Source organism: Pristis pectinata, chromosome 14 (genome assembly GCF_009764475.1).
Source record: "Pristis pectinata isolate sPriPec2 chromosome 14, sPriPec2.1.pri, whole genome shotgun sequence".
NCBI lineage: Eukaryota > Metazoa > Chordata > Chondrichthyes > Rhinopristiformes > Pristidae > Pristis > Pristis pectinata.
The window spans coordinates 46,358,328-46,624,866 of record NC_067418.1 but is presented as its reverse complement, the minus strand read 5'-3'; the positions used below and the strand labels follow the sequence as shown (position 1 = coordinate 46,624,866).

The 266,539-nt window shown below is 43.0% G+C and overlaps 1 protein-coding gene and 1 long non-coding RNA gene across 3 annotated transcripts; one reads left to right on the top strand and one right to left on the bottom strand.

The window, feature by feature from the left end:
- Positions 1-81,520: 81,520 nt before the first annotated feature.
- Positions 81,521-255,717, top strand: pdhx (pyruvate dehydrogenase complex component X). The gene is made up of 11 exons (XM_052029617.1): positions 81,521-81,687; positions 99,416-99,499; positions 117,106-117,206; positions 155,867-156,066; positions 156,546-156,644; positions 169,898-170,066; positions 189,917-190,064; positions 213,280-213,338; positions 217,875-218,033; positions 249,062-249,126; positions 255,277-255,717. Exons 2-11 carry the CDS (start codon positions 99,439-99,441, stop codon positions 255,539-255,541), a joined length of 1,326 nt encoding a protein of 441 aa, XP_051885577.1. The 5' UTR covers positions 81,521-81,687; positions 99,416-99,438; the 3' UTR covers positions 255,542-255,717.
- On the bottom strand, positions 130,498-140,255 carry LOC127577931 (uncharacterized). 2 transcript variants are annotated; one of them, XR_007957462.1, is made up of 3 exons: positions 140,229-140,255; positions 137,511-137,597; positions 130,498-131,193 (listed from the first exon to the last, which is right to left on the bottom strand). It is a non-coding gene; the product is annotated as an uncharacterized LOC127577931 (long non-coding RNA). The 2 variants fall into 2 exon arrangements; XR_007957461.1 differs by lacking the exon at positions 140,229-140,255 and adding an exon at positions 139,822-140,005.
- Positions 255,718-266,539: the final 10,822 nt, after the last annotated feature.

Here is a 266,539-nt window from a genome sequence, read left to right as displayed (position 1 = left end):
TTGGACCAGCTCCATTCACCGTGAGGGTTCAGAGAGGAACTGCTCAATTTTTTCCCTCCTTGACATTGGATTCGCTTTTCTCTTCACTTTTCTGCATATGAAGGCACAGGAAGACCAAGTAATCTTTTCCTGCCCAACGTGTTTGGATATTGCTATAAATTCCCAAAATTCCCAGTCACGTCCATTTTATAAAATTCAAATGAAACTCATTGACATTTACCCGGGTTCTTTGGAAGTTTAATATTCCAAAAGGTTCCCACCAATTCCTGTTGTAAAGAACGCACAATTTTCAAGTCTACTCATGATGTACCTGGTTAAGATCGTAAGTATCTGACCTTTCCGATATGTGCTGAAATACGTGTGAAGTTCCTTCAGGAGAGGTTTGGGATCAACCGTGGTAGCTTCCGTGACTGGGCAGCTTTCTGAGGCACTCTGAGCTGGAACGTCCGCTGCTGTCGATTTTCCAATGTATCTGGGATGTTTGCAGGTTGAAAGTGGACAGTGGACTTGATATCCTGTAGGGAGAACATGTCAGCATACGATTCACCTGTCTTGTACACTGTGGGCATGTTATAAGCAGACACAAATCAGGCAAATCCTTCCTCCAACACACTTCTGCTCCATTAAGTAATGATGGAAACCTTTTCATTAAAAGGTGCTCACATGGTTATAACAAGAATGATTAACTTCCAGTGGGGTATAATTCTCCATTTCTCTCTGCCTCTCTCAAGAAAACTATCCCTTTTCCCCGAAGGAATTTTAATCCCTCCCAAACCAATGGTACATAGGTCTCATCTTGGCCCTTTGATGTAGCGCAAGGGGTTTCACCTCTGAATCAAGGAAGGTCCCCTGTCATCAATGAGTTAGCCAGCTGCTGCCAATGGTCAAGGGTGGTAACCTGGCCTCACCACTGCCAGCCAGGCTTCCTGCTACTGATAACTACCTAAGGAACCCCACTGTAAAAGGCATGCGTGGTTCTGGTGCCCAGCAACAAAAACCAGTGAGGCCTCAATACTGAGCGGCCCTGTAATACTTTGCACTGGGTTAAGGCCAGAAAAGACAACTCGAATCCTTCATGTGCATTCTGCTCATTTAACAGGCTCTAGTAACAGGGGGAGTACAGTGACAAGCCTGTCATACTCTGAACACTCCTGGTCAATCTGAAACAATTCACTGTCTTCTGAATTGGGTAGGAACTATTATTATCAACATATTGTACAGGCGATCCTTTTTTTAAAACCATTTTTAGAAGTTTTTATTGAGCTGCATTAATTTTATTCTGAAAATATAGTCTAATTTGGGAAAACAGAGGGACATAGGATTGATTTAAGACAGTGCAAATCCTTGTGCTGTGAATCTTGCAAGCTTATGTAAGTTTGATTAAAGGGGCAGTACCTTAATTAAAATAAAAGATTTTCCGAGTCTTGTTTGCTTTGCTTCTTGGGAAGCATATAATTTAAACAGGATTAAACGTGCAATACAGCATTGTTTGCACATGAGATAATGATGCATGCAAAAAACACCCAGCCTTGCCACTCCTTGCAAGCTACAGACACAGAAAGATCAAGTGCACTGAGATGACGTTGCGTTAATATTTCCAGAGCCATGCTGCCTGGTTCGGTAACTCTTTGATGGCAGTTTTTAATAAATGCATTTCTGGTAAATTGAACTGTGATTACCTTTGTTCAGTCGACAGCCTGCACATGGTACGAGATTGCTTATCCAGCAAATGCTCGAGTTGACAGGTGCCGGTTAATAAAATGTGGCAGTTAACCTGGTCGTCAGCACAGCCACTCCCTCAGCATCGCCCCTCTGTGGGTGTGTGTTCCCTCAGCACTGTCCCTCTGCGGGTCCACATTCCCTCACCTCTACCCCTCAGCCCCCTTAAGTACCCAGCCATTCCCTTAGGAGTACAATCTCGGGAGCGTTCGGTCGAGTAGCTGAGGAAAGTAAAGAACAAACTTCAGTTTATACAGTGGCTTTCAAGTCTAATCACTGTTTCAATGGTGAAAAATGTGGTTGTCAGAATTGTGCTCAGCTAGCTCCCACACACTATGAAGAAGTAAATGTTTTGTATGTTTTTGTTCAAGAATTAAAGACTGTAGAACCTCTCGCCTCTTCTCTGGAACAGGACTTGTGCAATTCCCAACGGGACCTCACCCAGGGTCCCTGGGAGCAGCCTGTTGAGCACAGGAGTCCTGTGTAACACTGCTCCTTTGAATGAACTTCGACTAAGGTCACATTGAGGGCAGTGTGCAGTGGGATTGAGACATTAGCTGTGTATGAAGGCTCTGATGGGGAGGGCCTTCTCAGCAGCAGCCAAAGTGTTCATGAGCTCTGGTGATGAAGCATTCCCCCAAATGACTTTGCTCGGGGAACCATCCCACAGGATCCGCTGTCTCCATCTCCCACTGGGCCTCCAGTACACTCACAAGTACGTGTATGCATAGGTATAGTGAACAACTTACTTGCAAGCAGCATCATAGGCACATATAATTAGAGTCACAACATTCACAAGAAAAACATAAATTAAACAAATGATATAAAATTATACAAGAAGGAACACAATTAGATGTGATCATAGTGTTGCTATTGCTGAGGTAGTGATTAGGGTTGTGCCAGTCAGTTCAAGAGCTGAATGGTTGAAGGGAAGTAGCTGTTGTTGAACCTGGTGGTGTGGGACTTCAGGCTTTGGTACCTCCTGCCCAATGGTAGCTATGAGAAGATGGCATGGCCCGGATGGTGGGGATCTTTGATGATAGATGTTGCCTTCAATGCCTCCCGTAGATACTTTTGATGGTGAGGAGAGATGTACCCATGATATATTGGGCTGAGTCCTCTACTCTTTGCATCTTCTTACGTCCTTGCGCATTCGAATTGCCCACCTTCTTGAACTTCACCTTATCACCTTGACTATCTGCTCCAGCCACTTCTTGCCACACACATCAGCTCCTCTGAATCAGATTCCCAGCACCTTTGGGTAGTTGGGCCTGACGGTGAAGGTAACAGAGGATTGGTCAGGACAGCTGACAAAGAACATGGGCACACTGGTGGATCATCAGTCCCTGAACAAACTTGACTCAACTGGCAATGACCTTGGACAGAATCTTGCAATCAACATTCAACAATAAGATGAATCACCAATTTCTGATGTCCCTCCTCTCCATTATGCTTATAGATGAGGGGGATGATGCTCTTCCTCATGGATTCTGGGCAGGCACGGTAGTGTAGCGGTTAGCATATCATTATTACAGTGCCAGCAACTCGGGTTCAACTCCGGCCGCTGTCTGTAAGGAGTTTGTATGTTCTCCCCGTGTGTCTGTGTGGGTTTCCTCTGGGTGCTCCGGTTTCCTCCCACGTTCCAAAGACGTATGGGTTAGGAAGTTGTGGGCGTGCTATGTTGGCACCAGAAGCGTAGTGACACTTGCGGGCTGCCCCCAGAACATTACGCAAAAGATGCATTTCACTGTGTGCTTTGATGTATGTGACGAATAAAGACATCTTATCTTATCTTACATGACCAGATAGAAGCACAACATTGTAAACTTCCAGCAGGTCTGGGCCCAGCCAAGTACAACTGGGCCAGTAAACCATCGATCCTGGGAGTGTTATTCATCGCAAGGGAAGGCTGAAGCTTGTCAGCTCCTCCAGGGTTAGTGGCTGGTCCAAACTCTCTCACTAGCTGTCATCTAAAACTTTCGATATAGAGGACAGGAAATTCTGTGAGGTTGTGCTGTCTGTGGTCTTTCTGTTGTACCAGCTGGCATAGAAGGATTTGCAGATGCTCAACATGCCTGCTGTGAGGATGTTACAGAGCAGTCCTCCTCCTGAAGGGTGTGAACCACAGAGCTCCCCCAGTGGAACTTTTGGAAGACGTAATGTGACCACATCTCATCCTGCTCCACAGAGCAGACACTGGATCGGAGGATGATCTTGCAGGACTCCCAAGGAGTTAATCCTCCACATCCACCCCCATCAGCTGCAGCAGAAGCAGATTCTGCATGCTTTCCTGGAGTTCAAGACAATACCCTCCAAATCTCCTGAACACCTTTGAGGATGAAGATGTTCCCTGTAATTGCTTCCCACTGGGCAGCCCACTCCCAAACAAGGAAAGAGCTCATTTCAAGAGCAGGCCAGTGGCAGCATTGGTTAACGTGGGGTTACAAGGGAAGTTGGGTGGGAGCGGGGCTAATAGATCACAGGGAAAATTAGTGGGAGAATGGGATTGCTCTGTGAGCCAGCATCTTGATGGGCTGAATAGCTTCCTCCGAGGTGATAAGGAAGTGTGGAAGTATGGGAGACCAGCTGATTGGTCTCATGGACAGGGTGAGCTCAGAGGAGGGGGTGATGAAAGATAGTCTAGAAAAGGCAACATGCAAATCAGTTGTTTGCAAATTTAGAAATAGCATTAAATTATTCTGTAAGGAGTCATGATTTGCAATGGAAATTGACTGCCTCTGAAATGTCAAGAGGTCACATCAGCTTCTAAAACAATGAGTAATAAAACATGCACAGTTATCTCGCTACTGGAAGTGGCTCATTAAAATTCACACCCAGTTAGGTACCTGTCCCGATGTCATAGAATCATAGAGTCATAGAGCAATACAGCACGGATACAGGCCCTTTGGCCCAACCAGTCCATGCTGACCACAGTGCCCACCCAGCTAGTCCCAATTTCCTGCGTTCAGCCCATATCCCTCTAAGCCCCGCCCCTACATGTACCTATCCGAGTCTTTCTTAAGTGATACTATTGTACCTGCCTCAACCACTTCCTCTGGCAGCTCGTTCCATAAACTCACCACCATCTGTGTCAAAAAGTTGCCACTCAGGTCCCTTATAAATCTTTCCCTTCTCACCCTAAATCTATGCTCCCTAGTTTTAGACTCCCCTACCTGGGAAAAAGACTGTTATCGTCCACCTTATCTACGCCTCTCATAATTTTAAACATTTCTACAAGGTCTCCCCTCATTCTCCTACATTCCAAGAAATAAAGACCTAGCCTGGCCAACCTCTCCCTATAACTCAGGCCCTCCAGTCCTGGCAATATCCTTGTAAATCTTTTCTGCACTCTTTCCAGTTTAACTACATCTTTCCTACAACGTGGTGACCAAAACCGTACATAGTGCTACAAGTGCAGCTTCATGAAAGACTTATACAACAGTAACATAATGTCCCAACTCCTATACTCAGTGCCCCAACTAATGAAGGCCAGTGTGCTAAATGCCTTTTTCACCACCTTGTCTACCTGTGATGCTGCTTTCAATGAACTATGCACTTGTACTCCTAGGTCCCTCTGTTCCATTACACTCCCTAGTGCCCAACCATTCATAGTATAAGTCCTATGCTGGTTTGACTTTCCAAAATGCATCACCTCGCACTTATCTGTGTTGAAATCCATTTACCACTCCTCAGCCCACTTCCCCAACTGATCAAGATCCCCTGTAACCTACGATAACCTTCTTCACTGTCAACAATACCTCCTAATTTCGTGTCATCCGCAAACTTACTGATCAAGCCTTGTGCATTCGCATCCAAATCATTTCTATCAATAATGAATAACAAGGGTCCCAACACCGACCCCTGCGGCACACCACTCATCACCGGCCTCCATTCTGAGAAACAAGCTTCAACCACCAGCCTCTGCTTCCTACCTCTAAGCCAATTTTGAATCCACCTAACTAGTCTCCCTGGATTCCATGGGACCTAACCTCCCAGACCAGCCTACCATGTGGGACCTTGTCGAAGGCCTTGTTAAGGTCCAAATTGACAACGTCCACTGGCCTACCCTCATCTACCTTTTTGGTTCCAAAGAACTCTAAAAGATTCATCGAGCATGACTTTCCACACACAAAGCCATGCTGACTGCTCCTAATCAGACCCTTGTCTATCCAAATGTTGGCAGATCCTGTCTCTCAGAATTCCCTCCAGTAACTTCCCCACTACTGATGTCAGGCTGACCAGCCTGCAGTTCCCTGGCTTGTCCTTGCTACCCTTCTTAAACAAAGGGACAACATTAGCCATCTTCCAGTCTTCAGGAACTTCATTGGCTAACAATGTCTCTGTTGTTTGTGCGAGTTTACTGCATCCTATTCAAGTATTGAGAACTTGTTATGATCTTTGAGCTTAAGTATGATATCAGGTAGTTACTGTAAATTCTTAATCTTGGGACTCTATATTAAAAAATATTTGAGGTGATGACTCTTTGTTGTAAGGTTTGACATGCTGGGTGAGCACAATGACACCCTTCACATTCCTTGGTGACATCCAGTGTCTTGGTCTCATACAGATCATTGGATACTGAATGATCCTCTTGAATGTGAAAGGAGACAAGGAGAGATATGGACAACTTGTACCCAGACATACATTATGACACACCCCTATCTCCACTGGCACCTATATTAGATAACAAGCAACCTTGCCTGTGCAACAACCAACTCACTCAAGCAGCACCTAATCATAGTACCAGGAGATCAACATCTTGTCAAGGTGGCAAAAATTTTGTGAAAATATGTCAAGGTACTAATTACTCTGTGGAAACTATAAGTTGACTATTATCCTGACGTCAAAACTTACATTGTACCTGCTTTCTCTCCTACCTCCCTAATGCCTTCTTTGAAGTCAATTTCCCTACAACGGCCAACTTATGCATCTTGGAGAAAATCAGAAAATTCTGGAAACAGCAGGTCAGGCCACATCTGTGGGAGGAGAAACAGAGTTAATGTTTCAGGTCAAAGGCCCTTCATCAGATGGAGGTCTTCGACCTGAGGTTTTGACTCGGTTTCCGTTCCCACAGATGCAGCCTGACCTGCTGAGTATATCCAGGATTTTCTGTTTTTGTTTTAGATTTCCAGCATCTGTAGTTGTTTGTTTGTTTGTGCATCTTGGACTCTATTGTTACCAAACTGCTGATCAGAAATGCCATTCCAATCTCTGCCAATCTTATCCCTAAAAACTGTGTGGAATAAAATTCCCAAAAGTCTGACAGGGCCTAATCTTATCCATGGAGTTGGAAACCTGAAAAGTGTGAGGCCTCTGGAGTCACTGCTAACAGTATAACTGACTGTGAAGTTCCTTAGAGTCATTGAGTTATACAGCAGGGAAAGAGGGCCATCAGCCCAACGGGTCCATGCAGATCAAGTTGTCTACCTGAGCTTGTACCAGTTGCCTTCATTTGACCCATATCCCTCTGAACCTTTCCTATCCATGTACCTGTCTGAATGTCTTTTAACATTGTAATTGTACCCACTTCTACCACTTCCTCTGGTAGCTTATTCCATGTACACACCACCCTCTGTGTGGAAAAAGTTGCCTCTCAGGACCCCTTTAAATCCTTGAAAATGATTCACTAGCAGTACAAAATCCGAACCCAGGATTGTCAAGGATATGCCCATCAGGTAAAGAAGGCAAAATGGAGGGAGGGAAAACGAGGTTGGATTACGAAAGAAAAAAATTAAGGAAAATGTATTTTAAAAAAAAAATCTTCACCAATACTTCAAACCTGAAGGAATTGGACTTCTGACACCTCTTGTGGTCCACAATCAGGACAGACACCAAGAGGGTCTTCATCCTCAGAAGGGTTCAGAAAGCAAGGGAGGGTCAGGGAGAGTTGCATCAACTCCAGAAAAGCCTGCAGAATCTGCTTCTGCTGCAGTAGAGGGGGATGGATGAGGAGGAGGAGGAGGAGCTCCTAGAGGTAAAAAGCCATAAGTTTAAAATATTTAAAAGTTACTTTTGCTGGAGAGGGCAGATGTTATTGTTTCCTGGCAAATTTAATTTACAGGGATCTGATTCTCAACAGTCTCATCTGACTCCAGCAATCTTTTGATTCCCAACAGAATCATTGGAGTATGATTCCAGATGGACTCAGTGAGATCTAATTCCAGTTTCATTCCCACTAGCCACATGGATCTTATTCCCAGAATCCAGTTGGGTTCTGGTTCCAGGCTCTCAGAGATCCAGTTTCACTGTCCTATAGGAATCGGTTTCCAGCCAATCTTGTAGGAATCTAGATCTCCACAGTCCCATTGGTACCTGGATCCCATATTCTCATAGTCTCATTACAGGCAGGTCACATGGATTTGCTTGCAAGCAGTCTCCCAGGTATCTGCTTCCTAGGAGCCTCACAGAGATCCAATTCTTGTCGGTTTCACTGGGATCTCATTCCTGGAAGTCAATTCCATGGAGACCTGGCTCCTAACTTGTTTACCAGTGGTCAGGAAATTCACAATCTGCATTACCATGGGATTCCTGGCAATCGTATTGACATTTAATTCCCAGCCAGTTTATATTGATTTCCTTCCCAGAAATTACACAGGGATCTCATTTCCAGCACTCTCCATGTGGATCTACCTGCAGATTCCTATTGGAATTCCTATTTACCTCAGTCTTGCAATGGCAGATCTTCAATATCCTGACCACTGACAAGTGGGCCCATTGCCAATATATGGAGAAGAGTAAGTTTGCACGTTCGCCCTGTGACCGCATGGGTGTTCCGGTTTCCTGCCATGTGCTGAAGACATGCCAGTTGCTAAGTTAATTGGCTACTGAAAATTGCCCCCTGTGTGGTAGAATCTGGGGGTGAAAGTACATGGAAGTGTGGAGAGAATAAAATGGGTTAGGGTACGATTAATGTAAATGGGTGCTTAATGGCTGTCATGGACTGGATAGGCCGAAGGGCCTGTTTATGTGTTGTATTTTTATATGACTCAATGTTCGCTGGAGATTATATTGTTCTGGATGAATGGGGAGCAACATATCGGACGGGCTGGATGGATTGTAGATTCTATCCCTGTCTGTTAACTCCATATGTTTTTACATCTGTCAGTACAAGATAGAAATTAATATACAAGAAGTTTCCACTGTTTTTTTTTAATTAAAACTACTGTTGACATTTATTATTCTTTGTTTTAGGCAATATGACGCAGAGTAAGTGGAGACTGGTGTTTGCATCCTATTATGCATGTGTGGGCAATTAGGATCATGAGTCAGTGTCACTTAAATGCTACAAGGAAGAGGGAAAATAAAATATTGTTGGTCTCAAACCTGATTCATTTAAAAATCCCAGCCTTAAATTGGCTAATAACTAAACAACGGTGAGTGAAAGTTACTTATAATGAAACGGGAGGCCATAATATTATGAAATGAAAGGCCATTCAGCCCAACAAGTCTGTGCCAGCTTCCCATTCCCTGATTTGCCTCTCAGTCATTCTCTCTTTCATGTCCATCAGTTCCCCCTTTTGTTTGATTCTTTTTGCCAATTATTGGGGTGATTTACAGTGGCCATTTGAATTACCAGCATATTCGTGGGATATGGGAGGAAACCCAGATAGTTGCAGGGAGAACGTGCCGATGCCACACAGACAGCATTCGAAGCTGGGTTTGAAGCCGGGTTTCTGGAGCTGTGGGGCAGCTGTACTAACTGTTGCACCACTGTTCCACCCAGTCAGTTTTCATTTTCTGCTGAGCTATTTGGAAGGGCTCAAAATTTTACAGTGTTGATCTCGACCTCTAGTGCTGTCTGTGTGGAGTTTGCATGTTCTCTCTGTGACCTTGTGGGTTTCCCAACCTGTATGCCTTTGGGATGTTGGGAGGAAACTGGAGCACATGGGGGAAACCCACACGGTCACAGGGAGAAAGTGCAAACTCCACACAGACAGCACCGGATGTCAGGATTGAACTCAGGTCCCTGGAGCCGTGAGACAGCAGCTACACTAGCTGTGAACACCGCATTGAAGGGTTTGTCTCGTCGAATCCAAACCAGCTTTATGTACCACCACTCCAGCTGGTCCCAATTCCCTGGCCTCTCCCCAGCAAGTTCTTTCCTTCCAGGTACTCACCCAGCTCCCTTTTTGAATGCTCCACTTAAATTCTTCCACAATCAAAACGGCTCACAGCCAATTTTAAATGACAGGTAATGTAAATGATTAAGAATGCTTTCATTATCTCTGCAGTACTGAACTGAACAAGCAAATTACTTCAGTCAAATTAAAGCTTTCAACATTTTACCAGTGTGCATTCTGTTGCCCCATTTTTACTCCTGTAATCTCCTTGATTTCATTTTTATACTTTTTTGTCTGGATCACACATCCTCCATTGTACCTATCTGACATTTCTTACTTAAAAATCTACTACTTCCTTTTATTATTTTTGACAATCTGCACACAGCAATGCATTAAGATGAGGAAATCGGTCTGCTATGGAATGAAGAATAAAAATTGGGTTTGGCAAGTTCTGCTGCTCCTACTCAAAATTATCACTGCAGGATGAGCAATAAACCCTCTGTATTAGAGTATCAGTCTGAAGTCTGCATGCCCTTAGAGTGGGTCTTGAATCCCTAGCCTCCTAACTCAGCAAGCAAGAGGGTACCACTGAGCTGCAGTCACCTCCTGAAGGTACATATTCCCTGCAATTAACCTGGCCACTGATTGAGACCAGAACTCTGACATCCACAGCCCTTCTAGGTTGCCTTGAAAGCGGGCACTCTGGATAATGCAAGAGTTGTGTGCTGACGTCAGGGTGAAGGAATTCGTCACTGATTCATGGACTTAAACATATTCCACTGTATCAGTCACTGCACCTCCTCCCCAGATCCTCGACAGTCTGGCAATCTAAAGCAGGTTTCTATCCGAAGACAGGATGTAATTAGAAGCGTTGTGGGAAAATAAGCTCTGAACAATAGCGCAATGTTGTTGCACCACTCACAGTGCCGGTTATTGTTTCGTTACATCTTCCTGCAAGGAGGCCATTCAACCCATGCTGGCTCTCACAGCAATCCCATCGATCCTGTAGCCCATTCTGTCTCACATGCCCACCGACTCTCCCCTGATTTTCCCGCCACTCACCTACACACTAGGGCCAGTTCACAGTGGCCGACAAACCTACCAGCAGCTTTTTGGTATGTGGGAGGAAACCGGAGCACCCGGAGGAAACCCACGTGGTTACAGGGAGAACCTGCAAATTCCACAAAGACAGCAGCTGAGGTCAGGTTCGAACCCGGGTCACTGGAGCTTTGAGGTCCCGGCTTCCTCCCACATCCTAAGGACGTGCGGATTGATGGATCATAAACTGACAACATAATCATAAAAAACAATAAAATGGCAATCATAAATTGCCCTTAGTGCAGGTGAGTGGTAGAATTTACAGGAATGTGGGGAGATATAGGGAAAATTACTGGGGAATGGGATTGCTATGTGTACTCACATAGGCTTGAGACAAATAGCCCCCCATGTCATGAGGGAACGTTGAAGTGACATGAAGATATCGACAACCTGATCAGGATAGAGACCATAAGACCATAAGATATAGGAGCAGTATTAGGCTATCTGGCCCATCGAGTCCGCTCACCATTTGGTCATGGCTGATTTTTTTTCAACCCCATTCTCCTCCCTGTAACCCTTAACCCCCCTTACCAATCAAGAACCCATCAATCTCTGCCTTAAATACCCCCAATGACTTGGCTTCCACAGCCCTCCGTGGCAACAGATTCCACAGATTCACCACCCTCTAACTGAAGAAATTCCTCTGCATCTCAGTTTTAAAGGGACGTCTCTTTATTCTGAGGCTACGCCCTCAGATCCTAGACTCTCCCACCAATGGAAACATCCTCTCCACGTCCACTTTATCCAGGTCTTTCAGTATCTGGTAGGTTTCAATGAGGTCCCCCCCTCATCCTTCTGAACTGCATCAAGTACAGGCCTAGAGACATGAAACGCTCCTCATACATCAAGCCTTTCATTCCTGGTGTTATTCTTATGATCCTCCCCTGGACCCTGTCCAGGGCCAGCACATCCTTCCTCAGATACGGGGCCCAAAATTGCTCACAATATTCCAAATGCAGTCTGACCAACACTTTATAAAGCCTTGGCAGTGCATCCTTGCTTTTTTTATTCTAGTCCTCTCAAAATGAAATGAAATGAGATTGTCTTTATATGAAATTGATTTTGATAGTTAATTGCCCTTGGGTGTTAGACATATATTTGGATTAACACTGGCATAGACTATGTTCAATCCTGTAAATTAATGAATTTTAATCACAGTACCTGGAATGTAGGAGCTTCTTTCCCGTGAGAACTATGAATAATATTGTAAGTTCATCCTGGTGTTGCCTCTGGGAGAATTTGGTTTCATTCTGCAGAGGACAAAACAGGTGCAGTTAGTCCTATTGAATTTCCCTGGGCTTTGCAGGTACAATGATAGAAAGTCAATAAATCAATGACACCACGAGGTTTGGTTCAAAAGTGAGTGTGCACTGCTTTAAACCCAAGGAAGTAATGGGTTGAATGTCTCTTATAAAAAGGACCTATTACACTAATTTACAGAAGACAGATAGCGCCAATTCAGGAACAACTACAACTTTCGATAGATAAGGCCAATTCTTGGGCCTGCAGAGAGCTCAAGGATACACAAATGAGGCCAGGACAGGACCTTTTTCCAAACCTAACATCACCTGCTCCTCTACCATTACATCTTAATATACCAACACCATGCTTGTAGATTGGGTTAGACATGTCATATGTGTGCAATAGTCTTAACTCTGCAGTAATCATACTTACCTGGTGGATATCGAGGTTCTTGCTCCTGATATTCCAGCTGGCCGCATGAGCATTCTGGGTTACCTTCTATGCTGTGTTGTTCCATGGTACTTCACTATCTATGCCATCCCAGAGAGCCTTGATGTCCCAATGACTTCTGACTTTAAAGTTCAAGGGACACAGACTTTAACGTTTACGGCAGAAACTACTCAGGTTATTTGCTGCTGGTTCTGGCTGGACTACATATAGCACCACAGGGTTCTGCAGTCCTTGGCCAAAATGTCTCACTGTTTCACAGCTCTGACTCTGGTCTCTCCTACCTCTCTGTGATGCTGGTCCCTCCTATCTCCCCATGACCCTGGAGTGTAACTAAACTTTTCTGACTTGGTCTCTTCTATCTCTGTGTGACGCTGGTGTCTCCTATCTCTCGACTATCCTTCTATGACTCTAGTTCTTCTATCCTCCTGGACTCTTGTGTCTCCTATATCTCTGCGACTCGAATTTCTTCCTGGTCTCTCCCATCTCCGTGACCATGGAGTCTCCACTTTCTGTGACCATGGTTTATCCTTTCTATCCACAACCATGGTCTTCCCCATCATTTTATTGTCATTTTTTTCTTACCCCTTTATGACTATGGTCTCTTGTACACTTTCTCCTGTATCGCTCTTTTGCATTCATACTCTTCCACATTGTGACTCGGAACCTAGAAATTATAAAGCGTGAGCTGTTGTGGGCACAAACACTTCCTGGGTACTCAATTCCAAAGCACAATGTTTCATAATGCCTTGGCATCAGAATAAGATCGCTAAAAAGAGATTGGTTAAGTAGTTGAAATGGGAAGAATATAAAGACACAAGATTTAAAGGAAAAAACACGAGGCTTCAATAATCATCCCAGTAGTTAACACTGGTTCAATCCACGTCATTTTCCTTCTAAATTGATTGATTGTCCACAAACACTTCCAAGCAAGATGTCGACTTAGTAGGCTGAATGGCCTGTTTCCATGCTGTATGATTCTATAACTAACAACACATCATAGAGGCACAGTCAGGATACTTCTGAATAACTCCAGCAAGCAGTTTTATGTCAGGTCAGGTGTAGGTACAAAGAGAAGCCTTTGACTTTCATCTGACTTAACTACTCTGAGAAACTGAAATTCACTTCTGCAGGTCACTGTTCTGCCTTGTAGAACTCCTCCCCTCTCTGTGCCACATATGAGTTTTCTTTTAGGAGATGTTCCACAGCTTCTGCCAATGATGATGTGTAACTAGCTGCCTGAGGCAAATTGAAATGATCTTTTCTGGTTTCACTTCCCAGTCTGTGCAGGGATACAAATAACAACAGAACTGCTGGAAATACTCAACAGGTCAGACAGCATCTATGGAGAGAGAAAAACAGAATGGATATTTTGGGTGGATGGCTTTTCATCAGAACTAGGCAAAGTTAGAAAATAAGCATGTATTAAGTTGCAGTGTAGATGAGTGGTGAGGTTGCTGGCTGAGAGAGGGAGGGGAGGACTGGTTAATAGCAACTGATCTGCCCGGAGGAGGTGTAACTGGAAAGAGATGAATGAAAACTGAGGAGTTTTGCTGTCCTCACAGATGCTGCTTGACCTGGGTATTTCCAGCCTTCTCTTTGATTTCAGGTGTCCAGCGTCTGCAAACCTTTAGCCATGCAGAACCACCTGGGCTTTGTTCAATATCCATCCTGTAGAACATAGAACAGTACAGCACAGGAACAGGCCCTTCAGCCCGCCATGTCTACACCAGCCACGATGCCAATTTAAACTAATCCCATCTGCCTGCACTAGGTCCATATCCCTCGATTCCCTGCCCTGTTCATGTATCTGTCTAGCAGCACACTGGTACTTTGGAACTTGGGAAAATCATGGATACAAAATATACTGGTAATCCCTGGCATAATTTATTGAAGCCAATGTGATAATATTTCGGAAGAGGCGGTATTGTGAACTAGCAAAACATCACTGGAATGTAGGCAGCTGAGGGGGAGCCTTATAAAATAATGATGGGCATAGATAGGAGAGATAGAATCATTTTCTCAGGGCAGGTGAGTCTAGAATGAGAGGGCACAGGTTTAAGGTGAGAGAGGAGAAAGTTAAAGGAGATCTGAGGGGTAGGTTTTTCCACACAGAGGGCAGTGAATATCTGGAATGAGTTGGCAGAGGAGGTGGTAGGGGCAGATACAATCACATTTAAAAGATGTTTGGATAGGAAAGGCACAGAGGGATAATGCAGTCAAATATGTTCAGTGTAGATAAGCGTCATAGTCAGCTTGGAAGATGCGAGCTGAAAGGACCCGTTTCTGTGCTGTAGGATTTTATGATTCCATAATTCGATCCTGATAATTGCACATTATTCAACTCCATTTCTGGCTCCTCAGCAAATGAAGCAGCCCATGCCTGCATACAGCAGGACCGAGACAACACTCATGCATGGGCTGATAAGTGGTAAGCAGCATCCACACCAGCCAAAGAAGGACCTTATCCTTCTCTGCCTTGCCCATTTACGTGTCTGTCTGAATGCCTCTTAAACACAGTAATTGTACCTGATCCCACCACCTCCTCTGGCAACACGTTCTGGATATTAATCACTCTCTGAGTAAAAAACTTACCACTAAGATCTTCTTCAAATCTCCTACTTTAAACCTGTGCCCTCTTATTTTTGATACTCCAACCCTGGGAAAATGATTTTGACTACCTACCATAGTCATGCCTCTCATAATCTTGTATACATATTGTAACTCTGTCAACCAATCACCCTCAACCCACAGACACCCACTTAACCTCCACGTGGTACAACCTAGCGACACATCATTTCTTCAGCACAATCTCAGCGACCTCCTTCTACCCCTCCTACCCAGGTAAGAACTTGGTTTAGACTGAGGATTGGTTAACAGAGAGAAAACAGAAAGTAGGAACTAATGGGTCACCTTCAGGTCAGGAGGCTGTGACTGGTGCAGTGTTATAGCAATCAGTGCAGGGGTTCCAACTATTTTAATGATTGGGATAAAGGACCAAGTGTAACATATCCAAGTCAGCTGCTGATACAAAGCTGGGTGCCAGCGTGGATTACTGGGGAAGGTACAGGGATGCTTCAGAGGAATACACATAAGGTAAGTAAATGGATGAGAACATAGCAGACAGAATCCAATGTGGAAAATCCCGAGGTCAGTCATTTTGATGCAAAAAAAAGACAACTGGAGTATATTTTTAAACACTGAGTGAATGACAGGTGTTAGTGTTCAGAAGGCCTGTGGATCCTTGCAAATGAACCTCTGAAATTTAACATGCAGATTCAGCAAGCAATTAAGAAGGCAAATGACTGGTTGGCCTTTATTGCGTGAGGATTGGAGTACCAAAGCAAAGATATCATACTGATATTATATCGGGCACTGAAGAGACTTCATGGGAACTTTGTGTACAGTCCTGACCTCCCTACCTGAGGAAGTATACACTTGCAACAGAGGGGGTGAAACAAAGGTTCAAAAGATTGATGGTAAAAACAGAAAATGCTGGAAATACTCAGCAGGTCAGGTAGCATCCGTGGGAAGAGAAACAGAGCTAATGTTTCAGTCTGAAGACCCATCATTCAACAGATTGGTTCCTGAGATGGGGGTGGGGAGATTACATGAGAGGGATTAAGCAGGGTGACCTGTACTTTGAGAGAAGAATGAAAGGTGATCTCACTGAGGTTATCACACAGGATATCACCGGATTGAGGTGGGAATGATGCTTCCCCTGGTAGGGGTCACAGTCTCAAAGTGAAGGGTTGCCAGTCAGTAGGGAGATCAGAAGTTCTTCACCCAGAGGGTAGTGGGTCTTTGGAATTCTCTACACAAAGGCTGTGGAGGATCAATCACTGAGTATGTTCAAGACAGAGATCGATAGATTTTTGGAGATTAAAAGAATGGATATGGGTCAGTGGTGGGAAGTGGTGCTGAGGTAGAGCACCAGCTGTGATCTCATTGAATGGTGGGGCAGGAACAAGGGGCTGAATGGCCTACTCCTGTTTTCATTTCTTATGTTCGCATGTCCCTTGCACAGGAGAAGGTGCAGACGAGACTGGGAAATTTTAGTTATGAGGGAAGATTGGAAAGTTCCAGATTATTTTCCACAGAACAGGGAAGGCTTAATTGAGGTACTTCAAATGCCAAGGGTCTGAAATGGAGTAAATAAGGTAAACCTATTTCTCTTAGCAGGAGCATCCTATCTGGATGCATCACGGCTTGGTATGGCAACTGCTCTGCCCAGGACCGCAAGAAGCTTCAGAGAGTTGTGGACACAGCCCAGAGCATTACGGACACCAGCCTCCCCTCCTTGGACTCTGTCTTTACCTTTCGCTGTCTTGGTGAAGCAGCCAGCAGAATCAATGACCCCCACCCACCTGGGACATTCTCTCTTCTCTCCTCTTCCATCAGGTAGAAGATACAGGAGCCTGAAGGCACGTACCACCAGACTTAAGGACAGTTACTACCCCACTGTGATAAGACTATTGAACAGTTCCCTTATACACTGAGATGGACTATGACCTCACGATCTGCCTTGTTGTGACCTCGCACCTTATTGCACTGCACTTTCTCTGTAGCTGTGACACTTTACTCTGTACTGTTATTGTTTTTACCTGTATTACATCAATGCACTCTGTACTGACTCAATGCAACTGCACTGCGTAATGAATTGACCTGTATGATCGGTTTGTAAGACAGGCTTTTCACTGTACCTTGGTACAAGTGACAATAATAAACCAATACCAATACCAATACCATCAAAAAGCAGGGGATGCCGATTGAAAGTAATTGGTAGAAGGATTCAGGATCAGATGAGGAATTGTGTTTTCATGCAGAGGGCAATAGTGGTCTGGTACCTGCTGCCTGAAGGGTGATAGAGTGAGAAACCTTTGCTGTATTGCATACATGAAATCGGTAGTATCATAGACAGTGAAGAAGGTTATCAGGAATTACGGCGGGATCTTGATCAGCTGGGTAAGTGGGCCGAGGGATGGCAAATGGCGTTCAATCCAGTTAAGTGGAAGGAATTGCATTTTGGAAGTCAGGGCAGGGTAGGACTTTCACAGTGAACAGTAGGGCCCTGGGGCATGGTGTAGGACAGAGGAACCTAGGAGTACAAGTACATGGTTCCCCGAAAGCGCTATCATGGGTAGACAGGGTGATGAAGGACATTTTTGGCACACTGGTTTTCATCACTCAGGGCAATGAGTAAAGAAGTTGGGCTGTTATGTTGCAGTTGTACAAGACGTCGGTGAGACTGCACTTGGAGTGTTGTGTTCAGTTTTGGTTGCCCTACTATAGGAAAGACGCCGTTGAGCTGGAAAGACTGCAGAGGAGATTTATGTTGCCAGGACGTGAGGGAATGGATTACAGCAAGAGGTTGGGCAGGCTAGGACTTGATTCTTTGGAGTGTAGGAGATCGAGAGGTGATCGTATAGAGATGTATAAAATCATAACGGGCACAGATAGGTTGAATGCACACAGTCCTTTCCCCAGGGTTGGGGAAACCAAGAATTAGAGGGCATGGGTTTAAGTTGAGAGGGGAAAGATTTAATAGGAACCTGAAAGGCAATTTTTTCATACAGTGGGTGGTCAGTACATGGAATGAGTTGCCAGAGGAAGTGGTTGAGTCAGGTACACTAACAACATTTAGAAGGCACTTGGACAGGTACATGGATAGGAAAGGTTTAAAGGGATATGGGCCAAATGCAGGCAAATGGGACTATCTTAGATGGGAATTTTGGTCGGCATGGACAAGTTGGGCTGAAGGGCCTGTTTCTGTGCTGTGTGACTCTGTGACTCTATGAAGAGCCATGACCTGCGGGGCTGGATGGTGGGATTTAGCTGAGTAAACTGGGAGTTAGCTGGGATTTAGCTTGGATTTATCTGGGTATGCTGGGATTTAGCTGGGTATGCAGGGATTTAGCTGGGTATGCTGGGATTTAGCTGGTATGCTGTGATTGAGCTGGGATTTAGCTGGGTATGCTGGGATTTAGCTGGGATTTAGCTGGTATGCTGTGATTGAGCTGGGATTTAGCTGGGTATGCTGGGATTTAGCTGATTAGGCTGGGATTTATCTTGGATTTAGCTGGGTATGATGGGATTTAGCTGGGTATGCTGGGATTTAGCTGGGATTTACCTGAGTAGGCTGGGATTTAGCTGGGATTTAGCTGGGATGTAGCAGCCTCCCCCTGTGCAATGCTGCGAAAAGGTTAGAAAAATTGTAAATAAAAATGTAATCGGGTAAGAAAAGCCCATTTCACACAGCCTTCATCAACTGCTTTCAAATTCTTCCCAAATTTTACAGCAGGCTGCCTCTGCTTCTCCCCCATCAAGTTGCTGCTGCTTCTTCACTGCCTAACCTTTTGAAATTACAGCTGTTTGTTAAATGCCATTAAGAAGCTGTCATTTCGGGAAGTGGACTGCAACTTCAGATTTTCCCTTTGATCCCCGCCATGAATTACACTCTTGTTTGGGTATCATATCAAATTCAAACTGGTTTTCTCAAGTTTTAGCTTCCCCCTCCAGCAAACGTGTCAGAAGTAAATTATTGGGGTATGAAAGACAGTCTAAACTCACTGATGATGAAACTTAATCTCTCATTTTCTAGGTCAAAAGGGTTGTGGTTTGGTTTAGGTGACATTTTTGTATTAATTTGAGCATTCATTCCAATCCAGATTGTTTATCCTCCAAGGTCAACCATGAATCTTCCAAAGATACCTGCAGATACTGGCAAAACACCATCCAGAGCATCAAGCAAATGGTCATCTTGTTATCTTCACAGAAGGAAGGGAAAACAACCATGACAAATTGGTCGGAATTATGACCCTTGCATAGGACTTGAAAACAGATGAATGCACACAATGATTCTTCAGTCAACCATTCCCTTCCAGGGTCCAAGATTAGAACTCGACGGACACATGGTTCCGCAAAGTCAGACTGCATGCCTAGATAGAGTGCAGGCAACAGTTGGGAGGACAATAGGATCCAGTTCTAAAAGGGGCAGGATTTAGAGGGAGTACCTGATCCGGATGAGAAGAGGAAATGTGGCTCACACTCCCCTCTCTCTTGGACCTGGATCAGGTCCTTCTCCCTTGATCCCAGCATCACATGCTTCCTCTCCTCACTCCTCTTGTTATGCTCCATTGCCTTTACGTCTGTACCACCTTCTCCTTATGGACCTGTGCCTCATTGTTGACCGCGAGCGGAAGCTTGGACAGACTGGGGAGTGGACGGCAACTCACAGCACCGGAGAGCATGAGCTCCAGAAATCGTGACGTTATCACTAGTCCACAACTAAATGCTGACCCGCCCACACCTGATACACCTCCGTCAACCCATCACACACCACCACTCACCACACTTCTCATACACGGCCTCCTAACCTGGTGGCATTTAGTGACAGTGTGGGTATTCTTGTTTCTCACTGGACAACCCCCCACTTCTCCACCACCCCCCCCCCCCCCACCATCACAACATTAACCTGCACTGGAGAGGGGCAATTTGTTGATGTCATTCTCAATAACTGTTTCAATATCAACAGCCCCACCTATGGTATTGCTTGTACTGGCATCACCCTCTCCCTGTTGAAAGAAGTGTATCTCATTATATTGGTTCAAATTATATAAAACATGCATTGCTGTGGATTTGTTAAATTCAGCCCCAGGGAAAGGACAAATCTTCTTGTATCACCCACCCTGACAAAACAGAGCATTAACTCTCTGCTGAATGTTTCCAGCATTTCATCACTTGTTTCCACACTTGCTGATTGGAAGAAACTCGACAGTGCAGGCAGTATGAGAATTACCTTGACTTTCTGGGCCGACCCTCCACATTAATGGATGGATGCAAATGACCAGCCAGCATTGGTTCTGGAAGTGGCAGGTCTCCTGTACGTTTTCTGGGACATGTGCTCTGCCCCATGGACTGGACCACTCCCCCAATTACATCTGGAAAAAAACCAAAAAGAATAATTATTATTTCCAGATGTGGATAAGGGTAAACCCAGCAATTGTGGGCAAGACAGCCTAACGTCAGCGGTGGGAAAGCTACAGGGCCAGTTACTGAGGACAAAATTAGTTGGGATTTTGAAAAAGATGTGCTGATTAAACTGAAATTTAGCACAGGTATGTGAAAGGCAAACTGTGAAAGGAAGATCAAACTTGAAGGCAGAATACAAGGTTAATGGCAGGACTCTTAGCAGTGTGGAGGAACAGAGGGATCTTGGGGTCCACGGCCATAGATCCCTCAAGGTTGTTGCGCAGGTTGATACGGTTGTTAAGAAGACGTATGGTGTGTTGGCCTTCATTAGTCGGGGTATTGAATTCAAGAGCCGCAAAGTGATGTTGCAGCTCTATAGAACTCTGGTTTGACCACACTTGGAGTATAGTGTTCAGTTCTAGTCACTTCATTATAGGAAGGATGTGGAAGCTTTAGAGAGGGTGCAGAGGAGATTTACCAGGATGCTGCCTGGATTGGAGAGCATGTCTTATGAGGATAGGTCGAGTGAGCTAGGGCTTTTCTCTTTGGAGGGAAGGAGGATGAGAGGTGTCTTGACAGAGGTGTACAAGATGATATGAGGCATAGATCGAGTGGACAGTCAGAGACTTTTTCCCAAGGCGAAAAGGGCTAACACAAGGGGACATAATTTTAAGGTGACTGGAGGAAGGTATCGGGGGGATGTCAGAGTGGTGGGTGTGTGGAACACGCTGCTGGCTGAGGTGGTGGAGGCAGATACATTAGGGACATTTAAGAGACCCTTAGATAGGCACATGAATGATAGAGAAATGGAGGGCTATATGGGAGGGAGGGGTTAGATAGATCTTAGAGCAGGATAAAATGTCAACACAACATCGTGGGCTGAAGGGCCTGTACTGTGCTGCAATGTTCTATGTTCTATGAAGTAATAGCCAAGTTGATGAGGGAGGTATAGTCGATCCATATGTGGACTTTCAAAAAGCATTTGATTAAATATCAAACAATGGACATTGGGAAAGTGAATTAAGTGGCTAAGAGCAGAAAGCAGAGAAATGAAGGATTTTTTTCAAACAAGTGGGAAGTGTCAAAGCCGAGTTTATTGTCACATGTTCAAGTACATGTATGCACAGGTGCAATGAAAAACTTACTTGCAGCAGCATCACAGGCACATAGCATCAGATAAGCAGTATTCACAAGAAAAACTTAAATGAAACATAAATTAAACAATTTTTTACAAGGAAGAATACAATTAGAACAAAATAAAACAATGTCCATTTTAATGCAAAGTGATCAAAGTGGTCATAGTGCTGCTAAACTGTGGTGTGCAGTAGTATCCCCACTGGTTGGACGGTAAAACTTCCTTTTTGATGTACGCAGGGTATAAAGGGCAACAGTTTGCCCTTGATTCAGAAGTGGAGAAATGGTGAGTGTGTGAGAATTTGGGAGTACAGGGAGAATAATGGATAGAAGTTCTGCTAACTAAGTCACAACTGAGACTGAATGAGATGGGGTGATACAAAGTAAATGGTACAACTTTAAAGGGGGAAGGAGTTCAGGAACAGAGAGATCGGAGAGCAGCAAAATCAGGTTAAAGATTCTTAGCTTCATTAGCATCAAGCAAGGAATAAATGGGAAATATTATATCAAATTCAGAGCACGGTGTTCAGGAAGGACGAGAGGATCCAGAGAGATTTATTAAAATGGGTGCAGGGATCAAAAAGTTCGGGTCTTTGAAGAGACCAAAGAAACTGGGATTTTTCCTTACAGCAAAGAAAGTTGAGAGAAGTATGCCTGAGGTCAGAAAAATCTCAAACTACTTTGATAGAATGAGTCCAGATGAAGGGTCCCAACCCAAAACATTGACTGTCTATTTCTCTCTACAGATGCTGCCTGACCCACTGAATTCCTCCAGCGGTTTGTTTTATGCTCCAGATTCCAGCACCTGCAGTCTCTTGTGTCTCCATTTGATAGAATTAGCAAGCAGAAGGTACTTCCTGTGACAGAGTGGTCAGTAACAGAGGACGTGGGTTTGAGAAAACACAAGTACAGGAGGTGGCGTGAGGAATGTCAAGCAGCAAGGTGTTCCAATCTGGTAATTTGGTCATTCGTAATTGGTTTATTATTATCACATGTACGAAGATACAGAGAAAAACTTTTGTTTGTGTGCCATCCAGACAGATCATTCCATGCATAAGTACATCAAGGTAGTATAAAAGTAAAACAATAACAGAACGCAAAATATAGTGATACAATTACAGAGAAAGTGCACTGCAGGCGGACAATGAGGTGCAAGAGACATGATGAAGTACATTGAGAGATTGAGAGTTCATGTGTATTGTACAAAAGGTCCGGTCAAGAGTCTTACAACGGCATGATAGAAGATGTCCTTGAGTCTGATGGTAGGTGTTCTCAAGCTTTTGTATCTTCTGCCCGATGGAAGGGGGGAGAAGAGAGAATGACTGGGGTGGGAGGGGTCTTTGTTGGCCACTTCCCGCGTAGAACATAGAAAAATAGGCACTGTAGGAGGCCATTTGGCCTTTCAGTCTACCTTTTCTATTCGATATAATTATGGCTAATCGTCTATTTCAATACCATATACCTGCTCTCTCCCCATACCTCTTGATGACTTTTGTGTCCAGAAATTTTCTTCCTAATTATGTGCCTTAGCTGTGACTTGGTCTCCACAGCCATCTGTGGTAATGAATTCCACTGGCTCGTCATCCTGTGAGTAAATAAATTTTTCCTTATCTCAGTCCTAAGTCTCTTACCCCATCTCCTTAAACTGTGACTCCTGATTTTGGACTCCTGCGTCCAGCCTGTTGAGCCCTGTCCGAATTCTGTGTGTTTCAATGAGATTTCCTCTTGTCCTTCTGAAGGCTAGCGAGTTATGTCTCCTCCAACAACAGTCCTGCCATCCCGGGAATCAGTCTGGTGAACCTTCATTGCATTCTATCTGTCCTACGTTTATTATCTCTGAAATAAGGAGACCAAAACTGCACACAATATTCCAGGTATGGTCTCACCAAGATCCTGTATAACTTTGGAAAGATATCCTGGCTCCTGTCCTCAAATCCTCCTGCAATGAAGACCAACATATCATTTGTCTTCATAACTGCAAATTTACTTTCAGTGACTGGTGTGCAAAGGCACTTAAATTTTTTATAGATCAACGTTTCCCAATATATCACAACTTGATTAATACCTTGCCTTCCTGTTCTTCCCACCAGGTTGATACCTTCACATTTATCCATGTTACACTGCTTCTGCCATGCATTTGCCCACTTTCTTAACTTATCTTAAAGCCTCTCTGCATCCTTCTCACAACCCCACCTAATTTTGTGCAGTTGCAAATTTAGAAATATTACATTCTGTTCCCTCATTGTTATGTATCAGGGGCCCAAGCAATGATGCCTGTGGTACCCCATTAGTCATCACTTGATACCCCAATTATTCCTACTCTTGGTTTCCTGTCTGTCGGCCAATTTTTAATCCATGCCTTTATGTTAACCCCAGTCCATGTGCTTTAATTTTGCACACTGATCTCTTGTATGGGATTTTATCAAAGGCCTTTGAAAATCCAAATGCACCACATTCAATAGTTCTCCCTTAGCTACTCTACTAGTTACATCTTCAAAAACTTTAGTAAGTTTATCAAATGCAATTTCCCTTTCATGAATTGATGTTGATTGTCTAATCCCGGTGATATTTTCTCAGTGTCCTGTTATCACAACAGACTCTAACATTTTCCCTACGATTGATATTAGGTGAATGGTCTGTGGTTCCCTGTTTTCTATCTCCCTCCTCTTTTAAACATTGAGGTTACATTTGCCACCTTCCCATCTGAAAGAGCGGAGAAAGTAAATTTAGTAGTAACTGAAAGGGAGTTGGGTAAACAAATGAAGGGGAAAAAAGTCGTGGGACTTTCAGGAAAGAACAGGGAATGGGGCAATATATAACTCTGTCAAACAGTCCTGATAACAGTTGGTCACAAGTAGTCCCTCACTCCTCTTCAGTTTCGTAGTCGTCAATGCTATCCCTTTAAAGTCACGTCCTCCGATTTCCAACGAACTCTGCTCTGAGGTACTTTTATCAAATGCATTTTGGAGGTCTGTATTCACATCCACTGCAATATCTCCACCAATTCTTTCCATCCAAGGACTCATTCAGGTTCTTCAGGCACAATTAACCTCTAACCTGTCTGTGCTGGCTGCTTTTTATTAACCCATACTTCTCCGAAATAATTCTGTCCTTGGCAATGGTCGCTGGCTGTCTCCCCATTGCTGTTGTTGGGCTGATGGCTCAGCTATTACCAGTGTTATTCCTCTCTCTTCTCTAAATAATATAATTAACGATTGTCTATCCCCTGGTTCACTCTAACATTCAAAGGGAGTTAAAGATTGGAGTCAAAGCTTTAAGCCAGGTCTGTGCATCCTGAGAGGTATCCCCTGTGGAGACGGTGCTTGTGGCTAAACAATGGAAGCAACATGCTACAGGCAAAGCCAACCAATTACAGCCAGCAGACCAGATCAAAGCTCCTTGTTCCTACCACAATCAGAGGTGGATGCTGATGGACAATGAACAACCAGAAGGATTTCATTAACTGCCCCATTTTCAGTGATGGCAGAGTTCAGCGTACGTGTGTGCAAAAGCCATGGCTGAAACATTTCTAACCATCTTCAGCCAGACGATGATTCATCTTAACTTCCTCCTGAAGTCTGTGCCACCATAGATGCTAAAGTCTTAGCTCACTGAATGCAGCAAAGGGTAGAGACCTTGATGGTAACTTTGGTTTCATGCACAGGACAAGTTCAATCTCCAGCCAAGCTGTTTTGGTATAGCTACAACACTGGTATCTACCCAACAAAGTGGGTGCATCCTGCTCAGACAGTGGAGACCAAATATGATCTGATCAGCCCACTCTCAGTGGTCAGAAAAGTGAAAGCATGTGTAACTGAGAATGGCTTATTATTGTCCTGTGTACCGAGATGCAGTGAAAAGCTTTTGCTTGTGTGCCATCCAGACAGGTCATGCCACACATGGGTACATCGAGGTAGAAAAAGAAAATAACAGAACGCAGAACATCAAGTTACAGTTACAGAGAAAGTGAAGTGCAGATGTACAAATAAAGTGCAAGGGACATGATGAGATACAGTGGGAGATCAGGAGTTCATCCTTTAGCATATTAAAGGTCCATTCAAGGATCTGATAACAGCAGGATAGAAGCTCTCCTCAAGCCTGGTGGTACATGTTCTCAAGCTCTTGTAGCTTCTGCCCAATGGGAGGGAGGAGAAGAGAGAATGACCAGGATGGGAGGGGTCCTTGATTATGGTGGCTGCTTTTCCGAGGCAGTGGGAAGTGTAGACAGAGTCAATGCTATTTACATAGCAGTTAACAACCAACTCACTCGTGCTCAGTCAGGGTTCCTGTGGACCGTTCAGGATCAAACCTCATTGCACTCTTCAGTCAAATATTTGTAAAGCAGCAGAAATCCACTGGCAAGGTGAGAACGACTGCCCTTGACATCGTGACATCATTGTTATCTCCAGTTTAGCAACCAAGGAGGAATCATGCCTGCACCAGCCAACTTGAGTAAGCAGTGAAAGCAGCTTGGTCTGGGCACAGTGAGACAACTCTACAATCAACAGAGTGGATCAAAATTCCATACTAGAGCAAAACCAGTGTGAATGGTGGTGGAGAATTAAACAATTGATGGGAGGAGAGGTGGTGTTCTCTGTCTTCAACAGTGATGAATCACAACCTGAAGTGGATGAAAACTAAAGTTTATACTTAGTGCACAGATACAGCAAAGGTTGACGGCATTGAATATATCCCATTGGTAGTGCTAGATCTGTACTCCAGAACAAGTCCCAGCTTCAGCCAACTGTGGTACTAAGGAGCCCTAGTCAAGGGAAATGGACAGGAAACTCTATTCTGGCTGGAGTTACAACTCGCCCAGAAAGAAAGAAAGTGTGGTTACCTGAGGCCAATCCACTCAGCTTGGAACACTGCTGCAGGAGTTCCTTTGCTCAGCCTAACCTCCTTTAGCCCATTTCCCTCCACTGATGCTGCCTGACCCGCTGAGTTCCTCCAGAATTTTGTTTGTTGCTCCAGGTTCCAGGATCTGCAGTCTCTAGTGTCTCCATTTTGCTGCTCCACTGCAAAGTCTCTTCAAGATATAAGATATCTTTATTAGTCACACGTACATCGAAACACACAGTGAAATGCATCTTTTGCGTAGAGTGTTCTGGGGTCAGCCCGCAAGTGTCGCCACGTTTCCGGCACCAACATAGCAATGTCCACAACTTCCTAACCCGTACGTCTTTGGAATGTGCCCATTTTTGTTTTAATTGTGTTCTTTCTTGTAAAAATTGTGTATAATTTATGTTTAATTTATGTCTTTCTTGTGAATGTTGTGTCTGTTGCTGTGTGCCTGTGATGTTGCTGCAGGTAAGTTTTTCATTGCACCTGTGCGTATTCGACTTTGACTTTGAAGAGGTTTACCTCCTCTCTTCAATGGGAGTTCTGTGATACCCTATCTCACTGTTCACCCTCTGTGATTTCTGCTGCTCTTCGACCACATTCTCCTAACCTTCTTATACTGGCTATCTCCCCTCTACTCTTTCAGTCCTGATGAAGGGTCTCGACCTGAAACATCGACTGTCCCTTTCTCTCCACAGATGCTGCCTGACCCGCTAAGCTCCTCCAGCATCTTGTCTGTTTCTTCTTTAGCTTTCCATCAAGGACCTTCGCTCCATTGTAAGTCAGAAGTGGGGATATATTCAGCTTCATTCAATGTCCAGTTTCATTCATAATTGCTCAGGTAATGAAGTAAACATGCTCATATATAGTAGTGTATCGGTTAGCATAACGCTACTACAGCGCCAGCGATCGGAGTTCAATTACCGCCGCTCTCTGTAAGGAGTTGTACATTCTCCCCATGACTGTGTGGGTTTCCTCCAGGTGCTCTGGTTTACTCCCATATTCCAAAGACGTATGGGTTAGGAGGTTAACATGGGTGTAATTGGGCAACGCAGGCTCTTTGGGCCAGAAGGGCCTGTTATCGTGCTGCATAAATAAAGTTTATTAAAAAAATAAAGTTTTTTAAAAAAAATAAAGAAATAGCTGAAACACATCAAACCTTGGGCTGAGAAAGAGCAATGTTCATGTTTCACAAGCCAGGCATGAGAATCCTCAGTAACACAGAGTCTAAACATCTCCCTTCGATGTTGAATGGCATTACTGTCACTAAATAGCCCACTGTCAACATCTGGGTGGTCACCATTGACAATAACCTTTTCAAGTTTTCAGTCCTGTGTGCTACAGGAGTGCTGCAGGAGGATTGGAGGCCAGTGAATGTTGTACCAGTGTTTACAAAAGGGAGGGGATGATAAACCAAATATTAAAAGGTCAGTTAGCACAACTTTGGTGGTGGGCAAATTATTGGAATCTATTCTAAGAACAGGATAAAACTTCCTTTAGAAAGGCAGAGATTAATCAGGGACAGTAAGCAGGGATTTGTTAAGGATAGGTCATGTCCAATTCATTTGATGAAATTCTTTGCAGGGTTAATAGGGAGAGTCAATGTGGGCAGTGTATTTGAAGTAGTTTACATGGGTTTTAGCAAGGCTTTGGATGAGGTCCCACATGACAGGATGCACAAAAGTAACAGCCGTTGGAGCCAAGGGAGTGCAGTGAATTGGATGCAATATTGACAGTGGCTGGAAGCAAAGGGTAAAAGTTGATGGCTGTTTTTGTTGCTGGTAGACTGTCACCAGTGTTGTTCCACAGGGCTCGGTACTTGCTTCCTTGCTTTCTGTAACTTGAATTAATGATTTAGCTGTAAATGTAGGCAGCATGATGAAGAAGTTTGCAGACGATGCAAAAAACTGGCCATGCAGTTGACAGTGAGGAGGAAAGCTTTAGACTGCAGGAAGATGTGGATGGTCTGGTCAGTTGGGCAGATAAATGGCAGGTGAATTTAATTCAGAGGAGTGTGTGATAATGAAGCAAGGCAAGGGAATGTACAGTAAACAGAAGATTGAGAGGTGGAGAGGAACGGAATGGTCTTGGAAAGAACGTCCACAAATCTCTAGAATTAGCAGGACAGTCGATAAGGTAGCTAAAAAGGTGCATGGATTTCATTCCTTTATTAGCCAAGGCACGGGGCATAAGAGTATAGAGTGGTTATGCTGGAACTGCATACAACACCAGCTGGGCTTCAGTTGAGGACTGCATACAGTTGAAATCACCACAACACAGGAAGTACGTGATTGTAGTGGCAAGGGTGCAAAGGAGATTTGTGGAGATGTTCTCAGGACTGGTAATTTGTAACTGTAAAGTTTGGATAAACTGTAACCATAAAAATCTGGATAGACTGGGATTGTCTTCTTTGCAACAGAGAAGGTTGAGGGGATGCTTAAATGAGATGTACAGAATAATGAAAGGCTTAGGGTAAATACGAAGGGCTATTTCAATTCAAGTCAAGTTGAATTTACTGTCATGTGCACAAGTACAGTGAGGTACAGGTACAACTAAAAACTTGCTTGCAGCAGCATCACAGGCACGTAGATTCAGACAACACACAGAACATAAGTTATACATATTATACAAGACAGTGAAGAAATAAAGACTGTGCAAAACAAGATATTAGTGCAAAAAATGCTAATCAAAGACAAGCCCATAGTAGTGCAAGAGGTGGTCCATAGTGTTCTGTTGCTGAGGTAGGGTTAGGATTGCACAGGTCAGTTCAAGAACCTGATGGTTGTGAGAAAGTAGCTGTTGCTGAACCTGGTGGTGTGGGACTTCAGGCTTCTGTACCTCCTGCCTGATGGTAGCAGTGAGAAGATGGCATGGCCCGGATCCTTGATGATAGATGCAGAGCAAAGGGATAAGAAACAGGATGCTTAGATTTAAAGTAACTAGTTGGAAGATTGGAGGGGAGAAGAGGAGAAAATGTTTCACCCAGATGGTGGTGGGGTTTGGAACTCACTGTCTGAAAGGGTGGGAGAAGCAGAAACCCTCACCACATTTAAATGGTACTTGGATATGTCCTTGAGGAGACTGACCTGCAAGGGTACAGACCAAGATCTCAGACAGGGCTGTTACTTCATCCTAAAAGTTTATACTGAACAACAAAAACTTCAGCTGTTTAGGAAGGTAGCTTATGCCCACCTTCTAAGGTCCCCTGACAAAGTGCAACAAATGTCAGCATTGTTTACATCCACAGAATGAATTGATTCTCAAACATGGGGTGGACCTTCTGCAATGGTCCTACCAACATGGATAATGTTGTAGTGATATGTCATTTGCTAGACTTGGTGCTGCAATGTTTCCAGACCTGCCTCTCAGGTTGCAATCCTGTGAATTTTGGATAGGCTGGGGTTGTTACCTTTGGAACAGAGAAGGCTGAGGAGAGACGTAATTGCAATGCATCAAAAATGAGGGGCTGAGTCAGAGTAAATCGGAAGGAACCACCTTAATGTGAGATCAATCAAAACTGACAGCAAGTCTCACTCACTCATCTCTCCCATCTCCAGTGACCTAGATTGCCCCACAGTCTGCCAGCCACTTGATTTTATAACTCTTATCCTCACATAGAAATCTCTCCGTGGCCTTACCCCTCCCTATTGAAACCTGGTAATGTGAGCTCTGCGTTTGCCCTGAACTTGACAATGTGAACACTGTGCATTCTCTGACAACCTCTGTACCTTGTCTGTACTCCAGGCCCTCCCTGACAATGATGGATCTAATTATACCTTGCAAAAAAAATAATTCTCTATATTAGGTAAGATAAAATTACACATTCTAGGCAAATGATTGGATGTGTCTTGTCCTTTAAGGGGCCAATAAGAAATATGGTGTTGCCCATTTGTATTCAACTAGAAGTAGCCAACTTTAATAGTTTTCTGAAGTCTATTGGCAAATCACTCAGCTATGTCAAATCAGCAATTGAAAAGGTGGGTCCACTGTCAACTTCAAGGGATAACAAGTTCTGCCAATGCCAATTATAATTACCTCTCAGGCACGAAAACTGCGTCAGAAACATTCTATTTGTGTTATTCTAAAACCTTATTGTCTACACTCTCACCAACTTAAATGATTACCAATTGCTTTAAATGAGACCAATTTCATTTTGGCCATTCCTGTGGAATATCTCCAAAAAAGTCAAACACCATCATCATTTTGTGACTTGCTTTGCTCTCCAGTTCTAATGGAAGATATACAATATATCTTAGACTATATGATTGACTTTATACTATATGACTGAATAACTGATTGCATAATGGTCTGGTACGGCAATTCAAATGCACAAGAATGTAAGAAGCTGCAGAGAGTAGTGAACTCTGCCCAATACATCATGGATACGTCCCTCCCCACCATCGAAAGTATCTACATGAGGCACTGCTCAAGAAGGCAATGGCTATCGTTAAAGATCCCCACAGCTCTGCCTTCAATACTATAATCCCAAGCAAACTTGTCACCAAACTCCGAGACCTGGGACTCAACACCTCCTTCTGTAACTGGATCCTTGACTTTCTAACCAACAGACCGCAATCAGTGAGGATAGGCAGCAGTACGTCCAGTACAATTATTCTCAACACTGGTGCCCCACAAGGCTGCGTCCTCAGCCCTCTACTCTACTCCCTATACACTCATGACTGTGTGGCCAGATTCTGCTCTAACTCCATCTACAAGTTTGCAGATGATACCACCGTTGTAGGCTGTATCTCAAACAGCGATGAGTCGGAGTACAGGAAGGAGATAGAGAGCTTAGTGGAATGGTGTCATGACAACAACTTTGCCCTCAACGTTAGCAAAACAAAAGAACTGGTCATTGACTTCAGGAAAAGGGGCAGTGTACATACACCTGTCTATATCAACGGTGCTGAGGTCAAGAGGGTTGAGAGATTCAAGTTCCTGGGAGTGAACATCACCAATAGCTTGTCCTGGTCAAATCACGTAGATGCCATGGCCAAGGAAGCTCACCAGTGCCTCTACTTCCTCAGGAAGGTAAATAAATTCGGTTTGTCCCCTTTGACACTCACCAACTTTTAACGTTGCACCATAGAAAGCACCCTATCTGGATGCATCACGGCTTGGTACGGCAACTGCTCTGCCCAGGACTGCAAGAAACTGCAAAGAGTTGTGGGCTCAGCCCGGCGCGTCATGGAAACCAGCCTCCCTTCCATGGACTCTGTCCTTACCTCTCGCTGCCTTGGTGAAGCAGCCAGCATAATCAAAGACCCGACCCACCCAGGTCATTCTCTCTTCTCCCAACAGGTAGAAGATACAGGAGCCTGAGGGCACATACCACCAGACTTAATGACAGCTTCTACCCAACTGTGATAAGACTATTGAACGGTTCCCTTATACGATGTGATGGACTCTGAGCTCACGATCTACCTTGTTATGACCTTGCACCTTATTGCACTGCATTTCCTCTGTAGCTGTGACACTTTACTCTGTACTGTTATTGTTTTTACCTGTACTACATCAATGCACTCTGTACTAACTCAATGTAACTGCACTGTGTAATGAATTGACCTGTACGATCAATATGCAAGACAAGTTTTTCACTGTACCTCGGTACAAATGACAATAATAAACCAATACCAATACCATCTGGGCCATGCCATCTTCTCGCAGCTACCATCGGATAGAAGGTACAGAAGCCTGAAGTCCCATACCACCAGTTGCAACAACAGCTACTTCCCTTCAACTATTCAGTTCTTGAACTAACCTGCACAACCCTAATCACTACCTCAGTATAGTAACAGTATGACCACTTTGGTTACAATGGACTTTGGTTTTTATTGTTCTAATTGTGTTTTTTCTTGTATAATTCCATATAATTTATGTTTAATTTATGTTTTTCTTGTGGATGTTCTGTCTCGAATGCTATGTGCCTGTGATGCTGCTGCAAGTAAGTGTTTCATTACCCCTGTGCATATGACAAAAACTCAACTTGACTTGAAGATCACCTGGCACTAGAAGTTGCCAACCACTAATTTTATATTTCTCTCTGCTGACGTTCTGTTACTTTAAGCCACCTTTTAGAGCTTCCGATGGCATTTTATCCACTTCATTAGCACTGAAATTTTTATTTACTCATTTTCAAGGCCTTGACCATGCTGGCAAGAGCAGCATTTATTGCCCATTGCTAACTACCATTGAGAAGGTGGTGGTGAGCCACCTTTGGTTACAACTGACTGGCTTGCCTGGCCATCTCAGAGGGGATTTAAGAGTCTACCACTTGCTGTGGGTTTGTGGATCCTAAGGGACATAAATGATCAGATGGGCTTTTATGACTATCTGGTGGTTTCATTGCCACTGTTACTGATTCTGGTGTTTTTTTTCAATGTTATTTAATTACTAGATTTTAATCCCACGACAGTTGCCATGGTGGGATTGAACTCGTGTCTCTGGATTGTTGTCCAGGCCTCTGGGTCACTAGTCCGATAATGTCCCAATTAGAGCCTTTTCCTTTCCACGATGGACATGCTTTCTCCATGAAGTATTCATGCAATAGAATTAGACTGCCTGACGTGGCATTGGTAGCCTAGTTGAACTCAGTAACCCAGCCAGACTCAGTCACACTGTGCCATCAGGAACCCAGGCATATCTAATAATATTGTGCCAGCAAGATGGTAAAATATCCAATAAAGATATCCCCCGAGGACCCTTCCTGGCCCCACAACATTGCATTGGCAGGAAGATGCAATACCCAGCAACACCACACCACCAGGACCAGAGCCACACTCAATAAAGTCACGTTGCCCAGGAAGATTCCATTCCAAACTCATGTAACAGGAAGGTGCCATACTCAGAATGGTGGGCATCTGGAACTCATTACCTGAAAGTGTGCCAGGGATCAGAAGCCTTAATCACATTGAAAAAGTACATAACCTACAAGGTTGTAATCCAAGAGATAGAAAGGGGGATTAGGCTACATGGTTCCTTTTTAGTTTGCATGAATCCATTGAACTGAATGCCCTCCTTCTCTCTATATTTCTCTCATTCTATGAACCCCTGATCCACAATGACAATGCCATTCCTTCACCACTGACCCAGTCTTGAAGGATATCATTAGCACTAAAAAATTGGTAAATTGGTTCATTATTGTCACGTGTACTGAGGTACAGTGAAAAACTTTGTTTTGCATGCCATCCACACAGATCATTTCAACACATCAGTACATCGAGGTAGAACAAGGGAAAAACAACAGCAGAATACAGAATGTAGTGTAACAGTTACAGAGAATGTGCAGTGCAGGCAGACAATAAGGTGCAAGACCATGATGAGGTAGATTGTGAGGTCAAGAGACCATCTTATCATACAAGAGGTCTGCTCAATAGTCTTATAACAGTGGGAGGGTTAAGAGCTTCAAATTCCTAGGAGTAAACATCACCAATAGCCTGTCCTAGTCCAACCATGTAAACACCACGGCCAAGAAAACACACCAGCATCACTAATTCCTCAGGAGGTTAAAGAAATTCGTCATGTCCCCATTGACCCTTAATAATTTTTATCGATGCACCACAGAAAGCGTCCTATCCAGATGCATCATGGTTTGGTATGGCAACTGCTCTGCCCGAGACTGCAAGACGCTGCAGGGAGTTGTGGACCCAGCTCAGCACATCACAGAAACCAGCCTCACTTCCACGGACTCTGTCTACACTCCTCGCTGTTTCAGTGAAGCAGCCAGCATTATCAAAGACCCTACCCACCCCGGACATTTTCTCTTCTCCCCCCTCCCATCAGTCAGAAGATACAAAAACCTGAAAGCACGTACCACCAGGCTCAAGGACAGCTTCTATAAAACCAAGTACAACTCTCAAAGACCTTGACCATTCCTTAAAGGTATAAATGAATCTCAGCGTAAAGTGGGGAATGAAAATGTTTCTGGTCAATGAACTCTCATCAAAGTTCTACTTTGGAATTCAGCCCAGTGACATTGTTATGAACCGGTCCCAAGTGAATGATGCAGCTCTATAAAACTCTGGTTAGACCACACTTAGAGTACTGTGCCCAGTTCTGGTCGCCTCATTATAGGAAGGATGTGGAAGTGTTCGAAAGGGCGCAGAGGAGATTTACCAGGATGCTGCCTGGTTTAGAGAGTATGCATTATGAGGAGAGACGAAGGGAGCTAGGGTTTTACTCTCTGGAGAGAAGGAGGATGAGAGGAGACATGATAGAGGTGTACAAAATATTAAGAGGAATAGATAGAGTGGACAGCAGCGCCTCTTTCCCAGGGCACCGATGCTCAATACAAGAGGGCATGGCTTTAAAGTAATGGGTGGGAAGTTCAAGGGAGATATCAGAGGGAGGTTTTTTTACCCAGAGAGTGGTCGGGTTGTGGAATGCGCTGCCTGGGGCGGTGGTGGAGACAGGTACATTGGTCAAATTCAAGAGATTACTAGATAGGCATATGGAGGAATTTGAAATAGAGGGATATGTGGGAGGAAGGGGTTAGACAGTCTTAGGCAGGCTTTAAAGGTCGGCACAACATTGTGGGCCGAAGGGCCTGTATTGTGCTGTACTGTTCTGTGTTCTATGAATAGCAGAACATGGGGCACCAGTCTGTGCCACCCGACGTGTGGATCTCCTGAAGTGAGGGCTTGTTCTGAAAGCTCAGTGAGAAACCCAGTGAGAAGTGACTTCAGATTTGAGGTTTACAAGGCTTTGGGGCAAGGGTCGTTCTGTCATCTGGAGATTGAGTTTGTTGGGGGCATCAGACAAGGGAGGAGGGGCACTAAAGTTAGAAGCAAAAATGCTCTCCTGCCATTTGGTGTGGACTATGGCTCGGTTGGTAACAGTGTCTGAGTGGGAAGGTTTTAGGACATTCCAGTTCAGTAGGGTGTGCTAATTTGCCAGGGGTGTTGCCTTTGGGATAAGAAGCATCTATGCTTCAATGTTTTTTCTGAGTTCTTGCTGTTGCCTGGATGAGAAAGACCTCATGGTACTACTTCTAAAATGAGTTGTGCCATAAAGCTTGAAATGAGTTTGCTTACATAACGCTTCAAAGCCAATTAGCAAGGATTGATGGAAATGGCTGCTATTGCACTAACTTGATTAAAATGAAGTGTGCACCAAGATATCTGGGCTGACATTAGGATTAATCTTTCATGCATCTTTTGCAAAGTATAAACCTGGATTTGTGCCAGGCATATCTACCCGATGGCGTGCCACGACATCAAAGCAATGGCTCACTGAATTAATGAATGTCAATTCTAGCTTAGGCAATCGCTCTCCTGTCTCAGGGTTGGAAGGTGCCAGGTTCAAGTTCCACTCCAGGGATCTGAGCGCAATCCAGGCTAGCAGTCCAGTGCAGTGCTGAGGGAGTGCTGCTTTGCTAGAGGTACTGTCTTGCAGCTGAGTCATTAAATTGAGATGCCCCAACATCTGCCCATCAATCCTCCAAAAACTCAGGTCTCAAAGGTGGGCATGAAAAGAATCCTTTATCACAAATCAAATAGGGTTAGACATACATAGTAAATGGTGGAGCACTAAGTGAACAGAGAGACCTTGGGGTCTAAGTTCATTGTTCCCTTAAAGTGGTAGCACAGATCGATAAGATGGTGAAGAAGGCACCATGTCATGCTTGCCTTCATAGGGTGGGGCATAGAACACAAGAGTTGGGATGTTACATTGCAACTTTACAAATCACTGGTTGGGCTACACTTAGAGGATTGTGTGCAGTTCTGGTCGCCATCCTATAGAGAGGATATGATTGCACTGGAGAGAGCGTAGAGGAGATTCACCAGGATATTGGAGGACTTCAGTGATGGGAAGATATTGGATAGGCTTATTTTCCCTGGAGCGAAGGAGGTAAAAGGTGACCTGATATAAGATTATGAGAGGCCTAGATTGGGCAGATAGGCAAAATATTTTTCCCCATGGTAGGGATATCAAAAGCAAGAGGGCACAGGTTTAAGAAGAGGTTTTAATGGATATTTTGGGAGTAAATTTTTTTAGACAGCGAGTGGCTGATATGGAGAACTCACTGCCAGAGGAGGTGGTGAAATGAGATATAATCACTACATTTGAGATGCATTTAGACAGGCACTTAAATAGGCAAGGCACAGAAGGATATGGTCCTAATGTGGGAAAATGGGATTAGTGTAGATGGGCAAAAAGGTTGGTATGGACATGGTGGGCCGAAGGGCTTGTTTCTGTTGTGTACAACTTGTTGGCAATTTTGATGAAGAGTCTTCTTTATGTCTTTTCATTAGAAGAAGTTATTTGGCCATTGTAACATCTCTTCTATGGGATCTTGCTGTGACATGTTCAGCTAACACGTCCTTTGTTACATTTCAAAAGGCACTTCAACGGCTGTAAAATGTCCTGCTACATCCCAAGGTTGTGACAAGCGCTATATAAATGAGGGTCCTTCTCGTCTTTCAACAGAGGTAGTTTAAACAGATAATGGCATGTATATGCCTGTTTTAAAGTGTATCTGATGCGTCTTGTTATGTTATTATTCTTGCTGTAATGAAGCAGTTAGAAAAATTGTTAAAGCATGTACTGATATGACATAAAATTAAGAAGCAAAGAATGATGGTCAGTTAAGTCAATAAACAACTCTAGCTGTTAAAAAAATACTGCATCAGGATTACATTTACAATCTTTATTCTTATAAAGTGTAATTGTATATGATATAGGACATTCAAGTTGCCACTTTCAGCATGTAATATCATTCCAATTATGATTAAAACTTTCGGACCGTGGATGCCAAGGATTAATTTCGACTGTGGTGTTATATCTGAAGGAGATGGGCTTGTTTTGCCAGAGACGAAACAAGCCCATGAAATCTATTGGGAGCATTTGCTTGAACCAAGTAAATTAGGGGCAGAACATTGACTAAGGGATGGAGGGAACAAAGGAGGGGTCGAAACATCCAAAGTTTCACCAATGCCAAAGACTGAGAGTGTGAGACAATTGGTGTGAGAGTCTCATTCTAGACATAGCTCAGTGTGTGAGAGAGCAAGCAAGAGTTGCTAAATCCACAAATAAGAAACTAGAGCCAGTAATAAAACACGAATTGTACTTGTGAGATGGCAAGCAGTGTGACAGCTCAGGATACTGTAAGCCACCGTGAAAGATCAAAGAGTGAAACTGTATAAAAGTGTGGAGGGAGCAAGCTCAGCTTGGAGGAAGGGAAGCTGCGATGACCAGCACCAAACCAAGGGAGTAGAGGTGGTTCTGCAGCCACTGGAAGGCTGAGACTGCAAGGTTTCGAGCAGCAGACAGAAAATGTCTTTAAATTTCACTTGTTCAAACTGGTTGCAAACTACTTCATAAATGTGATGTAGTTACATCCTGTGTGCCTCTATCCACAGTGGTTTGTTGCACTCACAATCCCTTTAGTGAGAGCAAATTAGGGATCTTAAAAGGACAGAGGTACAAAAACCTATACCTGGGAAAATAGTGAATATTACAGAAAGGGCAAAATTTCTGCAGGACAGTCAGGAAGGGAAACATCCACCCAAGGAGGCAATTGTCTCAAACAAGAGACAACATCTCTGACAGTGCAGCACACCTTCAGTGATGAACAGGCATATCAGCCGAGTGTAAACAGCTCCCTGGAATAAAGCTTCAACCCTCATTGAAAATTAGTGAAAGATTCATTAATGAGAAGTAGTTGGCCATTTTCCAGCAGGGCGCTCACCGGGTGTGTCAGCCATTGCCTAACCCTATGGCAATACCGCAGCATCATTCAATCTCCCTTGAATCAACTCTTCACAGAACAGTAATGAGATTCCAGTCCTGTACATACTGATGAAAAATGGGTGGTGAGTTCTGTTGGTATCTAGGTCAGTCCCTTTCTGTGGTCGACACAGAATTTATGTTCACCTCATTACCATCAGCATCTTTACAATATTTTGTTCTGCAGCGGTGTAAGTTAATGGAAACTCACTACAGTGTTGCTTTGAAGGGAAGGACTAACATAATTTTGTTTTTCCTCAGGGAATATGTCATATTTTCATCCACTCCACATCTTGGTGGGGTTATAACTTGTTTAATGGGGGAAAGGTTGACTGGTGAGGTGTATGACGGGAGGTAACCCACGGTACACTGAGGGAGATTCTTTATTGAAATAGTATAGAGGTAGTCAAATGGAACACTGGGCCAGAGGAATATTGTAATGGATGCCAGAGTTGGGGAACCAAAGGGGTTTTGTTGGGATATCAGGCTGTTAGATGGAGCAATGGAGGGATTTTTACGTGGGACTTAGAATGCTCGGGGGGTGTAGGAAAGCAGTGGTGATCGCTTAGGACAGGAAGGTCAAAGGAGAGTGAAACACAAGATGGGAAGCACAATTTATATTTTCTTTAGCAACAAATAATCTGCTGGAGGAACTCAGCAGGTTGAGCAGCATCTGTGGGCGGGGGCGTGGGGGCGGAAGGGGAGAAGGAATTGTTGTTGTTTCGGGTCGAAACCCTGCATCAGGACTGAGAATGGAGAGGGGAGATGGCCGGTGCAAGGAGGAAAAGAGGAGGGGCGATGCAGGGGTCAGAGGTGATCAGTGGACTTGAGGCAGGGTGAAGGATGACAGGCAGCTGGAGCCAGGTAGGGGAAGGGGAGGGGTGAAGTTGGAAGACAAAGGCAAGTGGATGATGGGTGGAGGCAGACAAAAAGAGGAGAGGCAGACGGAGCAGAGTGGGGGGTAAAGGTAGAAACGGCTTCTCGATCTGCCCGTCATCCTTCACCCCTTCTCAGTCCACCAATCACCTGTCTCACCACTCTCCCTCCCCTCTTTATACCGGCCATCTCCCCTCTCAGTCCTGATTCAGGGCTTCGATCTGAAATCTCGACAATTCCTTACCACCCCCCGCCACAGATGCTGCTCGACCTGCTGAGTTCCTCCAGCAGATTGGTTGTTGCTCCAGATTTCAGCATCTGCTGTCTCTTGTGTCTCCTTATATGAAGATTAGTTTGGTTGGTTAGCGAGCAAACAATGTTCGGAAAGTCCGTCTCAGAGACAATGATAGCTCAGATGAGATTCCAGTGCTTGAGGTGAAATGAAGACAGAGGCACATGTCTTGCAGGGAGCAGAGTTGTAGATAAGGAGTGGAGCTCTAAGCTTGAGTTGGGGTTAAATGAAAATAGTGCAGATCCAAGACAAAAAATTGAGCACAGCAGTTTGTAACTTGACATGACTTTGTTAAGTTGGAGAAAATTCTGAATAACCAAAGTATACACAAATGTGGTGGCTATTAAATGAAATGGGGACATAAGGGTGCAGAGTTTGTCATAAAGACATAAAGACAAGGGCAGGCACGGTACTGTAGCGGTTAGCATAACGCTATTACAGCGCCAGCAACCTGGGTTCAATTCCGGCCCGTCTGTAAGGAGTTTGTACGTTCTCCCCGTGTCTGTGTGGGTTTCCTCCGGGTGCTCCAGTTTCCTCCCACATTCCAAAGATGTACGGGTTAGGAAGTTGTGGGCATGCTATGTTGGCGCCAGAAGCATAGTGACACTTGCGGGCTGCCCCCAGAACACTCTACGCAAAAGGTGCATTTCACCGTGTGTTTCGATGTACATGTGACTAAGAGATCTTATCTTATTAAACTGATGGGCAGAGAAAACACTATTCATGGTAACCAGGATACGCATCATAACTATTAACTTGAGGGCAGCACAGCTAATAGAGTCACTGCCTCACAGCTCCAGTGACCAGGCTCAATCCTGACTTCCGGCACTGTCTGTGTGGAGTTTGAACGTTCTCACTGTGACCGCATGGGTTTCATCTGGGTGCTCCGGTTTCCTCCAACATCCCAAAGACCTGCAGCTTAGTAGGTTAATTGGCCATTATAAATTGTCCCTAGTGTGTAAGTGAATGGTGGGATCTTGGGGGAAGTTGATGGGAATGTGGGGAGAATAAAGTGGGATTAGTGTCAGATGACTGTAAATGGATGGTTGATGACTATGACCCTATGATTATGCCTTAACTACAGAATCATTTAATTCTCTGGAAGAAGCATATAAATGGAAGAACACAGAGATGGTGAGGCAAAAATAAAACTGCATAAATCCTTGTCAAACGCCAAAGGCAATGAAAACCAGTTCAGGGAATACACAACTACGTCTTCAGTATCTGTTAATATTATTATTACCTTCTATGTGATGCCATCTATTCACCAGTCTAGACCTAGTCCAGCTACCTCTTGAAACTGTAGAAGTCAACTCACAGCGGTGCAACAGGTAGAGTCGTGGCCTTACACCTCCAGCAAACCGGGTTCGACCCTGACCTCTGGTGCCGTTTGTGTGGCGTTTGCACGTTCTCCCTGTGACCTCGCAGGTTTCCTCTGGGTGCTCCTGTTTCCTCCCACATCCCAAAAATGTAGGGGTTGCTGGATTAATTGGCCGCTGTAAGTTGGTCCTGGTGTGTCGGTGAGTGGTAGAATTAGGGGGAGTGAGGGGGAATGTGCAGAGTACAAAATGGGGTTTGTGTAAATGGAAACTTGATATTGAGCCCAGATATAGTGGGCCTGTTTTTGCGCTGTATGTCTGCTTGACAATGCACCAGTCAACAACACCTTCTGATGCTCACCACTCTCTGGAAACTGATGAGTGCCTAAAATTGGATCGATATCTCTGCTTTACACAGCACTTTTATCACCCCTCTGACAGAGCTTTACCACCACTAAGTAGAGCCACTGTTGTAATGGAGAAGTAGTGGCAAACCATTGACATACTCAAGCTCCCACAATCAGCAATGTAATAATCATGAGGGCGTAGACAGGGTGAAAGCATTGAGCCTTTTCCCCCAGGGTTGGGGAATCAAGAACTAGAAAGCATAGGTTTAAGGTGAGAGGGGAGAGATTTAATAGGAACCTGAGGGGCAGCACTTTTACACAGAGGGCGGCGTGTGTATGGAATGAGCTGCCAGAGGAAGTGGCTGAGGCAGGTACATGAACAACATTTGAAGGACACTTGGACAGGTACATGGATAGGAAAGGTTTAGAGGGATGTGGGCCAACCACGGGCAAATGGGAGTAGCTTGGATGGGCAAGATATTGGTCTATGACCCTAGAATAGATTAGATTAGATATCTTTATTAGTCACAAGTAAATCGAAACACACAGTGAAATGTATCTTTTGCGTAGAGTGTTCTGGGGGCAGCCCGCAAGTACCGCTACACTTCAGGCGCCAACATAGCATGCCCACAACTTCCTAACCCGTACGTCTTTGGAATGTGGGAGGAAACCAGAGCACCCGGAGGAAACCCACGCAGACACAGGGAGAATGTACAAACTCCCTACAGACAGCGGCCGGAATTGAACCCAGGTCGCTGGCTCTGCACTAGTGTTATGCTAACCGCTACATTACTATGCCTGCCTGTATCTGCTTTTGCTTGTTTTAATGTGATCTTCCCTGATCTGTTAAACTGGAATAGTCTGTCAGCAGGTTTAAAATCCAGCTCTTACATTACTTTAGGAACTTCTATTGGGTCACCTCCATGTCTGCCATTCTCTGGAATAAATAATTCTGTATTAGTGATTGAGGCTCATTAAACCAGAAATCATTCTCTTATCTACTTTCTGACATATTCCCAAGGCCATTATATTATCTTAAATATAGGCAATCCAAAATGTGTTGCAATATTGCATATGTAATCTCACCAATGATTTGTATACAGAAAGAAAACAGCCGTTGACCCTGAACAGTTGAATACAATGTAAAACAGTTGGTTTTAGCTCCAGCCATTCTATTTGATCAGAGCAGCTCTTCAGTAATCAGTACACAATTGCACCTGGCTGATATATTCTTTCTCACAACCATTTTCATTCCCAGTAGCTGGAAAATACATTGTCTGAAGATCTTATCAGCCATAATAATGCTAAATTTACCCAGGTTATAACACTGGCCATTGTAATCAGGTTGAAATGAAACAATCCAAATTTGTCCTACCTCTCCTTATAGCTAATGTACTCCAATTCAGCCAATATCCTGGTGAACCTCTTCTGCACCCTCTCCAGAGCATCCACATCCTTCCGGTAATGGGCGACCAAAACTGCACACAATACGCCAAATGTGGCCGAACCAAAGTTTTATACAGCTGCAACGTGACTTCCTGACTTTTGTACTCAACACCCCGACCAGTGAAGGCAAGCTTGCCATACGCCCTCCTTACTCTTCTATCCAGCACTTGCTGGCCAACTTGGGACAGATGAAGGGTGTCGGCTGAAAGCGTCGACTGCCCACTTCCCTCCACAGATGCTGCCTGACCCGCTGAGTTCCTCCAGCAGTTTGTTTTTGGCTTTGGGACAAGTGGGACCAGCTGATGGTAGCGCCAAAGTGGATGGTAGAGAGGGATGGGACGATGCCTGCTGGAATGCAGCAATCAAGGACATCACGGAGTGATAAGACACTGTTATTGATTTCTGAAAGGAGTCATTTGCAACTTTGATCAGCGATCTCAGTGACAAAAATGGCACAGGTTTTAACATAAGTAAATTCTAGGGTGCAGAAATTGTGACATTTTTGTTTGGTTGCTGGTACTGACCAGTGTATTGGTATTGGTTTATTATTGTCACTTGTACCGAGGTACAGTGAAAAACTTGTCTTGCATACCGATCGTACAGGTCAATTCATTACACAGTGCAGTTACATTGGGTTAGTACAGAGTGCATTGATGTTATACGGGTAAAAACAATAACAGTACAGAGTAAAGTGTCACAGCTACAGAGACGGTGCAGCGAAATAAGCTGCAAGGTCACAACAAGGTAGATTGTGAGGTCATAGTCCATCTCATTGTATAAGGGAACCGTTCAATAGTCTTATCACAGTGGGGTAGAAGCTGTCCTTAAGTCTGGTGGTACGTGCCCTCAGGCCCCTGTATCTTCTACCCGATGGAAGGGGAGAGAAGAGAGAATGTCCTGGGTGAGTGGGGTCTTTGATTATGCTGGCTGCTTCGCCAAGACAACGAGAGGTAAAGACAGAGCCCAAGGAGGGGAGGCTGATAGACCTGCAGGCTGGGTCCAGGCTGTCTGCTTGCTATGGCAGGTGGGTCAGAATTTGCGGACCAAGCACAGCCCCCACCCTGGCTTTTACCCCATTTTGCCGCTGGTCACTGCATGGACAGATACCCCTGCTGCCCTGCTCTCCCCTCCTCAGTCAGGGTGGGAAACATGTTTATTATTGCCAATGGCGTACATACACATGGTATAAATGCCATGAAAATTAAATTTTTGCAGCAGCAGCACAGTACATTCCAAGAAGAGGACCGACGTGTTAACATAAATTATACATAACTTACAAAATAAACAAAACAACATGATTGAGAGAGAGAAAAAAATATAGTCTGAGGTAGTGTTAGGGTTTTTCAGGTGGGTTCAAGAACCTAGTGGCAGTGGGGGAGAAGCTGTTGTTGAACCTTGAGGTGTGGGTCTTCAGGCTCCTGTACCTCCTGCCTGATGGCAGCATCGAGAAGAGGGCACAGCCCGGGTGGTAGGGGTCCCTGATGAGGGACGTCGCCTTCCTGAGGCATCGCCACTTATAGACGCCCTTGACGGAGGGGAGAGCTGTACCCGTGATGGAACTGAGTCTGATGTAGAGTTTGATGGCGTTTCTCTGAGGGTTGGCTGCTTTAATAAAGATTCTTGGAATTAAATCATGGTTCTGCACCTTGGCTTCAGGTGGATGTAGAAGATCCCACCACTTTACTTGCAACACATAAGGGATTGCATGATACATGCAACTTGGCTCTTGGTAATCTGCCTTGGGAATTCCTAGGGTTATGAAAGGTGCTATGTAAGCTTTTACAATTTCTGAGGCATCGCTTGCCTAGGTGCCACACAATCCGTATTTTCCTGCTTAGTTCTGGAGACCTTCACAACGAATGGTTGAGTGGTGCTATTAAACCAAAGAACTGATTGTTGACTTCAGGAAAGGGAAGGAGGGTGAACATGCACTGGTGGATCGGTGGTGAGAGGGTCAGCAGCTTTAAAGTCCAGGGCACTAACACTTTGGATGACCTGTCCTGGGCCCAGCAGGTTCGGCTTGTCACTGAACACTGCAACAAACTTCTACAGATGTACTGTTGAAAGTGTCCTGACTGGTTGCATCATGGCCTGGTACAGCAATTTGAATGCACAGGAACATAAGAAGCTGCGGAGAGTAGTGGCTTCAATATATCATGGGCACATCCCTCCCCACCACCAAAAGTACCTTCATGAGGCACTGCCTCTAGAAGGCAACATCCATCATCAAAGATCCCCACCATCCGGGCCGTGCTATCTTCTCGCAGCTACCATCAGGCAGGAGGTACAGAAGCCTGAAGTCCCACACCACCAGGTTCAGGAACAGCTACTTCCCTTCAACCATTCAGTTCTTGAACCAACCTGCACAACCCTAATCACTACCACAGTACTACGACCACTTTGACCACTTTGCACTACAATGGACTTTGTTTTATTTTGTTCTAATTGTGTTCTTTCTTGTATAATTTATGTTTCATTTATGTTTTTCTTGTGAATGTTGTGTCTCTAATGCTATGTGCCTGTGATGCTGCAGCAAGAAAGTTTTTCATTGCACCTGTGCATACATGTATTTGTGCATACAACAATAAACTTGACTTTGACCTGCAGTGACTACACTCCAGTCCAAGGTCAACCAAACCTCCGTAGTCAAGGAGCAGTGTGCAGATGACAGTTATGGTTGTGGACACTCGAGGACAAGCTCCAAGCCATTGTCAATGCTTTCACTGAAGCATTCAAGAAGATGGGTCTTATACGCCAACATCTGCAAGAGCAGGTTCCTCTACCCACTTGCCTCCACTGCATCAGCTTCTGACAATAAAAGGTTTTTGGCAAGACCCTTGAATATGTGGACCACTTCTCACATCTAGGGAGCTACCATTCGGTGAAGGCAGACATCCGTGATGAAATTCACTATCGCCTTTAATGTGCTAGCACAATACTTGGACAATTGAAGAAAAGAGTGTTTGAAGATCGAGACCGCAGAAACGGAAGCAAAAACGAAAGTGTATGGTTTTTGAGCGAGAGGTGAAAGATTTAAAGGGGACCTGAGGGGCAACTTCTTCACACAGAGGTTGGTGTATCTCTGGAACAAGCTGCCAGAGATAGTAGTTGAGGCAGGTACAATAACAACATTCAAAAGACATTTTGGATAAGTACATGGATAGGAATCTTTAGAGGGATATGGGCCAAATGTGATCAAATGGGACTAGCTTATCTTGGCACCATGGTCAGCATGGACGGTTGGGCCGAAGGGCTTATTCCATGCTGTATTATTCTATGACCTCAGACCTGGCACAAAACCCAGGGCTTATGGGAAGCAGTGATCCCTGCCCTCCTGTGTGCTTCTGGGACCTGGAGCATCTACAGCAGGCACCGCATAGCACTGCCTCTGCAAAAGTCCTCCAAAGTCACAAGAGGGATAATGAACCAACGTCAACACCCTGTCCCAGGCCAAACATCCCAGCCCTGCAGGTCCTAGTTACTCTCAATTGGCAGGGCAGGTCACATCACTCGATGCCCGACACCACACTCCAAAAATAGACAGATACAAGAGACTGCAGACGCTGGAACCTGGTGTAAAGAAAACAATCTGCTGGTGGATCGAGCAACATCCGTGGAGGTAAATGGACAGTCAACATTTCGGGTCTGATCTCCCACCATGGATGCTGCCTGACCCACTGAGTTCCTCCAGCATCTTGTGTGTTGCTCCAGATTCCAGCATCTGCATTCTCCTGTGTCTACATTCTGGACTCTTGTCATGGGAAGAGATTATCAGATAGACAGAGAAGAGGATGTGCCCAAAGCCTCCTTGAAGAAAGCCAAAGCTCCACTGACTCCTGACAGTCTCTGGCCTCTCAGCCACTCAAGATGGAGAAGGAGCATCCGGCATGGTATTGAGCACCAGAAGAACGCAGAGCAGAAGTGGCGGAAGGAGCGCACCGCCTCACAAGTCCCCGCCCATCAGCCGCCTCCTGTCCCATCTGTGGGAGGGTCCATGGCTTCCACATCGGCCTCATTAACCAACTCATAACCCGCAAAACCAGAGTGGAAGCAGATCACCCTCGATCCCAAGGGGCAGCTCAAGAAGAAGGTTTTCTGCTGCTGCAGAACTTGAGCAGGGTTGTTCCTGCAACTGACTCTGCTGTGCTGCAGAGTCCTAAGGACATGCACAACCCATAGTGAATGAGCAGGAGCGTCTGGGAGAATCACGCAACAGGCTGGGGTGCTGAGTACCCTCCCGCTTCCACCACCAGAACTATTGGCAGAATTAAATCAGTGTCCTGCTGCCACCAGCTGGCAACAGATGAACACTGCGGTCATTTCATACAATCCACAACATCAGCTTCATATCAATGATTAAAAATGTTAATCTCCAGGGTTACAAGATGGGATAACGGTGGATCATCGCAGTACAGCCAGGATCAATAGTTGTAGTTTGAAGCTACATTTGAATTTCAAACAAGCCACAGCTCTGTGTTAGATTCATAAAGCCAACAACAGAAAAAATGCTAATGTAAACTTCAATGGAAAAGGGGTTTATTGCAATCAGTGCATTGATTTCCACCCTTCTAGGATGGCACTTGTAATGAGTGATCTGTACATTGATTGAATGGCATGGGGATTGGGTTGATGTTCCTAATGAGAAGATTTAGACCAGAACACATCTTAGTAAAGGTTATTCAGAAGAAATATTAAACTTTCAATTAATTTCTTTTGAGTTTGACATTAGTTGTTATGAGACCATAGCCAATGACTGCATAAAATGCCTACACTTGTACCAGTGTGAGTATTCACCCAAGCAATAGTTGGGCTGGGCCTTCCATAGTCAAACAGATTTTCAAGTTCATGCAATCGTTGGCAATCAGAAACATTTGCCTTAATGTGCACACCTCTTTGGATTTGCAAGACCTGACGTAGATCAAAGGTATTTCCTAACTGCTGGGTCTGAGACTATGGCCTTACCTCTGCTGGGCGCGGAGATGGGTTGAGGGCCTCATTGCTTCACGTGCACAATAATATCAAACAGACTACTCATGGCACTCACACCCGCCGAGAACGTACAAACTCCTTACAGACAGCGGCGGGAATTGAACCCAGGTCACTGGCGCTGTAACAGCTTCACGCTAAACCACTCCCAGTGGTGTCCATACATCTTTGCCTCACATCCTCCAACTCTTGATCCTTCCTTCACTCTGAACCCAGATTATTTCACTTAGTAAAAAGCATGCTTTAAATAACTAACATATCCTTGACCAGCAGCTCATTTCCCAACTAGAAATGCAGCACTTAAAGTTCCTCTTGTTTTAGCTCCTTGCACGTTTTTGAATGGAAATTCTTTGTATTAGCTTGCAATACAAATATTCTACCAGAACTGCTGAAATTGAGATGCCAAAAATACTGCTAATTGGTTTTAAGACTATAGGCATATCAGTGATTAGAGTTTGGCATAAATGAAGAAGCATTCTTAAGTCAGTGCATCTATTTAAAAGAAAATAAATAATACTCCTTGCTTTCATACCCAGGTTCAGAGAAATGGATCTCATTGCATTCATTGGGCAGTATAATGCACATAAAAGTCCCTGAATGGACATTTCCTGATTCCTTTAATCACCTCTTGATGTGTGAATTGAAATTCCTTCCCGGGAGGAGGATTGTTATGACTATAGCTTTGGAGTGTGTGTCTGACTATTCAAGATCCTGTAAAATCAAAACTGGGAATTCATAATTTCCTTCATATTTGCAGAACAATCAGCATCTCAAAGAATGCACATTACTGGTGTTGCTGAGGGAAATAATTGACTATAGCTGTAATGGCAGGCAATTCCACAGGTGTAATATTCTCTCCAAGTCCAACCTTGTTGATCTAATCATCCAACCCTCCCCCTACCCCTACTATTCTCTAACCTCCAGAGTCTAGCCCTCTGGATATTGTTCCATCAGTTCTGGCTACTTGATCAGTCCTGATGTTTTTCACCCATCGTTACGGTCATAGAGCAATACAGCATGGATACAGGTCCTTCGGCCCAACCAGTCCATGCCAACACAGTGCCCACCCAACTAGTCCCAATTTCCTGCATTCAGCCCGTATCCCTCTGAGGCCCGTCCCTGCATGTACCTATCCAAGTGCTTCTTAAATGATACTATTGTACTTGCCTCAACTGCTTCCTCCGGCAGCTCATTCCATATACTCACCATCCTCTGTGTAAAAAGTTGCTCCTTACGTCCCTTTTAAATCTTTCTCCTCTCACCCTAAAGCCATGCCCCCTGGTCTTGGACACTCCTCCCTTGGGGAAAAGATTGTTATCATCCACCTTATGTATGCCTCTCATAATTTTAAACATTTCTTTAAGGTCGCCCCCTCATTCTACTATATTCCAAGAAATAAAGACCTAGCCTGGCCAACCTAATCCTGGCAACATCCTTGTAAATTAGTTTAGCACTCTTGGGCCCATTTGGGCCCTAGACACATGAATTTCTTCCTGAAGGTTGCTCTCCCTTCCAGTGCAATCCCTGTTAAAGTTTCCTTGTACTGCCTGTATGAAATTTCATCTGATTCTCCTCTTGTGAAACGCCATGTGATGTTTTACAACACTAAGGAGGAAACATTTTCCCTGCATCATGCAAGTCATGTGTTTTCCTTCCAACATAAACAGGCAGATATGGGCTGCCAAACCTTGCTGCAGTAACTGGTTACAAGATTGCTGTGGGTGATGAGATTGACTAGACTGGGACTGTTTTCTTCTGGCTTTGAAGACTGAGAGGAGATCTCATTGAAACTCACAAAATTCTTAAAGGACCTGACAAGCCAGATGCAGGGAAAATGTTTCTCCTGCAGAGGAGTCTAGGATAGAAAGTAAGCAGATGATCTGCAGTCATGGAATGGATCTGAATCAGTGCATTCACAGACAGAAAGGAAAAAGTTCAGGTCAGTAAGGTCAGGGATAATAAGCAAGTAGTCTTATAAGCCAGGGATAATAAGTATCTGTTGGAGTGGTTATGTACAGCAAAGTTTTGGACACTGGGAATTAATAGATCAGATTTGTACACTTTGAAACAAGCGGTCTTGGTAGGAGGGAGAATGCAAGCCTTAAAGCTCGGTTCAGGGTAGAACAAAAGATCAGGATGTGGGCCAGAGACACAAGAGATTCTGCAGACACTGGAATCTGCAGCAACACACACAAAATGCTGGAGGAGCTCAGCAGGTCGGGCAGCATCCGTGGAGGGAAATAAACTGTCGACGTTTCGGACCGAGACCCTTCATCAGGACTGGAAAGGAAGGGGGAAGAAGCCGAAATAAAAAGATTGAGAGAGGGGGAGGAGCACAAGTTAGCAGGTGATAGGTGAGTCCAGGTGAGAGGGGGAAGGTTAATGGGTGGGGGAGGGGGGGAGGTTAAAGGGTATGTTGTAAGTAGCTGAGAGGTGATGGGTAGAAGAGGCAAAGGGCTGAAGAAGAAGGAATCCATGAAGGAAGAAGGAAAGATGTGGGCCAGAGCTGGAAGAGGAATAAATTGCAACTGCATGAATGGTTTTGCCTTAGAGAGAAAGAAATCATGTTCTACTTGAGGTGAGGTTGGAAGCAGTGAGCTGAAAAGAGAATATGGAACAGGGCCTCCATGGACTGGATGGGCAGCTACATCCATCTTCACAAACTTCCATTGACATAAATCTGGATTAAGTGGTACATCTCTGATGAGAGATTTGGTACAGCCATGAAGGGAAGCTTGGTTTTGTTGCTGTGTTGTTTGTGCTTTAATTGTACACAAAATACATCACTGTTGGGATTTGTGTGGAATCCAGTAAAAATACACAAAAAATGCATTAATTATACATTACACAAGACTCAATCACACCAGATGATTAAAGGTAGATTGGTCAGGTTTGAACAAAGGGTGGGGCATGTCAATTGCAAGTGATTAGACTGGAGAATAGCAATCATCCTCCAATTCAGAGCCAGCATATCCTATTTCATATGTTTTATACTTTGCAAACAGGAGATAGAATACACTGTTCATTGTACATAATAACAAGTGGAGTGCATTCCAAATCAGAAGCAGCACAAGTATTCTGAAAGGTGCTGTTTCACGGATACCTTACCTCATATGCTGTAAGCATTTAGAAAGAGAGTTGTCCATTGACACATCTTTAGTTGCTTCGGGGGTGGAGAACCAGAGACGTCATGTTCTTCAGTGTCACAGATGAACACATGATCAGGCTGCGAGTGTGAAGTGCAAGAGCATGAAACTGGAAAGACACTACAAAGAAATTTCAGTCAAATCTGAGAACTGTGAGAGTTAATTCTGACCCATTGTTAATTGCCAGTCTGCCTGTTGGGTTCGATGATCCGAGTTGGAGGATCCAGATTCTTGTCAAGAATGCACAATCTGTATGTTATAGTTACTGATTTCTCCTGCACAGTTATACATTTTTTTAAACAAGTACGAGCAAATAAGAAGGGATACCTATTAACTTCAGATAACGAAAGAGCAGAGGAATTTTAAACAAACATACACTTATGGGTGTAACAAAGTGAGATCAGTGTGGTGGGGAAAGATGCAGAGAGAGAAACAATCTCCCTCAGTTGGATTTTTGATTTCCCATTACCGGTACAGAATAACTTAGCACAAACAAAGCCTCTGGATTTGGACTGACAAACCTCCCATATGAAGTTGCTCCACATTAATCACTACCTCAGCCCTGCACTTGAAGGTGAAACTCATCCAACCCACTCAGTGTCAAGAGCCTAAGTTTAAAGTGCTCCATTTAATAAACCAGATAGTATCATAAACCACCACTCTGCTGGTAACAGATAATAGGTCGCATTGTGGATGAAGAAAATGATTTTTAAAATACATTTTAATGCTTCATTATTGTAGCTGTCAGCAATAATGTGAAGGGAGACCTTCTTAACAGTAATGATTGGGCAAACATTGGTTCAGATTTTTCAGTAGAGATTATGATGAGCTCTCATCAGTACCAAGTTGTAAATTGGACTGCAATTTCCTGCAATCACATGTGTACTTAATTGCAGAAGTCAGCCAGTTGATATCCAAGCTGCCCTACTTTTTCAGAAATTTCACTCTAATAGTATCGTGCCTTGAGACTTGATGGTGAATACAATTTTAATAATCCATCAAGGTTTAATTACAAATGAACAGATTCTTTACACTGTAAACTTACTTCTATTGTTTGGAGTCTCATTACTGATTTTAATAGTATTGGAGATTTAAAAATTATAAACAAAATTTTTCTGCCTTTTACTCTCCCTCATCCTTTTTTCTTTCTTTATATTTCACTTTTAATACATGATTTGATATTCAATTCATTATTTTGACACTTTCCTATTCAGACTCTGTGGTGCCTATCAAACATACTTTAATCAGATTGGTTGAGGTTGAAGCGATTTTGTTTCTTGTTCATACAGACCCCAGATCTCCTATGGAGAGGGACACTTTGAAGTAGCTTTCTAACGGCAGCAAGTTCTGCCTAGGAAGTCTGAGCAGAAGAATAACTGGCAGTGTTTGATCATTACTGACTGCAAACTGCAGCCAAGTAAGACACCTCTCTTTCAGTAATTCCCTGCAGCATTTTGTCGTAGTTTATATATAATTTAAATAGACCTACCAAAATATTAACAATAGCCACATTAATTATGCTATTCGCAAGATATCATGAAATATTAGATTGAATTGTGACACTGAGTTAAATGCAGTGGGTGAGACTCTGGTTGGTAAAATAAGATAAATACTGAAATGTTTTTCTCTTTTAAAAGTCTGTCAAGGGAGCTGATTGTGAGAAGAAATTGAATCCAGAGTCATATTTTCTTTCATAAGGGTATTTGCATTTCAAAGGCAATCATGCTTGAATAATAGAAAGGATTTGTTCTTGTACATTTTGTGCTTTCAAACAGCAGAAGAGACAATCTGGTGACAGAAGAGACTTCAGTTGCTGGAATCTGGAGGAATAAACAATCTGCTGGAGAAACCCAGTGAGTCGAGCAGCATCTCGGGGGGGGGGGGGGGGGGGGGTGCGAGAGAATTGTCGATGTTTTGGGTTAAGACAATACAGTGCCCCGCTGAAGTGTAGGCTATTTTTTGTTCACTGATCAGTGCATGGTTTTTACAATGCTTTCTGAGGACCATTACAATCAGCAGAGAAACTTGCACCCAATCTAAAGGGGATGATATTAAATCCAAAACCCTGCAGGTGAAAGTCAACGTGTTGATCATATGTGGTACCCATTTCTCTAACATCACTAAGTTTTCAAATAAACAGGGTTAGAGGTTCCATTCCGTTATGTTTATGTTTTCACTTCACTACTATTGATTACAGAATTTTAAGTGCAAAATTAGATCCAGCACAAATAGATTGTTTGTGCTGGTTTGAAAACAATTCGACGGAAGCTATACCCTCCCACAAAATGGGTTGTGTTCCCTGAATACATTTAGTTTTATTCATGCACAGTGTTTTGAGTGTTGCTGGCAAATCCAGTAATTATGGCCCATTCCTAATTACCCTTAAGAAACCGACAGTGAGTTGTTTCCCTGAACCATGGCAGTCCTTATGCTGAGGGCACTCCCACGGTACTGTTGGACAGAGTTCCAATATCTTAACCCAGCAATGATCAAGGGTTTGAACACATACAGTTTCAAGTCTGGATGACGTGTGACTTGGAGACATTCCCACGCACCTTCTGCACTTATTCTTCGAGGTAGCAAAGGCTAAGGGGAGGTGACAAGCTGATGCAATGCATCTTAGTGCTGGTATACACTGATCCACAGAACACTGGTGATGATTGGTATGATGTTTTGGCTGGTGGATGAGATGCAATTCAAAAGGAATGCTTTGACCTGGATGTGTTGAGCTTCTTGAGGGTTGTTGTAAGTATGCTCCACCTGGCAAGGAGAGAGACTATTCTTTCACACACCTATCTTACACCTTGTAGATAATGGAGTTAAGACACTGTGTATGATGCCCACTCTCTGGCTTGCTGTTGTGCTCTGACTGGTGCTGTTAAATTTCTGGTTGATTGTGACTCAGATTTGGCCATTGAATGTGTTGATTAGACTATGTCATTGCTTCCTGTGTGGTGCCAATACCATTTGCCACTTATCAGCCAATACCTAAATGCTCTCCGGGCCTTGATCTATGAGGACGCAAACTGCTTCATCACTGAGGAGCTCCAAATGGAACCGAATACAATGCAAACTATGAACAACCCATTTCTGGCTCTATGACTGAGTGAAGGTCATTGATAAAATGGTAGAAGATGGTTGGTTTCAGGCCTTGAGGAACTTCTATGGTGAAGTCCTAGGGTTATGGTCAGACTCCAACAACTACAATCAGAGCTAGGTGTGATCACATGGGGCTTTTTTCCCTCGAATCCTCAATCCTGTTCTGTTTTCTTTCAGAATTTTTCAGCATTACAGTCAGAACCTTGTTGAGACATTTAGCTTTTGCTGCGTCCCATGGACTCAGCTCCTTGAATCAGATTGTTTGGGGACTGGATAATGGATGATTGGGAGCACCATACAAGGCCGAGATGGATCATCCACTTGGCCTTTCTGGCTGAAGATGGTTGCAAATGTTTCAGCCCTGGCACTCAGGTGGTGGGGTCCACCAATGTTGATAGCCATCTTTCATTACTCTACCTGGCAGTGCCACTGAGCTTTGATCAAATCCATTGGTCGTGGGATTTTGTTTTAGCTCTATTGCTGCTTTCACTGTTTAGTATGTAAGTAGTCCAGTGTTCTGGAATCACCAGGTTGGCATCTCAGCTTAGCTATCTTTATTAGTCACATGTACATTGAAACACACAGTGAAATGCACCTTTTGCGTAGAGTGTTCTGGGGGAAGCCTGCAAGTGTCGCCGCGCTTCCAGCCCCAACATTGCACGCCCACAACTTCCTGAACCGTATGTCTTTAGAATGTGGGAGGAAACCGGAGCACCCGGAGGAAACCCACGCAGACACAGGGAGAACGGACAAACTCCTTACAGACAGCGGCCGGAATTGAACCGAGGTCGCTGGCGCTGTAATAGCATTATGCTAACCACTACACTACCATGCCTGCCCCGATATGTTCTAAAGTCTCCAGGGAACTAGGACTGATAGCAATGGTAGACAGCGTAAGAGGGACAGCTAGGGGAATGATATAATCAGGCAGGTTCAGGAAAGAGGGACAATTAGGCAGGTTAATAGAGTTAGGCTGATTTAGCGACATTGTAGTCGCACAGGTAGGGACGACGTGCTCTTCTTGTTTTACAATAAAATGTATTGTCATGTGGAGAGCAACTGCTGAACAAACCGGATGCAGCAGTTAGATGTTAGGCTCCTGATAACATTGTGTTTAAGGAACATCACTCGCATATGTCGAGCTCTGTAACGGTATACATTGCCACGACTCTATAAGTCAGGTAGAGCAGGCCAGCAAATATTCTGGGTCATTCTCCTGATGCATGAGTGAGGCTGTGCTCTGAAATCTTTAGAGCTACACTTCTACTACTTTGCATTAACAAAGTTTCCAACAAAGTCCTTAATGAAAAATTCTGTATTAAAAACACTACTTTAGTTGCATGATTTCATGACATGCATGCAGGAAAATGCTCATGAGTTTCAGTGGAAACTCAAGAAAGAAAGCAGTGTACATTACAGGTAGAATTCGCTCCAAGGAGCTGAAACTTTGGCCCAAACAGAGTGAATGTGCAGAACAGTTTTATCAACAATTAATATGACTTGTTTTAAATAAAGACAATAGATAACGTACAACAAAGAAAATATTAATTTCTCATTTTTTCCCAGTTTTCTCCCAAGGTACAGTTACAAGGCCAAATAAATCTGAATTCATTTGCATTAAGCTTGATTTTAATATATTGATTCGACAAACCCTGAAGGGACACATCTTGTCCTTTACTCACATTTTCTGCTTTGCAGTTTCCCCTAGGCTCAATCAATTACTTTTGTGTGCCATGCGGTCATAGAATTTGCAATGAGCAATTTTTCACTCAGAATTGCAAAACAGAATGGCAAAAGGAAAATATAAAAGGAATATAAAAATGGTGATCTTGGGAACAAAGCAATGTCAAGAAAGTATAATTATATTCATGCTGCCACTGAAGATAACAACTTGCAGTTAGAGAGGGTGAGAGAGTGTGAGTGAGAGAGAGGGTGAGAGAGAGCGAGAGTGAGATTGACTACAACTTCAAACATTTCTGTAAGAGTCCTACCACTGAATGAAGGGACATTATCTGTAAAGCCATCGCTGCACTAAAATTTTTTTTTAACAACTCACGATGCAGAAGTGTATTGAGGAATGCAAAATCAGCATCCACAGGATTGGCACGAATCAGATTTAGTTTGTTGGACTTTTTTTTCTCAACTTGGAGAGTTTAACGAATCGTCTTAACCTCTCTAAAGATCAATACATATCTCCTTCCTTTGTCAACCCACTTTTATCATTTACTAGTTTGGCTTTGAACTCCTCAACTTCAGCATTACCCATTAATTAGTTCCTCCACCTTATGTGTTTTGTTGGCTATAAGCTCTTCTGCATTCTTTCACTGTACCTCCATTGATCTTTCTACATTTGTGTCATCAGAATGTAAGGCCAGTGTGAAAGTGTGAAGTTATTTTCAGTACCTGAATTATGCATACAGATTAGAAAAAACAGGAGCCCCTTAATCATGCTAATAAACACGCATTCAATCCACTCTTATGTTGCTCGGGAACTCTTTATTGGAAAATATTTCTCCTCAAGAAGGTGGCATCTATCATCAAAGATCCTCACCATCCAGGTCATGCCCTCTTCTCGCTGCTATCATCAGGCAGGAGGTACAGAAGTCTGAAGCCCCACACCACCGGGTTCAGGAAAAGCTACATTCTTAGAAACATCAGGTTCTTGAACTGACCTGCACACCCCTCACCCCACCTCAGCAACAGAACACCTCTTGCACTGCCATTGACTTGTCTCTGACTGTGGTTTTAATTTGCACTAAGGTCCTGGTTTTGCAGTTTTTTATTCTCTCTCTTCACTGTCTTGGATAATTTACATATAATTTATATTCTGTGTGTTGTCTGTACCTACGTGCCTGTGATGCTGCTGCAAGCTAGGGTTTCATTGTACCTGTACCTCACCGTACTTGTGCACCTGACAATAAACTCGACTTGACTTGATATGAAATGTGGCAGAGAATTGCTACTAACCACAACTCAGAAGGTGGATCTTCCCTCTAAAATGGAAGACTGTAATTTCTAATCCCACTCCAGAGACAATCTAACTTGGCATTGCATTTTGTACAGCCATAATACTATACACTTGGACTGGAACAGACAGCTCAGTATGGTCCCGGATGGACTTCCTCTTCACGTTGAAGGCAGTCAGGGTCAGATCCACCGATGTCACGCTGGTGTTCTTCTCTGACCACTGCCTCCTGTCACATACATGAGGACCTGAAGGCAGGCAGGGGGACATGGAAGTTGAATGTCAAGCTGCTGACCCCAGAGAAGATGGAGAAACTGAAGAGGGATTACACAGGTTGAAAAACTATGAAGTCCCTCTTTGACTACCCGATTCACTGGTGGGAAGCAACAAAGGAGAACATCAAGAGGTTCTTCATCCTCAAAGGTGTTCAGAAAGCAAGACAGAGTCAGAGGAACTGCGCCAACTCCAGAGAGACTTGCAGCAACTTCTCCTTCTGCAATCGACGGGGGTGGATGTTAGATAGGAACTCTGAGAGGTGAAGAGCCAGCAAGCTGTGCTCTTTGCCTCTGAATCCTCGAAGATCATCTTCAGATTCAGGATCCGCTGTGTGGAACAGGATTAGACGTGCTCACGCTTCTTCTTCCAGAAGGTTCACAGGGGAAGCTGATCCACAGCCTTATGGAAGAGGACAGTTCAATAATGTCCGCACTGACAGACATACTGAGGATCTGTAGATCCTTCTATGCTGGTCTATATGACAGTAAGACCACAGACAGCACAGCCTCCCAAAATTTCCTGTCCTCTACCACGGAGGTGCTAGACAACAGCAAGCTGGAGAGCCTGGATCAGCCATTGACCCTGGAGGAGCTGACCGACTCCATCCGTTCCTTTGGCACGAGTAAAACTCCCAGAAGTGACGGCTTACCAGCAGAGTTGTACTCGGCTCTGTGGGACTGGATGGGCCCGGACCCGCTGGAAGTGTTAAATGCTATGCTCCTTGCTGGCACAATGTCAGACTCCATGAGGAAGGCCATCATTACCCTCATCAACAAGCAGAAGGAAGAGAAGGAGAACATCAGGAATTGCAGACCCATTTCACTATTGAATATGGACTGTAATATCCTGTCCAAGGCCATCGCCAACCGGGTCAAGTCTGCTCTGGGACAGGTGATCCACCCAGACCAAACCTGTGCTGTACCTGACAGGAAAATCTCTGACAGCCTTGCGCTGCTCAGAGATACCATCGCCTATGTGTAGGACAGAAGGGTGGACACCTGCCTGGTCAGCTTGGACCAGGAGAAGGCCTTTGACAGGATATTGCATATGTACATGCTAGATGTGGTCTCCAAAATGGGTTTTGGGCAGGGAGCCAGAAATTGGATCCAACTGCTCTACACAAACATCTGTAGTGCAGCCCAAATCAATGGGTGGGAGACAGATAGTTTCCCCATCAAGTCTGGAGTCAGGCAGGGTTGTCCTCTCTCCCCTGTCTTATCTGTGTGCTGCGTTGAACCCTTTGCCGAATCCATCAGGAAGGACGAGAGCATAAGAGGGGTGATGTTACCAGGCAGTGGAGGCACACAAGTCATAACCTCCCTGTACATGGATGGCGTTGCCGTCTTCTATTCGGATCCATGGTCAGTTCACAGACTGATTAGCATCTGCGACCAGTTCGAGTTGGCATCGGGGGCCAGAGTCAACCGCAGGAAGAATGAGGCTATGCTCTTCAGTAACTGGCCCGACCGACTACCCGAAGGTGCTGGGGATCTGGTTCGGAGGGGCTGAGACTTGTAACAAGAATTGCCTGGAGCAGATTTAGAAGGTAAAACAAACATTAGGTTTGTGGAGATGGCGTTCTCTGTCAATAACTGGGAAGAACTTGGTCATCAGGTGCGATGTGCTCTCAGGGCTGCTGTACTTGGCACAGGTGTGGCCCGTTCCTCTCTCCTCAGCCATGGTAATCACCCGGGACATCTTCCAGTTTATTTGGGGGTCCAAGATGGAGCGAGATCGACAGGTCACGTTGCACAAGTCCCCTGAGACTGGGGGCAAAAGTGTACCCAATGTTGTCCTCATCCGGATGACCACCTTTGTGTGTGGCTGTATCAGCCGGTGCGTGGACCCAAAGTATGTGGGCACCAAGTGTCAGTACGTGCTGAGGTTCTACCTGTCCCCAGTGTTGCGGAAGATGGGCCTGGTCCCTCTATTGCGTAACATCCCAGTCAGCTGGACGTTGCCGCACTACCTGTCCTATGTGGAAGAGTTCTTCCAAGTAAACACCTTTGACCACAAGTCCATCAGGCAGTGGTCAGTGCGGAATGTACTGCAGACACTGCGGGATAGGGACACTATGGATTCTGTGGGTTTGTTCCCTGAGCAAATGGTCCAAACCATATGGCAGAATGCCTCATCGCCAGATCTGTCCAACAAGCGCCAAGACCTTGCTTGGCTGGCGGTGAGAGATGCCCTCACAGTCAGAGCTTTCCTCTAAAGACGACACATCACCGCCAATGCACGCTGCCCTCGGGAAGCCTGCGGTGGGAGGAAACAGTCACGCACCTCTTTGCAGACTGTGGATTTGCAAAGAGGGTGTGGAGACAGATGCAAGGGTCCGTGTCCCAGTTCATCCCCAGCAGCTGCGTAACAGAGGACTCTCTGATCTACGGGCTGTTCCCAGGGATACACATCAAGTGCTGCTGGAAGGTCATCAACTCAGTGAAAGACGCCCATTGGTCTGTCCGAAACTTGTTGGTCTTTTAGAACAGCAAGGTGTCCATTAGGGAATGCTGCAGAATGGCACAGTCCCGGCTGCAGGAGTACATGCTGAGGGACGCACTGAAGCTCGGTGCAGCCAACGCTAAGGCTCTGTGGGGAGGACCACAGTCTAGGTGCCTTCCGCTACTGCACATGGAGGGGCAGAGTTGGGTGGGGAAGCCCCTCGAACAATGGAAGGGGTATCACCTCAGGGAATCACATTAGTGGCAATAGTGTTATGTTTGTGTGTTTTTTTTTCTCTTTAAGTTTTACACTCCTGAATGTAACAATCATAAATGTTAAGCTTTTGTATTTTGCAGTGTTCTTCCTTTGTATATATTTATATTATTTTTATTATGAAATAAAGTTTATTTTTGAAATAAAAAAAATACAGAAGAAACGTTGCATTGTCAATGATGTTATCTTCCCGCTGTTGTCATGTAAAGGATACTCTATTCAAGTACAACTAAAAGATTCAAAGAATTCAAAGTATTATTCAAAGAAAGAGCAGAGGAGTTGGTGTCCTGGACAAGAGTTCTGTCAGAAGTGATGTTGCCTAAAACAGATTTTCTGGGCATCTTCACCAATTGTTTTTACGAGCTTGCAATTGCCAAAACCGTTCCCATTTTACAACAGTGACAAAACTTCAAGGGTACTTCATTGACAGTGAAGTGTTTTGGCGCATTATCTCAGTTACCTTACCATAACAAATTCGGCATGCACTTGAATCGTCTCCTTATGAAGACCTCTGTGAGTGATATAGATTTCATATCTGAGAAGGAAAAGAGGAAAAGATCAAGGTAAATTTAAAAGTCATCAAATCAAGTGTCAGTGCTGAACAGAGAGGTGTAGAGAGAGAATGCAAAACGCATATTATCTTACTCACAAAAAATCAAAATGATTATTTTATATAGTTTTTGCAGCTGCTTATTTTTTATTATGGGGGATAATGCTTGCCAAATTGTAACAGCAGCCCTGGGGTTATGTCTAAAAGTTATTCAGGAACTCAGGATCACTGCCTGTTCCAATACCACATCAGGATCCAATCACACTGGGCTGTGCCAAATCAGCAGGACAATCCTGACACTGGGCAGTGATACACGTCTCAACTGGCCGATCATTATTTGCTGGTAGGAAAGAGGCTTGATCACCATTTCTCCTCTCAATACTCTCTTGTTGTCCTCACACAGCAATGTGTTATTGGTAAAATTTGTCAGGTATTCCTATGCCCTTTGTGTGACATGCTGTGTTTCCTCCTTGCCTTGAAGAACATGAAAACAAGGGCTGTAATACTCTAGCTTTTGGAGTGCAAAGTTTTAAGTCAAGATGTAATGCCTTTTTTGACAGGCTGCATAGATATCTCACCAATGGCTCAATACCTACTACTATCCAAAGCAATCGAAACAGATGGTATCTTCATGCTAGAATCCAGTCACCACAATTCTGCAGGAGGTGCTGTTAAACCTCTAAGATCTATGGAGCAGCACGTTAAGAATGGCAACCCTGGATTTCTAGGCCATAAGAGTACAAAAGCAAAATCAAATGGTAAACCTTTGTAAATCAATGGTTTGGCCTCAGCTGAAATATTGCATCCAATTCAGGGCACCAGACTCCCAGATAGATGTCAAGGGCTCAGAGAGCCATGTAAGGGATTTATCAGAATCACCAACTGAACACACAGCCTATTCCTGCTCCTATTTCTTATGCTTGTTCCCAAAAATAGTATTTTTAAATTATGTAACCTCTACTTTTTTTTAAAATTAAAATGAAGTTCAAAATATTCTTATTACATGGTTTTTGTCTCTTAATCCCACTTTTCATTCTCTCAATTTTATGCTCTGTATGTGATTTAAATTGTAATTTACACCGTCTGGTTGATACTTCAGATCTAGGCTCTGCCTGAATCAGTGAAGATTCTCAACATGATGAGCTGTAGCATAATAGCACAGCTGACAGAACTGCTGTCTCACTCTGAATCTGCAGACTCGGAAGAAAGACTGCCACCTCCAGAGATCCAAGCTCAATCCTGATCTCGGGTGCTGTCTGTGTGGAGTTTGGACGTTCCCCCTGTCATCACGTGGGTTTCCTCCATGTGCTCTGGTTTCCCCCCACATCCCAAAGATGTGAGGCTTGGTAGGTTAATTGGCTGCTGTAAATTGCCCTTAGTGTGTAGAATTAAACAGGCCCTTCAGCCCAACATGTCCATGCTGGCCCTTTTGCCCATTTACACTAATCCCACTTGCCTGCATTAGGACTGTATCCTTCTATGCTTTGCCTATTTAAGGGTCTGTCTAAATGCCTCTTAAACATAGTGATTGTATCTGAATCCACCTCCTCCTCTGGCAGTGAGTTCCAGATATCAACCACTCTGTGTAAAAAAAAATACTCCTTAGTTCCCTTTTAAAACTCCTTCCTCTCACCTTAAAACTATGTCCTCTTGTTTTGATACCCCGACCATGGGAAAAAGATTCTGACTCTCTACCTTATCTATGCCTCTCATAGTCTTATACGCTTCTATCAGGTCACAGCCTTCTTCTCTTCAGGGAAAACAAGCCCAGTTTATCCAATCTCTCCCCATAACTAAAGTCTCCAATCCAGGCTCTAATCTCCTATGCACTCTCTGCAATGCCCACCACATCCTTCCTATAATGTGGCAACCAGAACTGTACACAATTCTCAGAGTGTGGCCTAGCCAGCGTTTTTTGTAAAGCTTCAATGAAACATCCTAACTCTTATATTCTATGCTGCAATCTATGAAGATATACTGCCTTCTACACCAGCCTATACATGCCATACTGCCTTCTACACCAGCCTATCAACTCTCAGGGAACTATAGACTTGGACCCATAGTTTTCTCTGTTCATCAATATTCCTTAGCGCCCTATCATTTGCTACGCTGTATGACTTCCCAAAATGCGTCACCATGCACTTGTTAGAATTAAGTCTAGGTGTAGGTTGATGGGAATGTGAGGAGAATACTTTGGGATTGGTGTAGGGTTGCGCAAATGAGTGTTAGGTATTGATGTGGACTTGGTGGGTTAAAAGGCCCGTTTCCACGCTTTATGCCTCTGTGGCACATTTATTTACAGATGCCACCAATGCTTTATAGAAGATTCTACACTAGAATGGATAGACAACAAGAGCAAACCTCTGCTCAAAAGCATAAGAAAATTCTGTGGGCAGCTGTTGGTGTTGTGAAGTCCCTTTGCAGCTGACCATATCATCTGCACATTGTGAATACATTGCCAGTTATTCTGCAGTGCCTTTCAAACCTTGAGACTAGTTAATGATCCATAGATTGTAAATTACATTTGAATCAAGTTGATTTGTTTTATTTTCTTCAGTTATCCATTATTTATTTTTGATTCAGCTCCTTCACCTTATTCTGTAGACTAAAGTTCCTAAATGCAGGACCATTGCTCTTGTTGTTAACTTTTCCAGCCAGTTAATTTGGGGTGCATCCATCTCATTTCATTGAATTTTAGTTCTTTTCTAGTGCACCCGACACCCCATCTGCCAGCTTTTTTGTTACTTTTCTCTTCTCAGCCTGCTGACTTTCCCCTATTCTCACACTTAATCTCTGAGAACTAAATAAGCTTTTTCACCCACACTCTCCTCCCACTGGGTCACCCTCCCCCCACTGTCCCATTTGCCCTCCTCACCTCCCCTATTTGATTCTATGCTCCACCTTCCTCTCCTATCAGATTCCGTCATCTGCAGCCCTTTGTCACATCCACCTATCACCTCTCAACCTGTCACTACTTCTGCCCTCCACTCCTCCATCTCCCCATCATCCCTCCTCACCTGGATCCACCTATTGCTTGCCACCTCTTGCTCCACCCCTTCTCCTCACCTTTTTATTCTATTCTATCCATCTCCCCTCTACTCTATCAGTGCAGATGAAGGGTCTCAACCAAAAACGTCGACTGTCCACCTCCCTCCACAGCTGCTGCCTGACCCGCTGAGTTCCTCCAGCATCTTGTTTGTTGCTCAAGCTTTTTCCTATGTTGTACTGGAAACATTTTAGTCTTTAAAAAAACATTTCAAAATGTTGCTCAGATGCAAAAGACATTTCTTCAAGGAACATGAATATCCCATTGGGGATCAAGGGTGAGTGAAGTCTCAATGTGCCTGGTTGAATATCCACAGGAGCATGAAATGACCCAGAGTGGTTGTTATTGCACTGGAAAAAAAAAATGCATTATGCAATTGAATTTCCAGGGCACAGTCTGTTTTGTCACGTCCTCTCTATGGATCCTGATATGCACACGACTGATGTAAAATTTTATACAGCCTCTCCATCTGAAATTGTCAGGTTTATGTGACTTGCCTCTTCATGAATGACTGTGCTGTGGGATCTTTATGAGTGCATTTTCTAGTTTCAAATTACAAGACTGCAGACTGATAAATTGCAGTGATATTGAAATAAAGCCTCCCTGAACACTGGCAATATTACAAGTGCAAATTGCATCTTAAGAAAAAAACTCATTAAGATTTTTTAATAATGTTAGAGGGTACAACACCTGTGATCATGCAATCATTCATAGGGAGGTGAATCTTGATCCAACCCTGAACTAATGGTGTTCTGCAAACCCTATTAACCTTTATGACATAGAACTAATAGGAATTTGAAACAGTCACAGAACAAACATTTGAAAAGCTGAGCTTTAAATGAATAAGCAGAAACACAATACAGTGAGAATGTAATTCAAACCATTCACATCATTTCTAGTATACTGACAATAAAAGGGTTTGCACTGACTCACACTGCTATATACTTCCGTCTATTAAGATAGGCAGCAGATATGTTTATAGATCTCCTTTAGCTACCCCTTGGTTCTGACTTTGAACTGTTAAACCCTTTACTGGAGCAGCTTTGGGAACTGGCATTTGTGTGGAATTTGCACTGTAATGACACCCTGAACGCAGAGAGTTGGTCACAACCTGTATCTCCTGAATGGAGAGTGTTGGTCACAACCTGTGTCCCCTGAATGGAGAGTGTTGGTCACAACCTGTGTCTCCTGAATGGAGAGTGTTGGTCACAACCTGTGTCTCCTGAATGGGGAGTGTTGGTCACAACCTGTGTCCCCTGAATGGGGAGTGTTGGTCACAACCTGTGTCTCCTGGATGGGGAGTGTTGGTCACAACCTGTGTCTCCTGAATGTAATAATTCGTAGAGGAAGTAGTTGAGGCAGGTACGCTAACAACGTTTAAAAGACACTTGGACAGGTAGATGGATCAGAAGGTTTACAGGAATATGGGCAAATGGGATTAGTTTAGGTGGGCATCTTGGTCTGCATGGACGAGTTGGGCCGAAGGGCTTGTTTCTGTGCTATATGATTCTACGACTCTAATTGGTTCAATTAGGGCTGCTCTCATGGCTTGATCCAATCATTCAGAGTCAGGAGCACTGGATATACAAGTTGTAGTTTTGACCTGTGAGCGAGCTTCGTGCGTCCTGTTACTTTCTGAATCAGTTTACCACTAAGAATGATATGTTAAGATCTCAAGAGGTGGGAGCAAAGTACTGTGGATGTTGAAAACTTGACTGTAATGTTAAAAGAGGAGCTAAATTGACATTTCAGGTGAATAAACTACTATTTTTCCACTGACACTACTGGACATGGAACAATTCCAGCCTTTTCCATTTAATGTCTCATGAGGCAGACAGAGACAAACATGTAGAAAGGAAAAATAGAAACAAGCAGTGAGCCTGGGTAAGGTGGAAATGTATTCAACCATAAGCAGTACTAATAGTTATTTCTAGACCACTGATTAACTTGGGCCAAGCACAGATTATTTTATTTATTCAGGGTGACCAGATCTGATAATCCCATTCAGTCAAGTCACATAAACTACAGAGAGTGACTCTCACACTGCACAATGTGGTTATTAACCACTTCTATATTGGTGATCTTATAATTATGCCAGCACTGAGTCACGTCGACATATTGGGCAGCACAGTGGTGAGACTCATAGAGCTGCTGCCACAGCTCCAGCAACTGGGTTCAATCCCGAATCCCGATGCTGCCTGTTGTGGTGTTTGCACGTTCCCTGTGACCATATGCATTTCCCGTGGATACTCCATTTTCCTGGCCGGATCCTAATGATTTGCGGGCTGGTAGGTTAATGGTCATTGTAAATTGTCCCTAGTATATAGATGTGTGGTAGAATTTGCGGGTGGGGAGGAATTGATGGGAATGTGGGGAGAATAAAATAAGATTAGTGTAGGAATAGTATAAACTAATGTTAATAACATAAATTTGGTTTAAAGCTTGATATCAGCAGGGCTGGTGGGCCGAAGGGCCTGTCTTCCATAGAACCATACAGCACAAAACCGGCCTTCGGCCCACCATGTTGTGCCGTCCATCAAACCACCCTCACACTACCTAACCCTTCCTCCCGCATATCCCCCCATCCCAACACTCCTCCATGTGCCTATCCAACAAGCTCTTGAACCTGTCCAATGTATCTGCCTCCACCACCACCCCAGGCAGTGCATTCCATGCACCAACCACTCTCTGGGTGAAAAACCTCCCTCTGACATCTCCCCTGAACCTCCCACCCATAACCTTAAAGCCATGCCCTCTCGTCTTGAGCATTGGTGCCCTGGGAAGGAGGCGCTGACTGTTACTCTACCTATTCCTCTCAGTATTTTATATACCTCTATCATGTCTCCTCTCATCCTCCTCCTTTCCAGTGAATAAAGCCCTAGCACCTTAAGCCTCTCCTCATATTCAATACTCTCCAATCCAGGCAGCATCCTGGTAAATCTCTCTGCACCCTCTCCAACGCCTTCACGTCCTTCCTATAATGAGGCGACCAGAACTGAACACAGTACTCTAAGTGTGGTCTAACTAGAGTTTTGTAAAGCTGCATCATAACCTCGCGGATCTTAAACTCAATCCCGCGATTTATGAAAACCAACATCCCATTGGCCTTCTTAACTGCTCTTTCCACCTGTGAGGCAACTTTCAATGAACTGTGAATATGAACCCCAGATCCCTCTGCTCCTCCACACTGCCAAGTACCTGCCATTCACCCCAGTACTCTGCCCTGGAGTTTGTCCTTCCAAAGTGTACCACCTCACACTTCTCCGGATTGAACTCCATCTGCCGCTTGTCGGCCCAGCTCTGCATCCTGTCAATATCCCTCTGCAAGCTCCGACAGCCCTCACACTATCCACAACACCGCCGATCTTTAGTGTCGTCTGCAAACTTACTAACCCAGCCCTCCACCCCCCTCATCTAAGTCATCTACAATATCACAAAAGTAGAGGTCCCAGAACCGATCCCTGTGGGACACCACTAGTCACTGCCCTCCAATCCGAGGGCACTCCTTCCACCACAACCCTCTGCTTTTCTACATGCAAGCCAATTCCTAATCCACACAGCCAAGCTTTCCTTGGATCCCTTGGCCTCTGACCTTCTGAAGAAGCCTACCATGAGGAACCTTATCAAATGCCTTACCAAAATCCATGTAAACCACATCCACCGCACTGCCCTCATCAATCTTCCTGGTCACCTCCTCAAAGAACTCTATCAGGCTTGTGAGGCAAGATCTTCCCTTCACAAAGCTATGCTGGCTGTCCCTAATCAGTCCATGATTCTCAAGGTGTTCATAAATCTGTGCTGTGTGAGTCTATGAGCCTTGTCTCACACAACGAAATAGTTCACGCATGCAATGACTGGTGAAATATAATCGGGCACCTTCAGTTATCATCATATCCACAGGCTAATTTTAGGGCCACTTGGAACCATGCACTCCATAATGAAATCATCCTTTCCCCGCCCTTAATTCAGCCCTCATAATTACTGTGGCAGTGACATAAATGGCAGGGGCACAATCTCCCAGGCATTCAGGGTGGGTTTATTAGATCTCGCAAAATGAATTGTAATAAAGAAGTGAGGGCAGAGGTCTTGGAGAACAAGAGTAGCCACTCTTTGAATCTGGTCTTGCATTCATTGTAGGCATGGTAGTGTAGCGGAGTTCAATTCCGGGCCACTGTCTGTAAGGAGGTTGTACGTTCTCCCCGTGTGTCTGTGTGGGTTTCCTCCGGGTACTCCGGTTTCCTCCCACATTCCAAAGACGCGCGGGTTAGGAAGTCGTGGGCGTGCTATGTTGGCGTCGGAAGTGTGGCGACACTCATGGGCTGCCCCCCCAGAACACTCTACGCAAAAAGATGCATTTCACTGTGTGTTTCGATGTACATGTGACTAATAAAGATATCTCATCTCATCTCAGAAAGATTATGGCCAATCTGTTTTAAGGCATGCTTTCTACCTGATCTCCATGTTCTTTACTTCCATTTGAGTCCAAATATCTACCATTCTCACCCTTGTACATACTGACTATACATAGTACCCAAGGTGCGTCTCACCAAAGCCCTATGTAAGTGTGGGGAACTTGGTTATAGATTTTGTGGACGGTGATGTACAAACATTGCTTGTTGCTTGTAAATTTTCTGTAACCTTTCCCAAGGCCTGCAGTAATCCCAGAGATGGAACTGAACAGGTGTCCTCTGTGGGTATCTGAGATTTGCCTGAAAGAATTTCTCGACTTCTACGGACACAAAGTATTCTGACTGGTTGCATCTCAGCCTGGTGTGGCAGCAGCTCTGCTCTGGACCGATAGAACCTGCAGAGAGTGGTTAAACACTGCCAGTCCATCACAGTGCTCGTCACTTCCTTCCATCTGGTCTACCTTCATGATGCCTTGCTTGAGGAAGGCTAACAGTATCGTCAAGGATGCCTGCCACCCTGGCCATTCCCTTTACTCTCTTCTGGGAGAAGATACAGGAGCTTGAAAGCTCGGACAACCAGACTCAAGAACAGCTTCTTCCCCACTGCTATCAGTCTTCTGAACCAATCACCTCCTTCACATCCCCTTCCTGGTGGTGCTGCCACGTTCCTGAACCCTTAATTCTACTTCTCTCTTATTCTGTTATTGTCACTTTAGCATTTTTGCAGTACTTCAGATTGCACTACCTTATCTTGCACCATCTATACTGTATTGTGCTCATTGCTGTATTTATTATTACCATGTATAATGCTTACCCTGGAGCTTCACACAAGCAATACATGATGGCAGAGTATAGTATTAATGGTAGGAATCTGAATCTGTGAGCAACTATTGCAGCTCCTTAATCACTCAGACCACAGAACCCAGAATAATGAGCCTGGCTTTATTCCTACTGCAGAATCCGGGCCAATGAATACTCAGGAATGAATTGGAGGCTGGAGGACTAATTGAGGATTTGAGCTCAGAATGTAAAGCATAATACAGCTTCCATATGAATCTCAATCTACTGAGGAACTGGCAGTGATTTTTATTGTCAATGGCTTTCTTCTAAACAGATTTTTGAAAGCTAACTTTTCAAATATGAAGATTCATGCTGTGAGAAACCTGGTAATTACATCTGACGGAGCAGGGAAGTAAAACACTAGATGGTGCTCATAGACTGTGGCTGCCCTAGTACGGGAAGTAATTATTCAATTAAACTCTATCATGTGCCATGGCTGTCATACAATGCAATGAAGAGAATTCCTGGGAAACCAGAAATACACTAATTCTTTTAGCCAAGTAGAAAACCTGTGACATGGAACAGTCAGGTACGTAGGTGCTAGAAAGATTAAGCAATGATTCCCAGTAATGTCGTACTGGTGAAGTACATAGTCAGGTTGGGGCCAGCAGAAATTGGGATTGCTACTAATTGCTCTAATTGCCAGGTACTGTAATTTAAACATTTATTGTGTTGACTAGTTGTGGTTTTAAAACTAGTCTGTGCAGCTCTGTTTTTGTCCACTTGAAAGGTTCCTAAAACCCTACAGAACAAGATGATCCGAGGAGCCAACTTGCTGATGTCTGAACACCCCATAAGCGTTTTTACAGAAAGTCACCTCACAGGATTCATTCATAAACCACCCTTCAATGATGTGGATGTAATGATATGGATGAAGAATTTCAGACCCCTCTCAAACACTCTCTTCCCAAAGACTGATGCCTCTATCTTTTCCAGTTATCTAGCCAGACAATAGAATAGCTTGTAGAATTCTGGAATAAAATTCTATGAATGTATTTTGTCCTAAAGGACATACTTGAAGACCTTTCAGATCTTGGATTATCCGATTATAAGGCTGCCTGGTGTAGCAAAGGCTGATAAAAGATGTATGATTACAGACAATTGTGCACGCACTCTCTGTATTGTGAACATGTTATGAATGTGCTCTGTACATTGCTAAAATGTGATTCTGAAAGACACTCTTGCTCTCTTCACATTGCTAGCATGCGTTTGACTGTGCTTTAGCTTAATAGCCTCCTGATAAAGTCTGATTGTCTGATCCGAGTCCAACGACGTGTTGGGTTTGGTCAGGTCAGCTGAACATTCTAATAAAGTACTAGCCTTAGGTCGGACCATGCCGTGCTGCCCAGCTCAGTACTTTATCGAGATCAGGATGATTTGTTTAGTGTTAGCACGCATATCAATATTGTTGATCAATTTTTGGTGTCTCATCCTCAAATAGATGAATAACCTGTTTGATATTATATTAATGGTGATGGTCAGAAAGGGGGACATGGTGGCACAGCTGCCGCCTCATAGCTCCAGTGGCCCCGGTTCAATCCTGACCTCGGGTGCTGTCTGTGTGGACTTTGCACGTTCTCCCTGTGTTGCATGTGTTTCCTCTGGGTGCTCCAGTATCCTCCCACATCCGAAGGCATGCTGGCTGGTTGGCGAAATGGCCATTACAAATTGCCTGTAGTGAGTGGTAGAATCTGGGGGGTCGATGGGAATGTGGGGAGAAGGACAAACGGTATTAGGTTAGAATTGGTGTAAAATGGATGCTTGATGGTCAAGATGGATCAAAGGGCCTGTTTCCGTGATGAATCTATGACTAAATGGAATAAATACGCGTGCACTCTGGTTTGGATTGGCCAACATCAGATCACGTTTTAACTTTTTAAAATATTTTCGTGGATGGTGAGTTTGTTGCATGAGGAGAGATTAAGCAGACTGGGACATATCCTTAGAGTTTAGAGGAATAAGAAATGATTGTAGTGAAACATACAAGATCCTTGTGTGTCTGAAAGGGTAGAGGCAGGAATGATGTTCTCCCCTAGCTGGGGTGTCTAGAATCAGTCTCAAAATATGGACCATCCATTCAGGACAGAGGTGAGAAGAAATTTCTTCACTTGAAGGGTAGCAAATCATTGAAATTCTCGACTAAAGAGGGCGGTGGAGCCTCAGTTGCTGGGTATATCCAGGACAGGGATAGATTTTTAGATGTTAAGGAAACCAAGGGAATATGGGATTAGTACATGAAAGTGGCGTTGAGGTTGAAGGTCAGCCATGAACATCTTGATTGGCAGAGCAGGCAAGAGGGGTTATTTCTTATGTTCTTTTAATGGCCTCTTCTCAGCCACATAGCTTCCCTTCATTATATCCACTGACCTCTGTGCCTTAACGAGCAAAGTGGTGTTAACCATGTTTTGGACGTTCCACATCAGGAAGTGCAAACAGATACATTAGAAGAAAATTCTTTATCTAAATACTGGGTTTTTATTTCCGCTGTCTGTTTTAAACCACAACCCTTTGCTGAGGTCAGCCATCCTTCACTGGTCTGACGTCCACCTATCTAACTCCAGTTGCTGGAGCTCCAACGTCTTTGTTGACGTCACTTTGTTCTCTCCCATATGACTCTTTCATCAAGAACAATACTTTAAATTTAACAATTGATTTTAAAAGCTTTTTAAAACTATTTCTTAAAGCTTCAATTCCCTTTAACTATAACTATTTTGATTTCAGCTTATAAGTATTTCTCATTCCCTATTCATTCTATTAACATTTTTCTCAGTTGGATTACTTATACTTTACCTTTGCATGCATCATGTCAGTATTCAACTCCAATAACCTGCGAGTTTGTTTACAAATTCAGATTGTATTTGAGTGACGTCACAAATTGAATCTGAATTTTTTATTTTACTTACGTGAACCTTTTCATTAGTTTAGAATCTAAATATTGGCTAAATTAGTGCATTCAAAATAACAAAACAACAGGGCACTGCCATAAGTGGATAACACTGTGATACTATTGGACAGGAAACAATGCAAGTAGAGTGGGGCACCACCAAATCGGACAGGCTGCAGAAACAATGAGGAGACTGGCAGGCCAATCACTTGGTGGCATTGCTCCTCCAAGACATTTGTTGCCATTTTGTTCTCCCCTATGTGACTCTCCATCAAGAACAATACTTTAAGTTTAACAATTGATTTTAAATGCTTTTTAAAACTGTTTCCTATAAATGTTTCACTTTTATTTTTCTTTTCCCATTCAGTAGCCAGACAAATTGACAGCCTGGCCAATGGTCATTGACTTCAGGAAAGGGGGCGGTGTACATGCACCTGTTTACATCAATGGTGCTGAGGTCACAGGGTTGAAAGCTTCAAGTTCCTAGGAGTGAACATCACCAATAGCCTGCCCTGGTCCAACCACTTAGACGCACAGCCAAGAAAGCTCACCAGCACCTCTACTTTTTCAGAAGGCTAAAGAAATTGCATGTCCCCTTTGACACCACTGATTTTTATCGATGCACAGAAAGCATCCTATCTGGATGTATCATGGCTTGGTATGGCAACTGCTCTGCCTGGGACCACAAGAAACTACAGAGAGTTGTGGACACAGCCCAGCATTTTACAGAAACCAGCCTCCTCTCCATGGACTCTCTCGCTGCCTTAGTGAAGCAGCCAGCATAATCAAAGACCCCACCCACCCCGGTCATTTTCTCTTCTCCCTTCTCCCATCAGGCAGAAGATACAGGAGCCTGAGGGCAAAAACCACCAGGCTCAAGGACAGCTTCTATCCCACTGTGATAAGACTATTGAACAGTTCCCTTATACAATGAGATGGACTCTTGACCTCACAATCTACCTTGTTATGACCTCGCAACTTATTGTCTACCTGCACTGCACTTCCTATGTAACTGTGACACTTTACTCTGTACTCTGTTATTATTTTTACCCTGTACTACCTCAATGCACTGTGTAATGAATTGATCTGTACGAACGGCATGCAAGACAAGTTTTTCACTGTACCTCGGTAATAAACCAATACCAATTGATGCCCAGCCAGGATGACTGGGGATGGTCCATGGCAATGGGTGAGGACATTAAGGCACAGAGGTCAGTGGAAGCAGGAGTAGGCCATTTGGCCCCTCAAGCCTGATCTGCTGTTTAGTTAGATTGTGGCTGATTCTTTGGTGCCAATTCTGCACTAATCCCATAAGTTTGATCTTCTTGTTATCCAAAAATTATCAATCTCTATCTTGAATATACTCAGCATCTGAGCCTCCATGACCCTCTTGGAAGGAGGATTCCAAAGATTCTTTACCTTCTTGGTGAAAATATTTTGCCTGAAAGGGTGACCTCTTGTTTTGAGATGGTGACCCCAGGAAGGGAAACATTCCTGTGTCTACCCTGTTGAGTCCAGTAGGAATCTTACATGTTTCAATGAGACCACATCATTCTTCTCAACTCCTGAGACTATAGCCCAGTCTGCTTAATCTCTCCTCGTACGAAAAACCCAACAACGGAATCCATCTGGTGAAACATGCCTCTTCTCCCTCTCTTTGTAAATGTGTAATTCCTTTTGTGTGGTCTTAAAAGGCCTTGTTTATTGGCCCTATGGAGTCTTCTTCAAGCTGTAAATAGAGGTAAACTGCACGATGAGTGTGAGAATTTATGATTTCTGGATTGCTTGATAATAGAATATTAGGTCTTAAGTCTTAGACTAAAGATATAATTCAATAATTCCTGTGGCCACATCGTGGTTGAATGAGGAAAGATAGCATTGCCTTGTTTGGAAAATAGTCTAATATATCATATATTCACTTTTAATTATAGAAATCATTTGAATTAAGGCCACAAAGAAATCTTCAAAATGGAAGCTGAAGGAATGATGGGTGAAATATAATCAAGTCTTTGTTTGAAATTACAGAAATGGACAGGAGTTTCAGCTTTTGATAAGAAGACAGTGTTGCTGATTCTTTCTCCTGCCATAAAAGAAATAAAATACATGGATGAGAAAGGAACCAGAACAACTCTCAGTTACCAAATGTAAAGATTGGATGCAAGGAAAGGCAAGTAAATATAAAAAAGCTTCATAAGTTTCCGAAGCAGGAGAGTTGAGGAGTTGTAAGCTGCTGACAGTGAAAGAATTTTGGATCTCTCTCAAGGAAGTTGCTTATAACAAATACTCCTTCATGCTCATGCAGTAGGAACTGGAATGTGAAGTCAGGAGCTGAAGATGCTATCGAGAGATTGTTTGATCAATAACAAGAGGATACAAGAGACTGCAGATGCCTGAAACTACAGCAAAAAGCAAACTGCTGGAGGAAAGCATCTGTTGGGGGAAAGAAACTGTTGACATCTTGGGTCAAAAGACCCTTCACCAGTCCTGATGCAGGGTACCCATCGGAAATGTCAACAATTGCTTCCAGCCACCAACCCCCTCCCCCCCCCCCCCCCCCCAAACACACAAATGCTGCTTGAGCCATTGAGTTCCTCCAGCAATTCGTTTGTTGATCAATAACACATTAGGCATCTGAATACAAAGATGATGGATGATCTTCGACTGTTTTAGTGTAAAAACCAGAAAGGACAAAGGACAAATTTTCAATAAATGTGCCAGCGCTACAGAATCAGCAATTTGTAGTCAGTAGAAAGACATCAACAAGGAAGACATCCAACAAGTTATTTGATCTAGTGCAACTAAATGTGTACTTGTTTCAGATCATATTATCACTTTCTATTAAAAGTGTTGAATGGAAAGTTCCTCAACAATTCAATTTGTTGTTGAGCCTGGAGGAAGTTCCTGTATATAAATAGGACAATTTTTGTTTTTTCCCCAATAACTGCAAAGAAAAGCCAAGCTCTTTGGCCTTACTGAATTTCAGCAAGGTTACCTAATCTCTAGATTTGGATCTAGACATAATGATCCAACTTTTGCCCCAAGCTGAGATCAGATAATTACACAAGCACAAGTGAAGAATACAATTTGAAACCTCTTGTATGGTAGTCAGTGCAATGAATAAGTGATCAATGATCACACGTGGAACTCTACACTCAAACCAACTTCTGCTTTATCTTGTCACACAGGTAAGTGCAGCTCTCAATGAGTTAGAAATCTCTACTCAAACAGCACCAACTTTAAGAATAAATCTACATTTGAACCTCTAAATGCAAGGATTCATAATTCCTACCTGCCATATTTTATGACAAAACTTTATGATGGAGCAATTTTGCCACATCTTAAAATAGCTGTTCACTTAGCTGAACAAAAACACAGACGTACATTTGCTGATAGTATTTTTAAAGCAGCTCATTTCCCTTCCCTTTTCAAGAACGTGGCATATGGCTTAATTGTACCCTGCATCCTGCCCCGGGTTCCACACACACTTTATGAATCTCACAACTGTCAATTGTAAAGATAATTTTTTGAAGGGAATGTGTCTTTGCTAGAGGTCAATTACTATGTGTCATTGTGCGAAAACATTTCTTGCAATTATCCTCTTTGGTTATTACAGCAATTACTGCTCTTTATACAGAGTGCTGAGATACAAGAATTGCTCAAAGGACCAGGAACATCTGTAAGTGTCACGCTGTGCAGATGGGGCAGCACAACTACTTATATTCTCAAACAATAGCCATGACTTATTTCAACCAGAATCTTGCATCAAAAAGCAGTAATCTTAATAATAATGATCCAGCACAGTCTGCGCTTTAAAAAATCTTTGTTTTGTATTCTGTTTCAATAAATTTCCTGATGCTTTTTGCTGCAAAACTGAAGCGGTGCAGCCCCGCCTCTTGCCTTCCTGTGGTGATGCCGCATTTGCCACAGCCATATGCTTTCAAGTTTGCCTCTACTATGTACCCCCTTTGCCCCTTTGAAGTGAACGTTGAGAAGAAAGCACATTGAAGGTACTGTAACTCTAACTTTTAACTTCTCTCCTAAGAGGCCTGACTTTAATTTTAAGGTCACATCTTCTTGCCTAATTTTCCCCAACAAGTGGAAAAGGTTTTTCTTCAGCTTGCAGATCATTTTTCTACATACTAAGAATCTCAAATTACAAATACAAACTCATGTTTATATAATCTCTCATCGTAAACTGATCTTTGGAGCCCTGGTAACATGCTGGCGAATATTCCTCCAGTGTTTTGCAACATCAAACGCAATGTGGGCTAGCTAACCCCTTGAACTTGCCCTGCCATTTCAATAGCTAATCTTGTGCCTCAGGTCCACTTTCTTCCTTCAGACAAAAACCTACAGTTCTTGGCCTTGAACATCCACAGACTCATAAAATTCCGAAGTTCCACAAGACTAGATTGGATTAGTTTATTGTCATATACACCAGAGTGCAATGAAATTCCTTGTTCACATAAAGCTCACAGAGTAAACAGTATACATGGTAGTAAAAAATACGACAAGTGCAAACAGCAGAAAAGTGTAAAGATCGTAGCGCAATCTGAAGTAGCGCAAAAGAAATGCTAAAGTGACGATAACGGAATAACTGAGAGAGGTAGAGGTAAGAGTACGGGAATGTGGCAGCACTACCGGGAAGGGGATGTGAAAGGGGTGATTGGTTCAGGTGTTCTTAAACCTGCATGTCTGGGCTTTCAACCTCCAGTCTCTTCTCCAAGAAGGTAGAAGAGAGAAAAGGGAATGGTCAGGTGGCAGGCATTCCTGATGATACTACTAGCCACATTCTTCTGTATGAGAAAATTTCTGTTCACCTCTACCCTAATTGACAGACTCCTTATGGCTCCTCGTTTCTAGAATTTCCAGCTTTGCTGCATCTATCCCATCAATTCTTCATTTGGTCTAAACTCCAGTGAATTCAGGTATTGCCCTCAATTTCCTTTTGTGAGTTATCACCCTCACCCCCTGGAATCTCATGAATCTACGTTGTACGGACTCCATGTCAAATATATCCTTCCGTGCAGATCTCTTTCCAAGATTAATACACACTAAAATAAACTGCACCAGTCTAACCTGTGTTTTGGGTTATAAAGAAGATATTTGATTGACCTTATTTATTTTGTTTTGTACCGGACCAGTGCAAGTTAGTGTTCTACGTAAACTCTCTAAATCACCACTTCTCAGCATTTAAACAATACTCAGATCTTTTTGCAGTCCAAAACAGAACAATTGTCTTCACGTTCACCTGCATCAAAGACCATCCATGTCGATTGTCCATTTCCCTCCATAGATACCGCTTGACCCACTGAGTTCCTCCAGCATTTTGTGTTTTCCTTAAAGTCCATCCAGTTCTGTTCAATGTTTAATCTATGAATGCCTGTGATACAGTGCTCCCATACTACATTATTTACCTGGTATTTTTGGTTTTGTTCCAAGCCATTAACAATATGTGTTTACAGTATGGAATATGAAATCACAAACTAGAGTTGCAGATCAAGGACTGAGGTCCAATGATTGGATTTGATGTTGTCATACAGTCAGAGAGTCTTAAATGCATGAGATTATCATGTAGATGATTGTTCAGGTTGGGTGTGACATGTGGGATGTCTTTGCAATTCATACTGGACAATGTATATGCAGTTACTTAATGTATGAAATAATGAAGGGCTATTAATGCCTAACAGCGAGATCAGCTACTGGGACTTCCCTTATTGGTATCAGATTCAAATGTCACTGTGGGTTCATGTGTTGGATTATTGGAGATTGACTCATTAATTGAGATCATCTGGTTGGCCATCAGTCATTCTTTGATGACATTTTGCTTATGATGAATAGATGCTGGGTCACCTTTGAGAGAAAAAAAAACATTACATCTTTACTCTGGCCTACCATGAAACTGAAACCCACTCTCAGTCTTCTAATATTAATGAATGACAAGCTCAGGCTCTCACAGATCCTTACGAGACACCTTTCAATTTGTATATGTATCCGCTAACCCTACTGTCTTCTATCTCATAACCAGGAGAATAATTTGGTTTGCATCCCATAAATGTTTGCTAAAGTGTTATATATAAAACTTGTAAAATATTCTTGGTCATGTTGGTGCATATTATAAATAAAAAACCCACTCCACAGTAATGGTTTTCCCCATAATTTAAAACCGCTGTCACATTGAAAAACTTGATGACAACTGCACCTTTCTCAATGATTCAGATTTATATATTGGCTAAGATTGCAAACCATTACAGCAGATACCATGGACAAAAGGCTTTATAAATTGACTGTGCTGACAAGACTTGCTAACCTTTTCCTCAATTAGCAAGGAAAAGTTGCAATACCATATACCACTTCATCAGGTTGCATTTTGGATAGTGACTTCTCAGAAGATGTTGAATTCCAATTGACACAGAAGCATTTGGCCAAAAACCAGAAGCATCCAAAAACAAAACACAACACATGCTCAAAATTTGAAAAAGAAGAAAATATTACTTAGCAAGTCAGCTAATATCTGAAGAGATGCACAGAACCAACGTCCAGATTGACAAAGGTAGGACCTGACTTGTTGAATATTGGTATTAGTTTATTATCATGTGTACTGAGACATAGTAAAAGACTTTGTTTGCATGCCATCCAAGCAGATCATGCCATACATTAGTACACTGAGGTAGTAAAAAGAAAACAAAATGCAGAATATAGTGTAGCAGCTAAAGAGAAAGTGCAGAGCAGGTAGACGAATAAAGTGCAAGGGCTGCAATGAGATAGATTGGGAGATCAAGAGTTGGCTGCATTCACAACTCTCTGCAATTTCTTGTGGAGTATTTCTGGTTTACCATAAAGAAGTTGCGTTGTGCTTTTGCCGAGATCTCAGCCTCATCTGCTCCACATCCTACCTTTCAGTTCTAGGTTTGTCTATCCTCCTCGGCTGTCACGTCTGAACATCCCCCTACAACCCTCACTTACCTCACCACCTCCCAGGTGTCTATCCCTGACCATAACCACCAACACCCTTCCAATCCAGAGCCCCTTCACCTCATGGTGTTACCTTCATTCCTCGAGTGCTTCACTTTCACATCCTCCTCTATAACCTTTCCAAACCCTGCATCATCTTCCCCCTCCTTGTCTCCTTACCGTCCCCAGTCCCTCCAGCTTCCCTTCCTCCCTGTCCCCATCCCACCTTCCCGTCCTTATCATCCCTCCACCAAATCTGAGGTTCCCACAAGACCACTGTCAGCCCGGTGTCAAAGCAAAATAAGGTAACGTGCCTTAATGACTACCATCTGTGGCTTTGATATCCACCATCATGGTGCTTCGAGAGGCTGGTCACTGACACACATCAACTCCAGCCTCCCAAGCAACCTCAACCCATTGCAATTCACCTACTGCTGAAACAGATTCACGGCCTCAAGTTCCTCAAAAGGCTAAGGAAATTTGGCACGACCCTCACCAATTTTTAGATGCACCATAGAAAGCACAGAAAGATCCTATGGCAACTGCTCTGCCCAAGATTACAAGAAACTGCAGAGTTTGTGAACACAGCCCAGTCTATCCTGAAAACCAGCCTTCCCTCTAATTGTGTTCTTTCTTGAAAACTGTTTATGTTTTTCTTGTGAATGTTGTGTATTTGATGCTATGTGCCTGTGATGCTACTACAAGCAAGTTTCTCATTGCACGTGTGCATATGTATACTTGTGCATATGACAATAAACTCGACTTTGACCTTAACTCTTGTCTACACTTCCCACTGCCTTGGGAAAGCAGCGAATACAATCAAAACCCTCCCACCCCGGTTATTCGCTCTTCTCCCCTTCCATCGGGCAGAAGATACAAAAGCTTGAGAACACAAACCACCATGCTTAAGGACAGCTTCTACCTGACCCTTGAACGGACCTCTTGTACCACAAAGATGTACTCTTGACCTCACAGTCTACCTCATGGTGGCCCTTGCACTTTATTTGTCTGCCTGCACTGCACTCTCTCTGTAACTGTAACACTACGTTCTGCACTTTTTTTGTCCTTTTGTACCACCTTGATTTACTTATCTGTGGGATGGTCTGGATGCCATACAAAACAGAACTTTTTATTGTATCTTGGTGCATGTGTCAATAATAAACCAATTACCTCCCTTCCCCCACCTCCAAGTCTCATCTCCAAGTCTCACCTCCCCACCCCCCCCAGCTTCACCTCACATCCCCTATCCCACCCTCACACCCCCTGCCTCACCTCAACCCCCCAGCCTCGCCTCACCATCCCCACCCCCCTAGCCTCCCCTCCCCCACAGCCTCATCTCACCCCACAGCCCCACACCTCACCTCCATACCCCACAGCCTCACCTCACCCCCACACCCCCTCCAGCTCGCCTCACCCCCACAGCCCCCCAACCTCACCTCACCCCACACTCACTTCTTCCACACCCCCAGCCTCATCTCCCCCACTCCTCCCCCTCAGTCACCTCCCCCACTCCTCCCCCACTCCTCCCCCTGTCTCACCTCCCCCCCCCCCCTCCCTCCCCCAGTCTCACCTCACCCCCCCCACCCCCCCTCCCTCCCCGTCTCACCTCACCCCCCCACCCCCCCTCCCCCCCCGTCTCACCTCCCCCACCCCCCCTCCCTCCCCGTCTCACCTCCCCCACTCCCCTCCCCTCCCTCCCCCAGTCTCCCTCCCCACTCCCCACCCCCCCCTCCTCCCCCCAGTCTCACCTCCACCTCCCCCCCCCTCCCCACTCTCCACCCCCCCCCTCCCCCCCCTACCTCACCTCCCCCACCCCCTCCCTCCCTCCCAGTCTCACCTCCCCCACCCCCCTCCCTCCCTCCCCAGTCTCACCTCCCATCCCCCCTCCCTCCCCCCCCAGTCTCACCTCCCCCACCCCCCCTCCCTCCCCCCAGTCTCACCTCCCCCACCCCCCTCCCCCCTCCCTCCCCCCAGTCTCACCTCCCCCACTCCCCCTCCCTCCCTCCCCCCAGTCTCACCTCCCCCACTCCCCCTCCCTCCCTCCCCCGTCTCACCTCCCCCACCCCCTCCCTCCCTCCCAGTCTCACCTCCCCCACCCCCCCCCTCCCTCCCCAGTCTCACCTCCCCCATCCCCCCTCCCTCTCCCCCCTGTCTCACCTCCCCCACCCCCCCTCCCTCCCCCCACCCGTCTCACCTCCCCACCCCCCTCCCTCCCTCCCCCCAGTCTCACCTCCCCCACCCCCCTCCCTCCCCCCAGTCTCACCTCCCCCACCCCCCCCTCCCTCCCTCCCCCAGTCTCACCTCCCCACCCCCCTCCCTCCCTCCCCCAGTCTCACCTCCCCCACCCCCCCCCAGTCTCACCTCCCCCACCCCCCCCTCCCTCCCTCCCCCAGTCTCACCTCCCCCACCCCCCCTCCCTCCCCCCCCAGTCTCCCTCCCCCACCCCCCCTCCCTCCCCCCCCAAGTCTCTACCTCCCCACCCCCCCTCCCTCCCCCCCCAAGTCTCACCTTCCCCCCCACCCCCCTCCATCCCCCCCCAAGGTCTACCTCCCCCACCCCCCCTCCCTCCCCCCCAAGTCTCACCTCCCCCACCCCCCCTCCCTCCCCCCCCAAGTCTCACCCCCACCCCCCCTCCCTCCCCCCAAGTCTCACCTCCCCCCCTCCCTCCCCCCCAAGTCTCACCTCCCCCCTCCCTCCCCCAAGTCTCACCTCCCCACCCCCCCTCCCTCCCTCCCCCCCCCAAGTCTCACCTCCCCCCCTCCCTCCCCCACCACCTCAGTCTCACCCCCCCCCTCCCCCCACCACCTCAGTCTCACCCCCCCCCCTCCCCCACCACCTCAGTCTCACACCCCCCCCCCTCCACCCACAGACTTCAAACGAAGTGGCGGTTGTCAGAGGCCGGACTTACTCTCTGTCCGAGGTCACCCCGGCTCGGCGACACCCGGGGACGGTGACTGGGACTGAGCCGACAGCAAGACCCACGGAACCTCCCTCACCCACCCCGGCGCCGCAACACTGGCTACTCATGACTGTCGGACAGTAACCGGAGAGCGGGAGCATCACCGACCCGACCCGACCCGACCCTGCGCCAACCCTAACGGTCCCGCAGGCCGGCGCTGCGGCTTCCGCAAGTGCGCCTGCGCACTCCGCCCTGTTGCCATGGCGCTCACCGGCATGGCGGCCTCCTTCCTCGGGCCGCTGCGTGCCCTTCGCGGCTCCCTGTCGCCCCGTCACCTGGCGGGGGCCGCCGTGCGCTTCGGCCGCTGCAGGTACCTGGCACCAGCCACCGGCTGCTGGGTGAGTGACGGCCGTCTGACGCCGCGGAAGGCGGAGGGTGACGGGGCCCGCGGGAGCGCCAAGGGCGGCGGCGGGAGGGGGGGACGGACGGGCCGGGTCGGGCTGGAGCCGGGGATGGGTCTCCCTGTGGCGGGCGGCAGGAACAAGCGGTGCCCCGGGGATGGACACGGACCGTCCGGAGGGGTGGAGGTGGAGGAACATATTCCCTAAGGGTGGGGGCTTTGGGGGCGGCGACAGATGAACATAGCAGTAAGAGGAACAAACCCTTCGTCCCAAGATGTTGTGCCGAACTAATTAAGCTAATGACACCCAGTCCCTTCTGCCTTAACGTCCTCCGTATCCTTCAATTCGCACATTCATGGGCCTATCCAAGAGCCTCTTAAATGCTCTGTCACATCTGCCTCCACCACCACCCCTGACAATGCATTCCAGGCACCCACCACTCTGTGCAAAAAACAAAATTTGCCCCACACATCTCCTCTGAACTTTCACCTAAAATGCATGCCCTCTAGTAATTAGATGTTTCGACCCTGGGAGAAAGATACCGGCTGTGTGCTCTATCTATTCCTCTCATAATTTTATAAACTTCTATCAGGCCTCCTCTGCTCTGGAGAAAGCAACCCCAGTTTGTTCAACCTCTCTTTACAGCACATGCCCTCTAATCCAGACAGGTCCTGGTAAACCTCTTCTGTACCCTCTGCAAAGCCTCCACGTCCTTTCCTGTAATGGGGCGACCAGAATTAAATGCAGTACCCCAGATGCGGCCTAACCAGAGTTTTATAAAGCTGCAACATAACTTCCTGACTCTCGAACTCGATGCTTGACAAGCATGCCATATGCTTTCTTTACCACCCCATCGACTTGTGCAGTAACTTTCAGGGAGCAATGGACTTGAATCTCAAGATCCCTCTGTACATCAATACTGTTTAGGGTATTGGTTTACTATTGTCACTGTGTAATGAATTGACCTGTACAATTGCATACCAATTGTACAGGTCAATTCATTACACAGTGCAGTTACATTGGGTTAGTACAGAGTGCATTGATGTAGTACAGGTAAACACAAATAACAGTACAGAGTAAAGTATCACAGCTACAGAGAAAGTGCAATGCAATAAGGTGCAAGGTCACAACAAGGTAGATCGTGAGGTCAGAGTCCATCTCATCATGTAAGGGAACGTTCAAAAGTCTTATCACAGTGGTAGAAGCTGGCCTTAAGTCTGGTGCTACGTGCCCTCAAGTCCTGTATCTTCTACCTGATGGAAGAGGAGAGAAGAGAGAATGACCTGGGTGGGTGGGGTCTTTGATTACGCCAGCAGCTTCACCAAGACAGTGAGAGGTAAAGACCGATGTTCAGGGAGGGGAGGCTGGTGTCCGTGATGCCCTGGGCTGTGTCCACAACTCTCATGCAGTTTCTTGCGGTCCTGGCAGAGCAGTGCCATACCAAGCCATGATGCATCCAGATAGGATGCTTTTCTATGGTGCATTGATAAAAGTTGGTGATTGTCAAAGGGGACAACCGAATTTCTTTAGCTTCCTGAGGAAGTAGAGGCGCTGGTGAGCTTTCTTGACTGTGGCATCTACGTGATTTGACCAGGACAGGCTGTTGGTGATGTTTACTCCCAGGAACTTGAAGCTCTCAACCCTCTCGACCTCAGCACCGTTGATGTAGACAGGTGCATGTACACCACCCCCTTTCCTGAAGTCAATGACCAGCTCTTTAGTTTTGTTGACATTGAGGGCAAGGTTGTTGGTCATGACACCATTCCACTAAGCTCTCTATCTCCTTCCTGTACTCCGACTCATTGCTGTTTGAGATACGGCCTACAACGGTGGTATCATCTGCAAACTTGTAGATGGAGTTAAAGTAGAATCTGGCCACACAGTCATGAGTGTATAGGAAGTAGAGTAGAGGGCTGAGGACGCAGCCTTGTGGGGCACCAGTGTTGAGAATAATCATGCCAGAGGCATTGCTGCCTATCCTCACTGATTGCGGTCTGTTGGAGTACTTTCCCTTTACATTTGATCCCCCAAAGGGAAATACCTCACACTTTCCTGAATTAAATGCCAAAGACTGGGGACCTGGAGCATTGTGGTCTCCTTATTATATTTAATTTTTTTTTAAAAATAAGTGCACTTGCTGTAGAGGGGAATGCAGTGAAGGATGGCCAGACTGGTTTCTGAGGTGGCAGGTCTGGCGTATGGGGAGAGATTCAGTAGGCTGGGTCTCCATTCGAGTTTAGAAGAATGAGAATTGATTTCCTTGATGTGTACAAAATACTTGGAGGGGTTGACATTGTAGATATGGGGACGATGTTTCTCTGGGTAGAGGAGCCAAGCACCAGGACTTGCAATCTCAAAATAGGTAACTTAAGAATGAAATGAGAAACTTCTTTACTCAAAGGGTGAGAGAATCTTTGGATTGGGGTTGTGGAGCTCTGTTATTGAGTTCAATTCAGAGCAGAGATTGATCGATCTCTGGATACAAGAGCAATCAAGGGTTATAGGGAAATGGTATTTGAGGTGGAAGATCAGCCATGATCTTGTGGAATGGTAGAGCAGGCTTGAGAAACCAAGTGAGCAACTCCTGCTCCTATTTCTCATGTATGTTATGTAAGATGCAGGTACCCTGGGTGAAGGGGCTGGAGATACAGACACCCAAAAGGTATGGGAGAGGACATGCAAGCCTCACTTGGGATGGGAAGGATAAGGGTGTTTGGATGCCTTTTGTAGTTATGATTTGTGCTGCAATGCATAAGCAGAGGTGGAAAGAGATTTAGTAATAAAGGTTCTGAAGAGAAATGAATAAATACTTGTAATGAAAATGTTGTGGGATCCTGGGGAAAGAGCAGCACATGGTAATTGGTTTATTATTGTCACATGTACTGAAGTACAGTGGAAACTTGTTTGCATGCCATCCACACAGATCAGTTCACCACATCAGTACATCAAGGTAGTACAAGGGAAAAGCAATAACAGAATACATAATGTAGTGTTACAGCACATAGGACCAATAGGAATGCTTTCAAAAAGGTGGCACAGATAGCATGTACCAAATGGGGACCCTCTGTGCTGTATCATTCTCTGCTTTAAGTTATTGGGGCAATATTCCAATAATTGTTATGGCACTTGACTTCAAAGTAGACAGACTGAGAATTGGCAGTTTTAGTCAAGTACTCTGCCATTGCATGAGTGGGAGAGAAATTATTCAGGCTGTGTCAGCTCTGATTCATGCAGATTAGAAAGTAGGAAGGGAAATGGTACTGCTCTTGGTACATGTTGAAGATGATGGAATAGAATACGAGATTTGTAAACAGCTTGCCAAACAAGACAGTAATAGTGGATTTTTTTGCTTCACTGTCCTAATGCAATTTTATGATCAAAGTCAGAACTTCATAGAATGTATGCTGCTGGTCCAAGGGAAGAAACATACCTTCATTTAGTTTTGAGAATAATTAAATGGCATAATCAGATAACTAAAGCCTTAAAATATTACTCCAGATGCAGGAAACTGAAACACAGAAGACACTTGAATGGGCAATGTTTCTCCAGTTACAGTGGCATGCAAAAGTTTGGGCACCCCAGTCAAAATTTCTGTTACTGTGAATAGTTAAGTGAGTAAAAGATGACTTGATTTCCAAAAGGCATAAAGTTAAAGATGACACATTTCTTTAATATTTTAAGCAAGATTACTTTTTTATTTCCATCTTTTACAGTTTCAAAATAACAAAAGGAAAAGGGCCCAAAGCAAAAGTTTGGGCACCCTGCATGGTCAGTACTTAGTAACGCCCCTTTGACAAGTATCATAGCTTGTAAATGCTTTCTGTAGCCAGCTAAGAGTCTTTCAATTCTTGTTTGGGGGATTTTTGCCCATTCTTCCTTGCAAAAGGCTTCTAGTTCTGAGAGATCCTTGGGCCATCTTGTACACACTGCTCTTTTGAGGTCTATCCACAGATTTGATGATTTTTAGGTCATGGGACTGAGGGCCGCAGCAAAACCTTCAGCTCGTCTCCCTTGAGGTAGTCCATTGTGGATTTTGAGGTGTGTTTAGGATCATCATCCTGTTGTAGAAGCCATCCTCTTTTCATCTTCAGCTTTTTTTAAAAAAAAACAGACAGTGATGTTTGCTTCCAGAATTTGCTAGTACTTAATTGAATTCATTCTTCCCTCTACCAGAGGAATGTTCCCTGTGCCACTGGCTGCAACACAAGCCCAAAGCATGATCGATCCACCCCCGTGCTTAACTGTTGGAGAGGTGTTCTTTTCATGAAATTCTGCACCCTTTTTTCTCCAAACATACCTTTGCCCATTTAGTCAAAAAGTTTTATTTTAACTTCATCAGTCCACAGGACTTGTTTCCAAAATGCATCAAGCTTGTTTAGACACTCCTTTGCAAACTTCTGATGCTGAATTTTGTGGTGAAGACACAGGAAAGTTCTCTCACAGGCTGAGCACACCACTGACCCTGGAGCCATTCTCACTACTCTGCACGAAAGTGAACACCAAATCAAAGAAAGAAACTTACCTTCACCTCTCAAACCAAAGGCCTCTTGCTCCTCAACCTCTAACACTGGCCCACTCACACGATGGCCACTCCACTTTTTACTTGCCTTTCCTTTATTTGCTGCTGTTAATAAGCCAATCAGCAGGTAACAATTTGCAAATGTGCCTCATTTAGACTCTTGCAAGGTGAAACTCACAAGCTCAGGCACAGAGACTCACCTCTTCAAAGGTCCTGCTACAAATCTAGCTCCAACTCACAACTCTGCAAGGTGAAACATGTCACATGTACCAAGATGCAGTGAAAAGCTTTCGTTTTGCATGCTATCCAGACAGATCACTCCCATACACAAGTACATGAGGTAGTAAAAAGAAAACAGAATGAAGTGTTGCAGTTATAGGGAAGTGCAGTGCAGGTGGACAAATAAAGTGCAGGGCCAGGACAAGGTAGATCGGGACAAGGTAGATTGGGAGATCAAGAGTTCATCATTTAGCAAGTGAGAGGTTCCTTCAAGAGTCTGATAACTGAAGCTGTCACTTGAGTTATGGTGGTTAACTCTCTCAGGCCTATGTAGCTTCTGTCCGACGGGAGGGAAGAAGAGAGGACAGATTTGGGAGGGGTCCTTGATTATGCTGGCTGCTTTCCTGAGGCAGCGGGGAAGTGTAGACGGAGTCAATGGAGGGGAAGGTGGTTTGCATGATGGACTGGGCTGCATTCACAGCTGCAATTTCTTGCGGTCTTGGGCAGAGCTGTTGCCATACCAAGCCATGATGCTTTCTATGGTGCATCTATAAAAATGGTAAGAGTCATTGGGGACATGCTGAATTTCCTTATCCTTCTGAGGACACAGAGGTATTGGTGTGCTTTCTTGGCCATATTGTCATGTGAAACACTGTAACAGGGAGTAGTTTGGGGCCAATTGCATATATCTATTTAAAGATAAACTATATAAATGTGATTGGGAAACTAGGGCTAGATGGAGTAAGAAGGGAAGACCTAAGAGGTTCCATTCTGATTCTGACCACTAATTTTTGATTTGCTTAGTTACCTATTACTTTTAACTGTAAGTTTCCCTGTAGAGTTCTCTGGAAAGCATGCGGAAGAGATTTATGAGGAGTGTTCGTGAGGCTGGAGATATATTAGCGATGTGGAGAGGTCGGTAGGGTAGGATGTTTTCTTACGATCAAAAGAGATGAGAAGAAATTTAACTTGGGATTATAAAATTTGAGAGGTTTAGACAGAGGGAATCGGCAAGGACCTATTTTCCCGAGCACAGATGTCAATAACTGGAAGATATAGATTTGATATAATTAACAATTACTAGAAAGGTGAGAAATTTTGTTTGGGCCAAGAGCAGTTTAATGGTAGTAGATAGGAAAGTGGTGGCAAAAACCCTCGTTACATTTGAAAGATAGCTAGATTAGCACCTGAAATATTGTAAACCAAAGTGATATGGACTGGGAAGCAGAAATAATCTAAAACTGCTCTCTTTGATGCAAGTTTTTGAGAGTCTTTAATTTGTTGTTCTTTATATGACAAGGATCAAAGGTTGGATCGTCATACCTGCTTCTGTTACGAAACTTTGAAAGATGGCATTTGCCTATTAAAAGCTGAGTTTCTTGGTTGTTGAAACTTACCAAAGAATTTAAAGTTTTCCTTGTAACTTGCAATTGTTGCCATGTTATTTGAAATGAAATGTGCAATAAGATTTGAACAATGAATCTTTGAACATCATCTTAATTGTGCTCTAGAGCTTCTTTTAAACATCCCTGTGAAATAAATAAGTAAAAGAATCATTATATTTTTCCATTGTGTTATCTGGATGTATTGTAGCCAGTGGTACACTGCTAATTTCAGAATTGCTTGACTTCACCGTATGAAGTTTCAATATGGCCAAATGCTAAAGAGCATTTTTATAATTGAATGTAGGGGAGGGAAGTTCTCTTCCACAAGTGGAGATCATAAGGATCAGGTCAATCACATGCTGAATATTTTTGGTCCAGATGGGATTTAGTTTTTAGTTCTCTGAATGGAATTCAAAAGACAGTTGATATTTAGTAATTTCAGTGATGCCATCTGCATTCACATAAAGAACTGCAGTGTCAGTGATACTGCAGCGTCAGTGATACCGCAGCTTCCAGCATTGATGTGGCAGTGGCCTTCCGTCTGTTTCCATCTGGAGGAAATGACTGGCAAATCGAAGAAAAAATGGGAGAGTGCTGCTGAAGTTTAATGCCTTGACTAAATTCTGAATTGCCAGAGAAAATCAGCATTAACTTGATTGCTCGTTATTTATAAAATGTTTTTTCAAATCAATGTTGAATGCCTTGTGATTTTCTCCATCCTTCAATTGCTCAGCTTGCTGTTGGATCAGGAACCAATTTATTTATTTTTGGAGTGAATAACTGAAAACACTTTCTTGGCAATTTATCTGGAGTCAATGCTACAGATGGCAGTCTATCCTAACAGTCTGTATTCAAAGTGCTGAACCTAAGATTGGTCATACACAGAGTACACTGTAAATAGTGTAAAGTTGAGAATCTGGTGGAGTGGTCAGAGGTGCTGCCTCTGAAACACCTGGTTCTTGTACAGTGTCGCCTATGCATTTTAGTTCTTAGTACAATTTAGTCTATTTGAAAGAAAACTTGCAAAAAGTTGGTAGAAGTTATGAATTACATAGACTAAGATGCAGCTGAACAGACTGCAATCAACATGGTACGTGGGAATTTGTGAACATCCTGAGCTAACAGTAGATGTCTCTGTCTCAAAAAAATTCAGCTGGCGTGTCAAAAATAAAAGTGACAGGAGAGTTTCTTCTAGACTTCATTAGGAGATGCAGGATTGTATGGGATAAAAACAGATGCTGAAAATACTCACTAATTTGTGATTTCATTTATTCACTCCAAAAATAAAGAATTTGTTTCCTGATCCAACAGCAAGCTGAGCAATTGAAGCATAGAGAAATCACAAGGCATTCAACATTGCATTAAGCACTAAAATGCATAGGCAGCATTTTAACATTTAGGCAACATCTATAGAGAGAGGAATAGAGGTAACATTTCAAGATGACCTTTTATCCGGATTATAAAGGGGTTGGTATAAGCCTTTATGTATACAGTAAGGAAAAACTAAGTGAGATGGAGATTGGAGATCTACAGAAAACCATCCTATGCAGCAGGAGTACTTGCTACATATAGGCAGGATAGTATGGTCGATCAGAATAACAGCTGGAGTTTTGACCATGGCATCTTAAAGCAAAAGACATTCTAAAAAGTTGGGAGGAAGAGGAAGGAGATTGTAATGTGCTAGTTGCGGGTGAATTGGTAATTTGGAAGACAGATGACAACCTTTGTGAGTCGATTTGAGAGATCTACATTTTATGTGACATACCTGGTGTCAGGATGAGGAATACCTTAAACTGGTTTGAAAAAAATTGGAGAAGGAGAGAAAATATGGTCGTTATAATCCATACTGGGACAAGCCGCATAGGAAAGAGTAGGCTAGAGGCCTTATTTGGAAAATAGCAGGAACTGGCAGCTAAGTCAAATCCCAAGACCTTGAAAGCTATCATTTCTGGATGATCATATATGCATAGGATAAGAAAATTAGAAAGAATAAGAAAATAAGAAAGAACACATGGCTGACAGAGTGGTGTTGGGAAGCAATAACTCCACTTTGAGGGATACCAGCATCAGCACTGAGATGGACTCCAATTGAATCATTTTGGACCAGATTAAGTATCATGATCGTAATGGTCTTTAAACAAGAAATGTGGGAGTAAAAGGTTATGCCAGAAGGACAGATTTGGATGTATAGACAAATTATAAGTAACAAATTGTAGGCAAATGTTCATCTTGGAGAAATAACTTAATAGCCATTACTCAAGCATGGCTCCAGGATTGAAAGTAAATTGTAGAGGGAGAATCACTTTGCTCAAGGGGGTGATTACAACGAGTCACAAGCAAGCAGTGGAGAATTAATGGACAGACATAAAAAAATCAAAAAAAAAACAACTTAAAGCTGTAGTGGGCAATCCCTTGGTGGCAGCTGTGAGGTGGTAGAATGTATAAATACAGAGATTAGACAAACAGTTGACAATATACAGTGATTTTAACAGGGGTTATAACTTTCACATCAATTGGAATAAGCAGCCTAATTCATGTCCGAAATTTCTTGAGCATATTTTTTGATCATTTTCTGCATCTGTGCTAGAACCAGCAGAAGCAGACCCCATGTAAGATTTGATGATGAGATTTATTTACTTAGCAGTCTAAAGGAATGTGATCTTTCATCCAAAAGCAAACTTAACCTGATTGTGCACAACACGGTGTTTGAAAGAAGAAATATGAAACTGTAACCAAGACCTCAAAAAGATTAAATAGAGACTCACTACATTAAACTGTAGGTAAACCTTTTAATGGGCAAAGGTAGGTCATCCATGGGCAGTTTTCAGTAAAGCAATTAATGTGTTACAGAACCAGTAAGATATCTCTACTTCATTTTTCTAAAAAAAATGACTGGAGAGTGCAAAGTAACAATAAAAATGAAAAAAAAACGTAGAAAAATGGGAGAGGCAGAAAAAGCAAGGAAACATGTTGGAACAGGTATCAGGAGCTGGAAAAAGGGGATGGAAAAGCACTTGGAAGAGAAATAGAAATCAACAGATTTTTTACAATAATTTAGGGAAAGAGGTGTCAGGAGCAAGCCTAGAAAACTGTTAATGCTGATATTGTAAATAAAATTAGGGAAATGGTGGAATTATTGAATATTTTGCATCAGTATTTATAGTAGAGGAAGAACGTGGGCAGAGAATTCCAAGGAAAGCAATAATGAATCAGGTTCAAGCATTTGCTAAAACTAATATAAGAAAGTTAACAGTAATCAAGAAAATTAATAGCGCTAATAAGTGACAAATTTCAGTTTCAAAGGAAGGAGGTGGAAGTAGATAGGATCATCACAGATGCTCAGAAAGCATTCCTTGAGATTGGAAAATTTTGCAAATCACTCACATTGAACAAAGAAATGGGAGGGAGAATTCCAGGAAATTAGAGTCAAGTTGCCTAGCATCTGTTAATGTCCATTCTTAATGTTGAACAGCTTAGGGTTTCAGCTGATGGAGAGCCAGTGTGGATTTGAAAAGGGCAGGTCATGCCTGATGAAGCAGATTGAATTTCTGAAGAGGTAATTAAAGTAGTAGACTGGTAAATGCCTATAGATTTCCAGAATATATCTGATAAAGTCTCTCATGAGACAATTAGCTAAACTTGAAGCTCACGGAATTGAAGAAAAATTATTGACTTGGCCAGGAAACTGACTGAGTTGCAGGAGACGTGGATTAACGGGCAGGTACTCAAGTTATCAGCACGTGACTATTGATGTTCCGCAAGGACCTGTGTTGTGGTATCAATTATTCACTATATTTATCAGTAGTTTGGATATTGGGATTGAAACTATATTTCAAATTTACGGAAGACTGAATGATAGGTGACATGGGCAGTGTGGATGAGACATCGAAGAGAATGAACAAAACTGCGGAAAATAATTTCAAGATGGGCACTAAGGTCATTGAGCTTCGATCTGAAAGGTGTAACAAAGTGACTTTTAAATTGTGTTTACTTAAAAGGCACTAAGGAGGTTCATGTATTTCGATCTTAATGTGGCACTGTCAGTTTAGAAAGTAGTCTAAAACACTGATGGAATGCTTGCCTTGTATCTAGTGGGCCATAAATTATCCAGTAGCGATACATAATCCTGTTTAAATCACTCCTGGTGTACTAGGAGTTTTTGGGAACTGTACCTTTGGAAGGATGTATTAACCTTAGAAGGATGGCAGCATAGATTAACCCTTGGACTCCAGGGGTTAAATTGCAATGAGAGATGACACAAACAAAGGTTACAATCTCTGGACTTCAGAAGGTTAAGAATTGATGTGATAGAAGTCGTTAAGGAGAATGGAGGATAGGAATAGAGAAACTGTTCCACTGGCTGTGGAGTTTAGGACAAGATGACATGGCCTAAAATGATAGTGAGGATTTCAGGAATAAGTTTAGGAATTTCTTCATGCAGGGAATGATGGAAGTAGAAACCTCCTTCCATAAGTGGCAGGTACTGTAGAGTCTGATGTATAAGTCAGTTTTCTAGGTACTTTTGAAAAGGGTAAAAAGCAGGGGTATGGAGATTGGTGGAGGGAATTGTACAACTGTGTGTTTGTCTAATAAAATTAGTATTGGTAATATTTGATGTTCTTTTTCAAAATGGTACTTATTGATATCTGTATTTTCATGTATTCTCATATTTTACTAAACTTCATTTGACACAATGAAACTGTAAAACATAATACGATATTAATGGAATAAGGGTTTCAGAATTTGAATTTGATAACCTAAAGCCCATAGGGGAAAAGCTAAATATATTTCATACCCAAAAAAGGTGTTTCTAAAATCAAAGGCTGTAATAGCAGGAGATAGCTGTACATCAACTTTTATGGTAAGCTGTAATTTTTTTGTATATTTGAAATAAGGTGTAAAAGATGAGTGCATGTGGATGGTCATTGATTATAACTACATTCAATGCACTGGAAAGCAGCTCAATCTGAGTTTATGCTAACTTTACTAATTAATAGTTTCCTCATACCGAAATGGTCTAGTTCAAATTCAAGCCTATGTCCTTGTTTATGGATAATATAGTAATTTGATTTCCTGAATATATTGAATATCATTCAAACAAATCAATTAGATTACAACTCTATCCTCTACCCTCTAAAATTCAAGAGAATGTAAGCTAAATTTATGTGAACAAATTTCATGACAAATTTCCACAACTTTCAGAGTGTTGCCAAATTCAAATAGTTAACTAATATAAATTTAACACATCTAAACCAAAAACATATAAATTAGGGAGACAACAGAGGAAATTGGTCAGCAGTCAGGACCCTTGCTGGGAGCACAGTACTACCAAACCTGGTGGCCTCTGCTCAGTAAAATCTGACAAGTGGTGTAACTGAGGGATATGCAGACCAATTTTCCCCTGTTCCTTCCATAATTATACCTAATTTATATGTTTTCAGTTTAGCTATGTTAAATTTATCATATCCAAATTCAGTAAAATTCTGAAAGTTGTGGAAATTTGTCATTAAATCAGCTGATTACATTCATACTTCAGTTTCAGTACATCAGTAGGGGGCAGATGTGTACTGTATGGAAGAAGAAGTGTCTGTGTAAATGCCAGCAGTGGTTGCAATTGAAAGACAAAGAATTGACTTATCTGTGAGCAGTGTGGAGAAACGGGGCAGTCCTGTTGTGTCTGATATTTTTGCAGAATGATTCCATCAAGCTCAGTAACTGAATTGAGTAATTTTTGTTTTGGTTTCTTTTTACCTACATTTGCACATTGCCAGGTTGGCATAATTAACCAATTTAGTTTTGAAGATCCCAAAAATAATTGTGTTTAGCTTAATTAAAAATAATTTTAAACTGTGGCGACTTACCGGTATCGAACCGGCTCTCGAGATCGCGAGCATCGTCGGAGGCCCGACCTAAGATGGTGCGGATCCCTCCTTCTTCTCCATCGTTGGGCTAGGAAAGCCCGCGCACGGGAAGGTCAGGTGACCCGCGCGTGACATCAGCGTGGGAACTAATGCAGGAAGAGTTTCAGTATTAAAAGGTGCACTGCACCCCTGTCGAGCAATCGACTTCTGACTCCAAGCAACAGACTCCGTGTCTTTATTCTATAGTAGTGTAGCTAGCTGCTACATTGGTAACCCCGACAGGCCCAAACGTTTTTGGACCCACGATGTCTGCGCAACAAGAGGTACAGGCAGTAGCCCTTAAACTGCCCACCTTTTGGACCCTCTGGCCATGTGTCTGGTTCGACCAGGCCGAGGCCCAGTTCCAGATTCGCCAGATCACCAGGGACGACACCAAGTACTACCACATGGTGAGCGCCCTCGACCAAGACACCGCAGCCCAGGTCGAGGACTTCATCCAGGCGCCCCCGGAGGAGGAGAAGTATGATAAGTTCAAGACCCTCCTTCTTGAGACTTTCGGCCTTTCCTGACTCGAACGGGCCTCCCGCCTCCTCCACCTCAATGGGTTGGGTGACAGACCCCCCTCTGCGCTCATGAACGAGATGTTGGCCCCTGTCTGATGTTCGAGCAGGCCTTTCTAGAGCAGTTACCCGACGACATCCACCTGCTCCTAGCAGATGCCAACTTCAGCGACCCCCGGAAGGTGGCCGCCCGGGCTGATGTCCTTTGGCAGGCGAAGAAGGAGAGCGGGGCGTCACCACATGGACAGGCCCCAACCTGTATGCTGACGTCCCTCCGAGACTGTAAGTTTGTCTTTGTCAGGAGGGGTGCGCACCGAACACCGCTGCAGCGGCCGTACGAAGGGCCATTCCGGGTCGTCAAGAGCAATGGGTCTACATTTGTGCTGGACATTGGGGGGCGTGAGGAGGTTTTTACAATTGACCTGCTGAAGCCAGCTCATTTAGACCTGGACTAACCGGTAGTGGTCCAGCGAGCGCAACGCAGGGGCAGGCCACCCAAGTCATAGTTTATTTAATTCTGGCTTTTGCGACAATATCACCGGTTCTGGGGTGGGGGGGTGGGGGGCTGGGTGGGGTTATGTGGTGACTTACTGGTATGGAACCGGCTCCCGAGATCGCGAGTGTCGTTGGAGGCCCCGATCCAAGATGGCGCGGGGCCCTCCTTCTTCTCCATCGTTGGGCTAGGAAAGCCCGCGCATGGGAAGGTCAGGTGACCCGCGTGTGACGTCAGCGCGGGAACTGTAATGCGAGTAGAGTTTCGGTATTAAAAGGCGCACCGTGCCCCTGTCGAGCAATTGACTTCTGACTCCAAGCAACAGACTCCGTGTCTTTATTCTATAGTAGTGTAGCTAGCTGCTACAAAACCTATTGCTGAACTATTTGATTTGCACCGTTTTTGGAAATTGTAGCATGTTACCACTTTGAATTGCATTTAGAGTCCTGCATTTACAGGGGTCTTGGTTAAGCTGCTGAAATTGTTATATTTATCCCCAGATAAATGATGGAAAACAAGCATTTTGTACTTTTGCAGTGCCTTTCATAATCTTGGGATGATCTAAACTGTTTCATGGCCAATAATGTACTCTGATATGTGTTCACAATATTGCAATACAGGAAATACAACAGCCAAATGGACATAGTTCCACAAAGCGCAGTGTAATGTGACCAGATATTACTGTTGTTTGAGGGATAAATATTGGCCAGAACATCAGAGAGAACTCTCTCCTTCTTCAAAATAAGTTACTTTGCATCCATGTGAGATGTTAATGGTTTATTTGAAAGAAGAAAATTGATTAAGTTATTCTGTGCCATGATAGTTGGACAATTTTTGCCAAGCATTTTTTACTTCTGTTAAAGGTATCCTGTTTCAGTATAGGATCTTTGAGAAAAAATGCTGCCAGATGCTCAGTTTAGATGGATCACTTGGACCCTATTCTGAATTGCATAGAGCTGTGGGAACTATGCAAGGCTTTCATTCCAGCCAGCCACATCCGAGTATAAAACTGACATTATGTGTGTGTTTTCTGCAAGGTTCATATCGTGATGTGACTGCTGATATTTTGATTAGTTATCACGAGTGATGAATTATCAGTTAGGTGTGGATAGTACTAATGTCCTTGGGCTAGTAGTCGACCACATTTCTGAGGATACTTCTATTTTGCTGCTTTTAAAACTTTTTTTTCATGAATGTCAAACTCATATAGGTGAGGAATTTTAGTTCTAATGAGTGGAATGCTTTCACATATCCAAGTAGGCAAAACAGAATGTTGCTTTTCATTTCCTTTTGTGTCTTTACCAGTTTAATTCCCATAGTTTTGAGGGATCATATCAGTTAACGAATGCATACAGGTGGCAGTCACTAATGTAAGATTGCAATTACTCCTCTCCTCATTGCCATTTCACAAAGATGTGAGCTTTGTTTTAACAATGTTATAAATGGTTGTTACAATCAACACTCAAACATTTTGCAATAACAACACATAGGCACACTCGTCTGTCGCTAAACTCTGGATTACCTCCTGGGTTCGCCAATACAGAGGTTCTGTGATAGACTTGTTAGAAGCAGTGTATGCCAGCTAGAACAGAGGCTGATGAGATAGTTACTCCAAAAAAGAAAACCAGTGGTGGGGAGGGAGAGTGGGTTGGGTCATTGAAGAGGGGGATAATTGGGGGAAAGCATATGGGGGCCAGTGGAGGTGGGGATAAGACACCCTAAGAACAGGAAAATTAAGTCAAGTACTGATTTATTCCTGGCAGTAAATATAAATGCATTTCATCGATTCAATCAATTTCCTTAATTAGTGATTAATTATTTGTACAAATTATTTAGTAATTTTTTTCCAGCCAAGAATGTTATTCAGTGACGATATATCTATCTCTTTAAAACTTATTAATTGATGGGGTAAGTTTTCACGAATAAAATCTGTATACATTGTGTAATATTTAAATTCACAATTTTAATTGATTTTATCCTGAATAATAGCACCTTGGTTTTAGAAAAAATGATTGCAGCTGGAGGGGAGGTGGTTAAAGTATTGATTTAAGAGAAATCTGTGGAATTAAGCCAAACAACTACAAAATGAAGACCTGAATTAGAGCCATCAATGAAGGCATCTGTTAAGGCTGGAAGTTGTGCAGTTTTTGCAGAGCTTGCTTTGTTTGGTCTTTGATGTGGCCAAACGTTTGCAGGAACTAAAACCAGAATCCAGCCAGTTAAGTAGCATGTATGGAAAGAGAAACCAGTAACTTTTCGAGTCAGGGACCCTTCCTCAGACGGGGGCAAGAGTGGAGGGTTTACAGTTTTCAGAGCAGAGCTGGAAAGAGTGGGGTGTAAGACAAAAGACTATGTGGAAATAAGTTAAGACAGATCAGGTGATAAGGAGCATAAGAATTAACTGTTAGTGAGGCGCTTCATAGAAACGGTGAAAAAGGGACATAAGCATGATAGTAGCAGTCTACCTAAAATTAGAAAATTCATTGTTCATTCCAGAAGGTTGCAAAGTGCCTAAACAGAAGGTAAGATGTTGTTCTTCTAGTTTACATTGGGCCTCACTATAGCAGTGAAGGAGGCCAGAAACAGAGAAGTTGGAATAGAAGTGGGATTGAGAATTAAAGTGACATGCATCAGGAAGCTCAGGATCACCCCTATGGACTAAGCGTAGGTGCTCTGCAAAGCGATCACCCAATCTGCGTTTAGTTTCTCCAGTGCAGAGGAAGCCACATTCTGAACATTGAATGCAGTACACCAGATTGGAAGAAGTGAAGTGAATTGCTGTTTCACCTGGAATGATTGCTTGGGTCCCTGGATGTTGGGAAGGGAAGCAGTCAATGGTCGGGTGTTGCGTCTCCTCTGATTGTATGGGAAGATACCGTAGGGTGGGGAGTGGTGGGTGGGGACAGAAGAGCAGACCAGGGAATCACAAAGTGAGCAGTTTCCGCAAAATGCAGAAAGTGGAAGATGTGACTGGTGGCAGGATCGTATTGGAGATGGCAGAAGTTGCAAAGGTTAATACACTGAACGTGAAGACTGGTGGGGTGGAAGGTGAGTACCAGGGAAATCTATCTTTGTCCTGTTCCAGAGGAGAGGGAGTTAGAGTAGACGTGCGGGAAATAATGAAAATGCGGTTGAGAGCTCCGTCCACTGTGGCAAAAGGGAAGCCACATTTCAAGAAGAAGGACATTTCAGAGGCTCGGGGTAGAAGGCCTCATCATTGGAACAAATGCGACAGAGATAAAGAAACTGGGGGGAATAAAGAGTGGTGTCCTTGCAGAAGGCATTGTTGTAGGATGTATGGTCAAGATAGCCATGGGAGTCTGTGGGCAGTAAAGGATATTAGTAGCTGGTCTATCTCCTGAGAAATCTGGAAAGGGAAGGGAAGTGTCAGAGATGGACCACACAAATGTGAGGATAGGGTAGAAATTGGCAGGAATCATGATAAAATTTTAGAGTTCTGCGTGGCTACAGTCATCAATGTATCTGAGAGGGAGTGGGAGTTGGGGGGGAGTGGTCTCAAATAAGCCCGGAACAAGGACGGTTCCATGTATCCAACTAAAGGACAGGTGTAGCTCGCGCCCATGTGAGTTGCCTTGACCAACATCTTTCATCTGGAAAGAGTAATTGGAATCGAAGAAGTTTTTGAGTGTAAGGACAGGTTCCATCAATTAACTGAATGTGTGGCTGGAGGAGAACTGGTTGGGCCTCCATTCAAGGAAGAGCATGGAACAGTACAGCACCAGAACAGGCCCCTCGGCATACAGTGTCTGTGCCAACCACGATGCCAATTCAAACTAATCCCATCTGTCTGCACATAATCTGTATCCCTCCATTCCCTGCTTGTTCATATGCCTGTCCAAATGCCTCTTAAACATTGCTATCGTATCTGCTTCTACCACCTCCCCTGACAGTGTATTTCAGGCACCTACCACTCGCTGTGTAAAACAAAAACGTGTAAAGGCTCTAACTATCCTATCTGTTCCTCTCATAATTTAATAGATTTCTATCAGGTCTCCCTTCAGCCTCCTATGCTCCAAGTTTGCCCAACCTCACCTTATACTCTCTAATCCAGTCAACATCCTGGTGAATCTCTTCTGCACCCTTTCCAAAGCCTCCACAACCTTCCTGTATTGTGGCAACCAGAACTGAACATAGTACTCTAAATGTGGCCTAAGAAAGTTTTATATAGCTGCAACATGACTTTCTGACTTTTGTATTCAAACAGAGGGCCCTCAGACGTTTGTGAGATTGTGGAACAGAGCAAATTACCAGGTCCCTGGGTGAATGTGATCTGGGATGGAAATGAATGACTGTCTCCGCCTAAAATGAGCCTTTGCCAATTATGCCTCATCTATGCCTCATCTATCTCTTCTTCATATTCAGTAAATGCTTATCTTTCAAATCCATGTGGAGGACTTAGCTTTAGCAGACATTAGACAATTGTGGGAAAAATAAATGTGTTGAGTTGGGATCCAGAAATAGAATTTTTTACAGAAAAGCAAACAAAATGATAACGCTGATTAGAGTTTCTAAACTGTAAGACAAAGTAATTCAATGTTTGGAGGTCTTTCATTTGGTCTGTTTTTCATTTGTGTTGATGCTGTTTTGAGCTATTCAGCAGTTTTTCTGGGCTTTGCCTTTTTCAGAAAACAAACCCAGTGGTTAATTAGTCTCTTTTTCTCTTGCAGGTGTTGCTCCACTCCAAGTGTTGATGCCTGCACTATCGCCAACAATGGAAAAAGGGAACATTGTAAAATGGCTGAAAAAGGAAGGTGAGGCACATTTATACCAAGGAGTGCGTCCTTTAAATAGAAAATCAAACTTGTTGAAGATTGAAATAGCATTTGTGCCAAAAAGCATTTGTGCATCAGGGCCTCCTCTTCTAGCTTGCTTTCTCCCAACCACACATCTGATTAGTGGATCATTGCAAAACATTGAGTATTGCAGAATCCTGCTTTTCCACAGCGTACTGTTCTATTGCTGTCAATATGAAAATATCACACATTAACAGAGTACTTAAATTTTAACCATTTAAGCACAAAAAGGAACCATTTGGTACATTAGATCCAAACCAGCTGCACGCAAAACTCTTCCCATTGTGCTTCATCTAATTTTGTCCTCTTATCCCCCTTTAACTTTGCGCATCATGCGTGCACCAGTAGGTGTTTTCTCATGCAATTTTTACAAAACCATTATAACATGATAAAGGAGATGTTAAAGGAATGCAAACTCTTGACAACTTAGACCTTATAGATACATAGTAACATCATATTAAGCTGAAATTTATTAAGTTCCTCTAAAGGCATACAAAGAAAATTCTTCACAGTGGCACTAGGTTATCGATGGAGCTGCCTGGTGGGTCGCTTGTGAGGTGTACACTCTTTCGCTTGGCACCAGTGTGCATGAACTTGAGCTCTTTGGTGCTGTCTCAAGTGCAATGCTGTATACTTTGAGTGGTCATGTACCAGGCTTTGAGCACATCCTTGAATTTTCTGTTTTTATTTATTCTTGAATCTTTCCTTTGTCCACCTGATAATTTCTTCCCATGACAGAGCTGGGGGAAGTGTCTACTTCAGAAGTCTGATATTGGGGCTTGCGAATATCGTGGCCTGCTCAGACCTCTCATACGATAAAGATGAACTCTTGATCTTTCAATCTACTTCATCATAACTCTTGCACTTTATTTGTCTACCTGCAGTGCACTTTCTCTGTAACTGTAACACTATATTCCAAATTCTGTCTTTTTCCTTTTGTACTACCTCGATGTACTTATGAATGGAATGATCTGTCTGGATGGCATGCAAACAAATGCTTTTCACTATACCTTGATACATGTAACAATAATGAACCAATTACCAATAGCCAACTGAGTGTAACTGGGGGTGTTCACCGGGGAGTTGTGGCTGATGTCGTCTCGGTGTTGATTACAGCTTCCAACACTTTGCTGGTGATCAAAAGTACACTTAGGTGGTAAATGGTTGGACTGGATTTGTCCTGCTTTCTATAGACAAACCACACCTGTGTAATTTTCCACATCGGGTAGATGCCAATGTTGAAGCTGCCATGGAACAGCTTGGCTAGAGGCACAGCTTGTTCTACAGGCAAGTCTTCAGCACGACAGCCAGGATGTTCTCTGCTCCGCAGCTATGTTGCATCCAGTGTTCTCAGCAACTTTTTAACTTTGTGTGAGGAGAACAGAATTATTCCAGCAAGTTAAGCTTATCTATAACTCATTTACCTGTATTCTACTGTGCAACGTCCAGCTCATCCATTATCCCCGAGCTTTTCGATGCACATTAGCTCCTAGTACATCAGTACTTAAAGTTTAACATTTTTATCCTTGTGTTTAAGTCCCTACAACTCCATCTCAAAAATTCTGGAGAGGAAGGAATGAAACCAAGAAAGGATTTAAACATGAAGTTGAAAATTTTAAAGTAACGAAGGACTGAGGGTTAATATGGATAAGTTTACAGGTGTGCATGATATGACAGCAGAGTTTCAGGTGAGCTGAAAGTTTGCGATGAGCTAGAGGGCATTGAAGTTGTCCAGTCTGAAGGTGAGAAATATTTAGATAGTTGGACTTGGAGGGATGGGTGCAAATCATGACAGAGGACATGGAGTTAAAAAAGCCAGAAGGGGGTTAGATGATGAGAATACCAATAACTTGAAACAGTAGCCGGGGAAGGAATGGATTGGAGGTGAGGGAACAAGGCTTTGCCTTTGCCAATACTTAACTGAAGTGAGAACTTCAAAGCAATAAGCATGTGCACATAGCTTCTGATAAGTAATGCTGGACTTTCAAACGAGAACTAAATATGTATAAGTTGTCATATCACACTCTCCTATGAAGAAGTGCTTAATGGTTGGATAGATCAACATATGCTGACTAGTTGTATGATGCACAGTATGTTATCCTGTTTGTGTGACATTCTCTGTGGTCCTGTTACTATTAATGAATCATAACCAACTTTTCAATATGTTGTCTGAGCTAACTTTGTTACGGAGTCATGTGTTGGGATGTCATTTTTCATTGTGGACCTCATACACTGTTGGCAGATGTCAGGAAACATGAGTTGGACATGGTTGGTGAGTTTGTGAATCTATATTGTAGCAGAGTTAGTTGATGAAAGAGGTGTGAAGTTTCGTAATTGATGGTGTTAATTTATCTACGTCAACCCGTGGGCTCCAGTGCCAATTGACGGATGTTATAGAATGAAAGACTTGTAACAGCACATTCCAAAGCATTTTGCAGAGAATAAAATGCTTTTTAGAAGCCAGCTCACTCTTTTCTAAGTATTGGAAATGCAGCAGCCAATTATCACAAAGCAAGGTCCAGCAACAGCAGTGATTCTGAGCAGACAGTGATGTTAATTAAGGAATAAATCGGAACTCCCCAGCCTTTTCTCTGAAGTACTGAAGTGGGATGGTTTATGTTTACCTAAGAGTCCAGAAAAGACCTTGATTTGACACGTATCTGAAAATGGTACCTTTGGCAGTGCAGCAGTCCCTTGTTACTACATTGCTTTGGCAGGCTAGATTTTTGTGCCTGAGTCTCTGAAGTGAGACTTGGCACTGTCTCTAAGTCAGAAGACAATGTCACAGCAGTCACATGTTGCATTTTATTAATACATCCGGCATGCTCTGGGCTGGTGGTGCCAGACTGGCAGATTTTCCTGACTGTGGGAGGTTATTCCTATTAAGACCCCAACATACTTTTAATTCATTGTTTTAGATGCTACCTGGTATTATAATGAATTTTCTGGTGGACCAGGTACGTTTAAAGGAAGCAGGGAAACCAGGGCTCCAGTGAGTGGAAATGGAACTTAAACATCACCTGGTGAGCCAGATGCCAAACCATTGAGATTTCTGAATAGTTAGATTGGATTATTAGAATGTTACTGTATGTGTTTTATATTCACCTTTTTCATACATAGAACCATTCATGTGAAATTGTATTTAAAATATCTGGCATTGATAACAATTACTTTAACAAGACAATGCAGCATTATCACATTTTTCAGGGATAATCAGTTTTCTCTCCACATGATGTTCGGCTTATCAACCACCAGTGATAGCATAGTTCTGTAAGTTGCCTGTGAACATTTATCTTGGTTCTAGAGTTCATGGAAGTGGTTGACACAAATAAAATATCTAAGGATTTAGGTCTCTTGTTCACTTTACAAAGTTTAAAGGTCTGTGGTGAAAATGTACTGTCATTGGAAGGAGTAGGTAATTTTGCAAAGAAACTGAATTTAATTAAAAAAACTTACAGAAGATTGCTTCCAGTAATTGCTGAAACTGGAATACCTCTGACTGATAAATGTAATAAGTAGCTGGTCTGAAGGATTAGAATTTCTGCAGTTTGACCACTGGTGGGTCTTAGATTGATCTGATCATCAATTTAGTATGTGAATGTGGTGCAGTCTTTACTATGCTGGTCATATTGGTATTGGTTTATTATTGTCACTTGTACCGAGGTACAGTGAAAAGCTTGTCTTACAAACCGATCATACAGGTCAATTCATTACACAGTGCAGTTACATTGAGTTAGTACAGAGTGCATTGATGTAGTACAGGTAAAAACAATAACAGTACAGAGTAAAGTGTCACAGCTACAGAGAAAGTGCAGTGCAAATAAGGTGCAAGGTCACAACAAGGTAGATTGTGAGGTCATAGTCCATCTCATTGTATAAGGGAACCGTTCAATAGTCTTATCACAGTGGGGTAGAAGCTGCCTTAAGTCTGGTGCTACGTGCCCTCAGGCTCCTCTATCTTCTACCCAATGGAAGAAGAGAGAATGTCCCGGGTGGGTGGGGTCTTTGATTATGCTGGCTGCTACACCAAGACAACGAGAGGTAAAGACAGAGTCCAAGGAGGGGAGGCTGGTGTCTGTGATGCACTGGGCTGTGTCCAGAACTCTCTGCAGCTTCTTGCGGTCTTGGGCAGAGCAGTTGCCATACCAAGCCGTGATACGTCCAGATAGGATGCTTTCTGTGGTAAAAGTTGGTGAGAGTCAAAGGGGACAAACCAAATTTCTTTAGCCTCCTGAGGAAGTAGAAGTGCTGGTGAGCTTTCTTGGCCATGGCATCTACGTGATTTGACCAGGACAGGCTGTCGGTGATGTTCACTCCCAGGAATTTGAAGCTGTCAACCCTCTCGACCTCAGCACCATTGATGTAGACAGGTGCATGTACACCGCCCCCTTTCCTGAAGTCAATGAACAGCTCTTTAGTTTTGTTGACATTGAGGGAAAGGTTGTTGTCATGACACCATTCCCCTAAGCTCTCTATCTCCTTCCTGTACTCTGACTCATCGCTGTTTGAGATACGGCCTACAACGGTGGTATTATCTGCAAACTTGTAGATGGAGTTAGAGCAGAATCTGGCCACACAGTCGTGAGTGTATAGGGAGTAGAGTAGAGGGCTGAGGACGCAGCCTTGTGGGGCACCAGTGTTGAGAATAATCGTGCCAGAGGTATTGCTGCCTATCCTCACTGATTGCGGTCTGTTTGTTAGAAAGTCAAGGATCCGGTTACAAAGGGAGGTGTTGAGTCCTTGGTCTTGGAGTTTGGTGACAAGCTTGCTTGGTATTATTGTATTGAAGGCAGAGCTGTAGTCAATAAACAATGGTCTAACATATGTGTCTTTACTGGCCAGATGCTCCAGAGCCGAGTGAAGGGCCAAGGAGATGGCATCCACTGTAGACCTGTTTCGCCAATAGGCAAATTGCATTGGGTCCAGGTTGTCTGGTAGGCTGGAGTTGATGCGTACCATGACCAACCTCTCAAAGCACTTCATGATGGTGGATGTCAGAGTCACTGGTCGGTAGTAATTGAGGCATGTTACCTTGCTTTTCTTTGGTACCAGGATGATGGTGGTCTTCTTAAAACAGGAGGGAACTTGAGATTGAAGCAGGGAGAGGTTGAATATGTCCGCAAGTACTTCTACCAGCTGATCAGCACAAGATCTGAGCACACGGCCCAGGACACCATCTGGGCAAGGTGCTTTCTTTGTGTTCACTCTCTGGAAGACTGATCTTACATCCTCCACTGTGATCACAGGTTCAGCTGCGTTGGTGGCTGTCAGGGTGGATGGTGACAATCCACTTCCCTTTTGTTCAAAATGCGCATAGAATACGTTAAGTTCATCAGGAAGGGATGCGCTGTTGTTAGCTATGCAGCCCGACTTCATCTTGTAACCTGTTATGGCATGTAAGCCCTGTCATAACTGGCGGCTGGTCATGGACTCTATTTTGAGTTGGTATTGTCTCTTGGCATCCCTGATAGCTTTTCGAAGGTCATACCTCGATCTCTTGATCAGGGTCACCAGATTTGTGTGCAGCAGTCCTCTCCTTCAGTAGGGAATGGATCTCCCAGTTCATCCATGGTTTCCTATTTGGGAAAACCCATATTGTCTTCTTTGGTATGCAGTCCTCCACACACTTGCTGATAAAGTCTGTGATGGTGGTGGCATACTCATCAAGGCTGGCAGCTGAATCTTTGAACGTGGACCAGTCCACTGTCTCAAAGCAGTGACGTAGGAGCTCATCTGCTTCCTCAGACCAGCACTGCGCGACTCTCAGTACTGGATTCTCCCGTTTCAGTTTCTGTTTGTATACAGGGAGAAGGAGCACAGCCTGGTGGTCTGATTTCCCAAAGTGAGGATGACGGGTGGCTTGGAAGGCATCTTTGATGGTTGTATAGCAGTGGTCAAGGGTGTTGGCACTCCTGGTGGAGCAGGAGATGTGCTGATAGTATTTTGGTAACACACTCTTGAGGTTGGCCTGATTGAAGTCCCCTGCGATGATGAAAAGGCCCTCAGGGTATCCTGTCTCAAGGTTGTTGACCACGGAGTACAGCTCATTGAGTGCAGGCTTCATGTCCGTCTGTGGTGGGATGTAGACTCCATCAGGTTAGCTGAAGTGAACTCCCTTGGCAGATTGTCTGTCAGTAGTTCTTACTACATTGAACTGGTGCTACTCAAAGCAGATGAGCAGTTTGGGAAAAGGTTTATATTAATGACTTCTATCCTGCATAAGTTGCCACACTTCAAAAGCATTGTGAATGAAGCAGTGTCAGATGTTTTGACATAGTAAAATCTTCAATGCAGGAATTATGGATTCATTGTCTGTTAAATTGTTTACTCTGTCAATTAAGAGGGACTGTAAAGGATGCTCTTCAAAAGTTCATTGCCTGCAGAAAGTTGTAATCCTAACTAATGGGTCCACAATAAATCCAGCCTTAGTGCTGTCAAGGAAGGCTATTTTATTACTTAAGCACCTTTTAATCTTAATGCAGTGCTTCTTTAAATGCAATTCTTAACTCGCTTTGAACAAGCTTCCCCCCCCCTCCCCCTGGAATGGAGTTAATCTACAGAATTAATAGGAAACTTGTTGACCCATGTTGCCTTCAATCTCGAACAAGGTCACCCCAACCCTCAGCAGTTGAGCTGCAGTGTGCAGACGGCGCTTGGACACGTATGCATTTGGAGGCCAAGCACCAAGTCATTCTCAACTTGTTCATTGAAGTGTACAAGAGGATGGGCCTTGTGAATGTCATCTGCAAAACAAGGGTCCTTTATCAACCATATCCCGACAAGTGCATCCTGCCTTCCCTGTTAAAGAGTCTGTGCGTCTCACTCTGGCTTCATCAGTCACCTCAGAACCCATAAAAGGAGTGGAAGCAAGTTGCCCTCGATCCTGAGGGACCTATTACTAAGAAATAGGATTGTTACTTCATTCCATTAATGCTGATGTGTCCTTTGAAAAAGGCACTTGAAGTACCAATCGCAGCGTATACAGTGTGTACAGATGCCATGGCCAAGAAAGTGCACCAGTACTTCCTCAGGAGGCTAAAGAAATCTGGCATGTCCCCTTTGACTCTTAACAATTTTTATAGATCCACCATAGAAAGCATCCTAAACAGATCCATCACAGCTTGGTATGGCAATTGCTCTGCCTGAGACTGCAAGAAACTTAAGAGAGTTGTGGACATAGCTCAGCACATCCGGGGGGGAAGCCTCCCCTCCATGGACTCTGTCTACACTTCTCACTGCCTCGATAAAGTAGTCAACATAATCGAAGACCCCACCCACCCTGGACATTCTCTCTTCTACCCCCTCCCATCGGACATGAGATACAAAAGCCTGAAAGCACGTACCACCAGGCTCAAGGACAGCTTCTATCCCGCTGTTATAAGACTATTGGTACGATAAGATGGGCTCTCAACCTCACAATCCACTTCATTATGGCCCTTGCACCTTATTGTCTGCCTGCACTGCACTTTCTCTGTAACTCTAACACTTCATTCTGCATTCTGTTATTGTTTCCCCTTGTACCACCTCAACGCACTGATGTAATGAAATGATCTGTATGGATGGCATGCAAAACAAAGTTTATCACTGTACCTCGGTACATGTGACAATAATAAACCAATTTACTTACTCTGAATTTGCTGTGTTGTAAATTGCTTTGCTTGTACCTTTTTATTATTGTAATCTTTTCTGTAAATCCCTCGTGTGTTTTAAGCTCAGATGTGGTGAGATCCATTTCCTGAATATCCTGCAGGTCACATTTTAATCAATCGGAGGGTATTAAGAGTGCAGAATTGCAGATACTTGTACATCTAATGCTCTACTGATTCTGGGCGGTCATTCATCTGCTAGTATTGCAAATTTGATCTGATTATGGGAAAAGCAGCACTTAGGACTGTATGTTCTAGCATTTTTTTCCCTGTTTAACATTTGAATCCTTTCATACTTTTGGTACTGGATCTAGTAACAACCTAACAGTTTAAAACACGAAGCTTAAAGTATCTATTTCCTTCAAAGGAAATATCATCTTTTAGTCAGTAGAGGGCAATGCAAGCTTATTTTATAAGGTCTGGCAGGTAGTGATTGTTTCATTATTTTCGGCACAGCATTTTAAATATCATGTCAATAATAAAATTATTATGCAGCAAGTGGGAACTTAAGTCTGGTGTGATAACACACTCTTCTGAGATCACAAACAACTCACTGAATCTGCAATGCTTCAAAGAAGTGACAACTAAACATAAAATCTTTTTAAGCATAGTTTGGAAAGAGCATGTATTAACATAAAAAAGAACCCAAAAGTCTTCTATGGATGTGTAAATAGTAAGAGGAGAGATGAAGGGAATCCGGTGATCAAGGCATAACTAAAATACTGGATGAGTACGTATCAATCTTTACCAGTGAGATGCTGCCAAAAATTCACCAGAAGGCTCATCAGGATAATGGGTGAAAATTGGTGAGCAGGGATTGCAATACTTACAGGAAACAAGTCACCAGGTAAAGTCGGGATGCACCCTGGATTGCTTTGGGAATTGGAGTTAGAAGTGGTAGAAGGGCTTGCCATTAAATCTCCCAATCCTCTCTAGATACAGAGAACTGGAAAAAAGCAACTGGAACACTCTTGTTCAAAAATGAGCGCAAAGACACATCAGGCCAATCATTTTAACGTACATAACTCCTGCAAGTATCTAATAATGTTTAAATTGGTAAAGGAGAGCCAGCTTTGATTTGTTGAAGTCAAATCTTGTTTGACTAATCTGATTCAATGTATTGTGGTAGTAGAAAAAGCTAATGAAAAGAATGCAGTAGATTTCATATGATTTTCAGAAGATGTTTGATGAAGTCCCACATGAAAGGGGTGGCACAATGGCGCAGCTTGTGGAGCTGCTGCCTCACAGTTCCAGCGATCTGGGTTCAGTCCTAACCATTGGCGCTGTCTGTGTGCAGTTCGCATACTCTCCCTGTGGCTGTGTGGGGTTCCTCTGAGTGCTCTGGTTTCCTATCACATCCCACAGATATGCAAGTTGGTAGGTTAACTAACCACTGTAAGTTGCCCCGGGTATGTAGGTAAGTGGTAGAATCTAAAGGGGAGTTGTTAGGAATGTCAGGAGAATAAATTGAGATTAGTGCAAGTGGATGCTTGATGGTCAGTGAGGACATTGTGAGCCATAGGACCTGTTCCTGTGTTGTATGACGCTATGAAAAAAGCTGATTAGCAAAACTGAAGCCCGTGGACTTAGAGTCACCAGCAGCATGGATAGGAATTGGCTTAAAGCAGACAGCAGTGGTAACAGTTTTTAAAGTTGGAGGATAGTAGTAGGTTCCCCATAGTAGTAGGTTCCCCATTGATCGGAGCTGGAACCACTACTTTTTTGTGGTATATACTGATAGCTTGAACAGGGATATGCAGCATTAAAAAAATTCCAAATCAGCATGCGAGACAAAGCTTGGAAGTGTGACCTGCAGTGAGGAGAATAGCAATAGACAGCAGGTGGACAGGCAGACAAGCAGCAAGTGAAATTTAATATGGAGGTTTGAAGTGATGCACTTTGGATATAGAGAACAATGTTCACCAAATGGCAGAGTTCTAAAGGGTGTACAGGAACAGAGGGACCTTTACATAAATTTACATAAATCCTTGAAAGTGGCCGGGCGTGCTGAGAGAGTGTTTTGAAAGTAATATGAAATCCTGGGTGTCGTGAATTGACACAGAATCAGAATTAGGTTTATTATCACTGACTTGTATGTCGTGCATTTGTTGTTATGCAGCAACAGTACAGTGCAAAGGCATAGAATTACTATAATTAGAAAATAAATAAACAGTGCAAAAAAAGGAATAATGAAGTAGTGTTCATGGGTTCATGGACCTTTCAGAAATTTGATGGCGGGGGGGGAAGAAGCTGTTCCTAAGTCATTGAGTATGTGTCTTCAAGCTCCTGTACCTCCTCTCTGATGGAAGTAACAGGAAGAGAGCATGTCCCGGATGGTGAGAGTCCATAGTGATGGATGCCACCTTCTTGAGGCATTGCTTCTTGAAGATATTCAAGATGGTGGGGAGGGTTGTGCCCATGATGGAGCTGGCTGAGTCTACAACCCTCTGCAGCTTCTTGCAATCCTGGTATGGAGCCTTCATACCAGGCGGTGATGCAACCAGTCAGAATGCTCTCCACTGTGCATCTATAGAAATTAGCAAGAGTCTTTGATCACATACCAAATCTCCTCTAAGTCCTAACGAAGTAGAGCCGCTGGAGTGCCTTTTTCATGATTGCATCAAAGTGTTGGGCCCAGGATAGATCCTCCAAGATGTTGACACCCAGGAACTTGAAGCTGCTCATCCTTTCCACTGCTGACCCCAATGAAAACTGGTGTGTGTTCTCCCAACTTCCCCTTCCTGAAGTCCACGATCAATTCCTTGGTCTTGCTGACATTGAGTGCGAGGTTGTCGTTGGGACACCACTCAACCAGCCGATCTGTCTCATTCCTGTACGCCTCCTCATCGCCATCTAAGATTCTACCAGCAACAGGGGTGTCATTGGTGAATTTATAGATGGCATTTGAGTTGTGCTTAGCCACACAGTCATGAGTGTAGAGAGAGTAGAGCAGTGGGGTAAGCATACATCCTTGAGGTGCGCCTGTGTTGATTGTCAGCAAGGAGGAGATGTTATTACCGATCTGCACTGATAGTGGTCTCCCAAAAGGAAGTTGAGGATCCAGTTGCAGAGGGGGTTACAGAGGCCCAGGTTTTGAAGCTTGGTGATTAATACTGAAAGGATGATATGTTCAAAGTCAAGCTGTAATCAATTAACAGTATATTTTTCAACATCTCTTCCTTGCTTTTGCATAGAATACAAAAGAAAGGAAGAGATGTTGATTCTGCACAAATATGGTTGGACCACAACTAGAGTTTTGCATCTGATTCTGGTCACCACACTTTAGGAAGTTCATAAAGGGTGTTCAGAAAATACTCATCACAATTGTTCTGAGGCAGGGCATTTCAGCAACAAGTTAGAATGGAAAACCTGGGGTGATTCTCATTGGAGTAAACAAGGTTGAGGTGAGTTTTGATTGAAGTATACAAGATCATGACATCTAGGAATAGTAAGTAGAAGGAAGGTGTTCCCATTTGTAGGTTGTTTCAAGGACCAGGTTCCTGGATTTAGAATTTTGGACAAAAGATGTAAAGATAAATGTGAGAAAAAACTTTCTTATTCATCGAGTAGTTCTGCGACTCTGTCCTCAAGTGTGGTGGAATCTGAATCAATCAGTGTTCTTACAGGTACTTTAAAGAGAATTTGCAGGGCTTTGGGGGGACAAGTGGCCGAATGGAACTGCTCGGATTGTTCCAGCAGGAGCTGGTGTGGGCTTGATGGGCTGAATGCCCTCCTGCTTCATAGCACTTTTATGATTCTTTTCATAATTCAAATTATAAGGGTAAGTGTTGAGAATCATAATAGAATCACACAGTATCTTTTATCACGGAGGCTATATCATGGACTCGACAAGCACAACTTTCTTTTAAACTTCACTGAAATATATTCCATATCAATGTAGTATAAATAATGTAGTGTATTCTCACTCCAGTAACAGTTGTGTAGTTCAGTCACACTGCAGAATGAGTTATATAGAACAATCACACTCCAGAATTAGATGTGCAGATCTTTATCATCACCTTCTTGAATTACACGATTCATTAAAGCACATCCTGATAGCGAGCATAGCAAATTTTGAGACTTGTGCCTATAGCTTGGAGTAGCTGTGAGAATGTTTCCAGGTATTAGTAAACGAATATGCTAATGTTGGTGAGGTATTTGTGCTTTATCCTGACATGGTCTAAACCTAACAGGTTTCCGCCTTCCACTGTACATTCAAGCTGCATGCTCTTACTTTTGTACTTCTAAGCTGCAATCACAATGTTTGTCCTGCAGAGTTAAGTCCTCTCAAGTTGCCATTTAAACTGCTTGCCTAATAAAAACAGAAAATGCTGAAAATACTTGGCAGGTCAGACAGCTTCAGTGGGAAGAGAACTGGAGACATTTCAGGTCTGAGACCCTTTGTCAGAACTGGATGAAGGGTCTTGGACTAACATTAACAAGGTTTCTCTTTCCACAGATGCTGCTTGACCTGCTGAGTGTTTCCAGCATTTTCTGCTTCAGATTTCCAGCATGTGGCATTGTTTTGGTCTTCATTCACCTTGTTATCAAGCAGCCTCACTGAGCTGAAGGACAATAGTCAGGGTGAGGCAGTCAATCATTTAATCTCGTGGCCTGCATTCAGGAACAAGAGGAGGAAAGCAAGATCGTCGAGAAAAAGTTTCCTCTTTTATGAGTGTGCTTCACAGACTACATCACTGAAATATTTTCCTTTGATGCAGTGACGTTAAAATTTGAGCCTGTGTATTGTGGAGGGTCGTGGCTGTCACATGACAGCACTGCCCCCTACCTGGTCAGAAGACACACCACTGCTACCTGGTCGGAAGACACACCACTGCCAATCAAGGTTTGGCCCCGCCCCACCCATCAGCACACACCTGACCATTGGCCTTTGTAATCGATTAGTCCTTATTGGCACCCAGCCATTGGCCTTTGTAAATTACCTGGGCTGGACCACCCAGCCCTCCAGCACTATAAAGAGCTCCACATGTGCTTGACTCTCTCTCTTTGTCTGCTCTGAGGGATCACCATGCTTCATTCCAGGCCGAGGACCGTGGGACGGTGCTGGAGAAATCGTTGGTGAGGTGTGCACTGTTAAAGGGGTTGGGAGCATTTTAGTTAAGAGTCCCTAGTAGCATAGAGCCATGCCTGCACTGAGTCAAGGGGTGGCGGGTATCGTATTGCTTTTCCTTGATTGTATGTACCCAGTCCGTTGTGTGTGTGTGTGCATATTTTACCCCCGTTGCGATTTTCCCATGCTCGCTATAAACCGTGCGCGTGTGTGTGTGTTATTCCCATTCCCATTTACCCACGTTTGTCTTCTGGAAATAAATCACTTATTTCCAAGACTGTGTTCAGAGTCCTTGCCTTCTGAGACCCGAATCTGTTTCACAACAGTCTGTGACCCCAGTTTGTAGTGGAGAACTTAGTCTTTAGATTTTTCTTGCTTCATTATGTGCAGGAGTCTGAATTGAACCCTTCCGTTGTGGTGATGCACACAGCGAGGTCACTGTTCGCAGCAACCATGCATCTAATATGGTGGGACCATACTTCAGTATTGCTATACCCCAGCAGTTGGAGCCCAGCGCTACAGCAAAGGCACGGGTTGGATCGATGCCTGTGGAACTCAAAATGTGGCCGATCAGTGCCCCTCCACTGAGCCGGCAATTTTCCAACATGAAGCGCTGCCAACAGCCGATGGTTACTGCCATAACTGCTGGGTGGCGAGTCAGCCAACCCAGCCCACACCTGGAGGTCTCATTGTGTGACCTCCATCTTGCATCACCAAGATTTATATAAATAATAAATAAGCAAGTGACAGATGATACACTTAATGGTTTTTCCTCTCGGTTGCCTGCAGCAATGTCAAGATTAATTATTAATTCCTGCAGACTCTAGGAGATACCCTGAGGGTTGGCAATCTAAATAGAAATCAGTTTTGTTACAGCAAGCAACCTAAGAGTGCCTAATTTTTCTTGCTGGTAATTGGACTATTTATACATGGAAGTTAGCCATTTAAACATGGCTAAAAACAGCAATGAGAGCAAAATTATGGTTTTGATATAAAACAAGGTTGAAGTGAACCAAGCAGTTCCTCTTAACTCGTTGAAATAACAACTTATAAAGGACGTATTCTATGTATGTATTTTGGGAGTGAGAAATATTTGTTGTGATTAAACGCTTTAGCCATATCCAAGAATGTATTGAAGAGATGATAAGTTACATCAGGGTACAATCAAAATCATATCATGCACAGTGATAATATGGATTGGGAACGTTAAGTGCTAATGTGGATCGGGAGACATTCTAGGACAGACAATCCTGACGGTAATGCAGGTCAAGAGATAATCATGAGTGTTCGCTGCAGACGGTAATGTGGACCCAAGAGATGGTTATTAACACCAGTGCAAATAGTAATTATGGAGTCACAGGTGCAGTACGGAAACGGCCCCTTCAGTCCACTGAGTCTGTGTCGACTATCAAGCGCCCATTTCCAACAATCTGACATTAATCTCATTTATTCTCCGCACAATCCTATCATCTCTCCCAAGTTTCTACCACCCATCGACATGCTAGAGGCAATTTACAGCGGCCAATTAACCTACCAGGCCGAACGTTTTTGGAATGTAGGAGGAAATGGGAACACTGAGTGGAATCCCAAACACCGAGAGGAAACCTATTCGGTCACAGGGAAATTGGCAAGCTCTGCACGTACAACACATCATTGGATATGTTGCTGTTAGCTGTGGTACCCTCTGCCACCCTGATTATGAATCAAGAGGCTTTCAAGAATGTAAACTGTTGATGGCAAAAAATGGTTCAGAATAATGTGACTCAGGATATTTTCAGTGATATGCGGTGGTGATAATAAGAATCTGGGAATTTACATAAATATACACCATTACAGTAATGGTGCATATTTATTTATGTATTGGGGAAGATTCAGGAACGTACAGTGCAATGTGTAATAGATCTGGAGATCCTCAAAAATTCACTGATGGTAATTCAGGGTTTCCTGACGTGAATTTGGAGAGGAGTTTGAATCTTATTTTGGTCCCTTTGGACTGGAGGTGGTGTTGCTGAAAGTCATTTATTTAACCCCTAACTACGTTGGAGCCATGACAAATTGGAAAACTGCATTTAAATGATAATTAGTAGCAATCTCCAAAATAATATTGTCTTGGCTAATGTTGCACAAAATTAAAGAGATCCTCAGCAGAGCCATTATTTTTAGTGCCATGCAGAGTAAGAATTAGGAAGGGTTCCACAATCTCATGTTCAGTAGCATTCTTTGAGAATTGTGTTTTAGTTAGTTTCTTACCCCTAGCCATGTGCACTTCTATCACTGACTATGATGGTTGTACAAGTGGGTGTGAATGGTTCAAATTGTGGCATGCACAAGGCATTCAGCCTTGAGAGCAAAATTATGGAAATGGCACCACCTGCAAATTTTCCTTCTATGCACAAAATGTCCTTACTCGGAAATGCATTGTTGCTCGTTCATTGTTGTCGGCTCTAACTGCAGAAACTTCCTATCCTTTACCAGTCTGACCTTGCCCACATCCCGTAATGCAGAATTGTGGAGCAGTACAGCATGGAAACAGGCCCTTCAGCCCAACTCATTCAGGCCGACCAAGATGCCCATCTAAGCTAGTCCCATTTGCCCACATTTGGCCCATATCCCCGTAAACCTTTCCTATCCACGTACCTGTCCAAGTGTCTTTTAAATGTTATTGATAAGAGGCAGAGATCGAGTGGACAGTCAGAGACTTTTTCCCAGGGCGACAATGGCTAACACGAGGGGACATGATTTTAAGGTGATTGGAGGAAGGTATAAGGGGGATGTCAGGGGTTAAGTTTTTTTACACAGAGAGTGGTGGTGTGTGGAATGCACTGCTGGCACAGGTTGTGGGGGCAGATACATTAGGGACATTTAAGAGACTCATAGATAGACACATGAATGATAGAGAAATGGAGGGCTATGTGGGAGGGAAGGGTTAGATAGATCTTAGAGCAGGATAAAATGTCGGCACAACATTGTGGGCTGAAGGGCCTGTACTTTGCTGTAGTGTTCTATGTTCTATGTTACTGTACCTGCTTCAACCGCTTCCTCTGGCAGCTCATTCCATATATGCAGCACTCTCTGCGTGAAGAAGTTGTCCCTCAGGTCCCTTTTAAATCTTTTCTTTCTCACCTTAAACCTATGCCCTCTAGTTTTTGATTCTCTTTCCCTGGGAAAAAGACTGAGTGCATTCACCCTATCTATGCCTCTTATGGTTTTATACACCTCTATGAGGTCACCCCTCAGTCTCTCATGCTCCAAGGTATAAAGTCCTAGTGTGCCCAACCTCTCCCTATAACTCAGGCCTTGAGTCCTGGCAACATTCTTTTAAATCTTCTCTGCACTCTTTCCAGCTTAATGATGTCTGTCCTGTAACAGGGTAACCAAAGCTATACACCAGGTGTGGCCTCACCAGTGTCTTGTACAACTGCAACATAACACCCCAACTCTTATACTCAATGAAAAACAAGAGGACTGCAGATGCTGGAATCTAGATGAAAAACACCATGAAGCTGGAGGAACTCAGCAGGTCAGGCATCATTTGTGGAGACAAATCCATGGATGCTGCCTGGCCTGCTGAGTTCCTCCAGCTTCATAGTATTTTCCTGTACCCAATGCCCTGACTGATGAAGGCCAGCATGCCAGACGGCTTCTTCACCACCCTGTCTACCCATGACTCCACTTTCAGGGAACTATAAGATACGATATCATTATTAGTCACATATACATCAAAACACACAGTGAACTGCACCTTTTTGCGTCGTGTGTTCTGGCGGCAGCCTGCAAGTGTCGCCACGCTTCCAGCACCAGCATAGCATACCCACAACTTCCTAACCCGCACGCCTTTGGAATGTGGGAGGAAACCGGAGCACCCGGAGGAAACCCACGCAGACACACGGGGAGAACGTACAAACTCCTTACAGACAGCGGCGGGACTTGAACCCAGGTCGCTGGCGCTGTAATACCGTTATGCTAACTGCTACACTACTGTGCCTGCCCTCCGCACTACCATACCTTCCCTACTATGTTGCTCTATGTTGCTATGTGCTCTATGTTACTATGTACTATGTTGCTCTACAACACTCCCCAGGGCCCTACTGTTCACTGTGGAAGTCCTACCCTGATTTGACTTCCCAGTCACACCTTGAACTTATCTGAATTGAATGCTATTTGTCATTCCTCAGCCCACTTACGTAGCTGAGCAAGATCCCCTTGTAATTTTTGATAACCTTCTCCACTTAACCTTCTTCACTGTTTACGTTACCACCTCCTTCAGTGTCATCTGCAAGCTTACTAACCGTGCCTTGTGCATTCTCAACCAAATCGTTTCATAAATGACGGGCAACAATGGGCCCAGCACTGATGCCTGAGGCACACAACCGTCCAATAAACAACTTTCTACCATCATCCTTTGCTTCCTACCATCAAGCCAATTACATATCCACTGAGCGAGCTCTCTCTGGGTCCCATGCGATCTAACCTTGCAGATTAGCGATAATGAAAGAGAAATTTGCCATCTTTAATGAGGTGTTAAATCAGAGCTCCTTCTAAATTTAACACCTCAACTTAAAGGTCCCAAGGTACAAGTAAATGCAGGAGAATCCTCTCCAATGTCCTGGTCAACATTTATTCTGAACCAGTGTCACCACAAGGAATTATCAGGATATTGCAACCTATGGGGCCATTCATATGTAAATGGACTCTTTTGCTTCCTTGTGTAACTGTGACCACTTCACAAAATTAGTCCATGGGGCATCCTGAGGATATGAAAGTTTTTAAATGGATATAAGTAGAAGTTTGTTCTTTCTACGTTCAACAACAGTTAATGTTTCTGATGCCCTCTTTCCTTGTCCCAGGGGAGGCTGTACATGCTGGTGACGCACTGTGTGAAATTGAAACAGACAAGGCCGTTATTACCTTTGACTCGAGCGAAGATGGCATTTTAGCAAAAATCATGGTAAGCAGAATAATTTCAAATCGAGATCCATTCAAGAACAATGATGAATAGTACCTGTTTAACAATGTTATGGAACAGAATCCTGGACAAGGGAAGGAATTACCTCGTTTTGCCAGTGCATCCCTCCGTTGCTGGCAAAGGGACTGGAATTAGCAAAGCTTGTCTATGTGGTAATAATCACCAGTTGATATGCTAGAAATTGATCATTGCTCGTTGTGAGATTTTTATCCCACTTTTTCTTTCACTGTTGTTTTGATCTGTTTATATATGCAGCTGTTCAATGAGATTTGTATTCAGGTGCTGGAAAAGATAAAGCTCTTTCCATGAGTTTTAGGAAGTTCTGTCACCTATTAGGATTTACAAACAATCAAATGTTGTATGATGAATGTTGCTGCACTATGGTTTATTTGTTCCTAGTTTCTCTTCTTGTTATCTTTTGGCCTGTACTTTAAATGGAGTTATCAACAGTCTTAAGTGAAATCTCTAGGCCTTTATAATATGACAAGATCAAAAACAGTCTTCTCCCACAATCTATACCAATAAATGGATTGGATAGAGTTGATTTGCTATGAAGTCTTGTTGACAACTGAGGGAAATTATTAATTCACTGGTTTATGTAAAAGGAACATTAATGAGATGAATATTTGTCATCTTTTGAAACCTTACGTCTTACAGTGCCTGATTGTAGAAGTTAGTATCTACCACTGAACTAGACTTGAGTGATATAGACCAGTGTGTAAATCTCTCATGCTCTTAACTAAATTATGCATGAGGACTCTTAAAAGATATCTTCCAGGGAGCTAATTCTTAAACTGAGCAAATCTGTCTGAATAGTTACTACATAATTGCTCTGAGAGTTGAATAAATTCTCTGAGCTTCTCCAGTCTTTGCACATAAAACTCTAAGATGACAATCCACTGAAGTATTAAAGAGTTGTATGTTGGCAGGCTTCCTGTTAAATGTACTTCCATACTCTTAAGGATTACCATAAAAATCAGTGTATGTGTCAGCTTTCTGGATATTTGGGGAAAGTGACTGGAATGGCAGCTGGTGAGGTGGCAGCTTGTATATCGATGTGACAAATACAGTTATTTTCATCTGATAAAATATGGGTTTGGTGGAATTTGACATTAATTTTTTTGTGTTTGGTCACATTTTACTGAATGAAGCAATAAAATTGTAAAACATAACACTATAAATGTGGTGGACCTTTAAAGTGCCTCTGAAAAGCAGAGCAAGCCACGCAGTTCAAGGGCAGTTAGGGATGGGGGAATAAATGCTGGGCTTGGCAGTGAGGCCCAGATCCCAAAAAATAAATAAGAGGGAAAAAAGGAATAAGAAAGTTTTCAAAACTTGAATTGGCTTTTTTTCATTACTGGCTAGTAGGGAAAAACTAAAAATAATTTCAATTCGAGAAAGGTGTATTCCTAAAATTAAAGTTCCCAAAAGGGGAGCAGCGCAGTATATATGGATTTGTCTAATATACTTGTTTCTATGGTAATCATGTTATCAACATTGCCACCTCCAGGAGATATTGATACTTCTTCCATTGCCCACGCCCACCTCTGCACCATCCACTGTCACCACTGCCAGCCCCACTCTGCCCTCATCATCACCTCTGTTCCCAGGATCCCTGTTATTGCTGATAATGCTGCCAGTGTGATCCTGTGGCTCCTCTTTTCCTCCCTCTCACCCCTCACTTGTATCCCTCACACTCATCCTGTCACCACCTCGGACCCTGCTGTTACTGCCTCTTGTTTACATTGCCTACTAGAACCATAGAACCATACAGCACAAAACAGGCCCTTCGGCCCACCATGTTGTGCCGTCCATCAAACCACCCTCATACTATCTAACCCTTTCCTCCCGCATATCCCTCTATCTCACATTCCTCCATTGTGCCTATCCAACAAACTCTTGAACCTGTCCAATGTATCTGCCTCCACCACCACCCCAGGCAGTGCATTCCATGCACCAACCACTCTCTGGGTGAAAAACCTCCCCCTGATATCTCCCCTGAACCTCCCACCCATAACCTTAAAGCCATGCCCCCTCGTCTTGAGCATTGGTGCCCTGGGAAGGAGGTGCTGGCTGTTTACTCTATCTATTCCTCTCAATATTTTATATACCTCATGTCTCCTCTCATCCTCCTCCTTTCCAGTGAATAAAGCCCTAGCACCTTAAGCCTGTGCTCATATTCCATACGCTCTAATCCAGGCAGCATCCTGGTAAATCTCCTCTGCACCCTCTCCAACGCCTCCACATCCTTCCTATAATGTGGCGACCAAAACTGAACACAGTACTCTAAGTGTGGTCTAACTAGAGTTTTGTAAAGCTGCATCATCACTTCGCGGCTCTTAAACTCGATCCCACGACTTATGAAAGCTAACATCCCATAGGCCTTCTTAACTGCTCTATCCACCTGTGAGGCAACTTTCAGTGAACTGTGAATATGAACCCCCAGATCCCTCTGCTCCTCTACACTGCCAAGTACCTTGCCATTTACCTTGTACTCTGCTCTGGAGTTTGTCCTTCCAAAGTGTACCACCTCACACTTCTCCGGATTGAACTCCATCTGCCACTTGTCAGCCCAGCTCTGCATCCTATCAATATCCCTCTGTAAGTTCCGACAGCCCTCCACACTATCCACAACACCGCCGATCTTAGTGTCGTCCGCAAACTTACTAACCCAGCCTTCCACCCCCTCATCTAAGTCATCTATAAATATTACAAAAAGTAGAGGTCCCAGAACCGATCCCTGCGGGACATCACTAGTCACTGCCCTCCAATCCGAGGGCACTCCTTCCACCACAACTGTCTGCTTTCTACAGGCAAGCCAATTCCTAATCAACACAGCCAAGCTTCCCTGGATCCCTTGGCCTCTGACCTTCTGAAGAAGCCTACCATGAGGAACCTTATCAAACGCCTTACTAAAATCCATATAGACCACATCCACCGCACTACCCTCATCAATCTTCCTCGTCACCTCCTCAACTCTATCAGTTGGCTGTCCCTAATCAGTCCATGATTCTCCAGGTGTTCATAGATCCTATCCCTTAGAATCCTTTCTAACAGCTTACCCACCACAGATGTAAGGCTCACCGGTCTGTAATTCCCTGGACTATCCCTACTACCTTTTTTGAACAAGGGGACAACATTCGCCACCCTCCAATCCTCCGGCACCATCCCCGTGGACAACGAGGACTCAAAGATCCTTACCAGCGGTTCAACAATCTCCTCCCTCGCCTCTCGAAGCAGCCTGGGGAAAATCCCGTCAGGCCCCGGAGATTTGTCTGTCTTGATATTATTTAACAACTTCAACACATCCTCTCTCTCTTGATATCTACAACCTCGAGAACATTACCCTTACCAGCACTCCCTTCCGCCTCATCAAGACCCCTCTCCTTGGTGAATACCGAAGAGAAGTATTCATTGAGAACTTCTCCCACTTCCGCCGCCTCCAGGCACATTCTCCCACCTTTGTCTTTAATCGGACCTACCTTTACCCTAGCCATCCTCCTACCCTTCACATACGATGAAAAAGGCCTTGGGATTTTCCTTAACCCTACTAGCCAACGCCTTTTCATGTCCCCTTCTAGCTCTCCTCAGCCCTTTCTTAAGTTCCTTCCTTGCTACTCTATATTCCTCACGGGCCCTGTCTGAACCTTGCTGCTTATACCTTATGTATGCTACCTTCTTCTCCCTAACTAGTCGTTCCACCTCTCTCGTCACCCACGGTTCCTTCACCCTGCCATTCCTTCTCTGCCTCACCGGGACATATTTATCCCTAACATCCTGCATAAGATCCCTGAACATCGACCACATCTCCATGGTACATTTCCCTTCAAAAAGGACATCCCAATTTACACTCCTAAGTTCTCTCCTTATAGCCTCGTAGTTCGCCCTTCCCCAATTAAATATCTTCTTGTCCTCTCTGCACCTGTCCCTGTCCATGACAATTTTAAAGGTTATGGAGCAATGGTCACTGTCCCCCAAATGCTCTCCCACCAATAGATCCTTCACCTGTCCCGGTTCATTTCCTAAAACTAGATCTAGCATGGCATTCCCTCTAGTCGGCCTGTCGACATACTGCATCAGGAATCCCTCCTGGACACATTTAACAAATTCCATCCCATTTAAACCTTTGGCACTAAGCAGGTTCCAGTCTATATTTGGGAAGTTGAAGTCTCCCATTATAACAACCCTGTTATTTTTGCTTCTCTCCAAACACTGCCTGCCAATCTGCTCCTCTATATCTCTACCGCTACCGGGGGGCCTATAGAATACTCCTAGTAGAGTAACTGCTCCTTTCTTGTTCCTTACTTCCACCTATACGGACTCTAGAGATGATCCTTCTACAAAATCCATCCTTTCCACAGCCTTAACAGTGCCCCTGACTAGTATTGCCACCCCTCCTCCTCTTCTCCCCACTTCCCTATCCCTCTTAAAACACCGAAAACCAGGAATATTCAATATCCACTCCTGCCCTGACGTCAGCCATGTCTCAGTAATAGCCACAATATCATACTCCCTCATACTTATCCAAGCCCTCAGTTCATCTCCTTTATTCCTGACACTTCTTGCATTTAAGTAAACACACTTCAGTCCATCTACCTTACTACTTTTATAGCCTGTATTCTGCTTCTCCTTCCCCAAAGCCTCTCTACCTGTTTGATCTAACTTTTCCCCATCCCCTTCTTCCTCTGACCTACTCCTCTGGTTCCCTTCCCCCTCACAAACTAGTTTAAACCCTCCCGAACCACCCTAGCAAACCTAGCCGCAAGGATATTGGCCCCCTTCTGGTTCGGGTGTAACCCGTCCTCTCTGTACAGGTCCCACCTTCCCAAGAAGAGATCCCAATGATCCAGAAATCTAAAACCCTCCCTCCTGCACCAACTTCTCAGCCACACATTTATCTGCCACCTCCTCCTGTCCCTGCCTTCACTATCGCGTGGCACCGGCAGCAATCCCGAGATTGCTACCCTTGAGGTCCTGTTCCTCAGTCTTCTGCCTAGCTCCCTGAACTCGCTCTTCAGGACCTCATCCCCCTTCCTACCTATGTCGTTGGTGCCAACACGGACCACAACTTCTGGCTGCTCTCCCTCCCGCTCAAGAATCCTGTGGACCCGATCAGTGACATCCCGGACCCTGGCACCTAGGAGGCAACATACCATCCGGGATTCATGCTCACTGCCACAGAACCTCCTATCTGTTTCCCTGACTATCGAGTCCCCTATCACTACCGCATGTCTCTTCCCCACCCTTCCTTTCTGAGCAGCAGTACCAGTCCCAGTGCCAGAAGCCTGGTTACTGCAGCTAGGCCCCTGCAGGTCATCCCCCTCAACAGCCTCCAAGGCGGAAAACTTGTTACTGAGGAGAACAGCCTCCAGGGTTCCCTGCTCTGTCTGCCTGCCTGACTTCTTCTTCTTCCTCTTCCCTCCCCTGACAGTCACCATTCTATCTGCATCCTGAACCTCAGATGTACCTGCTCTAAGGGGGGTGACTGCCTCCTGATGGACCGTGTCTACATAACTCTCTCCCTCCCTTGTGCTGCGCATTGTTTGTAGCTGCGACTCCAGCTCATCAACTCTGAGCCGAAGTTCGTCCAGCCTCAAGCACTTACTGCAGAGGTGGCCATCGTGGACCGCAGCAAGGTCCACGAGTTCCCACATCAAACAGCAGCAGCATATGACCATGTCCTCCATCTGACTACCTTGTTTTTCTCCCCCTAGTTAATCCCACCTACAAATCTATAATAGACAACAGGTAAACCTTACCTTTACCTACTTACCAGCTACTTACCCTCCTTGCCCCTTCACACCGAAGCCCCTTGAGCCGAAGCCCGACCACTCTGCTGCCTCTCACTCCGCTGCCTGCTCCGACGCTGCCCGCTCAATAGGCTGTTTGCTTTTTTAAGCTGCCCGTGCCATGCCTGTGCAGTCCAGCCCCCACTCAACTAGTTAGAAAAAACTTTTAAAACACTTACTAAAGAAAGTTATAAAAATCTAACCCTTACACTTAAAACCCTAACAAAAACTAACCCTTACACTTAAAACCCTAATAAAAGTGATAAACAGAAAAAACTTAGCTGCTCCGAAGTCCTCCGTACCGAAGCCCTCGAGTCCTCTGAAGATTTTTTTTTCTCTCTCTGTCACTGCCTCTTGGATTCTGTTGCTGCCAATGTCACCATCTCTGGGACTCTGCTCCTCCACTGCCTTTGCCTATTCCGCCCTGTCAGATCACCCAACAGTGCGGCTAGCAGGTATGACTGGCCGTATCTGCTTCTATCTCTAATAGTAAGGTGCCACATGGGAACGCCATCTCTCAGTTCATCCACCACAGTCTGACCTTCTGCCTGTCCACTCCATTCTGCGGCACACTGAACAGCAGATGGAAAGTAGTCAGGTTGCCTCCAGGAGAAAGCATCCTGAGTCTGGGAATTTTGAGTTCTCTTTTCACCTTCATGAGCAGTACTTGTTGGAATAGACAAGTGCTTTGCACTTTGTTACTGGTGTTCCTATCTGTACAATCGGTTATTTAAAAATGTAGACTTGTACTCTTTGCAGTGTTATCTTCTTGTATCAGTTCTTCGGCTACAAATAAAAATGAACAATGGAGAAATTTGGGGTCCCCAATTCTCTCTGATAGTTGATGGATGCAACTTTCATTTTCCACCAGGTGTAAGTGGCTTTTTAGAGCTGCTTTTGTTTTTGAACTGCTGCATAATTTCTGTGCGATCACTCTGCTACTTAAAGGAGCACTGGGTGCAACAGCGACAAACATAGATCAACAGTGGCTTTTGATAGTGCATTTGCTCAGCCTTTGTCAGTGCTTAGTATAGCCTTATTAATCCTTACAAAACAAAGCTGGGCCTTTCTTGCCACCTCCAGCCTGTGCAGGCATGAATTTGCCCATCTTTGCATTTGTTTTTTCTTGTGGAATTGCATTTATGAAAATGCAAGAACTGCTGCATGATCTCCCTTTGGCTCATTTTTCTTGTCTGTCAGTTTCTTGGCAAAGAGAGGAAAGTGCTTAACACAGGCGCCATCAATGACCAGTCACTTTACCTGCCCAGCAGCCAATGTGATAAGTGCGGCGCAGAACTCTGCTTGATCAATCAGCCTGCTGAATTCAGTTGGGAGTTCGGAGGATTGCCAGTGTTTGCCAAGTGGCTCTACTGCAGTTACAACTGTGAGATGAGTAGCAGGGAGATATAGAGTTAGACAGACAGAGCTATACTCTGCCAAGGTCAATCATCTTCCTAGGACTAAATGTTCAACTGTAAATCATGGAGGAAAAGGTGAAATTTGATATGCCTGCAGTAAATTCCACACCTTGGTTAGTGTTGAGGCATTTTGGAAGATTGGTTTTAATCAAAGTCAAAGTCGAGTTTATTGTCATATGCACATGTGCATGTATGTACAGGTGCAATGAAAAACTTACTTGCAGCGGCATTACAAGCACATAGCATCAGATAAGCAACATTCACAAGAATGATAATGAAAAAACATAAATTATACACAATTTTTACAAGAAAACACAATTAGAACAAAAAAGAACAAAGTCCATTGTATTGCAAAGTAGTCATGGTGTTGCTGTACTGAGGTAGTGATTAGGGTTGTGCAGGTTGGTTCAAGATCCAAATGGTTGAAGGGAAGTGAACTATGCTACTTGCATAGTTATAATTACTTATAATTACTTAAACCTTCCATTTGCTATTGAAGTCAAATGTTATCAATGAATGCTTCAGTGTATGATTCTTGCTGGCACTGCATCTCTTGAACGTCTAGAATACCGTTGTGCCAAATTTGCACTTGTATTAAAGTGATGCCTCTAGCAACAAGTAAAAGGTATACTTGGATTTATGTAGAGTGTTAATTGTACAGGCACTCACAACTTCCACTATATACTATCCATCAAGACTTGAGGTGATCAGTCTCCGACTTGTGGTACCCAGATTTCTTTAATCCCAGGGTTCCTCCTTTCTGTGGTTTTACTTTCTCGTGCTGTTCTAGGTTTCGGTAAGGAGGTAAATCCCAGGACTCGCCTCTTTCTCCATTCCTTCTGTTCTCTAATGAGGTGGTCCAACATCAATGGTCCTGTGCCTGCACAATCTTTTTCATCCATCTTTGTCCTGTTGCAGCTGGACTATTGGTTGTTATGCTACCACCTCCATTTTCTACTTCACCAATTACTTAGCATCCTAACTATTTGTACTGAGACAATTAGGTACAGAGGAGTATGATGGCTTTTGTCAGGTTCTCCACCATTGGTCTTATGACCAAGTCTCACCACTTGGGTATTTCACTGTCTTAACCTCAGCCTTCAGTTATCTCTTATTACGACAGTAACAGCCAGTTCTTCTGCCTGTCATTGAGGCCTTGGAAGCTATTGGATTCATTGTTTTCTTATCTCACTACAACCCAACAACCAGTCTTGTTGCCTTCAATTTATTATTACTTCTGAGACCATGATTCTCAGTAAAGCTAGCTAACTTCTCAATTTATTGCTATCACTTACTGAGAATGTAACATTGCAGTGTTGTTCCTTATCTCATGCTTGTCTAGTTTCAGTAAGTATTTATGTTTACTTCACAGTTTAATTGCCACCAATGACTTCCCAAAACAGTTCTTGATTCACAATTCTGTGATCAATCAATACTGAAGACTTGCTCACTCAATTAAGTCGTTATCAATCTCCTTACATTTTCGTGGCATTCTCAGAGAACTTCACAGACCATTAACCACCCTTCTATGTAGCAACCTCCAAATGCTTGTTCAAACAGAAAATGCTGTTCATTCTTCTCTTCTGGGGTGATTATTTTTAATCCTCTGACTAGCACAATATTATCATTTATTAAATCATTTATTAACATTTATTAAATCTGGTGTTTAAAATGTACATGAAAGCAATTTCCTCAATTGTAGAGTTTCACTGTGATTGCAGTTATCTGCAGTGAACAAGTTAGGTTTATAACAAATCTTCAACACATTGCTTAACTGCAATGTTTGTCATCTTAGTACTGATTAAGAATTTTGGGGGAAGTGCTGCATTAGATGAGAACAGTGATGTAAATTAATAGAAATCACTCTACTTCACTGTTCTCACCTAATCCAGCAGACTCTTGATGCAGTAGGACAGCAGAATCATGGGAAGGAACAGACTGAATGGCAAGTATTGAGACTTGGTGGGCAGCAGACAGATATTCTATGTCCTCGGGATGCATTTATTAGCTGTTTTAAAACTTTCTTTTACTTAATCAAGCTAATCTTTATAAGAGCATGTTTAAATGTTTAGATAGCTGTGCCATTGCTTCCCCACACTGTTCTGGAGGTTAGTGGGAAAATAAGCTTACGGTGGATATAATTTACGTCCAAGGTATTCACTGTTTCATTATCAATTGTCTATCTGTAACCACATTTGTTTAACAACTATGGCACTTCTTCAAATCTGCAAACCAATCTGTGGTATTAGCTGGATTTTAAGTGGTTCAGCTGATAAACATTCTTGTAAAATAGATATATACATATACAGTGCATATGGCTGTCTTAACATCTGCTGCATGGAATTGGCAACTGAATATTATGTATAATCTTGTGACTCTGAAAATAAAATTAAAATTGTAAAACCATTTAATGCAATTGAGTTTCTTGAGGTGGAGGAAAGAGCTGGAGCAGAGTGGAATTAGAAAAGTTAAGTGTAGTTTCCATAAAGCTGGTGCTCATCTTGATGGCTGTTGCTGAATTTGTAATGTCAGGGTCATGTACTTTATGGCATGTTGTTATTTTAACAGTAAAACCACCTGATTATATATCAGAGGTGGGGTTGAGGGATTTTAAGCATGTCCTTGGAACATGATGAAAGCATGGCAGTCTGTAAGATCAAAGGTTCATTGAACCATGCAAGTGATCTGAATTTAAGTAAAGGATGTGGTCCTCTTCTGTTGCTTGATTGTCAACATGCCACAATGTCAGGCTGTTGTTAAATGCTATAAATATTGTAGTGGTTGGGTAAGGTAAAAGAGCTGGATCTACCAATATTCTTAAACTTAGGTTAAATGTGAAATGTTTATATGGAATGAAGAGCAGGCAATGAAGTGTGTTGTTTATCGTAACTTGCAAACAAAATTAATGGTTTGGGAGTGGGGACAGGTTGGATAAAAGTTTGAAATGGCAAAGAAGCCATGAATGAAGCATTACTAATGTGAAAGTGTTGCTGATTTTTCAGTATTGAGAAGCAACTTGTCATCCCCATGTGAAATCATTTTCATTTACCTGAATGCTTGGCCTGAACGCTGCAAGCTTATGGGATTTGATTTTACCTCTGACTGACTTTTCCAGAGGTAGAATTTTTACATAATTACAAGCCAGTTGGGAAATTAGAGTATCCAGCTGCTCTTAAGTGTGATGATTGGATGTCTCTGAGGAACTGTAAAGCTGTAATTTAATCCATTAAGTTATTGAAACTCTTTTCCCATTTAATGAATTAATTTGTAACTTCTGTGTATATCTAAATGTGAGTATCTAAATGCGAGCATTGTCAGGGAGAATATTATTACTTAGCTGTTTTATGATTTTCAGTAAGATCAGTTGCAGCTTAATCAGATTGATATTTTGCATTTTTTAAAATAAAGTGCAGTATAATTTACCCCGTAAATTAGAAGTGAAGGGGTGTGTGTGTGTGTGTGTGTGTGTGGTTCAGATGGTGCCAGCCATAAAGTTGTTCTGCCATATCTGTCTTTGAAATGTCATTACTTTTTCTTTGAACAATCATTTATTTTCCCCGACTTTCATCTGAACAGACCTTGCTGCATTTCATCATTTTTTGGCTGTATACTTCTGTGAATTAAAGCTGGATTAGACCTGGTACAGCCTATCCAAAGATGTAGTTTTTCTGTGCCAAGTTCTGCATCCTGTCACTTTGAGTTCCAAAGGTTATGAAACATTGAGAAAACTGCTCAGTATGTGCCTGAGAGTAAAGAACAGGTTTTTGAAGCAACACTGCATTATGCTTGTTAAAGCCTAAGGAATTTTCAGATTTGTTTCTCTTACAATCTGATAGTTTTCTGTTTTTAAAAAAAGAATGAAAAAAACTTTGAGTGAATGTTTCATCCTTGTCATCAACAATACTTCATGTGATACCTTTTGCCTGCCTTTAAGAACGTTCCAAAGTGCTTTACATTCAACTTTTGAAATGTTTGCAAGAAACATGGGAGCCAATTTTCACACAACAAGCTCCTAAAAATCACGTTATAATGATAACTCGATAGTCTATTTCAGAAAAGTCGACTGAAGGTTAAATATTGGCCAAAACTTCAGGATAGGTTTCTTAATTGTCTTCAAGATAGTGCCCAAGGATTATTTGTGTCTGCCACTGAGAGCAATTTAGTTTCTTAGCTGAAAGACAAATCATCCAGTAGCATTACGCTCCCACTGTACTGCACGAGTGTCAACCTCTGATTTTGCACTCAAGTCCCTGGAGGGGACTTGAACCCACGCAGGATAATAACTTGGATCTGAGCTATACAGGGAATACTACATAATTTACCGCCACCCAACTTGGGGGTCTTTAAATATTGAAGAGTTGTATGGTAGGTAGACCATAAGTGGTCATTGGGTGGCATATTGGACAGAGAAATGGTAAATGAAATTTGATACAAAGAAATTATACATGTTGGTAGAAAGAACATGGAGACACAATGACAGTATTCTTAAAGGATCTGCCGATCAACAGGGACCCATAAGTATATTTCAGAGCAGCAGGGCATGTTGAGACAGCATGTAGTAAAGTACATAGGATTCTGGGCATAAATAGAGAACAAAAGTAGGGGGTTGTGGCCTCACCAGTGTGTTTATAAGTTAGGCCACATCTAGAGTTTTGTGTTTAACGCAATATGCATCACTTTAGGAAGGTCGGTGGGGTGGTGGGGGGGAAGTGGTTGTGGAGTCATTGGGATGAGGATTTCCGCTACATGGTTCAACTGGGAAAAGCTGCCCTCATCTTGGAGCGAAGGTGGTTGAGAGGAGATTTGATACGGTTGTACAAATCCATGGCCAGTTTAGAAAAGGTAAATTTTGAACAGCAGTTCGCTTCAGCAGGTGGTTCAAGGACCAAGAACACAAATTTGAGGTGATAGGCAGAAGGCAGAGAAATAAAATTGTTTATGCATATAGAGGCCATAACTTGGAACCTGTGCCTATCCAATTCCTCTTTAAAAGCCCCGATATTCTGTTTTTTACAACAAGGGGGCAGAAACAGAATATCGGGGTTTTTAAAAGGAAATTGGGTAGGCACTTGAGGGAAATCAGTTTGAAAAGGTAATGAGATAGAATGGAGGAATAGGACCATGTAGTTAATGTAGTTTGTTCTTCAAGGACCCTGCATCAACTCGATGGGCTGAATAGGCTCCTATGCTGTAATGTTTCCACAATAGAAAGCCTGGGAATTTGCTGGCTGAGGAACAACACTAATCTTGTTTGTGAATATTTTCCCACAAGATTACTGGTAGTTAAAACTCAATAAGCTACTTAATCCTTATCATTTAGCTCTTTTGTCTATTGGTTTTGATGGTAAGTATACAATCTTAGGTTTTCCATTTATGTGGAGAAAAACAAGATTTATAGAAACTAATTCTGACAGTCAGTTTATGCAATTTATTATTGCATTCATTTTTTTCTTGTAAGCACTGGGTGATTTCCAATAGTTTTTATGTTCGTTGCTGGAAGAACAAGATTTTCAAATTTGGATAGATGCAAATTTAAAAGTAAAGTTATGGGAAATAAAAAAAAAGTAAGAATATATAAATTTTTCATAAATTCTTCAGTTAGAAATCAGAATCAAAACAAAATACATTGGGCTTGTACAGTTGTACTTTATACGAGATGCATAATGTATTTTTCTCTAATCTACAGAGAATTTTTGGTAAAAAAAAGGAATAACATCTCAAAAATCCCCAGAAAATGTTTCCATGAAGAGCCCAGAGATGAGGAATTTGAAGTGCTTATGTTGAAATGGTTTCTCATTATTGAAAAATGCATGATTTAGGATCAGCCAGTCTCCCTCTTCCACAGTTTATCATTTTTATGGTTATCACCCCGTGTCAATCCTCTTACACTGGTTCAAGGACCCTTCTGTTTGTTATATTCAATAATTATCTTCTACCACATATATATTGCCTCATATCTAAAACCCCTCCAGTTTTCAGATTTCAAGGTCCATATTTTAAGGCTTTTGCATTTTATTGATTAATTTGATGGTTGCAGATGTACACATTCACAATATTAAAGCCACCCTTGCTATTGCCATCCTGTGATCTATTTCATCAGCTATCCTGTTATCTGTAGCCCAATAAACTATATGCTGCATTGCTCCTTATCCATATCCACTTCGTTTCCTTTTGAAGAATCAATGGGCCGAATCGAGCTGATTGACCACCAGTGGATCTCAAAGGTATTCGGCAGGAAACCACTGCCTGTCTGCCTCTCACAGCTCGGCTCATTCTGGACTTTGTGCATGCTGGACCGAATGTGCAGGTATGAAGCAACAAAGTCATCTGATCTCCTGCTCCACTGCAGGAGCAGAGCACTGACATGTAGGAGAGAGGAGCCTCACATTCTGCATCAACCTGTCAAAAGCCGCTGCGACATTTCGAGGGCAGGACTTCAGAGGTATGCTGCCAGAGGCCCCCTTGTCTCTAGGAGCCTGCTCTGCTTCTCAGGTGTTCCAGCTCAGGTTGTTTAGCTCTCTACAACTGAAAACCTATTTGGATGCAGCTGGACGTCGCAAGCATTGACAGGGATCAGCGGATTGGCTCCAGCACCATTAGCTGTGCTGGTTAACCTCCAGGCTTTAGCTGAGTTATCAAGTGGAGAAAGCTGATGGTTTCTAAGCTTTTGGTGAGCTTCTGAGGGAGTACTTTACCAATGGAGATCTCTTCTTTTAGCTGAGTGAACTTTTATCTGTTTGTTCAAGTGAATAATAGTTTTATCTGAAAGAGAAAGGGAAATATTCTATTGTCTTAGGCAACCACAACACCTTTAAAGAACAATGACCCAATAACTTATACCTGCGAATTTCTCCTTTTCCGTTTGGAGAAGAGGAAACTGCAGGTCTTTTTCACCATACCTCTTTGAACTAGCAAATAACTGCACATATTAACACCATCAGCAGAGAATGTCTACAGTGTAACAAAGTGTTACGAGAGAACTAAATAGTAAAATTTTTCCAAAATTTACGTATATGAGTCCATTAGTTATGCCTAAGTAATGAAAACACATCTTGAGATGGGTATCAAATTGCCCCCACCCACTTCAGATTGGACCTTCCAGCACCTATTGTCTCTTGTTCCAGCATTCATCTGCCTTAGAAGTCAAGGCTGTCAATGATCCCAAACTTCCAGGTGAGAAACCTGTCAAAGACAAAATAACTATGTTATGCAGATCCAATTCCAAAACTTCTGCAACCAACCACACAACTTATATGAAGACAAATTATTGCTTCTGCAGATTGTGAAATTCTGAAATAAAACAAGATGCAGGAAATATCGAACAGGTCAGACAGTTTCTGTGGAGGCTGTCTATATCTCTACTCAGGGATATGTTGCTTGATTTGCTGAGCAGTTCCAGTACTTTCTGTTTGATTTCATTTACGTAACACCCTGTGAATATCAGAAGGTAATTTGTGTCAAATAATAAAGAAATTAATTTGCAGTTATTGAGCGCAGTTGTTCTGCCAGTTTCAGGAACAGAGACATTTGTTCTGCATGTAGACTGTGTGTGTGTGTGTGTGTGCGTGTGTGCGTGCGCGCACATGTGAGGTGAGGGGGTTTGGTGTGTGTGTGTGTACACACAGTATCACGATCTCAGTTATGATCAACTCCAACATCCAACCTGCAGGATCAGTAGGTAAAAGCTGTTTTCATTTAAAGCACCCAAAATGCAACTTATTTAGCAAAAAGAGTGTGATTTCAGTGCAGCACAAAGCCTGTAGACTGACATACTTTAAATAACTTTTTACCATTGTAAATCTCACAATTTAAATGCAAAAAAAACTATGCTGTGTGAGATTGTAATTGGTAATGCCATGGCATGCTCTTCCTATCATAAATATCATTTTAAACACATGACTTCACTTAACTGAGAGATAAAGGTTTGTAACTCTTTACTGGAGACCTCACAAGGGAATGTACTTGCGTAGTTTCATTTTTCCTTGCAACTACCACCATTTCCAGTCGTATTCCTCTAAAGTACCTCATCCAAGAGGTTCTTTAGTTCCCAGGGACTGAGTAAATGAAGTGTGGGAGTAATCAAATAGTGATATTGGGAACATAGGAACAAAAGCAGCTAAACCATATTCCAAGTGAATCCAAAGCCCTTAAACTACAGTCATGCAAAAATCTAATGATTTCAGATTTAAACTTATTATTGAGCTAATGGATGGAAACTCCATGCTCTTACTGCTGTCTGTGTGGTAAAAGTGTTTCCTAGCTCCCCTGTTGAATAATCTGGCTCAGATGTGTAATTATCATTATTCTGAAGTTTCTCACCAGTGCGAAAGTAAATTCAGTCTTTCAATGCTAATTGAGTTTTATCAAATGAGGGGGAAAATAGTTTTTCAAAAGACATGTTATCACAATAATCGATGGGAATCTCATGTAGCCACCAATCCTGGAACAACAAACTTAAGAGTTGGAGGCTGTTGTGTTGCATATCTTGTCACACCTTTCGATATTGAAAGTAGCTGTCACAATGCTTTCCATCTGTACGGGAAGAATGCACGGCAGGTATTTACAACTCATTTTCAATGTAATGCATACTCCAGCTCTGAACCTAATATAATAAGTACCAATCTCAGGTTTGAGCTGTGCTTACTGGCACTAGTAACTCCAGTAAACAGATGTAGCTTCCCTCAAGCTCAAGGTTCTCTTATACGCTGTTTTCAGATAAGTGACCTGGGGTAGTATGAAAAGATTACTAATAAGAGTAACCGTTATCTAACTTGGACACCATATCTTGATCCTTGTCTTCAATTTCACCGTATGTGCATTATAGGCACTCAATGCCAGACATAAATTATTATCCTATTTATTCTAGACAGCAGATGGATGTACATTTACAATAAATCTCACTTCAACTCCAGTTTCATCTTATAGAACATTGACTCACATAAGCTTTTGGTCATCTTCAGCACTGAATCAAATCAAAAACTACATTGGTTTTGGGTAGCATCTAACTTCCAAACAAAGTAATTCATCTTTGCCTTGCTTGGCCTTTCATCAAATCTTCCATCTGTCCTCCCAAGATGTTCTGAATGCATGCAGACTTTTTCCCAGGGTTGGGGAATCAAGAGCTAGAGGGTTAGGTTTAAGATGAGAGGGGAGAGGTTTAATAGGAACCTGATGGGCCACTCTTTCACGCAGAAGGTGCTTCGTATATGGGATGAACTGCCAAAGGAGGTGGTTGAGGCAGGTACATTAACAACATTTAAAAGACACTTGTACAGGTACATGGATAGGAGAGGTTTAGAGAGATATGGGCCAAATGTGGGCAAATGGGACGAGCTTGGATGGGCATCTTGGTTGGCATGGACCAGTGTGGCTAAACGGCCTGTTTTCCTGCTGAATGACTCTGAGTGGAATTTGTTCTGTTTGGTGTCCCACAGGAAATTGTGGGATTGACAATTGACTGGATTTTGCCAGCAGAGCTCCCAATTGAGTTTGCTTCCTAAACTAATTTGTGCCAAGAGCAACTGTAAAGGGCATCCCAGCCATCTGATTGTTAGTTAACAATACCCAAGATAAGATAATTCTATTTCATTGTCCCTAATCATCAGGGCAATGGCTGCTTATCAGCATTGCAAACCTTTCTCTGCCTCAGCAGTTTCAATATGTGTCATAATGTAGACTTTAAACTTTGGTGAATTTTAATTTCAAAAGAACATTTGAACATATCATTTCCAAATCCTGTGCATGAAAGAAATGGTTGAAAAGTCTTTTTTGCATCAACAAAAAATTGTAAATATCTTGCAAATTTAATCAAGTATATGCATCTTATGATTGCATTCTTTATACTTAATATGTTTGCAAGGATTAACAATTTTTTGTATGACTTATAATCCATTTAATATTAAGTCATGTGTGAATTTCCCAGCTAAACTGGAGTTGTGAAATACTGCATAGGAAGTGTCAGAAATAGCATTTATTTTTAGATGCAACTGTGATTGGAGAGACGTACATGCTTATTTATGCAGCCAGAACACAGTATGCGCACAAGTTTATTTATGGAGATGCAGTACCTGAGGGAAATAAACATATTCATGTGCAATATTTATTTCATCCGCTCGCAGTCAGTGGCAGAGCCTTCAGCTGTCAAGCCTGTACAATCTGGAAGATTTCCTCCTCTCACCTTTCAACATCCCGTGCCACCTTCAAAAATTGCATCTAACACCTTTGTCACCCTGTCTGTAACTCCTCCTGCCTGATGTCCATTGTTCCTCTGTTTAACTCCAGAAAAGCACAATTGTTTGACTGAATTAATGATGTCATGCAGTGCCAGGTGTTACTATTTCTGTTTCTTAAAGGAAGTGTGAAGCACATTGACTTTAGTGCTTGGTCACATGCCAAGGGATGGACACACATGATCCATTTCATGTGTTTTAAATAAATGGATTCCTCTTGTTAATGAATTTAGGCTTCTCGTAATTATCATCTCCACATGATTAAGTTGTTCAGATAATTTTTAATGTTTTTACTAATGCTTCAGTTAACTGCATCATCCAGCACAATATTAAACCATGAAGAATTCTTCCTTGATGATTATGGATTTTTGCCTGTAGTAACTCTGCAGCAGAAGATTATTGAACCTCTGGAGAAATGCTCATTGATACCATTTCTACAGATTTCACGTTGCAGTTATTACAGATGATTAAGGAAACCCTCTCAAAGTCGTCCCCATTAAGTTTCAGCATAGTTTGCAAATTTATGACTTTTAGCTAGCTTTAAAGTAAATAGTTATGAGGTGCTACTCATTGTATTTCCCCACCTCACTGAGGAATTGTTTTTTATATTCTAAAATGTTCAAACTGTGCCGTATAGGCAATACAGTAATCCTTTGATTTAACAAGCTTTGATTTGCAAACTTTTGCTTTAATGCCATTGACTCTTTTGTATAAGTGTCTTTGATTTACGAAGCTATTTTTCACAACTAGTATCACAGCACTCTCCACACATAGGAACACTCTGTACCAAAATAGCCGTAATGCATTTTTCTCAGCCTTTTCAGTTTATGAAGTTTCAAAAACAAATTTTTTTCCAGGATTGCATTACTTTTATAAATTAAGGACACTGTATGTGACAATTTGGGCCTTGAAATTGGCTTAAAAGGTCATAATAAATGTTTCTTTTTATTTCTGTGTTAGGTTCATCTGTTTAACATTCATGAGCCTTCAGGCTTGGAATTATTTGCTTTTTGTCCTTTGTTGGTGACAGAATTGTAAATTCATTTATAAATTGGGAAGGCATTCTTATATAAATTTAATTGTATAAAATTGTTTATTAATTTAGCAGCAATGCTTATTGAATAATTGACACAGACTTAAGTACATTCAGGCTGAAGCCCTTCTGAGGAACAGCTAAGTAGCATTATTTTCTACATTTTTGATGTGCATCTCTCTGGTGATATGTATGGAAAATAATCTTTGTCATCAGTACAAGATTATGGAATTTTCCATTGTAATTTTATGGAAGTCACAAATGGAGCACAGATGGAGAAGGATTGTTTTGAACCCCTGAATCACTGACCTGTGCAACTTAGGAGTTTGGTTTCTGGCTGGGTTGATGATATTGCACATTTCACCTCTTTGTTCAGCAGCTAATACTCGTTTTTGTAAGTTGCTATTCTTTGGTACTTTTGGCCTCGAAGACTTTTTTTCTGCATCCTTCAGAAACAGTGGTAATTCTCCCTGGTGAAAATTTCTACCACTGATCTCATCTGCACATTATTGCCTGAACGATGATGATGTTCACGCAGAAAGAATTCATCATCTCCCATCATATCCTGAGAGTATCTGAGTCTGCCCCTAAAGATGAATGTTTCCAATGCCATAAGAGGTGATTATGTTGAAAATTTAACTATTCTAATAGTACTCCATCATTTGATGTTGTCTCTATGGCTTAGATAACCGGTGAGCTCTTTATATCTGCTGCACCGAATTTATGCCAGCACCAGATGCAAGGTAGTGAAGTGTCATCTTTTCTTTATACCTCTAAGGTGACATAGTTCACAATTGATTTAGTTCACAAGTGACTTCAGGTTTATTTATCTGTGCACATTTCTTTTAAAGTTCTGTAAATGCTTTACATTTATCGGTAGTAATTTTCACTTGTCTTTGCTGTTCAGGCCTCCGCTTCATCCCTGACAGTTTCACTGAACAGGTTAGCTGCAGCAGGATCCTCACAGTCAGTGGTTAAACTGCCATCTGGGTCTTGATGCTATCATAAGGCCATGAATTGCAAGGAGGAATGAGTCTTCTGCCTGAGTGACAGGAACCAAAATGAAGGTGCAAAAGAGAGGCATTTATGAGAGAGAGAGGGAAAGAAAATCAAGTGAAGGATGAATGTGGTAGTTTTTGAAATTATTGGAATTGATATTTCAAATTTGGATGACATTTTTGGGAAAAGTTTGCTGATACCTCCAGAAGGACTGGTAATAGTTTTATTCAAGGTGTTGCAACCTTGATTTCTGCTGATCTTCCTGAGTTTCCTTTACGAAAGCTGCAACAGTTGCAGTGAATTTTGTTCAGTTTATGCAGATGGGAAATGGCAGGTTTCATGAACTATTTCCAAGACCACCTGCCGACCCAACCCTCTACCTCTCAATAGCCTGTTCTCATTTCTATTTTTATTCTAATTTTGTAAATTCTGTCCTAGATTTCCATGGGTTAATTTCTCTGGAGTTTGTCATCACGTTTTAAAACTTCAAATCAACTTTTGGGGATATTTTCTACTTTGGAGATTTTGCACCATCGCCCATTGTTTCTTTGTCAGTTAAAATTTTATATTATAGGAAATTCTGCAATTTCTAACATCTGGGGAAAGGTTCATTGGATGACTCAGGCTGCTGTTAATTCCTTGGAGTTTTTTTCAAATAAATAATGGGGATATGGAGCTGTTTAAAATTTTGATTACATGGAGCAGGTAGAAACACTTTTCAGTAAATGAGAAGGCATAACCATCAGATTAAAAGCGAGAGAAATGGGAGAGGGAGTATGAGAAACTTTTCTACAAAAGTTAAGATTGGAATTCATTACCAGAGTTGGTAGCTGAAACATTATACAACTGGGAGAAAACCTCCTCTTCTGTTCTTCATTTTCTATATCATTCTTTCCCCACATGTTCTGTAAGAAAGCAAGTCAATAATGAAGTATTACACATTAAATAATAAGTGTGATGTCAGTGCAAGAAAGTGATAAACCTGGAATCGTAGTGATCCCTGGAATGATGTCAATTGCAGCTGATTGATACTATGAAAATTATTTTATTTAAACCAATTTCAAATACATTACCTATTTTAGCTGTGGTAAATTACCCTCTGCACATACGTGCCTTATAATTAGGGAAATGGTTCTGTCAATGTAGTTTAGATGCAGAATATGATCTTGCCAATCTCTCAAAAGTGGAGGCATGTGATTACGTGCAATAACTTTAGATAAAATTCATAGTCAAGCCTCGTGGTTATTTGGTGCACCCCACCTTCCAGCTGCAGAGCACCAGTGGAACCTCCAAGTTTCAAATGAATTCTTTCTCAGGAAGCAGATGCAGCCTTCAAAGAATTGACTGAGGCATTCTGGACCAAATGTAGCCACCACCTGTGCTGTAAAGTTCTATGATTCTGTGTGCCACAAGAAATTTACATGTTGAGGTTTCATAAAGTGCTGGAATAATGCAAGTTGCTAAAAACAGATCTCACATGGGAGGTGTTCTTCAGCTCTCTAATCAGTGCTTAAAATATCCCTCATTATCATTCCATGACTGCTAATTGCTGCCTTCATTTTATATCATTAATATTGCATGAATTATGCAGAGAATTGCTGTTCAAATAAATAGCTCTGGTGTGGAGCCTCATTATTTCGATTACAGCACAATTGGCCACTGCAGTGCTGTGGTGTGTGAAGCAGCATGTTATTGTCATGTCTGAAAATACAGGGGAAAATAATAAATGGGTAGAATTCGTGCAGGTACGTTTGTCAGGCAGTCCTGGGATGGATTGGAATAAATTATCATTTTCTTGAAATACTTCAAAATAATGGATTCAATCAAGGTGGAGAGGCATAAACTTTCTTATTTATGTAGAATTTAATTACTGTTAAAGAGGCCATTCAGTCCCTAATCGCTGTTCCAGTTCTTTGAAAAACCATTTGAATATTAAGCTATAAGTGCAGGTTGGTTGGTTGACCTTGGCTTCTGCCTGAGATCCCCTACATGACTGAAGCCAGTCTTTGGCCATTTTAATTCACTCTCTGTGGTATCGTGAAACAGCTGAAAGCACTGAGTGCAGCAAAGGCTGTGGGATCAGATGGCATTCTGGCTGTAGCACTGAAATCGTGTGCTCCAGAACTAGCGTTGCCTCCAGTCAAACTACTTTAGATTAGTTAAAACACTGAGATTTACCCAAAATATGGAAGAATCACCCAATCAATATACTGTCTATCAGTAGCAAAGAGATGGAAGTGCTGTAATACAGCACTTACTCACCGCTAACTAGCTCACCATGCCCAGTTTGGATTTCATCAGGACTACTCATCTCCAGACTTCATTGCTGCCTTGATCCAAACATGAAACGAAGAACTCAGTTCCTCACGTGGGGTGAGGTAATGTTCTTGACATCAGGGCAGTATTTTACTAAGTGTGACATCAAAGAGCCCTCATAAAACTGAAGTCAGTGGGAAAGCACTCCAGTGGTTGGACTTATATTCTGCACAAAGGAAAATGATTATGATTGTTGAAGGGTATTCATTCCAGCCCCAGAACATGAATGCAGGTATTCCTTGGGTCAGTTTGCTAGTTCTGGCCATCTTCACAATGAGATGCTTCTAATTACATGGTCAGAAGTGGAAAAGTTCTCTGATGATGTAAAATATTCGATTCCATTCATAACTCACTAGTAAATTAAACAGTCCCTGCCTATGTGTAGCAAACCTTGGTAACATTCAGGCATGTTATGATAATAGACAAGTAACATTAATGCAAGACAGTGACCGTTTCCAACAAGAGAGTATCTAACTACCAACCCTTGGCATTACCATTGCCTCAAAATTCAATTGGACGGGCTACACAAAAACTGTGGCTGCAAGCAAGGAGGCTGGGTACCTTGAGGTTACTCAGCTCATGGCATCCCGAAGCCTTTCTACCATCTATAAGGCATAACACGGGAGTGTGATGGAATATTCTCCTTTTGGCTGGGTGAATGCAGCTCCAACAACACTCAAGGAGCTTGGCACCATGAGGGCAAAGCATCTGACTTGATCATTATCCCATTCACCAACCTAAGTGTTCATTCCCTCCATTGGCCCACTGCAAATGCACTGTATACCATGTACAAAATGCACTGCACTTACTCACCTGGCCTACTCCAACATTATCTCCCAAACCCATGACTTCTCCCACCAAGAAGGACAAGAACAGCGGGTGCCTGGGAATACTGGCATCTGCACGTTTCTCTCCAAGTAGCCCACCGTGCTGATATGGCAATACGTTACCAGCACTCCATCATTGCCAGATTTAAATCCGTTCATGAGGAATCTGCCCAAAGCCCTGTGAGATAATCTTCACCTGAAGCACTGCTATGGTTGAAGAAGTTAGGATGGTTAATAAATGCTGGTCTTGCCTGTGATGCCCAAACTGAATGAATGAATACAAAGAAAGCAAATAAAACGTCATATTCTTGCTCAATTTCCATAACCCTTGATTTCTTCAAAATGTTAATCTTAAAATTGTTTTGATAAAACATTAATTTTTGGATGACGTACCAATTCTTGCATAACTCTGCACATTGACTTCATTGTTGCAATCAGGTCCTTATTTCTTCCAAAGTTAATTCAGAACAATACTTCAACTGATAAAATAGGACATGAAAGAAAGACACACAAGTAAATTGCAGTTATTTCTTCTTTAGGTATCTTTTGAGTTTTTACAGATAACTATTAAAAAAATTATAGAGAACTGAAGAATATTAAGAATACCTTAAAAGCCTTCAACATTCTTGTACAAGAGCCATTAGGAAAAAAAATGTGGACTTTCAAACACCTTGTGGATTCGTTTTTTAAAAAATGGAAACATTTAAATCAGTCTTGCCCTTAAAACATAGGGAATTCTTTAACTTGTAACTGAACTGAACAGAATCTTTTTAGTTCATTTTTATCAGTCTGTAATGATGATTTAATACTTCTGTCCAATCAAGTTTATGGTTCTTTCTTATTTAACAGTTATGGCAGGAGTTAGTATGAAAAACTATCTGTCAGACACAAAGTAATTGAATGCGCTTTAATGAAGGTTTGAGTTACTGCTGATCTATACAGCTACTCATTTCAAATTTAGACAGCATGAAACAAAATTAAGTTTTTAACTGCAGCCAAATTTAAACATTTTTAAGCTTTGTTGACTTCAAACTAAGCACGTTTTAAGTTTGAATTTCAGCTTCAAGACCACAACTTGTCTTTAATTCCCCATGGATGTAAAGAAGCCCATTGTTTAAAAGAAAACATGCCAATATTTGCAATTAAAGCTTTAATCTTTAGTCTTTACTTGTTCCAAGAAGGGGTGTTCAAACTTTTAAAAAGCAACTCACACCTCTTCATACAATTCAGAAACATCAATCTACGTAATGTGTTAGGAGCTCCAAAGTTTGCCAGCTTCTACAGAACATGTAAGGTTAGAAGCTCGTAAAACATTCATACCATTTAAGTTGGTTCAAGATATAAAGCATGACTAAAGAAACTTAGAAAGTAAGAAAATAAAATGTACAGAAATGAGCACATCTAACAACAACAAGTATAAAGGATTAATACTCTCCTCTCAGGACATAACAATAGCTAATACTGAACACAAACAGAAGACACTTTTTGAAGGCATGCTTTCAAACAGAAATGGCCAGGTAAACAGTCAGACACACTTTCACACACTGAATCATCATTACTTTTACTACATCATTTGCTTCAGTGATGCTTGCATTTAAAATACCACTTGTGTAACTCAGGTCAACTTACCGAATTCTGTTAAGTCCCTCTCTCCTCAGTAGGATAAGATTGCCAGCATTCTCAAGTATAAAGCTGCTGCTACCTGTTGTTTGCCCAATATCTTGTAGTTCTGACATCTTCAGATTATACCAAGAATAGTCTGTTTCTTGTTGGGATTGCTCGATGGTTTCCCTTAACACCCCACTTGCGATCTCTACACATTTAATGGCCAGATTTTCAGCCTGTTCTTTTTTCAATACTTCTTTCGTATCTCGCAATTCCCTAATATTGCAAAATATGAAAGATGTATTGAAAAAGCCTGCAAGACCATTTCACTTTTTCTTGATAAATACTGCTGTATCCTGAAGAGATGCCCTCTAATATTTAGTCAAGCACTCAATTAACAGTGCCTGTACGTGTATATTCTCACATTTCTTGCTTAGCCTAGCTTTAAATGCTCCACACATATTCCCAGTTTGTATCTTGAAATAGTCCAAAGGGATGCTATTGGTTGGAAAACGAGACTCCGTGAGGATTTACTGTTTATCAAGCAGTCTCCCTTGGTCTGCTGTCTTACACACAATAATACCTGCATTCATTTGTTAGACAAAAGTCCAATCAGGAGTCCCATTAGTAGATTCAAGAATCAATTGTATGTTTTTCCTGCTTTAAGGATTCATTTTAATCCAACTCAAAGAACTTGTTGGGACTACAACAAATCAGCATGGATATAGGTACATACATAGGTTATAAGCACAACAGCTTTAGGTAATTTCATCCAGTACAAGGAAGTAATACTTAAAGATGAAATTTTCAATCTGTTCCTCGAAATCTCAGTGGTAGCCTTGTGAATGACTGTGGTGCAGCCTTTTGTCCCCCATTGTGTTCATTTGATTGCAAGTTCTCTTCCTGCTGGACAGACATGTCTGTGTGGGAATGAGGAGGGGAATTATAATGGCTCCATAAAAGTCCTAAAACAACAAGAATACTTTGCATTAGCTTATATATTTAAAATATTACACTGTTTATGCCATGTCTAATGTCTAGAATAGCAGATAATGCATAGGGATCATTGTATTATTGTGTACCACACGACGTTGTTTAGATACGATGTTGCTTTACATTGTTTTAGTTTCTTCAGGATGTTAACTCAGCTGCTACTTTCTGAGCTAATATTTTCATGCTGAGGATTTTTAATATCCTTCTGTTTCCTCCTCATGTACTCATTCATTTTCCAACTGGTATGTACTGTGGATCTTAATATATTTGGCATTTAAACGCTATTTGATGGCACATCCTGCAACACTCGGGCTTTAGCTGTTTCTGCTGGTGAGCCGCGAAGCCCAGTTAGAATTCAGACTGACACTCACTCCATCTGTCACAGGCACAATTACATCAATGCTGGAGATTAAGGAAGTGAGTTTTTAGCAGGAAATACCAGGTCCTTCACAGAGCCTGGCAGGGATTATGTGGGAACTCACGAGCGCTGACTTGCTCTGAGTCCTTCCTCAGCTGTGAAACCTAGTGTTTGGAACAAACAGAGGGCCGGCTAGAATCTTTGCACCATTCTGCTGCTTTGCACTTGTTATTGTATTTACCGTTGTATTTATTATGACCATGTATACTGTTTCCTCTGTGAGCTTCACACGAGCAAGGGATTTCATTGCACCCTGGTGTATATGACCTACCTCCCTCCCTTTATTCCACGCTCCACCTTCCTCTATCAGATTCCATCATCTTCAGACCTTTGCCACTTCCACCAATCACCTCCCAGCTTCTGACGTCATTCCCACTCTCCCCCCTCCCTCATCTGCCTATCACCCCTCTCACCTGAGTCCACCTTTCACCTACCAGCTCTTCCTCTACCCTTTCCCTCCACCTTCTTATACTGGCTATCTCCCTTCTTCCTTTCAGTCCAGGTGAAGTTTGGATAGGTGCATGGATGAAAAGGGTATGGAGGCCTTGGCCTTGGTGCAGGTAGATGGGACTAGGCAGAAAACCAGGCCGGCATGGACTAGATGGGCCAGAAGGCCTGTTTCTGTGCTGTAGTGCTCTATGACTCTATGAAGGGTCTCGACCCGAAACGTCGACTGTCCATTTCCCTCCATAGATGCTGCCTGGCACACTGAGTTCCTCCAGCGCTTTGTGTGTTGCTCCAGAATCCAGCATCTGCCGTCTCCTGTGTCTCCAATAATTTAACCCAATCTAAGATTTTAGAGTCAAATTGCTATTTAAGTTTGACTGGCCCCTTTAGTCATTTGAAACTACCCAAGCCACAAAGTGAGGAAGAAAGTGTACAGGAGGTCTCCAACCATTTCATGTTGCTTCTTCAGCCTACATCCACTACAACAACATCACAGACGTCTGAAGCAAAGACCAAGTTACAGCTTAATATCTAGCTTTATCCAGCTGTGAGATCCAGCTTGCCAACAATTGTTTTCAAACATTTACCTGGCTATACTGATTGCTTTGATGACATGTCGCTTATCTCCAAATTATACCTTGGTATATTTTCCTAGTCCTCTGGAAAAACCAACTGACCTTGTTCCAACACTCATGCTTCACTTTTAACATACTTATTCATTAATATACACACAAATAACATCCAGAGTTTTACAAATTTCTTCTTTGTTCTCTTTCAGAAGCTTCTCATCTCAACTCTTGCTCCCATTTCATTGCCCATTTTTTTTCCTGCTTCTCTGCAAATAATCACCTACCCTTACTAATAGCCAGCTTCTGTCTTTGAGCACCTTGTATTCTGTTTGCTAACATCACTGATGAAACATTCTTTGATTCTTGTTTTATATCCCCCTACAATCTCTGAGTCCCATTTTCTTACATGTCTGCCCTGGACATTCTGTTTTCTTGAACCCCTTAGAATGGCACTCTACCACCAGTTCAATTGCAACTTCCCTGCAAAAGTGTTCAAAGGCCATTAGTGATGTTTATTAAATTGTAGTCTTTCCAGAGATGCTCCCATCCTGTGAATGAATAAAAATAAGAGGAATAAATGACTAGCTTCTGGCCTATTATTCATTGTGGCATTTCAGTAAATACAACTAGATTAAATCACTCATTGTTCCCTTGATATCATTGTTTCTACTCTCTTGAGCCCAAGGAACAGATGTTTGAACATCTTTGACAGGAACAACTTTAACTGCCTATTGCCTGGCTTAGCTTGACCACATGCAATACTAGGTCCTGCTCTCCATTGTTGGAACTGCACATAATTCTAAGATTATCTAAGAAAGTAAAGATCGTCTCATTGCATAAAACTGCAAACTCTTCTTATGTCCTTGTCTCCTCTTCCTCTGTCGTAGGCTGCATGTATATACTGATGACACTCAGCCTTATTTCACCTCTCTGGACTGCTTCACTGCAGCAAGTTGGACACACAGTTTATCTGATGTAAAATTGTGGATGAGAAGAAATTTGCTATAGCTAAATAGAGTAAGACTGAAGATATTGTCTTTGGTCTCTGTTACAAATTCAGCCCCCTGAATGCCAGGAAATAGTTCGAAGCTTTACACAACCTTTTGAGCCTCTGCATTCTGTTATGTCTCCACACAACCTTTGTGTTGTGCATGACACTGAAAATATGCATGCATTTGTTACCTCAGACTATGTCTCCCAGACTGTCTTCTAGCCTACAGAAGATAATCTGCAACCAAACTCTACTGTTTATATTTTAACTTGCTCCAGGCGTCATCCACATGGCACTTGTTGACCAACACTGACTTCCACTTTAATGCCTCAGTTTTAAAATCCTGATCCTTGTATTTCCATTTACCTGACATCACAAATCCAACCCCCTCACAACCACCTCTGGTCCACCTCTAGTAGTTCTGCAATGTCTTCCAGCTCTGCAAGCCATCTAGATCTCTCTCTTGCCCCTACATTTCTATCCCTTTATAACATCTCTAATCCTTTTTCATCACTCAGTACTGAAGCCAAAGCTTCCACCTGCATAGCCTCTAAACTCTAAAGCTCTTAAAACAAAATCTCCTCACCTTCCTCTGTTCAATTTACAATTCTTGAAACTCCTTGAGCAAATCCTTGGTCATCTGACCTGATACCACTTTCACTGTTTCAGTGTCAAATATTTTCTTGGTGGTGGTGCTGTTAAGTGCCTTACTTTCCTTATGTTAGAGGTCCTATACAAATAGACCTCTAACATAATGAAATTATTGTTGCCACCACTGACCTCTTGCTTCACAACCTGGTGGAGCAGATGAGCTGTGTCATGGTGCAGGGCCTCAGTATTCCAGAGGTTTAATCCGCAGAACATTGTTGTACACAGCTGGTGAATCATCAGCTGACCTGCACTTTGTCACAGCCCTTTATCCTCAGTGACAACTCCAGTCCAAACCTTGTTCACCTCTCTTTCCACATAAAAAAATATCCTGGAGTAAAATAATAAAAGTGCATACGTAGTTGAGGTTTTAATTATTTGGAGTTATTATTATGATAATTTGAGGAGATGGAAAATCTGACAATGTGGAATAGTTATCTAGTCAGTAATAATGGGTGCAAAATAATACAATTTAGATACTTCAGAATAACTTATTCTTAACTGCAGTACGTGTAGAAGGCAATACTGCTTTTAAGATTGGAGCAGTGGAATTTGGCTGGCTGTGTAGATCAGATCTTTTCCATAAGTTGTGACATGGTAAAATCTAGAAAGCTCTGTGATCTACAGCTGTCAGCCGCTTGGTAAGATCGAGTTCTAAAATGACGGATTGCAACCATTTAACATCCAAGGTTACAAATAAGATGCACTTCCTGAAAATCCTGACATAAATATAATGTGTCTCCAGTTTTGTTGTTTGTGCTGTCACGTCATCAGAGGGCCAGTTATGGTCATGCTCCCAGCCTGTATTAATTAATGCCATCTGAAAATGACCAATAGAAAGTGTGCATGGGTGGCCTCAGGGCACACTCACTGTGATATATCTGTGGTAGAATATTGCTCGTCTGATACTGAGCAGATTGTGAAATGTAGATAACGATGGGTACAATTCATGTCCTTCGCTTGCCGGAGTACTTTATTTTCAAAGCGTAGTGCCGCACAAGTTCTAGGGGTGATTTTCCTTGTGGAATTGGTTGAGATTGTTTCATCAATAAAAATCTATATTCAGTTGAAAACCTGGAGACATAACACCGAACATTAAGAGGAAAAACTGTAGACCATTTAATTTAACCAAGCTTATAAATAGAATTTTTATCACAGATTACAGGAAGGCAAGATTCCACTTGCGAAGAGGAAAAGTGGAGCAATTTATTGGAAGGCTCCCCGGGGTTCTAACCACTGAATAATTCTCCTGCTGAATTGCACTTTGTTCAGACGGTTCTCTGCAACAGGAGTCATGCTGAGAATCCTGAATAACGTTGGAGGGTGTAGGAGGTGTCTGCTGTTGACAAACAAGGCTGAAATTCAGTGAATGTGGGAGGAGTGGTAGATTTTTTACCAGCGTGTGCTCAGTGAGCCAAGAGTTATCCCATCCAATGTAAAACAATCAAGCTATAACCAGCGGATGAGCTTTCATCAGTGGATCCCATTCATTCTTTGTTGTATAGTTTGGTACTGAAGAGAATAAATTACTGTTAATCCTTTTTATTCAAATACTTATCAACCACAGCTACATGGCACTGTTCAAGAATGAAACCAGTTCTGAGACGATTTACCTGTTAGAAAAAACTGAACAGGCTCTTTAGAAAATGACAGCTGGGGAATGATTTGACACACCATTAAGTGATGAAGGGGGTTTGATAGGGTAAATATTCAGATGTTGTCAAAACACCACCCCCCCCCACCCCACCCAACCCCATCTAGCCACCACGACCATCCCCATCGTGGATTTCCAGCACTTACAAAGGCATCGAGAGGCAGCACAGAACCTCTCCAACATAATAGGGGACCTGATAGAGCTGTACAAAATTATCCTGCTGGCATTGGTCGCGTAAATGGTAAGAAACTTTTACCAGTGGGATAGGTGTCGAAGTCCAGAGGATATGGGTTTAAAATGAGGAAGTAGGAGGTTTGGAGGGGATCTGAGGAAGAATTTTTTCATCCAGGCGGTGGTTATACTCTAGAAAGCACTGTCTGAGTGGGTGGTGGAGGCAGGTCCTCTCAGAGTACTTGAGAAGCATCTGGATGAGCACTTGACCACGTGCTGGTAAATAGGATTTGTATTGATGGGTACTTGATGCTTGCCAAGGACATGGTTAGCCAAAGGCCTGTTTGTTGCACGATGCTACAACTCTCCCTATGAATCTAAACCACCCAATCTAATCTCACTTTCCTGCTTGTATTTGTGTGTTCCTTAATTGCCTCTTGTACATAACAATCCAATGGCTCTTTTTGGGGACAAGAGTTGATGACAAAAAATTACACATTCATCTTCTTGTCCAAGATTTTTTTCTTCATTTCATTTTATATAATGAAAATCAAAAAATTGTTGAAAATATGAATTGCCACTCAACTAGTCAGTCACCACCTGTGGAGAGAGAAACAGATTTAACATTCTGATGAAGGGTTACTGACCTGCAATATAAACTCCATTTCTCTCCCTGTAGATTTGCAGCACTTTCTGTTTTGGTTTTCCATTTGTATTTGGTTATTTTAAATTTCCCATTACAAGCCGCCATTGTATTACAGGTTATGAACGTCTGACTTACGGACACCCTTAGATACGAGCTCCTATAATATTAATAAATTCAAAAGTCTAATGTGCATACATACTTTTGTTCCCCTGAATGGCAGAACCAGTTTCCTCTCTCTACTTTTAGTAATTGTTCTTTCTTATCAGTTTTATGTGCTTTTGATACCATTCTTTACAATACCGTGGAGGCGTGGTTAACGTATCGAGTGACTGTATTTTGTATATTTTCCGACAGATAAGTGAAATTGACTTAAGGACGTCTCAAAAAATGGAACCCGTCCGTTACCCAGGGGCAGCTTGTAGCATTTTCTTTCACGTAACTATCGAAAACAGTTAACAGTTCTTTGTAAACTTTCAGAAGCTCATTTCTCACATTTTCACACAATGTAGGAGGGGGCCATTTTGTCCATCGAGTCTAAACTGATTCTCAGAACAATACCATCGTTCTCCCACTCGTTTCCCGATAACCCTACTCTGTCTCCCATACCCATCAACTTTCCCCATTGTCAGGATTTTTGTTTACCTTGTGCAAATGAAGTCTGTATGATTTCCCTCTGTAACTCTAAAACCTCATCCCTCATTGATGGAACCATGGGGGTAGGCCAATTAGCTATTTAAACCTATTCTGTTTTTCAGTGAGATCGAGGCTAATCTGTAACTGAATTCCATATCCCTACCTTTGCCATTCTAGCCTGTGTTAACAGAAACACCTCAGTCACAGATCTAAAATCAACAATTGTTACTGTGAAAGAATTCCAAATTTTTACCATTCCTTGCATCCAAAAGTCTTTTTCCCAAGCCTGACTCTTATTTTTAAACTCTTACAACTAAACCAGGACTTTTCAATAGGTTCTCATTCTTCATCTGTACAACTACTCTTGAATATTTCAAAAGTTTTGGTCAACTCACTCTTGAACTCCCTCAATTACAGCAAATAGACCCCTCATTTGGATAATCTTTCCTTATAATTTAACCCAATTATCATGCTGATATACCTACGCTGCACTCCTTCCTGTTTCCTGCTGAAGGTGTGGGTACAAAACCATGAACAGTGCTTCAGGTAGGAAGTAACCAGGGCTTGATTGAGCTGTAGCATAAGTTCTACCCCTTTTGGAATTGGAATTGGTTCATTATTTCACGTGTACTGAGGTACAGTGAAAAGCTTGTCTTACGTACCATTCATACAAATCAATTCATTACAGAGTGCATTGAGGTAGTACAAGGTAAAACAATACAGATTGCAAAACAAAATGTAACAGCTACAGAGAAAGTGCAGTGCAGGTAGACAATAAGATGCAAGGTCATAACGAGGTAGATTGTGAGGTCAAGAGTCCACTTTATCATTCTAGGGCACCATTCAATAGTCTTATAACAGCAGGATAGAAGCTGCCCTTGAGCCTGGTGGTACATGCTTTCAGGCTTTTGTATCTTCTACCCGGCGGGAGGGGGGAGAAGAGAGAATGTCTGGGGTGGGTGGGGTCTTCGAACGTGCTGGCTGCTTTACTGAGAAGTGTAGACAGAGTCCATTGAGGGGAGGCTGGTTTCCATGATATGCTGAGCTGTGTCCACAACTCTGCAGTGTCTTGCGGTCCCGGGCAGAGCAGTTGCCATACCAAGCTGTGATGCATCCAGATAGGATGCCTTCTATGGTGCATCGATAAAAATTGGCAAGGGTTGACAGGGTCATACGAAATTTCTTTAGCCTCCTGAGGAAGTAGAGGTGCTGGTGAGCTATCTTGGCCATGGCGTCTATGTGGTTGGACCAGGACAGGCTATTGGTGATGTTCACTCCTAGGAACCTGAAGCTCTCAACCCTCTCGACCTCAGCACCATTGATGTAGACAGGAGCACGTGCACTGGCAATGATGTTTTAATGGACTAAAGTCCCTTTGGATCTCCAATTAGCTCCTTTCACGCCATTTAAAAAGGACCTTGGTTTTTAAATCCAAAGTGGGTGAACTCACATTTGCTACAACTTTGCCCAACCATTGAACCTGCTTATATTTATTTCAATATAATTGAAATGATTATTAACATAATTATAATTAACATAATAACATAATTAACATAATTATGATGTTACGATTCCATCTTCACTGCTTGTAATGTTGCCTTTTCACTGTCAAAAACGTTGGTTGATGTGCCCAAACTATGGCTTTACATGTTTACCAATCATTCTCTTTCCTTTAGTCATGGAATCAAGAGTCAGAGAGACGTACAGTGCAGAAACAGGCCCTTCGGCCCACCAAGTCTGTGCCGACTTTATCACATATTTACAATAATCCTTCATTAAACCTGTTTTTTATCCCCCTCACGTTCTCATTAACTCTTCCCCAGATGCTGCCATTTACCTACATGATAGGGCCCATTTACAGTGGTGAATTAACCTACCAACCTGCGGATCTTTGGGATGTGGGAGGAAACCAGAGCACCCAGAGGAAACCCACACAACTACAGGAAGAAAACGCAAACTTCACACAGACAACACCTGAGGTCACAATTGAACCTGGGTCTCTGGCACTATGAGGCAATGGCTCTACCTCTTGTACCACTGTGGTGCCCTTGTGTTTTCCATTTAGTGCAGTGGTTAGCGTAACGCTATTACAGCGCCAGCGACCCGGGCTCAATTCCGCCGCTGACTGTAAGGAGTTTGTACATTCTCCCCATGTCTGCGTGGGTTTCCTCCGGGTGCTCCGGTTTCCTCCCACATTCCAAAGACATACGGGTTAGGAAGTTGTGGGCATGCTATGTTGGCGCTGGAAGAGTGGCGACGCTTGCGGGCTGCCCCCCAGCACATTCTCAGTGATGCAAAAAGACGCATTTATACAAATAAATATCTTATCGTACCTTATCTTTAGTTATAGTAATGCATGTTTATTTATATTAAGATTGGTTTGCATGTACTTTTAATCACACTCCATTTCTTTTTACACGTGTAGATTTGGAGGATGCGGTGAGCAAGTTGAAATGATGCTGTTCTTTGTAGGTAATCTTCAGCGTTAAATAGATGCTAAAGCATGCATTGAAGAGGTCACAGGACTCATCATCTCCATGTAAAACATCAGAGACGATTTCATTAATGTGTAATGACCACATTAAAAACACAGAAGCTTCACCCTTTCCCCAGTAAAGGAACAGTTGCTGTTGACTCACTAGAGGCAGAAGTTTTCTAGATCCAGTAATTCTGTTTTAACTTCATTAAGGAGCACTGCAAAATGCAGAAGATAATTACCACAGTTTGGGGTGATATATTATCCTTCTTCCTGTGTTCTTTTCTGCTCCACTCATGCCCATCCTGTGTCTCAACAGTCAGCAAGTCTGTTTTGTTCTGATCTAACACTAGCTTTGATAATATTTTGTCTGTTTCAAATTTGCTCTCACTGTCAACGACTGCACTACTTATTTGTATGCCCAGTTATGTACAGAACCATTGGTTATCGCACAACTACTGCACACAAAAATCACTTGCCTGTGGATAATTAATTTTTCCATAATTGAATGGAGAATAGTCAGGGCAGTATCGAATACCCAGCCAGCTTGATACTGTAACTTCAACAACATCACACTTCACACTGATGACAGAAACAATTTTTCTGGATTAAAAATAAATGGCTTCATATTCCACAGAAATGAACTGTGGTTGAACAAAATTCAAGATACCTCATCGTAAATAGGAAATTTCACTCTCATGAATCTGCTAATATGTGAAACAGGAAGGTTGTGGGGTTGCTAGATAACCAACTAGCTTGGAGAAGGAAAACCAGTCTCCCCTACAGGTGCCTTCAGTATCACACCATATGTTTTGCACATGTTTTATAAAACAAATATCCAATCTCAAAATTACCAGATAGATAGAGAAGTTCATGAATGCAGCTTAACACACAAAATGCTGGAGGAACTCAGCAGGTCAGGCAGCATCTATAGAGGGAAATAAGCGGTCAACGTTTTGGGTCGAGACCCTTCATCTGGACTGGAAAGGAAGAGGGCAGAAGCCAGAATAAGAAGGTGGGGGGGGGGGGGAGGGGGAGCACAAGCTGGCAGGTGAAAGATGAGTCCAGGTGAGAGGGGGAAGGTAGTTGGGTGGCGGAAGGGGGTGAAAGGGGATGATGTGAGAAGCTGGGAGGTGATAGGTGGAAGAGGCAAAGGACTAGAGAAGAAGGAATCCGATAGGAGGGGCAGTAGACCATGGAATAAAGGGAAGAAAAGGAGGGAGGTGAGGAACCCAGAGGGAGGTGATGGGCAGGTCGTGAGGGTGGAGGAGGGGAAAGAGAAGGGGTGAGGGGGCCACAGTAATGAGGAAAAACAAAAGGGGGGCAGTGGGGGAGAAACAGAGTTGGGGGTGGGGGGGGGGGGGGGTTGCCAGAAGTTAGAGGAATCGATGTTGATGCCGTCAGAATACCAAGACAGAATATGAGGTGTTGTTCCTTCAACCTGTCTGGCCTCAAAGAGGCAGTAGTGGAGGCCGTGGATAGACATGTCAGTATGGGAGTGGGAATCCAGCATCTGCAGAATCTCTTGTGTCTCCTTAATGCAGCTTTGCCAGTTTCATCCACATCCCAAGATCAGATTTTCCTTTGAAAAAAGGTCTTGGATCAAGCTGTCTGTCTGATGTGAGGAGAACTTTGGAGAAAACTGTATGTAAGATCAGTTTTTCATGTAAAAGATTTCTGTAACTGTAAATTGTATTGTGCACTGGCCAGCACAGAAGACAGGCATCTGGGCTGTGAAAGAACTATCCAATTCATCCCATTTCTATGCTCTTTACATTTAATTTTTGGCAAGATATATACCAAATTACATTCAACAGGCATTGTCAAACTTCATCACCGTATTAACACATCCATGGTGGCAATTTAGTTTATGAATGCTGACATTGTTTAAAATCTAATGCTGACTTGGTGGCAATTATTAAATACTTAACATATCAACTAATTATGCTGTGATTGTTCATTTGAGATCAGATTGAATTGCTGGTTAGGCAGACTGCAGTAAACAAATCCAAAATCTCTTTCAAAGTCTGCATTTTATAGGAATTTTTATCCATTGGCAATAACCTGTCCTCAGACTAGTTGTAGGATTTGTCATAATTAAGCCTACGGTAAAAATTGAAAACACTGGAGGTGTACAGCAGTTCCATCAGCATTTTAACTATAGATTTTTCGATTTATTAATGAAAAGTCTGCGCTCAAAGTTTAACCCAGTCTTGCTTAATATTTGGAGTGTTTTTATTTGCAGCAGTGCTTCTCCCACAGAATGGTGTCACCATGGAATTATTAGCGTGCTGTTTATTTTCTTCCAAGGGACAATTGTTTGAATTCTTCCAGCCAATATTTAATCAAACATCTTTTTAAACTCTGGCCTTGTATCTGTATTCAGACACAGAAATGTAGTTCTGTGAAGCTTGGTATGGCAGGGCAAGGTTTACTTGGCAAAGATATCCATTATTTCACACTTTTCTTTCCAAGCTTCAAAAATTCTGCATCAAAGGTCGTGAATACAGTTGTTGTTCAGTGGATGAGATTTGGAAATGTCAAGGCAATGGTGAATAACAGTCTCTGCAGCAGTGTGTGAGTGCAGAATTAGAGCAGAGACAGCTCGGAGAACTTTAAAGTGAAGGACCAGCATTCCTTCAGAAAAATAGATGAGTAATTTTAGTTTGGCAGGTACTGAGAACTGCGTGTTCTGTATTCCACATTAGGTAACTTGCTCATGTGGTTACCAGTGCAGTCAACTGAGCCAGTTAAAAATCACACCACTCCAGCTCACCCGGCAACCAACCTGCAGCCCCCACCTCCTACAGCAGGGGAGAACTTGGCTCAGTTCAACCCTGCTTCCCCAGGTCGTGGGAGCAGAAGCAAAGTAATTGTGGCAAAGAATGCCAGCAGGATTGAGAGCAGCAGTGACAGAAATGGGAGGACAGCTGGCAGGAGCTGAAGGAATGGAGAGCTAGATTGCAAGTCAACTAAAGTAGTAGTTAGTGATACGTGAATACCGATTGTTGTGAGGGTTTACCATAAACCTCTCAATTAATGCAGAACTCCCACAAAGAACAGAGCCCATACAAAGGAATTAAACATAAAAGCTAACAATTTTGCTCCTTCTTCTCACTCCCATTTCTGCTGTCTGCCCTCCTGCTAACATTTGCTTCCAAGTCGTTGGCAGGGGAAAAAACATGTGCTCTTTTCTTCAGAATCAAATGCTGAGCCTCTCAGTTCCTTTTTAATCTCATCATTAGTCTTTTAAAGAAGGTATTATATATATAGTGTATATATTTCAGACCACTAGGTTGGTAATGGAATGATCATAATTTCTTTCACTGAAGAAGATTCAAGTTAATCCACTTAATAGATTTCTAACCTTTTAATCATGATTACTGCTCTGGCTACTGTCTTTCATAGTTTTTAGCATGAATTACCGACTGAAGGCTTTCAAAATTATTGCATAACTGCCCCACCTGACGGGATTTACTGATTGCCTGTCATTTGTAAAGGACTGATTGTTTTTTCAAAAGGCTCCATGCTGAAATTTGGGCTGTAGCAGAATCAATAGGCTTTGGCAGCATGTTGAGAGCAGCAAGCTGGGTGACTTGGCCTGCCAAGTATCACTGACCTGGGAGGGAATAGAGAAAGTCCAGAGCAATTACAAAGAATGTTGCTCTGTGAGATTTTCCCCTCAGTTTTAATCAGGAGCATATGGTGTCAGTGTTTCCTCCTTTTCCTGCAGGAGCCTGAAGACCCACACTCAACGGATTCAGGAACAGCTTCTTCCTCTCCACCATCAGATTTCTGAATGGTCCATGAACACTATCTTGTTATTCCTTTTTATTTTGCACTTTTTTTTATTTTGTAATGTATAGTAATTTTATGTCTTTGCACCGTACTGCTGCTACAAAACAACAAATTTCACATCATATAAGTCAGTGATAATAATTTTGATTCTGATTCATTTTGTTGGAGTAAAGCAGCCCTTTAGGTTAGTTTTTGCCCCATTCTGCCAACAAGTGTTTTAAATTGGCTGATTTTAAAAAGTGCTACAGAGTACAAGCTGACCAAGTTAGCTGGTGGGCTCAGTAGTTGACAGAAACAGGGCAACAGCGATTTCAGCGACTTCTTTTTCTTCTCCCCCCCCCAACTCCTTTGTCTTCCCTTATTCCTGTGGCTCCCTTCTCCCGCATCGATGACCCGCCCATCTCCTCTCCTTCCCTCCCCCATCCTTTATACCATGGTCCACTGCCCTCTCCTGCCGGATTCCTTCTTCTTCAGCCCTTTGCCTCTTCTACCTATCACCTCTCAGTTTATTAAATCTTCTCCTCCCCCCCCCCCACCCACCTACCTTCCCCCCTCTCACCTGGACTCACCTATCACCTGAATTCACACCTGCGTGTGCTCCTCCCCCTCCCTCCACCTTCTTATTCTGGCTTCTGCCCTCTTCCTCTCCAGTCCTGACGAAGGGTCTTGGCCCGAAACATCGACTGTTTATTTCCCTCAATGGATGTTGCCTGACCTGCTGAGTTCCTCCAGCACTCTTTGTGTATTGCTCCAGATTCCAGTGTCTGCAGAATTTCTTGTGTCAGCAATTTCAGTCACTGTTGAATGAAGTTAAGTGTTGATAGGTGAAAGCTGAGGGAAATTTTGGGTGAAATGTGTGGGACATTGGTTTATGACTTTCACTTGCTTTAGGCAACATACAACAGATGAAGCTTCACTTTTGACTGTAATTGATAATGGGTTTTTCAGTCTACATTGAAACATTTCATCTGTGTATCTCCAGGTGGAGGAAGGCACCAAAGATGTAACATTAGGATCCTTGATTGCTTTGCTGGTGGCTGAAGGTGAAGACTGGAAACAAGTTGAAATTCCCACTCAAGTACATCCTCCAATGCCTGCCCAAACTGTATCTGCACCACAGGAACCAGCAGCAGATCTGACACCTATCTCTAGCAAAGCGCAGCATTCAGCTGGCATAGGCGAGTAAGTGTGCAGAAACTTAGACAGCATTATGCACGTTGTCCAATACATTATAACTTAAAACTAAATGAAATTACTTTCCGTTCAGTTGATTTTTGAGACTTTACAGCCAGAATATGATTGAAGACTGGTCACTCTTTGTGAGTGGTCGCTCTTACAATGTGGGAAATGCATCAAATTACGTACAGCAAACTCTCAGGAGTAGGAATGTGAAAATGGCCCATGAATTTACCAGTGCTTTAGAGAAGACACAAAGGGATAAATATTGTCTGAGAGGAGACCTCACCAGTTCCTCTATGAAACAGTGTAATGAGTCCTTTCACACAACTCAAGAGAATAGACAGGATCTCAGTTTAATGTCTCTCCCAACAAGAGACATTGGTAGAACAAACCTCCATCAGGACAGCTGTCCTTTAGTTCTGTCCTGGAACGTCAGCCAAGATTATCGTGACACTCCTTTGTCTTTCCCTTTATTCCTCAAGAGTTCGTTTAAGTCCAGCTGCTCGTCAGATCCTGCAAACACACGGGCTCGAACGAGGCAGCACTTCCCCAACCGGACCACGGGGAATCTTCACAAAAGAGTAAGTACGAATTCATTATCAGGTTAATACACGAATTGCTGGATTTTGTTAACCTGGTTGAGCCCTGCACAGACCCATTGTTACAGTGAATGGTAAATTATGCTGGTGAATGGAGGAAAGCAGTTGAATGTGTACTGTAGTGCGTGTTTATGTGCTCAAAAGCTATAATCAATACAGTATCCTGCTAAGAAATAATTTTGCGTCATTTGCCAGTGAAAGAAGGTTAAGTCAAGAAATTGTTACTTGAACTTGAGCCAAAGTAATTATCCTGAAGCATTGCTCCTGAGTTGTTTTGTATAAGAGTTCTATGAGAAATTTTGCCAACATGATTGTAAAAGGCAGTATGTAAAATTGGAATGCTGTTTAAAAAAAGTAAGTACAATTAATAGTCAAAGAAATGAATATTCTTTTAAGGGCCATATGATTCTTGTTGAGCATAAAAATTCATGCATGACCTCCAAGTCTGAGTGTCTTTTGTTGCTGCTTGTCAGATTCTTTAGGGGCCCCATTGGATATTCTGCACAACATGGAGCAGGAATAATGGAGTCAGAACCAAGGTTGTTTTACCAGAGGAGTTCACAGGAGGAAGGGCAGAGGGGTGTGGCTAGGAGTGAACGTCCCTCAACTGCCTTTTAGGAGTCATGAATCAGTCACCTTCTGCAGGTGCAACCCCAGCCTGGCATCCAAGCTTGGTCTGCTCTGTCTATGAGGAAGAACGAAATTGTTATTTAGACATTGTTATTCTGAGCTACTTAGTTTCTGGGTCATTAAAAGCAGCAACAGCATACAGGCTGTTGCAGATGTGTATTATCCAAGTAGAGGGGAAGTCATCTCCACATGTGGATCTGATGCTCTTCATGAACCATAAAGGTTATCACTTCCTGAGCATGCAGATGGTGTTGACAGTCAACAGAAGATCCTTATTTTTATATGTGGCTCTGACACGTTCTGCCTCTGATGTACTTCACTGTATTTCATCTGCAGTGCAACATAGAAAGAAGATTTTTGAAGGATACAGGCGTAAAGGCTGTCCCTTCTATCCTTGGCTCCTAACTCCAGTCCAGGCTCTTGGCTGTGCTGGAGAGCAAGTTTACAATTACATCCATAGGACATGTGGAAACTTCAAGAAAAGTACACTAATGTCCCCAACACGAGATCCTGCTGTCTGGATCACTCGGGATGTACTCTGTGGAACTTGACAAAGAGTACCACATCTTCTCCATGGTCTATAACCTGGCCACCTTGAAGATACAACTTTTGCCTGATGTGCAGCAATTAGAAGGGGAGAATGAGAATGGGAGCAGAGTACAATGAAGAAATTCCTCGCCTGGATTTGATGTCAGGGCAGGCCTTATAATTCTGCAGTCTACTTGGGGGCTCCATACTACTTGCTTCAGGCACAAGCAACAGGACCGTGTATGTCTGGACGTAACAGGATCTTGCCAACAATATGGAGTAGGAATTTTAAGTGACAGGTTAAAATCATACCACCAGCCTGGGTTTGAAGCTATTCGATTTATGTGGCACTGGGATCAGGGCCTTGGGGCATCACTGAGCACATATCTCTCTGACCATCTCTACCCACTGAGGGAGCAAAACAAAGGGTCACAGACCCAAACTGTTGAATATTTCCACAGATGCTATCTGACCTGCTGACCTTTTCCAGCATTTTCTGTTTTTATTCCACCCACTGAGGCTTCCTTAACATGGAAATCCTTGTGGGTATTCCACCAGGATTTTGAGGATTACTGGAATAAATCCTGTTTCTGTGTCTGTGCTTTTATTGCTCTTGGCAATACCCCCAAGCTGTGGAATAACTTCCAGGGTTGGATTCAGTGTCAATGTCCCCTGCACTGTCAGTTAGCTTCATCAGATGTGCATAGCTCCTGAAATTAATCAATTCTTAATGTTTGCTAAATACAAGAGTTGGCACCTCTGTGCTTGCATGAAATAAATGGATGAGGTAAATGTCGTTAGGACAAACTGACACAGGTCCTTCATGCAGCACCATTTTGGTGCACATTTTCTGGGCTTATGTCTGCCGTAGGGCTTGAGGGGAGTAACAACCAAGGTGGTCCAGGAGTCTGAAGAAAAGGTGGGTGTGCAATCCCAGATGCAAACCATTGCTAAACTTGAAAGAAAGCTGCACAACTGGGGAGTGGGCCAAGACTATAAATTTGCTATGGTGATCAGGTTAACCATTGGATGTGTGGCAAGGCTACAGGACTAAGAAGAGGGAAATCCCGAGACAGGGACAGAGGAAGATCGAACGGGCTGGAAAGGCCTGAAAGGAGAGAACAGTCACAACTTTACAAGATTGCAGCTGGTGAACACTTTTGAAGAAGTGAAATATTTGCCTGGAGGACAGGAAAACAAGATGGGAGATAAGGGTTGGCATGAACAGTTCAGAACCTGCTACATCATGCCACCTGGTGTTTGCCAACCCTCATTACATCAATAGAGAACTGTTCACACACAGGGTTTCAACAGTTCTGAACGTATACAAAGCATTTTTGTTCTTGAACCGACGCAAATAGTTTTCTAATTTTTATCTACATGTCAGCATATTAACATTTTTCTGTAATGTTTGTATAATTTAGAGTACAAAAATATTGAGATACCAACTTTGAGAAGTTTTTGAGGACTGTGGTATGTGTTTATCCGTACAATTTTTTTGTGTTTTGAGGAGCTGGATGAAATCTTTATATATTAGCTTTTGTTTTATACATATTTTAATAGTAAGTTTTTATACATATTTTAATAGTAAGTAAAGTTCCTCTGTAATCGCTCCTTTACAGGCTGAATGATTTGAGAATTATCTGTACTGACCTTTTTATTGATCAAAGCAAAGCTCTCACTAATCTCAGTGTAAGTAGATTTATAGATTTGGACACGAAGAAAGCTTTTCACACTTGTCCAGCAGCTGGATTTTACTCCAGGATGGCAGACAAGAGCAGCTCTACCATGCCTTTTAAGTCGGCCTCTCTTTTGGCCTTTGGGTTTTATTTCACTTTATGCAGTCAAAAATAAGTTGGATCTGATTTACAATTTGCAAGAGTGAGCGGATCTGACAAAGCTGGTCTGATGTTTACATCCCTCCTTGCCCCAGTCTATCGTCGTTTACAGGCTTTTCTGCAGGGGAACTCACCAGTTCATCTGAGCTGGAGTGCCAGTCTTGCAATTTGGTGACCACCAATGCCAGAGGCTGCACCCGTGAAGCTGAGGGTTCAGCAGGGCAGCGCACATTTGTTGCCATTGTGTTGAGGAGTGGGGAGGCAAACAAATGTCTTGGTCCTTGCAGTCTGCACTAAAGTTGCTCTTGGATTTATGATATGGAAGAGATCGTGATGATATGTACGACTTGTTTCTGACCACTTCACCCATCTAACAAGCTCAGGTCCTAACCTGACATCCAAACCAGCAAATGTCTATCTTGGGCTATTAAATGGTATGAGGAACAAGTGTTTCCATTGACTTCCCCTCCCAGAACACTTAAGTTACCCACTAACCCTTGCTTCTCTTGTCATCTACCTGCTGGGCCAATCAAGGAGTTAATCAATTGCCATTCAATTCATAGTTCTGATAATCTGGCACACACTGGACTTTAGTGGTGCCAGACCGGCAGATTTTCCAGACTTTTGAGTGTTATTTTTTATCAATACCCCAACACACTTTTAACTCACTTGAGATGTTACTCAATATTATAGTAAATTTTCCAGTGAACCCAGCAAGTTTCACGGGAAATAGGGTCTGATGAGTTTAAAGGGAACGTGGGAATTGGGGTTCCAGTGAGTTTCAAGAGAGCATGGGAAGCCAGGCACTGGACCATCAAGACATCTGGATAGTCATCTAACAGATTATTGTTTTACTATATTTGCATTTGTACTTGCCATCTTTTTTTTGTACTTTCTACTATTTCACTAATTTATTCTTCAGAATCATTTCTCCTTTGGTCACAGGGTACATATTACTGGAGTGAGTTCACTTGCTCCACCGGTGGTTCATCCTGATGGAGATTAGTGCAGCCATCTTAACACCTCTCTTCAGCTAAAGTTTATTTAAAACTTCACCCACTTACACAAGGCAAGAATCATAAAATGGTCTCAACAATCATTTCTTAAAGACGAACGATTATTTAGGATTGACCATTGAACATTTCAATGCCATTTCAGCTTAAGAAATATTACAAGGATAAGCAAAAAAGCAGGGCTAAGAAGTACTGAAAGTTTAAGAGTCTGGTGTGAAACGTGTACAATAAAATTGACATTGTTAGAATGCTTTCCACAGCACTCTGTCATTTGGGAGTATTGATAGATGGTGAACCAGAGAGTTAGGTCTCTCAGTTGTCAGGGGCAGAACCAGCCATTTGTGATCAGAAGGGCCCTTGCACTGGGCCTCACCAGTCAGCTGGGAACCGGCCTCTCATCAGCAGGCTGCACCTGGGACCACGCTGGAACGAGAACAAGCAACTGGCAAGTTTGGGCCACTTGCTGGTCATTGAAAGGTCCGGCTCTGTACGTTTAGGCAGCCACTTCCTCAAATGAAGCTTTAATAATTAATATGTAATTCAGCCCTTTTTGTCCTTGACAGTTGCAGCAACCAGAAGAAAGTCAAATCTGATTCTGCCGGATTAGTTCCATAGAATCAATAGGTTCTTGATACAAGCTAAATACTTTAATGCATGAATAGGCAATCTTCATTAACTTGTATGGTTTTATATATATTTTTAGTTTTGTTTCATGAATGTGAGGTATACATGTATCAGAAGGTGTAAGTAAAAGAAGCAGGGGAATGGCACTGATGAGGTTGCTTTATAAAGAGCCAGCATGTGATTGTGTCCATCTGTGCTGTAATGAATATGCATAAACACATATGTGTACACAGACACTTGCACAGTCAAGTGCAGGATTGTACCTGTCACATTTCAAAACCACTTAAAGGAGATGTGTGAGGCAAGTTTTTTATACAGAGGGCAGTAGGTGCCCAGTACGTGCTGCCATAGGATGTGGTAGAAGCATGTTAATGAGGCATTCAGACCGACACATGAACAAGCAGAGAATAAAGGGATACAGACCATGTGCAGGCAGATGGGGTTAGTTTAGATCGGTATCATGGTTGGTACAGACATGGTGGGTCGAAGGGCCTGTTCCTGTACTGTACTGTTCTAAGTTCAGTGGTTTCCTTCTGTCTGCTCAGGAAAAACTTCAAACAGAGTCTTACTTTTTTTAATTTATTACTGAATATCCACCATACAGCACTACAATTTCTGAGAGGGATTAATATCCTCCAAAGGCATCTCTGATATGCACAATCCTGAGCTCATCCCTGGAAAGAATAATCTCAGGTATTGAATGCTTTTGGGCATTTTGTTTGAGTGACAGTTAGTGCACTATAATATCTGAATATCTAAATGTCTGAATTGGATTTTTTTGTTAGCGAGTTGATAAACACAATTGTGTGCCAATTATTTATGATTTAGATTCAAGTCTCAGCTATCAGGAGAGCTGAAGTAAATTCTGTTTCATTCTGAAATGACAGCTTGCATAAGCCTGCAGGTGGTGTTAAAGGGGAGGCAGAATTTCCAGGCCTGTCATTATAAAGAGTTATGAATAAGATTTTTTTTCTACTCCATGTGAATATATTTATTGAAACTGCAGTTTGATCGATGTTTTCAGGGAAAATATTGAAAATAAAATTGCCTGATTTCAAATCATTATATAGAAGCAAAAAAATGCAGATTTTTAAAAAAATTTTTGTTTAAATACAGGGAAGTACTTTTTTAAAATTAATTGTGCCCTAGCTGCCCTGGGTGCATATGACATGCAAGTTGCCTTGAGTATTTTTCAAGTAATCCACCCACCTATAAATAACTCTGGTCAATGCATTAATTAGCATTAAGCTGTCAATCTCTGCAATGGAGCAATGATAAATTATTGGGATAATTTACTCTGTAGCCCAGCAATGACCTGCAAGTGTCCCTCGGGCAATATGGCGGCAGCTAGTAGAGGCATACCTGACCTCAAGGACCCTGATTATGACTTTCAGGAAAGAGAATGTTTCCTGCTATCATCATCCTCGGGTGAGTTATTGTTTGCACACTGGTTGGGATAATCAGTAGGTGAGAATTACTGAGGGGGAACTAAACCAGATAAATATTCCTGTAATAAAAGGAGTTGTTTCATTTTATGTCTGAGAACTTGCAAAACCCGGACTTGAACAATGAATGGGCTGCAGCTTATAATAATACAAACAATCCATTATTGGTCACTGATAATGGGATTTTTGTGAAGGTAGCCCTGAATGTGTGCCATCTCCCAGGTGAGTTCTGGATTCCAAGTTTGTACTGGTCTAATTACCATCCACAGTTGTCAGGGACATTTGCTGCAGATTTCCGAGACAGTGAGACAGGAGAAAACGGAGACAGCTGACTGCAGACATCCAACTATTATTCTATCTCCCTCCTTGTATAATCAATCCAGGTAGTGCAGAAGGAGCCAGTTCATTCATTCAGCGTCTGCTCAGGGGTCAGGTCAGGGGATTGCGTTTTCCCTGGTGTTAAATAATATAGAAGATAACTCCAGGTGATCATCTGGTGACTGAGCAGGAATCTAAGTTTTCTCCCCCATTCAGATAGATTGTGGCTAATCTGTATCTTAACAATTTACTCTCCTTCCATAACCCTTGATGTCATTGCTAAAGCAAAACCTATCAACTGCCAAGCATCCACAGCCTTTGTCTCTAGCAGAGGCGGGTTTTAGGCAGTGGAGGAGATTTGGATTGAATTCTACTTTTCCACCATGTATTACAACAAAAATGTTGAGTATTTTCTCCCAAGTCAGTAATTAGAATTTTTTTATTCCCAAATCGAATGTTAGAATTGAATGCATCCAGCTCGATGCAATTTTAATGTCTTTTATACCATAAGGTATGCAGATGACAATCTGCTCACAGGCATGTGCTGTTTCCAGACATGAGCTGGCTGAAGTAGACAGCTGTCTCACTGGGACGACCGTCTTTCTCTTTCACTCCACATAGCACTGTCCTGTTTGGCTCAGGCACAGAGACCAAAAGTACAAACTCTGGACAGCTTACCTACATGTATTTCAAACTCGAAGTGATTTATAGTTCGATTGTGCTCTCAAATATGATTATTTGAAAAATGATGTAGCAGTTTTTAGAGCCGGAGTCATACAGCACAGAAACAGGCTCTTCAGCCCACCCTGTACATTTGGACTATCAAGTACCCAGCTATACTATTCCCATTCGCCAGCACTTGGTCCATAGCCTTCTATTACTTGGCAGTTCTAAGATAATTGTGAGTCTCCGTCTCCACCGCCCTTTCAGGCAGTGCGTTCCAAATTCCAACCACCTTCTGGGTGAAAGAAATTCATCCTGATATCCCCTCTAAACATCTTCCTTACCATAAACTCATGCCTTCTGGTTATAGATACCTTTGCTATGGGGAAAAGTTCACTACTATCTACCTTATCAATGCCCTGCATAATTTCGTACATCTCCATCAGGTTTCCTCCCGTCTTCCCCCGATGCCCCACCCCCTTGACTTTCTCTGCTCCAAGGAAAACAAACCCAGCCTATCAAGTCTCTCCTCATAACAGGTGCGTCCATCCCAGGCAACATCCTGGTGAATTTTTTCAGTAATCTCTCCAAAGCAGCCACATCCTTTGGGGACTGCGGCAGCCAAACTGCGTACAATATTCGTGATGCGGCCTCACCAATGTTTAGAACTTTCCGGTTCTTGTATTCCATGCCCCAACTAATCAAGGCTGGTATCCCGTAATCCCACCTTTACCGCCTCTTTCACCATCGTATCCATCCGTGTTGTCACATTCAGGAACTATGAATTTGTATCCTAGTGTCCCTCTGTTCATCATTTACTTTGCACATCCTATCTTTATTTGATTTCCCAAACTGCATCACCTCGTACTTGTCAGAATTAGTGCAATGTACAGTTTCACAATAGTATAACACTCCTATTATAGAAAATAAAAGTATTGAAATCTGAAGTAGAAATTAAAAATGCTTGAAATACACAAGAGTTGATTGGCATCCGAAAGAGAAAGCTGGGTTAATCCTTTGGAGCTAGCTGCACCTTCAAAACTCCCAGTTAACTTCTCCACCCTGCTGCAATACCTTTATAATAAACATAAAGGCCCAGGTTACAAACGGGTTCTGTTTTTGCAAACGTCCTTAAGTTAATTTTGTCCAATAGTCAGAAGATATGAACAAAATCACTCGATATGGTAACCACACCTCCACGGTATTGTAATGAATGGCATCAGGAGCCCATGTGGCTGATCAGAAAGAACAATTACTAAAAGTGGAGAGAGGGAATAAACTAGTTCTGCCGTACGAAAGAATGAACGTATATACGTGGGTCGGATTTTTGAATTCAATAATGTTATGGGAGCTCGTTCATATATAGGGGTGTCCAGAAGTCAGGCGTCTGTAACCTGCAGTACAATGGCTAGATATTGAGGATTGTCCATTGAGGATTACTAAAGTCTGTTGCCATGTATGAAGGTTCAGTTACCAATATCTTTCTGTTCAGTCTAGCACAGTTAAATAGAAACAGATAACAGCTATATGCCTTCTGAATGTAAACTATTGTTTATTTTAAAAGAAGACAAAACTAGCAACTTAATCACTGGAGTATTGGTGCTGTGGTAAATTATTCAGATCCATATCAGAGGGCCAGAATGTTTTGGTAATGAGGTCAGTAATCCAGTAATTGGGTGGGTCGATCGAGAGACAAGCAAATTCCAATCTGACTGTATAAGAAGATGTTTCTGATTTGAATTTAATGTATCTCAGTTTTCAGAATACTTGTGGAATCCTAATTAAATCTGCTTTTGAATTGTGTAACTTACTGGATGAAAAATTGAATCTAGTGTGTGAAAGGACTAAGAATGTCACCATAATTCCTTAGTTCTTTGTTTTAAGTTTGTTAAAGCATTGATTTTGAAGATTGTCACCTGCATTGAAATAATTATTTCACCACCACCGGCACCATTCAAAATGGTAATAAAGCACCTGACTGGAGTGTTGAAATAGTCGTTGATTTGTGCATACCATTCCCTCCTCAGCCTTGAGCTAGCTCAGTTAATGAATGCTGCAGTTTCGTGCAAGCTGGATGTGTGACTTTTTAAAATAGCAATTCCATGGCATGAAAATGTTCTAAAGGTCATTCTGCTTCAAAACATTATAACAGAGATGTAGATACTAGAGATCCAATGAGATACCAAGATCAGACATCATCCCAGTCAGACGATTGTAAAATGAGGGGAAATGTACTGTGCTTTTCCAATCTCAACAGCAGGCGGCACTCCATTCATCTTCAGAGTTCCCACATTAGATTTGTCACTTTCCCAGTGAGTACCAGACACGGTAAACCTGAAAATGTCCATCTGTGTAGTCAATCATCTTACTGAATTAAAAATGTGACGGACAATTAACTCTCGCCTTTCATTAACTGCAGAGTGTTTTGTTTCCAATCTGTCCAATACTTACATGCAAGAGACAACTTCTGTAGTCTGATTTTAAGAAAGAAATCTCAACTCGTGGTCAGATGACTCTGCTTAATCCTTGACCCCGAGGTGAGTCTAATCCTGAGATCATTCCTGCAACGTTACCAGTTATATCATTTCCTTTCAAATTTGTGGAACATACTTATTCTCTCATTCCTTTTGCTTTTTGTTTACACAGAAGAGACAATTGAAAAAAATTAAAATGTGTGTTCGCAAAATTAAAAAGACAATATAGCACATTGTTAATCTGTGGCACAAAGATACTTAAAAATATTAGTGAGTTTAAACACCCACGTGGGTTACTAGCAAAAACAGGTAGAAAAAGCCATTTCAGCTGTAGGTAAAGCTTTGTCCCCTGTGGAAAGATGGGACATCTTCTTATAAGTCCTAATTTTTTTGTTGTGTGGCTTCCTTACTCTCCATACTCTTAAAAATAATATTTAGAACTTAAATATTTAATTTATTCAGACTTTTGGAAAAAAGAGATCCAAAATATAAAAATATGTTATGGCATTGCCTTTTGCTGTGCATTAAGCAATATTAACTATGGTTGTAGAGTATCTGGCTTTCCTTTTGACTGCTCTTCTTGCATCTCCTACTAGCTGTTTGTTTTAAGTTTAGACAAATGATCAGCTGAATGTCAGTCTACCTCATAGATACTGAAAAGATGGAGTTTTTATTAGCAGTTTGTTTTCTTGCATTAAGTTTTGTTTTCTATCCAATTCATGAACCAGATACATTTTGCTCTGTGAGCTCTGTTCCAACAGAAAAAGACAGAAGTTGTCAGGACACTAATGTGTTGGGCGCAGCGCCCATAGGACAGTGCAGCTGTGCACCTACAACCGGTCTGATTGGATATTTTAATTAACAAAATTGCCTCAATTCCTCCTGAGAGTTTTGTTCTCAGGCAAAAGGCAGCTGAAGCCTTAAACTGAAATCTGCACCATTGTGCGTGAATAAAATGGATCTGTAGGCAACAGGTAACAATTAACTATTGAATAAAGAATGAAGTTGCTTATGGACTGGAGAGTTGATGGTGATTATAAAAATTTACCACGAGCTAACCATATTTTTAGCTCTATTATCAACTACACCTTGTTACTACTAAGAATGCTATTTAAAACTGTTGTGTTTTTTTTTAACAGAACAGTGTTTTAAGACACTGCGAGATTGTAATGTCACATGGTAGTTGTGACATTTTGGAACAGCAAATGAATTTGAGTGGGAACTTACAGGAGAGAAAGCACTTCCAAAGATGGGCACAATCTGCACTCATTTCACTGCCTGCATTCAGAGCAGAAATTCTCTTCAAATATACTTATTTTCTGACAAGTAAGGTAGCTTGCATAGACTCAGTAAAACATAGCAGTGCCTTAATTTAAAAAAAATATTTAAACTCATATTTAAAAATAATTAAATCAGGAACTTTCCAAAATATTAGGTCCACCTGATGTTTTTTCATTGCAACTGGTATGTTAAATAAGCGTGAACTGCACAAAGCTGCTTCACATTGAATGCCTTGTCCAGCACAGGAAAGTGAGACCTCCAGGTCTTTTCCTTAATATTAAAGCTGTTCTAGAATTGGAAATAAAACATTTTCTGAATGGCGAAAAAATTAACTTACTTAACTATTTCTAATATTTTAAGCAGATCAAGCATGAACAGTCTCTAGCTGGCAAGGTTTTGATATTTAAATGCAATAGAAATAATCTTTCAAGCCTAATTATTTAAATAATTTAAAATAATAAAATAATTATTCTTTTCAGCAGTAATTTTAATGCCGGGCTTTTGCTGTAACTGAATTGCTTTACTTTATTGAGCTTCCCGCATGAGACTTATGGAGAAACTTTCTGCCTGGGCACAGTGGGGAAACTTTTGTGTGTTGGTGCCTTCTCGAAACAACAGTAAAGTTTAAGGCTTGCAGCAACCTAACCCAACTCTTGACCTCAGCCAACCAACTTACTGACTCTACCCACTTGCCCCACCCCAACAGCCCTCACAGGCACCATCACCCACCACCAGCAGCCAACCCACACCCTGACCAATCCCCTCCCTTCTGATACCTGATCCTTCCCCCCACCTCCAGCCTCCTCATTCCCTCCTCCACATTATTGTCCTCATCTTCCCCTCTTTATCATCCGTGCCCCCCACTCCCTGCACCACTTTTGTTATAACTCAAATGCTGCTGGGATATGGTTCCATCTCAGGCCTTGTTTGCTCAAGGTTGAAGTACAAAAAACAGCTGTTAACAATTGAAAACTCTGATGGTTTTTTTTAAAGAAAGCTTCATTCATCATGTGATGAATGTTGTATTTTTAAAGCCAGGTCATCCAGGAAATGTTTTGTTCGTTTTAAATTAAATGTTATGATTTTTGAGAAGACTGACGAAGTTTCTGAGCCAAGCAAAATGGATGATCTCAATTAACCTGCACATTTAAGGTCAAAAGCCCCTTATCTTGGCTGATATTAACACAACTTGCTTGGAACATGGAAGGCCTGTATGTTTAAACCTGGTACTCTTCATCAAAATCTGCACCTTAAACTGGACAATAAGAAAGCATAATCTCTTAATTGATTGTACCCCTGGTTTAAAGATGTAACGATCCTTGACTGGCTTTATTTGAGCTCACACGGTGCTGCTGCAGTGCTACCCCTTTGCCAGATCTGCAGTTGTCTTTGGTGAGCAACCCGTAGCTGTGCTTTTCCTGTTGAAGGCTGGGCCCATGCCACGGGCGGACCAGGATGCAGTTGCAATTGCACTGCAGCATCTGCCGTTTTCCATGATTTGATGCAAGCTCATGATAGCCATGTTGGAGGAATGTTGAAAGTATTGATTAGTCCTTTTAAAATGAACTCCAAAGGATAGGATATCTTTATTAGTCACATGTACATGGAAACACACAGTAGAGTGTTCTGGGGGCAGCCCGCAAGTGTCGCCACGCTTCCAGCGCCAACATAGCACGCCCACAACTTCCTAACCCATATGCCTATGGAATGTGGGAGGAAACCAGAGCATCCGGAGGAAACCCACGCAGACATACAGGGAGAACATACAAACTCCTTGCAGACAGTGGCCGGAATTGAACCCGGGTCGCTGGTGCTGCAATAGCGTTACGCTAACCACTACACTACCGTGCGAGATGGTGTAATGAGGTGCCATTAAACAACATAGAGGAATACTATTTTTTCAGACTTGCAATTTGCATCGTTTTTGGTCCTAAACTATTGGAGAAATGGAAAAGTACAGTTATAATACAAATACTACAAAGATTTAGTCTGGGTGATAAGAAATGCCAACATATAGTCTTCAACTCAGCAGTATCTTCAACTTAATAGAGTTGCAATGAGAGAGAGAGAGAGAGACTAAGACAACAAAGGGAATGCTGGGAAGTATGATCAAAAGCTTTGTCAATGACTTTGGGTTTGAGAAGCATTTCTAAAGGAGAGTGGGGTTAGGGAGATGAGAAGGAACTCCTTTTGTTGTGCTTGGAGCTGCCTGAATGAGCGTAGCTTTCCTGCTTATCTGACAGCTTCCACATTCAGCCTGATAAACCAAGTTTTCAGCAACTTAAAGGAAGTCGCTTTGGCGCTGAGTACAAGTGACAACTGTAGTCACCTTTCATATATGATGTGTGGGCCAGGAGACACCTTATAACCTTTAAAAAATTGTGCTTGCTTTGTATGACAAAGTATCTTCGTATTTTATAGGGATGCCCTGAATATGCTGAAGCAAAAAGGAAGCATGTCAGCACCGAGGGCAACAGCCGCTGCCCCTGTGCAGCCCACTTTGAAGACACCTCAAGTAGCATCGGGTGCCCCTCCATATGGTAGACCATCCACTCCACCAATCTCCATCCCAGGACAGCCGTTGGCTCCGGTGAGATTTTATGAATCAAATTCAATAGAATGGAGGCAGATATTTTTAGTAGGTACATTATTTAACTTCGTAAGAACTTTCTTTGCTGTTTGCATAGATACTGAAAAAATAGACAAACCACACAGGTGAAATGTACGCATTGATGTTAATCCCAGTAGCTAAAGGCAACAGTCAGATATACTAATGATGTTGTATGTAGCTTCCTTGATGTATCAACTACTCTATGCAGACTCCTTGACATTACCAGATGTGGCTATCTTAATGTGCAAAATAGCTACCATGGTTTTTGGCATTGGAACAAAGACTAGACTATTTTTCAAAAATCCATTAAGATACCCTGACTATTAAGATGAAATTTCTTTGCCACTCTCTGCAATATATTCACCTTTCTCGTTTCTTCTTCCTCTCTTTTTCTCTCTGTCTTTCTCTTTCCCTTCTTTCATCCCCTCCCTAATCCCATCAGGAATTCCTCCTGCATGCAACAGCTTTTAACCAATGTTGCACTCTTAGCATGAAGGAAGTCAAGACGAAGAACCCACCTCAACTTGCCTGTATGTAGATGGCCTTTAATATGACAGGCCCCAAGGTACTTCACATAAAACATGGCCAAATGAAATTTAACACCCAGCTTCATAGAAAGTACTAGGGATTGCACTTTAGGATCACCTTAAAAGGAAGAAAGAAAAGTGTAGGAGTGTCTCCATATTTTCTTACAACAATGAAGTCGGCTACTCAGTCCATTGTGTTTATACCAGCTCTCTGAGCTATCATATCAGTCTCATTCTCTCATTTATTTACCTGTAACCTATTCTCTCTCATATACTGAGTATAAAGCCTAGGCAGTTGAAAACACAGCTATGCAGTGTGTGGCATTTCAAATCAGCAATGCACAAGATACCAGAACTGGACTAGTTAGCAGGGCTGGTGAAGGTTACAGAGATAGGTATAGGCAAGGCGATGAGTGCACTTGAAAACAAGAATGAGAATTTTAAAATCAAGGCATACTTAACTGAAAGCCAGAATAGGTCAGCGAGTGGTGATGGGTGAGCAAGATTTTACACTGTTAGGTTATGCACAGAAGTATTTGGGCTGCTTTTTAAGTTTATGGAGATAAGAAAACCTGGAGTGTTTTGAAATAGGCAAGCCTAAAAATCACAAGATCACAAGACAAGGGAGCAGAAGCAGGCTGTTCAGCCCATCGAGTCTGCTCCAAGGAAAAGGGAAAAAAAGAAATGAGAAATGGGGAATGGGGGGTGGGGGGGGAAGAGAAAAAAAAACCTATTCTAACCCCAATTTCCGGCCTTATCCCCATATCCCTTGATACCCCTACTATTTAGATATCTACATATCTCTTCCTTGAAAGCCCCCACTGATCTGGCCTCCACTGCTGTACGTGGCAAGGAGTTCCACAAATTCACCACCCTCTGGCTAAAGAAATTTCTCCTCATCTCTGTTTTGAAACTGTACCCTCTAATTCTAAGATTGTGCCCTCTGGTCCTGGACTCACCCACCAAGGGAAACAGCCTAGCCACATCTACTCTGTCCTTTCCTATCAACATTTTAAATGTCGCTATGAGGTCCCCTCTCATTCTTCTATACTCCAGTGAGTACAGTCCAAGAGCCGACAAACGCTCATCATACGTAAGCCCTTTCATTCCTGGAATCATCCATCTCCTCTGAACCCTCTCCAATGTCAGCACATCCTTCCTAAGATGTGGGGCCCAAAACTGCGCACAGTATTCCAAATGAGGCCTCACTAGTGCCCCGTAGAGCCTCATCAACACTTCCTTACTTTTATACACTATACCTCTCGAAATGAATGCCAACATAGCATTCGCTTTCTTTACCACCGATCCAACCTGGTGGTTAACCTTTAAGGTATCCTGCACGAGTACCCCCAATTCCTTTTGTACTTCCGTACTTTGAATTTTCTCTCCTTCTAGATAATAATCTGCCCGCTTATTTCTGTTTCCAAAGTGTACAACTGCACATTTCTCAACATTGAATCTCATCTGCCATTTCCTTGCCCATTCTCCTAAACTATCTAGGTCTCTCTGCAACCTTCCTATCTCCTCAATACTCCCTACTCCTCCACCTATCTTGGTGTCGTCCGCAAACTTAGCCACGAAACCATTTATTCCATCATCCAAATCGTTAATGTACAAGGTAAAAAGGAGCGGCCCCAACACCGACCCCTGCGGCACACCACTAGTAACCGGTAGCCAACCAGAACGAGATCCTTTTATTTCCACCCTTTGCTTCCTGCCAACCAGCCAATGCTCCACCCATTCTGTTATCCTACCTGTAATTCCATGACCTCTGACCTTATTAATCAGTCTCTTATGAGGCACCTTATCGAAGGCCTTTTGAAAGTCTAGATACACAACATCTACCACCTCTCCCTTATCCACCCTACCTGTGATGTCTTCAAAAAACTCCAATAGGTTGGTCAGGCAGGATCTTCCCTTCACAAAACCATGTTGGCTAGGACCTATCTTGCCTTGCGCCTCTAGGTATTCCATAACCCCATCTTTGAGGATAGATTCCAATAACTTTCCCACCACTGACGTCAGACTAATAGGTCTGTAATTTCCTTTATGCTGCCTCCCTCCTTTCTTATACAGCGGAACTACATTTGTGACCCTCCAGTCCTCCGGAACCATGCTGGAGTCTATCGATTCCTGGAAAATTATCACCAATGCCTCTGCTATCTCTAAAGCCACCTCCTTCAGAACCCAGGGATGCACCTCATCCGGTCCGGGAGACTTATCAGTCTTTAGCCCATTTAGTTTTCCTAGCACCTTCTCCCTAGTAATCTCAACTGAACTCAGTTCCATTTCGTGAGACTCCTGACTAACCGGCACATTGCTGATGTCCTCCACGGTGAAGACCGATGCAAAATATTCATTCAATTCCTCTGCCATCTCTCTATCGTCCATTATAATATCTCCTGCACCGTTATCAATTGGACCTATATCAACCCGTGTCTCTCTTTTACTCCTTATATATTTAAAAAAAACTCTTAGTATCCTTTCGAATGTTATCCGCCAACTTCCTTTCATAATTCATCTTTTCTTTCCTAATGACCTTCTTAGTTTCTCTCTGCAGGTTTTTAAAAGCTTCCCAGTCTTCTGTTTTCCCACTAATTTTTGCTTCTTTGTACGCCTCCCCTTTTGCTTTTATTTTAGTCTTCACCTCTCTCGTTATCCACATTTGTGGCTTTTTTCCATTCAAAACCTTATTTCTTGGAATATATCTATCCTGCAATTTCCTTATTTCCTGTAGAAATTCCTTCCATTTCTCCTCCGCCGTCCCTCCAGCTAGCTTACTCTTCCAATCAATTTGGGCCAACTCCTCTCTCATGCCATTGTAATTTCCTTTGTTCCACTGAAATATCGATACACCAGTTATCAGCTTCTCCTTCTCAAACTCGAAACTGAACTCAATCATATTGTGATCACTAGTTCCCAATGGTTCCTTTACCTTTAGTTCCCTAATCACCTCCGGTTCATTACACAGCACCCAATCCAAAACAGCCGATCCCCTGGTGGGCTCATCAACAAGTTGCTCCAGAAAAACGTCCCTTAGACATTCCACAAACTCACTCTCCTGAGTTCTACCGCCTTGCTGGATTTCCCAGTCCACCTTCATGTTAAAATCCCCCATAATTATCTTCACATTGTCACTCTGGCACGCTTTTTCTATCTCAAACTGCAACTTATCGACCACTTGGTGACTGCTATTAGGGGGCCTATATATGACTGCTACTATTGTCCTTTTACCCTTGCTATTACTTAGCTCCACCCATAAGGATTCCACCTCCTCTGACCCAATGTCCTTCCTTTCTATTGATTTTATATCGCTACTAACCATCATGGCCACACCTCCCCCTCTGCCTACCTGCCTATCCTTCCTATACACTGTGCACCCCTGGACATTCAGTTCCCAATCACATCCATCATAAAGCCATGACTCGGTGATTGCCACAATGTCGTATTTATTAACCTGTTTATTAACAAAGACATGACTGAGGATTAAAAGCTGATGAGCTGAGGCAGGAATAGCTCTGGGGATGACTTGGAGATGGCACAGATATGAGATTGGGAGCTCCCCTGCAAGTGACATATCACACCAAGGCTGTAGTTACTTGCTTTGGCCTCAACTAGAATGGAGTGGCTAAGCACAGAGCTTGTGGTGGGAACCAAAATAGTGGCTATGGTCTTCCCATTATTAGCTCACATTCTGAGTGACCAAAGTCTCCGATCATTCTCTATCATTTTTATAAATTGGTTCATGCAGATCTATTTAAAAAAAAGATGTATATATTAGTTTGAGATCCTTAAGTAGTAATCAATGACAAATAGGATGCTCCAGGGTATAGAAGTTTCAGGTGTGACAATGCAAAACAAGAAGGTGGGGGGGAGGGGGTGTCACAATACTGATAAGGAAGGACATAATGGTAGTAGTTGGAGAGGATATCCTGGAAGAATCAGCAAATGAGGCCATATGGATAGAATGTAGTAATAAGAGGGGGTGATCACTTTGCTGGGGTTATCCAATAGGCCTCCCAATAGTCACCAGGAAATAAGAGGAACAAATATGTAAGGAACACGTAGAAAGCTGTAAGAGTAATAGGGTTTTAGTAGTGAGGGGTTTAAACTTTACCAGTATTGTCTGGAATTACCTTAGTGCAAAGGGCTTTAATGGGGTGGAATTTGTTAAGTGTGTCTAAGAAAGTTTTCTGAGACAACTTTTTCTAATAGATAGTTCCGCTAGAGACAGGGCAGTACTCAACCTCATCTTAGGAAACAAAACTGGGCAAGTGATAGAAGTGTCAGTGGGGGAACGCTTTGGGAACGGTGACCATAATTCTATACGTTTCATGAAGTTAGAGAAAGGGGTAAAGTTGGTCCTCAAGTTAAGTGTCACGAACCAGCAACAAAAGAAACACACCAAGTCATACTTCAGTGTTAAAAACTATTTTAACTATTAATCACTACTTATAATAATACGAAAAATAAAAGTAAAAATGTTAGTATGTTAGAAATTCAAAAATGTTAAACCTTGAACATTAACCCCAAAAACTAAACTCTTCGTGTGTGTGTGTGGCAAAGTCCCAAACTCCAAGTCCAGGAATGGTTCTTAAAGTTCAGTTCCGCAAGCCATAAGGTGAAACATGAGCAAAGGCTTCTTCAACAACCACCGTTGTCTGAAGATAAGACGTAAACGTAGAGAAACATAGAGAGAGTAATTACGAAGTCCAAATGTTCCACAATGGAACCCAAAGGACACTTCAGTGTTTACTTGGTAGTGACTTCCTCACCCCGAAAAGCATCCGAATCGTGGTCGTCCACACAAATACCTGTTTCCTTCTACAGGTTAGCAACAAAGTGAACTCCACCAGATTACTTCCAATTTCCATACATGGATTTCAGTGGCAGGCACAGTTGTTGTTTCTCATCCATCGATAGAGAACACTAGCAGGCTGGTGTCTCTCTCCCTTCTCTCTCTCTCTCTTTCTTCTGACCTCTTCAACAACGTCATTACGTCCTTTATCTTCTGTTGACGTAAGCACGACACACACACACACACACACACACACACACTATCTTAAAGGGACTTTCACCGAGTCCATAACATAAGGTATTGAATTGGGGGAAGGCTGATTTCAATAGCACAGGAGAAGACGTGGTGAAAGTAGATTGGGAGCAGGTGCTTGTGGGTAAAATGACAGCTGCCACATGGGAGTCTTTTAAAAGAGAGTTAGTTCAGTGCCAACAAGTGAAGGGTGAAAGGCAAAAGGCAAGACAAGGTTAGTGAACCTTCGATGACAAAAGATATTGAAGGTTTGATCAGGGAGGAAAAGGAAGCATGTGGCAGGTCAAGGCAACTGGAATCGAGGGAGTCTTTTGAGGAATAACAAGTGTTTAGTAGAGAACTTAAGAAAGAAATTAGAAAGACAAAAAAGGCCATGAAATATCCTTGGCAAGTAAGATTAAAGAGAATCCCAAGACATTCTATAAGTATATCAGGAACAAGAGGGTAAGTGTGGGTTCTCTTAGGTACCAAAGGAGTAGTCAATGCATGGAGCCAGGCAATGTGGGTGAGGTGCTAAATGAACACTTCTCATCTCTATTTACCAAGGAGAAGGATGTGGAAGATAGTAAGTACAGGGAGGGGTATGTGGATAGTTTGGAGCAGGTTAGTAATAAGGAGGAGGTGGTGTTAGGTGTCATGGGATGCCTAAGGGTTGATAGATCCTCAAAGCTGGGTGAGATTTAAATCAGGTTGCTAAGGGAAGCAAGGCAGAGATAGCCAAAGCCCTAAGGGAGGCTTTTGCATCTTTGTTAGTGACATGCCAAAGGACTGGAGGAAAGCTAATGTTCTTTTACTTAAGAAGGGCAGCAGAGATAACTATAGGCCAGGGAGCCTTACATCAGTGGTAGGAAAATTATTGGAGAAAATTCTAAGGGGTAGGATTTACGTACAGTTGGAAAGGCATGGGCTGATCAGGTATGGTCAGCATGGCTTTGTATGAGGGAAATCCTGCCCCTTTGAGTTTATTTAGGAGGTAACTAAGAAGATTGATGAAGGCAAGGTGTTAGATGTTGTCTTCATGGACTTTAGTAAGGCATCGATAAGGTCGCACACGGGATGCTGGTCCAGAATGTGGAGGCACATGGGTTCCAAGGCAAACTGCCTAATTGGATCCAAAATTGGCCTGGTGATGAGAGCCAGAGGGTAATGGTGGAAGGATGCTTTTCTGATTGGAAGTCTGTGATCAGTGTTGTACTGGAGGTATCAGTGCTGGGACCCGTGTTTATGATACTTATTAACAACTTGGATGTAGGACGTACAATGGGTAAGTTTGCGGATGACAAGGAAATAGGTGATGTTGTGAATAGCAAGGAAAGTTGTCTAAGTCTACAGCAGGATGTCGATGAGATGGAAAGTTGGACAGAGCATTAACAGAAGGAATTTAATCCTGACAAGTGTGAAGTGCTTCATTTTGGGAAGTCAAATAGGGCTGGGATATTTACAGTAAATGATAGCATACCAGGGAATGTTGATGAGCGAAGGGACCTACAGGTCCAATTCCATAATTCCCTGAAAGTGGCAACACAGGTGGTGAAGAAGGCAGATGGCATGCTTGCCTTCGTAGGTTGGGGCAAAGAATATAAAAGTTGCGACATTATGTTACAACTTTGCAAAACACTGGTTAGGCTGTACTTGGAGCACTGTGTGCACTTCTGGTCAGCACACCAGAGGAAGGATGTGGTTGCGCTGGAGAGAGTGCAGAGGAGATTCACCCCTGGATTGGAGAACTTCAGTTATGGGGAAAGATTGGATCGGCCAAGCTTGTTTTCCCTGGAGCGATGGAGGCTGAGGGATGACCTGATAGAGATGTATAAAATTAGAAGAGGCATATAACTTTAAATAGAGTAGATAGTTTGAATCTTTCGGAATATTAAAATAAAAGGGGCATAGATTTAAGTTTTAAAGGGGATTTCAGGAAAAAGTTTTCTACACATGGAGTGGTTGATATCTGGAATTCGCTGACAGAGGAGATGGTGGAATCAGATACAGTCACTGCGTTTAAGAGACATTTAGACAGGCAAGGCAGAAGGATTAGTTTTAATATGGGTTAGTGTAGATGGACACAAAGGTGGGAGTGGACATGGTAGGCTGAAGGGCCTGTTTCTGTGCTCTACAACTCTATGACTAAAATAAATAATTGTCGTCAAGTGTATGTACACCCACTCTTGTTCAAGGCTTAGATGGATTTCAAAACAGGATAAATATTATGTTCATTTACAGTTGGTCTGGACAACAATTTATTTTTAAGAAAGAAAATCCATTTAAATGAGCATGTATGCATCCCCAATACAGTCAGTTCTGATAAATATTTGACTATTTTCCTTGGGAATGTTATTCTTGGATCAGGGCTATATTTTGATTAAGTTCCTGTAATTCCCTTAGATAAAAATAACAGTGGACTTTGCAATTACAGAAGCACCATTCTGTCTATAGAAAATTAATATTACTAAAACTGATTTTACTTTGGCCATTTCTCTATTCTGTGCATTGCTGTTATTATGCAAAATTGAACACATGATTGTCTGTATTTAGTTTTAAGGACAGATTTGTATTTATATAACATATCTCACACCCTCGAAACTATCTAAAGCCATTTACTTGTACCTAAGTACTTTTTGAATTTAGACACTTCTGTAATGTAGCGGCATGGCAGCCTCTTTTCCCACAGGAATGTGATAATATTGTACTTTTTTTTTCTAGTGATGTTGATTGACAGGTAAATATTGGCCAATGCAACAAGGAGAGCACCCCAAGCTCTTAAACTAAGTAATGTCACCTTAGTGAGAAAGTAAACTGGGCCACAAATCCCCAGAGAAACTCCAATTCCAACAGGTCACCAGTTAAAAAACTGCATTTAAGTGTCAGCCTGGGTTGCATATTCAAATCTCAAGTGAGACTTGAACCTGCAGCCTTCTGACTCAGAGGAGTATTGCAACCAAACAAGGCTAGGATCAGTACTAAAGTTGTTGTTCTGTTCTTGTGCTTGGTTCAAGGTATTACCTATATATACTGTTATTATCAGCATTACATTCAAAGAAGAAAATATATAAAAAGAACATAATGTTGATTAATTCTTCATGATATTGGTTTAAAATTAGTGTAAATCTTGTGCTCCAATCAGGGCAGTGATTGGAAGAGGTTTGTCTGGAGCATAGGAATCTGTGAGGAGAAAATAGTAATAACTCAGCACAATTTCCTAGTGATCTACAAATTCTCTGCTGTGTGGAAATGTACACTGAACATGCTAGCAGCCATCGTTAACATGGGCCCACCGTTGCAAAATTGCATTATGCATGAGACTGAGAGTTCATGCACAATTGAAAAGACTTTGCATTGGGCTCCTTGGTATGTTAGTGTGTGCACAGAAGACCCCGTAGAAAAGCCAAGTGCTTTGTAGAACCATGCAGTAAGTACCAATCGTGCTTCACAGTTAAGTTTTCCAAAGAAATTATGCATTGCATACAAATACTGCAAATGCAGTAGAACGTCTAAGCCTGTTTCTTCAGTCTAATGTGGACCATACAATGCAGAATTTGATTGTGTAATGAAACAGGAATAGTGATCTGCTGGTTAGGGAGGATCCCCTTGAAAGGTTATAACTCGGCATCAGGAACAGGAAAAAGGAGGGTCAAGCGGTGGTTTTTGGCCTTAAAACAGAGCTAACTTTGAAGGAATGAGGAAGGAATTGACTACAATAGAGAGAGATAAATCATTAGTAAATCTGCAGCCTGATGGTAGAGTCTAGGAAGTAATCAAAGGCAGTTGAAAGATGAGAGTCGTTCCTGAATAAATTCAGTCAGGCATTACAAGAATGTAAAAGGTTACCATCAATTGAAAAGGAGAGAAGTAGAAAGTAACAAGCAGAGAATGATAAAGTAATGAAGGCAGTGAAATATCTCTGTAGTTGATGTCAACGGTGGCAGGAAATCCAAGTGTATTGAAAATAAAGTCATTAAACTATTGTGGATTGCTACAGAAAACGATCAGGCTAATGGAACGCTGACCGTTGTATTTAGAAGACTGGAATACAAGGAGTAGAAGCTATTCTGCACACAGGATCCTGATTAGACCATAGCTGGAGTATTGTCTGTGGTTCTGAACACCATATTATTGACCTTGAAGGAAGTACAGTGAAGGTTTGCCAGCATTGTCCCGGAGCGGGGTGGCAAGGTGGGGCGGTGGTGGAGAATAGAAATTTGTTTCTAGTTATTGGCACTAAATGCTTGTGGGCCCTCCAGTACTAATTCTCATAGGACGTCATTAATCCTCCCAATTAGAGTTCCTGCCATTACTTCTACTCTCTGTTTTTTTACCATTCAGGCCAACAACTTATTATAACAATTCCACAAGCTTCAAAGCTTCACTGTCCAAGACTGAACTGAACTGTTTGCAAACTTGGTATAATTGACACCAAGATGTGCTTCTAACCCCACATCCACATCATTGCTGAGATCAACTTCCACTTTTGTAATGCACCCATCTCCATACCTGCTTCAAGTTATCTGCTGAAATCAAAGGTCACTGCTTTTGTTATCTCTCACCGTGACATTTACTATACTACTGACTGGCTTTCCACTTACTACCATCCATAAACTTGGTCATCAAAACTCTGCTTCCGATCTTCCATCTGGCTCTTTCCCTTTCACCTCTAACCCATCTACCCGCTGACTTGTACTTGTTCCCAGTTAAACAATGTCTTGATTTTAAATTTTTCAACTTTGTTTTCTATATCCCTCCATGACTCTTAAGTTCCTTATCACCTTCAGCCCTACAACCCTCCAGCATACCACAGACCTCTATTTCAACCGCTTTCTCTAATGTGAAGACCAATACAAAACAGATTTTCAATAGATACAACACACACAACCACGTGCTAAAGTCTGCAATTCCTTTCTTAAACCGCTTCTTCTCTTTTCTCCCCATGATGTTCTTTACATTCACCTCTCTGACCAAGCTTTATCTTCTCACATGTCTCCTAATTTTTAAAATAAAATTTTATTTACAGCGTGGTAACAGGCCCTTCCAGCCCAGCGAGTCCGCGCCGCCCATTTGAAACCCAAATTAGCCTACCCGTATGTCTTTTGGAATGTGGGAGGAAACCGGAGCACCTGGAGGAAACCCACGCAGACATGGGAGAACATACAAACTCCTTACAGACAGCGACGGGAATTGAACCCCGATCGCTGGCGCTGTCATAGCGTCACGCTAACGGCTACGCTACCGTGCCGCAAATCACATTACTGCTGTTAATATGTTTAAAGGCACAATATAAGCAATTGTTATTAGAGCTGGTAAAAGCATTAATCATAATTTTATGAGACGAAGGAATTGTAGTGAATCATTAGAAAGTGACAGAAGTTGCACCCCTGTTTGGGAAAGAAGAAAAAGATAAATGAGTATATTGTTTCAGCAGCTTCTCGTTTCACTCATGGATTAACTTTTGGTGTTCATTTGTGGACTAATTGCCCCCGATTGATTCAATTGAATTTTGAAGGAAATCTACAAAAGTCAGGAAATAGCATCTACTGAATAATATTTTGTGTTAGTCTTCACAATAGAGGGTTGGATAATATACCTAATGTTCCAGAATAGTGAATACAAAGACAGGATCTCAACTTCATAAACAGGGTAACATTACTGCATGCAGTTGTGGCACTAAACAATGACAAAACACCAGAACCTGATGGTGTCTATCTCAGAACCTTAAAGGAAGTGGGTGATCAATGTTTAGATGTTTCACAAGAGATTCTGCAGATGCTGGAATCTGGAGCAACACGCACAAAATGCTGGAGGAACTCAGCAGGTCAGGCAGCATCTATGGAGGGAAATAAACTGTCAATGTTTCGAAACCCTGATGAAGGGTCTTGATCCGAAACGTCAACTGTTTATATTCCTCCATAGATGCTGCCTGACCTGCTGAGTTCCTCCAGCATTTTGTGTGTGTTGTTTTAGATGTTTTAGCTATGATTGTAGAATTTGAGGAATTGTGCTTTTTAAATGGAAAATTGCAGATGTTGACCCATTATTTGGGAAAGGTGAAAGGGTAACTAGGAAATTTATGAAGTGCCATGAGTTATTCATCTGACATCAGCTGTGTAGAAGGTATTATAACTTAAAATTAAGGACAATGAACTGAGGACTTCCAGAAATTAGACTGGATTTGAAAGAGTGAAGATGAATTTATAATCAGTAAGATATGACTAAAGAAAATCATAAAGAGAAGCCGGGATGGCATAGTAGCATAGCGGTTAGCACGACGCTATTACAGCGCCAGCGATCAGGGTTTGATTCCCATCGCTGTCTGTAAGGAGTTTGTACGTTCTTCCGTGTCTGCGTGGGTTTCCTCCGGGTGCTCCGGTTTCCTCCCACATTGCAAAGACGTACGGGTAGGTTAATTTGGGTTTAAAATGGGTGGTGCGGACTCGTTGGGCCAGAAGGGCCTGTTACCACGCTGTAAATAAAAAAAAATTTAAAAATTAAAAAAATTAAATCACTAATTCCTTTAAGGACCAGATTATAGTTGTAGATAGAGCAATGTCTATGGATATAGTTTTTGTGAGCTTCCAGAGAATATTCATAAGGGTTTTGTAGAAGTTGCTGTTAACTAAAATGAAAATGCCTGACTGTATGGAATGTAGATAATTGGTAAAAACAAAGTGTAAGGATAATTGAAATAAGGAAATGAAGTGAAAGAAATGGATTAAAGATATTTCACAATGATCTGTGCTGGGGTTTCAACTACTCACCAGTTTTATTCATGATGTATAACATTAGTGAGTCATATCTCCTAATGATGCCAAGCATTGGCATAATAAAGTGTACAGATAGGAGAATAAAGTTACGAGGCATTTATGGATTAAGTGAGTGTGGATAATTATGATAGATTATATTCAGTGCAGATAAGTGTAAGGCCATCCATTTTAGACCAGAAAGAGTAGATCCTTATCACTTGAATGGTGTCCAAAGACAGTAAGGAGTCTACATGGACAGATCTTCGGGACCAAGCTCCCTGAAAGTGGTCGCACATGTTGATAGGGTGGTAAAGAAGGTGCATGGCACGCTTTCCTTTATTAGTCGAGGCATTGAGTTCAAGAGTCAGAAAGTTATGTTGCCGCTTTATAAAACTGGTTAGGCTGCATCTGGAGTACTGTATTCAGTTCTGGTTGCCCCATTACAGGAAGGATGTGGAGGCTTTGGAGAGGGTGCAGAAGAGGTTTACCAGGATGCTGCCTGGATGATTAAGAGGCTTGTGCTATAAGGAGAGATCGGACAAACTAGGGTTGTTTTCTCTGGAGCGGCAGAGGCTGTGGGGAGATCTGATAAAAGCTTATAAAATTATGAGAGGCATAGACAGAGTAGACAGGAGATATCTTTCTCCCAGGGTTAAAATGTGTAATACTAGAGGGCATGCATTTAAGGTGAGAGGAGGAAAGTTTAAAGGAGATGCGCAGGGCAGGCATGTTTTTTTTTACACAGATGTGGATGACTGGAAGGCACTGCCAGGCGTGGTAGTGGAGGCAGATACAATAGAGGCGTTTAAGAGGCTCTTAGATAGGCACATGAATATTGCAGAGAATGGAGGGATATGGACCATGTGCAGGCAGAAGGGATTAGTTTAATTAGGTGTTATTAGCTTAATTAGTTGAGCACAACATTGTGGGCTGAAGGTCCTGTTCCTGTGCTGTACTGTTCCGTGCTCTAGCTCCGAAGTCAAGATGCCAGATGTTAAAACAAATCAAAAAGGCTGATGGAATGTTAACTTTTATATCTGGACAACTAGAGTATAAAGAGAAGGAAGTTCTTTCAAAGCTATATCATTGATTGGTTTTATTTTCAAATGACGTGTGCACGTTTGATAGCTGTGGAATTTTAATTATTCTACTTCAATGCCAACTAACTAGCTGATACCAACCGATAAGGCTCATGTTGTGCACATTTGTTTTGATATGAAGATGCATGAGATCTATGGAGCCATATCCACCAAAGAGTTAAGGAACCTTTAAGTCTGGTCAATTAACCCTCTATTATAAAGATTCTCCTGCCCTGCCCCGCCCCCGCCACCCAAACAGTCAGTAATACCCCGGAATATTTGATCCACATCCTAAAAGGAGACATGATTGACTGGGCAGGTAAATGGTAAGGAAATCTGAACCATTACATTTTAAGCAAGTAAAGCAGTGAGAGGAAGACTACCGTCAATCTATTCATTACAGCAAACAAATATTGCACAGAACTGTTTGGGCACCTTTTAGAGCATTTGATGTCAACTCGGCAGGCATTATCTGAGGAATATTGCACTGGCCATGGAATAGATGTGGAAGAACAATCCAGTAATACCCAGAGCACAGGAACTAAACCATAATTTGAGTTACGTTCCCAAGAAAAAAGGAATTTTGGAATCTAATTGATGTTCAAAATAAAGATGGAGAACATCCTGTGATGGGGGGGTATAGCAGTATGGCATGAACTCATAACAAGACAAAGGGACCCTGTGATAAAGGATTGTGTGAGTGTGTACTGCACTTCTGCAGGTTGCTAAATAAAGAAAACTGCATTTATACACTGCCCTTTATGTTGCAATAAATAAGGAGACAAAAGACATGAGCATTGATTGAGAGGGCAAGGAATAGATATGTTATACTTAATAGGATGAGACTGAAAGAACATTAGAAGCAAAGGCTGTGGAAAGTTTTTGAGGCCACAGAGATGTGGCATAACAGAATGAGCTGAAAGGTCAGGGGCATGATAGTATGAATTATAAATGTCAATGAGTAGCAAAAATATATACACGCAACAGTGAGAAATGGAAGAAGGATGTTTGTAAGAGAATGGAATGAAGCCAAGGTGGTTTGGTGGAACAGGGACTCTGAAGCTGATTGATAGGGTAACAGGTACCAAGCATACCTTAGTGTGGTTTGGTTTAGCTTCTGGGACAGTCAGTTGAAATGATTAAAAGGAAGCTATAAATTCTGGAAGTTTGGAATAGAGTTTTTTGAAATTTGTTTTTGGATAGGTTGCAAGTTATATCATTACTATTTATGAAAATTGTTTTGTGGTAGCTAATGGGTGACCATTATAGAAGTGAGAATTATGGGGTTTGGGTATTGGGAAATTAGTCAATTACTGTTGTTTAGTAGTGTGTTGAGATCTGCAGTACATTTGAACTCCCAGAAATAGTGTGTTGAGATCTGCAGTGTATTTGAATTCCCAGAAGGTACTCCTGGGAATTAGTTTGCCAGTGAACACAATACAATGTGTTGAGATTTTAAATCAGATATCAGATCATCTAGATTACTGGGCCAGTGACAGGTCTCTATTGAATAAACAGAATCCTCACTCTATTAACCAAAGGGGCAAATCAAAGGTTTACTGAGATTTTAAGACATGATAGTGATTTCTGCTTAAAACCATGATTATTTTTGTAATGTAGATGAATGTATAAAGTATAGAGTGGATGTTTAGATACAATAAGAATCCATGAAAATGCTGAGTGTATTGGCCAGAAGTTGAGTTAGCCACAAAGGCCCATCAGTGCTTGTAACATTTTGCGTACAAGTCTCATTATTGTATGTTTTCTTGGTTAAGCTAACACTCTTCGGGAAGTATTTGGCAAACCATAGTAGTTTAGGGTCAAATTCTGGAAGAGCTAGTGTGCCATTGTGGTTACAATCTCTTCAACAGAAAGTGATGTAATACTAAATTGCAGTGTAGTTGACATCATTGTATTGTATGTCTGTAAACAACTGCAAAAGCTGCAGGCAGTACTCATAGAAATTACATAGGCTCACATTTCCTTCATGTAATTATAGAATGTTTCCAAAAGTAACCTGACGGATGAACTTTCCTCTCCCTTTAATTTTTCCAATGTAATGAGATGGTCTTTTTGTATTTTTGTCTTTTGACCTGTCAGTCACTCAGCCAGCAAGCTCCGCGGGCAAACATAAAGTACCTAGGATCCATTTTTACTGGAGCCTATGTTCTTATTAATATTTAGGTTGTGTGGATATTGTTAAGTCCAAGAAATTTCAATTGTCTTATCTGAATAATTTGAATAAAAATCACTGTATGCCAGGAATTAAAAAGCATCAAAAGTTTTCTCTTGCAAAAGCTACTTTGAGAAGTACTTTAGTATTAAATGAAGAAAGTATGAGGCTACACAGCTTTAAAAGAAGGAAACCAAAACTGATTGCAAAACAAGAATTATCATAAATTTAACTGGATTCTGTCATATCAGTATAAGAGTCAGGAAGTCATGTTGTAGCTGTATAAAACTTTAGTTAGGCCGCACTTGGAGTATTGTATGCAGTTGTGGTTGCCCCATTACAGGAAGGATGTGGAGGCTTTGGAGAGGGTGCAGAAGAGGTTCACCAGGATGCTGCCTGGATTAGAGGGTATTACTAAAAAGAAGTTGGACAAACTTAGATTGCTTTCTCTTTAGGCTGAGGGAAGACCTGATAGAATATGAGATGCATAGATAAGGTAGCCAGTCAGAATCTTTTTCCCAAGGTAGAAACATCAAATACTAGAGAGGATAGCTTTAAGGCAAGAGGCGGAAGGTTTAAAGGGGATGTGTGGGGCGTTTTCTTTTACACAGTGGTAGATGCCTGGAACATGCTATCAGGGGTGGTGGTGGAAGCAGATACGATAGTGGCGTTTAAGAAGCTTTTAGATAGGCACATGAATATGCAGGGAATGGAAGGATATGGATCATCTGCAGGCAAAAGGGATTAGTTTAATTTGGCATCATGTTCGGCACAGACATGATAGGCCAAAGGGCCTGATGCTGTGCTGTACTGTTCTATGTTCTATATAACATTTGTGGCAGGTTGGCCTGGTTAAAGACCTTCAGAGAAGTGGCTCACTCCAGTATGGCCTGGCAAGCTCCTGGGACTGTGCTATAAAAGCAATGATTGATTAGATTCGTACGTGATGGTTTATGGATGTTGGAACTGGTGCAGAGAAATTCTACACATGACTCCACTGTTGAAGTAACTTGTGCTTTCCTATCATCGGGGAAACTGGTTTACAGATTTTACTATCAGTGGCAGATAAAAAGACCAGGCATTAGTTTTACTGCGACTTTCATCAAAACAGTTTAAGAATTTTTTCATAGATATGCTCCATAACAAAGATAAGCTGCAAAATCTGAAGGGTATCTGCAAAATCTGAAGGGTATCTACAAAATGGGCATACTTTACTATGTATGATACCCAACTTATACTAAACAGTATAGAAGACCTATATAATAAGTTTGTATAAACTGACAGATTCAGGAGGGTGAAGAGCATTCCACTTTCCAGATTAAGGACAACACTCAGGTTACAATGGATGATAATATTAATGTATACAGGTTTTGCCTTAAACCAACACAGCAAAAGTTGAAGCAATTATCAACTCATCCTCTCGATACTCTTAAATCACACACTAAAATGGGATTACATTAGAATAGCAATATGATTTTTTTAGTATCTACTACTACTGTTCCCATCAAGATGAATGTCAAAACTTTAATATTTTATTTGTACAGTGTATTGATAGCAATTGAACATTGCCTATCAATTGCCAATTGACATTTCTAGCCTTGCTTGTGAATTCTACTGCCACAAATAGTTTGTGTTCATCAACATATGGTAGATATCTGTTCAGGTCCTGCTTCAGAACGCCCTTCCTTTGGAAGTTTGGATAGGTCCCAAATTCACGTTGCCTGCTTTAACAAAATTTCACTAGATTAAAGAACACAGATCTAATTAATAACTATATCTGTTGTGAAAGTAAATCGTTGTGAGCACTGTAGATGGACAGTACTTCATTACTCAGGAATAGTATGCTTTACTTGGGTGAGTGTAAAATTTTCCTCTTTATTTATTGGACATGACTTATCCAGCATATTAGCTCTACCTCATGGCTGCATCTTTTCCAACACCATCAACACCTCCCCACATATACAATTCCTAAGCTTCTGCTGGTGCAGAGGATGTCTAATTATGGATGTTCCTGGCAAGTTTGAATTTTATTGCCCTTCCCTACTTCTCTGCAACATATGCCATTCTACAGAGGGCACTAGGAGTAATGTGGGCAAGAGTTCTGTTTGGGCCTGACTAGGTGGGTGAGCTGATTGCTTGCCAACTGGTATGTACTGTGACATATAAAGTGTGCATCGGAATGAAAAAAGTACAGAAAAATATTTACCCATTGCATTTATTAAACTGGTGTCTTGTTTACCTTTTACATTCTGATTGATACTCTGTGATTTTAAAACTACCAAAAATATATTTTTGAAAGTGGCGTGTAAAAATACACACCAAAAGCATGCATTTGGCAAATTGCACTGTTTTATTAAGATTCTTCAATAACCCATTGACTCAAGTTTATCTGAAGAAAAAATCCGTTCTGACTAGTGTGGTTATTTTTCAAGTTTGCTTTTCCTTACAGCCTGACTAAATAAAAAGAAATATTTCTGATATAATTTGAGGTTTTTGTTTTATTTATTTTGTTTTTCACTTCTCCGTATCCACAAGTTATTTAGCAAAGTGAGATATATTTGAGTGGTCCAGTAAAAATTCATTGCCTCAGGTAGTCTGACTCTCAGGAAAGGAGAAGGAACCAGTGGGTGCTGCCCATGGAGTTTGCTGCCGTAGAGAAATCTCTTGGCTGGGTTGAGCTGTGCAGCCAAAAAGAGGAGAGACAGCAGCTTCCATCACGACCAACAGGAGGTGATGAGAGAGCTCGTAGGATCGGGGCAGTGTGTGAACAAATGGAACAGGTGCTGCCAGTCCCCTTGTTAAATCTTGGTATAGCCACGTTCAGGTAAAATTAAATCTCCAATGCAATTTTTTTAAAAGTTTGACAGAGGAGAAACACTCTGAATGTTGGATTGGCTGTTACAAGATGATGGACAGTCTTTGTAATTATGGCTGCTAATCCCACAAAATCTCAACAGTAAAGGAGAATTTTGGGCTGAAAGCATGACAGTGTTAGTGTCAGGCACGGTAGTGTAGCAGTTAGCGTGACGCTATTACAGCACCAGTGACCCGGGTTCAATTCCCGCTGCTGTGTGTAAGGAGTTTGTACGTTCTCCCCGTGTCTGCGTGGGTTTCCTCCGGGTGCTCCGCTTTCCTCCCACGTTCCAAAGGTGTAGGGGTTAGAAAGTTGTAGGTGTGCCATGTTGGCGCTGGAAGTGTGGTGACACTTGCGGGCTGCCCCCCAGAACACTCCACGCAAAAAGATGCATTTCACTGTGTGTTTTGATGTACATGTGACAAATAAAGAAATTTTACCTTATCTCATCAATTGCCTGCACTCACTGTGCAGTCCTGAGCTCCACACCTCAACGCTGAGCTGTCTGTGTGCCCTTCTGACATACTGTTTGTCCCACCGTGACCCCTGGTGCAGTCTTCTGCTGGGAACCAGGCTCCTTGCACCTCAGTGCGGCTGAGTACCTCGGGGGCAGTCTCTGCACCCTCCCCACACTCACAGGCTGTCAGCTGCAGTGTATTCGGGGCCAGTGACATTTAGTAATTCCCAGGGCAAGTTTTACGATGAATAAAAGTGCTGTTAAAAAAAATTACAAATCAAAACACTTGAAAGCACATTGCTATTCTAAAATATAAATGTGAAACACTGAAACTATCCCAAATATTTTCAATAAACATGACTTTTCTCCTTTCAGTTTGAATGGCCACTGCTGTACCTGCACCAGCTTTAGCTGGAGAGCTGGGAAGCATGTAGAAGATCATGTTGTCAATGAGGAGTTAGCAGGGGCAATCACTGCTGGTTTAAGCTGATGTCAGTGCTGACAACCAGGACTTCCTCAGGCATATCTGGGTAATTCCCGGTATAAGTGGTGGCATCGGTACAGAAGATCCACTCCCCTGAGTTGAAGCCGCACTTCTGGACTAGAACACATTACCTACATTATTGGAGGTAGAATCTCAGGGGTGAGAAATGCCCCCTACTTGTGCAGAATAATGTGCAAGGTTCTATGACCATATTTCAAAGACCAGGAATACACTGGGTGTTTCGTCAACCTGCATTCAGCATTCAACATCATCAAATCGGACTGCCTGACAGTTTATCTCATTGCTTTTGTTCCCAACTTGTGTGAAATTTGACTAATGTTTCTACCTACATAACTGCAGTGTCCATACAGATCTAACCTGTTGGTCACTGAGCATCCTATTGATATTAAATATGCAGTGTAAATGCAAATTCTTTATTACTTGACAATTTACATTGGTTCCTATTTCTTCCAGGGCACATTTACTGAAATTCCTGCTAGTAATGTTCGGCAAGTCATTGCACGGAGGCTAACAGAGTCCAAGTCTACCATCCCTCATTCATACGCCAGTATTGACTGTAACATTGAACAAGTCTTGAAGACAAAGAAGCAGCTTGCAAGAGGTTGGTTTTGCTGTCAATGTTTTCAGTTTGTTTTCCTATCTCCCTCCACAGATATTTGTCTTCTAAACTTTAGACACTAGAAAACATCAGGCAAATGTTGTAACTATCAAATAAAACACATTAGCTCAAGGGATGTGTGAAAAGAGGATGTGACACTCGAGCATTAAAAATATTTGTCACCAGACGAGGGTTCATACAGGATGATACATGCTTACTACACATGAGCATATCTACAATGAGCCGACCGAAAAACCTTACAAGCCACAAACCACATATTTATATGTACACAGCACCCATTGCACCCTTCTTCCCCCCCCAGGTCATTACACTCAGGCAACCACAGTCGAGGTCAGAAGCTGCAGACAGCAATGACTGAGAGTTCATCTGAGGCCCACAGGCATCTGATAACTTTCATACATAACTGAAGTATCGGCTGAAAATTCAGAGGGCTCCCAGATATAAATTGTAAATAGGTCTCGTCCACACTGGACTTACCCTCCACAGAAAACTATCAAATAAAACACATTAGCTCAAGGGATATGTGAAAGGAGGATGTGACACTCGAGCTATTTTTAACAAATTCCTTAATCAGACTTTCAATTACAGTGAGTGCCTGGGCCGTAAATGCTGAAACATTCTCGTCATAAAAACAGTGCACTGTCCAATTTATTGCAAGTGTATCAAATAATGAGTAAGGATCAGTGACTTGACTAGAAGACAGCAATCAACCTCATCAAGAGAATTAGATGGCAGCATTGAAAATTAGCTCAAAGCTTTATTGATTTACATGCTTCTTGAAAACCTGATGTGGTTACTGCATTGTAAATCTTTCTACTGTTTTACATGTTTTTGATTATGACTTCAGATTTGATGGGAACAATTTCTTCTAGCTTTCACTTCCCTGGCTTGTGCAAAGAAGTATTTTCCCATCTGAATAATCTCCTATACTGGAGTTATGATGATCTGCTTTCTGGTAAACAAATGGTTGCCTCACAAACATTTCAAGTGTAGTGAATGATCAACACCGAACATCAGTGTAAGCTGTAAGCCTTTGATGTATCGGCAAATTTAGTTGATCCTCATAACAGCGTTAACTAGGAATCATTTCACACCAAAGGCAAGGATGTCTGCCACTGTTCCACTCATTATGCTTTCCATTCACAGCACAGAGGATACATTTCTGGCACCACAAATGAGCTGTCACAATGATTATCATGTTTGTGGTCAGAAGTGTTGTTGCGCTCAAAGGCATGCTTGATAGCATGCGATTTCCGTTGGCCTCCCCCCCCCCCCCCAAGTTGGAGGACAAACCTTGTTTTCATTAAATCTTATTCATCAACTCAGCCAACTGTACAACTCATCCTCAGTGCTGAATATCATCTTCAGTCAGTGTCTACTGTGCTGTTGTTTAGATCGCAGGAAGTTTACTCTAGCATTCCATTAAAGTTGAAATTTTTTGGCCTTGTAAATTAAATAACTAACTCTTTAAGAGAATTAGTTAAGCAAGCAACTTCACTGAAAGCTAGAGCAAACAATTCGATGGAAGGCAAGCTTTCCAACCCCATTATGTTTCCTACTCGGCTGACACAATACTACCTCAAAGGCATGCGGTAGAAAGCAAAGCATACAGTGCTGGTGGAGGATAAAGATGCTGTTGCCCTCTTCCCACAGACACTGAAAGCACTGGAGCGCCCTTTGTACCTGATCTGACTTTTGACTTTGCAGCAAATTTAACAACAGCTGCTTGATCTGTAGAGAGAAAATTCCATGTTGTATTTTTAGAGCCTTTTTTTGGTATACTCAGGCTCTTAGCTTTAGATCTGAGGGGAAGTAGGTTCCAAGAAATGAGACAGGCTAGATTCAGGCAGAACCACCAATTTATTTTGCAATAAAAAAAAGAACCTTTTTTCGATTTAAATTGCTTCAACATTACCAAAGTAGTTATTATAATCTTGGCTAACATGAAAGCACATGATTGTGTTGTGGTCTATCATCATGAGTTCACTGAGGACTGGGTTTATTAAGCAGTTGTAGCACCTTTACTCTCTTCCTACTATCTCACTTGACAACTTAAAAGCATTTTATTTGCTGAAAAATAATCAGTTTAAATAATCTTCCCTCCCCATTCTCATGAACTACATGTGGGTAAGAAACTAAAGTGACTGATTTTGGACACTTTCTTGTCTGAACCATTATCATCTCCAGTTTACTTCAGGTCCACAGCTAGCACTTACCACTGGAGCTTCATGCAGGTTGAATGAGCAATTGGAAAGCAAAAATCTGAAATGAATACTGAATATGCTGGAAATACTCAACAGATTATCGGCCTGTGTAGAATGAGAAATAATGTTAACATTTCAGGTCCCCCAACATTGTCATAACTGGAAAAACTAACATTGTCACAAACCTGTTGACCAGGGCGGTGCTGTCACTTGGCAAACTGATCTTTACCTTGCAGAGGCTGAATGCCATCTCACTGACATCTCTCTCTGTATATCTGCCTCTGAGCCGAGGACCTACTGCTGAACACCAGGGCCATTGTCTCCCAGTAAGTCAATGACCTCACTTCCTCAGGCAGTTCTCCCTCCTCAGCCTCCAGCTTCGGTGTTCCCCAGTCACAGACGGCCACCATCCGACACAACTTCTCCCTCCTTCCTTCTGCGACTCTCTTGTTTGCTGTTCCATTTTCACCAAATTTTCTCACAGCACCTTCCTATTGGTATTGGTTTATTATTGTCACGTACCGAGGTACAGTGAAAAAATTGTCTTGCATACTGATCGTACAGGTCAATTCATTACACAGTGCAGTTACATTGAGTTAGTACAGAGTGCATCGAGGTAGTACAGGTAAAAACAATAACAGTACAGAGTAAAGTGTCACAGCTACAGGGAAGCTGCAGTGCATAGAACCATAGAACAATACAGCACAAAACAGGCCCTTCGGCCCAGCATGTTGTGCCGAACTTTAAACCTCGCCTAAGACTATCTAACCCCTTCCTCCCACATATCCCTCTATTTTAAATTCCTCCATATGCTTATCTAACAATCTCTTGAACTTGACCAACGTATCAGCCTCCACCACCACCCCAGGCAGTGCATTCCATGCCCCAACCACTCTCTGGGTAAAAAAACCTCCCTCTGATATCTCCCTTGAACTTCCCACCCATCACTTTAAAGCCATGCCCTCTTGTATTGAGCATTAATTGTGCAGGTAGACAATAAGGTGCAAGGTCCACAACAATACAGAGCTTGCCCTTTTACCTGTTCCTTGTTCACCACCTACTTCTAGGTAAAGCAGAGATCCACTTATACATTGAATTTAGTGCAATCAATGCTCACAGTGTAGCTTCCTTTACGTTGGAGAAACTAAATGCAGATGGGGTCACCACTTCTCAAAACACCTCCATTCAGTCTGCAAAGATGATTCTGAGCTTCCTGTTCCTGGTTACTTCAAAGTTCCGCCCTTCTCCCACTGTGACTGCTCTGTCTTGGGCCTCTTACACGGTTTCATTAAAGTCGAACGTAAGCTTGAGGAACAACATCTCATCAGACTGAGCCTTAAGGACAATGCATTCAACTATTTCAGATACCAAGCTTTTCTGTTTGTATCAGAACTTACCATTAACAATTCATTACACAGTGGTAATAACTTAATGTGCTGATAACTGTCCCCATTAAGGCATTTCAACTCATCCTATCCCAGACATTCCCTTTGTACCACATGTCCCACCTTCCCTTCCACCAAAAACCTTCTTACATCTCTTTCTCCCAGCTCAGACCAAGGGTTGCAGACATGAAGCATTGACTGCTTCTCCTTCCACAGATGCTGCCCGACCTGCTGAGACTTCCCAGCATTTTCTGCTTTTGTTCAGATTTCCAGTGTCTTTTTGACTTTCAGGTTTGTTTTATCAGACTGGCCTGTTCTGATATAAGGCCATCAATCTGTAATGTTAACTCTATTTTTCTGTACCGATGCTGATGGAGCTACTGAACATTTTTAGCACTGTCTTTTATTTTAGATTCCAGCAACTGCACTGTTTGTGTCGCACAGCACCAGCTTTGTTTCTTTTTTTCTCTTCTATTTACATCTCCTCCAGTTAGATCAGCAGCAATTTAAAAAGCCTTCACATCTTCACCACCATTCGTGCCGTTCATTCCCTACTGGTCTCCTCCTCAGTGCTGATATTGCCTTTGTTCTCTTCCCCCAACTTCTCTCCAACTCCTAACTGTTCTTGGGAAAGGTCATCAACCCAACAATGTTAACTCTTGTTTCCCTCTCCACACGTTGCCTGACCTGCTCCGGCAGTTTTCCATTTTGTTTCCATTCTGTAATTCCAGCAGCTCCTCCCATCCAACCCACTCTCCCTCACTCAAATATGCTGAAATGAAACATTTTCCTATGCAGATCCTATGGAACATTTTCTTATATATAATCAGGATATTAATCAAGCTCTTAAGCCATATAATCTTGCTTTACTTCCCAAATACAGTCTGTAATTCTCAGCTCCTCGTCCACCAATACTCTACACAGGCCCTTTATGTCTGTAGCAAAAGGTGTCTCTAGTGTCACCATTATATCTGTATCTGCCCATTTTTCAATGCAGCACTAAACCATTATAAAGGAGTGTTAGATGTAATAAACTACAAAAGGTATAGGATAATAAAGGCGAAGACTGGCCTTCGATAGAAGGTTCTTACACCTTCCCTCTTGAACACATTTTAATTTACAACTAAAGTTCATGTTAAGAGTATGCTAGTTGAAGTGTTCTAATGGGATTTAATAGTAGACTCATTGGCCTCTTGTACCGTGTTTTCAGATAAGCTGCTTTGTTTAATGTCCTGTAATGAGCATAGGAGAGGTAACACGGAACTTTTTAACCTTTCTGCTGAATAATTTTTAATTCTTATCTTCAATTTTTGTTCATAATTTCTCTAGTATGCTTGCCAGTTTTTTTCCTTTCTATTTTTAGTACTGAATATTATATAACTAATTGAAACCTTATATTCATATCACACCTCTAATGTAGAAAAACAGCCCTGGTACCTCACAGGGACATCACAAAAAGCAATGATTAAAATCCATGTTAAACCAGGGAAAGGCTGACGATTTCCAGAAAGTCAGGAGGCATGGGAACCATGGAAACTTGGCTGTGTGGATTCAGAATTGGCTTGCCCACAGAACACAGAGGGTGGTAGTAAGTGGAGCGTATTCTGCCTGGAGGTCGGTGACCAGTGGTGTTCCACAGGGATCTGTTCTGGAACCGCTGCTCTTAGTGATTTTTTTTATAAATGACTTGGATGAAGAAATGGAGGGTTCGGGGAGTAAGTTTGCAGATGACACGAAGGTTGGAGATGTTGTGGATAGTGCAGAAGGTTGTCGTAGGTTACAACAGGATATAGACAGGATGCAGAGTTAGGCAGACAGGTGGCAGATGGAGTTCAATTCGGAAAAGTATGAAGTGATATACTTTGGAAGATCGAACTTAAAGGCGGAGTGTAAGGTTAATGGCAGGACTCTTAACCGTGTGGAGGAACAGAGGGATATTGGGGTTAAAGTCCAGAGATCCCTCAAAGTTGCCATGCAAGTTGATTGGGTGGTTAAGAAGTGCTGGCCTTCATTAGTCGGGGGATTGAGTTCAAGAGCCACGAGGTAATGTTGCGGTTCTACAAAATACTGGTTAGACCAACACTTAGAATATTGTGTTCAGTTCTGGTCACCTCATTAGAGGAAGGCTGTGGAAGCTTTAGAGAGGGTGCAGAGGAGAATTACCAGGATGCTGCCTGGATTGGAGAGCATGTCTTATGAGGAAAAGTTGAGCGATTTAGGGCTTTTTCTCTTCAGAGCGACGGAGGATGAGAGACGACTTGATAGAGGTGTATGAGATTATGAGGGGCGTGGACAGCCAGCACCTTTTTTCCCCAGAGCAGTAATGGCCAATACCAGAGGACATCCGTTTAAGTTGAGAGGAGGAACGTTTAGGGGAGATGTCAGAGGTAGGTTTTTCACACAGAGAGTGGTGGGTACCTGGAACGCACTGCTCGGGTGGTGGTAGAGGCTGATACAACAGGGACATTTAAGAGACTCTTAGATAGGCACATAGATGTAAGAAAAATGTAGGGTTATGGGCTGTGTAGGAGGGAAGGGTCAGATTATCATGTAATAGGTTTATATCGGTCAGCAAAACATCGTGGGCTGAAGAGCCTGTACTGTACTGTTCTATGTTCTGTGATCTATGATTTAACAATGCAAACATAACCTGTGACATGGTCACATTCATATATAACACTGATCTTGGGAGGCTTCTTTCTATAAAGTTTTATATTCTATAAATTTTTATTTTATGAAGTCTCTGAGGCTTTCTGTTCTAATTGTTTGCTCTGGTCTTCTCTGTCAACCCTGAATCTTGTCCTGAGGGAATCTGGAGAGGAGGAAGCAGCAGCAGGAATCACAAGGGTGCAATTTCTTTTTTTTATTTATTTTTAGGGATATGGGCATTGCTCCAGCATTTATTGACCATCCCAAATTGCCATGAACAGAGCAGCGAACAGCTTGTTAGGTCAATTTGGAGGACGTTACCAAGTTCTCCTCCCCTCATGCTGATTTCTCTTCCCACCTCTCCTCCTATCTTCTCCTGGGTCTCTCTTCCCAACTTCCCCCAACCAAACTCCATGCTCTACCAGTCTTCGCTTCCCATCTCTTTCCCCCACCCTCTCCTCACTCGTGTTCACTCAGCTCTTGGCCTCTGAGACCAATCTGATTTCCTCTGCAACAACAAAGCATGTGCAAAAGAGGCTCCTGGTTGTAAAGGCCTCCTTAACAGCATGTGACATCTTGGCCAATTTTGCAGGCCCTGGAATAAAACGTCGTTGGTCAATTGCATGCTGACCTTTTAATCTACCTTTGCCAATGCCATTCATTGTCTGTGCTGGTGACCACTCGTTTTGGCTTTCCATACAATTGATAGCGCTCTTCTTGCTTTTACTGTCTAAAATCTGAAAACCCCTTTTAGATCAACTTTAGGTCTTGAACGTATATGCCAAACTTATTTTGACTCTTAGTTTGTATTGCGTACAAAAGCAAAATACTGTCGATGCTGAAAACATGAAATAAAAACGGAAAATGCAGGAAATACTCAGCAGGTCAGGCAGCATCTAAGGAGAGAAGAATAGAGTTAATGTTTCAGGTCGACGATCTTCCATCGTAACTGGATAAAGTTAGAGTTAATATGCATAGAAGATGGTGGACAGGAGACAATACAAGGAAGGGCGGATGACAGGAGTGATTAAATGTGAGGTGAAAGACTGGCAGTGAAGGGTTTAGTGAATGACAAGAGATTCATGAGGATGAAGTCGAGAGGGGAAACAAAATAATAGTCTAAAGCTCCCAGAAGACAAGTTATCAATGCTGAAAATGTGAAATGCAGTTGCTGGTTTGAGTTGGAAGACTGTAGTGTGGTTCACACTATGTTAATTTAAAAAATGTAGTACAATTTAACTGGACTGGCATCATCAGCATTGCATGAGAATTAATGTCATCTTTTCGTGCTTTGAGTGTGCAAGTTACCAAGCAATTCAATCTTACAAATCAAGTTAGATGCACATTGTGTCAGTCACAAATCATGGTTGAAATTGCCCACAAATAGGGACTTGTAGTGCATGCAAACACTTGTCTGGAGGTAATGAAGGTTGTAGAAGCAAGCTAGAATGTATAATAAATGAGGAGTCACAACCATCAACCTTTTACAATAATCAATAAGCATAGCATGTGTATGCATCACATACAATCATCTCATAACATGTGCACATGCTCTTCGAGAAGTCAATTGATCTAAAGTTCTGCACCCCCACTCCCCCCCCCCCACTGTGCTTCATTGGTCGTGAGTGAGACAGCAGAGGGGCAGGCAGTGTGGCAGGGATGAAAGTCTTTATACAGAGACATTAGAGTCTAAAATACTCTCTCCTCTCGTGGACGTGGAACAGTACAGCACAGGAACAGGCCCTTCGGCCCATGATGTCTGTGTTGACCATGATACCAAATTAATCTAAACCTATCTGCCTGCACATGATCCACATCCGTCCATTCCCTGCATGTCCGTGAGCTTGTCTAGATACATCTTAAACGCTACTATCATATCTGATTCCACCACCACCCCTGGCAAGTGTGTTCCAGGAACCTACCACTCTCTGTGTAAAAAAACTTACCCTGCATATCTCCTTTAAACTCCTCCCCCACCCCACCCCACGTATGGAGACCAAACCTGAACACAATATTCTAGAGGTAGTCTTGCCAGGGCTCGAGTAACTGAAGCAAGGCATCTTTGCTCGTATATTCAAATTCTCTTGCAATAAAGGACAACCTGTTAATTTGTTTCTTCACTGCTTGTTGACCTTCAATGATATATGTACAAGGACAGCCAGGTCCCTCTGATCATCAACCTATAACCACTTGAAAAAATACTCTACTTCTTTATTTTTGTTCTATGCAAGTGGGTGATCTTGTATTTTTCCACATCATATTCTATCTGCCGTCTCCTTGTCCATTCACTTAGTCTGCCGATGTACTCCTGAAGCTTCTTTGCATCCTCATGAGTCTCTCTCTCTCTCGCTCTCTCTCTCGCAAGTGTGTCCTTAAGTTCTTCTTATCATATTGGCAATAGTGGAACCTTACAAATTGGTGTCCAGACTTTGGTGCCTGTGGTGTCTGTTGAATATCAGCATGATTCCTGGAAACAAATTTGGAGGGCATTCTTTAAGAATGTGTTCAGTTCTTTGACTATTGTTGCTGAAGTTGCAACTAAGAATTTGATTTTATGCTTCCATTAGTTGAAAAGGCGGCCACAACTACCTTGCCTGGTTCAGTCTATTGTTGTAGTCACTCCTATGGTGGTTTCCTTATTTGAGCTGTCATCTTGGAGTGCCTTCTATTCTGTTGCCAATCAGATATGATGAGTTCACTGATGTGACAGAGTTTCCTCTCCAATGTCAGGGTGGGAAGAGTGAGGAGGAGCAGTGTCAGTGGCCAGTCAACAGGCATTGTTTTCAGTGGTCCGTAGATGGTACACAAGGCCATGTTCGTGTGCATGGCAGTATCTAAGGCAGATACCTGTCCACCCATACACCATACAACAGCAAAGCACTCTTCAGTAGAGTTTGCCAATGTCAAAATATCTATCCTGTACCCAAAGTTATTTTTGCAGAAGGTTGCTGTTAAAATTTAATAAGATAAATTTAAATATTTTTACAAATGTATAATTAAAACGTGTGTTGGGCAGTGAGCTTTTGAAAGCTCCCCTAGTCATACCTTTCATCCAATGCCCCAGATTGTTCCATTATTCTGTGGCTACATCCTGCCCAGCAGCAGGGCAGACCCACAAGAGGTGGCAGCACAGAAGTATACATTTAGAAGGGTGTGACCTTGATGTGCGCAGCATTGACCTGGGGCTTCACAAAATCCCAGAGCATCATGTGCGTGGAAACCTTCTGCAAGTTACCACCTTGCTTCCTTCTTCAACTGATGAATCCATACTCCTCCATGTTGAACACCATTTTCAAAACTGAGGGTAGCAATTTCAAAACTGAGATCTTAAACACTACATGGAAAATTTCAAGTCCGTCTCGGAGAGTAGGTCAGTAACATCACTTGTAATTGAGTCGGCCAAGTCCTGAAAGCCACAACTGCCAGACTAGGTCTAAGGGCAAAAAAGAGCAAACCATCCTGACGAAACAAGCCTATAGGACTTCACCCATAGCTTGTGCAGGTGTACCTATCATGATGGCTTTGGTCAGACACCAGATAAGGTCCATGTGGAGACAAACTCCACCTTTACATTGAGGAAACCTATACCTTCCCCTCCGCCTCCACCGTCTTGCCCCCATCAAAGATGACAGTATCAGCATGCTAAAATAGGATAGATTCAGAGGAGAGAAAGCAGCTTAAAAAATGACAGCCATGAATCGCTGTGCACAATCAGCAGCAACAGAATTGCACTCCACATCTGTAACCTCCAGGCCTAACAAGTCCTCACTCAACCATTATCACCAAGCTGAAGGATCAGTGTTGTTTCAGTGAGGCATGAAAAAGAGCATGCCAGGAGCAACCTGGCGAAGCGCCAATAAAAGATTATATGCATCTTAGGCAGCATCATGCTAAGTAATCCTACAAACGATGATCAAAACACTGTTAGTGCTGCCATCTTCAGTTGTGAACGGGGTCAGTTGAAACAGATTATGGGGGGAGGAAGCCCCATGCAACTGAAACCAAGGACATAACTGCAAGAGATGAGGCTGAACCATTTGTAGCTACATAGATGATCACGTTGGCTTTTCCGAAGGACCCCACCATTACAAAGGTCAGTCTTCAGCCAGTTTGATTCATTCCACGTGTATCAAGAAATGGCTGGGAGCATTAGAAACAGCAAAGGCTATAGGCCCCGACAACATCACAGTGGTAGTGCTGAAATCTTGTGCTGTAGAATTAGCAGCATATCTACAATACTACATCCACCCTACATTGTGGGAGATCATCAAGCTTATGTTCTGCTACAAAAAATAGGACTAATCAAGTCCAGCAAGCTGCCACTCAATCAGTCTTCTCTCATTTATCAATGATGGAATAGAAGTGCTCATCAACAGTACTATTAAATAATACTTAACCTGCTTTCTCAGAAACTCTATTTGGGTTTTGCCAGGACCACTCATATCCACAGCTCACTGCAGTCTTGCTTCAAATATGGAGAACAGAGTGAAATTCCAGAACTGGATGGATGACTATCCTTGATATCAGGGTAGCGTTTAACCAAGTGTAGCATCAAAGAGCCCTAGTAAAATTGAAGTCACCAGGAATCAACAGAACTCTGCTTTGAATCACCAAATTCCACTCTAACTACACTCATGACTATGTGGCCAAATTCTGTTCCACCTCCATTTATAAGTTCACAAGTGACACCACTGTAGTGGGCCAGATCTCAAACAAGGATGAGATGGAGTATAGGAAAGAGATAGGGGGTCTAGTAGCATGGTGTCAAGACAACAACCCTTCCCTCAATGTCAGCAAAGTGAAGGAGGTGGTCATTGACTTCAGGACGTGGGGTAGAGTACATGTTCTGTCTGTATCGATGTTGCTGAAGCGGAGATGGTTGAGAGCTTCAAGTTCCTAGGTATAAATCTAAGACCATAAGAGCAGAATTAGGCCATTCAGCCCATCAAGTCTGCTCCACCATTCTGGTTCACGGCTGATTTATTTTTCCCTCTCAACCCCACTCTCCTGCCTTCTCCCCGTAACCTTTGACGCCCTTACTAATCAGGAACCTATGAACCTCCACTTTAACTACACCCAATGATTTGGCCTCCACAGCCGCCTTTGGCAAAGAATTTCACAGATTCACCATCCTCTGGCTAAAGAAATTCATCCTCATCTCTGTTCTAAAGGGAAGTCCTTCTATTCTGAGGCTGTGCCCTCTGGTCCTAGACTCTCCCACTACTGGAAACGCTCTCCACGTACACTCTATCCAGGCCTTTCAATATTCAGTAGGTTTCAATGAGATCCCCTGTCATCCTTCTAAACTCCAGCGAGTACAGGCCCAGAGCCATCAAACGCTCCCATGTGAACCCTTTCATTCCTAGAATCATTCTTATAAACCTCCACTGGACCTTCTCCAATGACAGCACATCCTTCCTTAGAACTGGAGCCCTGAATCTAATTTAGACTTTCAAACCCTGTGGGGACCTTTTTTGAATTATTTTCAAAACCTTTGATTTGGTGACTAAAATACAGACATTGGCTGATATTGTTAGGTTCCAAGGGTTTTTCCTTGTCTTTTCTTTTATCAAACAGCTTCGGTTTTTGTAGAGGGGGAAGATTCTTTTTAAAATAAAAATATTCCAATTTTTTTTTTTCTTTATTAATCTTAAGTGTGATTTAACACAATGTATTCAGGAGTATTTTTATCCTCTCTTTTGATGCATGTACTGTTGTTTTTTTTCATGGATTTAATAAAAAATATTGTAAAAAGAACTGGAGCCCAAAACTGCTCACAAAACTCCAACTGTGGTCTGACTAACGCCTTATAGCGCCTCAGCATTACATCCTTGTTTTCATATTCTAGTTCTCTTGAAATGAATGCTAACATTGCATTTGCCTTCCTTACTACCGACTCAACCTGCAAGTTAACTTTTAGGGAATCATGCACTAGGACTCCCAAGTCCCTTTGCACCTCCGACTTCTGAATTCGCTCCCCATTTAGAAAATAGTCTACGCCTACAGAAAGCTAAAGAAATCCAGCTTGACCCCCATGACTCTTACCAATTTTTGCAGATGCACCATAGCAAGCATTCTATCTGGATGCATCACAGCTTGATACGGCAACTGCTCTGCCCGAGACCACAAGAAGCTGCAGAAAGTTGTGAACACAGCCCAGTCCCATCACACACACCAACCTCCCCTCCATTGACTCTGTCTACACTTCCCACTACCTCGGGAAACCAGCCAACACAATCAAGGATCCCTCCCAACCTGGTCGTTCTCTCTTCTCCCCCCCTTCCATCAGGCAAAAGATACAAAAGCCTGAGAGTATGAGCTGCCGGATTCAAGGACCGTTTCTATCCCACTGTTATCAGAAATGGGCCTCACATACGCTAATAGATGAACTCTTGATCTCTCGATCTACCTTGCTGTGGACCTTGTACTTTATTTGTCCGCCTGCGCTGCACTTTCTCTGTAACTGTAACACTATATTCTGCATTCTGTTTTCTTTTTACTACCTCAATGTACCTGTATGGCACGATCTGTCTGAAAGGCACACAAAGTCAAAAGCTTTTCACTGTTTCTTTGTACATGTGACAATAATAAACCAATACCAATACCAATATGGGAAGTCTGTTGTGGCTTTTGGAGGAAGCCAGTCACACAAACCTCAGATTACTGATGCTGGTTCAGGTTCCCGGAATTCCCTTCTCAGCAGCTTTGTAGCAGCACACAGCAGACATCAGCATTTGAAGGTGGTGGATCATCACCTTCTCAAGGGCAATTTGTGATAGGCATTACAAACATGCCCAGCCAGTGACATCCACATCCTTAAAAGTCCTCCTTTTGAATTTGATTTTGATATTGTCAGCTACAAGTGTGAAATGCTGTGTCTATGGCATGGCGACATGTTGCAAGCTGCTCTCTACAGATCTACTCATTACCTTTACTATAACCGTTCTACACTTTTAAATTTAAACTCTATGTCACTAACTATTACACACTTTACTCTACTGTTATTGTTTTTACCTGTACTACATCAATGCACTCTGTACTAACTCAGTGTAACTGCACTGTGTAATGAATTGACCTGTACGATCAGTATGCAAGACAAGCTTTTCACTGTACCTCAGTGCAAGTGACAATAATAAACCAATACCGATACCAGGTTGTCATCTGCTGTAACCAAACTTGCACTACCACCTTTTCAGCCTTGCTGCATGCACTAAACCCAATTGAGGGAGAAGCTCACTTATTGCTTGGCCCCTGCCACTATTGTTATGTAACCAGCAAATAAGAGATGTCCTGTGTCTTTTGATCTTTGGTCTCTGAAGAAGTGGTTTTACGTTAAGTATACACAAATCTCAATAAGCATAAGACTCCGTGCTGTATGACCCTATGACTATCTCCCACTCCACAGCATGCTGCTTGTCAGTATTGCCAAGGCACTTAAGATATCTGGATGGCATGGATTCACCCATCTTCTTGCAGAACCGTGGCTTAATTTAGAGGCTCCCCTGATACGATGTTCTGTATTAATACACTGCTTGTTGGAAATAGGATTAGAGTAAGCAGCTTGAGCCAAGAGGTTACTGGCAAACCTCAGCATTGAGTTTGGGCTGAGAAAGCAGTCACATGCACATGTCCTATCACTAGTGCCCTCAGGTCGTTTTTGTTTCGTCTCTGGTACAGCGCAGAGTCATCCGGTGTAAGCCCTGCTGAAACCAAGCTAACCCTTGCACTTACTTCTGGAGCTGCCTGCTCATGTTGAACACTGTTCAGGCAAGAGCTAAACAGAGAGGTTTTTGAGCACACATTTGGCTGTCCTTGACTTGTGTGGAACTAAATAGACTTTTCCTTTGTTAGACATTTTAATGCTTCCTTTTTAATCAATAGCCATGTATTTGTGATAACCTTTTTTTCTAGAGCGCACACTTAATAAGCAGCTCAGGTTCGAGGGTAAGAGACCATTCTTTGTCCCAGGAGACTATTATTTCAGTTCAAATTGACAATTAATTGAAGAATTACCTTAGAAAAATGCAGTGATTCTAATATTAAATCGTTTTAAAGTCCCGGTTCCTGATGCCATTTTAAAATTCTTCTGTTTATTGTTGCAATAGATAATTCTTTTCCTCAGAGTGAACCTGAACTGAGCCTAAGAAAACCCAGCACATCACAGCCCACTAGGTTTTGTGTGACCATGTACCTCACACACCATTAACTTATGTATAACCTCTTTCACACATTCTTAGATTATGTCTGATTTTATACCTCACGTACCATTAGACTGGGTGTGGCCCATGTACACCATGAGATTCAACGTGACCCTGTGGCTCACACACATTCAAATTCGGTGTAATCCCCAAAACCCCTCTCATTATTAGATCGTGTGTGACTTGAATCTCACCCTCCATCACCCCTTGTACTTTGTACCTCACACAGTATTAAACTGTGTGTGGCCTGAAGAAACCTGGTAGTCAGCAGCCTCGCTGAGAGTTTGTCTTTCATACTTGCGATTGTCATTATTTTCAAACCAAGATGCATTCTATTTATTTAGAAGGCTCATCAATGGACAGCAACTAGAGAATGGACCAGGTAGAGCTCAGAAAGTTCCCTAAGAGAGTTAGTGGGGAAGAAGAATGTTCCCACTACAGCAGTAAACAGCTTATCTACTTTATCTGAACCTTTTCAAACATATTTTAATCACCCTCTTGTCTAGTATTTTTCACTTTAGAATCAATTAAGTTGCCCGTTTGTGCTCATTATTCCTGGCCTTAAAACATGTTCTGCAGGCTGGTCCCTTCTATTTAAACCTTTCGCTTGTCTTCCTTTTACACTATTTTGTCTGGATCTCCACCTAGTTCAAAAAGAAAAGGAGGACTTGAGATGTGTAATTGACTGAAGTGTCCCAATGGGGAAAACTAATCAAAAATCAGTCTTGAACGTAAGAGGAGTGTAACTGGAAAAACACCAATAAGGCAAATGAATTTCTCAATTTCTTCTCAATCTCCTCTAAATAGCTTCAAATTCTTTTGGGTGGCTGCATTAGTTCATGACCCCATCCTCACCCCCTCCCCCCATTGTATGTCTGTGCACACAAAGCTTCAGTATCAATAAACACAGGAGACTGACCGACAGTCATGGAAGAAACTGTTGCCAACAAACTTGCCCACTGCCCTCAGGCCTCTTCTCTCTGGTGGGCCTTCTGCAGGAGCTTACATCGTCCTTCTGCTATCACCTGATGAGTAATTGGGGTCTCTGCTGTTTTGTAACCCATGTGCAGGCATTCCCTTTGCGCCAGTCAGCTAAGTATGGCAACTTTGGAATTCATCTCTGCCTTTAAGCCCCTGTACAAAGCTTCAAGATATTATAATCTTGCTCCCTCAAGGAGTGTACTCATGCACCTAAGTGCAGATTGTTTCAACAATGGCATGCTTGCCTTCATCGGTCAGGGCATTGTGTACAAGAGTTGGGATGTCATGTTTCAGCTGTGCAAGGCATAGGTAAGATCACACTTGGAATACTGCATGCAGTTCTGGTTGCCTGCATATAGGAAGAATGTCATTAAGCTGGCGAGGGTGAACGTTGCTGGGAATGGAGGGCTTGAGTTATAAGGCGCGACTGGATAGGCCGGGGCTGTTTTGGTATTGGTATTGATTTATTCTTGTCACTTGTACCGAGGTACAGTGAAAAGCTTGTCTTACAAACCGATCGTACAAGTCAATTCATTACACAGAGCAGTTACATTGAGTTAGTACAAAGTGCATTGATGCAGTACAGGTAAAAACAATAACAGTACAGAGTAAAGTGTCACAGCTACAGAGAAAGTGCAGTGCAATAAGGTGCAAGGTCGCAATAAGGTGCAAGGTCACAACAAGGTAGATCATGAGGTCATAGTCCATCTCATTGTATAAGGGAACTGTTCAATAGTCTTATCACAGTGGGGTAGAAGCTGTCCTTCAGTCTGGTGGTACCTGTTTTCCCTGAAGCGAAGGAGGCTGAGGGGTGACCTCATAAAGGTTTATAAAATCATGAGGGGCATAGATAAGGTGGATGGTCACCGTCTTTTTCCCAGGGTATGGGTCGAAAATTAGTGGGCATAGGTATAAGGTGAGAAGGGAAAGATTTAAAAAGGATCTGAGAGGCAACTTTTTCACGCAAAGGGTGGTGGGTACATGGAACAAGCTGCCAGAGGAAGTAGTAGAAGTGAGTACAATTACAAAGTTTAAAAGATAATTGGACAGGTACATGGATAGGAAAGGTTTAGAAGGATATGGGCCAAACACAGGCAAATGGGACTAGCTCAAGTAGACGACTTGTTCAGCATGGGTGAGTTGGCCAAAGGGCCTGTTTTGGTGCTGTATAACACTATGTCTCTATGACGGTGGTTCCATTTGCTCCCATTGTTACCCAATTCAATTCCTTGAGTATGACAAGACCCAGGCCCTTCACTACAACTGTCACCAGGTTCCAGTTCTTGTATAAAAATGGAAAATAATGTGTAGTGCCACAAAGAAACAAATAGCTGAAGGTTGGGGAATCACCACGCAACCAGTTAGAGAAAATCCACAATATAGGCAGTAAAGCTAAAATTGGCCTCACAGTTTTCAAATCATCTTTCCTACCCTTTGGGCTTTCGTTGGTGCAACACAAAAAGTGCTGGAGGAATTCAGCGGGAATGAGGGAAATGGACAGTCGATGTTTCAGGTTGAGACCCTTCATCTGGACTTGGATGTCCTCGTCACGAAAACAGGTGCGGCGGAGAGAGATGAACTTAGAAAAGGGAATGGCGTCCTTTCACTTGACAGGGTGGGAGGAGGTGTATGGAGGTAGCTGTGGGAGTTAGTGGGTTTGTAGTATATGTAGGTGGATAATCTGTCTTCTGAGATGGAGACAAGGAGGTCACGAAAGGGGTGAGAGGTCTTGGAGATGGACATTTTCCTCCACAGATGCTGCCTGACCCACTGAGTTCCTCCAGCGCTTTGTTTGTTGCTCCAGATTCCAGCACCTGTGGTCTCTTGCATCTCCCTGGGCACTTGTTGGTGCATGTTTCGAGGATATTAATAGCCTTTCTCTACCAACCAAAACATAGGACATTTTAGACTACTGGTAATCAACATCTGGTAACATTTTAATCAATTGAGTATTATTGCTTAATGTTATACCATTGACAGCATATAATTTATAGCATATAAATAGTTCTGTTTAAAATTTTGTCCCTCACTCCTTTGGCAAATGCATTAATGCATTTCCTCTAAGTACATTACATCAGTATCTTTTGGTATAATTTTAGGGCCTGTGCCATTTCTGTGAGTCTGGTTAATACAGTGTGTTGTGAACCTGATGATTCATGCCTGGGCTTGCTTTTAGCAATTCGCTGAAAATGTGAATTGTCCTCAGAAACAATTATGATGTAAATTCATTGCAGAGTTAAAGAGATTAACAGTAAATTACAAAGAAGGCAAGTACTTTGAATAATTGCAGAATCCCGGCAAGTTACAGCATAGAAACAAGTAATTTGGCACATTATAACTTCAATGTTTCTCTCCACTTGAGTATTTGTGTCTGCTTCTGGGCTCCTGCTGACTTTCCATATTATTAAATCTTCCTTTTTATCAAATTTTAGCAAACTTCTTTTAAATATTTCATAGGTTCTGCCTCAACAACTGTTCACAATCTAGACACCCTCAGTGTATTGAGATTCTAGTTCCTCTAATCTAATATTCTTTTGTCATTGTCTCTTAAACTGCAAGAAACAATTTATTATACATTATATAGCCTTGAGTAATTGGTAATTGGTTTATTATTGTGAGATACAGTGAAAAGCTTTGTTTTACATGCCATCCATACAGAATATTTCAAACATAAGTAACATGGAGGTAGTACAAGGGAAAAGCAATAACAGAATGCAGAATGTATTGAACAATTGTAATAGATGCAATGAATAGATCTACTGAGAGCAACTTGCAAAGTGTCACCACACTGCAATGCCACCTTGGGATAGTAAAGACTACGAAGGTCTATCAGGACATCCTTTAATTTTCTTGGTTCCTAAAGGATAAAACACTGAATTCTCAATTACAGCTGTTTCCTTGGTAACATCCTGGCAAGACAGTGGACACCTCTACCTTTGTTTTCATAGCTATCCTGCAATGGGGTGCCAAAAACAGTGGTGCAGCTACTAAGATTACTTTTTTTCATCACAGTGTCTGCCTATTTCTACCCTATGTCCCCCTGTATTATTTCACGGTCATTAGAGCTTGCCTTATCCTCTAAATTTGGTGTTTTTGGTAAATTTCAACATTATTTTCTAAATTCTTACATTCAGAGACACCACTGCACACCAGTCAATACATCTATTGTCTGTGAAGTGCCTTTAACCCTATTCTTAGCTTTCCCCAGTCCAAGTCCCCATCTCTCTCTGACATTCTGGCCAGATCCCTTTCATTTAATTTACTTGGTCTTCAAGGTCCGTTATCAATTGTTTTCACTTGCTACATATCTTCCGTTTATCGCTATCTTCCCTTTATTTATCTTCTCAATTTCTATCATTCATCCATCAATTTTTGTTGGTGATACAAGCAGAACACCCAAGGTCCCCGCATCGCTGCTTTTACCCAGATTGGATGTGAAGGGACGATTAAGTTGGCTCTTCATGCTCTCAAGTCCAGCAGCAGAGTCCGGACAGTTCCTAAAGTATGGACAGTCCCGTGTGGAGGTTCTGCTCACAAAACTCCCCTGGTACATTATGACAGGAGGCAAAGCTGCAGGCACTGCTTTGCCTCTTGTCAATTCTGCAGTTAATGTTGGTAAATTGGTTTATTATTGTCACATGTACCGAGGTACAGTGAAAAACTTTGTTTTGTATACCATCCATACAGATCATTTCATCACATTCATACATTGAGGTAGTACAAGGGAAAAGCATAACAGAATGCAGTTCCAGAGAAAGTGCAGTGCAGGTAGACAATAAGGTGCAAGGCCATAACAAGGCAGATTGTGAGGTCAAGAGTCCATCTTGTCGTACAAGGGGACCATTCAATAGTTTTAAAACAGCGGGATAGAAGCTGTCCTTGAGCCTGGTGATACATGCTATCAGGCTTTTGTATCTTCTGCCCGAGGGGAGAAAAGAGAAAAGAGGGGTCCTTGATTACGTTGGCTGCTTTCCCAAGGCAGTGAGAAGTGTAGACAGAGTCCATGGAAGGGAGGCTGGTTTCCCTGATGTGCTGACCTGTGTCCACAACCCCCTTAAGTTTCTTGTGGTCTCGGGCATACCATACCAAGCCGTGATGCATCTGGATAGGATGCTTTCTATGGTGCATCAATAAAAATTGGTGAGGGTCGTTGGGGACATGCCACATCTCTTTAGCCTTTTGAGGAAGTAGAGGCATTGGTGAGCTTTCTTGGCTGTGGTGTTCACATAGTTGGACCAGGACAGCCTTAAAATAAGTGTCTCTAACCAAAATTAAATTAAGAATAACTTTTTGTAAGTAATATGTTAATTAAACACGTGCAAAAGCACAGAAACAATTTAAAGAGACATTAAACTAAAACAAAGCGACTGAAAAGGCTTATCTTCCCCTTTGCTTCCTAATCTGCCCTGGAACACTGGACTTGCAGCTCATGCATGCGCATCTGGGACTTTTGTTTGAAGGCTCAGTGGCAGCCACCACCAGCCACAACCAGCAAAGTTCAGCGAATTATAGATTATCATAGACTCCAGAAGTTGACCAAGGGCTGAAGTCAATGTGATTGATTATTGTTTCAAATCTCTAAGCTGAAGGAAGGTGTTGCATCTGCCAGCTTCTGGCACAAGTGTAATTTCCAAAGGATTGTCGGAATCTCCGCGATCTGTTACTGAGTTTCCTGGATAATTCTTCCATGCAAGCCATCAAGTCCCTGTTCATGTATGGAGCCTTAGCGTGATACAGCACAAAAACATGCCCCTTGGCCCACCGAGTCCGCACTGACCATCAAAACCCATTTACTCTCATTCCACATTGATCATTTTTTATTCTCCCCGCATTCTCATCAACTGTTCCCTGCTACTATCTTTAAATACGAGTGTTTTTCTTTCTTTCAAAACTAACCTTACAATGTTGTAACCATTATATATGTGGTTGTACAATTCCATTATTCGTATCCAAGTATATTGTTAGAACTTCTATCTTCTACCATTCGTCCGTCTCCTCCCCACACTTTTATCTCTGACTTTTGTCTCTCAGCAGGCTTTTCCCTACACATGCTTTTCAATTACCTTGTACATTTTCCGATTTCCTTTTATAGTCCACTTATTCTAATTTAAATTATTCTCCATAGTTATTTTTCATTTTCTGCATAATGCCTTAAATGCTTTTTATTTGTAAATTTGATCCGTTTGCACACCCCCATTTTATTACTCAATAATTTGATTTGTTTTTTTTTGCTTAATGTGATGCACTTGATTTGTACCCTGCTGACTGGACTTTTCAACAGTTTAACTGTGCCGAGTCATCTGTAGCTGAATTGTGGCCACGTTGAAGTAGCTGGGCCATATCCGTTTGCACACCCCCATTTTATTACTCAATAATTTGATTTGTTTTTTTTTGCTTAATGTGATGCACTTGATTTGTACCCTGCTGACTGGACTTTTCAACAGTTTAACTGTGCCGAGTCATCTGTAGCTGAATTGTGGCCACGTTGAAGTAGCTGGGCCATATCCGTTTGCACACCCCCATTTTATTACTCAATAATTTGATTTGGTTTTTTTTGCTTAATGTGATGCACTTGATTTGTACCCTGCTGACTGGACTTTTCAACAGTTTAACTGTGCCGAGTCATCTGTAGCTGAATTGTGGCCACGTTGAAGTAGCTGGGCCATATCAAGCCCTAAGCCCTTGCAAGCTAGCCTTGGAAGCCTAGACAGTTCTTTGTTACTTCTGGTATTTCATAAGCCTGCAGGTTTCATAAAGGTAGTATCAGCAGGACTCTGTCATTGATGCTAACTTCTGTAGTACCAAAAATTTGATATCTACAGAAATTAATAGAAAATAGGTTTAATCTTGTGTGACCAGAGAGAGTCTTTGGTGCATGAACACACCATCCATAAAGACAAAAGCTTGAGCAACTCTTCCTTAGCTCCTGACTCCATGCACCTTCCAGGCTGATTGCTCAGCTTAGACTGGACTGCACTTGGTCAATGCGTTCTGTTCGAATTTAAACTGAACATTAAGCCTGAAATTGAGATTGCTTGCTCAGCATAAACTAGGCCCCCCCCCCCTTAAATCGCTCTGTTCAGTCCAACTCCGAGCTGAGCTTTGAGGTTTAAATTCAGATTGCTGCTTTCTATTTCCCCAAAATTCACTGACTCTACCCTTACCTTCCCACTATCAGTCCAAAGCCCTCACTACATTTTGTTATCTCTGGACTTGACTTCTCCAATGCTCTACTTGCAAGCTTCCTGAGACCTGCCCCTTAAACCTGAATTTGTCCTAGTTCTGTAAGACGAGAATCCAGAAATAAAGGGAGTGCTTAGGTTTGAAGACAAATAGGACGGCTTTATTGGGTGCATCAAGCTGATCCATTGATCCATGGAAGGTCAGGATAAACTGGAGGTCTGATACCAGCATTTCTGGCGCTCTGCTCTGCCACTGGATTCTCCATTGAACCCAGTGGTGGAGCAGTGCCTCGCCGGGAGGGCTGATGTATCAACCGTGATCTATTCTTTGGAATGTGGCTGTTGACACTGTGGAGAAAGGTAAATGCACCACTTTTTATTTTACTTAATTTTAATGCTCTTGCTTGTTTGTATTTTAATGTGTTTTAATATTATTTTGTATTTTTCATAATTGTTATTCCTTTCTTAATTTTTTTTTACTATTTGTGGGCAGACAGTCGTCCGGGTCTAGGACCATGCAGTCCGCCCCCTCCGTGTACAATAATAAATCAGTACAGACACTCTTCTGCTGTAGAGCTAGCATCTATGTTGTACACATTATATTTCTAACTTGCACTGATGCAAGAGCATGGATTTACAATTTACACTAAGAACCACTAAGCAACTGAGTGCCCTTTTCTAAAACACTTGCATTTGATCTGTATCGTGATCTTGAGCTCACATTTGTCTGTCTCCCTCTGATCTCAACCTCACACATATTTCCACAAAGCTCCATTAACTATCAGCAACAGCACCTCATCTTCTGACTCGGCACATTTGCCGTCAAGATAAACAATGTCAGATAATTAGCATTCACGGTTCCTCTGATAATTTCAGACAATTATTCCACGCCCACTTGCCCCCCAACACCTACGCCTCCTCCATCATTTGTCCCATTACCGCCCACGTTCACCTTGTACCATCATCTCATTGGTCATTTAATCTCTTCTGCTTTCCACCCGATCACCGACCTTCCCTTTGTTTGCTTCCCCCTTCTCGACTAAAAGCCCTTTTATCTCTAACTCATCCCAGCTCAGAGGAAAGGTCAGTGACCTGAATCATTAACTCTCTCCGCAGATGATGCTTGACCTGCTGAGGTTTCCAGCAGCCAGAGTATTTTGCTTTTACAATGCCACATAAAGAAACAGTTACTATTTTTGGTATATCCTGACCACCCAAGGGCAGTTTGAATTATGGAATGTTTTTTTAATTGCTTTCGAAACCTCTGAAAATATTTTTTCCCCGTAAATGCATTTTAAAAAATACTGTACAATATAAATAGAATTTGGAAAGAACACGTGCCTTCATTCGCTTTAACATTGGGCACAGCTTGAGGCTCAGTTATTGTATAGAATCTTTAGTACAGTAATGTCCTTGATTCTCAGAAAGCTAAAGGAGTGCCACATCTGCCTGGGCACCATTTGCAGCAACAGAGGAGGGGTCTGTGCAGACATTAGAATTCCACTGTTCTTTTTCAAGCGTTGCATTAATGGAAAGCTGCATCTCCGTCGAAGTAAATCTCTCCATTCTCATTGATCTCGCTGGTTTTTTTTCTCTAGATGACATCAAGGTCTCTGTGAATGATTTCATTATCAAGGCAGCTGCTGTCACACTGAAAGTAAGTGAGCACTGAAAAAAGAAATGGTATAGTGTAAGAGATTCACTTCACATCACAAACATTAGTATCATTCAAAGTATTGTCTGGACCTGACTGGAATGATCTGAGTTGGAGTATTACAGACTTGCTTGATAAAACTACTTACAGTACAAATACATCAGCAGCCTTCTTTTTCCATATTTCCTTGCAGCATAGAAGGAGCCATTTCAGCCCATCGTTCCCTGCCTGCTCACAGAGCAATCCCATTCCCCTACTAACCTTTACCCTAACTTGTTCTTCTCGCATTCCCATCAATTCCTCCCCCCCCCCCCCCCCCCCAAGATTCTACTGCTCACCTACATGCTAGGGATAACTTACATTGCCCAATTCACCTACCAATCCTCATGTCCTTAGGATGTAGAAGGAAACCAGAGCATCCGGAGGAAACCACTGTCACGGAGAATGTGCAACCTCCATGCAGACGGCACCCGAGGTCAGGGTTGAGCAGGAGTTAAGGCAGTGACTCTATTAGCTGCACTACATCTGCCAGCAAAAGGAGAGGCAGGGTTAAAATACCAGTGCTGTGTGAGGAATGCATCAAATCCTAACCGAACCTTAAAACAAGGGGAAGACGAAATGCTGTAAGCACAAAGTTCAATCTGCATCCATGGGAAGAATTGAGATCAAAATTCAAGAGCTTTGAAGGAGCTTGACCTGAGAGATTTACCTCTCCATTCTGTCTGTCAGCTGTTGCTGACCAGCTTTCTATGTGTTTACAGCATTTTCTCCTTACAGCATGAGTTTCCTGATTCTGACCAAAGTCATCTCCTCCAGGGATTCCTATCAGCCCTGAAAGGCATAATATGCCAATCAAAGGAACAAATGAGCAGCATGGTATGGATGTTAAAACCCAAGTACAAGTAAAAGCTACAGCTGTGCCCTGAGGAAGATTGTAGAAGTGAACTATTGAAATAATTAGTGTAACTAATTCCAGGTCATAGAGTCATCTCCAAAGAAAGCAGATGGTTCCATGCAGGATAGATTTGACAAATCAGCGTAACTTTTTCCCACTTTCCTGTAAATATGCCGTATATAAAATGTCACTTTGTGAATTGTTAACTAGAAATGACAAACATATGGAAAAACTCAAAGCAGTGTAAGTGCCTGCCTGATATAATAACAAGTTAGAAATGGGAAGGCAAGTTTATTTTCAATCATTTTGTCTTTAACAATTTCTGAGTGACATTGTATATTTTAATCTTTATGTTCAAAGGGATCTCTTTTTGTAACTGGTCCTAGATATCAAGAGTTATTATTGGATTAAATTCAGGAATTGGAGGAGCTGGTAATATCTTACAAGAACTAATCAATGGAGGGAGAGGAACAGCCACTAAATTTGGTACAGTCCAAGAGAGAACTGCTAAGTAAGCTAGCTGATGTAATGCAAACTTTAGAAATAGATGATCTCATTGTAACCTAAAAACACTTTCACAGCAACAGATAAGGGGCCAGATCCTGCTGGACTCAGCCCATCCCCAGGACTCATCGCCCATGATCCCAACGTACCAACACTAACCTCAGCCACATGCACAGGACTGATCTCACTGCCCTTCCGCATTCCTGGAGTCAGAGAGCATGGTGCAAAACAGGAACCTGGCGTCGTGTGGCACAGTGCCGGTGCCCCCCTCCCAAGATGCCCAGACAGGCTTTGTCAGTGGACAAAGCTCTGATTGTAGTTTAAACATCCCTGCCATTCAAGAACATTTTTAAAACTACTACACTTTGAACTAATAGGTGAAAAAGATATAAAAACCATGAAAACTTATCTTGATTGAAATATATAATGTCGCTCTTAATAATAATGAAATTATTAAAGATAAAATGATTGAAAAGAAACTTGCCTTCCCATTTGCTACCAAGTCCACAGGTGTAGTATCCTAAAATCAATGAGATCTTCAGCTCCTGATGCGTCTGACCAGGCTCAGGATCTAAGCAATGGACATTGAACAGTACAGGACAGGAACAGGCCCTTTGGTCCACAATGTTGTGCCAAACTAATTAAACTAATGATGCCAAATTACACTAATCCCTTCTACCTGCATATGGTCCATATCCCTCCATTCTCTGCTTATTCATATGCCTACCCCATGACGCCCCAGTGCATGTGGGGCACACCGGAAGATTGGGGTCAGTCACAAGACTTCATGTGGAACCCAGAAACAGAGTGTGGTGAGAGATACTTTAATACTGTATCTGTCACCCATTAAGACCCGAACACCAGGTGTGTGCATCTCCAGGACAGGTGCAACTATTCAAATAAAAGGAAGAAGATAAGAAAGGGAAACAGGCGAAGCTTATCCACCCCCTTAGCCCTGCTCTACCGTTCAGGAAAGTTAGCTCATGATACAGCATGGTAGTGTAGCGGTTAGCGTAACGCTTTACAGTGCCAGCGACCCGGGTTCAAATCCGGCCACTGTCTGTAAGGAGTTTGTACGTTCTCCCCGTGTCTGCGTGGGTTTCCTCCGGGTGCTCCAGTTTCCTCCCACATTCCAAAGACGTACAGGTTAGGAAGTTGTGGGAGTGCTGTGTTGGTGCCGGAAGCGTGGCGACACTTGCGGGCTGCCCCCAGAACACTCTACACAAAAGATGCATTTCACTGTGTGTTTCAATGTACATGTGACTAATAAGGATATTCTTCTACAACCTCATCTCCCTTCATTCAAATCCTTCACGAAGAGTCAATGAAGATGCAAAAACTAAAGGAAAATATGAAAATAAAGTAGAATAAGGAAAACTGTCAAAAACATGACTAGTAATACTGGAGTATTTTACAGCTACGTCAATAAAGCAAGGATTGTTAAAAGTCAAACAAGGTCCATGTGACATTCATAATTTGCAGATGGTCCAAAAGGTCAGGTTTATGACACTTTGGGCCATCTACAAATTATAAATGTCACATGATGACAGGTTTATGGAATGCATTTGAGACAATACGCTGAGGGCCAATCAGGGAGCAGGTTACTTTAGATCTGGCTGTGTATAATAAGATAGGATTAATTAATAACCCCATAGTGAAGGATCCATTGTGGAAAAATGATCATAATGTAAAAGAATTTCACTGCCATTTGAGAATGACTAATTTAAGTAAGAAACTAAAATTGTGAAATAAATCTTACATAGATAAGAAGAATGAGTTTGCTATGGTATATTGGGAAATTAGGTTAAAAGATGAACAGTGTCAGACATTAGAAGAAAATTTTCATATTTCTCTACAAACATACATTTAATTGAAAACTAAAGACACCACAGGAAGAATGATCCATCTGTGCTTAACAAAGGGGGATTAAAATGGTATTAGAATGAAAGCAAAGCTTATATGGTTGCAACTAAATAGTAGTTGGCATGAAGATTAAGAGGATTTTAAAAGCCAAGGAAGGATGACTAAAACGTTGAAAAGAGGATAAAACAAGGTATGTGTAAACTAGCAAGAAATAGTAAAAACCAATTATAAGAGCTTCCACAAAGAGGCAAGTAAGAGAACAGCAAAGTTAAGCATTGGTTCTGTTGTCCACGTGCATGCTCCTGTTGCCGTTTCCCACACCCCCTGAATCCTGGTGCTGCCCTCCCCAAATCGCACTGCTACTTACTTCCACTGCCATCAGCACCCCCAGTTCCCACTGACAACTTCTCCCTCCAAAAGCTTGATCTTTTGACTTCAATGGAATAGAATCCAGGAAGGATGGTATGGCCCTCAGCTGCTACTGTACATACCTATTTAGTGCAAGCAAGCCAGAAGAATTTCTGCCCCCAGCATTTACAAGATATCTTTATTAGTCACATGTACATCAAAACACACAGTGAAATGCATCTTTTACGTAGAGTGTTCTGTGGGCAGCCCGCAAGTGTCGCCACATTTTCAGCGCCAACATAGCCTGCCCACAACTTCCTAGCCTGTACGTCTTTGGAATGTGGGAGGAAACCAGAGCACCCGGAGGAAATAAAACTAATTTAGAAAGGAATTCTGATGCTTGTCATAATAGGTGTAGAATGCAAAAGGAACGGGGTAGCAATGAACGAATTCCTCTGAATAAAATCTCAAAATATCATTTGCAATATTGCATTTCCATTGACAGAAGGATGTATATGCTTTACAAAGTGTACAGCATATATTCACTCCAATGCTTCCTGGTACAACATCACTCCAAAATCAAACATGGGAAACTGGGCCTTTTGCAATAGAGCAAAGCAGATTCTGATAGGAAATATTTTTAAAAATCCTGCAGGGATGGGAGAGGGTGGCAGTAATTAAGCAGTCTTGGCAGTAGTTAAGTGGCCAGACAGGAGGCCAAAAATATACTAGGTTGAATATAGAGGATTATTAATATAAATTCATAGAATCTGCACTTGGCACCACCACAAAGAAATCAACTGAGGACAATTGCCTCTGTTTTTAACAGAAGCATTTTGTCCTTGTCAGTGCAGCAGTTCTCTCTGACAGCTGTGTCTTTTTTGCCTCCTCCTCCCCTCCACTTCTTTCTCAATGAAATGCTTTCGAAGCAAATGCCAGATGTGAATTCCACCTGGAGCAGTGAGGGACCTCGTCAGCTCAGCTCTGTCGACATCTCAGTGGCTGTTGCTACAGACCGTGGCCTTGTTACACCAATCGTCCAAGATGCTGCCTCCAAGGGATTAGAGGAAATTTCCACCATGGTCAAGGTAGGACCAAGAACTAGTATCAGAAATCACAACTTGATTAACCCTCCCACCACTACAAGTATTGCTCTGAACTACCTGCCTTTTAGATAGCAACTTAATATTTCTATTCAAATGATAATGATTATCTGTAATCCTGTGTTTTGTGATTTAAATAAATATAACTTAATGGCATGCATAAGAAGTCACCAGCCTGCATATTGTTAGGCTGGACTTCAGCAACAGTCCCACACAGAATGCTTACTCTCGTAAATGCCAACATGTCATAGAGCCGTGGAGCACAGAAACAGGCCCTTCAGCCCACCAGGTCCATGCCGCCCATTGTACCGATCTACTCTACTCCCATTTACCCATTTAGGTCCATAGCCTTTCATGCCCTAATGATTCATGAACCTGTCTGGCTGCTGCTTAAGTGCCTTGAGGATATCCGCCTTTACCACCTCCTCAGGCAACGCATTCGACACCTCGGTCCCCTCTGTGTGAAAAAATACCTCCTCTAATCCCCTCCAAACTCCTACCTTTCACCTTAAAACAATGCCCTCTTTCTGAGATACCCCCACCATGAGAAAAAGAATTTTGTTCTCTACCTTACCTATCCCCCTCAAAATTTTATATACCTCCATCAGGTTACCCCTCAGACCTCCTCCATTCCAAGATAAACAAACCCAACCTGTCCAGTCTCACCTTATAGCTGATATGCTGCAATCCAGGCCACATCCCGGTGAATCTCCTCTGCACTCTGCCCAGTGCAATCACGTCCTTACAGCAGTGTGGCACCCAGAACTGTACACATTACTCCAGGTGTGACCTAAGCAATGTTTTGTGAGGTTGTAACATCCCAGCTCTTGTATTCTATGCCATGAAGGCAAGCATCCCGCGTTCCTTCTTCACCACCTTATCCATCTCTGCTGCTACTTTTCGGGATCTATGAACCTTGTCATCAGTCCACAAGACCATAAGACAAAGGAGCAGAAGTCGGCCATTCGGCCCATCAATTCTGCTCCGCCATTCTGTCATGAACTGATCCATTCTCCCACTTAGCCCCACTCCCCCGCCTTCTCACCATAACCTTTGATGCCCTGGCTACTCAGATACCTATCAATCTCTGCCTTAAATACACCCAATGACTTTGCCTCCACAGCCGCCCATGGCAACAAATTCCACAGACTCACCACTCTCTGGCTAAAGAAATTTCTCCGCATCTCTGTTCAGAATGGTATGGTGACCCCCCCACCATTGTGAGTTAGCAGGGTTTTGAGTGACCTTGCGATTACAAGCGATTAGAACAATGGAGGTCAACCAGGAAGACAGCTGCATTGCCAATAAAGGGTAGCAATGTTACGGTTAGCATTGAAGGTGACCATTTCCTCAAACGTTTCCCTGGAGTTAAAATGTGGAGACAGGTGAAGGCTGTGATGTGGCAATCCTTGATGCACTCTGATTGGGATGACCACACATGAACATTCATCTCCAGATATCTGCACTCAAGTTTAATGTTTCTGTGCGTCAGAAGCTCAATATGAGGTCACTCCCCTTGTAGAAAATAATACAAAAACTGAGTATTTTTTAATCAGTGAGAGATTATTGATATTCAGAAGAACTGGGTGTCCTTGTACAAGAATCATTGGAAGTTGAGTACAGGGCTTCAGTAAGGTCTTTGATGAGGTTCTACACCGATGGTTGGTGCAAAAGGTTAAAGCCCCCGTGGTCCAAGGCAATAGGAATCTGAGGGTGATGACAGAAGTCTGTTACCAGAGGTGTACCACGGGGTTGGTGCCAAGACCCTTACTGCTTGTTATGTACATTAATGATTTAAATATGAATGTAGGAGGTATGATTAGTGAGTCGGCAGATGTCATGAAAGTTGGTGGTGTCAATAGTAAGGAGGGTAATCTCAGACTACAGGACAATATTGATGTTGGTAAAATGGGCAGAGCAATAGAGATGGAATGTAATCCTGATAAGTGCGAGGCAATGCGTTGTGGAAGGACTGATAAGGATAGGACATACACAATGGATGGTCAGCTCCTCGGGAGTATTCAGGATCAGAGAGCCTTCGGTGTACAAGTAGAGGATCTTTGAAGGTGACAGCACAGGCAGATAAGGAGTTGAAGAATGCATATGGGATGCTTGCCTTCATTAGTCAAGCTATAAAATAAAACAGCAGCTGGGGGGGTTGGGGGGGGCCTTATAGAATGACTTCATCAACCATAGGCTAGGCCACAGCTGGAATATTGTGTGCAGTTCTGGTCAGGAAGGATGTGATTGCACTGGAGAGGGTGCAGGGGAGATTCACCAAGATGTTGTCTGGGCTGGAATGTATCAGTTATGAAGAGAGACTGCGTAGGCTGGCTTTCTTTTCCTCACACCAGAGGAGGTTGATGGAGACCTGATAATAGCTACACAAAGTTATGAGGGGCATGGATAAGGTAGGTAGTGAGAAACTTTTCCCCACGGCAGAGGTATCTAAAACCAGGCAGCATGGGTTTAAGGTGAGGTTTAGAAAGGATCCGAGAATATTTTTTCAGCAGATTGGGGATCTGTAAAGCACTGCCTGAGGGAGTGGTAGAAGTGGAGAATCTCGCAACGTTTAAGACAAGCACTTGAACTGCCGAGGCACAGAAGGCTGCAGACCAAGTGCTGGTTGATGGAATTAGAGTAGTATGAACATGGTGGGCCGATGGGCCTGTCTCTGTGCTGTCGGTACGTTAACCAGTTAGGATGTCTCATAGTATGTTGGCCTTTGCTGCAAGAGGACTTGAGTAGAAGAGTTAAGACATCTTACTGAAATTACGTAAGTCCTTGGTGACAGGAAGGTTATGAAGCAAAAACAGAAATGCTGGAAGAACTCAGCCAGTTAAGCAGCATGTGTAGAAAAAGAAACCAGTTAATGTTTCAGGTCGAAGAATCTTCATCAGGACTGAGAAAGGGAGAAAGCAAAGTCCAGTAACAGAGAAGGTGGGGAAGGGTAATGTCAGTGACAGGGCGAAACTGAACGAACAAACGAACAGACACTGAACGAATAGTGAAGCTCCTTTGTCTGTGTAATGTCTTGCTGGCGATGTGAAATCAGGGAGCTGTTGTATAGTCTGGCCTACTGCAACATCCTGAGCAGACCAGAATATACAAATGAATGGAAAAAAAAAAGGGAGAGGCATGGCAACACAACTGGCCCGTCCTGAAACAAACAAGCTTCAAAACCTGGGCCTCTGTACCTACCTCTACAACTGGATCCTCGACTTCCTTGTCGGGAAACCACAGTCAGTGCAGATCTAGTAACATCTCCTCCTCGCTGACAATCAACACAGGCGCACCTCAAGGATGCATACTTAGCCCATTGCTCTACTCTCTCTACACTCATGACTGTGTGGCTAGGCGCAGCTCAAATGCCATCTATAAATTCACCGATGATGCCACTGTTGTTGGCAGAATCTCAGATAGCGATGAGGAGGCGTACAGGAGTGAGACAGATCGGCTGGTTGAGTGGTGTCGCAACAACAACCTCGCACTCAACGTCAGCAAGACCAAGGAACTGATTGCGGACTTCAGGAAGTGGAGATCGGGGGAACACATACCAGTCTTCATTGAGGGGTCAGCGGTGGAAAGGGTGAGCAGCTTCAAATTCCTGGGCATTAACATCTCAAAGGATCTGTCTTGGGCCCAACACATTGATGCAATCACGAAGAAGGCGCGCCAGCAGCTCTACTTCATTAGGAGTTTGAGGAGATTGGGTATGTCGCCAAACAATCTTGCAAATTTCTACAGATGTACGGTGGAGAGCATTCTGACTGGTTGCATCGCCGCCTGGTATGGAGGCTCCAATGTGCAGAATCAAAAGAGGCTGCGGAGGGTTGTAGACTCAGCCAGCTCCATCATGGGCAAAGCCCTTCCTGCCATTGAGGACATCTTCAAGAGGCGATGCCTCAAGAAGGCGACATCCATCACTAAGGACCCTCACCATCCGGTACATGCCCTCTTTACGTTACTACCATCGGGGAGGAGGTACAGGAGCCTGAAGACCCACACTCAACGTTCCAGGAACAGCTTCTTCCCCTCCGCCATCAGATGTCTGAACAGTCCATGAGCCCAGGAACACGACCTTGTTATTCCTCTTTTGCACTATTTATTTATTTTTGTAACTAATATTAATTTTTATGTCTTTATGTCTTGCACTGTACTCCTGCCGCAAAACAACAAATTTCACAACGTATGTCAGTGATAATAAATCTGATTCTGATTCTGAAACAGAAAGAAAGAGCAAGTTATCTGACATTAGTCAATTCAGTATTGAGTCCTGCAAGTTACAACGTGCCCAGATAGAAGATGAGATACTGTTCCTCGAGCTTGCATTGAGCCTTGTTGTAACAGAGCAGGAGGCCACAGACAGAGTGCTCAGAGTGGAGTGGCGAATTAAAATGACAGGCAACCGAAAGCTCAGGGTCACCCCTACTGACTGAGGGCAAGTGCTGCACAAAGCAATCACCCAATCTACGTTTGGTTTCTCCAATGCATTGTGAACACCGAATACAGCAGATTAGACTGGAGGGTGTGCAAGTGCTGCTTCACATGGAATGATTGTTTAGGTCCCTGGATGGTAGGAAGGGAGGAGGTGAATGGAGTGGTGTTGATTTCTCCTCCGGTTACATGGGAAGGTGCCGTAGGATGGAGAATGGTGGGTGGGGACAGAAGCAGGCAAATTGCACAGGATAATATGTTGACTGCAAAGGCTGGTGGGGTGGAAGGTGAGTACCAGGGGAGAGGGCGAGAGAGCAGATGTGTGGGGAACAGAGGAGATGTGGTTGAGAGCTCCGTACACTGTGGCAGAAGGGAAGCTAAGGCCTCGTCATTGGAACAGATGCAATGGAGACGAAGAAACTGGGAGAAAGGAATGGCGTTCTTATAGGAGGCAGAGTGAGAGGATGGGTGGTCAAAGTAGCTGTGGGAGTCTATAGGTTGTAAAAAAATGTTAGTTGCTATTCTATCTCCTGATAGAGAAACAAGAGATACAGAAAAGGAAGGAAAGTGTCCGAGATGGACCACATAGCTGTGAAAGCAGGGTGGAAATTGGCAGCAAAAATGATAAAGTTTTTGAGTTCTGCACGGCTGCAGACTGCAGCATCGATGCAGTCATCAGTGTACCAGAGAAAGAGTTGGGGAAATGGTCTCAAATAAGCCTGGAACAAGGACTGCGTCACATACCTAGCAAAGGGGCAGGCATAGCTCGGGTCCGTGCGAGTTCCCACCTTTAATCATAAGGATCGACCAATCCACCAATCGCATGAGAGTGATAGTGAAGAGTAACTGGTTGGGCCTCTGTTCGAGGAAGAAATGGCGGGCCCTCAGATCTTCTTAATGGAGACTGGAGTGTAAAGGACTGAACATCCATGGTGAAGATGAGCTGGATGGGACCAAGGAATTCGAAATTGTCAAAATGGCAGAGGGCATCAGAAATGTCATGGATTAAGTATCAGTATGTCTTCCTACCTGAGGATAGAGGTGGTGCAGTGAAAGTTTCAGACTGATTCTTGGGATCAGGGGAATTGTCCTAAGAGGAGAGATTAAGCAAACTGGGCCTATATTCTCTAATGTTCAGAAGAATTGAGGGGTGATCTCATTCACATACAAAATTCTTGCAAGGTTTGACAGTGCAGAGCAAAAAACTGCTGGAGGAACTCAGTGGGTCAAGCAGCATCTGTGGAGGCAAAGGGATGGTCAACGTTTCGGGTCAAGACTCTCCATCAGGACAGTGTAGATGCAGTGGAGATGTTTTCCCTGGCTGGGAATTCTAGAACGAGAGGTCACAGCATCAAAATAATAGGTGAGCCATTCAGGCAGAGATGAAAAGAAATTTCTGCACCCTGGGGTGCAGAATCTTTGGAATTCTTGACTTAAGAAGGCTGTGGAGGTTAGTTGCTGAGTATATTCAAAACAAAGATTGACAGATTTTTGGGTCTTAAGGAGATTGGGTTTAATGCTGAGGTAAATGAGCAACCATATTATTATTGAAAGGCAAAGCAGGCAGCAAACCAAATGGCCTATTCCTGCTGCTACATCTCAAACAAATTGCAATACTGCCTCAGATTTGTGCCACCCTCCAGGTAGAATGGGTTGTGAGAATAGAAAGTGGGCAGGGGGTCCAGGTATCACCTGAGAGTTGTCAATTGGCAAGCTGGTAATGAAACCCTGTGACAATGGCAGCAACCTGGTGGGTGCCAGTCACAACCGCAAGCAAATTCGTGAAGTCAGGTGTCCCAAATTGCATCTCCCTCTCAGGAAGGTGGTGTCTGGGGTATCCTTGAGCAAGAACCTAACATTTTGGGAAAGTAAAGAGATGAACCAAACTGTTGCAACTCACATTGGAACTAGTGATACAGGGAGAAATACAACTGCCCTTCTGCTAAAGGAGTTTCACCAACTAGAAAATAGATCGAAGAGCAAAGCCTCTATGTTTGTAATCCCAGTGCCTTGTGCTGGTCGGTATGGGAGCTGGAAAATGAAGGAGACAGCCAGGAAAGATGATGTAATACGGAAACGTTCAGATCACTGGACTGTGCAGAGTCAGGAGTGTTTTGTGTAGATGGAAGGGTAGTTGGTGCAGGATGGGACCTTTCAGGAAAACTGAGAAAGAAAACCTAGTTTTAAGAGGCAGGGGAGGGCAGGAGAAGGCGAAAGCAAGGTCTGTAATAGGGTGGAACGTAGGAAGGGTTAAGTGACAAAGGGGTGATGGTGCAAGATGTAAGAAGGTATGAAAGTTGTCAGTGAATTCAGAAGGTAGGTTTGGATGAGGTGTAAATAGGAGGGACTGAATATTTAACTGAACGTACTGGAGAAGAACACTGCCAATGATGGACATATGAAATACAAAGCTAACAGCTGCTGATTACATGAAATTTTTAAACTTTGTGTTAACTCTGGAAGATTATAATGTGCTTTAGTTAGATCATGAGATGTACATTTGGTGAACTTACATTGAATAGTTTGGGAGTCCAAAGCAGAGTGGGCTGGAGAATTAAAGAGACAGTCAACTGAAAGGTCAGGTTCACCCTTCCGGACTGAACAGAGTGTTAAACAAAGCAGTCACCCAGTCTGCACTTGCCTTCTTCATTGTAAAGGATGCCTCACGGTGAGCACCAAATTCTGTGTGCTAAAGTGGAAGAAGTGCAAGTAAATCACTACTTCACCTGAAAAGAGTATTTGAGATGCTGGAATGTGGGAACGAAAGAGATAAAAGGACGTTGTGTTTCGTGCATTTGCATGCAAGGGTACCATAAGAAGTGGAGTGAGTGTTGATTGAGACGGAAGGACGAACTAGAGTGTCCCAGCTGGAACAGTTCCTTTTGAATTCTGGAAGGCAAGGGGAGAGGAAGGTCTGTAGATGGCCCCTTGTTGGAGATCTTGGAAATCATTAAATCAATCCATTAAATTTGGAGGCTAATGGGTTAAAGGTCGAGGGGATCCCTCTCCTTGTTCCGGGATGGAGGAGAAGGAATGAGAGCAGATGTGTGAAAATGGACTGGACCAGTGGAGAGTAAACCACAGTTGAAGGACAAGGATGATTTCTGATCACTGATGAAGCTCCGTGTGGCAATTCAGTTCATTCCAACTTTCATCTGACTCATTACAAAAGCTGTGCAAACATTTGACTTAAGCTGTCGTACATGAAGTAATTTGATTTGGTGTTCTTTAAAGGAGCTGTAAACAAAAGCAAAATTTCAAGTTGGTAACAGAATATGTATTCTTTAAAAGGGGAGGCACATTATTCCGATTTACAATGTGAACTCCGTGGAGAGTATGTTATTCTCTTTTTTTTAATGAATGTTAAGACCTTAGGTTATTTTTAAAAGGCCTTCATCTTCACAAATGCTCTATGTTATTGACCTGCCCTTTGGCGATTGCAACTCAGTTGTCAGTTATGAAATTCTTTCCAAAGGCATGAAAGTGACTGGTTACTTTCTCAAAACTATTGGATGTCGCAATTAATTAAAGGTGCCATTTTCACACAAATGTTATGCATCCCTGCTGCCACAAAACAACAAACTTCACATCACATAAGTCAGTGATAATAAATCTGATTCTGCTTCATCCCAAAGTCATAACAGGAGACTTTCTACTTTGGTTCAACCCTTCTTTATTCCTGTGCTTTATATTTTAAAACTGCGTACGTGCCTGTGAAGCACATGAGGTGAGTCGATGCTTTCCACAGCCCATCTCGCTTAAGTGATTTGTGGCATTACTTTGACACTTAACAGCAAGAAAGTGTCAAGATGTTACTGGCAAGGACGTATGCAATCTGTGGTAGGTCTGCAGTGTCACTGACAAGTTGTGCTGACCTCAGATGCTAAAATATAACATTAATCTCCACTTCCTGTCTACTTTGGGTTATTTACCAAAGAAAAATAATTAAATAAAATTGGGAACAGTTTGCAGACTCCGCTGCATTCCCAACCAATAACTCCTCGACTTCTTCTCTGGGAAAATAAACACAAAGCAAAACCAGTCGTGCTGGTGAAACTGCTGGTCTCTGGATATGAACTAAAAAGTGAGAGGGGCACCAAATGATCTCACAGAGATGAGTGATTTGGAGCCCAAAGTGCTGATGTTTTTTTTTTAACCTGCCCTTGCTGCCCCAGTTCAGTGGGATCAGGTAGAACCATCCTTCAGGCAAATCTGTGATGTCAGTTAACACCCACACTTGAATCAAACAGACAGAGGGGATTTGCTGAAAGCTATGGGGATGGAGGTAAAAATAGTGAAGAAAGTGGAGGAACAATGAACAACAAAGGATGATGAGGCACCAGGATGGTGAACAGGAGGCTGTGATACAGGATTATAAGGACCATAATCAATATAGCAGAAAACTGCAGACACTAGAAATCTGAAATAAAAATTTATTTGGAGAAACTGAGCAAGTCAGGCAGCATCTGTGGAGAGAGAAGCAAAGTTAATGTTTCAGTTTTGATGGACATATCAGAATCAGATAAGGACCTTAAAATGGGCAGGGAGATGGACATGAGTCACGGGGCAGGTACTGTGCCCCATGTCCAGAGGGCAAGGTGCCCTGTGAGCAGACCCGGTTCAGCCTGAGCACTACAGTGTCGTGATCCATCCTTGGGCCCGCTCTGTCTCTGTAGAAGATACAGGAGCCTGAGGGCATGTTCCACCAGACTTAAGGACAGCTTCTACCCCACAGTGATAAGACTATTGAACAGTTCCCTTATACAATGAGATGGACTATGACCTATGACCTCATGACCTTACGATCTACCTTGTTGTGACCTTGCACCTTATTGCACTGCACTTTCTCTGTAGCTGGGACACTTTACTCTGTACTGTTATTGTTTTTACCTGTACTACATCAATGCACTCTGTACTAACCCAATGTAACTGCACTGTGTAATGAATTGACCTGTAAGATCGGTTTGTAAGACAAGTTTTTCACTGTATCTCGGTACAAGTGACAATAATAAACCAATACCAATACCAACGTCTTGCACGACTTAAGTGAGAGATTAAAGCGGCAAGAACCAGCTCTGTGTGTCCCAGAAGTCTGTCCGTTGTTTTTCTGTCCAAATAAATTAGAAAACTAGGGATATCTATTAATCATATTAAACATGAGCAATTAACACATTGGCCATTTTACATGTTAACCATGTACCTTCATGAAAAAAATCAACTTTAAACGAAAAAGTTAAAATATTACATAAAATGCAGGAATGCAATTAGTGATGAGGATGACTAAGGGGGGGGGGGGGAAGGCAAGCAGAATGGGCGGGAACATGGCGGGTGGAGTACAATATAGAAAATGTGACGCTTTCCACTTTGATAGGGAAAATAGAAATGCTGGGTATTCTTGAAATGGTAAGCAATTGAGAAAGGCTGATGCTTGAAAGGAATGGGTGTCCTTGTATGCAAGTCACTGAAAGCTGTGACGCAGATGCAGCAGGATTTGTGAAGCCAAATGGAATGTCGGCCTTTATTGGAAGAGGACTTGAGTACAGGGCCTTGAAGAGACTTTACCTGGTGTAGTGTGTACGGTTTGGTGTGCTTGCCTCAGCAGTGCAGCAAAGGTTCAACAAGTGCACTCTGACGTGGTGGGCCTGTCTTAGAACACAGAACAGTACAGAAAAGGAACAGGCCCTTCGGTTCACGGTGTCTGTGTCAAGCATGCATGAGGAGAGCTTGATTAGTCCAGGCCTCATCATGAGTGAGGAAGAAAGAGAGATGAGCGGTAGGTGTCTGGAACGCGCTGCCAGGAGTGGTAGAGGAAGCAGGTACGACAGTGGCATTCGGGAGGCATTTAGGCACATGAATATGCAGGGAATGGAGAGATGTGGATCATATGTAGGCAGGAGGGATTAATTTAATTTGGCATCATGCTCAGCACCGACATTGTGGACTGAACAGCCTGTTGCTGTGCTGTACAGTTATAACTCATCGAAATGTACACAATCCTTGTATTACCCGACAGGGTAAATACCGGAAGGATATTTCCCTGGCTGAGGAATCTACAACTAGGGGTTACGGTCTCACAGTAAGGGATGGGTCGTTTAGGACTAAAATGAAGAGGATGGCCTTCACTCAGGGTGGTGAATCTTCAGGATTCTCACACTTGGAGTGCTGAGGAGGCTCAGTCATCGAGTTCATTCAAAGCCGAGGTTGGTAGATCTCTGAACATTAGAGGAATCATGGGCTATGGGCAGAGGGCAGGGAATGGTGTTTGAGGTAGAAGATCAGCCACGATCATGTTGAAGGACAGAGCCATCAAATTGATGAAAGGCCCACTCCTGCTCCTATTTCATCTGTTCTTAAAGCTGCCATGAGCCAAATCCATCCTACCACTTCCCCACAAAGGCTGCATTTCCCCAGTGTGCCATCACTGTGCCACAGATTCCACTTGTCTACTCCGTTACTGTGGACTCCCATTTGGTCTCGGACCTCCACTAGCTGCCTTATCGTCACGGAGCCCACACTCACTCCCAAACTAGCAGTCCTTTTGCTGCTGACCACCCGCGACCCTTCACCCCACAACCTTGAACTACAGGCCTTAACAGGGGGAGAAAAATGGACTTTTAAAAAATCTTTGGAAAATCTCCAGTGGACCAAGTTCACCCTGCCATTGTTCCTCGCACACCAAGCTTCCGTGATGTCTTGGGCCTTACTCCATGTTCCTGGAGCCTTGTCCCTATTACCTTCCACTTTCTTCATCTGACCATTGGAAACAAATTTTTCAAGAATATAATTAAAACCATGATTAACTTGCATTTTTTTTATTAATCACAATTAAACTTTTAGTTATGTTTTGGAACCTGCTATGCATGCTGACTGATGGCTGATTGCACATTGTTGGCATCCATCTGGTTGAAAGAGGCTCTTATGAATAATGTAGGTATTTTCAGATCATTATATGTCCTTATGTTTCCTGTGATATCATCACTGAAATTGCTGCTCTCGTTCAATGCTGACGCCTTATATATCCCTGAATTTAACCAATCCACATTTGGTGCCCAAGCTTATTATAACACAGAAGGAGGCCAGTCAGCCCATTGTATCCATGTGCTGGCTCCGTGCAGAGCAATCCCATAAGTCCCATTTCCCCCACATCATCATTACTCCTCGTGGCCCTGCACCTTATTATTTCTCACATTACCCACTAACTCCCCCTTTTGAATCTTTTGCCATTAACCTACACTGAGGGGTAATTTACAGCAGTAAGTTAATTTACCAGCATACCTTTGGGATGTGGGAGGAAACCAGACCTGCCCTGGGAAACCCGCAGGGAAAACGTACAAACTCCATGCAGACAGCACCAACTGCTGTTCCACACGCTGCCAAAAGAAGCAGTAAGTGAACAGGAACACAGGTCCTAGGCCTGAACTCAGCTCCCTATGCCCTGGCCTTGATAGTTTCCTTTATAAACACTGGAAACACTGCCAACCTCTCCTTTTTAAGACACACTCCTCAAACTGTACCCCTCAAACCATCCTCTATGGCTCATGGCCTGACATCTGAGATGTTGGGAATGGGATTAAGATGCACTGATTGGTCAAATGGCCCCTTGCTTGCTTCATAATTCTATGTTTTTATAATTCTTCTCTGAAACAGGTCTGAAACACTTAGTCTTAAAAGCACCACATAAATCCAAAATCTTACGTGAGCAGTCCGGGATCTGTAGCACAGTACCTGATGCCCATGTGGTAACAGATGTGTGCTGGGCAGGTGTTAGACTGAGTACAGTGATTCTGCAATTCAGGCAGAGTACAGGGAGCGTAGAGCTTATACATTGTTGTCAGTTGTGCCCTTGTGTATCTAAAAGGAACAGAAGGAAAATTAAAGTGCATTTTTGAGATTTAATGGAAATGTTTGAAGATTTGTAGTCTTCTGAAGTAGTGCCTGTGAATAGATCACAAGAATGAACATCAGGCTGGTGGTAATTAGATCAAAGTTTGTATGAGATTTTTGTGTCTGATACCAATTCCAATTTTGGATATTGAATAGGGATCGATCCCAGCACTGCTCCCAGAAAGCTATTGTAAACTTGCATTAGCAGCTTCTGTGATCGTAACTTCACCATTTCCATGTTTGTCCCAAATGATGAAGCTATTCCCTTCGTGATAGGTTTTCACATCAGTAAAATATCCAAGAAAGGTCACCTGAAGTCGGTATTGTCTTGAGGCCCTGTTGAGTCCGCCCAAGGGGAAGGCCATTTTGATCAAAGTGTGTGTCAGAACCACTATGTAACTGAACATGACCACATGGTGCAGGAGCACTAGGATTTTACAGGCAACAGCCTGCATTTTAAGTAATGTTGGCTGCCAAGGAACATCAGAGCAAAGATAACAAACTGGAAACATCCTGGAAACAGCATTGAATATTCTAAATATTAAAAAGTTTGATTTTTCTTACATTCCCCTTCCTTCCCTTGTATTCCCTCTCTTAGCCCTTCCCCCCCCCCTTCACATTCCTGTATCCCCACCTACCCCTGGGCCCCACCTTCCACCCTCACTCTCACCTCTCCACAGGCTCACTTGTCCCCTTTCAGTTCCTGAGTCATCACTCCATAACTGTGTCAAAGGAGCTGTGGTAGCTGCTTACTTTAAAAGGAATCCATTTCTGATATGTCTCTGCTTGTTTGCTTCTTTATTTCCATCCACACCCGCCCTCCCCCTACCCGCCACACCTAACAAAATCCAAAATTGGCCATAGCTTCCCACTAGCTCATGTTTGGACATGACATAACCCTGCAGTGCACTCATGAGCACCTTGCAGGCCAGCTCAAGTATTCCCTCTTTTCAATATATATTTTGAGTGATTAATAAGATGAGAGGTCATGGAATTATGGGTAGGGTAGCAAAATGGGTGGAGCATTGGCTGGTTGGCAGGAAGCAAAGGGTGGAAATAAAAGGATCTCGTTCTGGTTGGTTACCGGTTACTAGTGGTGTGCCGCAGGGGTCGGTGTTGGGGCCGCTCCTTTTTACCTTGTACATCAGTGATTTGGATGATGGAATAAATGGTTGTGTGGCTAAGTTTGCGGATGACACCAAGATAAGTGGAGGAGTAGGGAGCATAGAGGAAATAGAAAGGATGCAGAGGGACCTAGACAGTTTAGGAGAATGGGCAAGGAAATGGCAGATGAGATTCAATGTTGAGAAATGTGCAGTTGTACACTTTGGAAGCAGAAATAAGCGGGTAGATTATTATCTGGAAGGAGAGAAGATTGATAGTACGGTAGTACAAAGGGACTTGGGGGTACTCGTACAAGATACCTTAAAAGTTAACCACCAGGTTGGATCGGTGGTTAAGAAAGCGAATGCTATGTTGGCATTCATCTCGAGAGGTATAGTGTATAAAAGTAAGGAAGTGTTGATGAGGCTCTACGGGGCACTAGTGAGGCCTCATTTGGAATACTGTGCGCAGTTTTGGGCCCCACATCTTAGGAAGGATGTGCTGACGTTGGAGAGGGTTCAGAGGAGATTTACGAGAATGATTCCGGAATGAAAGGGCTTAAGTATGATGAGCGTTTGTCGGCTCTTGGACTGTACTCACTGGAGTACAGAAGGATGAGAGGGAGAGCTCGTAGCGACATTTAAAATGTTGACAGGAAAGGACAGAGTAAATGTGGCTAGGCTGTTTCCCTTGGTGGGTCGAGTCCAGGACCAGAGGGCACAATCTTAGAATTAGAGGGTACAGTTTCAAGACAGAGATGAGGAGCAAAATTTCTTTACCCAGAGGGTGGTGAAATTGTGGAACTCCTTGCCACGCACAGCAGTGGAGGCCAGATCAGTGGGGTGTGTTCAAGGAGGAGATAGACAGATATCTAAATAGTCAGGGTATCAAGGGATATGGGGATAAGGCTGGAAAATGGGATTAGAATTGTTTTTTTTTCTTTTTTCTTTTTTTCCCACCCCATTTCTTTTTCCCTTTTCCTTGGAGCAGACTCGATGGGTCCGAATGGCCTGCTTCTGCTCCCTTGTCTTGTGATCTGTGATCCTTTGAGAAAAGATGGAGAGTGCAGAAAGCAAGTGAGGAATAATCTGAATGTATTTTATTTAGGAAACATTACTAAAATGTCTTTTCACACTTTTCCAAATGGGCTAGGATTGAGTGAGGGTCTGGACTGCCGCGCATTATCTGTAACTGCATGTAGTATCAACTCGGACTGTAAAAAGTTTCCATTACAAGTTGTTACTTGAATACTTTGATCCTGTCCTAAAGGCAGAAAGACGCAGGAGATTCTGAACTTCCACCAAGTGCCAACAGGATGTTTAAGGAAGCAAGCACGGTTTCAACATGGGGCTTGTGGTGTGCAGGGAGTTTCGTACTGATAGATCTGAAGTAGACTGCTGAGGCAAACTTCAGGCAGGCTGTCATTTGGAAAAGTGCACACGTTAGAGTTTCTCTGTTAATATTCAGCAAACTCCTGTGTCATATAAAAACATTCTGAAGTTGGGGGTCTCCTGTCCTTCTGTTACCTGTAGCAGTAATTGATGTGAAATGGATCCATTATTTTTCCCTAGGTGTGTGATTTATGTTTACCTCCCAGATGTGAACCAATTCTCACATGACGTCCTGCTGTGACTTTTACACCAGTACTGTTCTGTATGCAGGTCACATATCTAACAGTAGACTTATAATTTCAAAATACGTTTGGTATTCTTTCAGTTTTAAATAGAGTGAATAAATGTAAATTGGTAAATTTATTTATCATTGTCACATGTATCGAGGTATAGTGAAAAACTTGTCTTGCATACTGTTCATACAGATCAATTCATTACACAGTGCATCGAGGTAATAAAAGGGAAAACAATACAGAATGCAGAAGAAAGTGTTACAGTTACAGAGAAAGTGCAGTGCAGGTGGACAACAAGGTGCAAGGTCATAACGAGGTAGACTGTGAGGTCGAGACCATCTTATTGTACTAATGAACCGTTCAATAGTCTTATAACAGTGGGATAGAAGCTGTCCTTGAGCCTAGTGATATGTGCTTTCAAGCCATGATGCATCTGGATAGGATGCTTTCTGTGGTGCATCAACAAAAATTGGTAAGGGTCAGAGGGGACATGCCAAATTTCTTTAGCCTCTAGAAGTAGAGGCACTGGTGAACTTCTTGGCCGTGGCGTCAACATGGTCGGACCAGGACAGGCTATTGGTGATGTTCACTCCTAGGAACTTGAAGCTCTCAACCCTCAACCTCAGCACCGTTGATGTAAACAGGAGATTGAGCACTGCCCCCCCTTCCTGAAGTCAATGACCAGCTCTTTTGTTTTGCTGACATTGAGAGAAAGGTTGTTGTCATGGCTCTCCATCTCCTTCTGTACTCTGACTGTACTAAATACAGGCCGTTCCTGGGTAAGGAACAGGTTCCATTTATACAGATGTTCATAAGTCGATTTTGTCCATTAGTCAGAAATACACAAAAATCACTCGATATGGTAACCATATCTCCACAGTATTCTAACAAATGACATCAAAAACAGATAAGACTGATAAGAAAGAACAATTACTAAAACTGGAGAGAGAGGAAACTAGTTCTGCCCTTCGTAGGAACGAATATATGTACGTGTGTCAGGCTTTAGAATTTAATAATATTATGGGAGCTCATTCATATGTACGGGTGTCCGTAAGTAGGCTGTTTGTAACCCAGGGACGGCCTGTAGATACACACAATGATTGAAAGGCTGGAACCCTAGTTGATGTTTTTACAGAATTATTGAAAATATACAGCACGGAAAGAGGCCATTCATCCTATAATGTTTGTGCTAGTCCTAGAGGAACTGCACAGCCTAGTTCCTGCTTCCTACCCTGATCATTTTGTTTTAGCTCTTCAAGTACATATCCAAGAAGTTTCTAGGTGTGACAAGGATTCCTGCTTTTACCACCCTTTCAAGTAGTGAATTCCAGATCCCTAGCACCCTGAGGGTGATTTTTTTCCCCCTCATCTCCCCTCTAATCTTTCAGGTAATTGAAGTCAGTGACCCTTGGTTTTTGACCCCTCTGCTAAGAGAAATAAATCCTTCCTATTTTTACTCCAACTAGGCTCTTTTTTTTTAAACACATCAATTGATCTCCCCTCAGCTTCCTCAGTTATGAAAGAGACAATCCCATGCTATCTAATCTTTCCTCGTGGCCACAATTTTCCAGTCCTGACAGCATCCTTGTAAATCTCCTCCACACCCTCTCCAGTGTAATCACATCTTTCCTGTAATACTGTGACTAATGCTGTACCCAGTATTCAAGCTATGGTCTTAACAACTATTGCATACAGTTTCAGCATAACTTCCCTGCTCTTGTATTCTATGCCTCAGCTCATAAAGAAAAACATCCCATATGCCTTCCGAACAATCTTACTGAATTACCCTGGTGACTTTAAAGGTTGTGTACATTTGCTCATGTGCTCATTTGTTCCTCCATGCCATTTAATCTTTCCCTCCATATAATTTAATCTTCCCTCATTTATTATATATTCCCTTGCTTTTTTGCTTCTCCCCACGTTCAGTAACTTGCATTTGTTTGGAATAAATTCCACTTTCCTGCCCAACTGTTCAGACCAGCTATGTCTTCCCAAAGTCGACCAACAGCGAGTGCACAAAATTACGACGAGCTCATTTGCCATTCCTCCTTCCTGTTTCACAGCACCTGTTTCAGACTGCAGGGCTGAAGGTAGCAGCTCCTGCATGGACTGCACTGACAATCGTGAGCTTGGTCCTTGCTATTCTGTGCTGTGCTGTGCTGCTTTAAGGAATCTGGTTTTGTGGGATGGCAGCTCAGATCACAGCTTGAGACATGGACAGTAAAGAATCTATCTTGGTTCCATGATGTTTCAACATGCTTATTCAGGCAGTGGTTAAACCACACAGACCAGGAATACTCAAGTGCTTGGTGCATGCTGAGAAATCTGGGACTGCATTTCCAGTCTCATTGGGCTCTGTGTCCTTGTCTTATCAGGGAGAAAACTGGGCTTCAATATGATCAGCAAGTATGTGTATAGGTATTGGATGTGGAAACCATTATTTCATTTCACCAACCTCGCTCTTACCCTGAGATAGAATAACCTTTCATGACTGACTTATGAGGTGCTTGAGCAAGGTATTGATGACAACACATGTATATTTAATGATTATAGGAAAATCTACAGGTATGCAACCAAGGTGTGATAAAGCATTTCTCGAAAGATGTTATAATAATTATGGGATATGGCAAGTGTACATCATGTCAGCCTTCATTGGCTTCGTGATAGGCTTGAGTGAGGTCAGGGGAGAATGGCAATTTCAGTTGAGGATACTAGAGAAGAAGTCGTAAAGGAAGGGCTGAGTGGGTGAAAATGTGAGAAGTGCTTGCTATGTACCATACCTTCGGCTAACCTCGGATTGTGGCGGAACATATTTCCGTCCTCTAAGCCAATGCTAAAAGAAGTGGATCTAACTGCCTCCCTCCATGTTTGGTTGGCCTCCTACCAGCGTTCCCCCAAAGCTTCCTTTTCCCTCACCAGAAAACTCTGCGTCCTGATGTAGCAGGCTGAAATGCGCTTCCATTATTTCTGTAGTCCAGCTCTGCTTTTTTGCTAAGTAGAGGGTTGAAGGAATACTTCTGTACTTCATGAATACTGTGCCCAATATTCACTGAAAGGAATGAAAGGGCTTACATATGATGAGCGTTTGTCGGCTCTGGACTGTACTCACTGGAGTACAGAAGAACAAGAGGGACCTCATAGAGACACTTAAAAGGTTGAAAGGACTGGACAGAGTAGATGTGGCTAGGCTGTTTCCCTTGGTGGGTGAGTCCAGGACCAGAGGGCACAATCTTAGAATTAGAGGGTACAGTTTCAAAACAGAGATGAGGAGAAATTTCTTTAGCCAGAGGGTGGTTAATTTGTGGAATTCCTTGCCAGGTACAGCAGTGGAGGCCAGATCATTGGAGGCGTTTAAGGAAGAGATAGATAGATATCTAAATAGTCGGGGTATCAAAGGATATGGGGATAAGGCCGGAAATTGGGATTAGAATAGTTTCCCCCCCCCCGCCATTTCTCATTTCTTTTTCTTTTTTCTCTTTTCCTTGGAGCAGACTCGATGGGCTGAATGGCCTACTTCTGCTCCCTTGTCTTGTGATCTTGTGACCACAAGATGCCACAGTGGGTGGGGACCCAATCAACAATTTGCATTTATACAATATTTCATTTTCTTCTAGAGAAACATCCCAAAATGCTGCACATTAGTGCAAGGAAAATAAGTAGCCATTAAGCCAAGGAACATATTGGGAGCCTGACAAGAAAAACTTGGTCAAAATGTTGGATTTTAAGGAAAGCGAGGCAGATTGGTAAGGATGTATGATGCCTGGGTGGCTGAACAGGGAGAATAGGATGCACAAGGTCAAAGTCCAAAGAGCGGAGAGTTGGAGGAGGAAATTTTGTAGCTCTGGATACAGTGGTACCTTATTAAATCCAGTAAAGGAACATTAATCAGCAAGGTTTTGATTGGAAAAGCATTAAAACGCGAATATAGCACTAAATAATGGACTAAAGCCTCTGGAACTAGACTTTAAATCTACTTTCACTTCTAGCACCAACTGGCAATGGAGGAGTACGGCTCAGACAGCAACTGGTGGCAATCTAACTGTGGGCTTGACCAAGTTTCCTTACACCTGTGATACAGTTCATCAGCTTGCCAGTGAAAGCAATGCATTGAAATTATTTCTGTGCACTCATTTTTTGATGGAGAATAAATTACTAAATTAGTTTGGTTGGTTTGTTGTCAGAAATATGTGAATTACCGCCAGCATTTAAATTTGAGTTGAGTGCAGTAGTCAAGGTTTCAGCAAGCTCTGTAAGCAACTAATGTTGCCTTCAAAAAGGCTAAGTCATCAAAATTTAAGTGGACGAGGATTCAGTGCTTACCTTCCATCACCTAGTTTTTTCCTCCAAGTTCTCCAACATTGGATGGAAAACACGCGGGAAATCAAAGCTGCCCTCCCTAATTTCTGGCCAGTCCTTTGATGTTGGGATGGACAGGCAGTGAATTATTGTGAATAATTATTCTCGTCAAAGCATTCCATCTTTTATAAAGGGCACATGTCAGCATCTTGCATTCAGAAGTCCGATCGTTTGTTATTAGTTCAATTTATACTCCAGCTCGACATCACAGTGTGCAGAGGTAAGAGGCAGGTCATCCATCAAACATGATGTTTTTTTCTCTGGAAGGTTACTGGGGGGGTAGGCAGGAATGCAGAGCTGAGGTTACAGTCAAATCAGCCACGATCGTATTAAATAGCAGAGCAGGCTTGAGGGGCTGAGTATCCAAATGCTCCTTATGTGTATGTCGTATTGTCCAGTTTGTCAAGTGCTGGATGCTGTTCCCTGATATTCATGCACACATGAATATCATGCACACATGAATATCAGGGAACATCCCTGATATTTTAGCCACCAATGAATCTGGATTTGTGTGAATGAACTGTTCTAATGGCCTGGTGATTGGTTTGCCTTTCTTAATCATGCCTCATAGCCCAGGAGGTTCCTCCAATGAGTCTTCCTCTGTGCAGGGCTTAATGACCTCTGCCTCAGGGGCATTGGCTTTGGTATTTCGTGGCTCTGGGAAAGGGAGAGGAGAAACTGCAAAGGAGCAGAAAGCTAGAATGCTTTACTTCTTTGAAACCTTCCCTCATTTTTACATTGTTTTCTCTGTATTCCTTGCTCCTAGATTTTTTTCCCCTCCAACTATTTCCAGTACATCCTCCCTTTCTGACAGCAAAAGTCACTGCTAACATAAGGAATAAACTGTTAAGTTAAAAGTCTTGTGAACCTTCTCCTACAATGTTGTCTTCCGCCCCCCACCCACTTCGTTTCACTACCACTGTGAAGGTAACAGCGGCTTTCCTTATCACCTTCTCTCTCCACAGACGTGTAGGGAAATTGATCAGAGAAACTATTTACAGGACTTTTAATTTAACAGTGAATAAATTACTCCTGATGTCAGCCAGGGTTCCCTGTGCAGTGACATTTGCTGGAAAGTATGCCTTTGTGTACATTGGGTTAAGACAAGATCAGACTCAGCTGTGATGATTCTCAGAACCGAATCGTCTGCCAAGTTTCATTGTCTAAACTTGCCCACAGCCAGTTTGTGGAGGTGCTGACAGATTACTGACTTCCTTGGAATTATTTTGTTGTATGAATCTTTGGGCCTTAAGAGGGGGAAAAAATGATGAAAGAGGAAGGTTATTGTTTTCCAATGGAACGTTATGATCTGTTGCCCAGCTTCCTAGTCAGTCAATCCACACCCAAGTCAATGACTGGGAATCCGTCAATGTTTTATAAGGCAGTCTGGCAAGAAGGAACTTATTTCTGTATTTAGATTTGCTCAATATCCTCTGTATCCATGATTGCCATGTGTATCTGAGCACATTTCTAGATATAGGAATCAGAAGATATTCGGAAAATATAGAAAAGTGGTGCTGAGATAAAAGATTAGCCATGATTTTATGGATGACAATGCAGACAAAAGAGGCCAAACAGTCTAGTCCTGATTCTGTTTCTTATCTTGTTTTGTTTTACTGAACAAATCACCTGGTTTCACTGACCTTTACAGGGAATCAGAGACATTGACAGCACAGATAGCAGCCACTTGGCCCATTGTGTCTGTGCCAGCTAGATAAGGAATGTTTTAAGCTAATTTCTTCCTGGCTGTGGTAGTACCGATAACAGTGGCGATTCGACTCGTTTGTGTTGATTGCACTGATCAGTGAGCCATACCCCTTGCTCGTACTCTGGCTTCAGCCATTGAAAAAAAGGATGTTCAAAGAACCAGGCCTCAAAGCAGTGCAAGATTCTTAGACTTTCAGGGATTATGCCCAACCAGATGAGTTGGGTGAACCACATCATTCACTCAGCCAGACTCCCAAAACACTCAAAGCTCCATCATGACAAGAGGTTACCAGCAGCAGAGAGGTGTTCTTAAGTTCTGTTGGGTGAAAAAAATAACATCCTCACCAATTCATGGGATTCCCCAGACCATGACCCAGCAAAATGGAGAAGAGAATCTTGGATTCCAACGAGGACCCCAAGTCTCTTCACCCAGAGCAAGTGGAAGCTCAGAGAAAATGACCAAAGGAGTGCACCACCTCCCAAACTACCCACCTACCCACCCCATCAAACACGTCCTACCCCAGCTGTGGTAAAGTCTACAGATCCCATATCGGCCTTAACAGTCAGTCACCTCAGAGCCCACAAAACTGGGGTGGAAGCAAGTCATCCTCGACCCCGAGGGGCTGCCTAAGAAGAAGAAGTGCACTCTCCATGTGACACACGGCCCATATATGACACAGGCAACTGCCTGTGTTGGGCAAACACCTCAAGGATTGCAGCGGTTTAAGAAGGCAGCTCACCACCACCTTCTGATGGGCAACTGGTGGTGGTGGGGGGGAGGCAATTAAATGCTGGCTCAGCTACCAAGTCCACAACCCTTGAATGAATATTAAAAAATAATGAACTTCTGTTGGATTTACATGCCCAGCGTACAGGGGATAGTGAGGGTGGGGTCACGTGGTCAGCCCTCACGTGCTGATGACTTAATTTTCATTTCACTCCATTGTTTCTGCAGAGCTAACCTGTTGAAAACAGAATAAGGCGTTGCATTGTCAGTAGGTAGTGGTATAAACTGCAATAGGATTCTGAGTACGCTGTCTATGGGAACCAGTGAACCATTGTAGGCGATTGGCTGAATGTTGCATTATACCCTGTGGCTGTTGTATTCCAGTTGTATAATGCATGTAATTACATGTAGACTGGAGATGAATTGAGGATTCACTGTCCACATCACCACCAAGACTATATGTACCTACAGCACATGCACAGGAAGTCCCCCAAATAACTAGGTGGCAAAAACCAGTTGTTAGTTTTAATGCTGTTGATTTAGGGATAAACATTGGCCAGGAGGCTGGAAAGGATTCCACCACCCTTCTTCAAAGTAATGCCAAAGTATCCTTACACCGACCAGCAGTACAGATGGGGCATTCAGTTAATATCTTGTATAAATTAGAGTACGTATGACAGTGCAACGTTCCCCCAGCACTGCAGTACCCGTCTAGGTTTTTCTTGCCGAAGTCCCTGAAATGAGACTTGAATTCACAACCATCTGATGAGGGAGTCGGGCTTGCTGGCAACTTCGCCACAGCTGACACCGAGGAGATGGTGGCCTGGGGTCAGAGTAGCTGCTTTTATTCTCCCACCACCACACTTTCTCCTGCAATGGTGTCTTCTCCTGCCCCGTTCAAGTTTCAAGTTTATTGTCATGGGCATACATACCCAGGGTGTAAATGCTATGAAAATTAGCTTTCTGTAGGAGCAGCACAGTACGTTAACAACTATGATGACATAGATTACATATACTTAAATTAACCCAAATTATACATAATTTACACAACAGAATAAACAAAAACAAACGTAACAACATTACTGCACATTGAGGGAAATGTAGTCCAAGGAAGAATAAGGGTTTTTCAGGTTGGTTCAAGAACCTAGTGGCAGTGGGGAAGAAGTTGTTGTTGAACCTTGAGGTGTGGGTCTTCAGGCTCCTGTACCTCCTGCCTGATGGCAGCATCAAGAAGAGGGCACGGCCCGGATGGTGGGGGTCCCTGATGATGGATATCGCCTTCCTGAGACAACACCCCTTGCAGATGTCCTCGATGGTGGGGAGAGCTGGGTACCCATGATCGAACTGGCTGAGTCCACCACTCTCTGTAGCCTCTTGCGTTCCTGTGCATTAGAGTTCCTGTCCCAGGCCGTGATGCAACCAGTCAGAATGCTCTCCACTGTACATCTGTAGAAGTTTGTCGGAGTCTTCGATGACATGCTGAATCTTCTTAAACTTCTAAGAAAGCAGAGAAGCTGGTGCGCCTTCTTCATGCTTGTGTCTGTGTGCTGGGCCCAGGGCAGGTTCATTCTGCCACCATGGTGACCAGACTAACTGCAGTTTTCTAAGCCATCTTCTTCCTCCACAGATATAAATACAGGGAAATGACCAGAGAAACAATTGATAGGAAAGCTGATTTAATGATGAATAAATTACTCCTAATGTCAGCCATGGTTCTTTGTTCAGTGACTTCTGCTGGAAAGTATGTCTTTGTTTACATTGGCTTGTGATTTAGGGTGACTGTCAGGATTTAAAATTCTGAGGAAATTAATTTGCGCGACATGATCGCACATGAAGCTTTTGTGAAATATTTCTCATCATCTTGTTTAAAATAAGTTTAAAGTAATATTGATCTGACCTTTCATTAAAAGCCCACACTTCTCTTTATCAGATTATCCCAAGCAGTGACCAGAGCCTTAGATGCAATCATCTCAATGTGATACCTCAATGCAGAGCCAGGTTCTGGAAAGCTCTTTAATTATCATAAAGCACTTTTTTTTAAAAAAATAAAAAAAATCAACAGCTCTGAAATGCCGTTCAAGAACACACAAAGCTCCTAAATTAATCCGCCAAGGAATAATCTGCATAAGAATGCTGTTTCCACAGTAACAGCCATTAGTTTGGATACAAGAACAGGGGATTGGTGGAGTGACATGGATAACATTTCTGAAGAGAGTGATGCACACTGTTCTAGTGTCTTGAGAGCTAACCTGACCAAGCCACCAAGATTGTAACAACCTCAGTCGTGTTAGAAAAGACACGAGAATTGGCATTGAGAGCAAAATCCCTCACTCTGAAGCACTCTGAATTTAAATTCAGAATGTTTCATATTCAATCTCCAATGTGAATGAAGTTGCGGGGGAGGAGGACGGGTTTTCCTTGGTATGAGGTCCTTTTAAATTTGTGTATTTAAAGGAGTCAGGCGGCATTTTGAGCAGAAGTGGGTGTTAAGTGGAATTGTCGGCTGAGAAGCAAACCATGGAGTTTAACTGGTTTTGTGGGTGAATTACTTGCTCTTTGGCACAACTGAGAAGTGGTTCCTGCCAAGCTGAAGCCAGACCTGTGGCATTTGGTCTCAGTCCATGGGTGTCTGAAGCCAGGTTACAGTACAGCACAGTGTAGCTTATTGGTGCAATACAGTGGACTCAAGATTCATAAAAACTGGCCACAAATGGTGGCTTGTATTAGTTGACCATGATTTCTCATCTTGCTGCATGAGAAGATTGTTTTCTTAACTGATGAACTGCTGCACTATCACAGCTGACATTCTTTGGGGAGATGATAAACCAGGTTCTGAAGATGTATTTTGTTGGTTCAGATGGATGATCAGAATCCCAAGAAACCAAATGAAAAAGTACAAGTAAAATTTTAATTGTCCTGGCTTTGTCAATGCTACCAGAACGCAGGATAACAAATAGTTTAGCTTAATGCTGATTAATGATCTGTTTGCCTCTGTATTTAAGCCAATATTCTATAAAATAAAAATAGAAAATGCTGCAAAAACTCAGCAAGTCACGCAGCAACTGTGGAGAGAAAAAGAGTCCAGGTTTTAGGTCCGTGATCTTGAATCAGACCTGCAACATTAACTCTCTCTCCAAAGATGCTGTCTGACGTGATGTGCATTTCCAGTATTTTCTGTTTTTATTTCCGATTTCCAGCATCTGCTGTTTTTGCTTTTTGCTTACCCAAAAATAAAGGTATACCATGCTAGGAGATCTTTTGATCAGGCAAGATTCCTGTCATCTAAGTGCAGTTATTTATGTTTTATTATTAGAAATGGGAGCTGCTGTGTAACATTCTACGTGATAGTCCCAGCAATTGTGTGTTTGGGTACTCCTTAACAAGGTATTACCAGCCATTTAAATGGGGGCTTGCAGAAGTAGCAGTACATTGCAGGCTTCAGAGGGTTGTAGCCTCAGCCAGCTCCATCACGGGCACAACCCTCCCCACCGTTGAGGACATCCTCAAGAGGCGGTGCCTCAAGAAGGAGGTATCCATCAATAAGGACCTTCAGCACCCAGGACATGCCTTCTTCTCATTACTATCATTGAGGAGGAGGTACAGGAGCCTGAAGACCCACACTCAACGATGTAGGAACTGCTTCTTCCCCTCCGCCATCAGGTTTCTGAACGGTCCGTGAACACTACTTCATTATTCCTTATTTTTGCACTATTTATTTATTTTGTAATTTATAGGAATTTTTATGTCTTTGCACTGTACTGCTGCTGTAAAACAACAAATTTCACGACGTGTAAGTCAGTGATAATAAACCTGATTCTGATTCTGACATAAATTCAAGTTCAGATCCCACTAAGGCAGCTGTGCATTTTAAATTTAGTTAGTATTCTGGGATTTGGAAGAAGAACAACAACCAGTCTAACGAATCTCCTCCACTATCCACGGACCCTCAGTTTTGTTCCTTCCCTCCTGCCTTAAAATCTGTTACGCTTCTAACTTTTCCAAGTTTTGCTGGAAAGTCTTTAACTGGAAACATTTCCTGCCTGACTTTCCTTAGTATCTTCAGCTTTTTTCTGTTTTTCATTCAGATTTCCAGCATCTGCAGCACTTTGCTTTTGTTAGTGGGACTGTTAATTTGTCACACTCTAAAACTCCGATAATCAGGCACGCTCGGCACTTTGGCAGCATCAGACCAGCAGATTTTCCGAACTGAAGACAAAAGAGAACCACAGATGCTGGAATCTGGAAGAGTCTCGACCCAAAACATCGGCATACGACTTCAGTCTCCCCAGATGTTGCTTGACCCACCGAGTTTTTCTAGCATTCTGATTTTCAGGACTATTGGATGTTATTTCCATTAACACCCCAACTCTTTTTAATTCTTTTTTTTAGATGAAAGCCTGTATTGTAATGAATTTAATCAGATTAGTCTAAAGGGAGAAAAACAAAAAAAAATGCAGATCTGGAAATTTAAAGGGAGCACAGGCACCAGATTCTCTGTGAATGGAAAGGGGGTCCAGGAAGTGGGACCCCACTGAGCAAAAAAGGAGCACAGCAAACCATACTTAGTGATCCAGATGTTGAACCATCAGGACTTCCAGTAGTCAGATAGTGCATTATCAGAGCTTCCAGGTACAAAGATCTGGCACTCAGATCCTTAACCCTGGGGATTTCAGTTCATTGTACTGTTCTTAATTCATCCAGTGAAAGAATAAGTGTATGGGCCTCAATAAACCTTCACCTTACTCTAACTGACATGAGTTTACTTTGGTTGTGCTGCACTATGCCATGATGAGACATACTGAGCAAGTGAAGGAAGAATGAGGATTTATTGTGCAGATGGATGATCCAGTAGCTATAAGCCGAGTGTGTGAATTACTTTGCTCACAGACTGTGGCAGGCACATTGTTGAGATTGCTCAGGAGGAAATGCCTTTCAAGTATTTATTTAAGTTTTCCAAAGGAAAATACTCAATGAAGGCAGTAGCTAGCGTTCATTGACCATGGAATAGCAGAATGAATTGAACTCAGACAAGTGCGAGGTGTTGTACTTTGGTAAGTTAAACCAGGGCAGGACTTGCACAGTAAATGGTAGGGCCTTGGTGATTTTTGTATAATAGAGAGACCTAGGGGTACAGGTCCATAGTTTCCTGAAGGTGGCGACACAGTTAGACAGGGTGGTGAAGAAGGTGCTTGGAACGCTTGCCTTCATCGATCAGGACACTGAGTACAGGAGTTGGGACGTCATGTTGCAACTGTACAGGTCATTGGTGAGACTGCACTTGGAGTACTGTGTGCAGTTCTGGTTGCCCAGCTATAGGAAGGATGTCATTAAGCTTAAAAAGGGTGCGTGAAAGATTCACTAGGATGTCACTGGGATAGGCGGACTTGAGTTATAAGGAGAGACTGGATAGGCTGGGACTTTTTTCCCTGGAGCGTAGGAGGCTGAGGGGTGACCTTATAGAGGTATATAAGATCGAGAGGGATGTAGGTGTGGATGATCACAGTCTTTTTTCAGGGTAAAAGGTGAGAGGTTTAAGGTGAGAGGGGGAAAGTACAAAGGAGATGTGTGGGCCAAGTTTTTTTTAACACAGAGAGTGGTGGGTGCCTGGAATGCACTACCAGGGGTGATGGTGGAGGCAGAAATGATGGGAGGCATTGAAGAGGCTCTTAAGTAGGCTCATGAATATGCAGAGGATGGAGGGATATGGGTCATGTGCAGGCAGAAAGGATTAGTGTAATTAGTTGTCATTAGCTTAATTAGTTAAGCACAATATTGTGGGCCAAAGGGCCTGTTCCTGTGCTATACTGTTCTATGGTAGGGGAGTCTAAAAGTAGAAGACATAGATTTAAGGTGAGAGGGGAAAGATTTATAAGGAGCCTAAGGGGAAATTTTTTCACACAGAGGGCAGTGTGTATATGGAACAAACTGCCAGAGGAAGCGGTAGAGCCGGGTACAATTACAATATTTAAAAGACATATGGACAGGTACATGGATAGAAAAGGTTTAGAGCGATACGGATTTAATGCAGCCCAATTGGACTAGCACAGACAGATATCTTGGCCAGCATGGACGAGTTGGGCCGAAGGGCCTGTTTTTGTGCTGCGTAACTAACTCTATGACTCTATGGGTAATAGAGGTGGGAATAAAATTTGTAGATGGTATTTGAGGAAGATTAAAGCGCCTTCCCTCTGCAGAGGAATAAAACAGCCGCTAAAGGTCAAACTGGTACTGTGATAAAGGAGCTGTACCAGCCATTTAAATTATGTATGAATATAGTATATTACAGCCCAGCAATAAGCAGCAGCCCTCATTAATGCAGGCAACACAGTCTTTCGGAAAGAGCTTCACTTTCGTGCATCTCCAAAAACAGCTTTAACATTCGGAGGGGGGAGGAGGGCGCCAGGCAGGTGCGACAGGACCATTGATTAGACCAGAGTTGTTGGAGCCCAACAGTGCACCCTTTGAAAGGTGGCTAGATGACGGTAAAAATTGGTGATTGATAAACAGTGGTCACGTCCGCAGGGCAGTGAATAAAGAAATTTTTAAAAATGTGACCATAGAAATCACAGGTAAGATGCATGACACAGTGTGGGTGAAGTGGCACATGGAAAATTGGCAGGAAGGCAGGTCTCTGGATACGGGCTGATGACTTTGAAGCACCTTTGAGACTAAGAGGTGTCAGTGGTGAGTCCCGGAACGCACTTCAGGACAGAAAATGACATTCAGTCAAATAATTCAATCTACTGTGTCAGTCCTGTTGTACAAGGGAGGGGAATTACACAGGTTGATTTGCTGAGAGAACAGCAAATACATTATGTGTAATCTGTTGTCTTAGAGTGAGAGGAGGTGAATATCTGTGAGACTGTCAGAGGCTGAAGTGGCGGAAGAGGGAACAGTTCCCAGGAAAGAAGAGGGGTGAGAGGGATGCTCAGTGGTACCATCGTAATTTGGGTGGCTGAAATGGAGCAGTGGCGGGACGTGGCGTGGGAGCTGAGAATAGGGTCACTTTGTCTATGTGGTAGCAAGATAGCAAATGGAGAAGGTTAAGGGCCATCGCAGTTCTGCTGAAGGAAAGACAGTGTGAGGAAAAGAGAGGGCATTTCAGCAATTCTGAGATTATCAAATATGCAATGTAACAGGAAGGACATTAAGGAAGAAAATACTTCCACCAGTTGAGAAGCGGTGGACTTCTGTAGATGTGTCTGGGCAGGTCCATTGGGATGGATCATGCTGACAGCCGGCCAGCTTCAGTCCCTGTCCCTCCCACCCCTCCCAGCACATTCCAGATGTCCGCTCCTATACACTACAACAAGGTGCAGAGTGCAGTGGGGATCGAACCAGCATTTCAGGCCTTGGATTTGCCATTGAGGTCGGGACATTCCATAACTTAATGTTGAGGGGGCAGTTATACTTGGATGTATACACCAGCCAACCATACACCACAGCTGGTGTATTTAACATGGCCCCATTGATCTGAATGAGGCCGCTGTCCTCCATTAAAAATGTAAGCTTGGCCAAGTTCTTTTTATTACTTTATTTCAATGTATATGATTTCACATAATAGAACTTAATTTCTTGTTATGTTTCTTTCTCATTTTTTTAAACTTATTTAAATAAATTTAATTTGTTTTTTAAATGCCGCTTATTATCCTGTGCTGTTAAAGGCCGTCAGGATAGTGCTGGGAGATAGGGCCTCAGCAAGCGTTGTCTATGGGCTGAAGCACTGATTGAACCAGGCCTAAGACTTCTGTGTACAGTTTTGGTGTCCTTATTGAAGAAAGGATATCCTTGCATTGGATGCATTTTAGAAAAGGTTGCAGATACTTGGAGGGTGGGGGTGGGTGAAAGGAAGCTGCAATCCGAGAAATATTAGGGGGCACTTTCAGGGAAGAACGCGTGGTTCTGAGTTGTAGCTCCACCATTCGAACGTTTGGCTGTGAATAGTTGAACGTAACGGGAGCCAAGCAGTGCGATAAGTGAAGGCAAGTTTGTTTTTTCTCACCTCCTCTCCTTTCACCATCGTTCTCAGCCGCTCCTTGGCTATGCTGGCAACAGGCGGTTGTCTTCAGAGGAAAGATTGTGCCGGCTGGGATTCAGAAGCATGAGAGGTGATCATATAAGCTTCTGAGAGAGCATGGGAGGATGTTTCTGTTTATGAGGGAATCTACAACTGGGGGCATAGTTTCAGAATATGGGGTCGTGCGGGGAGGTTGGAGATGAGGAGGAATTTCTTCCACTGGGGCCAAGAACCTTCAGCTCTCATTTACTATTCAGATTTCATCTACTAATTCTCTCCCATCCTTACTAGGAAAACACCCTCCCAGTCTGACTGGATCCCACTGTACACCTCCTGCTCCCAATGCAGCTCGATTTAATATGTTTGCAGCTTCCTTGTTTATGGGCAAAATTAAAGGCAAGACCAGATGCTATCATGTCTGGAGACCTGACATTATTTGGACCTGGCTGCCAAAAAAAGAAAAGAGAAGTCCCGGGCGATGTGCACTCTCACTAGATCGCAGCCAGTACTTCAATCGAAGTGAAACCACTTGATCAGATAGATTCGAAAAGGATGTGATTCTGAGGGCAAATGAGATTAGAGTAGATGGGCAAGAAAGGTCAGCACAGACCTGGAAGACCGAAGGGCCTGTATCTGTGCTGTATGACTCCAGCTGCGATGTAGAATGGTAGATGAGAGGAAGATCGAGGGGGCTGATGTTTTGCCAATGTTTGAGCACTCGGTACAGATACTCCCACACATAGTGAGGGGGAATGCATTGAGAGGAATGTTGTTCAGGCTGATTGAGGAAAATGGAAACCTTAACCACGGTGGTCAATATCTCGCTCAGTCTGCACCTTCAACAGTCATAAACCAAACAGCAGGCGTATTTTTCACCAAGATCACCGAACCTATCGATTTTATTTTCCGTTCTGTTTACAGACCTCCAGAGATGGAAACTGCCCTCCGGTATTTTCTCCTTTGTTACTTACTACGTGACTGCTTTCAGTCTGTTAGTTGTCTGAGCAAATGGCCTTCACAAGAAGTCTGTGATGTTACTGAGAGCGCATAAAGAAACAGTTTACTCTTTGGTTGCTTGGAATTCTCTCTGCAGCACATGCTGTACTTTAGCAGTGCCATGAAGTGAATTGACAGCTGTGCTTATAACTCCATTCCAGGTTCTTGCAAAGAAAGCAAAAGCAGGAAAATTACTACCCGAGGAATACCAAGGGGGCTCCTTCAGGTAAAATGCCGGCACTTCTGAGTTTAAATCTCCATCATTGTACCTTTGGTTGTGGGGTTTTAAAGTAATGGGAGCCGTGCTGTATGTGAAGTGAGGGCAAGCCCCTTTATTCTGTAATCCTCCCCTTTCACTTTTGTTCTCATTCCTTTATTGGCTACACTCACGCTGTAAGTGGTGAGCCATTCTGTGGGTTTGTAACATTACCGGAATAGCACATACTTTGTATGTACTGCAAGTTGTCTGGGTGATTTGTGCTTGGTAAGCTTTCAGTAAAGGTGTCCTACAAATCCTGATGCCAGCTGCCCTTGTGTTAGTACAGAAATAATGCAGCCATTGCTCTTTTGAAAATAACACAAATATCCAAGAGTATGTCGGGTCCAGAAGCAGTACAAAATGTGCTGACTGTTTTAACCTACCCACTGAAGCAATCATAAGCCCCCTTAAACCCAAGCATTGGGATATCTTGCTAACATACCTATCAGCTTTGACACTAAAAAGTAGTAGAGGCATTAACATATTCTGGACATTGGCTGTAAACTACAAATTATATCTCAATCCATTTTTAGAGTTCACATCTCTTCCATGCAAACTCATTCCATGCTGTAAACAGAGGATACCCCAATGACGAGAGCTATCTAATATGCACGTAAAGTATACAGACCCAAGTGCTTTGATTAGATTGGAAGGGAAGCGATATCAATGACAGCACTGAACCTGGAGTTTTCCATGCTGCATTGCATTAGAGAATGGTATACAGTGGCCACCTCCCCAACCTTTGTCCAATAATCACTTGAGTTGGAGTACTGTGTCCAGTTTTGGTCGCCTCGTTCTAGGAAGGATGTGGAAGCGTAGGAAAAGGTGCAGAGGAGGTTTACCAGGATGCTGCCTGGTTTAGAGAGTATGCATTATGAGGAGAGACTAAGGGAGCTAGGGCTTTACTCTTTAGAGAGAAGGAGGATGAGAGGAGACATGATAGCGGTGTACAAAATATTGAGAGGAATAGATAGAGTGGACAGCCAGCGCCTCTTACCCAGGGCACCAATGCTCAATACAAGAGGACATGGCTTTAAAGTAATGGGTGGGAAGTTCAAGGGAGATATCAGAGGGAGGTGTTTTACCCAGAGAGTGGTTGGGGCATGAAATGCGCTGCCTGGGGCGGTGGTGGAGGCAGGTACATTGGTCAAATTCAAGGGATTACTAGATAAGCATATGGAGGAATTTAAAATAGAGGGATATGTGGGAGGAAGGGGTTAGACAGTCTTCGGCGAAAATTAAAGGTCAGCACAACATTTTGGGCCGAAGGGCCTGTATTGTGCTGTATAGTTCTATGTTCTATGAGTTAAAACTGAGCCCTTAAGCCGACTGATCAAATTAAGAATGATTCATACGACGTGCTTGGACCCAAGGGATGCTCCTAGCCTAGGAAAATGTGAGGAGGATACTGGCGGCTAGTCCCTGGAATCCAAGGAAAGAACAAAGTTGGAGAATCCCAATAAAGCAGCCAGCAAGAGAGGCAAACCACAGGGGGGTTTTAATGTCATATTCAGGGCAGAGATAGGAATAGGAAGAATGTCTTGCTGAGGAATTATGAGCTACTTGGGGCAGTATTGAAAAGCAAATCACAAGGCTGATAATCTCCGTTGTATTACCTGATCCTACGTGCAAATTGGCAAAGGGTAAATAAGGTTGGAAAAGTAAACGTGTGGCTGAAAGGTTGGTTTGGGAGAAGTGGGTTCCAATCCATGAGACACTTGCACCAGGAATGGGGAAAGAGGGAGCTGTTCCGATGGGAACCATGCTGGGCTGAATGGGATTTAAACTAATTCGTGGCGGGAAGGCTCCAGTGATGAGAAGTTTAATACCTTCGACAGATAATGAGGGAGCGGTGGGTAAGGATAATGAAGGAGAAAAACACAACGATGCTGGAGGAACTCAGTAGGTCAGGCAGCATCCGCGGAGAAAAGCAGGCGGTCAACCTTGTGCCCACCCCGCCTCCCCTCTTCTGTCCACCTATCAATGCTCTGGTTTTCCCTCCTACATATTGGGCTTCCTCTTTTCCTATCTTCAGTCCTGACCCGAAACATTGACCACCTGTTTTTCTCCACAGATGAGAGAGAGAATCACAGCACACACTGGGGGGGAGAGAGAATCACAGCACACACTGGGAGAGAGAATCACAGCACACATTGGGGGAGAGAGAGAATCACAGCACACACTGGGAGAGAGAATCACAGCACACACTGAGAGAGAGAAAATCACAGCACACACTGGGAGAGAGAGAATCACAGCACACACTGGGAGAGAGAGAGAATCACAGCACACAGAGAGAGAGAGAGAATCACAGCACACACTGGGAGCGAGAATCACAGCACAGAGAGAGAGAGAATCACAGCACACACTGGGAGAGAGAGAGAATCACAGCACAGAGAGAGAGAGAGAGAATCACAGCACACTGGAGAGAGAGAATCACAGCACACTGGGGGAGAGAGAGAATCACAGCACACACTGGGAGAGAGAATCACAGCACACACTGGGGGAGAGAGAGAATCACAGTACACACTGGGAGAGAGAATCACAGCACACACTGGGAGAGAGAATCACAGCACACACTGGGAGAGAGAGAATCACAGCACACACTGGGAGAGAGAATCACAGCACACACTGGGGGAGAGAGAATCACAGCACACACTGGGGGAGAGAGAGAATCACAGCACACACTGGGAGAGAGAATCACAGCACACACTGGGAGAGAGAATCACAGCACACACTGGGAGAGAGAGAATCACAGCACACAGAGAGAGAGAGAGAATCACAGCACACACTGGGAGAGAGAGAGAATCACAGCACAGAGAGAGAGAGAGAGAGAGAATCACAGCGCACACTGGGAGAGAGAGAATCACAGCACACTGGGAGAGAGAGAATCACAGCACACACTGGGAGAGAGAGAATCACAGCACACACTGGGAGAGAGAATCACAGCACACACTGGGAGAGAGAGAATCACAGCACACACTGGAGAGAGAATCACAGCACACACTGGGAGAGAGAAAATCACAGCACACACTGGGAGAGAGAATCACAGCACACACTGGGAGAGAGAGATCACAGCACAGAGAGAGAGAGAATCACAGCACACACTGGGAGAGAGAGAGAATCACAGCACAGAGAGAGAGAGAGAGAGAATCACAGCGCACACTGGGAGAGAGAGAATCACAGCACACTGGGAGAGAGAGAATCACAGCACACACTGGGGGAGAGAGAGAATCACAGCACACACTGGGGGAGAGAAAGAATCACAGGTGACACACTGAACAATACAAAGAGAGAACCCAACTCTGCATAAGGTGGTAGTCGTTTAGTTGTGTATATTCCATGTGTGATGACACCGTGCAGCCTACAAATTAGAATGTAAAATGTTTTCCCCAGGGGTCCAGGAGCCCTCTACAGTAGCATGCAAAAGTTTGGGCACCCCTGGTCAAAATTTCTGTAACCCTGAATAGTTAAGTGAGTAGAAGATGAACATCTTCGAAAGTCATAAAGTTAAAGATGAAACATTCTTTTCAACATTTTAAGCAAGATTAGTGTATTATTTTTGTTCTGTACAATTTTGGAGTGAAAAAAGGAAAGGAGCACCATGCAAAAGTTTGGGCACCCCAAGAGATTTGAGCTCTCAGATAACTTTTACCAAGGTCTTAGACCTTCATTAGCTTGTTAGGGCTATGGCTTGTTCACAGTCATCGTTAGGAAAGGCCAGGTGATGCAAATTTCAAAGCTTCATAAATACCCTGACTCCTCAAACCTTGTCCCAAGAATCAGCAGCCATGGGCTCCTCTAAGCAGCTGCTTAGCACTCTGAAAATTAAAATAAATGATGCGCACAAAGCAGGAGAAGGCTATAAGAAGATAGCAAAGCATTTTCAGGTAGCCGTTTCCTCAGTTCATAATGTAATTAAGAAATGGCAGTTAACAGGAACGGTGGAGGTCAAGTTGAGGTCTGGAAGACCAAGAAAATTTTCCGAGAGAACTGCTCGTAGAATTGCTGGAAAGGCAAATCAAAACCCCTGTTTGACTGCAAAAGACCTTCAGGAAGATTTAGCAGACCCTGGAGTGGTGGTGCACTGTTCTACTGTGCAGCGACACCTGCACAAATATGACCTTCATGGAAGAGTCATCAGAAGAAAACCTTTCCTGCATCCTCACCACAAAAGTCAGCGTCAGAAGTTTACAAAGGAACGTCTAAACAAGCCTGATGCATTTTGGAAACAAGCCCTTTGGACTGATGAAGTTAAAATAGAACTTTTTGGCCGCAATGAGCAAAGGTATGTTTGGAGAAAAAAAGGGTGCAGAATTTCATGAAAAAAACACCTCTCCAACTGTTAAGCACAGGGGTGGATCGATCATGCTTTGGGCTTGTGTTGCAGCCAGTGGCACAGGGAACATTTCACTGGTAGAGGGAAGAATGAATTCAATTAAATACCAGCAAATTCTGGAAGCAAACATCACACCGTCTGTAAAAAAGCTGAAGGTGAAAAGAAGATGGCTTCTACAACAGGATAATGATCCTAAACACACCTCAAAATCCACAATGGACTACCTCAAGAGGCACAAGCTGAAGGTTTTGCCATGGCCCTCACAGTTCCCCCGACCTAAACATCATCGAAAATCTGTGGATAGACCTCAAAAGAGCAGTGCATGCAAGACGGCCCAAGGATTTCACAGAACTAGAAGCCTTTTGCAAGGAAGAATGGGCGAAAATCCCCCAAACAAGAATTGAAAGACTCTTAGCTGGCTGCAGAAAGCATTTACAAGCTGTGATACTTGCCAAAGAGGGTGTTACTAAGTACTGACCAAACTTTTGCTTCGGGCCCTTTTCCTTTTTTGTTATTTCGAAACTGTAAAAGATGGAAATAAAAAAGTAATCTTGCTTAAAATATTAAGAAAATGTGTCATCTTTAACTTTATGCCTTTTGGAAATCAGGTCATCTTTTACTCGCTTAGCTATTCACAGTAACAGAAATTTTGACCAGGGGTGCCCAAGCTTTTGCATGCCACTGTATGCTCTTCCCTGTGCGGAATTAGCAAGGAAGATGGTTAAGGAAGACACTGATCATCTTTAAGATACTGTCAGGTCCTGGGCGGAACCTGGTCCTGAGGAAGAATCAGGTCAGATGGGCTGACGGAACTTTTACACCTGATTTTCATCCGTGTGTATTCAGTCAGTGCTGTAGGAACAGAATAACTCTTAGGGCTGTCAAATGGTTTGTTTCATAGTAAATTCTTCCTTGAACACCTCCCACTGCCCCACTGTCTGTTAACGCCATGACAGGTTTGGTAGATTTAGTGCAGGCAGTCTCTTTCTCAATGCACAAGGCCAGTCTTATCCACCTTAGCTCCTTTCACATATCTCCCTTTTGCTCCGACGTGAATACTAAAAGATTATTGATTACTATTGCTAAATGTTGACAAGCCATGAAGATATAAAATTAAATCAGACTTCATGGAAAAATTAAACCCAAATCCATTGCTGATGAGAGTTTTTGCACAATTTGGCAATTTTAGGAACTTTGAACAAACCCATCATCCTACGATATATTGAGTGATGTTCCGTTATCCAAAGACCACCCATTAGGACTGAGCACGCATTTAATTCTCAGACAAGTAGACAGGAAAGAACTCGTAAGAATTAATAGCCAATAGTCTATCGCCTTTTTCCTTGTCTACTGTACCTTCTCTCCCCCCCAGAATGAATAAGAAACAAATGGATCTGAAACCAGTGGAAGAAAAGTGAGATAAAACAGCACGTCTTCAGAGGCCAGCATACATGAATTATTTTGTTTACTTAATTGCGGCACAGGCTAAAAAATTCATGGTTTACTGGATGTAACCGAGGCTGCCTCAGAGCCGCTGAGGTGTGTTGACATTGATAAGCAGAAAATTCCCAAGCTTACTCTGCAGCAGTACTTCAGGGGAACAGTACCGTTAGGTAGGTGACCTGCATGACGTGGGCAGGTAACTGGATTGGATGAGTAACCGCAGACAGGGACCTGTGGGTGGCGGAACAATGGAGATGAGCAGGAATTGACAGCCCGTGACTGGGTGTCAAAGATGCAGCAGAAACTAAACTCTTAACTTTGCATGTTTTTCCTTCCAGTATTTCCAATTTGGGAATGTTTGGCATCAGCGGGTTCAGTGCCGTGATTAACCCCCCTCAGGCCTGTATCCTGGCCGTCGGACAGTTGCGCCACGATCTGACAGCTTCTGAAGATGACGAGGGTAACCCCAGCCTCCGTCGGAAGGACATGATGATGGTCACTCTGTCCAGTGACGGCCGAATTGTAGACGATGAACTTGCTTCTCAGTTCTTAGAGAACTTCAGGCTCAACCTGGAGAACCCAAGCCGATTGGCTTTGTTCTAGCCTGAGTCTTCTGAGCTCCATCTTCCCAGGGATTTGGCATGAAGCAGAGGGGCATCACAGAATGCATGGAGAGTTTATTTTATTGTCAGTTCTATAATGTTGCAGGGAACTTTTACCCTGCCCTGGGGTTACATGTATGCAAGGACAAATAAAACTTATACTGATTATTTATTTCATCAGGTTGCCATCTTTGTCTCTTCATTACCAACACTGCTTGACCAGGCATTTTCTTTCTGCACAGAGAAAGAAGCAAGAGCCGGACAGGAAAGTCTTTGACCAAGACTTTGTGAGCTCAGAGCTATCTGGAGTACAAAGGTAGAAACAGTCTAAAGCATTGGTTCTTGGCTCTCAAACCCTGCAATGTGCCTTACTCTCTGGGGTAATACATCCTCCTGACAAGGCAAGGGTTCGTGCATTCAAGGTGGGTATTATAAGAAGCAGCAGGAATTGGCCATCCAGCCTTTCCAACCTGCTCCACCATTCAATTAAGCCATGGCTGATCTTCGACCTCAGTGCCATGTCCCTTGCCCTGTCAGAGTTTGAAGTGCAGTTGGTGTCTGAGCCTCTCCAGCCGTCTGCGGTCGAGAATGCCAAAGATTCAGCATCCTTGTGTGAAGACATTTCTCCTCATGTCAGTCCTAAACTGCTTGCCCCTAATTCTGTGACCTGAGAGTCAGTAGTTTCGCAGTTTTCTTTTAAATGCTCACTGCTAATGGAAAGTAATTCTCCATTGGGAGTTCAGTCGCGTAAGAAACTGAGAGTCACAAAGAGGTAGCTCTGTTTAGTCAAGGTTTTATCTGCTCCTTTCCCACTCTGTTTCTCATAATAGCTCTGCCCCGTAAAGCAATAAGACACAAAACTGCTCCCTGGCCTCTACAAATTGTCCCCTGGGACAGCCACAAGGTGACTGAGTCAATCATTTCTCAACCATTGTGAGCATCTTATTGGTGGCACAGTGAGCCACATGATGCCATCGCCATAGCAATCCTATTATGAAAAAAAGATTAGGGTTTCAAATTATGATGAGTTTGTATTTGCTATTAAGAAGCCTCACATTCAGCTTTATGGAAATCAATGATCTCTATAAAGTGGCTTATTGCAGAAGAAGAAATTTATGTGAATTATCACTGGATCTTCCTGTGGCTGCTTTATTAACACATTAATTCTGGATTAGAAAGTGCGAGAGAGTACAAATTACTCTAAAGGTAACATTAATGGGAACTGACTGTAAATTTATGTATGTATATTTTTAAAATAAAGATTTATTTTGAGGTGGCTTTAGAGCAGGATGAAATTTTATAAACTAAAGCCAGGATCACACCGAGCTTTCAGAGTAACCAGGACAGAAAATATATAATGTACAGTGTCAAGGTATATTAGTTCAGCAGCCTGTGATAAACAGTTGCATGTATACACTATATATGCAAAATAAGTGTATATTTAATTATCACATTAAATGACATCACACTGTTGCACTGCATTCAGATATCATTTGTTAATATTCAGTAACACTGCTCAACTTCACCTGGCCCACTGTTACAGGGTGTTGTACATTGACAAGTGGTGCAGGGTGCACTGTGCAGTGTTGACCTGCTGTGTAGTTCCAGGAGTCCAGCCCAGATAAGTTAGTTGTACATCCTTTTTGGAATACCGCCCGTATTCTTTTCAGTTCTCTTTCCGTCTTTTCGCCGTTCCATCCTGTCAAAACTCCAGGGCTTTATGCAAGTGGCAAGTAATTCAGAGAGGACGGATGCTGACCGTTTGCCAGGGATCTGCTCTACGATCAGGGATGAACAGAGGACGTTGTTTTCTCGGAGCCTGGGTACCAGAGACTGGCTGTGACAAACAGGGTAGTGATAGAGCAGATTAAACAGTGGCTGTTTACATCCTGCCCCAGACATCATTTTATTTATTTCAGAGCATGAAATCTCAGCAAGCCCTGTATGAAAGCCATGAGTCTTGTACCACACAAGCTACAGCACCGAAGAAGACCATGGCCAGATCTGGCTGGACAAGCACTGCTGGTTTCCTCTCTTCTGCCAAGACCATGTGTGCTATTTTAGGAGTGCCTTGGAATGCAAACATGATTCCTTCTTCAAATTCCATCCACCTCATTGAAGCCCATTCTGCTGCCTTCCCCAAGCTTACCACGGCAAGAGACAACAAGATGTAGACCATTAAAGTAGCTGGCTCTGCTGCTTCCTCCACTTCCTTGTTGCACTGTTAAATTTAGCACTGTACACTAATCTCATTGCTATCCTGTGTACCTCTCATGATCTCACGTCTCTTCAACCTCCGAAACTCTCAGTCCTATTTCCACTAAACCGAGAAACAACTTGAGTTCCAAATCTGCAGAAAACAATCAAGGTTTCTGTCCCGCCTGCAAAACCCAAATCAGCTTTATGCAAAATCACGATTGACGTTGTGACACTGCTTGCCCTACCCCCTTGTGCTCAACCTTTAAGGAGGTTGACCACTCTAAACTTCTCAACGTCACTCGGCCGATGTCCAACTTAGTGGGATGGACCATGTTTGATTCCATTCTTATTGATCCAATCATAACCAAGGTTGCCACTGGTTCACCTCAAGTCACTGAAGGAACTCTCCCTCATTGCATTCTACTCACAGTTATAAGATCTTTATTAGTCACATTTACATCGAAACACACAGTGAAATGCACCTTTTGCGTAGAGTGTTCTGGGGGCAGCCCGCAAGTGTCGCCACGCTTCCGGCGCCAACATAGCACGCCCACAACTTCCTAACCTGTACGTCTTTGGAATGTGGGAGGAAACCGGAGCACCCGGAGGAAACCCACGCAGACACACGGGGAGAACGTACAAACTCCTTACAGACAGCAGCGGAAATTGAACCCGGGTCGCTGGCGCTGTAATAGTGTTGCGCTAACCACTACACTACTGTGCCTGTCCCCAATCAGCTTCAGCTGATGAACATCGTTCCCTCTACTCCACTGCCCTAACCATATTGTTTCTGATTCTATCAGACTTGCAAGATAAAAGTTGAGTTTATTGTCACACGCACAAGTACATGTGTGCACAGGTGCAATGAAAAACTTATTTGCAGCAGCATCACAGGCACATAGCATCAGATAAGCAGCTTTCACAAGAAAAACATAAATACAATTTTAGAACATAGAACACTACAGCACAGTACAAGCCCTTCAGCCCACAATGTTGTGCCGACATTTTATCCTGCTCTAAGATCTATCTAACCCTTCCTTCCCACACAACCCCCTATTTTTCATGTGTCTATCTAAGAGTCTCTTAAATGTCTTACAAGAACGAACACAATTAGAACAAAAAACAAAGTCCATTTTAGTTCAAAGTGGTCATAGTGTTACTAAACTGTAGTGATTAGGGTTGTGCCGGTCAGTTCAAGAAGCGAATGGTTGAAGGGAAGTAGCCGTCTTGAACCTGGTAGTGTGGGAAGATGGAATCTATTGTCTTCATCTCTCCCCTGCGCTCTACATCATTGTCAATAGCTCTGTTACCCCAGTGATTACCAGCCAACAATGTCCAGCAATGCTGTCGGGGTAAGTATTGTTCAGGACTGGAAGAATTCTCTGACTTGTTTTTGTAACAGAACAGTGGGATCCTTTATACCACCTGTGCAATAAGGCAACTCTTCAACCTAACATCTTACCTGTAAGGCAGCACCTCTAACAGGGTAGCACTCTCTCAGGATAGCACTGGAACCCCAGACTACAGTTTATGCTCAGCCTTTAGCGTGGAACTTGGACCCACACCCTTCTGACTCACATCCGAGCCCACAACCAGTACCAGACACTGGCTGCAGAGGGCAGGTAAACAGGACAGCCAACAGTTCCTTTAAAGTTTCACCGAAGGGGTTGTTTTATCAACCAATTCATTTGTTGGCAACCACAATGTCTAGACGAGCTCAATGATTTTGTCAATGACAGGACTAGTCACCCTCCACGGTGTTAATATTTAATCAAATGGAGGAAATTCCAGGCAGGAGACGTTCAGCAATGAGATTGTGAGGTTGGCTCCATCAAAGAAACAGATTAAAGATGTGGTGGTAAACTGTTTCCTGAGAGGCATTTGTCCTTTGAGGTGAGGTTAAGCAGACTGCACTGAAGAATGAGAGGCAACATCATTGTGCATTGATGATCCTTTTGAAACTTGACAGGGTAGACCATGTGAATAGCCGACCCCTTATTTTGAGACTGTGATCCCTAGTTCTACACACCCCAGACAGAGCAGTTGGTGTTTCCTCTGGCTGGGGTACCGAGAGACACAGTCTCAAAATAAGGGGTCAGCCATTCAGGACAGAGAAGGAAGGAACTCTCTTCAGAGTTGGTGGTGAATCTTTGGCTCTCCCCAAGAGGGCTGTGGCAACTCAGACATTTTATATCTCCAACAGATTTTGAATGTAGTGCAGGAAAGTAGCACTGAGGTAAAAGATCAGCCATGATGTAAGGAAATGGTGAGCAGGTTCAAGGGTGCGAATGGCTTACTCGAACTCCCAGTACATTTATCCTTATCTTAATGTTCTTCAGGTAATAATAGTGACTCCCGGGATGTGTTAAAAATCTGTCAAGTGCCCACATGTGTTACCTTTACAGGTGCTCCAACTAGCACGTCTTCAATACGTGCATGCTTATTTTCCCATCAGCAAGCTGCATTCCAGTGGGGGCAAGGCGATACTGAGACCTGTAAGATCGAGATCTTGGGTCTCTGTAGACAGCGGCAACACCTGTAACTGAAGGAGCAGGGAGTGTTTTGGAAGTAAATTTCTACAAGCTTGGACGACATCTCGTCCACCACAGAGCCACACTACCAATCAGAACCTCATTTTTTTCCGGTGAGACCTCAGGAAAATGGAATGCCTCCCACAATCCCAGGACATCTCGAGGCATTTTACAGCTGGTGAAAAATGTCTTCTGTGCAGCTTGCGTGTAAGGAACACAGCGAAGTGAACAGAGTGGTTCTGCACCAGCAACAACGTGGCTCTGGATGATGCAGTGGGAGCAACAAGGCCCTCCACTGATGTAGAGCGGGTGAAGATACCGGGATTGTGATACCTGGTCAGTGAGTGGTCAAGACTCCCACTGCAAGGCACTGTCTCTGATACTCCGCGCCTGCCTTGGACCACATATCCCCTTCCCTAAGCAGTGTCGACACAGTGCGATACAAAGGCAAGAGGGAGTGCAAAAAACAGCCAGCAGTCGATGGCTTTATGAGACCTAAACACTCGGCGATTATGTTAATCACCTTTAAGCCCCACCGGCTAATTATCTGTTGCATGTTCCTTTATTCAATCAATCCAAAGATGTCACTTTCTTAACTTGTAACCAGATATTAGTGGGTTAATCAATAATTAGCCAAGATTAACTGCACAGTAGTTGTGAGGTTGTTAAGTCACATAGTCATACAGCATGGAAACAGGCCCTTTGGCCCACCAAGTCTATGCTGACCATCAAGCATTCATTTACACTAATCCCATTTTATTTACGAACGCTCCCATCAATTCCCCCAGACTCTGCTCCTTACTTAGGGGGAATCTACAGTGGCTAATCAAACGACCAGCCCACACATCCTAGGGATGTGAGCAGGCACGGTAGTGTAAGGGCAGGCACGGTAGTGTAGCGGTTAGCGTAACGCCATTACAGCGCCAGTGACCCAGACGCACACAGACACACACAGACACACACACACACACCACACCCCCCCCCACACAAACCTCACACACACCCCTACACATACCCCCACCCCCTCACACACACGACACACCCACACACCCACACACACACACACACACACACACCCACACACACACACACAGATATGGTCTATCTGCTCTTGGCCTCTGTGCATTCTCTACACAATCTGCCTCCACTCCAACCACCATGTCCCACCTGCCCTTCCAGTGACCTTTATCCCTCACCAATGCACACTTCATCCCTTGCCTTAAATACACCATTACCCAACATTTCAGCAAGTCCATACTTACGTCTAATTGTGGATAAAACAGCGCCACATTTTACAGAGTTGCTTTCCCTTTGTAATCGAGGAGGGCGTGTTTAATTGAGTAAAACTCTGGGAGAAAGAAAGGTGGAAGGTGGAGGGGCGTGTGTTTTCCTGAAGGGAGTGGTGGGCAGAGACTGCAAGAGGAGCAGATTCTGACAGGGTGTGGGGAAACCTCCTTACCAATAACACAAGGCAAGAGAGTTTCAAAGACACTTCCTTATTTTTAAAGTCACCTAAAAATAGAACTCTCTGGATTGGGGGGTTTGTACAGCTGACAAGCTAAAAATAACAAGCAAAGGCTTTCTCCGAGCTGAGTCCGTGCTCCATTGCCATGAGGTCATCTCCACAGCTGGAACAGGGTGTAGCCTGAGGTGGAGACTCTTGACTCCCACAGGGCCACCCCATGGGTTAGCGTTAGTGCATCCGGCGGGTTGCCGCTCCATCATAGTTGGACTCCCCTCTCGGGTGTGAGCAGTGATGTGGAGGTGGCACTTCTGTCCTCCCCTAGGGGGCTTGAGTGGATGTGGAGGGAGGTCTGGGGAGAGTGCCCTGTTGTTGGAGGGGCTGCCTTCTCCAGGAGGAGTGAAGCTGCAGCCCCTGCCTGCAGACTTTCTGCTGGCAGCGTTCCGTACCAAAAGGACGGAACTCTCCCTGGTGCCCTGGACAGTAATATCCCCACGTCTGCATCCCTGCATCCCTGCAACTGAGCACTGTCCCATTGCACAAAGTGACGGTCGTGTTCCCAACATTAAACAGCGGCAGCTCGACAAGTATCGCTTCACTGGCTGTGAGATGCGTTCCTGTGGGGTATTGTCTCCGACCTTCCTCTGTCTTGGATAGAACATAGGACAGCACATAACATGAACAGGCCCTTCAGCCCACCAGGTCTCTGCCGATCATGATGCCAAGTTGAATTAGTCCCATCTGCCTGCACGTGGTCTATACTCCCTGCTTGTTCACATGCCCGTCTTATGGTAGCTTTAAGACGAGAGGAGGGAAGTTTAAAGGGGATGAGCAGGGCAAGCTTTTTAACACAGAGTGCGGCAGGTGTCTGGAATGTGCTGCTAGCGGTGGTGGTGGAGGCAGATGCGATAGTCGTGTTCAAGAGGCTCTTAAATAGGTTTTTTTTTACAAAGAGGGTGGTGGGTGCCTGGAACAGTGGTGTTTAAGAGGCTTTTAGATAGATCCGTGAACATGCAGGGAATGGAGGGATGTGGTTTGTGGGCAGGCAGAAGAGATTAGTTTAATTTGGCATCGTGTTCGGCACAGACATGGGCCGGATGTTCTACGTCAGCGATCAATGATTTAAAATTATTTTATTCACACTATACCCATGTCTTTGTTTCCCAGATTCTTAAAGAAACTGGTGAGATAGAGTCATACAGCACAGAAACAGGCCCTTCGGCCCACTGAGTCTGTGCTGACCATTGACACCAATCCCATTTTTTATTCTTCCCCACATTCCCATCAACTGCCCCCAGGTTCTTCCACTCGCCTGCACACTTGGGGGCAAGTTACAGCGGCCAATTAACCCACAAACACACGTGCGTTCGGAAGGAAACCAGAGCACCCCGGGGGGGGGGGGGGGGGGGGGGGGAACCCAGGCGGTCACAGGGTGAACATGCGCACTCCACGTAGTCAGCGACCCGAGGTCAGCATCGAACCCGGGTCTCTGGGGCTGTGAGGCAGCGGCTCTACCAGGTGAGCCACTGCGCCACTCTGCCTGAAAAGGAGGTGGAGGCAGAAACCTTATTCTCTTCCAACAGCGGGCACGGTAGTGTATCAGTTAGCGTAGCGCTTTACAACGCCAGTGACCCGGGTTCAAATCCGGCCACTGTCTGTAAGGAGTTTGTACATTCTCTGAGTGTCTGTGTGGGTTTCCTCCGGGTGCTCCGGTTTCCTCCCACATTCCAAAGACGTACGGGTTGGGAAGTTGTGGGCGTGCTATGTTGGCGCCAGAAGTGTGGCGACACTTGCGGGCTGCCCCCAGCACACTCTACGCAAAAGATGCATTTCACTGTGTGTTTCGATGTACATGTGATATCTTATCTTACAGTGCTCCAGTGTGAAAATTCCAACTCCTCCAAACAGCTCCAGCACAGAATGGGTTTCAAACAGCAATTGACCAGAACCCTTCTGTCACCTGGATGTTCGAATAGAAATGTGTGCACTATAAACTGGACTGCTTTTAAGGAGCCAAATTTTAACTCAATGTCGAGAAACAAAGGACTGCAGATGCTGGAATCTAGATGAAAAACACTATGATGCTGGAGGAACTCAGCAGGCCAGGCAGCATCCGTGGAGAAAAGCAGGCAGTCAACGTTTCGTCAAGATTCCCCTTTTCATACCTTCAGTCCTGAAGAAGGGTCCTGACCCAAAACGTTGACCGCCTGCTTTTATCCACGGCTGCTGCCTGGCCTGCTGAGTTCCTCCAGCATCATCGTGTTTTTCATTTAACTCAATGTAACAGAGATTGAAATTACTGTGCACCATTTGACCAATTAATTGGCCTGCTCATGTCTTTGACACAAAATTAATCTCAAACTAACTTATTTTTTCAATATCACTCACAGCAGTTACTTGCCAGTAAAATAAGTTCCCACTTGCGATACATGAATTTTAAAAAAGTACAAATGCTTAATAACCACACTTCATCTAGGAACTAAAGGGATGAATACATTGTAAAAGTATTAGAACTATGGAAAATATTAACCCTGAATATTGAAAATTTGAAATAATGTTGGAAGGGATAATAAAAGTAATTTTTTGGACAGGAATGAACTTCTTGAGAGAGATAGAGTCATAGAATCAATGAGTAATACAGTACAGAAACAGGCCCTTCAGCCCAACTCGTCCATGCTGACCAAGATGCCTGTCTAAGCTAGCCCCCTGTGCCTGATTATGAGATGAGAAATAACCTGGTGCTGCAAGGTTGGGGGCTGGGGAGTGTGAGAATTAGGATGTGATAAGATATGTAAAACTCAGATAGGCAGAATGGGCTTGCTCATATCCTGTTGTCTTGCGAACATTGCTCCAATTTGTTTCAATTCTATTATGTTCTTACAGCAGGTCCAAGCGACAAATGTTGGCCTATCCACCTGATGAGCCGAAGCACACAGACAGCTGCAACCAGCACCTCACCCGCTCCCTCTGTTGTACACGTCCATTCATGTCTCATCATCTGAGCATCACTGGCAAGGCCAGCATTTATTGCCCATCCTTAACCGGCCCTGAACAGAGTTGCTTGCTCAGCCATTTAGATTCCCTCCCCTGAGTTTTTAGAGCAATCTGATCACAGCTCCCTGAAAGAGGCTGCACAGGTTGATAGGGCGGTAAAGAAGGCATATGGCATGCTTGCCTTCATTAGTCGAGGCATTGAGTTCAAGAGTTATGCTGTGGCTATATTTATAAATCTCTGGTTAGGCCACATCTGGAGTATTGCATTCAATTCTGGTCGCCCCATTATAGGAAGGATGTGGAGGCTTTGGAGGGTGCAGAAGAGGTTTACCAGGATGCTGCCTGGATTAGAGGGCATGTGCTATGAGGAGAGGTTAGACAAACTTGGGTTGTTTTCTCTGGAGCGGTGGAGGCTGAGGGGAGACCTGATAGAAGTTTATAAGATTATGAGAGGCATAGATAGACAGCCAGTATCTTTTTCCCAGGGTTGAAATGTCGAGGGCATGCATTTAAGGTGAGAGGGGTTAAGTTTCAAAGGAGATGTGTGGGGTAAGTATTTTACACAGAGAGAGGTGGGTGCCTGGTATGCACTGCCAAGGGTGGCGGTGGAGGCAGACACGATAAAGGCATTTAAGAGGCTCTTAGATAGGCACATGAATCTGCAGAAAATGGAGGGATATATGTTGGCAGAAGGGATCAGGTGTCATTAGGTTAATCAGTTTGGCACAGCATTGTGAGCCGAAGGGCCTGTCCCTGTGCTGTACTGTTCTATGTTCTATTACTCATGACTATTTTTTTTCTTTAAATTCCAGATTATTCACAGAATTTAAATTCCACAGCTGCTGTGGTGGGATCTGAACTTGCTTCCCGAGATTTTTATCACCTCCTTCAGGATTATTAGGACCGCCATGTATCTCCGAACGGTGGAGAGATTGGTGAGGGTTATTGGGCTCCTCAGCAACTCCAGTGTGGGAACCAGCAGGATAGACACTTGTCCCATCGGTACTGAAGGCCGTGTAGGTGGGCTATAAATGCGGTACGGCACAGAGTGGGACTGAGTGCTGCTGAACCACTGGTATCAGACGAGATGCAATGCTGACTGTAGTGCAGCGGGTGGAGTTCTCTCAACACTTCCCATTTGTTTGGGTGACAGGGAGCCCAAGGTCAAAGTCGAGTTTATTGTCACGTGCACAAGTCTGTGTGTGCACAGGTGCAATGAAAAACTTGCAGCAGCATCACAGGCACATAGCATCGGGGTCATAACGTTCACAAGAGAAACATAAATTAAACATAAATTGTACAAGGAAGAACACAATTAGAACAAAAGAAAACAAAGTCCACTGCAGTGCAAAGTGGTCATAGTGTTGCTATACTGAGGTAGTGATTAGGGTTTTGCAGGTTGGTTCAAGAACCAAATGGTTGAAGGGAAGTAGCTGTTCCTGAACCTGGAGGTGCGGGACTTCAGGCTTCTGTACCTCCTGCCCCATGGTAGCTGTGAGAAGATGGCATGGCCTGGATGGTGGGGATCTTTGATAATAGATGTTGCCTTCTTGAGGCAGCGCCTCCTGTAGCTGCTACCGATGGTGGGGAGGGATGTGCCCGTGATGTATTGGGCTGAGTCCACCACTCCCTGCAGCTTCTTACTTTCCTGCGCATTCGAATTGCCGCACCAGACCATGATGCAACCAGTCAGGACACTTTCAACAGTACATCTGTAGAAGTTTATTGGAGCGTTCAGTGACAAGCTGAACCTCCTTAAACCTCTAAGAAAGTAAAGATGCAAAGGAAAGTAAGCACACGGCTTAATTGAACA

Bases quoted from the DNA above. Each gene is read 5' to 3' on its own strand.
- pdhx (XM_052029617.1), top strand. From the start codon at position 99,439: ATGCCTGCACTATCGCCAACAATGGAAAAAGGGAACATTGTAAAATGG. The intron at 99,500-117,105 runs GTGAGGCACATT...TCCTTGTCCCAG, and splicing joins AAAATGGCTGAAAAAGGAAG to GGGAGGCTGTACATGCTGGT. The intron at 156,067-156,545 runs GTAAGTGTGCAG...TTATTCCTCAAG, and splicing joins CATTCAGCTGGCATAGGCGA to AGTTCGTTTAAGTCCAGCTG.